General features: G+C 61.1%; 12 protein-coding genes, 1 long non-coding RNA gene and 1 pseudogene across 26 annotated transcripts in view; 8 read left to right on the forward strand and 6 right to left on the reverse strand.

The window, feature by feature from the left end:
- The window catches only part of CCNP (cyclin P), a 6381-nt gene extending 1969 nt beyond the window's left edge, over positions 1–4412 (forward strand). Inside the window, exons 4-9 of the mRNA XM_084612816.1 lie at positions 951–1096; positions 1560–1658; positions 2041–2196; positions 3280–3438; positions 3774–3952; positions 4176–4412. Coding sequence (XP_084468942.1) covers positions 951–1096; positions 1560–1658; positions 2041–2196; positions 3280–3438; positions 3774–3952; positions 4176–4353 — 917 coding nt within the window. The 3' untranslated portion in view covers positions 4354–4412. The remainder of the gene's footprint in view (positions 1–950; positions 1097–1559; positions 1659–2040; positions 2197–3279; positions 3439–3773; positions 3953–4175) is intronic.
- Positions 4413–6253: 1841 nt separating this feature from the next.
- Positions 6254–9927, forward strand: TTC9B (tetratricopeptide repeat domain 9B). The gene is made up of 3 exons (XM_084612240.1): positions 6254–6702; positions 8369–8551; positions 8831–9927. Exons 1-3 carry the CDS (start codon positions 6387–6389, stop codon positions 8917–8919), a joined length of 588 nt encoding a protein of 195 aa, XP_084468366.1. The 5' UTR covers positions 6254–6386; the 3' UTR covers positions 8920–9927.
- Positions 9928–11876: 1949 nt separating this feature from the next.
- MAP3K10 (mitogen-activated protein kinase kinase kinase 10) lies at positions 11877–27315 on the reverse strand. 2 transcript variants are annotated; one of them, XM_084612856.1, is made up of 10 exons: positions 25690–27315; positions 24104–24284; positions 23782–23930; positions 23523–23698; positions 23020–23260; positions 18818–18940; positions 15122–15260; positions 14181–14293; positions 13263–13850; positions 11877–12613 (listed from the first exon to the last, which is right to left on the reverse strand). In XM_084612856.1, exons 1-10 carry the CDS (start codon positions 26393–26395, stop codon positions 12243–12245), a joined length of 2787 nt encoding a protein of 928 aa, XP_084468982.1. In that variant the 5' UTR covers positions 26396–27315; the 3' UTR covers positions 11877–12242. The 2 variants fall into 2 exon arrangements, with proteins under 2 accessions (XP_084468982.1, XP_084468983.1); XM_084612857.1 differs by lacking the exon at positions 18818–18940.
- A 19604-nt stretch (positions 27316–46919) lies between these two features.
- Positions 46920–158935, forward strand: SIPA1L3 (signal induced proliferation associated 1 like 3). 2 transcript variants are annotated; one of them, XM_084612649.1, is made up of 22 exons: positions 46925–47046; positions 78546–78643; positions 123704–125505; positions 126511–126641; positions 128255–128443; positions 128837–129011; positions 129177–129280; positions 130249–130406; positions 131015–131591; positions 132739–133013; positions 135555–135806; positions 136942–137094; positions 138627–138754; positions 142473–142591; positions 143724–144136; positions 148833–149054; positions 152059–152221; positions 152639–152840; positions 153722–153865; positions 156624–156729; positions 157369–157450; positions 157732–158935. In XM_084612649.1, exons 3-22 carry the CDS (start codon positions 124032–124034, stop codon positions 157876–157878), a joined length of 5214 nt encoding a protein of 1737 aa, XP_084468775.1. In that variant the 5' UTR covers positions 46925–47046; positions 78546–78643; positions 123704–124031; the 3' UTR covers positions 157879–158935. The 2 variants fall into 2 exon arrangements, with proteins under 2 accessions (XP_084468776.1, XP_084468775.1); XM_084612650.1 differs by lacking the exon at positions 78546–78643 and having other exon boundaries at positions 46920–47046.
- LOC311511790 lies at positions 50700–68955 on the reverse strand. Its single transcript, XR_014709342.1, has 3 exons — positions 68751–68955; positions 67180–67377; positions 50700–54705 (listed from the first exon to the last, which is right to left on the reverse strand). It is a non-coding gene; the product is annotated as an uncharacterized lncRNA (long non-coding RNA).
- A 1139-nt stretch (positions 158936–160074) lies between the features above and the next one.
- On the reverse strand, positions 160075–171530 carry DPF1 (double PHD fingers 1). 4 transcript variants are annotated; one of them, XM_084612985.1, is made up of 12 exons: positions 171405–171528; positions 167551–167711; positions 166675–166767; positions 166124–166251; positions 165833–165922; positions 165492–165570; positions 164436–164570; positions 163960–164010; positions 163049–163168; positions 162503–162615; positions 162011–162092; positions 160075–160893 (listed from the first exon to the last, which is right to left on the reverse strand). In XM_084612985.1, the coding sequence occupies exons 1-12, from the start codon at positions 171485–171487 to the stop codon at positions 160823–160825; spliced, it is 1206 nt and encodes a 401-aa protein (XP_084469111.1). In that variant the 5' UTR covers positions 171488–171528; the 3' UTR covers positions 160075–160822. The 4 variants fall into 4 exon arrangements, with proteins under 4 accessions (XP_084469111.1, XP_084469110.1, XP_084469112.1 ...); XM_084612984.1 differs by having other exon boundaries at positions 166660–166767; positions 171405–171526; XM_084612986.1 differs by lacking the exon at positions 171405–171528 and adding an exon at positions 168814–168913 and having other exon boundaries at positions 166660–166767.
- Positions 171531–177832: 6302 nt separating this feature from the next.
- Positions 177833–189867, reverse strand: NUMBL (NUMB like endocytic adaptor protein). Of its 3 annotated transcripts, XM_084612394.1 has the most exons (10): positions 189768–189837; positions 188912–189099; positions 183948–184088; positions 183467–183541; positions 183014–183088; positions 182664–182804; positions 182085–182256; positions 180543–180833; positions 180175–180327; positions 177833–179854 (listed from the first exon to the last, which is right to left on the reverse strand). In XM_084612394.1, exons 3-10 carry the CDS (start codon positions 184071–184073, stop codon positions 179211–179213), a joined length of 1677 nt encoding a protein of 558 aa, XP_084468520.1. In that variant the 5' UTR covers positions 184074–184088; positions 188912–189099; positions 189768–189837; the 3' UTR covers positions 177833–179210. The 3 variants fall into 3 exon arrangements, with proteins under 3 accessions (XP_084468520.1, XP_084468519.1, XP_084468518.1); XM_084612393.1 differs by lacking the exon at positions 188912–189099 and having other exon boundaries at positions 189768–189867; XM_084612392.1 differs by lacking the exon at positions 188912–189099 and having other exon boundaries at positions 183948–184122; positions 189768–189857.
- A 2565-nt stretch (positions 189868–192432) lies between these two features.
- COQ8B (coenzyme Q8B) lies at positions 192433–202799 on the reverse strand. Its single transcript, XM_084612481.1, has 15 exons — positions 202693–202799; positions 202295–202403; positions 200285–200608; positions 199819–199885; positions 199318–199395; positions 198930–199055; positions 198475–198560; positions 198119–198259; positions 197494–197575; positions 197190–197283; positions 196271–196412; positions 195483–195590; positions 194642–194707; positions 194058–194144; positions 192433–192907 (listed from the first exon to the last, which is right to left on the reverse strand). The coding sequence occupies exons 2-15, from the start codon at positions 202394–202396 to the stop codon at positions 192623–192625; spliced, it is 1788 nt and encodes a 595-aa protein (XP_084468607.1). The 5' UTR covers positions 202397–202403; positions 202693–202799; the 3' UTR covers positions 192433–192622.
- An 11275-nt stretch (positions 202800–214074) lies between these two features.
- Positions 214075–226000, forward strand: ITPKC (inositol-trisphosphate 3-kinase C). The gene is made up of 7 exons (XM_084612864.1): positions 214075–214152; positions 219332–219431; positions 219601–219814; positions 220636–220840; positions 222062–222163; positions 223118–223189; positions 223844–226000. Exons 1-7 carry the CDS (start codon positions 214123–214125, stop codon positions 224045–224047), a joined length of 927 nt encoding a protein of 308 aa, XP_084468990.1. The 5' UTR covers positions 214075–214122; the 3' UTR covers positions 224048–226000.
- ACTMAP (actin maturation protease) lies at positions 225990–232845 on the reverse strand. 2 transcript variants are annotated; one of them, XM_084612862.1, is made up of 6 exons: positions 232405–232845; positions 231092–231160; positions 229685–229809; positions 228306–228435; positions 227692–227762; positions 225990–227124 (listed from the first exon to the last, which is right to left on the reverse strand). In XM_084612862.1, the coding sequence occupies exons 1-6, from the start codon at positions 232590–232592 to the stop codon at positions 226757–226759; spliced, it is 951 nt and encodes a 316-aa protein (XP_084468988.1). In that variant the 5' UTR covers positions 232593–232845; the 3' UTR covers positions 225990–226756. The 2 variants fall into 2 exon arrangements, with proteins under 2 accessions (XP_084468988.1, XP_084468989.1); XM_084612863.1 differs by lacking the exons at positions 231092–231160; positions 232405–232845 and adding an exon at positions 230480–230591.
- Positions 232846–233130: 285 nt separating this feature from the next.
- SNRPA (small nuclear ribonucleoprotein polypeptide A) lies at positions 233131–236714 on the forward strand. 2 transcript variants are annotated; one of them, XM_084612865.1, is made up of 7 exons: positions 233131–233271; positions 234084–234184; positions 234477–234649; positions 234747–234923; positions 235185–235358; positions 235797–235885; positions 236086–236714. In XM_084612865.1, the coding sequence occupies exons 2-7, from the start codon at positions 234112–234114 to the stop codon at positions 236243–236245; spliced, it is 846 nt and encodes a 281-aa protein (XP_084468991.1). In that variant the 5' UTR covers positions 233131–233271; positions 234084–234111; the 3' UTR covers positions 236246–236714. The 2 variants fall into 2 exon arrangements, with proteins under 2 accessions (XP_084468991.1, XP_084468992.1); XM_084612866.1 differs by lacking the exon at positions 233131–233271 and adding an exon at positions 233465–233580.
- A 134-nt stretch (positions 236715–236848) lies between these two features.
- Positions 236849–239929, forward strand: MIA (MIA SH3 domain containing). Of its 2 annotated transcripts, none has more exons than XM_084612867.1 (4): positions 236849–238426; positions 238652–238785; positions 239187–239297; positions 239601–239929. In XM_084612867.1, exons 1-4 carry the CDS (start codon positions 238303–238305, stop codon positions 239637–239639), a joined length of 408 nt encoding a protein of 135 aa, XP_084468993.1. In that variant the 5' UTR covers positions 236849–238302; the 3' UTR covers positions 239640–239929. The 2 variants fall into 2 exon arrangements, with proteins under 2 accessions (XP_084468993.1, XP_084468994.1); XM_084612868.1 differs by having other exon boundaries at positions 239664–239929.
- Positions 239930–241812: 1883 nt separating this feature from the next.
- Positions 241813–245414, forward strand: LOC311511919 (rho-related GTP-binding protein RhoU-like; annotated as a pseudogene). The gene is made up of 3 exons (XR_014714615.1): positions 241813–242135; positions 243103–243161; positions 243607–245414. The product of XR_014714615.1 is annotated as a rho-related GTP-binding protein RhoU-like (transcript).
- A 4441-nt stretch (positions 245415–249855) lies between these two features.
- RAB4B (RAB4B, member RAS oncogene family) lies at positions 249856–266910 on the forward strand. Of its 3 annotated transcripts, none has more exons than XM_084612482.1 (8): positions 249856–249973; positions 256312–256392; positions 258010–258124; positions 259421–259483; positions 259983–260137; positions 261106–261201; positions 261733–261878; positions 262197–266910. In XM_084612482.1, exons 1-7 carry the CDS (start codon positions 249958–249960, stop codon positions 261846–261848), a joined length of 642 nt encoding a protein of 213 aa, XP_084468608.1. In that variant the 5' UTR covers positions 249856–249957; the 3' UTR covers positions 261849–261878; positions 262197–266910. The 3 variants fall into 3 exon arrangements, with proteins under 3 accessions (XP_084468608.1, XP_084468609.1, XP_084468610.1); XM_084612483.1 differs by having other exon boundaries at positions 262256–266910; XM_084612484.1 differs by lacking the exon at positions 256312–256392.
- Positions 266911–270106: the final 3196 nt, after the last annotated feature.

Raw genomic sequence — 270106 nt, forward strand, 5'->3', positions numbered from 1 at the left:
GGGGTGGAGGGGCTGGTGGGGAGCCCCGCAGCGGTGGGACCGAAGGGCCATGAGCGAAGAGTTCGCCAGCCCGGGGCGCTGGGGGGGGCGTGGCTGGTGACCCCGTCTCTCCCCGCAGGGGACCCCCGGGGGCGGGGAGGGTGCTGCTGTCTGTGCCCGGGGCGCTGGGGGGGGCATGGCTGGTGACCCCGTCTCTCCCCGCAGGGGACCCCGAGGGGGGGGCGCTGCTGTCTGTGCCCGGGGCGCTGGGGGGGGCATGGCTGGTGACCCCGTCTCTCCCCGCAGGGGACCCCGAGGGGGGGGACGCTGCTGTCTGTGCCCGGGGCGCTGGGGGGGGCGTGGCTGGTGACCCCGTCTCTCCCCGCAGGGGACCCCGAGGGGGGGGGGGCGCTGCTCTCTGTGCCCGGGCCATGGGGGGGCGTGGCTGGTGACCCCGTCTCTCCCTGCAGGGGACCCCGAGGGGGGGGGGCGCTGCTCTCTGTGCCCGGGCCATGGGGGGGGCGTGGCTGGTGACCCCGTCTCTCCCTGCAGGGGACCCCGAGGGGGGGGGAGGGCGCTGCTGTCTGTTCCCGGGGCGCTGGGGGGGTGTGTGGCTGGTGACCCCGTCTCTCCCCGCAGGGGACCCCGGGGGGGGGGGGCGCTGCTCTCTGTGCCCGGGCCATGGGGGGGGCGTGGCTGGTGACCCTGTCTCTCCCCGCAGGGGACCCCGAGGGGGCGGCCGCTGCTGTCTGTTCCCGGGGCGCTGGGGGGGCGTGGCTGGTGACCCCGTCTCTCCCCGCAGGGGACCCCGAGGGGGGGGAGGGCGCTGCTGTCTGTTCCGGGGGTGCTGGGGGGGCGTGGCTGGTGACCCCGTCTCTCCCCGCAGGGGGCCCCGAGGGGGGGGGAGGGCGCTGCTGTCTGTGCCCGGGGCGCTGGGGGGGCGTGGCTGGTGACCCCGTCTCTCCCCGCAGGGGGCCCCGAGGGGGGGCCGCCCGGGGGGGGCCAGCCCCTGCTCTGCGTGCCCGGGGCGCTGGCCGAGGAGCTGATGCAGGCGCTGGTGAGCCTGGGCATGGCCCTGGAGCGGGAATACGCCTTGGACATCTTCACCAGCATGATGGTGAGTGCCGGGGGGGGGAAGGGGGCAGCATGGCCGGGGGGGGGTTAAAGGTCACGTGACAATGGCTTCCCGGCTGCCCCATGGCTAATGTCCCTGGGTGGGGGAAGCAGCTTTTTTGGGGGTTGGACCAGCCCCGCCCCCAACTACACCCATGATGAAAAATGGGGCTCCCTCCCCAACCCTGGCAGGAGCAACCCAAAGGCCCTGGCTGATTCCTGGGTCCCATCCACAGCTCTGGGAGGGGAGTGGGGGCTAGTGGTTAGAGCAGGGGGGGCTGGGAGCCTGGACTCCTGGGTTCTCTCCCCAGCTCTGGGAGGGGAGTGGGGCTAGTGGTTAGAGCAGGGGGGGCTTGGGGCCAGGACTCCTGGGTTCTCTCCCAGCTCTGGCCCAGCCCCGTGGCATGTCCCTTCCGGCCCCTGGGCTCGGCCACTGCCCCATCCCCACGTTTCTCTCCCGTCCCCAGAGGAAACAATCCAGCTACGTCTTCCGGAGCTGGGAGGTGCCGCGCACCGTGACGGCCGAGATGCGGGCGCTCATCGTCGACTGGCTCGTGCAGGTGCATGTAGGTATCGGTGAACCCCCCCCGCTGCCCCCTGGGACCCGACGGCCCCACACCAGGCAGACCAACAACCCCCCCGGCCCTGGCAGGGTCCCTGGGCACAGAGCCTCCGGGATCAGGGGAGGGCGAAGAGGGGGTGGGGTTGGGCTGGGTTTGCCCCTGAAGGGGAGGGGCAGCCTAGGACTCCTGGGTTCTACCCCTGTGGCAGATGGTTGGGCAGGTCTCTCCCCACCTCGTGGTGCCTCAGTTTCCCCCTGCATAAAATGGGCAATAATTCCCCCGCCCCCAGGGGATAAAGAGATCACACTCAGTGCCCCCCCACCGGCACCATCGCCCTGTCCCTGTGCCCCCATTTTCGGTTGCTCTGGTGACCCGGTCCCCCCAGGAGTACCTGGGCCTGGCGGACGACACGCTCTACCTGGCTGTCTACCTGATGAACGCCTACATGAAGGTGGCGCGAGTGAGGGTCCCGGCCCTGCAGCTGCTGGGCGTCACCTGCCTCTTCGTGGCCTGCAAAGTGGAGGAGTGCACCTTCCCCGAGGTAAGGCAGGGCGCCCGGACGCCTGGGTTCCTCCCTGGCTCTGGTGGGCTAGAGCAGGAGGGGCTGGGAGCCAGGACTCCTGGGTTCTCTCCCTGGCTGTGGGAGGGGGGTGGAGTGTCACGGACTCTCAGGTCGTGCCCACTCTTGGCCCGTGCGGTCCCTGGGGGGAACCCCCTTCAGTGAGACAGTCCTTCTCGGGGGTCCACTCTCTCCCGGGGGTCCAGCCCTTGCACCTCCTGGAGCTGCACCTCTACGAGCCTTAGCACCCCTCTTTCTCACCGTGGGCCCCCTCAGGGAGTCCACTCGCTCTGGCCCCCCGGGGCCTCCACTCCCAGAGGGAATGATGCCTCCCTGTTCTCTAGCCTGGAGCGATTCTCAGCTGGGGTAAAACAGGAGGGTTTATTGAGAGTCCGAACCCAGCACAGAAACCTCGCCTGGCCGCCCTCAGCCCAGCACATCCCAGTCTCTCCTGCGTCCAGGGGGGCTCTGCCTGCTCCCCCTCTCCAGCCCCGAGCCCCCCTGCTTCCCAGCTGGGCCCCTCAGATTCCCCGGCTCTGTCCATTGTCTCTTCTCTAGGTAAACAGGGTCACCTGGGCCCCTCTCCCCTCTTTTGTCCTCTGGCCCCTCTGGCTGGGACCAGCTGGTCAGGTCACCGGGGTCCTCTCCCCACAGCCCATTGTCCCCCCACTGGCCAGACCTGGCTGGGACTCCCGAGCTGGGCCTCTGGGTCCCCAGGTCCCCAGTCGCCGGGGTCTCCATTCTCCAGGCCATTGGCCGGGGTCCCAAGGTCCTTCGCCGGTCCTGTGTCCCCCACAAACTCCCTCTCCCCTCCCCTCGTTAAACCCGTAACACCCAGGGAAACAGAGTCCCACCCCCTGGAAAACACGGAAAAAACAAGAAAATCCCCCACTTCGTCACACGGGGTCTAGTGGTTAGAGCAGGGCGCTGGGAGCCGGGACTCCTGGGCTCTGTTGTTTCTAGGAGGGGCTGGGGGAGGCTGGCTGCTGTTCCGGCCGCAGGAGCTGCTGGGGGGCTGGGAGGTGAGATGTGGGGGCGCCCGGCCCAGCCCTGCTTCCCTTGCAGCCGGCCGAGCTCTGCTTCATGACCGAGGACTCGTTCAGCCGCCGGGAGCTGCTGCGCATGGAGCGCAAGGTCCTGTCCTGCCTCAACTTCCAGCTGCATTTCACCAGCCCCCTGCACCTGCTGCGGCTGCTGGCGGCCCTGGGCCACTGTGGCCCGAAGGTGAGCGCCGGGGCCGGGGTCTTGCTGCGGCCGCAGGCTGGGGAGCTGGGCAGGGCGGGGAGCCAGGACTCCTGGGTTCTATCCCTGGCTCTGGGCGGGGAGTGGGGGCTAGTGGTTAGAGCAGGGGGGGCTGGGAGCCAGGACTCCTGGGTTCTATCCCTGGCTCTGGGAGGGGAGTGGGGTCTAGTGGTTAGAGCAGGGGGGGCTGGGAGCCAGGACTCCTGGGTTCTATCCCTGGCTCTGGGAGGGGAGTGGGGGCTGGGGTAGGCGGGGGGCGCTGGGTTTCCCAGGGGCGGGGGGCGCTGTGGACCGGTCTGACCCGTGTGCCCCCCCAGGTCCATCACCTGGCCATGTACTTCATGGAGCTGTGTCTGATGGAGGCAGACTGTGTGGCGTTCGAGCCGGCCCAGCTGGCTGCGGCTGCCCTGGGCCTGGCGCAGCGGGTTCTGCAAGAGGCGGGCGCCGGGGGCTTGGGCACCGGGCCGGAGGGCTCCACGCAGCTCTGCCTCTACAGGTGGGTGACGTGGGTGCAGGCGTGGGTGGGTGGGGGGAATCCCTGAAATGCGGCCGGCAGGAGCTCCAGCTGTCTGGGGCCCAGGTGGGCCACGGAGCCACAGGCCCTGTGCTGGACAGGAGGGTGGGGGGGTTCCCCGCAGCGGGGGGTGGGGGGGTTCCCCGCAGCGGGGGGTGGGGGGGTTCCCGCGGTGGGTGACGCCCTCCCCCGGCTCTCGTTGCAGCGAAGAGGCGCTCGGTGCTGTACATTGCTCCATGGCCAGGGCCGCGCTCCGGGCCGGCGGCTCCACCCTCCAGGCCGTGTTCCTGAAATACTCGCGCCCCCAGAAGCTGGGGGCCAGCACCAGCCCGGCCATCGCCACCTCCGACTACCTCGCCCGCTGCCGGAGCCAGGCACCCTGAGCCCGGCGGGGATGGGCCTGGGCATCTCCGGGGATTCCCAGCTGCTCTGGGGGGGTGTCTGTGACTGGTGATTGGCCCCTGCTAGGGAAGGGGGCCGGGCGGGCCGTGGGGCTGTTGCACAGCTGGGGGTGCAGAAAGGGGGGCGCAGGGGGACGGGTGGGTTTTCTCTAAGCCTGCCCCCCGTCTCCCTCTGTGCCCCTCGGCTCTGGGTGGAGGGGGCTGGGCCATGGGCCTGTGGCAGCCCTGAGGGGGCTGGGATCGGGGGCGGGGGCAGCATCCCCCAGGCTGGCTCCCAGCCCCCCCCCCGCCCCCCCCCCCCCGCACAGGCCTCCAAAAAAAAAAAAAGAAAAAAAGAACAGGAAAAAAGCAGCTGGTGGGATAAGAAACAGGCCGGGCGCGTTTGTCGAATAAAGTGAGTTTTAATCCCCCTGGAGCCAGCTGCTCGCCGGGTGTGACTGGGGGGGGCCGCCCCAGAGGGGCCCCCCCAGCTCCAGCTGCGCAGCCCTTGGCCCAGGCTGCCAGGAGGGGCAGGTTTCTGGTGGTTTCCCTGGGCGGGGGGAGGGACTCTGCCCCCCAGAGAACGGGTGGGTCAGACGAGGCCCTGCTTGTCTGCACAACGGGGTCCAGCACGAGGGTCCGGCATGAGGTCCCGGCATGCCGGGGGCTGCGGGGCGGGAGTGAGGGGCGCCGGCAGGGCTGGGGGGGGCGCCGGGGGCTGCGGGGCGGGAGTGAGGGGCGCCGGCAGGGCTGGGGGGGGCAGGGGGCTGCGGGGCGGGAGTGAGGGGCGCCGGCATGCCGGGGGCTGCGGGGCGGGAGTGAGGGGCGCCGGCAGGGCTGGGGGGGGCAGGGGGCTGCGGGGCGGGAGTGAGGGGCGCCGGCAGGGCTGGGGGGGGCAGGGGGCTGCGGGGCGGGAGTGAGGGGCGCCGGCAGGGCTGGGGGGGGCAGGGGGCTGCGGGGCGGGAGTGAGGGGCGCCGGCAGGGCTGGGGGGGCAGGGGGCTGCGGGGCGGGAGTGAGGGGCGCCGGCAGGGCTGGGGGGGGCGCCGGGGGCTGCGGGGCGGGAGTGAGGGGCGCCGGCAGGGCTGGGGGGGGCGCCGGGGGCTGCGGGGCGGGAGTGAGGGGCGCCGGCAGGGCTGGGGGGGGCGCCGGGGGCTGCGGGGCGGGAGTGAGGGGCGCCGGCAGGGCTGGGGGGGGCAGGGGGCTGCGGGGCGGGAGTGAGGGGCGCCGGCAGGGCTGGGGGGGGCGCCGGGGGCTGCGGGGCGGGAGTGAGGGGCGCCGGCAGGGCTGGGGGGGGCGCCGGGGGCTGCGGGGCGGGAGTGAGGGGCGCCGGCAGGGCTGGGGGGGGCGCCGGGGGCTGCGGGGCGGGAGTGAGGGGCGCCGGCAGGGCTGGGGGGGGCGCCGGGGGCTGCGGGGCGGGAGTGAGGGGCGCCGGCAGGGCTGGGGGGGGCGCCGGGGGCTGCGGGGCGGGAGTGAGGGGCGCCGGCAGGGCTGGGGGGGCGCCGGGGGCTGGGCTAGTCATGAGTTTGGGGGGGGTGGATGCTTACAGGGCCCCACTGTGCAAGGTGCCAGGCGCACACACACGTGTCTTCTCTCAGCTCTTCTCCCCCCCCCGCCCCCCCCAGCCCTGGAGGCGCTTTGGGGGAGCCTGGAGAGGCTGCAGGTTGTGACTCAGGCGTGCCGGAACAATTGCCCGGCAGGGGAGGGTTTGCAAAGGGGAGGGCCCCGGATTAATTCCCCGATCACGCCCCCCCCCCCCCCCCGGCCGAAAGGGACTCCTGGCTTTTTAACATGGAGACATCTAAGGTCAGCGCTGCTGCGTGCGATGGGATATTCCCACAATGCATCTGGGGAAGCTTTCCCGGTGCTGTTGCTGCAGAGCCAGCCGGCGCCTCGTCCTCGCTGCTCCCCCCGCCGGAGTCACAGCCTGGCCAGGGCCCCCCCCAGCCCCCATCCGCTGTCTGCACAGCGCACCCCCCCGGCTCGTCCCCCGGCTTTCCCCTCCGCCCGGCATGGCTCGCTGCCTCTGAGCAGGGCCATGGAGGAGCCGGGCCAGGGCTGCCCCGAGGCTGGTGGGGGGCACCGGGCCCGCGCTGAGGAGGGCGCGGCGGAGAGCCAGATCCGGAAGGCCGTGGAGTTCAAGGCGGAAGGGAACCGCTGCTACAAGGAGAAGAAATTCCGGGAGGCCATCGGGAAATACCACCGCGCCCTCCTGCAGCTCAAGGGGGTGCAGGGCCGGGCAGGGGCAGCCAGCCCGGAGCAGAGCCCGCCGGACCCGGGGCGGTGCCCGCTGACGGAGGAGCAGCTGCGGCTGGTGGAGAGCACCGAGGTGGAGTGTTACGACAGCCTGACGGGTAGGTGCTGACCCCGGGGCTGTGGGGGACGGACAGACTAGTTACAGCTCATTCCCCAACCTGTCACTTGGCAGAGCCACCATCCGTGGGGGGGAGACCCCCCCTGCCAGGTAGACATGGGGCCGGATTCTGATCCCAGCCCTTCCCCAGGTCAATCTGGAGTCACTCCTGCCTGCGATGGGTCAGGGCTGGTTCTGATCCCAGCCCCCCTGCCGAGGTCAATCCGGAGTCACTCCTGCCTGCGATGGGTCAGGGCTGGTTCTGATCCCAGCCCCCCTGCCGAGGTCAATCCGGAGTCACTCCTGCCTGCGATGGGGCTGGAGCGTCACTCCAGCGGCGCGGCGTTACCAGGGGCTGCTCAGTGGGGCTGGTACCTCTTGCTTTCGAGCCCCACTGCGAATTGACTGACAGGGCCCAGGCAAGGGCCTGCCGTCCGGCTGGGGTCAGTCAGGAGGTGGGCCCCAGAGCTGGGTTGAGGGTTGGGCCCGTATGACATGGGGCCTTGCCCCATGAGCAGCTGTTTACACTGGTGCGCCATGCCCCCTGGCACTTCGCACAAGTGTTTACTGGTGCAAAGCATGAACGAAACACCCGTGGGAGCAGCCGAGCTGGGGGTCCTGGGCTTCTAGCATCTCCGCGTTGGCGTGTGAGGTGCCCTGCCAGAGCCCCATTGCCGCAACTTGTGCAGCCTGCCGCGGGACCGGCCAAGGGCAGCCCAGGGCCCAGCAGGGGGATGGGGACCCAGGTGGCCGGGCGATGGGGAGGGTCGGGGTCCTGCAGTTCGCAGCTCCCAACGCCCCGGCCACGTGCGTCCGCCTGTCACCGAGTCGGGCTGCGGGGGGAAGCCCCAGGGAACCGCCTCGTCCAGCCCCCATGCAGGCTCCAGAGAGCGGGGCCCTGGGCCGCAGCTGGGACCCACGTGTGCCAGGCCACAGGGGACCCTACGGGAGCCTCTCGTGAGCAATTCCCCAGGGGACCCCACGTGGCTGCAGGGTGGGGCAGAGGCTGCCTGGGAAACACTTTTGTTTTCAATTGACTCCCATCCTGTGGCCAGCCCCTCACCTGGGATACTAGGGGCTGTGGGTCGGGAGTGAGGGGCACCGGCAGGGCTGGGGGGGAGCCCAGGGTTGGGGTAGCAGGGGCTGCGGGTCGGGAGTGAGGGGCACCGGCGGGGCAGGGGGGAGCCCAGGGCCGGGGTAGCAGGGGCTGCGGGTCGGGAGTGAGGGGCACTGGCAGGGCTGGGGGGCAGGGGGGAGCCCAGGGCCGGGGTAGCAGGGGCTGTGGGTCGGGAGTGAGGGGCACCGGCAGGGCTGGGGGGGAGCCCAGGGCCGGGGTAGCAGGGGCTGTGGGTCGGGAGTGAGGGGCACCGGCAGGGCTGGGGGACAGGGGGGAGCCCAGGGCCGGGGTAGCAGGGGCTGCGGGTCGGGAGTGAGGGGCACCGGCAGGGCTGGGGGGAGCCCAGGGCTGGGGTAGCAGGGGCTGTGGGGCGGGAGTGAGGGGCACCGGCAGGGCTGGGGGGCGGGGGGGAGCCCTGAGCTGGGGACCAGGAAGGTAACGAATGGAGCTCGGCTCCCCTGGGTCCCAGCCACGCAGGGGTCAGGGCGCGGCGGGCGAGGGGTGGGCGTCCCGTCCCCAGCCCCACTGACGGCCCCTCTGCCCTGCCCAGCCTGCCTGCTGCAGTCAGAGCTGGTGAACTACGAGCGGGTGCGGGAATATTGCCTGAAAGTGCTGGAGAAACAAGGCAGCAACTTCAAAGCCACGTACCGGGCGGGCATCGCCTCCTACCACCTGGGGGACTACGCCCGCGCCCTGCTCTACCTGAAGGAGGCCAAGAGCCGGGAGCCCGCAGGTGAGCGGCCGGAGCAAGCGCCATGCATGGCCTCGGTCCTGCTACGGGGCGCTGGGCTGCCGGGAGCGGGGTGGGAGGCTCAGCGGGGGGGGGGGTCTCCCCTGGCAGGCAGGGCTGGTCCCATGGGGCGCTGGGGGGGGTGGGAGGCTCAGCGGGGGGGGTCTCCCCTGGCAGAGCCGGCCCCATGGGGCACTGGGGGGGTGGGGGCGCTCGGGGGGCAGGGTGGGGGGCGGGGGCTGGGCGTGAATTTCCCCCTGAGCCCTTTCCCCTTTTCCCCAGACACCAATGTCCTGCGTTACATCCAGCTGACGGAGCTGAAGATCCTGCGTCGGGGGCAGCGGGACGGCTACAAGGAGCTGATTGCATAGGGCCCCCGCGGCCCCCCGGGCAGAGCGCTTGGTGCCCGGCAGTCTCCTCGTTTCCTTTCCCCCCCACGAGGAGGCGGCTGGGGGGCTCTGGGGGTGGGGTGAGTCCTAATGCACGATGACCCCCATGCCCCGCCTGGGGCAGATCCCCCCTGGCCCCCCCAGTGATGCCAGGGGGAGCCCCCACAGCTCTGGTGAGGGGATAAATTGACCCCATGGCATCAAGCAAATTGTCCCCCCATGGCTTCCTGGGGGGGACATCTGTGGTGGGGGGACGGCACCCCCCCCCCCAGAACACACAAGCGGCCTGCCTGGTGGTGGTTGCAGCCCCTGGTCTGTGAGACTGCCCCCCCACCCCAGCCCCATAGTGGAATTTGATGGGGTGGGACCCACCTTCCCCCCAGGGTTGTTATGGCAAGAGGGGTGATGGGAAGGGGGGACGTCTGCAGAACCAGATTTCCCCCCCCCAGGGCCCAACTCCCCTGCCCCACCTGGCATGGAGCCCCTCCTTTCACCACCCCATGCCCCACCAGTGCTGGGGGCAGAGCCCACCACAGCGACTGTCCCACCCCGCCAGTGCCAGTTGCTGCCCCCCCCACGCAGCTGATGGCGATTTCTCCCCCCCCCCCCAAATTCACAGCACGCCATGGGGCCGCTGGGCTCGTTTCCCTCCCTGCCCCCCTGTGGGGCCCAGCCCCCCACGAACAAGGCTGCACCCTGCCCCCAACATGGGCCACGCAGGATCCCAGGGGCGGGGGCTACAGAAGGGTGACGGGAGGAAGAGGCCAAACCCCCCCCCCAGCTGCCCCCTGCCCCACCTCTGACCGAGGAGCCGTAGAGCAGCTGGGCCTGTGCTGGGAGTGACGTGGGGCCTGCGGGGGGTGACGTGGGGGGCAGAGACCCGGGGGCTGCATGTGGGGCGGCCGTGGACTATGGCATCGCTGTGATTTCTTGTCAAGGGTTTATTCTCCCTCTCCCACCGTAGACGCTATAAAATCCGTGTTGATTTTCTCCTGTCCTCCCTTTATTTCTGCTCTGGGGGGACCGGGATCGGGGGCGCTGTACCGGGGGCTGCCCGGCTGGTGTCGCCAGCGTGGCCCAAGGACGTTGCCCCTGACCCTGCCCAGGGCCGGCAGCATCGGGCCTTTTCCTTAATCCGCCGTGGGCCTTGGCCCCAGGCAGCCGCAGCAGTCGGAGAACGGCCTGGAGTTTGCCTGAGTCTGCAGGCAGCCTGCCGGCCCGGCGGTGGGGCACTGCCCATTCCCACCAAGCCTGGGGCTGCTCCCAGGGGGGCAGGGCATCAGGGTGGGAGTGTGGATCACGCCTCAGGCCCCCATCCCTGGGGCCGGGAGCATGCGCCTGGCTCTGCGGGGGACGGTCCTGGCGTCTCGGTGGCGTTCCGGCCCAGCCCGGGGGGATTGGGGGGAGACCGGACAGGCCGGCCTAGGGGCGTGTGGGGCTGGCAGGGCAGAGTGGGCCCTGGCCAGGGCGAGGCCCAGCACCCAGCCTGCTGCGTGGAGGGACGGGACGGCCACAGCTAGAAGCCCTACACCCCAGGCCGTGCCCAGAGCCGGGTGGTGAACCCAGGAGTCCTGGCTCCCAGCTGCCCCCCCCCCCCCGCTCTGACCACTAGAAGGGGGGATCAGGCCCCAGGCATGGAGGGGGGGACGCTGCGTTTCCCAGCATGGCCCAACCTGGGGGAGGACTGGGGGGGTGCGGGAGGGGGAGGGGGGGGCTATTCCGCCCCCAGCCAGTCAGCAGCGATGCTCTTGTCACCCTCTATGGTAACCATGGCAACACAGCTGAGCTGGACCCTAAGGCTCCCCCCAGCTGCAAGGCAGAGGAGGGGGGGATGTGAGCCAGGACGCCTGGGTTCTCTCCCAGCTCTGGGAGGGGCGTGGGGGTCTAGTGGTTAGAGCAGGGGAGGCTGGGAGCCAGGACGCCTGGGTTCTCTCCCAGCTCTGGGAGGGGCGTGGGGGTCTAGTGGTTAGAGCAGGGGGGCTGGGAGCCAGGACGCCTGGGTTCTCTCCCAGCTCTGGGAGGGGGCTGGGAGCCAGGCCTCACTGGCGGGTGGGATTGCCGGGCCCTGCCTGCCCCCTCGTGGCCATGGGCAGTACTGCAGCAGGCCCAGAGGCTGGGAGTTGTTGGGGTCCAGGGGCAGCACTTGGGGTGATCCCTCGGGAATCAGGATGCAGCAGCAAGCGCCCGAGGGGTGCACTGTTGGCCTGGCCGATCCCACGGGGCACTGGGGCTTTGGGGGCAGGACAGGGCTGGCCTGGGCCCAGCACTGGTGGTGTCAGGGTTTAGTCAGGCCCCGCCCTGTGCAGGATCAGGGCCGTGGCTCAGCCCCTGGGCGCGAGGGCTGGCACAAGATGTGCAGGGGCAGCGCCGGGCACCGAACCCAGGTGTCCTGCATCCCACCCGGCCCCTCTGGGGGAACGGCGTCAAACCCAGGGCAGCCTCACTCCGTCCCCTGCCCTGCCGAGCCAGCTGCGCCCTGGGCAGCGAGCAGAAACCTGGGCGCAAACCAGCCTCTGAACACCGGGTGCAAAGCTGAGGGGGCCATAACCTCTCTCCGCACCCCGTCACCAGACTCCTGGGTTCCGTTCCCTGTTCAGGGGGGGCTGGAGGCCAGCAGGTAAAGAAGGGGAGAATGGGACTGACGAACTCCGGAGGGGCCCAGCAAGAGGGGTCCCCATCTGAACAGTCCCCATGCCCTACCCCAGAGACGGCTGCATCTCAACACCAGGTGAGGGGGGCCCTGGATAAACAGCTCAAGTCCCACCCCAGAGGTGGCTGCATCTTGGTGCCAGGTGAGGGGGTCCCTGTAAGCACTGGAGGGCTCAGCTGCACGCACGACACCTTGGGCTGGAAATGAGGCCTGAAGGCCACGAGTTAATGAATAAGTTCACGGGGGACAAGCACCCCCTGCTGGCTCAGAAAGGGTCTTTTTTTTTTTTTTTTTTTTTTACAAACACCACATGGAATTTAAATAGGGGTGGGGGTTCTTAACCCCCCAATCAATAAATACACATGCTCCCCTCCCCCACAATTCCCTTCCCAACCCTGCTTCTCTGGGGCAGCAGCTTCTCCCACAGCAGAACCTTTGGAGCGGTTGGTGGGTGCGGTGGGATCTCAGCCTGCTGAGGGTGGGGAATGGGGTCAGCAGCAGAGTGGGGGATGGTAGAGCAGGCGCACAGTAAAGAGGCTGGTCCATCCAAGAGGCCCCCCCCCGCCCCCAGGTAGGTCTGGTGCCCCACACCGGCTGTGGGGGGGGTATACATTCATGGGTGGTTCCCTGGTCTCCGGGGGGGCGCAGTGCCAGGTCAGTGGGACATGTCGGCGTCCAGGCTGCTGGAGTGCAGCGCCCCCCCACAGAGGGGCACCGTGCTGTCCTTGCTCTGACCCTCCATGTCTATGTCCAGCAGCGTCTGGCGGGCACTGGCGGGGTCCGGTGGCTCCCCGCCGACTCTGCCCTGCTCCCCCTGCGTCTCGCACCCGCTGCCCGGGGACGCGCGGTGAGTCCTTCCGAAGGAGACGAGTTTCCAGGGGTCGAGGCGGGAGCGGGAGGGCGAGGGGCGGGGCCGGGGCACGAACTCCAGGGTCTTGGGGCGCTCCACAGCCGGGTCCTTCTCAGGGGGCCTGCGCCGTGCCGGGGGTGGGAAGAGCGTGGGGGGGTCCAGGGTCTCCTGGGAGCCTGTGGGGACGGGGGAGGAAACCATCTTAGCTGGCCTGGGTGACTGCAGCCCATTAGCCCCCCCAGAATCCCCCCATAAAGCCCCCCTGAACCACAGGCCCCCTCCCTCCACCTCACAGTCCCAACTCCTCACACCGCTTCCACCCCCCCCCCAGCACCACTCCCCAGACACCCCACCCAGGCCCTCCATGGGGAGCAGGGAGCCCGGACTCCTGGATTCGACCCCTGGCTCTGGCAGGGGAAGTGGGGCCTAGGGAGTTGGGGGAGGGATGAGAAATGAGGGCCCCAGGGACCCCAGAACAGCCCCGGGACCTGGGAGGTGGGAGCTGGGGACCCCAACAGGCTGGTGAGGTGGGGTGGGCTGTGGTGGGGCATGGGTGTGATAGACGCAGGGATGGGCAGGTCAGCGAGGGGGACGGGGAGGCAGGGAGGGGCTGGGGGAGTGAGGAGGGGGTTGGGGAGGCAGGGAGGGGCGGGGGGTAAGAAGGGGGTTGAGGTTGGGGGTCAGGGAGGGGCTGGGGGTGAGGAGGGGGTTGGCGTGGAGGGTCAGGGAGGGGCTGAGGAGCGGGTTGGGGGTCAGGGAGGGGCCGCGGGGGGCACGACCCCTGTATCATGTTGCTCAGGGGGGCGCTGGGGCACCCCCACTCACCGGCCGTGGGCGCCCCCTGCTGGCTGAGCGCAGCCTGGCGCAGGGCCCCGTCTGAGGGCGTGCGTCGGTGCCCGCGGGTCACCACCTGGGCGGCCGTCACGTGGGTGGGCGTCAGCGACTGGCGCGGGCCCCTCTTGAAGCTCTCGGCCCGGAGGTCCAGCAGGGGGTTGTGGGCGGGGGGGGCGCCGGGGGGGGGCCCCGTGGGGCGGGGGGCCGGGCCGGGCGGCTCCTCGGCCGCGGGCAGCAGGGACTTGGTGGAGTTGCACTCGCAGAGGGAGGAGAGCGAGAGCAGCGTGAGGGAGCTGGGGGGCCCCTCGCCCCGCCGGGAGCGGCCCCCCCGCGGGAACGGGCCCCCCGCCACCTCCCGGCCCAGCTCCAGCAGGTCGCTGCCCAGCCCCACGGAGGCCAGGACGGAGGCGCAGCCCAGCAGAGCCCACTCGCTGCGCCCGTGGGGCCCGGCTCGGTGCAGGCCCTCGGCGCCGGGGGGCAGCTCGTCTGCGGGCCCAGGGGCTTGGTCCTCGCCCCCCGGCAGGGGGAGGGGCGGGTAGGGGGAGTGGGGGGTGCTGCCCTCCGCCTCCGCGTACTCCTCTGGGGAGAGACAGACAGACAGACGGACGGACAGGGGTCAGTGCCAGGGGAGGGGCACAGCGACCCCCCCATCCCTTGCCCATGGGCCCCTCCTGCTGGGCCTTTGCCCCCCATCTCCCTCTTCTGGGCCCTGGCATCCCCTGGGGGGCGTCGGACTCCTTGCCCTGAGGCCTCTAAGCCAGCCAGGCTCCAGGGTGCTGGGCTGGGGGGTGGCTAGCACGGCCCCTCGCCCCACGGCTGGAAGCACCAAGTCCCCCTGCTACTTCCCCCGACATGCCCCCCCCCCGCTGCCCTCACGCCTCGGGGCCTGAGTCCCGCCCCCCCACGTACCCATCTCCGTCAGGCTGGCGAAGCCCCCTGCCATGGGGGCACGTTTCGGGGACTTGCCCAGGTTGGGGGCGCTGGACGACCACTGCTTGCTGCCCTCGCCCAGAGCCTTCAGCCTGCGCCAGGAGAGACGGTGAGACGGCTACGAAGTGAGTGCCCCCCCGTGCCACCCTGCCGGTGCCCCTCGCTCCCGACCCGCAGCCCCCGCCAGCCCAGCCCTGGGCCCCCCCAGCCCTGCCGGTGCCCCTCGCTCCCGACCCGCAGCCCCCGGTAGCCCAGCCCTGGGCCCCCCAACCCTGCCGGTGCCCCTCGCTCCCAACCCGCAGCCCCCGCCAGCCCCCCCAGCCCTGCCGGTGCCCCTCGCTCCCGACCCGCAGCCCCCGGTAGCCCAGCCCTGGGCCCCCCAACCCTGCCGGTGCCCCTCGCTCCCAACCCGCAGCCCCCGCCAGCCCAGCCCTGGGCCCCCCAACCCTGCCGGTGCCCCTCGCTCCCGACCCGCAGCCCCCGGTAGCCCAGCCCTGGGCCCCCCCAACCCTGCCGGTGCCCCTCGCTCCCGACCCGCAGCCCCCGCCAGCCCAGCCCTGGGCCCCCCAACCCTGCCGGTGCCCCTCGCTCCCGACCCGCAGCCCCCGGTAGCCCAGCCCTGGGCCCCCCCAACCCTGCCGGTGCCCCTCGCTCCCGACCCGCAGCCCCCGCCAGCCCAGCCCTGGCCCCCCCAACCCTGCCGGTGCCCCTCGCTCCCGACCCGCAGCCCCCGCCAGCCCAGCCCTGGGCCCCCCCAACCCTGCCGGTGCCCCTCGCTCCCGACCCGCAGCCCCCGCCAGCCCAGCCCTGGGCCCCCCCAACCCTGCCGGTGCCCCTCCCTCCCGACCCGCAGCCCCCTGCTAGCCCAGCCATGAGCTCCCCGCCATCCAGCCGGTGCCCCTCACTCTCTGGCCCCATACCGCTCCTCCCCACCGAGCCGCTCCTTCTGCAGCGTGGAGCTGGGCCCCCACGTGCGCCCCTTCTTCTTGTTGCCCCCCAGCTCCTCCTTCTTCAGCCCCGCGCTGCGGCCCCACGTCTGGCTGCCGTCCACGGGCGTGACTGCAACGAGGGGGTTAGTGGGACGAGTCTCCCGCACGGCAGTTCATCGGGACCCGGGGGGCGGGAGGGGTTTCTGGGCTCAGTACCCCTCCCAGTAGGAGCTATGGGGGGGGGGAGCGGGGAGATGGCCGGGGGGCGTCTCCCCAGGGTTACCGCCCAGTGCGGGGGGAGGGGGGAGACACTGGCTCATAACGCGCCAGTTCTTGGGTCTGGTCCTGGTTCCTGGATCCGGGATAGGAGCCGCAACCATTCCCCGGCCCAGTCGGGACCAGCCCGCACAGCCGGCCTCGGGGCAGCCCCACAGGGTGCCTGGCCTGAGACCTGGGCAGCAGAGACCCAGCAAGGGAAGGAGGAGTCATGGCAGAGCTGGGGGGCAAATTCACACGGATGGTCCGCAGGTGTGGGGGGGACTATGGAGGGTGATGGGGGGCTACGGGGGGTAATGGGGTACTCACGGCGGGTGGCCCACAGGCAGGGTCTGGGGGGGCTATGGAGGGTGATGGGGGGGAATGGGGTACTCACGGCGGATGGCCCACAGACAGGGGTTGGGGGGCTATGGGGAGTGATGGGGGGGAATGGGGTACTCACGGCAGGTGGCCCACAGACAGGGGTTGGGGGGCTATAGGGAGTGATGGGGTACTCACGGCGGATGGCCCACAGACGGGTTGGGGGGCTATGGGAGGTAATGGGGTACTCATGGCGGGGGGGGCTATGGAGGGTGATGGGGGAATGGGGTACTCACGGCGGATGGCCCACAGATGGAGGTTGGGGGGCTATGGGGAGTGATGGGGGGAATGGGGTACTCACGGCGGGTGGCCCACAGAGGGGGTTGGGGGGCTATGGGGGGTAATGGGATACTCACGGCGGATGGCCCACAGGCAGGGTCTGGGGGGACTATGGGGGGCGATGGGGGGGAACGGGGAACTCACGGCGGATGGCCCACAGGCAGGGTCTGGGGGGGCTATGGGGGGTGATGTGGGGGAATGGGGTACTCACGGCGGATGGCCCACAGGCAGGGTCTGGGGGGGCTATGGGGGGTGATGGGGGGAACGGGGACTCACGGCGGATGGCCCACAGGCAGGGTCTGGGGGGGCTATGGGGGGCGATGGGGGGGAACGGGGACTCACGGCGGATGGCCCACAGGCAGGGTCTGGGGGGCTATGGGGGGTGATGGGGGGGAATGGGGTACTCACGGCGGATGGCCCACAGGCAGGGTCTGGGGGGGCTATGGGGGGTGATGTGGGGGAATGGGGTACTCACGGCGGATGGCCCACAGGCAGGGTCTGGGGGGGCTATGGGGGGTGATGGGGGGGAACGGGGACTCACGGCGGATGGCCCACAGGCACGGTCTGGGGGGGCTATGGGGGGCGATGGGGGAAAACGGGGACTCACGGCGGATGGCCCACAGGCAGGGTCTGGGGGGGCTATGGGGGGTGATGGGGGGGAATGGGGTACTCACGGCGGGTGGCCCACAGACGGGGGTTGGGGGGCTATGGGGGGTAATGGGGTACTCATGGCGGATGGCCCATAGGCAGGGTCTGGGGGGGCTATGGGGGGTGATGGGGGGGAACGGGGACTCACGGCGGATGGCCCATAGGCAGGGTCTGGGGGGGCTATGGGGGGCCCACAGACGGGGGGGTTGGGGGGCTATGGGGGGTGATGGGGGGGAACGGGGACTCACGGCGGATGGCCCACAGGCAGAGTCTGGGGGGGCTATGGGGGGTGATGGGGGGTAACGGGGACTCACGGCGGATGGCCCACAGGCAGAGTCTGGGGGGGGCTATGGGGGGTGATGGGGGGGAACGGGGACTCACGGCGGATGGCCCATAGGCAGGGTCTGGGGGGGCTATGGGGGGTGATGGGGGGGAACGGGGACTCACGGCGGATGGCCCATAGGCAGGGTCTGGGGGGGCTATGGGGGGTGATGGGGGGGAACGGGGTACTCACGGCGGGTGGCCCACAGACGGGGGTTGGGGGGCTATGGGGGGTAATGGGGTACTCATGGCGGATGGCCCATAGGCAGGGTCTGGGGGGGCTATGGGGGGTGATGGGGGGAACGGGGACTCACGGCGGATGGCCCACAGGCAGGGTCTGGGGGGGCTATGGGGGGTGATGGGGGGGAACGGGGACTCACGGCGGATGGCCCATAGGCAGGGTCTGGGGGGGCTATGGGGGGTGATGGGGGGGAACGGGGACTCACGGCGGATGGCCCACAGGCAGAGTCTGGGGGGGCTATGGGGGGTGATGGGGGGGAACGGGGACTTACGGCGGATGGCCCATAGGCAGGGTCTGGGGGGGCTATGGGGGGCCCACAGACGGGGGGTTGGGGGGCTATGGGGGGTGATGGGGGGTAATGGGGTACTCATGGCGGATGGCCCATAGGCAGGGTCTGGGGGGGCTATGGGGGGTGATGGGGGGGAACGGGGACTCACGGCGGATGGCCCATAGGCAGAGTCTGGGGGGGCTATGGGGGGTGATGGGGGGGAACGGGGACTCACGGCGGATGGCCCATAGGCAGGGTCTGGGGGGGCTATGGGGGGTGATGGGGGGGGAACGGGGACTCACGGCGGATGGCCCATAGGCAGGGTCTGGGGGGGCTATGGGGGGCCCACAGACGGGGGGTTGGGGGGCTATGGGGGGTGATGGGGGGTAATGGGGTACTCATGGCGGATGGCCCATAGGCAGGGTCTGGGGGGGCTATGGGGGGTGATGGGGGGGAACGGGGACTCACGGCGGATGGCCCACAGGCAGAGTCTGGGGGGGCTATGGGGGGTGATGGGGGGGAACGGGGACTCACGGCGGATGGCCCATAGGCAGGGTCTGGGGGGGCTATGGGGGGTGATGGGGGGGAACGGGGACTCACGGCAGATGGCCCATAGGCAGGGTCTGGGGGGGCTATGGGGGGTGATGGGGGGGAACGGGGACTCACGGCGGATGGCCCGCAGGCGGGGGTTGGGGGGCTATGGGGGGTGATGGGTGGGAATGGGGTACTCACGGCGGGTGGCCCACAGACGGGGGTTGGGGGGCTATGGGGGGTAATGGGGTACTCATGGCGGATGGCCCATAGGCAGGGTCTGGGGGGGCTATGGGGGGTGATGGGGGGAACGGGGACTCACGGCGGATGGCCCACAGGCAGAGTCTGGGGGGGCTATGGGGGGTGATGGGGGGGAACGGGGACTCACGGCGGATGGCCCACAGGCAGGGTCTGGGGGGGCTATGGGGGAAAACGGGGACTCACGGCGGATGGCCCGCAGGCGGGGGTTGGGGGGCTATGGGGGGTGATGGGGGGGAATGGGGTACTCACGGCGGGTGGCCCACAGACGGGGTTTGGGGGGCTATGGGGGGTAATGGGGTACTCATGGCGGATGGCCCATAGGCAGGGTCTGGGGGGGCTATGGGGGGTGATGGGGGGAACGGGGACTCACGGCGGATGGCCCACAGGCAGAGTCTGGGGGGGCTATGGGGGGTGATGGGGGGGAACGGGGACTCACGGCGGATGGCCCACAGGCAGAGTCTGGGGGGGCTATGGGGGGTGATGGGGGGGAACGGGGACTCACGGCGGATGGCCCGCAGGCGGGGGATGATGATGGGGCTCGCAGGGGGGCTGGTGCCGTTGGCTCCGGTGCCTTTCCGCTTGTCCAGGGTGGGCGACGCCTGCACCGTGATCTTGTGTTGGAAGCCTGGGGGGAGAGAGGCCAGGTCAGGCCCCGAGCCCCAGCCCCCCTGGAGCCCCCCAAGGCAGCGGTTACAGCGGCGGGCGCCCTGCACTGCCATAGATCTCCCCGAGCAGGTTCGGGGCCCCGACTTCTGGCAGCCTGACACAGCGGGCAGGGCAGGGCCGGTGGTTATGGGGCATACGGGGGATATGGGGAGTAAGGGGGGGAATATGGGGCATATGTGGGGAATATGGGGCATACAGTGGAGTTATGGGGCATACGGGGGGTTATGGGGCATACTGGGGGGGTTATGTGGTGTATGGGGGGTTATGGGGCATACGGGGTGGATATGGGGCATAATGGGGGGTTATGTGGTGTATCGGGGTTATGGGACATATGTGGGGATGTGGGGAATACAGGGCGGAAATGGGGCATATATGGGGCATACGGGGAAGTTATGGGGCATACGGGGGGTTATGGGAGATATGGGGCATACAGGGGAGTTATGGGGCAAATGCGGGGGTTATGGAGCATATTGGGGGGTTATGGGGCATACGGGGGGTTATGGGGCATATGGGGCATACAGGGGAGTTATGGGGCAAATGCGGGGGTTATGGAGTATATTGGGGGGTTATGGGGCATACGGGGGATATGGGGAGTATGGGGGGAATATGGGGCATACAGTGGAGTTATGGGGCATACAGGGGATTATGGGGCATACTGGGGGTTATGGGGGATATGGGGCATACAGGGGAGTTATGGGGCAAATGCAGGGGTTATGGGGCATACAGGGGGTTATGGGGCATATGGGGCATACAGGGGAGTTATGGGGCAAATGCAGGGGTTATGGGGCATGCGGGGGGTTATGGGGCATACTGGGGGTTATGGGAGATATGGGGCATAGAGGGGAGTTATGGGGCAATTGCAGGGGTTATGGGAGATATGGGGCATACAGGGGAGTTATGGGGCAAATGCGGGGGTTATGGGGCATACGGGGGGTTATGGGGCATACGGGGGGTTGGTGGTGGTACAGGAAGTTGCTGAGATAACCGGCCTACGACTTTACCCAACCAAAGGGCCACTGGAGGAGAGCGCAGCTCCCACGGTGCCGTGATGTGACCCGGTAGTAACGAAGCCGGGAGAAGGCGCCAGCCCGGGAGCAACTGGTTCCGCCCAAGGCTGGGTGACGCCTCAGCTGGGCACCAGAGGAGCAGAAAACAAGGGACCAAACGGGCGTCAGGATTTCGGTCTAATTGGTGGACAAACGAAGGCGGCTGGATTATTCCACCCGTCGCCGGTTTGGGGCCCGGCCCAGAGGCGCTGGGGCTCCGGGCGGCTGTGCTGGGAGCATTGCGGCTGCGACACCAGCCCCCGGGCCCTCCCCGCTGAGCACCCCCTGGGTCCAGGGGAGATCCCTGTGACGAAGCAGGACTGTTCTTAATGTGTCCTCTGAACAGTGTGGGGGTGCCTCAGTTTCCCCTAGGCAGTTCTTAAGTCTCTAGGGGGTAGGATAAGGGTGTATGATCATTGCAGAGCCCTAGAGGGCAGGTGTGTGCGGGGGTCTGGACACAGACAATGGCCAACACCCTGTTTCCTGGCCACTGATGGCCTGGGCCCTTCCCCCCTGCAAGGTGAGAGCTAAAGGGTTGGAGAACAAAGGAATCAGGTGACCACCTGGCCCGGGAAAGGAACAAAGCCCAGAGGAGGAGGGGCTGGAGGGAGTTTCAGTTTGGGGCTGGCTGGGACATGGAGTGAAGGGCAGACGTGGTTGTCTGGCTCACTGCCCCCCAAAATGGACCCAGCTGAGGGGTCCTGTTCTCTGCACCTACAAGCTCTGTGTTAGACCATGTTCCTGTCGTCTAATAAACCTTCTGTTTTACTGGCTGGCTGAGAGTCCCGTCTGACTGCGAAGTTGGGGGGCAGGACCCTCTGGCCCCCCAGGACCCCGCCTGGGCGGACTGGCTGTGGGAAGCGCAGGGAGGGGCAGAGGAGGCTGAAGGCTCCGACGTCAGACCCAGGAAGGTGGAAGCCGGGGGAGCTGTGTGTCCTGCAGACAGGCTGCTCGCCGAGAGGAGACTCCCCCAGAGTCCTGCCTGGCTTCGTAGGGAGCAGTTCCAGAGCATCGCCCGGGGACCCCGAGACAATCCCAAAGAGAGTGGGGAGACAAGAGGGCCTGGCCAGCTCTGCTGGCCCGAGCAGGACCTATGCAGGAGGGGGACCTGACCATGCCAGCCAGACGGCATCCCTATGCGGGGTCCAGAGCAACAGCTGGCATGGCCAACCTGCCCGCCCAGAGCGTCCCCTGTGGCCAAGCTGCCCCGGATCCTGAGGAGATTGGCTAGAGCCCCATCTCTCCTCTCCCACCCGTGTCTGTGGTGGCCACGGCAGGAAGGTGACTGTCAGTCTCAGGGGCGTAGCTGGGCTGGTCCCCGGATGTTAGAGACGATGGGGGAGGAGACGTCAGGAGCAGAGCTCTGCCAAGCTCGTCTCTCACCAACAGGAGCTGGTCCCCCCCACAATCTCTCTCGCCCCTGATTCAGAACCGACCGAGAGAACTAACCCCCTCAGCAAGAGACATGCAGTGTGACGGGGCACTGGCCCCACCCTGGCCTCTAAGGGGTTACTCGAGGCCTGGGGAAGTTGTGCAGGAGGCAGCCAATTTGAGAGGGGCTGAGAGAAACAGCCAGTCAGGGCCCGGCAGGCCCATATAAGAAGAGCTGCAGGGCCAGGCAGGGCCAGTGACCCTTTGGAGCTGGAGGAGGCAGGGTGGGCAGCCGGCAGCCTTGAGGGAGCAGAGCCGCTCGCAGGGACCGGGGGCGCTGGCGAGAACTCCTGCCTGGCTGCTGGGATTTGCAGGCTGATGCGAGGGCGAAGAGGGTGGTGGGCCGTGGGGAAGTGGCCGGACAACTGGCTGCCATCACTGCTGGGGAAGTGGCGGGATAGCTGGACTGCAGCACTCGCGCCTGGAAAGGAGGGGTGCAGGGCTGGGGGGCTGCATGACAGAGGATGCTGTGGTCCTTGGAGTGATGTGGGTCCAGGAGTGGATGTGACAGTGGGCGAGGCACCATTGGGTGACTGTGTGCCAACCTGTGGGGCTAATCCCATGGTGGGGGTGGGGGGTACCTGAGGCCAGGCTGAGGTGGTTGTTTGGCACAGGAGGGCTGGTGGGGGTGCAGGGGGGCTGGTGGGGGGCAGGGGTTGCAGCAGGTACCTGAGGGGAGGCTGATGTGGCTGGGAGCCACAGGGGGACTGGCGGGGGCCACAGGGGGGTACCTGAGGGCAGGCTGATGTGGGCGGGGGGCCCAGGGGGGGCACGGGGGGTACCTGAGGGCAGGCTGATGTGGGCGGGGGGCCGGCGGGGGGCACAGGGGGCACGGGGGGTACCTGAGGGCAGGCTGATGTGGGCGGGGGGCCCAGGGGGGCCCAGGGGGGGCCCAGGGGGTACCTGAGGGCAGGCTGATGTGGGCGGGGGGCCCAGGGGGGCACGGGGGGTACCTGAGGGCAGGCTGATGTGGGCGGGGGGCCCAGGGGGGCCCAGGGGGCCGGCGGGCGGCCCAGGGGGGGCACGGGGGTACCTGAGGGCAGGCTGATGTGGGCGGGGGGCCCAGGGGGGCCCAGCGGGTACCTGAGGGCAGGCTGATGTGGGCGGGGGGCCCAGGGGGGCCGGCGGGGGGCACAGGGGGGGCACAGGGGGTACCTGAGGGCAGGCTGATGTGGGCGGGGGGCCCAGGGGGGCCGGTGGGGGGCCCAGGGGGGGCACGGGGGGTACCTGAGGGCAGGCTGATGTGGGCGAGGGGCACAGGGGGGCACAGGGGGGCCGGTGGGGGGCCCAGGGGTACCTGAGGGCAGGCTGATGTGGGCGGGGGGCACAGGGGGTACCTGTGGGCAGGCTGATGTGGGCGGGGGGCCCAGGGGGCACGGGGGGCACAGGGGGTACCTGAGGGCAGGCTGATGTGGGCGGGGGGCCGGCAGGGGGCACAGGGGGGCACGGGGGGCCAGCGGGGGGTACCTGAGGGCAGGCTGATGTGGGCGGGGGGCCCAGGGGGGCCCAGGGGGGCCGGCGGGGGGCACGGGGGGCCGGCGGGGGGGCCAGCGGGGGGTACCTGAGGGCAGGCTGATGCGGTTCCCGTCCCGCAGCTTGAGGCGGCTGCGTTTGAAGTGGCCCTTGCGCCCCTTGACCCGGGGCCGCTCCTGGTGCAGTTGGTCCATGAGCAAGTGCAGCTCGCGCTGGACGATGTCGATCTCGCGGGCGGCCAGCTCCTGCTCGCGCCGCCGGAGCTTCTCCTCCTGCGTCTTCTGCTCCTGGGCCGCCCGCAGCAGCTCCTCCTCCCGGCTCCGCAGCTCCTGGGGCACGGGGGGGCAGAGTGTGGGGCACGGGCCGGCACCCGGGAGGGCCGTGGGGCGGGCGGTAGGGGGGGTCCCAGGAGGGATCAGTGGCTGGGGGAGCTGTGGGGGGATGGGAGGCGACCCAAAGGGGGGCTGTGCCATGCACGGGCAGTACGGGGGGGTCCCAGGAGGGATCAGTGGCTGGGGGAGCTGTGGGGGGACCGAAGGGGGGCTGTGTTGGGGGGGCTGGAATCCGGGAGGGTAGGGGGGTCCCACTGACCTTTTCCTTGGTGCGCAGTTCACTGAACATGTGCTGGATTTCCAGCTTCCAGTCGTCCTGCAGCGAGTGGAAGACGTCGAGGGCCATGGAGAACATGGCCGAGTGCTCGATGGCCACCAGCCGCCCCAGGATGCTCCCGAAGGGTGGCCGGGCGTGGGGGTCGGGGTCCCAGCACTCTGTGGGGAGAGAGAATCAGCCAGGCCCAGGGGCACCCCCAGAGCCCCCTCCCTCGCACCCCCCATCTCCCCTGGGCACTCACCTGCCAGCAGGCGGGCGAAGGGCTCGGGGCAGGTGGAAGGAATGGGCAGCGTCAACTTGTTCATGGCCACGCCGTAGGCCACGGCCAGCGCGTCGATCTCCCGGTACGGCACCTCCCCGGTCAGCAGTTCCCACAGCAGCACCCCAAAACTGCAGCACAGGGACAGGCTGGGCTGGGGGGGGTGCCGAGCATGGGTCTGGGGGTTGGGGTGACCCCCCCATCCCACCACGCTGTGAACCCCCCTCCCCCAGCCCGTTGGGATCCCGCCCTCTCCCTCGTACTGATCCCCACTCCCCGCGGGCCCCCCGCTCTGCCCCGGCACCTCCAGACGTCGCTGCTCTTGGAGAAGCGCGAGAGCCGGATGACCTCTGGCGCCATCCAGGCGTAGGTGCCGGCCGCGCTCATCTTGGTCGTCCTGTGCCACTCGCGGGCCAGCCCGAAGTCCGTGATCTTCAGCGTGCGGCCGCCCAGCTCCCCGTCCTCCATCTTCTCCAGGATCAGGACTGGGGGGGGCAGGAGAGTGAGGGGGGCGTGAGGGGGCACCCACAGGGAGGGGGCACCCCCTGACTGGAGTACGCCAGGCTGCCATGTCCCTTGACTGCCCCTCCTTTGCCAGGTCAGGGGCCGGGGGAGGGGTCTGGGGCCCCCCTTGCTGCACCCCTGCTGGGGCCCAGGCCACAAGATGGGGGGTGGGGTGCACAGGGGTTCATGTGTCTCCATAGCAACTATACAGCCCTGCTCCGGCCTGGTGCCGCTTGGTACTGGTGTGGCCCACTGGCTGCCAGCACATTGGGGTCAGCCCCATGGCCCCACTCAGGGGTGCTTGGGGAAGGGGGGGCGCCAGCTCCCATCCAGCCCCAGGGTGGAGACTGGCTGGCTCGGAGGACAGGGGCCTGTCCCCGCTAGGGGGCTCCGGCTCCCATCCGGTCCCAGGGCACGGACTGGCTGGCTCAGGGGAATGGGGCAGGGGCCTGTCCTTGTTAGGGGGCTCCGGCTCCCATCCGGCCCCAGGGCACGGACTGGCTGGCTCAGGGGGGCAGGGAATGGGGCAGGGGCCTGTCCCCACTAGGGGGCGCCGGCTCCCATCCGGCCCCAGGGCAGGGACTGGCTGGCTCAGGGGGGTGGGGAAGGGGCAGGGGCCTGTCCTTGTTAGGGGGCTCCGGCTCCCATCCGGCCCCAGGGCACGGACTGGCTGGCTCAGGGGAATGGGGCAGGGGCCTGTCCTTGTTAGGGGGCTCCGGCTCCCATCCGGCCCCAGGGCACGGACTGGCTGGCTCAGGGGAATGGGGCAGGGGCCTGTCCCCACTAGGGGGCGCCGGCTCCCATCCGGCCCCAGGGCAGGGACTGGCTGGCTCAGGGGGGCAGGGAATGGGGCAGGGGCCTGTCCCCGCTAGGGGGCTCCGGCTCCCATCCGGCCCCAGGGCACGGACTGGCTGGCTCAGGGGAATGGGGCAGGGGGCCTGTCCCCGCTAGGGGGCTCCGGCTCCCATCCGGCCTCAGGGCACGGACTGGCTGGCTCAGGGGAATGGGGCAGAGGGCCTGTCCCCACTAGGGGGCGCCGGCTCCCATCCGGCCTCAGGGCACGGACTGGCTGGCTCAGGGGGGCAGGGAATGGGGCAGGGGGCCTGTCCCCACTAGGGGGCGCCGGCTCCCATCCGGCCTCAGGGCACGGACTGGCTGGCTCAGGGGAATGGGGCAGGGGGCCTGTCCCCGCTAGGATGCCAGTCCCATCCTGGTACACCTGCTTTCCTGCCAGCAGCTGTTCAATGTGTGAAGTGAGTTTGGCAGGTCTCAGTCTGTTACCCAGTGGTGTGGGCCCCGCCCGCATCCCAGGGGCACCCACACGCCCGGGGAGTCAGTCCTGGGGGGCCGGCGCTGCCCCCCGCCGGCCCCTCGCCCAGCACTCACTGTTGATGGATTTCAGGTCGCGGTGGATGATGGGCACCACGGCCTCATTGTGCAGGTAGTTCATGCCGCGGGCGACCTGCACGGCCCAGTTCACCAGCACGTCCGGCGGCACCTTCCTGCCGGCCAGGGCTCGGCTGAGGGGGCCGCCCCGGGCGTACTCCATCACCAGGCACAGGTTGGGCGGCTGGAGGCACACGGCCTTCAGGGCAACAATGTTGGGGTGGTGCAACATGCAGAACAGCCGGGCCTCCTGCCGGACGCTCTCGGCCGTGGCGCCGATGTCCTCGTCGGGGTCCTGGCGCGCCGCCTTCACCGCCACCTCCTCCCCCCGCCACGCGCCCTTGTAGACCTTCCCGAAGCCCCCCACCCCGATGATCTCGTCCAGCAGCAGCTCCTGGAAGGAGATCTCCAGCGGCAGAGGGCAGGGCCCGCACGGGGGGCCGCTGGCCACGTAGTCACAGGGGAAGACGCCCACCTTGCCCTCGATTTTCCCCGTCCACCAGCCCTCGTCTCCCGAGACGGTGGAGTCCTGAGAGAGCACCTCCACCAGGTCGCCGCGCCGCAGCGTCAGCTCCTCTTCCGCCGCTGCCTCGTAGTCGAATACGGCCGTCCAGAAGGGATGGGGCTTGTGGCTCCAGACCCCGCCGCTGTCCTCTGCCCCGTCCCCGGCCTCCTCGCCCGGCAGCGCCTTGTGCCCGGCCTCCATGCTGGGCCCTCCGCGGGGACGGCCGGCCTAGATCGCCGACGGCTGCTGGGACATGCTTCCTGGCTCCGCGCTGGGACAGCCGCCCGCCTTTGCCGGCCCCGGGACTGGCCCCCGGTGCGCGCTCCCAGCTCTGCAGCAGCATCCAGAGCTCCCAGCCCGTGGCCCCTTGGCTGCAGCCCGGCGGGCAGGGGCCGCAGGTGGGTGGGCGGCGCTACGGACTAACCCCCGCAGCCCAACGGCGCGGCTGAGAGCGTGGGCCTTCCCCCGGCCGGCCACGCCGACCCCCCGGGAGCCTGGCTGGGGACCCCTGCACCTCTCAATGGCGCAGCTTCCCTTTGAAGCGAGGGCCCGGCGCGTCCGGCCTTTGCATCTCTGGGCGCCGGCTCTGCCTGGCCGCGGTGCTGAGCGTCGGCCGCGGACTCGCTCAGAAGAAAGGAGGCTTTATTCTTTCTTTGAGGACAGATAAATAGAGGACCCGCCCGCGCGGACAGAGAGCGGGGGCCCGGGCTACACCAGGGACCGGCTCGGAGCCCCGGCTCGGGTCCGGCTCCGCGAGGCTGGAGGCACCCAGCAGCCCGCGGGCGGTGGGTGACCCGGCGCCGGGGGGTCAGGGCACGAGGGCTCCAGCCGGCGAGGTGGCAGGACGGGCCAGCGCCGCTCACCCGTATGTCACCGGCTCAGGGGCCCGGGCTGGCGGGCACAGGCCAGACCCAGCTGGGACACACCGACTTCCTGCCACCCAGCGGCTGGCAGAGCGTCCTCCTCACCTGCTCCCGGCTGGCGCCCCAGCAAGGCGCACCCACGCCTGGCCCAGCCCTGGCCCCAGCTCGCTGGCTCTCTGCGCGCCCCGCGGGCTGGAAGCCCGCCCAGCAGCACCCCACGGGGGGCGGAGGGGGGCACCCCACGGCGGGAGGGCGGGCGGAGGGGGGCACCCCACGGGGGGCGGAGCGGGCACCCCACGGCGGGAGGGCGGGCGGAGGGGGGCACCCCACGGGGGGCGGAGCGGGCACCCCACGGCGGGAGGGCGGGCGGAGGGGGGCACCCCACGGGGGGCGGAGCGGGCACCCCACGGCGGGAGGGCGGGCGGAGGGGGGCACCCCACGGGGGGCGGAGGGGGGCACCCCACGGCGGGAGGGCGGGCGGAGGGGGGCACCCCCCGGCGAGCCCCGCTCCCTTCTCAGCTCGCCTCTGTCAAGCCCGCAGCCTCATCGCCGCAGGGAGCTGCCAGCTCCTCTCTCGGGGCCCCCCCGCGCATCCTCCTCTGCGGCACCGGGGGGCGGGGGGCCGGCGGGGGTCAGCCCCCCTTTCTACCCCCCACCTGGCTTTGCAGCGGCCAGCGCCTCCCCCCCCCCCGGAACTGCAGCGCCCGCTCACCCAGCCGGAGATCGGGGTGCAGGGGGGCCCTGGCGGGGGGACGCCGCCCCCCCTCAGCGCATCGCCCCGCTCCGGCGCCTCCCCGGCCCGTGCCAATGGTGTCCGCGCGCTCCGCCGGCCGTCAGCTGGTCTGGGGTGTCCAGGGACCCGGCGAGCCGCCCCGGTGCAGGCTGGGACTTGTAGTTCTCGGGGGCCTTTGGGGCGGGGGGGCGGGGGGAGGTTGGGGAGCCCAGCCCCCGGCTGCTGCGCCCCTGCAGGGAGCCCTGGGCCAGGTCGGGCAAGTCGCCTGCTCTGCGCCCAGAGAGCCCGGTGCCTTCGCTGGCCCCCGGCACTGGCCCCCCCCCACCGCCGGGCCTGCCAGAGCGCCCAGCCCATCGCCCCTCGGCTGCGGCCCACCGGCCCCCGCACCCCGGAGCCGCCGGCGTCGGAGCCTCCCCCGCCACCGGGCGCCGCGTGCCGGGGTCAACGCGAGGCCCCTGCCACGCCCCGGCTGCGGGGGGCAACGATCCCGAGAGTTGGGGTCGAGAGGAGCGAGCTGGCATGTGGGCGACTTGAGGGGCATCCCACGGGACGCCCTGCCCTCCGCCGGCCTCCCCTGCCCGCCCAGCCAGGTTCACCAGACGGCGGCCGCTGAGCTACGTCACGCGCGGATCCGGGGTGTGGAGGGTCGCTCAGCTCAGCCCCAGCGCTGGAAGGAAACCACGGGTGAACAGCAGTCACGGCCCACCCCAGAGGTGGCTGCATCTCGGTGCTGGGCAAGCGATCCCTGTTTAAACAGCTGCTCCCTCCGCCAACCCCGAGGCAGCTGCAGTTCCCCCTTAGGTAAGTGCTGCCTGGGCCCAGTCGCTGAACAGCCGCTGAACAGCTGCCACGTTCCACCCCAGAGGTGGCTGCATTGCAGTGGCTGAGAAAAGCACTGTGTATTGTATGACTGCTTCTGGGTATGACAGTAGCACCCAGAGGTCCCGACCGGGCTGGGGGCGCCCCGGTTGTGCTGGTCACGGCACAGCGTGAGAGACGGTCCCTGCCCTGAACAGCTCAGTGCGTCGGTATCCTGTGTGCCGGAGGAACGAGCCCAGGGCAGATTTTCTGGTGTCTTAGCAACAACGAGGCAGAGCAACGTGCTGATTACAGGATCATTGTTCTCGCCACACGGAGGTTACCGCAGCCGCAAGCGTAGAGGCCAGAGGGCCTCCCGGGTCCTGCCATCCTGCCCCCCAATCTGTTCCCAGCCCACGTGCGGCAGAGCCAAGGAGAGCTTGCTGGTCTCCGTCTCCCGGGCCCCCCAGCAGTACCGCTGGCTCTCCCGTGGCCCTGTCCGGAGGAAGCAGGCACCGGGCACGCTGTGGCACCTGGTCCTGCTTTCCCTGGCCTGGGGACGCCCGCGGGAAGGGCAGCTCGTGAGCCCAGAGGTGTGGGAGGCTGGCCGGGCACTGGGCCGGAACCCAGGAGACCTGGGGCTGGTCCTGGCTCTGCCACGGCTCTGGCCTAGCGTTGGGCAGAGCGCCATGCAGAGCGTGGGGGAGGGGGACTGGAGCCGTCCAGAGTCACACGGGGCGTCAGCAGCGGAACCAGGGATGGATCCCAGGCGTCCTGAGTCCCAGGCCTCCCCTTGTTCCACCTGGCAGCACTTTGGGGCAGAGCCTGGGCCCCCCGGCACATCCTAGCTGGGGCTACCCCAACCCACGGGTGTCCCAGAGGGAGGTCTCACCGCCAGGGCTGCCCTCTGGGGCTGGGGGCACCCGAGACAGGTCACTGTGGGGGCCCCGGGCGCACGGCAGGCAGGCGTGACTCTGGAGCGGTCCCTGGCGAGGCTGCTCCCACCCAACCCCCTCTGGCTGTTTCCCTGTCAGCCTCCCTCCGTGGCAAACCAGCCCGACGGGTCCGGCAGCCTGGCAAACCAGCCCGACAGGTCCGGCAGCCGGCTCCAGCCTGCTGGGTCCCAGCACCCAGCAGTGGGGGTCAGGCTGCTCCCAGCGGTGGCACTGTGAGGGCAGAAACTATGGGCGGGGGTGGCTAGGGAAGCCCAAGGGCAGCAACTGGGGGTGTCTGGAGATGGAGGGACAGACATAGGGGAGCCCAGACACACACAATGGGGTGGGCTAGGGAAGGAATCAGCTTCCTGCCCGGGGGCTCCACCTGTGCCCCGTGCTGAGCTATGTGGGGCTGCCGATGGGACCTTGCCGGGTGGGTGGGGCAATCCGTGCTGAGTTGGGGCCCCGGGCCAGCCACACCCACAGCCACCCCCAAGGCCAGAGCCAGCGATCCAGCCTCAGTATTCAAAGAAGGATCCAGGGAGAAAATTCTTCTTTCTGCCCATCCTTCCCCGGAGTCCAGCCAGCCTGTCACCCCGCGCCAGTGTCCATCCATAGAGCCTGGGCAGCTCCAGCCGTGGGCCTCTGCCTCTGGGCACCGCCAGCCTCCCGGCCCGGGTACCCACACCCAGAAGAGCGGGGTGCTGCCGATGCCACAGCGACCCCCTCCCCCGTTGCTGGCTGCGGGAGGCAGCTGATCCACGCGGGCAGGGCACCCGGCGTATCGAACACGAGAGTCAAACAGCAGCCGCGTCTCCTGGGGCCGTGACGTGGCACCAGCTTTATTACAGACTTGGCTCCGAACGCAGGCGAGGGGCGGCTGGAGCTGGCCCTCCGGGCAGGGGTCGGAGCCACCTTGCGCCGCAGGGTCCCCTGGGCCCCTCTGGCCCTGGCCCTGCTGGGGCGGCGCCGGGGGAGCAGCGCTGGGCTGACTCTGAAGATAGAGCCGCTGGCTCACCAGACAGGCTCTGCCGCGGGTCAGAGCCCTGCCCTTCCAGCCCCTCATCCCACCCCCACGTGCAGCTGGGGCTGCTGGCCCTGGCCGACCTGCGGCGCCACCCTCCAGGCCAGGGCCACGCTCCCGAACCGGGCCTCCCCCCGCGGCTGCAGGGTGTGCACATTATTCTGGTAGCTCAGGGGGATGACGCCGTGGAAGCTGGGCAGCTCGGGCGGGCTCCGGGGGGCCCGGTGCAGGATCTGGTAGAGGACTCGCTGGCCCAGGGTGGCCTCGCTCTGCCCCTGCGCCTCCCACGTGACCTGGGCCATGCCGGGCAGGGCCTTGCCCCCGTGCCGGTCGGCTGCCCCCAGCTGCCGGATCAAGGCGCGGCTCAGGGGCCGCTGGAGGCTGTAGAGCTCGCTGAGCCGGTGGAAATGCTCCCACCAGGCCGGGGAGAAGGGCCCGTGGCGCTGCTGGAGGGCGAGCAGCACCCGGTAGAGCGCCAGGAGCTTGTCCTCGCTCGGCAGTCGACGCTCTCCCACCTCGGTCCCGCTGGCGCCGGCGGCCGGCGGCCGGTCCGGCAGGTACAAGTCGACCTTCTCCCACCGGCTGTCCACGGGCACCGCCTCCTCCTGCTCCCGGGGCCTCCCGGCCCCCGGCTCACGCTGCTGGAGCCTCTGGTGCCGGGCCTGGGCTCTGCCCAGCTGCAAAGCCGGGGGCTGCGTCTTGCGCCAGGCCTCCTCGCCCTCCCTGGGCGCGGCCAGCTCCAGGCTGGACTGCCCCGGCCGGGCCACCTGCTCCCACCAGGCCCACTCCTGCCCCATCCTCTCGGCGCTGGCCTGCAGCCGGGCCCAGGCAGACGCCAGCAGCTCCTTGGCCAGGCCGGGCTCGGGGCTAGCCTGGGCCTGGAGCAGCTTCGTGGACACGGTGGCCTTGGGCAGCTGCTGCCCGGGACTGGCCAGGAGGGCGCAGAGTGACACTGCCCTGCCCAGGTCGTCATCCTCCTCTCCCAGCACCTGGGCCGCCATGGCCAGCGTGGACTCCAGCGCCACCCTGTGCTCCACGGAGGGGCACTGCCCGAGGGCTTGGAGCCGGCCCAGCAACTCGGCCGGGTCGGTGCTCTCCAGCCTGGCCGGGTCGGCCAGGGTCTCCAGCAACGGCTGGATTCTCCGCCAGACCTGCCCCTCGGCCCCCCCAGGGACCGCCCCCGGGCTGCCCCGGGCCAGCTCTTCCTGCTGCACTGCCGGGGCCTCGCACGCCCTGCCGCCCGGCACCTGCTCTGCCCCCTCGGCTGGGGCCCCCTCAGCTGGGGCCCCCTTGGCCAGGCCCCCTTCAGCCCTTTTGGCCCAGGCCCCCTCGGCCTCCTGGGCCAGGTGCGTGCCCAGCCTGGCCACCAGCTCCTGGGCAGCCGAGGAGCTGTCGGGCAGGTCCCAGAAGACGGAGCTGCTGGACTTGCCGAGGCCGCAGGAGCTGCGGTGCTGGCCCAGGGCCAGGCGGGCGGACGCCAGCAGCTCCTGCAGGGTCCTGCGGTCGTCGGCCGAGGGGGCGACGCGCAGGGTGAGCAGCTTGCAGAGGTCGTCGCGCCAGCGGGCGCTGTCGGCGCCGTACTGGCGACTGGGGTCGATGAGGAAGGGGTCGGAGGACTCGGGGCGCATGGCCTGGGCCAAGGGCTGGCTCGGCTGCCAGGACAGGGGCTTGCCCGGCTGCTGCTTCTGCAGCATCTGCCTCTTGAGCGTCTCCTGGTAGAGCTTGGTGCGCGGGTCCTGGCGCGGGCCCAGGGGAGCCTGCCTCACCCTGGGCAGCTTCACCGTGGGCACCTTGGGGGACAGGCCGCCCGGGGTACCGGTTGGGCGCTGCTGTTTCTCCGCCTCGCCGCCGGGGCCCAGCCCCTCGCCGCCGGGGCCCAGCCCCTCGTCGCCGGGGCCCAGCTCCTCGCCGCCGGGGCCCAGCCCCTCGCCGCCGGGGCCCAGCTCCTCGCCGCCGGGGCCCAGCCCCTCGTCGCCGGGGCCCAGCTCCTCGCTGCCGGGGCCCAGCTCCTCGCCGCCGGGGCCCAGCCCCTCGTCGCCGGGGCCCAGCTCCTCGCTGCTCGGCACCATAATGGGGGCCGTGAGCCGCTGGGCCCTGGGCTGGATCTGGGGCAGCTTGTCCTCTGGCGGGCTCTGCTTCTTCGTGCCAGGGGCATCTGTGGCTGCACCTGGGCGGGGTGGAGACGGGGTCAGACTGGCAGTGAGGGGGGGCACCCTGACACTCAGCCCTCCCCCCCAATGGCAGGGGGTGCCCCCCTGGCAAGGCCGGGCCTGCAGACACGCCCTGCTCTGGAGAACAGCGCGCCCCTCTGGCTGCTGGTGAGTGTGAGGGAGTGTCCCTTTGCCCCCCCCCGGGGCTCCAGTGGGGGGAGAGAGGGGAGTTGGCCCCCCTGGCTCCAGCTGGACGTACCAGAGCTCCTGGGCAGCTGGGTTTGCTCAAAGAGCTGCAGCCCCTTGGCCTGGCCCTGGGTCGGCTCCACACCACCTGCCTCTGCGGCCAGCAGCTCTGACGCCTTGAGCCATTGGATGCCAGGTCCCTGGCCCCTGGCCCTGGGCTCCGGGCACTCGTCCGCCAGGTGCAGGTTGTCCGTCAGCCTGGTCTCCACTTGAGCCAGGAGGATCTCCAGTTCTGTGACGCTGAGTGGGGCTGGTGCCCACCCCAGCCCCTCTGCCTCAGGCCCTGGTGGCTCCAGCCCGTACGGCACATACACCCCGCTGATAGTGACGGGCCTAGGGCAGGCAGAGCAGAGAAAGCGGGGTGAGGGGCATGGCGGGGGGAGCCCAGCGCCAGCCTGCATCTGATGTCACTCGAGGGTGGGTCTAACTTGCTGGGACCCCATCCCCTGCCCGGGTCAGTGCGGAGTCCCAGTTGCTGACCGCGGGAGTGGGGCTAGGAAAGCCAGCCCGTCCTTGCACGGTCTGGTGGAGTCGCTCCGCTGCTTTAACGGGCCCAGGCACCAACCTGCAGCAGCCATTGGCTCCCCTCGCCCTGCACGTGGGGTTACGGTGGCTTTCTGCTCCATTTCTGCTTCCCAACTTCCAGGTCCTGTCCTGCCCTGTGGGCACGTAGAGCAGCCTCAGGGCTGCTCTAACTCACATTCACCCCACGGGTCCTGGGGGGGGTGGGGCGGAGACTTGCCACAGTGCAGCGTGACCCAGCTATGGCCCTGATCCACCCCTATGATCCTAGGGAGGGGAGACAAAGAATAGCCACAGTGCAGCACCCTTCAGCCACGCTCCCGCCCTGCCCCACCCCCTCCACTGGGGGCTGGGAGCAGGGCCCTCATGCCAGCCCCACACCACCTGGGGAGGCTGGTCTGCAGGGGGATTCCCGCAGGGCCGGTCCCGCCAGCGCTTGGCACAGAGGGGCCTGAGTGTGACCGAGAACCGGGGGGCGGAGAGGGAAGGACGGGCCCCGGGGGCACTCACGGCTGCTTCTTGGCGGGCGTGGCCTGCCCCTTGATCGCCTTCCGGAGGACGAACTTGTCGGGGATGCCGGCGACGGCGGTGATGAGCGAGCGGGCCTGGTCCCGCACCTGCCTATCCGGGTCCAGCAGGGCCTGGGCCAGCGGCACCACGTCCCTGCGGCTCAGCAGCTCCATCTCGCCCAGGGTCTCCCAGGCCGCCCGCCGTATCTGCCCGTTCTCGCTGGAGGTGCCCTGGTAGAGGCGGGCGGCGGCCTCGGCCTGCAGCAGGGGGGGCAGCACGTAGGCCTGGCTGATCTGCACCAGGGCGGCCATGCACAGGCGGTAGCCGGAGAGCGGCACGTCGTCCAGCTGGCCCAGCACGGCCCGCAGGACGGCTGCCAGCGTCAGCTCGCTGGGCTTGTGCCTCAGCCAGTTCTTGGCCGCGATCTCGGCCAGCACGTCCTGGGGCAGCTCTGTGTCCACGAAGGACGTGGGCTGGTCCTGCAGCTTCTGCTCGGCCTTCCCCTTCTCTGCCGGCTCCTCCTGCCACCAGGACGCCGCCGGCTCCTGGACTGGGACTGGCTTTCGCGGCGGCAGCCGCCGGCGCGGGGTCACCTTGAGGGAGCAGTGGAGGTGCGGGGGCGTGCCCAGCGGCCAGAGCCAGGCCCTGATGACGGAGTTGGAGACGTAGCCATCCGGCCTGATGGGCCTCGGCCCCTCTGGCAGGAAATGCTTCTGGAGCTGCAGCGCTGGCTTCCCAGGTGCCTGGGGCTCCTCGCTGCCCGGTGGCTCCACCGGCGAGGGCAGGGGCCTCTTGGTGCGTGTCCGAGCGGGCTGGAAATTGGGAGCGAGCTCCGGCGCCCTGGCAGGGGCCTCTGAGCCAGGAGAGGCACCTCTCTCTGTCTTGGCACTGGCCACCACCCTGGCCACGCTCTTGACCACCGTGACCTCCCGGTGGCTGGTGAGGGCCTCCATGCCTTCGTAGCACTTGGACTTCTCGCCCGCCCAGAGGTACCTGGGCACAAAGACCGTGTCGAAGGACAGGAGGAAGTTGGGGAGGAAGGGCAGGGGGTCCTCGACTACGTCGTCCCCCACCCTCCGGGCAGCCAGCGCCTTGAGGTGCCTGTGGGGCAGGTACTCCAGGCAGGAGACGAAGTAGATGTTGGTGCCGCAGCCCTCCAGCAGGTCACCCCGCAGGCTGGCGAAGCAAACACAGCTGAACTTCAGGCTGGTGTCGAAGTCCACCAGCAGGACGCCCGTCAGGGACCACACCCGCACTGAGCCATCCGCGGCCCCCGTCAGCAGCAGCCGCAGCGGGTGGCAGTAGTCCAAGGAGGTGATGGCGCAGGAGTGCAGGGGGCAGGTCTCCAGCCAGTAAGGGTTGATCTTCCTGGGCACCAGGGCGGCCTGTCTCCAGAGCCTGAGCCGGTTCTGCTCGGTCAGGGCGCAGAGGTAGCCTGGCAGCAGCAGAAGGCTCTGGATCCGGCAGTCGGTGCTGGGGATGACGACCAGGGGCCGGAGCGCCAGCTCGCTGCCCGTCAGGCCCACGTTGGACAGCACGATCCGCTCGTCCGCGCCGTAGGAGCAGAGGAAGTTGGACTCCGGGGAGCAGTAGGACATGTCCGCGCAGGCCGAGAGGCTACACAGGGTGCCCACCGCCCCTTTGTGGATCTGCTGCTCCGCCAGGTGGTGGGCGTGCTGGGAGACCAGGCGCACGTGCCCACTCTGGTGCCCGCTGAACACGAAGCCAGCGGGCTGGGTGCCCAGGCCCAGACGGCAGAAGGCCAAGCACAGCACCTTGTCGTCTCTGTTCTCCGTGGTGCGCAGGATGTACTTGGCCGGGCAGGGACAGGTGGTGGTGTCCAGGACGTAGACGTCGGCCGTCCCCACGGTCACCACCAGCTCCTCCCGCTCCGGGTCGTAGGCGTAGTCCAGGGCCTTCTCCAGCCTGTGGAAGGGCCAGGTGAGGAGGAGCAGCTCCCCGGTGATGGGCGAGAGGAAGCGGGTCACCCCATCCTCAGTGGTGGCCAGGATGCGGGCTCTGCCGGGGCCACAGGTTACCCGGGCCAGCCTGCGCAGGCCGGAGCCGGCGGCGTTGAAGAGCTGGTAGAAGCTGCGCAGGGCATGGAGGGAGAAGCTGTACTGTGACCGGCAGTAGAACACGCTCTCGGTGACGAAGCCCAGCTGGAAGACAGGCTCGCCCAAGGCCAGCCGGCGCAGCGGCTCGCAGGTGCCCAGGCCCCACTCCTTGAGCAGCCCGTCCAGCGACGCCGTCAGCAGGGTGTGCGTGGCCGGGCGGCACACCACGCTGGTCACGGCGCTCAGGTGGGCCTTGAACTGCCGCTCCTGGCACCCCGTCTCCAGGCTCCACAGCTTGACGTGCCCGGCCAGGTCGCCCACGTACAGGTGGCCCTGGGGCCCGTGGGCGGAGCAGCAGGTGAGGGAGACGCCCTGGCTGAGCTGGAAGGCCCGGGTCTCGGCCCGGCGCTGGCAGTCGTAGAGCCGGATGGTGCTCTCGCAGAGGGCCACCAGCGCCCGGGCGTCCCGCTCCACACTCAGGCAGTGCACGAACTCTCCACCGGCCACTCTCACCGCCCACGAGATGCTCAGGCCTGGCACAGGCCCCGGGCTGAAGGCCCAGAAGCTGATGGCGCCGATGGCCCCCGTGACCAGCTCGCCCGTCTCCGGGTTGTAGCACATGCTGGTGACGGAGTGCGGGCAGCGGACGGCCCCGAGGAGCCGCAGGCCCTGGCTGTGGTCCCCGAAGAGCCGCAGGTGCAGGTCATCGCAGTAGGTGACCAGCAGGCGCAGGCTGGGCACGTGGGAGACCTGCAGCACCTTCACCCGCTGGGCCATGGGGACGTCCTTCTCCACCACCGCGCTCTCCTCTGCCATGTGCTGCAGCCAGACCCGGGCCTGCAGGGGCGTGCATCATCAGGGCAGGGGAGCAGAGCAGGTAGGCCGTGCGTGCATGCATGTACAGCGCCTTGCACGACAGGGCCCTGCCTGTGTTCACAGCACATCGCACGACGGGGCCCTATGGATGTGTATGTGTGTGTACAGCGCCTTGCACGACAGGGCCCTGCGTGTGTGTACAGTGCCTCAGATAACAGGGCCCTATGTGTGTACATGTGTGTACAGCGCCTTGCACGACAGGGCCCTATGTGTGTGTACAGTGCCTCAGACAACAGGGCCCTACGTGTGTACATGTGTGTACAGCGCCTTGCACGACAGGGCCCTATGGATGTGTACGTGTGTGTACAGCGCCTTGCACGACAGGGCCCTGCATGTGTGTACAGTGCCTCAGACAACAGGGCCCTACGTGCGTACATGTGTGTACAGCGCCTTGCACGACAGGGCCCTGCGTGTGTACGTGTGTGTACAGTGCCTCAGACAACAGGGCCCTACGTGTGTACATGTGTGTACAGCGCCTTGCACGACAGGGCCTTATGTGTGTGTACAGTGCCTCAGACAACAGGGCCCTACGTGTGTACATGTGTGTACAGCGCCTTGCACGACAGGGCCCTATGTGTGTGTACAGTGCCTCAGACAACAGGGCCCTACGTGTGTACATGTGTGTACAGCACCTTGCTCGACAGGGCCCTATGGATGTGTACGTGTGTGTACAGCGCCTTGCACGACAGGGCCCTGCGTGTGTGTACAGTGCCTCAGACAACAGGGCCCTACGTGTGTACATGTGTGTACAGCGCCTTGCACGACAGGGCCCTGCGTGTGTACGTGTGTGTACAGTGCCTTGCACGACAGGGCCGAGCATGTGTGTGTGCAAAGGAGGGGCCCTAACCCTGCCCCAAGGCCCAAGCATGGCTGTCATAATTGATCATCAACCATCGGCAATCAGTGAGGGGCTCTCCACCCCCAGCCGGCGCCCAGCCAGCGATGAGCAGAACCCGCGGAAATGCCGTCTGTGCTGGCCGATGGGCGCGAGCCAGCAATCGGTGCCCAGCCATTGCCACTCGCCTGGCAATAAGAGCGGGTGGCAGCTGCTGATCCATTCTCAGCGCTGAGTCACTGGCCCTCGGCAGCTGGGTGCGAGCGCCAGCCGAGGCTCGGTGCGTGGCCCCCGTTGGGAATCCCCGTCCCTAGTCAAGGCTTGGCGGTTTAGTGTCAATAGTCGATGGAGCCGCTCAAACTTCTCCACCCGAAGGTTTAGGGTTTTTAACCAAATCAGCTTTTTTCCAAAGGTGAAACTTGGGGGTGAGTTGTGGGGGAATGATCGGGGGTTGGTGACATTTGCCCTTTTTTGCACCGTTTCCTGCATTTATTTTTTCCCCCCTTGCCATCGGCAGTGACAGTGTCTCGGTATAGTGCACCCCACCCTGTTTGTACTGGAGCGGGGGCAGTTTCTGCGAAGGAAACGTTTCGAAAATGGTTTGGGGTGAGCAAGGCAGGCAGAGGTTGGATGGAAAACGTGCCTTGTTCGAAATGGTTCCTGCTTCTCCAGCAGCTCCCCTCGCAGAGTCAGAGCCGGGGACGTGAGAGACAAGTGATGCAGCTGCTCCTCTGAGGACAGGACTGGTGGGGAAACCGAGGCACGGGGGAAGTGCCTTCCTGACAGTCAGATGCCAGTTGTCTGACTCCCAGTGTGGGCTGAGCGGGGAGGTCAGGACTCCTGGGTTCTGCTCCGAGCTGGGGGCGGGGAGACAAGTCAGTGGGGTTAGAACAGGGGGCTGGGAGCAGAGGGCCCTGACCACAGCATTTCAGGCTCCCCCAGCCGCTTTCCCTGGGGCAAGGGCAAGAGGTGGAGGACGCTGCCCCCCATGCGGCAGATCGTGGTGGAGGGCATGAGGGGCACCAATCCCCCAGGCGCATCTCAGGTGGGGGGTCTCACCTGGTCCTGTTTCACCCCCGGACCCCCCCAGGAGAAGCAGACGAAGATGTTGGCGGTGGCAGTCGGGTAGAAGCAGATGCGGGGCATGAGGTGAGGGTGGCGGCTGGCCCGGTACACAAGGGAGGGTCTGTCGCTCAGCAGCACCGGCGTCCCGGGCGCCGCCTTGGGCAGCTCCTGCGTAGGAAGGAGGGACAGTGAGGGCGATTTGCCCTGGTGCCTGTGACCGCAGGTGCTGCCGGCTCCGACCAGCATGGGGCTGCCACCTTGGGGGCTGAGGGGGTGCAGGTTATTGCCAGCGATGGAACCCCAGAGGAGGGTGGAGCAGGAGCCCCCCCGGCCATGGCACCTCTCCCCTGGAGAACCTGGCAACGTCTGTCACGCTCAGGGCAGCTCTCCCTTCTCCGAGCGACAGGCTCAGGCTCTCTGCAGACCCAGGCAGCGTTGTTGGAACCAAGGCCCAAATCTCGCTGGAAGGGGGGTGCGGCGTCTGTACATCAGCCGGCTGCTGGGGTGTCTGCCTGGTTCTATGGGTGCATCTCTACAGGAAAGGAGCAGTGTGGAGCAGTAAATGGCCCCCCGCTTCTCCCAGCCCTCACCCCATTACCTTTGGCATCTGCAGCTTTTGGGAGATCTGAGATTTCAGGTTCTTCCATGTGGGGATGATCCTGGCAGCTCCCAACATGGTAGCGCTGGCGGGGGGCGGCTTATCCCGCGCGACTGCAGAAGCCAGGAGGTGACGTCGGGGAGAAGCAGCAGCTCAGAGCAGCCTGGGAACTGGTGCGAATTCCCTGCTGGGATTCTCTAGCTGGAGAGCAGGTGCTGCCCAGAGAGCTTCCATGGTCAGTACGCCCTAGTGGGGTCAGGCCCCGTGCCCCATTCCCTGCCCCCCTGAGCCAGCCAGTCCCCGCCCTAGGGCTGGATGGGAGCCGGCGCCCCCCAGAGGGGACAGGCCCCGTGCCCCATTCCCTGCCCCCCCGCCCCGAGCCAGCCAGTCCCCGCCCTGGGGTTGATCCAGGGCTGGCACCCCCTAGTGGGGACAGGCCCCGTGCCCCATTTCCTGCCCCCCCTGCCCCGAGCCAGCCAGTCCCCACCCTAGGGCCGGATGGGAGCCGGCGCCCCCCAGAGGGGACAGGCCCCGTTCCCCGCCCCCCGAGCCGGCCGGCGCCCTGTTCGCTCTCAGCGTGAGACGTTTATTCTGGTCTCTCAGGCGCACAGAGATCTTTGTGGGTGATGCTGTTGGGCCGGGGGGTGCGGGGTGAAAGCCCCTCCCAGCAGAAGAGGACAGCACACACTAGGGGGGTCAGCGGCATCTGCCCCCTGGCTTGTGTCCTTTGGGGTCAGGTTCCCGCGCGGCCTGGGGCGGCCCGCCTGGCACCCCCCTTTTCCGCTGGCCGCGAAGGGGCCCCGGCCTCGCTGCCGAAGCTCAGCCCAGCACCGCCGGTGTACGGGCAGGCTCGTCCCGGCCCCCCGGGGCACCATGGGCGGCCGCCTCAGGGGAGGCCTGGTTCGGGGGGCACCAGCTTCACCTGCCCACGCGGCTGTGGCCCCATGGCCGGCACCGCAGCATTGTGACATCACCCAGCTCCGACCAAAGCACCCGTGGCCGTGGAGCTATCCATCCACAAGAGAAAATAGTCCCTCTTCCCTCCCCCGCCTGCCAGAAACCAGGGAACATCATCATGTAATGCAAAAGCAAGGATCACGCTGTACTAATTAGCGCGTACTTAGGGTCATTAGGCAAGGGCTAGATTGTCAGTTTCCTGGTGTGTGTCTGTCCAGCACCTGGCGCAGTGGGGGGCCTGGCCCTGGGCTGGGGTGATGCTACCGTAATACACCTAATAGCAATAGAAATGTACAGTGCCTGGCGCAGTGTGGAGGGGCTGGACCTGGGCTGGGGTGGTGCTATGTAACACACCTAATAGCAATAGAAATATACAGCGCCTGGCGCAGTGGGGGGGGGCTGGACCTGGGCTGGTGCTATGTAACACACCTAATAGCAATAGAAATATACAGCGCCTGGCGCAGTGAGGGGGGGGCTGGACCTGGGCTGGTGCTATGTAACACACCTAATAGCAATAGAAATATACAGCGCCTGGCGCAGTGGGGGGGGGGCTGGACCTGGGCTGGTGCTATGTAACACACCTAATAGCAATAGAAATATACAGCGCCTGGCGCAGTGGGGGGGGGCTGGACCTGGGCTGGTGCTATGTAACACACCTAATAGCAATAGAAATATACAGCGCCTGGCGCAGTGAGGGGGGGGCTGGACCTGGGCTGGTGCTATGTAACACACCTAATAGCAATAGAAATATACAGCGCCTGGCGCAGTGAGGGGGGGGCTGGACCTGGGCTGGTGCTATGTAACACACCTAATAGCAATAGAAATATACAGCGCCTGGCGCAGTGGGGGGGGGCTGGACCTGGGCTGGGGTGGTGCTATGTAACACACCTAATAGCAATAGAAATGTACAGCGCCTGGCGCAGTGTGGAGGGGCTGGACCTGGGCTGGGGTGGTGCTATGTAACACACCTAATAGCAATAGAAATGTACAGCGCCTGGCGCAGTGGGGGGCCTGGGATTCCTAGGCACCAAGATACTCTGCCTATTAATTATTAATAATTAATGTAGTTCTGTGTTAAGTACAATAGTTTATGGGCCTGTCCAGTCTCAACTAGCCCCTCCCCCCGCAGCTCCCCATTCCTGCCAGCACCAGGACGGAGCCTCCGGTTCATTTCCTGGCGCCCGGGTCTCCCCACCCTCGCTCTGCAGTGATGGACATGGTCCTGCATGGGGCAGGGCAGCAGATGCTCCGCCCAGCCTGGCCTTGCACATACCCTGTTAGCCCTGGGGCTGCCCCCTCCACCGGGGGTCGTGTCCCGTAGCTGGCCCCTCGCCACTAGGATACCTGGCCTGATGGATCGATTGGGATTCAGATGCTGACATCACGTTCTTGCCCCCAGTTCCCGATCCCGCCCCATCTCTGGGCCCCACCCCCCAGCAAGTCTCCCCCCCCCCAGGCTCCTTTGCACCCCAGACAGATCTGCTCTGGCATCTCCCGGCCGGGCATCTCCCTGGCAACAGCAAAGGGACGGCCCAACTGTGGGTACTGCTGGTTGCCCAGTGCACCCTGAGATAAAGCAGATTAACAGCAGGGGGCGCTGCACCCCCCCTCAGCCACAGCCAGGCCCCTGGGGTAGCTGCAAGGGCAAGAATCCAGGACCCACCTCCGCTGGGGTTCCAGCTGGCAGCGGAGCCAAGCCCTCGCATAGGCACAGTTTGCACCAGGGCACGGTGATTTGCACGGTCGCAGTTTACACAGCCGTGATTTCTACCTGTGCAAAGTGAGGCGGGGAGCTGGGAGCCAGGACTCCGGGGTTCTCTCCCCAGCTCTGGGAGGGGAGTGGGCTCCACTGGTTAGAACAGCGAGGAGGCTGGGGGAATAGAGACACTTCTTGAACTCCAGTAGCTGCTGTTGCGTTTGGGGGCGTGGGGCGGGTGGGGAAGAAAGCATGAACACGGCCAGGCAGAGGGAGGCACTGAACCCAGCCCCCTTCGTCTCCTATGCTGTCCTGGCATTCCCCCCGGGCACTCGCTCCATGCCATGCCTGCCAGCTCGTGCAGTGGGCCGTCCGACAGGAGAGCCAGGCACAGGTCCATCCTGCTCCGCCCTGTTTGGCCTCCCAGGGGTTCCCCCCACCCCCGCCCACACTTTGGTGTAAATTAGGGATTTTTCTCCCGGTGGGTAGATTACTGCTGGGCAGCCCCCAGATGGCTCCTTCCTTCCGCTAATTACTAATTAGGCTCAGGGTAAAAGGATGAGAGGGAGGGGAGGGCGGGCAGGACTGTGTGCAGGGACTGAGCTGTCTGAGCTGTTTGTCTCTGCTAGCCTGGGGGAGTTGGGGGGGCACCAAAATCTCTCCTTAGGCTGGATCCGACCAGAGCAGCCAAACTCCCCCCCGCCCCCATCGGCCTCTGGCACCATGGGGAGGGGGAGCAGGGCGCCGCATGCTGTCCCAGACGGCCGGATGAGCCAGGCGCGGATTAGCCGGGTTGTGCCGATTCCCAACGGCACAGACTTCCCTCTGCAATCCTTTAATGGGGGGATCCATCAGCCTGTCAGCGCCGGAGCTCAGCGGCTGGGGCGGTGCGGCGGGACCCCGCTGGGGGCTGGTCACTGGCCCAAAGCTCTGCTGTGATGCTCAGGCCCTGGCCCCTGGCTTGCACCATCGGTTAATAAGGGGTTGCATGGCTGCAAAGCACGGGACAAATGCTTCCTGGGCAGCCAAAGGGAGTTCGGTGCTGAGGATGGTCCATGGGCTTTGGGTGCATCGTCCCCTTCATCCACTTAGACAAACCCCAGCCCGGGTCACTAGCTGTAGTTTGCCCTTTTACTTCATTTGATGAATGGACTTTTCACACTCGGGGGAGGGGGACAGAGCATTTTTGCTGAAACCTTGTGTTAATTTACTTATTAATCCAGTAGGACGGCAACCCCCCCCCCCGATCAGGACCCCTATTGTGCCAGGCGCTGCACAGACCCTGACTGCAATCTGGGCCCTCACTGTGCCAGGGGCCGCCCAGACACAGGCCTGGCACCAAAGAGCTCGCAAACTCATCACGTATCTTAAACCTGCTTTAAAAGAGGGCAATCCCCTGCCCGCTGTCCGAGCTCATGCGAACGCTGCTACGCGTGTCTGCCGGCTTGTCCCAAGAGCAGAACCAGGGCAGCTGAGGCGGCACCCCAAAACCCTTTCCAGGCTCTCCCCCCTCCTCCAGAGGATGCGCAGAGATTTTCAACCATGTCTTTCTGTAGGAGGTGTGAACCGGTGACAGGACCTCGTTTGCAGCGGTGTCATTAGCAGAGTGTCGCCAGGTCACGGAGTGAGCCTCTTTACACGCCCCAGGTCAGAGCATTTCTACTGGTTTATTAGACTGAGTGAAATCGCTGCTCCCGCATTTAACAAGCCAGGTGTGCCGAGAGGCCTAGGCAGGGGAGCTGGGGTGTGTGCAGGTGAGTGTGCTCTGGGTACTGAATGAATGGTAACCAAATCTCTAAGTATCTGTCCCCTGTCTGGTTTGCTGGGTATGTCACCGGTGCACTCATTTTTCCAGGACAGCCCCCTCCCAGATTTGGGGAACCACTGCTCTGCAGTCGGACTTGTTATCTTTCCCCAGTGAGGGGCGGTCAGTCGCCCTGCAGCTGTTAGAAGACCCAGGAGGGTTACCAAAGAATCGCTGGGTCATAACTAGCCACTCATTTGTGGCAGCTGGTTATGACCTGCATCCCAGGTCCTTCCAGGACTGGCCACATTCACCTCATGATGTGCATAAAATCTCCTCTTTCCCCACGATTTCACCAACATTTGTCCCTGTCCAATCGCTTGCTGGTGTCTCACCCTGGGGGTATTTTTTGAGGTTCACCAGAGTGGGGGAGGGACAATTTTCAAACCGCTCGAGCCAAAGGACGCGGGTGGTGACAGTTGAGCAGGAGGCTGTGGCCAGAGGAATGGCTGGTTATGGGGAAACTCTTCCCTTGGCATTAAGTGAGGTGCAGGAAAATCCAGGGGATGCTGGTGATGTTGTTAGCCCCAAGGAGGCAGCGGCCAGGCTGCTCAGACAGCATGAAGTGGCCTGGACCATCCACCAGAGACTCCCTGGCCGTGGGCCGTGCAGCGACTTTGGGCTCCCCCTCTGAGGTACAAAAGCCTGGGGTGAGCATTGAGCCAACCCACCTGGCAGCTAGCAGTGTGCACTGGGCATCCCAACAGGTTCCCAGGACAGCTGCCTCCACCTGGGGGCGATCCTAGGAAAACCTGGACAGCCAGCAGCCATGCTCCCAGGGGCTGGGGCAGATCAGGATGTGGTGGGGGCATGCCGTGCTCTCATCCTTCTCCCATTCCCAGGGCCCACAGAGGGCCGAGTGGGAGTTAGAGCAGCCTGGGCGCTGCTCTAATTTACACCGGGGGCCAGGCAGGCCCCGGGCCACCCCCAAAGTCAGGGGGAGGGAGCGCAAAGGTAAGATCAAGGAAGGATTGTCACCTTCATCCGACGGAGGAAGAATGGGGCTCAGCAAACTGGCAGGTCAGTGCCAGGAACTGGAGCTGGTCTCCTGAGCCCCACTCCTGAGCCAGTCTCCTGAGCCCCACTCCAGGCCAGCCCTGAGGGGATCATGTCTCAGAAGGGGTGAGGAGTGGGTTCATAGACACAGGGGGCTGCCAGGCAGCCCCTGCAAGCTCCTGCGGCAGACAAGACACCAGACTGGCTCTAATAACAGCAGGCCCTGGCCCTGCAGCACGGGAGCCGTGCCGGGGAGCCAGGTGCCGGCCAGCTGTTAATCCTCAGGGCGCAAAGCGATTTGCAGTTACCACAGAGATGAACGGCTTTGCTCAGCCGAAATGCTAGGTGCTTTTACCGCAGCCCCCGCCCTGGTAGCGGAATCATTCCTTCTAGCAGCAGGCTGCTCCTTGGACAACCTGTCCTCTCGGCTTGGGGAGGCAGCGTGGTCTCGTGGATGGGACTCTGGGCCTCAGGACCCCTGGGGTCTATTCCTGCCACTGTCCCTGTGTAGAATCATAGAATCATAGAATATCAGGGTTGGAAGGGACCCCAGAAGGTCATCTAGTCCAACCCCCTGCTCAAAGCAGGACCAATTCCCAGTGTAACTTTGGGCAAGTCCCTGTCTCTCTCTGAACCTCAGTTTCCCCTTTGTCCGTTCCGGCCGTGAGTTCTTCAGGGCAGGGACTGCTTCTGGCTCTGTGTCTGTGCAGTGCCTTCACAATGGGGCCCTGATCTCAGTCGGGGTCTTTGCAGCGCCTGGCACAATGGGGGTCCCAGTAATACCAACATTGCCAACCCCAGCAGGACTCAAGTGGTACCCTGGGCCCTCTGTCAGTCCCTGTGCCTGGGGTCAGCAGAACCCGACATCGCAGATCCCTTCCTAGGGGGCAGTGTCCCTGCACGTGGTTGCCAGGTTCAAACCGCAGCCGGACGCCTGGCTCCTGTCTACAGTAAATCCTGTTGGACGGGTTCCGCAAGCGCTTTCCCGCTGCTGAAGGAGAGTGGCAGGGAGCGGAGAACTGAGCAGATCGGCCTGAACCCAGAAAACCAAACCACGGTTCTAAGCAAAACTGTACGGGTCGGGTTTTCTCCCCAGGACCAAGAAACTGTCCTGTCTGTTGGGTCAAACCCAATGTTTTGTTCAAACTGTCATTTTTCTCCAGTTCTCACTTTGGGTCGGCTTTGGGTGTTTCCCACTTTCTTTTTTCCAAACAGCTGAATTACAAAATGCAAAGCTGTTGAAAAGTCGGGGCGTTTCTTTGCAAAATGGCTGAATTGAAGCATTTTGACTTTTTAGAATTTTTCTCTCATATTTTTAATTTCTCGCTATTTGCCGAATTCAGCTCAAATTCGTGAAGTTTCAGAGACACAAAAATACAATTTCCACAATTTATTATTCGCCAAAGAAGTGTTGCCCGACTCTGCCTTGCCAGCAGCTGCAGCTCTGTCGCTTTCCCCGGAGCTGCTGACGAGGCAGCCAGGGTCCGGCTCACCCGGGAACCGGTTCCCAGCCGAGGCGCTTGGCCTGTGGACCCACAGCGATGGCTCGGTTGGGATTTGGTCACCTCAGGTCCCCCTGGAACTGGATCAGAATGGCCCGTTTCCTGCCTGCTTTGCACTGGAGTGTGACCGCAGGTGTGTGTTAACCCCTCCCCCGCTTGCCCCACGTACCCAGTGGGGGTTAACCCCCAGTGATTACCTGGAGCAAGTCGGGGAGGGGTTATCCCCCACTGGGTACGTGGGGCGAGCGGGGGAGGGGTTAACCCCCACTGGGTACGTGGGGCGAGCGGGGGAGGGGTTATCCCCCATTGTCTATATGGGGTGAATGGAGGGGTTAACCCCTCCCCCGCTCGCCCCATATACCCAATGGGGTTGCCCGCCCTGCGCTGTGTGGGGGGAGGCTCAATGGGGTGCGTGGCCCTTTAAGGCCGGAGAGGGGCGGGGCCAGCTCCCTCCGGACGGGCAGCTCCCTCTAGCGGTGGGAGGTGCTGGGGGGGCGGAGCCGGTCCCTCTCTTCAGCCCCGCCCACTCCCCGCCCGGCCCCGCCCACGCGGCGAGTGAGAGCACCTCCCCGCCGGCTGGGCCCCTCCCCCGCCGTGTCCTCGCGCCCGGCCGGCTCAGGTCCGGGGTGTCCGCGCGCCGCTGCCCCGCTCCCATTGGCCCCTGGCCGCGCGCCGCTGCTGACCGGTGAGTGCCCGCGCGCCGCGGCCGTTGGGCTTCCCCTCCGCGCGCGGCCGGCGTTTGAGCGGAGGGGGCGCTGCCCCCGGTGCGGGGTGGGGGGGCGGCCCCGTGTGTCCATCGCGGGGGGGGGGCGCTCACCGCCCCCCACCGGGCGCTGCTCCGAGCCGCTTCCTGAACCCCCCGCGGGCAGCTGCGGAGCGGCGCGGGGGCTGCTGGGAGCTGTAGTTTCCGGGCGCCCGGGCGGCCGTAGCGCAAGGCGGGGGTGGTCGGCCGCGCGGACTACAGCTCCCAGCAGCCCCCGCGCGGCCAGCGGCTGCCCCGCGGGAGGGGGTCGTTCGGGGGGCTCCGGCTGTCCCGTGCGAGAGGGGTAAGGTGGGGGGGCCTCCGGCTGCCCAGGGCTGTGGGGGGGCCATCAGGCCGGGGGGGTCATTGCACTCTGCTTGAGGAGCCTTTGGGGGGGCGGGATGGTGGGGCTCCTGCGCCCTGTGAGGGGGTTATTGCACTCTGCTTGAAGACCCTTTGGGGGGGCGGGATGGTGGGGGGTTCCTGCTCCCTGTGAGGGGGTCATTGCACTCTGCTTGAAGAGCCTTTGGGGGGGCGGGATGGTGGGGGGCTCCTGCGCCCCGTGAGGGGGTCATTGCACTCTGCTTGAAGAGCCTTGGGGGGGCTGGGGTGGTGGGGGGCTCCTGCTCCCTGTGAGGGGGTCATTGCACTCTGCTTGAGGAGCCTTTGGGGGGGCGGGATGGTGGGGGGTTCCTGCGCCCTGTGAGGGGGTCATTGCACTCTGCTTGAGGAGCCTTTGGGGGGGCGGGATGGTGGGGGGTTCCTGCGCCCTGTGAGGGGGTCATTGCACTCTGCTTGAGGAGCCTTTGGGGGGGCGGGATGGTGGGGGGTTCCTGCTCCCTGTGAGGGGGTCATTGCACTCTGCTTGAGGAGCCTTTGGGGGGGCGGGATGGTGGGGGGCTCCTGCGCCCCGTGAGGGGGTCATTGCACTCTGCTTGAGGAGCCTTTGGGGGGGAGCTGGGATGGTGGGGAGCTGCTGCGCCCTGTGAGGGGGTCATTGCACGCAGCTCACGTCCCTGGGCTGCAGACGGGGAGCTGAGCGCAGGGCAGCGCAGCTTTGCCCAAGTCACACTGACAGAGCCTGCAGCCAAGGCAGCCCCCTCCTCGCTGGGCCCTGCTGAGCTGGCGGGTTCACCCTTCGGGATTGCGGGGGCTGGGGCACGGGACCGTTTCAAAGGTCACAAGCCGGAGGTGGCAATGTTAATGTAGCTCGAGTAAAAAGGTGAGAGCGAGTAAAAAGGTGAGAGCGTCCAGTTTGTGACACAGCCCCCTCACCCCCCCAGCTGCAATGTTTGCCCAATTCATTAGTAGCCTCTGCAGGAGTCCTTGGACCTAACTCAGAATTGTGGCGACAATCGACTATTCAGCTAGTGGGGATGTTGCCTGTGAAAACAGTCATGTTTTTGGTGGTTTTTGCTTTTTAAACCCAGCCCTGATGCCAGAGGGGAAAGACTGGGGTGCACAGTGCTACGCCTTGCACTAAATGCAAATGGTCATTGCGCTCCTGTATTGTGTTACAGGCATGCAGAGTGGGGAGGCAGACACACAAATGGTTAGCTGTGGTATAGACTTCCCAAGACTTGGCTTTGCTTCCAGGCTATGGCAAGTTATTTGAATTAACGTCTCCCCTGAAATTAAAGTGTTTTCCTATTTCACATCAGTTTTGCCTGAGCCTTGCTGTATAAAATTAGTGCTGTGCAGAGCTCGGGTTAAAGCTTGAAAGAACTGGTGGTAGCTTAACCCTGTGATGTGAATAACACTGAATGGCTCAATAAGTCAGTGGGGTATAATATAAGTGGGCCAAAGCACCATGAATGTATTTCACATTAACAAGTGCTTTATTAAGGCCTGTCCGAATGAGGGTGCGTATTAGATGCTTACCTTCCAGATGACGTTAGAGTTTCATCTCCTGACTTTCTGTGGGTGGGGGGTGTATTTGGTCTTGCTAGACATTCTTTTAAAAACAGCTCTGCCTGTGCAACTGAAATAATTTTCCACGTGTGACAGGAATCAAAGGGCCAGTGTTGTAAGAGGAGCTGAATCAGCTAAATGGAAGCAGAACAGACAAAATGACATTAAATAGGAAGATGTTAAACTTGCTAGCTTTGCCTGGAGGTATTGGCTCCATTATGCTGTGTAAGTAACAGCTGCAATATGAATAAAAGCGGGGAGGGGGATCAGACAGCATAAGCCAGCAGCAGGATTTATGGTATTAGGGGCAGGGGGCTGTCAGATGCAGGCTTAATATCACCCTTTTGTTTTTACAGACATGTCCATGCCCTCCAGACTCTCACAAGGGGGAGTTAAGTGGCTCTCCCAGTGCTGTGATAGCATGGAGCTGGGGATTAAATGAGATCTGAAGGTAGCCTGCGGTTCCAAGGAACTGCACTGATAGAGTGCAGCCATGCAAGGCAGAGATTCTGAAAGACATTCATGTGTTTATGGAAACTATATAGATCAAAGAGTACTAGAGATGAAATTGCTGTCCAGTCTTTATAGACCTGAAGTAGGAAGCAGCATGCCCAGTAAGTGTCCTCATGATTGGGCCCCTACTTTGCAACTTCTTGCAGTAGAAATCAAATCTTGTACGTGTGTTGTCTGCTTAGTATGTCCAGATCTGAACTGGCTTTCATTGATGTCAATGGAAATATTCTCACTGCATCAAGATCAGATCCTCTCTGCCTAAGTAATACAAAGTTTCTCAGTTTCTGCAAACAGAATTTATAGCAGAATCCATCCCTCCCATTTGAACATCAGACAGTGCATTTCACTTCCTTTGTGGTGGAAACTTTCAGTCTTACCCATCCTGATACTCAAACACCTGTGTGGTTCTTCTAAAGCTTCCTGGAGTAGTAGTGAAGGTTTCAGAAGTGCAGATAATGCTAGAAGGGCAGCAATGTTGTTTTCCCAGAAAACGATTGTTCAGATCTATACATGAAAATAAAAGGGCTATAGAGGATAGCCAGGAACTGGAATTATATCTTGCATTTCTGAGTTGCAAAACGAGAGTAGTCTGTTCTCCAACTGATGGCTGGTGGATTTACATATACAATTCTCATTAACATTAATGGGAACAGCTGTACATCAATGTCTCATTTATTCATTTTATTAAGTGTCCTGTCAAATCAGATCATCCCCCAAATTACCTTTAAAAAAAATTGGCTTTCAGAAAAATCCAGAGACCAATGGAAGTGTAGTACATCATATTTTTAAAAATCCTCCCAACGCTTCCAGCAGTTGTTTTCAAACAAACATCCCTGCAGACCAAACACTGCAGCCCTGAGCGCTTCAAAGTGAAACCTACATCTTTGTTTTCTATTGTCCAAAGCAATCAGTAAATAGAACTTAATCTTTGTATTCTAGTAATCTGGAGCAGTGGGAGCAATTTAGGTAGGAAAGTGTGTCCCTTTCAATGAAATATGGCTGCCTCTAAGGATTTATTCTGGGGTAACATAAAACCACTTGATGAAAACCACAATAAGAAAAGGAGGACTTGTGGCACCTTAGAGACTAACCAATTTATTTGAGCATAAGCTTTCGTGAGCTACAGCTCACTTCATCGGATGCATTCCATGTAGTGAGCTGTAGCTCAGGAAAGCTTATGCTCAAATAAATTGGTTAGTCTCTAAGGTGCCACAAGTCCTCCTGTTCTTTTCGCGGATACAGACTAACACGGCTGCTACTCTGAAACTTGATGAAAACCGTTTCTGGAAATACATTCTCCTTGGATGCAGTCACCTTTGTTAGTGGAAGTGTATCTTTACACTGAACTTGGCTCTAGTGGAAAAGTGCCTGGCTCGCGAGTGAATCCTCTCTCTCCATAGAATAGGTACCATGTAGGCAGAGCCAGCGTGACATTCTGAACCGTGCTGCTCTCATGCTAGCATGCTTGTGCCTCATTCTGTCTGGAAGAGCCATCCTTTGGGATGAAAGGGCAAATCATATTGGTGTCTTAATGCCGTGCTGAGTCTGACAAACATTGCACGGCAGTTTTGGTGACATGGTCGCAAACCTGCTGGGAATTGGGTTAGGACCTCCCCCAACTCGTTTCGCACAGCCATCGGATGATGGATGACTTCTGGTTGTTAATTCTGCTTGGCTGGATCTGAATCAGTGACCTGGAGACTGTGGGAGTGGTGCTCAACAGCCTGTTTTGGTAATGAGCAAATTGCTTTAATATGACACTTTTTGGAAGAGGATATATGTGCTGCTTTAAATTCTAGAATCCTGCAGAACGTGAGCTTAATGCTGGAGTCTGAGTGTCCCCTTGCGAATCAGGCTGAGCCGAAATAATAACGGTGCATTTGTGCCATACTCCTAGCCGCGTTTTGGAGTAATCTGACCTGCGGCAGCTAATGTGCTGTGGCGCTGTTTGTTTAGTCCTGACAGCTTTCACACTTGTCTCCCAGTTTTGAACATTGGGCTGATACTTGTTTTCACACATGCCATTCAGCCCTCCTGCCTTATCCCCTTTTCTCTGCAGGGCTGTGTTTCAACAGGCTGCATCAGAAACCCCTCCAGAGGTGCACTGTTGAGGTGCCGACTTGTTTTCAATTCCATAACAACACTTGCCTCGTCCGCTGACCTGTTTGCGCAGGCACCAAAAGAACAGTGAGCCCGGCTGTTTACTAACTAACGCTGTTACAGATGGTGGGGGCTGAGAATGTGCGGAGGCAAGTAAAAAGGCTCCTATCTTGGTTACGGTTATACGAAAGGGGAAAAGAAAGCTGAGCCATCTGAATGAACTCTGCCTCTGTAGTACTGAAATGGTGATGGAGGTTGGTTGTCGCTCTGCCATCAGTTATACGCCTGCCTGTTGACGTTATCCTTAGTCTATACTTTCCACTAGTCTTAATTTTTCTGCTGCAGTAGTGCCTTGAGCAGAGTCCTGGTGTGCAAGGCACAGTGCACACACCCAGCCTGCTCTACAATAGCTATTTTAGTGAGGGGGTGGATTTCTTTATCAATGTAGTTACACTGGGACATCCCACAGTGTGGGTGCAGCTCTATCAGGATAAAGGTACCTTACACTGCTATCGCTTATTCCCCTTCCTGTCAGAGAATAAACTATTCTGGTATAAGCACTTTTGGATGGATAGAACTGCGTCCATAGGTGTAGTTTGACGTTTCCCTTGGGGAGGGGCTTAATACTATTTATAATAGGTATAGCTCTAATTTCTGGATTTACCAATTGTTAGTGGTACTTAAATTACAGTGTACTTGAAATTACAAATACTGTTTACGTTCATTATTTAATCACCTTAGTTTTTGTTTTAACTTAATTATTCGCCATGTTTACTAGCTACCATTTAAAAATCAACATTGGCATAAAAATAAACAGAACCAAGCACTTTCATGTAACTATGAATCACGCCTCCCTGGTTTGAGAGATACACAAACTTGTGATGCACACACCAAACCAATCCATCGCTAAAACCTGTCCTCTTTGCCCTGTGCCTAAGCATGCTCCACTCCCATTCAACCTTCTCTGGTCAGTCAATGCTCAACTCTGCCCAGCACTTGGGATGCACCTCAGAGCTTGTACTCACTTGCTACAGTGTTACCGGTGCTGATTAGAAAGTGGCCCCTATGTCTAGACAACTGTGTTTCTGGGGCAAGTCTCTTATTTTATATGCTAGTAAAACTGAAACGACCCCAAGCTGGAGCTCTGCTGTGAGGGTCAGGAGCTGCTCTTAGGCAGCCCATGTGGGGAAACTGATCTGGACACACAGCGCCTGGCATTGCTGCTCACCCCCCGAACGTTCCTCTGTAGGGAGGAAGCAGGGCCAAATAGAAGGGCGAAATCTGGCCCCTTCCCATGCGTCACCTCTGTGATGTATCCAGTTTGGGGGAGGGGGGGGACAATGCCCCCCATAGCTCCTGTCAGTGTAGGTAATCCACCTCTCTGACAGGTGGTCGCTGTGTTGGTGGGAGAAGCTCTCTCTCCTTGACCTAGTGCTGTCTACACAAGTGGTTATGTTGGTATAACTATGTCACTTGGGGTGGGTTTTTCACACCCTTCCCTTCTCTGTCCCTCAGGGTTTGGCTACACTACAAAGAAAAAAACCCTGAGGCAGCATGTCTCAGAGCCTGGCTCAAATGACCCGGGCTTGCAGGGCTTGTGCTGTGGGGCTAAAAATAGTAGCGTAGACATTCTTGCTCAGGCTGGATCCTGGGCTCAGGAAAGGCCCCCCACCCCTTGCTGGGTTCCAGAGCCCGGGCTCCAGCTTGGGTGGGAATGTCTACACTACATCTTTAGCCCTGTTGTGTGAGCCCGAGTCAGTTGACCTGGTTCTGAGATTTCCTGCTATAGGGTGTTTTTTGTTGGGTGTTTTTTTGCAGTGTAGATGTACCCTCAGTTTTCCTGCCTGTTACATGGGGAACAGGACCCACCTCGGCAGCAGCTGGGAGGCCAAACTCTTTCTGTATGCAATGCTTTGGCATCCTTGAATGGTTGATGCTGTTGCATGTTGGGTGGATGGGGTTACTTAACCATTCCCAAACTCTGTGATATTTCTAGAGCCCCTTTTAATGTTGTTACCCTAAAATTAACTGGCCCATATCTTTTCCTATTGCCATGGACTTATGTTTTGTTTTTATTTTTCTTTGAATTCAGAGTTTCCTCAAGTTTTGACCCAGCGGACGATGGCACTCCTGCACCTATAGGATATTCATTTAGTGAGCATTTTAGGAAACCCCTTTTGTGAGCTGGCTGATGCACTAAAATGCCCATCAACTGAGTCTACGTAGCTTCTTACCAAGTGTACGCTGCATTGAGAAATTCTTGCTTTTTGCTTGGGCTCTGAGCCTCAATTTTATTTCAGATTTTTTCTAATGACGGGGGGGGGGGTGTCAGTGATTTCCAAACCCTGTTAAAAAGTGGTTTCCCTGCTGTGGGAAATCTAGAATATTCTGCATTTCATTCTGACACAGAACACTTTTTTGGTAAAATTTTGGAGTTTCCCATGGAGATCACAGTTCTAGCCAGAATCTAGCCAGTTACTGTGCCACAGGGGAAACCCTGGATGTGTAGGTCTGTATGTAGCCAATTCCACGGAAGGAAGTGCAGTCCAAACGCTTTGGCCTTGGCCCCTTGGTAATGCAGAGGTAAAAGGCTCTCTTTGCTGACGTTCTCTAGTTTAGTTTCCAGGCCGTGCTCTTCCCACCAGTGTGACGTGTGATAGCCCAGCACACCTACCAGGAAAAGCCATTGTTGCCTGGTAAGCTCTTCTCTGGAATGTTCTGCCTGTTCAAACTTTCAGACACTGATCCCTGCCGAATAGTCACAAACTCAACAGGAACTGTTACTTGGGATTACCACCAGGGTTCTAATCCAGTCACTTTACACTGTTCCTTTGGAAATAGCTGCCTTTTGAAACCTGTTTTTGGGGTTCCCTCTGTGTTCTGTTGATCGGAATTGGTTACAGACTTACGGTATGTCGTCCATCCAGAGAGCCCACATGTTAACAAATGCCCTGTTGAGACTGGTGCTGCCAGGCGTTGCACTGCCTGGGTAGCAAAAACACTTCTCTCATGTACTTGGGAGCTTATCGCTTGCTGTTCCTTTGAGGTTTTTTCTGACTCTATCGTACGGGCTTCTTTCTAAAACATAAAAATGAAACCTTGCTAGTTCGCTTTGTGAAGAAGCTGCTGTTCAAACAAAGTCTGTTTTCCTTAATGTACCTATTGCACAATAAGAATGCGTTAGGATAATGGATCAGCTAGTCTTACCAGCCTCTAACACCACATACCTGCTATAACAACAGAAGTCTCAGTATATTTGTATAGTGGCTTAGTATACAGGAGGTGAAGTCTCAAATGTAATTGGTCCCTGCCCTGAAGAGCTTGTCTTCTGTAAGCACACCATGCTGACAGGCAGGGCATGGGGAGTCAGGAGACCTAGGTTCTAGTCCCAGCTCTGTTAAATGATCCATGGGGCGCCCTTGGGCATGTCCCTTAACCACTCTGAGTCTCAGCTCTCCATCTGTAAAATGAAGATAACAATTCTTCCTTTGACTTGTCTGTTTAGACTGTAAGATCTCTGAGGCAGGGACTGTCTCTTACCTTGTATACACATGATGCCTAGCATAATGGGGCCCCGATCCCATCTGGGGCCTGTAGGTGGTACTTTAATACAAATAATAAGATATTGGAACAGGCTCCCACTCACTTGTATGTGTGCCTATTCCATTCATCTACTGCTATCTTATGTGCCTGCACGCCTCTTTGAGACCAGATTGGCAATTCAGTCGGCACTGCCTTGTCACGTGGGAGAGCTCCTAAGAAATGAGGGGTATGAGGTAGCTGAAATAAACATAACCTTAAATCAACAAAACCTTGCACTCCATCCTTCACTAGCCCCATTGTGCACGTTGCAGCTCATGCTGTTTGCTGAGCCAGAGATTCTCCTTGCTTTCTTGAAACTCTGCGATACCTCTATGAAATATTTCTGCATGCACTCTACCTTCCATGGTGTTCAGTTTAATGTAGACTAATGCGGTTGGCTGACTGTCTTTTTTCCTATGTGTTGTGTGTGGGGGAGGGAGTGGACATCAGCCTCTCTCTCTCTCAATTGGTATTCTGTTAGTGGAAGTACACTCGGGAACGTAGGCATTAGCAGGCAGCCCATGGCTCAGAGTTCTCTGACAATTTAATAGGCAATATTTCTTATCCTGGAGATGGACAGATTTTAATTAAATGGCGAACTAGAGGAACAAGGTTATTTAATAGACGACATTTCCTCATCTGCTTCTGTCTTGTGCCATCATCAGTTGACTCCCATAAGAAAAAATATCTAAGGGAAGGTTTCCCCTGGCTTTAACAAGGCGAGGTCAGTGTGCCCCTCTCACACCTCCGAAACAGTGTGGCTGAGTTTTTCAAATGGGTCTAACTCCCACTGAACTTCATATTTCTAAAATATCTGCTCTAGCTCACCTTCAAGGTATGGGCAGGTTGCAAGAATCCGTGAGTGTAGGTCTCTGGTCTGGGTTATGCAGGAGCTCAGGCTAGGTGGTCATAATGGTCCCTTTTGGCTTTCAAAATCTATGCAACTCAGGCCAAAGCCTATTGAGCATCTAGATTAGTTGCTGCATTTCCTCCTCCAGGGCCAGGAGCTGCTGCTGTTCAAGGAATCTTAAAATTACAGTAATTGGATATTCCAGTTGATCTGCCTCCAGAATTGGACAAGTATGAATCTGCCCATAGTTACAAACCAGTTGATGTATGTTGTTTTTAATTTAGTTTGACACCCAACATGAATGCTGGGTTATCTCCAATTACACTGTCTCCATCAGATAAATAGATGGAGGTCTAGTTTTCTAATCCCAGGCTCAGTTTGAAGAAATATGAATGAATAGCCTCTGGGCTGTGTTGTGCCTCTCTGCGGAGTGGGTGCGATGTCCTTTCCCAGTGTTCTCCTGATTGGCCTGAATTATGGCTTTCTTCCTTATTGTAGCTCTGATGTTTGACCATCTGTTTGATGTATTTTCTTTTATAAGAAGAAAATTAATGGCATCCTGATTGCTCAGCAGTGGGGATTATTTGGCTTTAACCAACCCTAATTAATCTCAAAATCATGAACCTTTTAGTTTAATTACCTTGCTAATTCTCTGTTTGGAGGCTGCAGTGTTAGCTGTTGACTGTGGTTTTTATTCTGGGTTGGCTTTTACCTGCATCTGACTTTTGCCAGCTGGTGCACCGCCCCCCTCACCCCCTTTGTGTCTGTATGCAAAGCTCAGGTCAGACTTCAGGCAGCAGCATTCATACCCAGAAAAATTAAAGGCATATAAAAGAGCTTTGTCAGGCAGATTTCCTTCTTGGCGTGTCTGGTCTGCGTTGCCCCAGGTACTCCGGCTCTGGGTGAACCCAGGACATGGCTGAGCTGGTGAGGAAGTGAATGGGAGCTCTGCTGCAGACAAAACAGGGCTGGGATTCGGGCCACCTGAGTTCTTAGTCTCTTCACTCCCCTTTTAAAATGAGGCGAGAACCATGTCAGAGTCAGTTGTGTAGCTTCATTGAGAAGCACTTTGAGATTCAAGGAAGAAAAGTCTTTATGTTCCTATAAAGTCTTTACACTAGTGTTTAAGGCAGGAGTAAATCTGTGCCTTTTAAATCTGACAGGCACATCTTACTTCCTTGGATATAACAGTTTCAAAAGATTCTACAAGAAACTGCCCTTTGGTGCTTCATGGATATTCTAGTAATTTTTACTGGCAGCTGCAAATTTGCTCTGTTTTTATGGACTCTGAAATATAGTTATAAGCATCCACCCCATCTGCTGGGTGCCCATCCCATGGCTAAAATACCCCATAATACAAAAAGACCCTAAGGACTCTGGTCGCTGAGCTTCGGTACCAGCTAAGGAGCAGCTTCAAGCTGCGTCTGCATCAGGAACAGCGGTGCTGTCAACAGGGCACCTAGTGCTGGCACTGACCTCAATACCTACACCTTCGGCGCCTCTTACTCCAACAGGCTGTGACAGGGTGCGACTCACCACTCCAGTTCCTCCTGCTGGCTGTCACCGGGATTAGCTTTTCTTGCCAGTGCGCCCTCTTCTGGCAGTGCCTTGCCACCATCACTTCTGCTCTGGGAAGCATGTCACTCCCAGGACCTCTTCAGTGACACAGCCCTCCAGCCATGTTACGCTCTGGGTTTCCCGCTTCTGGGGGCTCTGCAATATCTGTCCGGCCACTTCTGCAGGGGTATGGGGGGACCCGGGCCACCCACTACTCTGGATCTCAGCTCAGGGACCCTGTAGATGGCCACCACTTGCTGCGTCCCCTCCGAGTCCTCTGTAGATCTCCCTGGGCCACTTCCCTGCAGCCCCAGCACCCTCTTTGCCCTTGCCTCAGGGCCTCAGCCTGCAGATCTCTGCAGCCCACCAGGAGCTGCCTTTAGCTCCCTGGGTCTCTGCCAGCAGCACTGCTCGGTCCAGGGAGTTTGCTGCCTTCAGTCTGCAAGACAGCCAGTCCTTCCTCCCTCCTCAAGCTCCAGAGAGTGACTGACTGAAGCTGCTCTGCAGCCCCTCTTATATGGGCCAGCCCGGCCCTGATTGGCTGCTCCTCACAGCCCCTCTCTGATTGGCTGCCTCCTGTGCAGCCTCCCAAGGGCTTTATTAACCCCTTAGAGCCCAATGTGGGGCAAGTGCCCCATCACACAGGCCATTCGTAGTAACGACCTTCTTGGTACCGAGTGCCTTCAAGGCGTTGGTGCTTCCTGAGAGGCTGCTATTAACACCTGCAGTGAGGATTCACCCTTTGATAGCAGCTGCTGGCTGGACACTGGTGCTGAATGGTTCTGAAGCACAGGTAAGGGAGCTCCCTATAACACATCCAGCAACCCCTACAGAAACTCAAAGATAAAGTCTTCCACTCCACTTCTGAGGGTAGTAGGAGAGCTGCTCCTGGATGCTGTCCAGGATCCCATTCTGCTTATGGCTCCATCTCATCTGAGAGGGATTCTAGGTCCTTTTACTCTTGCAGGCAAAGGGTGTTGGAGGGAGACAATCCCTTTGGTACCCCACAGTGGCACCCTGCTCCTATCTCCTAAAGCTCTCAACCCTGGGCAGATTGGATCTTGTAGGGGTTATACCTGACAGAGACCCTTCTCCATGGCTCCTTCAAGAGTAACTCCAGTAAGATCCTGTAGGGTGCAGCACCATCATCAGCCCCAAAGACCTTGCGCCAAGTCTGAGCAACTGCCACCATCAGCTGGCAGAACTCATTCCAGCTGCTCTCTCTCCTTCATGGCCCAGTGAAGTCATGGCTCCCTTCTGACAAAAAGAAAACTCTTCAAGACTTGACTCGAAGGCTGGCAGATGCTCTGGAAATCCTTTTTGAAATCCCATAAGCTTCTGGATATTCTCCACTCCTTGATGCCAGAGAGGTTGGCAATGCCAATCAACTAGGGTTTGCTGGCCAAGCACAACACCTGTGGCTGATGCCAGCATCAGCTCCTTGTACATTCAGGAAAGCTGACAAATGGTATCCGGTACCTTCATCTAGTTTTGAATGTTTTTACACACGTCCAGTGCTTGGTTCGCTGGTTGCAACAGCTACACAAGTAGGATCTAGACAACGGGGAGCCAAGACAGTGCCTACAGAGAGAGAACTTAAATGTCTGGACTTGTTCTGGAGAAAGGATTACTCCTGCCAGACTCCAGCTCAGAATTGCCAGCTACCAGGCATTATTGTCTAGGTATGACTACCTTCACTGGCATAAGGTGAGCGAGTTTGCGAACAAGCGCCATCAGGAATCTAGAGATGAGCATAAATGCCTAGGAGCAGCTAGTGGCACGAACCTCCCTCCAGGCAGCGACTGATGCCTCCGATATCGCTGCAAGATCTGTGGCAAATTCTGTTGTAATGAGAGAGGTCACCGTGTCTACAATCTTTGGGAATCCCCAGGGAGGTGCAGAACACAACTGGTGGTACTGAGCTGTTCAGCAATAAAACAGAGGAGGGGGTGTTCCTTGAAGGACTCCTGGGCCTCTGTGTTCTCTAGGTATTTAGACTCCACAGCCTAGAAGAAGACTGGGTAGATAGCAGACACGTTGTAGGCAGGTTCCTCAACAGCTTTTGGAATTTCATAGAAACAGCAGTTTCATAAACGAAGCCCCTCAGCTTCTTCCTCGCCAGTTGGACAGTGTGGTTGAGGACCACATGACTCACTTCTGAATCCACCCTTTTTCTACCTCATTTGGAGACCGGTTATTTTATTGTCTGGGCCACTGGGTGCGGGAAATAATTGAGGTGGGACATTGGCTCCAGTTCCAGAGTCCCCCAGCCCTCTTCCCTGTCCTCCTGCAAGTCCCCTCTCATGAGAGCCTATCGCAACAGGAAGTGGACTCACTTCTGTCTCTTGGGGTGACAGAAGAGTTTCTGCCTCCATTCAGGGGTAAGGGTTTTTCGTCTCATTTTCTAATTCTTCAGAAAGAAAGGAGAGCGATGCCCAGTTCTTCCTTCATTTGTCTGAGAGCCAGGGCTTCCCCCGCTTCTGGAGCAGCAGTTCTGCTGCTTTCTGTGTTTTGTTTCAGTGGCAAGTATGTCATGGAAGGCCCCACCATACGTTGTCTTCCATAGGACAAAGTTACCGTACAGGCCTATCCGACATTTTTACCTAATGGGATCTTTGACTTCCCTCTAAAAGAGATGGAACATTTACCAGTGTTCTTCTGTAAACCACACACCAGTCAAGGGGAGTCAGGCTTCAGACCTTAGATGCACTCAGGACGCTCTCCTTTTACCTTGGTAGAATCAAACGATTCAAAGTTGTTTATTACTTTGCGGATAGGGTAAGGGGTCAAGCTTTTCATTCCCAAGGCTTTCCAAATGGACCTCTGACTGACTGCACTAAACTTATCAGCTAGCTTGTCTAGACTGCTAGGCAGGCTCTCGGCTCATGCAACTAGAGCCCCAGCACCATCCGTGTGGCCATCTCTGAAGTTTGTAGGTCAGCTACCTGGGGATTGGTACACACACTTACAAAATACTCTTCCCTCTAGAGACCTCTAGGTCTGATGACTGCCTTCTGATCACTGTCTGATTTACCTGTGTGCCCACCTCATACCTGTCAGGTTACAGTTTGAGTCACTAAGAGTGGACCCACCTTCCTTCCCTGCTACTGTGGCCTCTGATAACACCTGGATTTTGTGTTGATGAAGGAACTGAGGGGTGATTGGGCCTGCTTCACCCTTTGTACTCAGGGAGCAGGGGTACGAGGGTGGCATAGGCGCAGCCCCAGTGGACAAAAGGTTCTGGTCATGAGCACCTGGGTTCACATGGAGCGAGAGTGGAATATGAATAGAAACCCCGCTTGAAGAGCCATGCTTATGCAAAGGTTGGTAACCGTTCTTTAGGGCTAAATCCAGCACCTTTCATTCCACTTGGAAGCTTATTGGAAGCTGATGCATATCACAAAGCACTTGTCTAACGTGGTCCGGATGTGCAACTCTTTGCAGCATTCTGCTTCAGGTATGGTGCGTACATGGCACCATGGAGAACGTTACAGCAGTCCGATCTCTTGGTCTGAATCAGAATGGCCATCAGCACTGAGTGAGTTTCTCTCAGCCCCCAAAATAACCTTCTCTTACATGCACAGGCCACCCACTGACATCAGCCTCATTGTGATGCAGTGGGTCCCTTTTAGTGCATACCTGCCAGAAACAAGAATTCCATGTGTCAAACGTGAGGTGCTTCCTCTTCAGTATGATGAGCACAGCAATATGAACGTACAGCTGCTGTGCCCCACGAGATGATGATTAACCCAAACAGCTACTGTTTCGTTTTTTCTGGATTCCCCTTGACTGCAGTCACCTCATGCTTATTTACAGCAATTGGGAGGCTTCCTCGCTTTTCCAAGTAATGGCGAATTAGAGGCAAGATATATATTATTTTTAAATGCTCAGTCTTTATGCCAAAGCTGCGTAAAGGAGCCACTGAGCTAGCAAACGTTGCAGGAGGAAACGCAGAGTGAGGCAGAAAATCAAACTGTGTAATAGGCTGTCTTGTCATGGGCTTCCGTCTCCTGAAAATGCAGATAATTTTCAATCTGTAATTAGTCTCATGAGCCAGCCAGTTAGAGGCACCCTCATTCAAGAAAATATCCATGGCGCTTTTGCAAATGCTTTAGACTGGACTCTAAGTTTCAGCAAGTGTTTGGTAGCAAATGGTGTAGCTCTTTAACTCTTGATCCCGCAATGTACTCTGCCTTTGCGTTAATGGACATCACTGTGGGATGAGGTCCTTACTCAGCAGCTGTCTCTAGCAACCCAACCGACATCTCATCATTCCCCTGGGTAATACGGGGTGTGTGGGTGGGGTGAAAAGCATATGGCGCACTTTAAAGGTGATGCCAATTAGCTAGGTAGTATGTGCTTTAATCACGTTATGTCCTGTGGTGCAGGGGAGGGCAGCGGACAGGTAACTGGTGAATTGCTTCCCGTGGCAGCATGGTTCAGCGATTAAAGCATTGGACTGGAGTCAGGGCACCTCGGTTCTGTTTCTGGCTCTGCCACTGATGTGTGAACGGTGTTTGTCTTCCCATTGCATGACCCCTCTTCCTTTCTAAAGCCTCTGGTGAAACCTTTCTTTCTCACTGAGACTTTTGGGGCTTCGCTAAGGAAATCTGCCATTCGCATGCAGCAAACATCGTATTCTGTTATAGCATCCACTTAACATTGGCTGGCCTTCGTTGTTCATTGCATGTTCTTATTCGTGCCTAAATTAAAACAGGTGTTGCCATTGGCCTTTTCCTTTCTCAGTTGCTCTCGTGACAAACTAAGCTTGAATCATGTGTCAGGGCATTAGATTTGTAAACTGGTCTCCAGAGAGGCTCTGTGTGTGTGTGTGTGTGTATATGAGAGAGAGAGAGAATACGTTGCATAGGTTTGTTTTTTGTGTAATGATATGTAATGGGTTTGAAGTAACCTTTATGCAGGGCATGAACGGTAGCCCACAAATGGGGGAAGCCATGGATGAATTGGGGATTGCTTCCACTTTTGGAGCGGGATGAAATGTGGTGTTCTGGATTGGTTTTCTGATTCTGTCTTTGGGAGGAGAGGACCAAGGAATTGACAAGGTTTAGGACGGACCATTTGACTCAGCCCATCTTGTAGCACAGCAGCATTTGATACTTTGCGGCTCCATTTGCACAGTTCTCCTGCTAGGCAACCTGTAGGCTGGCAGGACTCTTCAGACTCTTCAGTAGTGAACTGTCAATCCTAAGAGCTGTCCAGAGCTAGCAGGCTGTGACTCAGAGGAGTCTAAGAAGGCTTATTTTATCTCCATAGAAATAGCCAGCCACTGCATTGTCACATTGATGGCAGAAGTGTCTTTCTGGTCAGCAACGGGACTAGACTGTTGGAAAGCTTGGCTGCCACTTAAGGAGCGTTGGATAAATGACCAGGGAGGAGTATAAAAATATTGCTCAGGCATGCAGGAGTGAATCAAGAAGGCCAAATCACACCAGGAGTTGCAGCTAGCAAGGGATGTTAAGAGTAACAAGAAGGGTTTCTACAGGTTTGTTAGCAACAAGAAGAAGGTCAGGGAAAGTGTGGGACCCTTATTGAATGGGGGAGGCAACCTAGTGACAGAGGATGTGGAAAAAGCTAATGTACTCAATGCTTTTTTCACCTCTGTCTTCACAAACAAGGTCAGCTCCCAGACTACTGCACTGGGCAGCAAAGTATGGGGAGGAGGTGACCAGCCCTCTGTGGAGAAAGAAGTGGTTCGGGACTATTTAGAAAAGCTGGACAAGCACTAGTCCATGGGGCTGGATGCACTGCATCCCAGGGTGCAAAAGGAGTTGGCCATTATCTTTGAAAATTCATGGCTGTCAGGGGAGGTCCTGGATGACTGGAAAAAGGCTAATGTAGTGCCCATCTTTAAAAAAGGGAAGAAGGAGGATCCTGGGAACTACAGGCCAGTCAGCCTCACCTCAGTCCCTGGAAAAATCATGGAGCAGGCCCTCAAGGAATCAATTTTGAAGCACTTTGAGGAGAGGAAAGTGATCAGGAACAGTCAGCATTGATTCACCAAGGGCAAGTCATGCCTGACTAACCTAATTGCCTTCTATGACGAGATAACTGGCTCTGTGGATGAGGGGAAAGCAGTGGACATGTTATTCCTTGACTTTAGCAAAGCTTTTGATATGGTTTCCCACAGTATTCTTGCCAGCAAGTTAAAGAAGTATGGGCTGGATGAATGGACTATAAGGTGGATAGAAAGCTGGCTAGATCATCAGGCTTAATGGGTAGTGATCAATGGCTCCACGTCTAGTTGGCAGCCGGTATCAAGCAGAGTGCCCCAAGGATTGGTCCTGGGGCTGGTTTTGTTCAATATCTTCATAAATGATTTGAGGATGGTGTGGATTGCACCCTCAGCAAGTTTGCAGATGACACTAAACTGGGTGGAGTGGTAGATACACTGGAGGGTAGGGATAGGATATGGAGGGACCTAGACAAATTAGAGGATTGGGCCAAAAGAAATCTGATGAGGTTCAACAAGGACAAGTGCAGAGTTCTGCACTTAGGAAGGGAGAATCCCGTGCACCGCTACAGACTAGAGATCGAGTGGCTCGGCAGCAGTTCTGCAGAAAAGGACCTAGGGGTTACGATGGACAAGAAGCTGAATATGAGTCAGCAGTGTTCCCTTGTTGCCAAGAAGGCTAACGGCATTTTGGGCTGTATAAGTAGGAGTATTGCCAGCAGATTGAGGGACGTGACCATTCCCCTCTGTTCGACATTGGTGAGGCCTCATCTGGAGTACTGTGTCCAGTTTTTGGGCCCCACGCTACAAGGAGGAGGTGGAAAAATTGAAAAGAGTACAGCGCAGGGCAACAAAAATGATTAGGGGGCTGGAGCACATGACTTATGAGGAGAGGCTGAGGGAACTGGGATTATTTAGTCTGCAGAAGAGAAGAATGAGGCGGGATTTGATAGCTGCTTTCAACTACATGAAGGGGGGTTCCAAAGAGGATGGATCTAGACTGTTCTCAGTGGTGGCAGATGACAGAACAAGGAGTAATGGTCTCAAGTTGCAGTGGGGGAGGTTTAGGTTGGATAGTAGGAAGAACTTTTTCACTTGGAGGGTGGTGAAGCACTGCAGTGCGTTACCTAGGGAGGTGGTGGAATCGCTTTCCTTAGAGGTTTTTAAGGTCAGGCTTGACAAAGCCCTGGCTGGGATGATTTAATTGGGGATTGGACTAGATGACCTCCTGAGGTCCCTTCCAACCCTGATGTTCTATGATTCAATGACTTCTGGCAACAGCTGATAGAATATCACAAAACTGTCTTGAATGAAAATGCGGTTCCTGAAAACCATGGAGAAATTATTTGTATTCCGGTAGCACCGAGACACCCCGATGGGAGATTGGGGCCATGTTGTGCTGAGGGCTGCACAGACGCAGACTAAGAGATGGTCCTGGCCCCAGGAGCCTGCAATCTAAATAGCAGAACAGACCTGACGGTGGGGGAAAAGTAAGGATCATTACCCCCATTTTACAGAAGGGAGACTGAGGCCTAGAGAGAGGCAGTTACTTTCCCAGGGTGACACAGTCTGTGATGGAGCTGGGAATTGAACCCCACGTCTCCTAATATTACTGAAGTGAAGATCCCCTCCTCCTCTTTGATTTATTGATTTATTTTTAGGGTTATGGGACATATTAACTAGTGCTTTAGGATCCTATGTGGTGTGGGCCTGAAAATCTGTTTGCTTAAGAAAATCTGCCATGATGTAGCTAGCTATCCATATCTGTCTGAGAGTCAAAGCAGAGCTAAGTGTCTCTGACCTTGTGGCCGCAAATGAAGTGGCTGTGCTCACAAACACAATTACGTTCTTTCCTCTAAACTCGATCAAGTCCTGAGAGCAGTGAGCTAGATAAGTATTGCTCTTTATTATGCCAGAACCTAGCTCTCTCGAGTTTTCTGAAATAGAAGCTGCAATCAAATTAGATGTAAAATTATCAGCATTAGAGTCTCTATGGGTGGATCTGCTGACCCTGTGACCGTTTCATGGCATCTCTTTCCTTCTCTGGAGACAGTGTTCCAAGAGAAGCATGTTGTAGATTTGCAGTGTGGAGTGACAGAATGAGGAACTGCACTTTGCAGGCTTTCCTTTCCCAGTCCGACAAAAACTGCTTCCTTCCTTCAAATCAGAAAGCTGCTACCTTGAGTTGGGAGGAGGCTGGCACTAGGGATGTTAAAATGTTAACTGGTTAACCAGTAAGCATTAGTCTTACTGATTAGCCTGCCTTAATCGTTAACCCCCTGGCCCAGCCCCATCCCAAGCCATGCTGGCTGGCGGGATCAGCCCCAGCTGCTTAATCGGTTGACCATTTAAACAAAATATTTTTTAATCTTTGAAATGGTATTTACATCCCTAGCTGGCACATCAGTATCATAAATAACCTTTACACTCAGGAAAGATAAGACTTTAGACTATGAACGCCTCTTCTCCTGGCCTCCCCACCCTGATTGCATCAAGGATATTATTTGCAGCAACAACTTGGAATGCAGAAACTCTTTTTCCTCCTCTGAAATGCAGTAAAAGTGCCTGTTCTGAGTTGTTCTTTAGCACAGGGGCATAGGAACTCCCTTCCTCCCTGTATAAACTGCACATGAAGGTGCTTTCTGAGGAAAGACAATAGTGAGAAATAAATGAACCAAGGGCTTGTGGGATAAACGTGAAATGTGCTTGCTCTCATCTTGGGCTTGTGAGGATGTATAAAGAGCCTATTCATCCCTGTATCCAGAGCAGAGGTTAAGCACTTCCGTTCAATATGCCGTTATGAACACTAAGTCTTTAATAGGAGAGGAGTGGTACAGACATTCCTACGCTGCAAGTTAACTTAGCCTTTAAACTAAAATTAAAGTAAGAGCTCTTGTGACAAGGGCCAGGGAGAGACGCAAAGGGCAATTGGTCAAACTGTTTTGAAACATCCACCCTTGATGTAGGAAATTGCATAATGTTATCAGGCCAGGGGCTAGTCCTTTAGAGTAGCTGGGAATAGTTTTGTTGTGCTAAGATTGTGTGAGGTGCTCTCACCACTGCCTTGACACATGGCTTTATCACAGGTTTAAAATATTTCTCTGGGCACAGGCTGACGATTATGAAGCCTCAATATGGGAGCAAACTTCTTAAAGACTTAAGAAACAAAATGGTTTCTTATGCCAATGTTGTGGTTAAAAAAAAAAAAGATAAGTCCTACTAGCTGAAAAATAAAGGGCAAAACAGTTGACAAATTTAAGCGATTATTCTGTAATCTGATTTCTGCTGGATGACTGAGGTTTATCTATCATAGATTTCCAAAGTGGGCATGGGGGCTGCTTTTCATAAAGACAGGTGCTGTACATATCAGTTTTTACTTTAAAAACTGTCCCAGTGCTTACTCCAAAGGAGGTACATTTTCAGCGAGAATTTCCTAGATGATCTGATTTGTCTTTTGTGTAGTTAGAAACATATGTGTATACCTGCACACATGGATTTGACATTCTCATGCACCAGGGGTTGGTTGCTGTTATCAAAGTGTGTTTGGCATGTCTTTAAGGCGGAACTGTGCCCCTGAAATGTTGCCACTCACCCATCTCGCAAATGCTGGTCAGGTTTGACATGGAGCACTTATTTGGGAAGTCTGCTGCTGTGTGTCAGTATGGTGACCTTGCAGTAAATGGGCATGAGATCCTCAGGGGACACAGATGAAACTTGTCACTTTCATGTTGCCCACTCACATTGCAATTTGTCCTGGATTCCAGTTGTGCAAATCAATTCCAGAGATGTTCTGTGGATGAAAAAGGAGGGTATTTCTTTGTAATATATTATGAGCTGTTACTAAGAACACCTGAGATTGCTGAAAGGTTTTAGAATTTAAACAATCTAGTTTTCTTTTCCCCATTCATACTCTCTTTATGTCTTGCACTTCACCTGCCTTGGGCAGTGAAAACCAGGTCACAGCATTCAGGTTCTCATGACCCAGCAATGTCCGGGTTGCAAAGGCTACAAAGGATATGTTTCAATTAAAACAAACTGCTTTAACTGGAATTACAACATAATGAAGCACAAAGTGTCAGATTCTTTGTCATCCTGCACCTGTGCAAATTGAGTGTGAAACAAGACCAAATCAAAATGCCAGTGTTTGTATCCATTTTGCACAAGTGAAAATGAGGGCGCAAGGCGTAGGGCGATGGAGAATCAGAGGCAACCCTTAAAAAAACAAATCCAAAAAACCCCCACAAGCTAAAAAACCTCCTCTTTTTAACCAAACTGAATACTTGTATTTGTTTAGCCCCAACCTACCTGGATTGAGGAGACACTGGTTCAGTCATGTGTATCTTTCTCCTGTCTCCAATACTCACACATTCACTTTCTCTTGCTGCCACAGTCCAAACCTGCTGCTCTTCTGGAAAGCATTGGCATGGCTCGCAGTACAGATGCCCTCTCATCACAGCTGCATGATAGACTAGTTTGATGTGTACCCTGATGCCATGACAATCCCTGACCTCTGGCCAACTGCTCCTTTGGCAGGCAGGGGCAGAGACGCATGCACATTCTCTGTTGACTGAGAGAAGAGTGTTTCATGGCACGCTACCATGTCAACAAAATCTCCTGGACTGTGCATTTTTCTTTTAACTTTCCCGCCACTGCCTAAGTGCCGGTGGGAGCACTGGCAAAGAGCAGGCCACTGGTGCTGTAGCCGCTGTGCTGGCTGGGTCTGCCCAGAACAGGTCTGGATGACATGGCTTACAACACGAGTAGCTACCAGTGTCCTGTCTACACTAAGAATAATGAGGAATGCTTGTGCAGAAGTGACCTTGTAGTGCCCTAGCTGGTGGGCTCTGACATCCCTTAGAGCTGCGGGGTCACACACTGCCTTGCCCATCATCCCATCTCGGTAGAAGAAATGAAGGTCCCAGCTAGATGGGCTGGGGGCCCATTGTGGAAAAGGTTGAGAGCCATTTTATTGAAGCATTGTGAAGTGGAAGGTTGTGAACGTACTCCATTCCACCCCTCCTCCACCTGTAGCCAAATGTGAGTTACAAACCCTTGATTTCAGTCTCCAGCCGAGGAGTGCATCTGCAGAGTTTGATCTTGGATCTGCTTCTGAAAATGGTGTAACCATGTCGGTGCATGGATTCATGAAATGCAACAACTTACCCTGGGCCTCGGGTAAAAGCTGACTGAAGTGTAGCTTCCGCTGCAGTACCTGTGGGCTTGTTGGCTGTATTGGTGCGCTTGCCTCAATCTCTACAATTTTTATATTTTTTGGCCTAATTGTACTGATCTAGCACAGAATTCTCTCCTCTAAGGTCTTTAGTGCCAGGCAATGTACTTAAACCTCCGAGTGAGCGAAGAGCACAGAGAGTGGGGGGAATGCTTATTAATTAACTAGCTCTTCACTTACGTTGATGCTTTGCATAAATGCTCTTTGGAAAACAGGAAGGACAAAAAGGTCAGGTGTGTTTGCAAGGTTGGCGCATGATTGTTTGCTAGTGGCAGTGCAAACCTGCCAAGAGACCTTTGCCCTCTGTCTTGGGGAAAACACAGCTGGGCCTGATTCTCTCTTGTCCTGTGCTTTGTATGAGTCATTTTCCCCATTACAAAGCCCTACCTTCTGATTTGCGAGTGTGTTATGCCTGCTTTGCCACTGGTGTGAAAGCACAGTAGATTTTTTGGTGCGTTCAAGGTCACACTCATGCTGTAAATATATTTTAGAGATTGGTTCATTGGACCTGACTAAAAGGAGGGAAATGGCCGTTTGATTTAGAATAAGGGGTGTGTGTGAATTCACTAAGTTGGCACTAGTGACTGTCCTTTGGCTGCCATCACGACTTACAAGTTTATTGCAACCTAGCCTCTAAGTGCCATAGAATTCCGGGTGCCCTGACTAAGAGGAAGGATGGCCCAGTGGTTAGAGCACTAGCCTGGGACTTGAGACATGGGTTCGAATCCCCTGCTCCGCCACAGACTCCCCTTGTGACAGTGGGCAGCTCACTTAGCCTCTCTGTGTCTTGGTCCCCCATCTGTACAATGGGGATACTGCCTGACGTGAGTATGAGGATAAGTATATTACAGTCTATGCGGCACTCAGTTATTACGGTACTGGGGCCATAGACGGACTCAGACGAACAGACTAGGAATATCTTGCAGATGTTCCTAGGTAGAGAACTTCAAAGCAGAGCTGAAGGTGCAGGAGAGACCTGCTCAGCTTTCCTGTAAACATAACACACACGTTTTATAAGGCTTTTTGCAATAATGTATTCAGAATTTGGGTCTTAGTGAAATTAGAAACCCTTCCCCTTGCAGAACAGCTGTTCTCCTTTGCTGAGTTTCTGCTATGGAATAATTTCATCCTACAAGAAGCAATTATCGCAGCCTGGGCCTTGTCTGTAAAACCAACTGTGTTCTTTCCATACGTGGTGATATCTGAGGGCTTGTCTTTGCAAGTATGCTAAGCAGAGGCACCTCTTTCTATTCCTTGGGAATGAAACAGGACAGTTGTAGTTTGTGTGCAGCTGTCTGCCTTGTGGAACTTTTGGAGAAGTTACCCAGAAGCCATTTGTTGCCCCAGTAAAGTGATGTCCCATCAGAACTAGACATCTTGGGCTCCAGAAGGCTCTGGCACAGCGTTCAGATTGTTTGGTCGTTCACAAACAATAGATTTGAGGGGCACAGGTCAGATCCTCACCTGGTACACATGGGCACACCTTAAGTCAATGAAGCAGGGCCCATTTCCCTCACCTAAGGATCTGGCCCTCGATGGGATGTTGTGGGTACTGAGAATCTCCATGTGTAACCTGTCATTTTAAAAAATGAAATCTCTCCTCTTCCCAAGCCAAGGCTGCAGCAGTATCTAAAACGCCAGCAACCTCTTCTCCCGCTCCCACAAGGGGTAGGTCTTGGTTGCCGTTGCAGATTGAACCCTCCCTCCTGCCTCTCGTGGCAAAATTGATCCCACTTTGCTGTCTGCTGAAACTCTTGGGAATTTCAACTGCCTGGTTGCTCAGAAGGGAAGAGGGAGCCTTCTGATCAGAGCAATGGGTTACAGGCACCTCTGGGGGCCAACATGAAGTTGGCAGGTCTAATTTTAAGCTCACTAGCCCTGACATTGTCCCTGTAAATGCTCTTGAAATATTCAAAAGGGTACATGGTTCATATCTGTGCTCTCTTGCCCCAGCTAGGCTAGCTGCAGTTTACTTTACAAACAGGGTATGAAAACAAACCTCTGGGATATATTTTCATGGGCTGCTGAGGCTAATTCCAAAAGTAGCTCTATCATAAGGAAGGCATCCTGGAGCTTGTGACAATTGAATGAATCCCTGTGGGGCTGAATGAATTGTTAAACTGAGATGCAGTAGTCTGTAATAATCTGAATTCCCTGTTGATAGGGGTTGGCCTTCTGTGGCCAGATTAGGTTTTCCACGTGACTACTTCAAACAGGGCTGTATTTTCTTTCTACAACACTGATTTTTACAATTCATATTTGATAAAAGCCGTTCTTTGTGAGACTGGATCACTTTGATCCACATCCATACTGGTTTTTCTTTTATCGAGATAATTTATGTCACAAAAAAAGAAACAATACATTTGTTTCATTCCTAGATAAGGGTTTCTCCTTCCCCCTTTTCGTTTAAAAAGGAAGAAGGCTTGACTTTATTTTTCCTTCAGTTTGGACTACAAACACTTTTCCACTGAGGGCTAAAGGAAGGTTAAAAATATATTCTGCATGTGCTCTGTAGAGCTTTCTGTTAGAGGCATAAAAATTCTAGTGCTGTTTATCAAAAGGTCTGTGGTTAATAATTAAAATGTTTTCCCCCAAACTAGAAGAGTATTTGAAGTGCACATGTCAGTGCCTGGGTATCTTGCCGAAATATCTGCTCTGTCTGCTTGCTGTTGCACTCAGAATACTCCCTCCCCCTGCCCAAGGCTTTTTACCAATTTAACTCAGTGCATTTTTAGTTAGTACTTTACCTAGAAAGGGCTCGATCCTGATTTCAGATTTGAAGTTGCAGCTGCCACCAACTCCGGAGCAAATGGCAGGACACATTTCTCATGGACTACGTTCTTTATTTTCTCCACTTAACCTTACTGGTTAAGTATAGGATAGGGACATAAGTCCATGCTTCCTAGTGAGAAATTGGAATACACAAATGAGTGAGTGTGGGAGATGGAAGATTGGGTGGGGTTTACTCCTAGTTCTGTGCTGAAAGGAGGGGAGTGCCTTGGCTGCCAACTTCCTTAAGCAGATAAAGCAATACAATTTAATAAACAGCCTTTTCAGAGAAGGTGACCTCATTGAGGAGATGTTAAATTCTGGGAGACCTAATCTGGTAGCTTTTGAAGTCTGGGATCTTTCAGAGCTTTCTAGAGCAGGCTGGTTCTGCGCTGAGTGAGATCCATAATCACAATGAATTTATACATCTTAGTTTCATTTTGAGCTCTTTAAAATGATTGAATCAAGCTTTCCATAAACCTAAGGGAAAACACCCTCCACTGCGCATTTTGTAGGAAATGAAAACTCCACTTTCTTTTTGTGCTCCTTGTGTTAATGCAACATACAAACTAACTTGGTGTTTCTAATTGGTCAGTATATTTCAGGGGGTGATCAGAGTGTTAAAAAGGCATAGGCTAAAATGCAGGGGTGGGTTATGTGTATCTCTTTGTGTGCTTGTCCACACAGGTTTGCTGTTGCACAAATGTCACTGCAAGGGTGCGAAAAGCACCAGCACAAATCATTTTTTACACCAGTGCAGCGCACCAGCCTAGCTACCGCTGCGCAAAACAACTCTTGAGCAGACAATTCTTGTTAACATCTCATTGTAAAAAAATGTCTGCAGACCAATCAAATGTCCTCGCTAAACAGTGGGCCTGAGTCTCTGCTGCCCTGCACTATGTGCAGGCATTTACACCCGCACAAAGTAGGAGTAATAAGCTGTCACATCGGAATACCACACTTTGCATCGAGGTGCAAGGCAGAGGAGAATCAGGCCCACTGCCTTCTAAAGAGTGCTATTAGTAGGTTAGAGCCCAGTGTCTTGTCTATTCGCAAACCTACACCAGTTTAGTTTAAACCGATGCAAAGCCCCATCTGGAGACTCTGATTTCAGTTAAGAACGGCTTGTTTAGGTTTAGTCTAACTTTCTTCCTAATTGATTTGAGCTAAACCAAACTAAGCCTGGTTTAAACTGAAATCAGAGTGTCCACTCAGCCTCCTGCACCAGATTAACCAAGCTGGTTTAAAAGTTTACTGTGAACCAATGCAGCTGTGTGGGTAGAGAAGCTCCAAGCCAGTGGGAGCCAACATGGCTGCTGTGTCATTGAATCATCTGTTGCTTTGCTAAAGTTCCAGAGGTGGTTCCCCCTCCCTTTGCTCTACCCCGTCCACCCTTGACTTCCGTGCAGCACTCTTCCCCGACATCCTTCCACAGAGGCAGGGAAACTGACCCGTGCGTGTTGAGCCTCCAGCCATTGTCCCACCAGCACTGCCAGTGTCGGCCTAATGTGCCGCAGCGGCTAAATACTCACTCGCTGGTTTTGAATGTGAGCTGACAAAACCCCATCTCCTCGCCCTCACTAGATGAGGTGGTGATGTCACCGCCACCTCCTCCGGTTGATGACTTTAAACAATTTCAGAAGCTTACTCAATGGGTCTCACATTGGCTAAATACATGGTTCCTGGCAGAAGCATCTTTCTAAGTACCTGCTGTGCTAAGGGATCTGTTGTTAATAGTTTGTTAAAGTAGCACCCGGACCTCCAACCAGGATTGGGACCCCATTGTGCTAGGCTCTGCACATATTCATACAGACGCTGCCCAAAAGTGCTTTCACGAGTGCTAGACCAGATGGAAGAGTGGGGAAGGGAAACTGAGGCCCAGAGAAATGATGTGACTTGCCCAAGATCACACAGCAAGCCAGTGGCAGAGCTGGGAATAGAAGCCCAGTATCCTATCTACTAGATTGTACTGCCTCCAATGGATACTTAAAAAAACACAACTGCACAAGTTTCAGAGTAGCAGCCGTGTGAGTCTGTAGTCGCAAAAAGAAAAGGAGGACTTGTATGCTCAAATAAATTGGTTAGTCTCTAAGGTGCCACAAGTACTCCTTTTCTTTTTGCGACTACTGGACAAGACTTTGTTAGGTATGCTATAGCTTACTGTTTGGCGTGGGACAATGAGGTGGCTGGTTCTGAGCTAATTTCTGCACTGACTTGAACCCCTCTGCCAGTCCCATTGATTGCAGAGTTTGGCCTATTGTGCATTCACCTACAACTGGGGAGCATAGCTGCTGTTGTTTTACATGGACACGTCGTGGCCAGGCCGCTATTCAGATCCCTGCAGAATTCCCTAGAGGTTTTTCCAGTCTCTCCAGCACACATACGAATGTATCACTACCAAATGAATAATTAATGCTGCTGTAAATCTTTTATGCTTGCTCCAGTTTACCTAGGAGTGTCTGTGGGAGAGTGTTTAAAGCTGCTCTGTGTTTTTCTGCCGCTGTTCATTAAATGTGTAGGGAGTGTTCTCGCTTGTAATAAAGTCATCTGGCTGGGAATGAGGCCGGGGGGGTCCTTGCCAAGCCAGGCTCCTGAGTTCTCTTGAAGCCAAGACATAAGAGTTGACAGGACTGCTGGAAAAGGCTCCTTCCATCTCATCAGTCATGGTGCAGGCCGGTGGATAGTGAGTTTTGGTGTGGGTTAGGGTGGTGTGGGTAGAGAGAGGGACACTTTAAAAATATTAACATGTTTGGCTGGAGTTTCCCTGTTTACCTTGTCGGGGACTGAGTGTAGATGAGTCTGAGAGAGGGGAGGATCTGGGGAAGTGGGAGAAATGGAGCAGCACCAGGGCAGGTTGGTTGGCTGGGCCAGTGTGCTGTTCCCTCATGTGTTCTAAGCCCCTTAGCAGCCACTTCATGGTTCAGTAACGATACTTGTGTGCGCATTCCAATAAAGCTTTCTCTGGCAGTGGGATAGTTGTCTTGAGTGATAAAGGGGTTCTACTGTATTCCAACTGCAGCTGTAATTACCTTCACTGTAGCAGCATCTTAGACATGCTGCTGTTTTTTAAAGGTGGAATTGTGATGGTGGGGGGGGCGGATGTGTGTGGCTTTATTTACACATGTAGGGAGATACACACCACCTCCAGGTTGTAGTTTGCCCACAATAGAATCTGAGATTTGGTGCTGAAAGGAACACCTGTTCTTCTTGGTGATCTCTTTGCTGTAGGTGGACAAACATAACTATTTATAAAAAGAAAAGGAGTACTTGTGGCACCTTAGAGACTAACCAATTTATTAGAGCATAAGCTTTCGTGAGCTCTAATAAATTGGTTAGTCTCTAAGGTGCCACAAGTACTCCTTTTCTTTTTGCGAATACAGAGTAACACGGCTGTTACTCTGATAACTATTCATGTAGGGAAAAAAAGGGTCTTTCCAAAGACAGGCTCGTGAGCTTGTGCTGTCGATCCAGGGATGCCTTTCAGAAGGCAGCTTTCACTTTTCACCTGATAAACAATGTATTTTGGGATAAAAATGTTTTATTTCCTAAATATACACTCAGGGAAGATGTGTGTTAACTGTAACATAGAACTTTGACAGGTTTCAGAGTAGCAGCTGTGTTAGTCTGTATTCGCAAAAAGAACAGGAGGACTCGTGGCACCTTAGAGATTAACAAATTTTATTTGAGCATAAGCTTTCGTGAGCTACAGCTCACTTCATCAGATGCATGCAGTGGAAAACTGAATGCATCCGATGAAGTGAGCTGTAGCTCATGAAAGCTTATGCTCAAATAAATTTGATAGCACTTTGGAATATAAGGCTTGAAAAATACCAAGCTGCTCAGCTATAAGATATTTTAAACTATGGGGAAGTCTCTTGAAAATCAAATGGAAGGGAGGCTGGATACGTTTGCTTGTATCTCTTGCTAACCAAATTAATTGTTCCCCAGGCTGCTGAACTGCAACTCATAAGTGATCAAACAAGAAACCTGACTCTGAATAAACAGGGAATGAAATTTGAATTAAATGTGTTCAATTCAGGTTATATGCCATGTTAGTTTACAAGTTAATCTTGCAGCTGTATTACAGTCTTTTTAAAAAAAAAAAAAGGCCGCACACTTGTGCATTGTCATCATAGACTTTTAACACGAGGTATTTTTGACAAGTTTAGTACTTCTATTAGTGCTAGTAGAACAAGTTCCTGGTTTTCTAAAGTAATGAGACCATTACAATTAGGCAGAACATTAATCTACTGTGTATGTCTTCAACTGGACAAATAGACAAACACTGCACAGGGCATGGCCAGCATTCCAGCCTTCATTATCTATTTACTTTTGTTTGCTTTCTCACAGCTGTAACACTACTTAAACAGACTTTTTGCACAATGTGTATTAATAATTTGATGTGGAGAGCTTCCCAATGTAGGGTCTCAACACCAGAGAGGGACCTTGGACAGGGCTGTTCCCATTTTGCACGAAGCTGAAGAGGCTTTCCCAAGTGCACATGGGAAAGCTATGGAAGAAAAGATCTTAGTTTAAGATCTGGTTTTTACCCAAAAGCCCTTTGACAGAGACAACCAGGAAGTGCATCAGACTTGCCTGCAAGATCTCATGGGGCTGGTAGAGTTGCTTTAGTTAATTTGTTCCTCTCCGATGGATGCCAGTGGTCACGGTGAACAGTTGCTCCATGTCCACTTTCATGTCTACGCCGGTCCTGCGGGGCCTGCTGCCATAATAGCGGGAGCAGGATTAAAGAATTGTCCCTTGCAGGGCTCTATTCTAGAGTATGTGCAGAAAGATCTCTAGGAAGTAGGTCTAGGAGAAGTTTTGGTGGTGCGGGAACTCACCTAGTCTATCTAACGGCTCTCGGGTGAAATGAGTGATCACCTTTTTCTGTCTGTAATGAGAAAATATTTTGACTTCGTGTTTTCCTCCACTCATGTGGTCAGACATTTGCTATTTATCAATCAATGTTTGTCATTCTGGTAGCATAAGGCACAATAAAAGTCTAGAGGTGAAGAAAAGGAAAAAATGTTCTGATGAATTTTAGGTTTGATTGAAGGGATGCACTTATCAGAGCAGCTTTGAAATAAAGATGTTGCCAGTGCTAGGTTTCGTCTGCTGCTGTTTTGCTGGCTGATCAAGTGCCCTGAAGAATATCACTCCGGTGTTCCAGGTCAGTTACAGAGAGGCTGATCGGGTTTTCCCCTCTTTGCTGGTTTAGTTCTCTTCTGTTCATTTGTCCCTTTGCAGCAGTTATTCTTGTAAGTTATTGGTTTTTGGCTAACAGGTTTTTTTTTACATGATGGAAACTAAACTGTGCTGGATCACCTGGTTGGTGAGGTTCTCCAAAGTATCCCCCCACCATTCATGTTTCATTTGATGCATGAAATCTGGGTAAATAGAATTGTTTGGTTTCACTTCTATTCAAGACAGAATTCCTGATTCCTGGCTCTCTGAAAGGTTTGCACAGGATACACTATTCTGACAATTTAAATGGCACGAGAGCATTCTCAGAAAGAACGAAACAATTTAGTGTCTGAAATGGCTGTGCATTTCACACACGCACCAGAGTTGTTGCCTTAACCAACATTCAGATCCCTTTTTAGAAGAAATATAGCCATTAAAGAAGTTTGTTTCACAATCCAGATTGTGGTTATGGAGGCTTTGGTGGCAACTGTGACTGTGTTAAAGGTGCAATAAGATTAAAGTCTTCTAGTTTTGGTCTTGAATATTTCTTGAAAAAGGTACTTGGCATTATAAATCTCTGCATGGTTTTATTTCCTAAGGTGCTTCTGGGTTAATATGTGATGTAGTTCTTAAATTAGTATGCCTTCTAAAAAAAAATCACTTTTTCAGATGGCAAGTCAGTTAACTAAAAAGGGTTAAAAATGCAGCATATGTAAAAAGGATTCTGTACTCCTGAGACATTTAAACAGAGGAAGCACTTGCAGTTCTTATTTCCAGGAATGCTGCTGTTTGCAGTTCAGGGGGTTCGGCCACGGAGCTAGTCGATTCCAGTTGATCTTTCAGCTGTATATACAGGAGTGTGTGTTTATCATCTTGGAATACTAGCATTGACCTTTCCTCCTCGGTGTGTGAACCAAGATGTGGGAGTCAATAATTATGAGGAATTAGTGTTGAAAATTGGACCTGTTTATACATAATCATTAATAGATCTTCAGGCCTCACCCTAAGGTTAATACATTTCGGGCTGCATTTAAGTACATTGCGTTGTAATAGGGTTACTACCTCTGATAGGAATCCTAGTCAGTTCTCTAAAACAGCAAAAGCAGCTCACTTTAACTCCTCTCTTTACGATGCCATTTGTCTTGTTTCTTTCGACTGAAAGCAGGTCTTCACTGGGCGTCCGGCCCCGGGGGCGAGGGTGTTCAGAAGCTCTTTGCTGAAAGGATTAGTTACAAGCTGCAGTATACGTTCCTTTCAGTCAGGTTCCTGCACACTCCATCCTTGTGTACACAGCCTGGGCGGCTGTTTGGGTTGGCTGGGCCTCCATGTCGTAGGTACTAGCACCCTGCGCTCCAGGGGGATGCTGGGTCACTCACGTTGCGACGTGAAGACTTGAATGGCTCAGAATGAAGGGCTGGCGGTGACCAGCAGAGATCAAAGTGTTAGCTCTGTGTATCAGTGGGTATCCACAAAAACAGCGAGGAGTCTGGTGGAACCTTTATTTGTGGATGTCTGCACTCTGTGTGGATGTCTGCGCTTGTCGTGAAGCTCGGAGTTGTCCTGTTAGCAGTAAGGCCTAGGGAGTGAAGCCCGTGATACGCTTCCTTGGGTAACTTGCTCACACAGTTTACAAACAATGAGGCTACTTCTGAAAGTAGCTCCAGCGTAGATATTCACAGCCCAATCCTCTGAGGGCCGTCAGAGCATCATGCAAGAGCAGGTCCTAAGTCTTTTAGCCTCTAGTTTACACACAATCCATCTTTCTCTTTCAGAAGCTTGCCATGGCTCATCTTCTCCTGAGATAGCCTGAGTTACAGAGACCACGCTCCTAAGGCCGGAGGGAATGACATGCTACAGCAAGCCATATATTGTATGTACCTGCAAAGGCCCTTTCTGTCAGTATTATGGTATAAACTCTAGTATCTGCAGAGGTAAAATCTCCACCCTTCTGCATCTCATGAGACTAAAAAATGGAATGCAGGTCTCTTCAACTGCATGTAGAGAAAGACATTATAATCCTCCATAATTAGGCAACATAGTTGAGGTAACTGTTGCATCTTAAGTTTTCAGCAAGTTTATGTAATGCTTCCATGGATTCTGAACCTGAGCCACGGGTATGGGCCACGCTCTGCCCTCAAATGCCTGAAGGATTCCAACCCCTGCCGCTCTGGCTCTGTTGAGGGGAATTATTTTGTTGGGCTTGCAGCCAAATGTTTTAGGAGGTTAATACAAATGAGTCTGTCTTACAATGAGGAGAAATGTAAAGCTTCATACTAAAATATTTAAACATGACGCTAATGTGGGGGATGATGATGATGATCATTTTTAACTAACTTTGTTAGTAATTGACAGGTTGTTCGTAGCCCAGTAGGAGTTAATATTTCCCTCTGGAGTTTTAACTGCTGTTCAGATAAACAGGAGTAAAATTGGAAGATGTTAAAAGATGGTTATAATAAATTCAGTGTATGCTTATACTTGGCTCTCAGTCTAAGGGGGCAGCATAGACCAGAGTGCTGGAAACTCCTGGCTACATTGCTGGCTATTTTGCTGACTCACTTCAGGAACTTGGGCCAGCTACTTTGACCCATATTTTCAAAGTGGCCTGTGATTTTTTGGGTCCCCAATTTGACGCTTTGGCTTTGAATTTTTTCAGAAGTGGCGAGTATCCTACATCTCCAGCTGATGTCCGTGGTTGTGCAGCAGTGCTGCATGGGCATTCTGTGATAGACAGAAAAATGAAATTAACCAGTGCAGGTAAAATCCCAGCGAGCGTAGGCTTAGTTATAGCTAAGTATTCTGCACTGAAATTTGCACATGAAGAGCCGAGAACTCCGCACCAAAACATCTGCACTCCAGGCCCGACAGAGATGCAGCATGCAAAGCATGCTGTCTCCAGGCAGCAGACTTGCCTTTGTGTCTAATTGGTAATGTTTCTCTGTGAGCCTTTAATTTTGTTTTGATTTGGGTTTGCTCATTGAGTTGACTGGTGTCCTTGTTTTGCTGCGTTCAGGAGTGCCCCACTGATCAGTGACAAACGGGGCTCTTCTTTGTGTATTGTCTGGCTGTTTTCAGCGGTAGCCCAGCATTGTGCTTTTGGCTCACAATGTGGGAATTGTGAAGGAACGCCGTTCCTGACCGTCCTGGCAGCCAGGGGATGGCACTTGTTTCCAGGCTTGGGAATCAGACCTGCACGGAACATGTTCGCTGACCTTTCACAACGGGCAGAAAGGTAGGTGTTTTGAATTTTAGCTGACAGGAGCCAGCCACGTTACTATAGGCATCTGTCTTGTTTCAGTTTTGTCCTTGTTGTAAGTTGCTTTCTTTACTTTTGTGTTAAGCAGCATACAGTTCAGCAAAGGGGTTACTGCTTACATTTCAAATGTGTTCATTTTCCAGCTCTTCTGTTTTAAGCCAAACTCTGCCTCCTCCCTTTCCCTGGGAGGACTTCGTCTAGTGGAAAATGACCTGTACTGGTTGTGCTGCAGTCTCTAGACTCAGCGGGCTACATTTCACGCCCAGCTCTGAATTTCTGGCTCAGTTGCACTCATGGCTGTTGTGGGCTGTTGGTGTGTGAATTTTGTAGTGCGGGTGTGACTAGGGGAAAGCCAGTAGAATGTGGCATTACTGAGCGGGACACAAAGGCTTTCCTCTCAATGCCCTTTTTTAGTGAGTCAAGGTGTGTTATTTGTGTGACAGTTAGCACTGGAGTGCCCAGCTCAGGTCAGAGCCGAACAGGCACACAGTGAGGGACAGCGCCTGCCAGAAGAGCACACCATCGAAACAGACAAGACAAACGAAGGATTGCTGTCCCCATTTCGCAGGGGGGCGGCGAGCACAGAGAGAGTCCGTGACTTTCCTAAGGGGAAAGAGAACATTAAGTGGTAGTGTTGGACTGTGTTAGTGTTCTCTGTGAAATCAGAAGTGTATTGCAGAAAGCAGGTTTTCTTGGGCTAATCAAAAGATTTTTTCTTTTCCCCCTAACCTTAGTATAACCATAATTTAATAAATTTGTATTACAGTAACATCCAGAGGCTACAGCTGGGAGCAGGGCCCCATTGTGCTAGGCATTGTATGTACACAGAGTTTGCAGATGCTGAGGTTTTATGGTACTGGGGCTTGGAAGGGTTTGCATGCCAATTTCTCCCCAGTTTTACAGGGTTTAATGGCTGGTCCCTGGTAGTTCTGAGAGAACCAAGCCCAGTGACCAGCACCAGGAGTCCAATATCGGCTCTCATTTCACTGCACTCGCCTCATCTTCCCACTTCCTTAGTACTGTTTTAATCCAGCATTATCGACATAATTTCCTGTATCAGGCAGTTAATCCACAGACTTCAGCAGCTGTGTAAGGAGCTCTGCCTCTCCTGGCTAAGGAAACTGCTGTTTCCATCTCTTGCCTTGACTGTTTAAAAAACCCCCAACGTCTTGGCAAGGGTTTCTCGTCCATGTGAACTGGAGCAGGGAGATGCAGCAGCTGCCCTTCTGAATCCGACTCCAAAGCCACAGCGGGTTTGGCTTGGTCTTTTAGGTAGATAGGCTGTTCTGGAGACAAACAAATGGGTCTGAGACTCTAAAATGGAGGGAGAGAAAATGTTACAAACCTCCCGGTAACATGCCCTGCAACAAACCAAGCAGCTTAATCAGAGGCATGTTGCCTGGTTGCTGATGGAATTTTACAGATTTACTCCCGGGATGCTTCATGTGCAGATAAATGTATTACAGAATCGTAGCCTTACTCCTCTGTCCAGTCACACAGCACGTCTGAGAGTTCATTGCCAGGGCTGTCTGTCGTATCCCTCAGCCTCCCTCCTTTATGCATCTTAGCTAGGATTTTTCAAAGGCACTCAAAGGAGTTAGGCACCCACTGCATAAACTTTAAGGGCAGAAGGGACTGCTCTGATCATTTAGCCTGGCTCCTGGATAGCACAGGCCAGAGAAATGGAAATGCACCCAGTGATTCCTGCAATGGAGAGAATTACTCCCCCCTCATGGCTTGTGTCCGAGTGAAGAGCATTTCTTAGTTTGGGTGGGTCTCTGATTGGTCCTGGCCGGTCCAGGTTATCTAAAAGCACTGATGGTTTATCTGTGGTACTCAAGGACCGGCATACCCTGCTGGTAGGATTGGGGGCCTCTGAAATGGTACAAGATGAGGTCTCGGCCCCCATTTAGGAATGGAACTACAGCCCCGACAATGCAGCGGAGTGGCTGTTTGCTTGTATGGGTGTGGCGCTCAGAGGCCCACGGTCAGGAATCACAGCCTGTCCCGGGGGCTGCCGGGAGATAGTGCCTTAGAAATCGCACAGCAGAGAGAGGTGTAAAAACTGCCCCCTCCCCCCAGTGAGAGCAGCTCGCTGGGCAATGGCCAGCAGGGAGCCAGTGGCCCTCTTGCCTTGCTGTGTCCGGTGCGGCTGCTCTGACATGACATGGAAAGTGGTGCTGTAATGGGGAACAATTATTGCCTTCGGACGCTTGCACCTTTCTCTGCCTCTTCAAACAAAGGCCTGAAGTATCTGTTCACACCCCTGGTGGCTTTGTTACTCTGGCCTCCAATCCAACTAAAAATACCTCATGCTGCCTGGCCCTGGGGCATGAGTGGGACGAGATGTGGGTGCACAGCAGGTGACCTGTAGTGGGGAACATAACGTATCCTGGACAAGACCAAAGAGCCAAAACAAAAGCTCTCCAGCCAGCAGCTCTGAAAGGAGCTTCCTGTGCACTGCAGTTTCTTATGCAATTGGAGTCCTGCGGCTCCAGCGGGGTCCGTGGGCATGCCTCTGGGTGTGTGCACAGGGCAGGGAATGGGATCCTGGGAACTACCATCCTGGAGCAGACCCATGCTATCCCGTCTTCCAGCTGGCGCAGGAGGAGGGGAGACTTCCAGTTCCTCAGAGGTCTCTGAGCCAGTGACTTATGTGAAAAACTGAGCTCTGAGTGTAGGGTGTCATGACAGCACCTAGCTGGAGATTCCCAGCCCCTTTTCCTCCCTGGTAAAGGGCCAGCAGGCTGGGCTTTGCCCATGGCCTTGGCTAGTCAGTGTCCGTTCTAGATGTGTGCTCCCTGGACTAATCTGTGTCAGTGTCCATTGCAGGGCTTCCTGCACCTTCCTCCAATGCAGCCGGTACTGGCCACTCTTGGAGATGGGATATGAGACTAGATGAGCCTGCTGGGTGGAGCTAACCCGGCAGCTCCATGTTTGGAAGAGAACTGCCCAGAACGCGTAGCTGGGGTTGGACCTGGCCCCCCACTCCTCACTGCACCCCATAGGGAGCTGGTTTTACTTCCAGGAATGTTCTTTATATACTGGTTACATTTCATTGCCTAGAGACGCTCTTTTGCCGGCCTTCCTTGGATAACAGTCACTGGAGTTTTCAAAAGGAGGCTGGATAGCCATCTATCTTGGATGGTTTAGACACAACAAATCCTGCATCTTGGCAAGGGGTTAGACTAGCTGACCTTTGTGGTCCCTTCTAACCCTCTGATTCTGTGTCTAGCTTTGTAATTATGCAGCTGTTGGGGGAGACACCTGCAACCCCTCACCTGCTTTTGGGGGATGAATTTATGCACAAAAGAGCAAAATTTGAACTGGCTTATCATTTGTAATGGCCAAATATTGACTTTGCTCTTGCTAATCCTCAGTGCACATAAAGGTGGCTACTCTGAGTTAGCTTAGCTGGAAAGAGACTGACACTTGCATTTGAAGAAGTGTCTATGAACTCCTGTTTCCCAGTTTCTCCCAGTGCTTGTCTGCTCGGTGCACTTAGGTCTATGTTTCAACACTAGTCTGCCTGCCATTGTTGTTTCAAGTGTGGGAATCTCAACTTTATAACCACCCTTAGAGTAGGAAGATTTGACTTTGGGGAAGGCTTTCTAAAGTGCACTCAGACACCGAACTCTTATTGATGTTCATTGGGAGTCAGGCACTGAACTGCCATTTGCACCTTTGAAAACCCGCCTCTGTAGCTGGCAGGCCACGGTTAGGTTCCTAAATCTGCATTTAGACACCTAAATAAATGGCTTGGCTTTTTGTGACTGTGTTGAGCACTCACTGGGTCCCATTGATTTCAGCCTCCACTGACTATTATGGTGCCCAAAAATGACCTTGGAAGCCTGGCTTTGGGAATCTTGGCCAAGGTGTTTTCCTTTGTGCTGGAGCATGAAAGGAAAGGTCTTTCCTCCCACGATAGTAACGAGAGCTTGAAGGATGGGTAGAAGATAGATGAATGATCTTAATAACTACACCGGAGGTAGTCTGTGATGAATAATTCTTTGGTAACTCTTGGTCATATGCCTGCTACATTATTCCAATAACAGCTGTTATAAAGAACTAGTCAGCGTAGAGATGTTCAGTGTATTCCCTGGTGGGGAAACTGAGCAGAATCTGCTGACCGTTGTTATCTTCAGAGGCTCATTGTTTAGGAACGTTACTTAGGGGATGCTGCATCATCGCTCAGATAGTTCTGACCGTCTGGGCTGTCCAGCGCTTTCACTCTTACTGATGATTTCTCATGTCCTGGAGGAAATGCTGTTGCAGAGAGAATTGTGAGTAATTGAGAAATGACATGCTGCGAGTTTCCTTCGCTTTGCAACCTCAGTGCCTAGAAGACATGTGAATGTGGAGATGGGAAAGGAAAAGATTACTCAGAGGAAATCTGGGGCTTTCTTCTTCAGCAGGAGTCACAGCTTAGTCAAGAGGTCAGGAGTCAAGCTCATCCCATTGCCGTTCGGTGAACCATCTTGGGGGTGAATTTGGCCCAGGAATCTAGAACTGAACACTTCAGTGGGATGAACTGCTGGTCCTAGAAGCCCAAGCCTCAAAGCCTGAGAATTTCCTTATTTGTAATGTGGCAATAAAGGAAGAAAAGCCACCTGATTATCTCTAGGTGCATTGTTTACTTCTGTCTCTAAAAGGGCTCCTGGGAGGAATAAAGGTTTATTCCGGTGCTTCCTGGAGATGCTTCCAATTGACATTGCAATTACTTGAGGTAAATATAGATTATACAAGTGTTTTGTTTTGCTTTGAATGAACTCCTACCAAGGCTTTCCTTTGAAAGTCCAGACTGGGATGGCATGCGGATGAGGAACTCCTTTGGAATTTAACCCTCTGGAGCTTGTTCATGCAGCATGCTCCGACTGGATCAGACAGCATGTTGCATCTTGGGTTACTTGCTTCTGCTTTAGTTTGATTTTGTTCTGCTTTTGTGACAGTTACCAATATGTGCAGATTAGATTTTGGAACTTGATACCCATTTTGTACTGGGCTCCAATAGGCATGTGAATGGCTTTACCCCTAGGATCCAAAGAAAACATGCATGGCATTGAATTTATTGGTGCAATACATGACTTGAAAGAGCTAAGGAGGGGATAGGAGAAGCTAAAGATGTAGGTAATGCAGGTGGTGAGAAGTGGGTTTGTAAATCAGACTGTAGACTGGGAGCCTGCCACCTTTGCCTCTGCAGAATTGTTTTCTTGGTTGAATAGTCTATCAGAATGGAAAAGAAATATTTGTGTCCCTTTGAAATGCTTAAGCATGTCGCTACATAACGCTGTGTGGAATGTACATGGAATTAATTATCCATGGATTGTGAAGTACATTTGAATAAATCAAAGGAGGTGCTTTCTGCTACGAATCCTCCAAATGAAATTAACGTTTAGATGCTTGGTCTGTGAATCATTTGGCATGGGGACAGGGTGACTTTCAGGTAATTGCTTTTAATAGCTGAAGTCTATATTTAAAAGCAGGTAATTCTGACTGTGACAATTTGACCCTTCAGATTGTTTTTCCCTTCACACTTGGATTGAGTGGGAGGGTATAACTTTGTAGCTGCTTTGTTGGTTTAAACATGTGTAGTTCTGTTGGGATGGATTTGGCCCTCTCTCTACTCAGGCTTTGAATATATTTGTACTGCAAAGGGTCACTGCTACGTGCCCGTTAGAAAGCCGGGTTGAAGAGAGTGCCCTGGGGAAGTGGAGGGATAATCAGTATATCCTGATTACTGGCTAGTTTATTGGTGTAATTTAGAGAAGCTCTTGTGGTTAAGACTCTGGAATGGACTTGGGAGATCTGGGTTCAGTTTCGGCTCTCCCACAGACTCGCTGTACGACCTTTGCTCTGCCCAGAGGTCACTTCCCCAGCTGTAACACGGGGCGCTCAGCCTGCCTTTCTTCTCCCACTCTTTGCGTCTTGACTATTTAGGCCCCAACCCTGCGACCACTTATTCCGGTGCTTAGCCTCACCACTGTAAACGGATTTCAGATCAGTGGCACTACCCAGTAGTTAAGCACGTGCAGAATTGGGGCCTCAAATTGTGAGCACTTGGAGTTGAGGACTAGCTTTCTAGGCTTATGTACAGCAGGGCCCTCCTGGTGGTGCAGGCCTGTGGGCATTGCAGTAATAGAAACACACAGAGAGGGTGTTCCTGTCTCTACAGCACTAGGGACTTCCTCAAAAGAGGCAGAGAGGGTTTCCCTGTTGATACGTTGGTGCATACTTTTGTACTTATGCTTAAAATGACCAGTAACATGTAATGAAATCTTCTAAGCCCTGTCAGATCAGAGTAGCTCTCCTCCTGTCTTCGAGTTACTGCACAGTTCAGAGTGCGAGATGTGCCCAATTTATTTTTATTTTAAAAACCTCTTTAAAAATTAGACTGGGAATTAATTAGATCCGAGCAGTCACTTGAATTCTAAAATCACACACCAACTGTTCATGCAACTTTTATCATGTTCCAGGAGGTAGAATACCTTTTCCTCATCGCATTTACTTCGGTTGCCGTCCTCTCCCACCGTGTTGGCCTGGCAGCCCCAAAGAGCATCGCCTATATCAACAGTATGCATAATTTATGCTAATATCTGCCAAGCCATCTGTTGCTCGCTTTTTATTGACTGACTGAATGGCTCTTATTCAGTGTAATTATTCCACTGTAAACATCCCTTTTATCCTGAAAAAATGAAGTCAGTCTTTCAAGCACTCTCACTTTTCTCCGCTTTCTTCAAGTCTGTCTGTACGTGCGCGCGCATGTGTATTTTTAACATTGGAATCAAAGCCTTCTGCATGGATTTTCTCCGAAGCGGAAATGCTGCTCGGTTTATGCAAATACAGAGTTTACAGTTTCTTTTAGTACTAAATCTAAGCAAAGCTGCTGTAATGAAATTGAGCACTGCTCAACGATTCCCAGTGTGTCTGTGCTCTCGGAATCCAATTGTACGTGAAAGCTGGCTATCTTGTGAATTGCTTGAGCTGTTTCTTCGTGTTTAGGAGGCATTTCTTTGGACTTTTCGTTCTTTCCAGGCTGATTTCTGTTGTTGGCCTCAGTACTTCACTCAGTCACAGTTGTAAATTGTGAATCCGTAAATAATTACAGCTGGTGACCAATTAAAACACTCTCTGTTTGTTTGTTTTCCCTGAACTGTGTCAGAAGGAGGTGAGTTGCATTTCCCATGACCCCTGCAGCAAAACATAGCTTTTATTTAACTGGAGGTGGGTCAGGCTTTCACAGGAGCAGAAGATAGCAGTATTGTCCCGCACATCAGACTTAAGGAGTGCATGATGATGGAGAAGTCAGAATGCATCTCTGATGGCCTTATGTGGCAGACATTTGTCTTTGTGATCAATTTCAGGGTTTCTAGTGTCCAGGGGCAGCTTCTGAGCATTGCTGGTGAAATATTTTGCCCTCTTTCAGACTGAGTCATAAAGTAAACAAAATATTGTATCCGTTGTAACGAAGTGCAAGAATCCAGGAACTGTTACCTAGGGGAAAATCTCATTAGGGTGCTCTGCCTGTTTGTTCTCACTGCTGTTAACGATGGAATTGCCAACAATATCAGCAAACGCCTCTGAAAGTTCTTACTGGCCATAAACCTACTGTGTCTTAAATCCATGGTCAGCAATGAGTTCTGGGGTTGCATGTGTCTGCATGGTGGGTGGCTGCTCTGAGTGAAGAGGTATTCCACCAGGATGAATCTGGCCCTAGGATTTCCAGTAAAGATTTTTATGGCTGGGATTTCAAAGGAGCCTGTAGGAGTTAAGTGCCCAACTCCCTTATGCCACTTGGAAATCTGACCCTAAATCTGCTATAACTCTTTCATAAAGAAAGCGGAGTGAGATTTTCACTTAGGAGAGTTAGGAGCACAAGTCCCAGCGAAAGTCGGGGCGTCTTGTGCTCCTGATTTCTTTAGGTGCTTTTGAAGTCCCCCTTTCAAAAGCCTGGACCTGATGCTAATTGGGATTGCGGAGTCACTTGCTCTGCTGTAAAGCTGGTATGAGACCAGAATCGGGCTCCCTTTTCTTTATCTATTTCTCTTTTGGCCCCATTTCGTTAGCTTCCGCTCCGTGAGTTGTCATGGCGAACAGCCCTCCAACCTGCTTGCATGTCTGATGCTGGAGACCAAATGGTCATCTGGCCTCTCTCTGACCAAACAGCCTGCCCTCTGCTCCGATAGCCATCTGGTCAAGGGGACAGTGCAGGTTAGAGCACATCTTTTCTTTTCCCTTTGACAGCTCAACTGAACGCTGAACATCAATGGTTTCTCTTGGGAGCCTGGCTGCCTGGTTTCATGCATCTGACACGGATGCACTATAGGAAAACCTGTTGCTTAGGGTTCTCAATTGAGTAATTATTGGTGTGACAACATGCAGGTAGTATCTGTTAGTCTGGGATAGGTTGCTCCGAGCTTAGTGGGTTTCTACATGGCGCCCGTCTCATCTTTCCCAGTGATGACAAAGCTGCTGCTTCTTGGGTTTCCACTGTGCCTTTGATTTCGTTTAAGTTTGAGGAAAACTGCTCTGTATTAATTCCAAAAGTATCTAATTAACTAAGCATCGTGCTCCGAAGTCACTTACTTTGTTTTACACAGTCCCTCCCTGTGTGTATTTCCCAGGACTGTGGCTGTCTATGAGACTGGTTTCTGTGCAAGTTTCTCTACCTGCTGTGGTTTTATGTTAAATCTTTTCTTCTCGGGGCACTATGCTGCCTTCTCAGAGCTCTGTCTAGTGGCCTAAGTGTTGTTTAGGGCCACTTGTGCCTTGTTAGTATTGCTAGAGAGACCAGGTGGGTGCGGTGTTACCTTTTGTTGGTTCTGTTGGTGAGAGAGACAAGCCTTGCCACTTTCACAGAGCTCTTCTTCGGGGTTGTGGAGAACTTTAGGAGTGATTCTCTGTAGAAGCAATGTGTGTCTCTCACATTTATTTCTGGCCTTCTGTTTAACGTTCGGGGAATGCCTGTTTTAATTGGGATGGTACCAGCATTGAGGGATAGTGCATAGGTATATGACTAGAATATGAAATATTATATATATAAAATAGCAGAAGCAATCATGTTGGGGTTGCCACCATCATACCTGATGTTTAGGAGATTTTCTGTGTTGGGAGTTTACTGGGTGGGACAAGATGCCAAGGGGGAGTTAAAGGGGTTGAACTATGCTGTTGAATCGTTTAGTGGGAGTTTTGTTGGGAGTGGGCAGGAATTAATTGTGGTCCAAGGAGCCTGCCCTGGTGGCCCAGAGAATGAAGTATTTGAAGCTTATTTTATTGGGTTATAGGAGTGCCTAGGGGGCTTTAGCCTGGGGGGACCTTGCTGTGCCGGGGTGCAGTATAGACATGCAGCAGCCGGGAGTGTGGTACAGACCCTGCACTGAAGAGTTTACAACCCAGACAAGACAGAGTAAAGTGGGTGAGGAGAAAAGATTGTATCTCCATCTGACCGATGAGAGATGGGAACAGGCATCTTCCCTATAGAGACAGCTATTGAATTGATAGGTTGGAGAGCCCCTGGTGCAGCAAAGTGGGTTTCAGATCCTGACTCGATTGGCTTTTCTGCAGTTTCTCGTCTTGCGTAGGGGGCTGTGTATTCGGATTTTTGAGACTGTGTAATAGTACTTAGGTCCAGAACTAATCACGATACGGATCAGCTGCCGGATCCGTCTCCCACGCCGAATTTTCCATAGGAGCCTGGCAGGTAGGGGGTGTGCACGTGTGCGTGTGCACGCCCACCTACAAGCCCAATTTGGGAGAGAATTATTCCCTTACGTTCTTTGAGTGGCTCCACTCGTCCATTCTGCTGCCAGCGTGTGCTTGCCTCGTGCACGGTTGTCAGGGAATTTTTTCCCCTCAGCAGTACCTGATGGGGTGGCCCAAGTGCCCTCTGTGGACATGTACCCCTGCGTGCTGGTATGGGAGGGTGGAGCTGCCCCTGGCCCCTCCTTAGTTCCTTCTTACCACCAGCGAGGGTTGTTGGAGCAATTGCAGACCTGTTGTGACAAGTGCTTCCCTCCCTGTTTTGTATACATATCCGACTATTGTTTGTTAGTTGGGTTTAGTGTAGCCAGATTTTAGTTGTAGGTTTTGGTTTGGGTCACTCTCTCGTTCGGTACCAGGATCAGTACTGGAACAATGCTCCACTCACAGGTTAAGTCCTGCCAGACGTGCGCTAAGCCTACGCTGGTCAGCGACCCACACCCAGGTGGTTTGAAATGTTTGGGAGAACCCAACTGTGCCAAGAAGTAATTTGCCTCTGGGGCTTTAGCATAACCAGCTCAATTCGTGGCAGGGCTGCTTACCTTCCAGGGAAACGTTAGCGGATCAGCTGAGCAGGTCCTTCTCCAGTCACCACGAGTGGTCATTACACCCAGACCTGGCCAGATCCATCTTCTAGCTTGGGGGGCTCTCCAAGTGGACCTATTTGAAACAAAGACCATCAGAAAATGCCATCAGTTTTGTTCCTGGGGAGATCTCGGCCCAGGCTCTCTAACAGATGCTTTTCTCCTGTCCGGGAAGAATCCCCTCGTTGTACGCCTTCCATCCGATTCCGTTGCTGCCAATGATCTTGTGCAAAGTCCAACAAAACCATCCTTGTCTCATCCTTATAGCCCTGATTTGGCCTCATCAGCACTGGGACTCTACTGACCTTATCAGTTGAGCCTCCAGTCTCTCCCATTAGACCCAGATGTGATTTCCCAGCACCACGGTCACCTCCTCCGTCCCAGCATGGATGCTTCCTGGCTAACACCCTTTGAAAGATCCTGTTTTAAGGACATTCACAAAGTGCCTCTGAATAGCAGAAAGCCCTCAATGAGGAGCACTTACCTGGCTAAAGTGGAAACCCTTCTCCATTTGGTCCCATCAGAAAGGTGCATCTCCAGAGCAGGCTTCCTTGGACCTGCTACTGGACTATCTTCTCTATCCAAAACAGAGTTTGGCTGTTAGCTTTGAAAGGGTGCATCTGACAGCTATTTTGACCTTCCGTGTCTCGGTGGCTAGCAGATCCCTTTTTTCCAACCCCATCATCACCAGATTCCTAAAGATCGTATCCACCCGTGCAAGATCCCATCCCTCCCTCGGATCAGAACGTGTGCCTAGCAAAATATGCAGTAATCTAATAAGACTTAAGGAGAGCGACTTGGATTTACATCAGTAATTGAGAGCAAAATTTGGCCCCTTCTCTATTATATCTCTTACGGTGGTGCGGACAGGCTCCGGTGGAGATGGTGGCACCGAGCCATCGTTGTGTTTGTACAGCACCCGACGCAGAGTGACTTTTCAGGGGATCAGAGACAGGAAGAGAACCCAGGCATCCTTACTCCCAGTCCTGTGCCCTACTGCCTGGGCCGTGCCGTCCCACGCTGCAGATGTTTCCTCAGCGCGGCAGGGATGGGCAGGGCTTGGGGGAGGGGCTAGAAGGGAGTGTGAAGGGGCGGCAGGGATTGATCTTTGAGGCAGGCTAAGGAGGAGAGGCTGGCTGCAGGCTGCGTGTTCCTGGAGTACGCCGTAACACCGCTTTGACAAGCACTGCTCACTTCATTATTTAGAACGTAGTGTACTGCCTGATCTCCATTGACGCTGCCTCGGGCTGCTCTGCAAGGGCGTCAGTAAGGCTAGCAGAGACTGGTCATGAATCGGCGATGTGGTATCCATCTTTGAGAGCATCTCTTCAGAGCCTCACTCCGAAGGGTATCTGGTGCCGCAGGAGCTGTGCCGCCCAGCTCCCACTCTCCAGCCAAGGTGGCAGGGCTTCTGCAAGCTGGGGAGGGCGGTAAACCTGCAGTGGGGACTCCTGGGATGAGTGAATGAGTGATGGGAAGAAAGTTGGCTAGATTGTCGGGCTCAACGGGTAGTGATCAATGGCTCCATGTCTAGTTGGCAGCCGGTGTCAAGTGGAGTGCCCCAGGGATCGGTCCTGGGGCCGGTTTTGTTCAATATCTTCATAAATGATCTGGAGGATGGTGTGGATTGCGCTCTCAGCAAATTTGCGGATGATACTAAACTGGGAGGAGTGGTAGATACGCTGGAGGGCAGGGATAGGATACAGAGGGACCTAGACAAACTGGAGGATTGGGCCAAAAGAAATCTGATGAGGTTCAATAAGGATAAGTGCAGGGTCCTGCACTTAGGACGGAAGAACCCAATGCACCGCTACAGACTAGGGACCGAATGGCTAGGCAGCAGTTCTGCGGAAAAGGACCTAGGGGTGACAGTGGAAGAGAAGCTGGATATGAGTCAGCAGTGTGCCCTTGTTGCCAAGAAGGCCAATGGCATTTTGGGATGTATAAGTAGGGGCATAGCGAGCAGATCGAGGGACGTGATCGTTCCCCTCTATTCGACATTGGTGAGGCCTCATCTGGAGTACTGTGTCCAGTTTTGGGCCCCACACTACAAGAAGGATGTGGATAAATTGGAAAGAGTCCAGCGAAGGGCAACAAAAATGATTAGGGGTCTGGAACACATGACTTATGAGGAGAGGGTGAGGGAACTGGGATTGTTTAGTCTGTAGAAGAGAAGAATGAGGGGGGATTTGATAGCTGCTTTCAACTACCTGAGAGGTGGTTCCAGAGAGGATGGTTCTAGACTATTCTCAGTGGTGGAAGAGGACAGGACAAGGAGTAATGGTCTCAAGTTGCAGTGGGAGAGGTTTAGGTTGGATATTAGGAAAAACTTTTTCACTAAGAGGGTGGTGAAACACTGGAATGTGTTGCCTAGGGAGGTGGTGGAATCTCCTTCCTTAGAACTTTTTAAGGTCAGGCTTGACAAAGCCCTGGCTGGGATGATTTAATTGGGGATTGGTCCTGCTTTTGAGCAGGGGGTTGGACTAGATGACCTCTGAGGTCCCTTCAAACCCTGATATTCTATGAGTGCATAGAAACACCTCTAAAGAGAGAGAAGGGGTGTGGAAAAGCTGGTGGAGTTCAGTCAGCTCCCAAAAGTCATCGACAGCCTGGTCTCAATCCAGAGCTGCACCACTTTAACTAGGAGTGACTTGAAACCGATTCAGTTAACTGGTGCAATATGTTGTTTAAGCCAAGCTAGTTTGTTTTGTTTACCACTTAGGAACAGACGAACTGAATTAAGCTGTGTCACGGAGTCCCTGGGTGATGCTCTGGAACTGCTCCCCATGAAGCCAGTCAGGACTCTGGGGAAGTCCCCTTTCTGTGAGCAAGACTGTCTTCAGGACACAAAGCTCACACAGCTTCCACCTTCCTGGGTCTGACCTTGGAGCATTCAGCATCCTCTGCCCCTCCGTGCGCTTCCCCCAGCAAGTCCGCCCAGGTGGGGTCCTGGGGAAACCAGAAAGTCCTGCCCGCAACTCCGCAGTCAGACGGGACTCTCAGCCAGCCAGTAAAACAGAAGGTTTATTAGACGACAGGAACATGGTCTAAAACAGAGCTTGCAGGTGCAGAGAACAGGACCCTTCAGCCGAGTCCATTTTGGGGGCAGTGAGCCAGACAACCAGGTCTGCCCTTCACTCCATGTCTCCAGCCAGCCCACAACTGAAACTCCCTCCAGCCCCTCCTCCTCTGGGCTTTGTCCCTTTCCCCGGGCCAGGAGGTCACCTGATTCCTTTGTTCTGCAACCCTTTAGCTCTCACCTTGCGGAGGGAAGGGCCCAGGCCATCCGTTGCCAGGAAACAGGGTGTCGGCCATTCTCTGTGTCCAGACCCCTGCACACACCTGCCCTCTAGGGCTCTGCAATGATCACACACCACCCAGATACTTAAGATCTGCATAGGAGAAACTGAGGCACCCCCACACTATTCAGAGGAAACATTAAGAATAGTCCCACTTCGTCACAAGCTGCTCTTAACCCGAAATCAGTGAGTATACCCCTGTGTGAGCTAGTTTAATTAAACTGGAGCAAGTTCAGGTGTAGACAAGGGCTAAGAGGCTTATTGCATTAAATGAGGTGTTTGAAGTAGCAGCCTGCTGTTCCGTATTCATTCTACAGACCAAGATCCTCTGCATCCAGAGCCTCACTTAGCTGCATTCCTGCAAGCAGAACCCTTGGACTAGCTATGGAATAGCTCTGGGGCTGGCTCTGGGATAGCTCTGGTATCCCCAGGCAAGAGATGCTGCCTGGGCCCGATTCTCTGTCGCCTGTTGCCTTGTGCAGTCACATACACCTGTGCAAAGTGGAAGTGAAATGTCACCATCACAACAGCCGCATTGTGCACCTGTGACACACAGCTCAGGGCAGCAGGGGCCTGGGCCCTCCATTTAACTGCGGGGCATCCCAGGGATTAAGGGGAGATCAGACGCCAGACTGACTCAAACTGAGAGCTCTGACGTCTCTGCAAGGACCGCAGCTCAGCCTCCGCAGCTCCCATTGGCTTCAGCAGATGCTCCGAGTGCTCCGCCCTTCTGAAAACCAGGCCTTAACCTCCAGATGCCCTCTCCTCGGGAAGGAGGACTCGGCCCCTACATCCTGCTCCCCTCTCCACTGCGAGTCGTAAGCATCTGTCTGCACTGACGCTAATCACTTTCCTGTCACCCCTTTGTCTTGTGACAAATGAGAGATTTTGACTTCAGGTGGGGAATGAGCAGCAGCAGGCACAGATGCGCTCTCGGGAAACAAAGGATCTGTTTCCCTCACAAAGGTTCATGGTAATGGAGCATCAGGCGAGGATATGGGGAATGTACAATACACCAACAGGGCTGTATCTATATCAGTGGGTTTCAAACTTTTTTTCTGGGGACCCAGTTGAAGAAAATTGTTGCTGCCTGCAACCCAGAGGAGCTGGGGATGAGGGGTTTGGGCAGTGGGAGGGGCTCAGGGCTGGGGCAGAGGGTTGGGGTGCAGGGGTGAGGGCTGTGGGGTGGGGCCAGGAATGAGGGGTTCAGGGTGTGGGTGGGGGCTCTGGGCTGGGACAGGGGGTTGTGGTGCGGGGGTGAGGCCGGGAATAAGGGGTTCAGGGTGTGGGAGGGGGGTCTGGGCTGGGGCTTGGGGTGCGGGACGGGGTGGGGCCGGGGAGGAGAGGTTTGGGGTGCAGGAAGGGGCTCCCGGTCAGTGGCACAGTGGGGATGCTAAGGGAGGTGTCCTGGCACCGCAGACCACGCTGCGCCCCGGAAGTGGCCACCAGGAGGTCTGGCTCCTATGCGGAGGGCTCCATGCAGCTCTCGCCTGCAGGACCGCCTCCCCAGCTCCCATTGGCTGGGAACTGGCCAATGGAAGTGCAGAGCTGGTGCTTGGGGCAGCAGCAGCAGGTGAAGCCCCGTGTCTGCCCCGCCTAGGAGCTGGACCTGCAGCTGGCCGCTTCCAGGGGCACAGCACAGTGTCAGAGCAGGCAGGGACTAGCCTGCCTTAGCTGGGCAGCACCGCCCACGGGGCTTTTGATGGCCTGTAACGACCCAGTGCCTTACACTCCGCGACCCAGGACTGGGTTGCGACCTGCAGTTTGAAAACCACTGATCTAAATAGCTTGTCTTTACTACCTTGGAGCCCTCTGGGACTTCGAATCTCCTACAGATGTGTTAGGGTTGCCTGTACGAATAAAGCTGCAATACTTCGAGCCCATCTAGAGGTGTGCTTGGTGCAGGACAGTAGGCAGTACGCCATGGCTCCCATGTCAAAGTACCTGCTTTACATATGGGGACAGGAACTCCGGCTCTGATCCTGCCTGTGCAGGGGGGAGATTTCTCAAAGGCCCCAAGGGTAGCTAGGCAGTGTAGGGTAGGATTCCCAAAAGCACCTTGCTCCTTAGTCACCCAGGGGAATTGTGGGAAGGGATTGCAGGACCGTGACTCTCCAGTGTTATCGCAGAGCTAACCTGTGCCCAGAGTGGGCACTAGCCGCTACCTCAAAGGTGATGTCTCTCAACTCGAGCCACATGCGGGGACGAGTACTCCTGCTGGGCTCCTGCCAATCCGCAGGCCAGGAGCCGGGCTGGCAACTCCCAGGGCTGGTCTGTGAGCCTCCCAGGAGAAACAGGAGCTCAGCCTGCCCAATGTCCCCTCCTGATCATGGTGACACTCCACAGGCCTTCGCCTGCTCCAGCCCTGTTCTGCACTCCTGACCCCGGGTCTGACCCCTCCCTGTCAGTTTCTGACGGTAGCCCCCGCCCATGCCAGCCAACTCATGTTACTGGCACCGCTGCACGTGAGGGAGTAGTTAGTGTGGGCAGGCGTCAGTGTGAACACTTGAGCTATAACAGAAGGGAAGATAAGCCCTTAGGCACATGTGAAAATCCCAGCCTGAGCCCATGGGAGTTGGGTGCCTGACTCCCATCTGTGCCTTCCCCAATAGCACACGCTTATTGTGAAGCACATAAGCTGTCATAGCTGCCTAAAACTAAACAGCATGAGAGCTGGCAGGCCGGGGCCTGGAGAACCTGGGGGGACTGTCCTGACCTGTATGCTCTGCGCCGTGTTCTTCAGTCTGTAGCCAGAGGCAGGGACTCCCACAGGCTCAGTGACACTTGGGCTGAGCTTTGTGTAAGGGGGGGAATAGTCCCGCTCTTGTGGGGAATTTTCCTGGCTTCTGCACAACCCCGGTGAAGTGGGCTAGCGAAAGGATCTGAGTCCTCACTCCCACTTCCTTTACGCAGTGGCCTCCCTGCCCTTGAGGACTCCCCTTCCACTCTCCTGTCTGGCAGAGTCCTCGTAACCCCAACAAGGATTCCTGGGGGGCTCGACCCCCAACCCTGCTGTGGTCACCTGGGACAGGGGCTAGGGTGTCCCCACTCCGAGGTACTCTCTCTGCCCTCGGCACTTCTCTGACCCACTGACTGTTACATACAAGTTAAAGCAAATGCAAGTTATTTAATCAACAATTAATTTTTAAAAAAATAAGGGAAAATGGGAAAGGTTAAAGGAAACACATCACCCCGCTCTGTGGCTGGGAACATCACAAACAGCGTCTCTGGAACGTCAGGGCAGTTCACAGTCTGCTTCTTGTAAGTCCCAGGCATCCTGCTCCGGCCCTGGCCGTGCTGCAGGGATGCTGGGGGTTGGACGCTTGCTCTGGTGGTGGCCACACGCTCTCAGGCTCGAAGTGGTAGGTCCCTTCTTCCCAGTGTCACCCCCGCCCTGTTGGGGTTACGACCCAAGCCTGGCCTGCAGAGCCTCTGGGCTGAGGTGTCTCCCTGTGCGGGGCCCGCTGCCCAGGGTCCCCCTCGCTTTCCCCAGCTGCTCACCGCACCCAGCTCCTGACTGCTCCAGCCCCAGCCCCACCACTTGGTCTCTGCACGGCTGCTGCTCTGCCCCCAGCTCCCTGGGCTGCTTCTCTGGCCCCTCTGGCTCGGGTTGCTGCAGCTCTGCTCCCAGGACAGGTCTGCTCTGCAGGCTGCTTCTGTGACTCTGCTCCCAGCACTGACCTGCTTCCTGGGCTGCTTCTCTGGCCCCTCTGGCTCGGGTTGCTGCAGCTCTGCTCCCAGGACAGGTCTGCTCTGCAGGCTGCTTCTGTGACTCTGCTCCCAGCACTGACCTGCTTCCTGGGCTGCTTCTCTGGCCCCTCTGGCTCGGGTTGCTGCAGCTCTGCTCCCAGGACAAGTCTGCTCTCTCTGGGCTGTGCCTCTGGCTTTGGGGCTGCAGCTCTGCTCCCAGGACAGGGTCTGCTCTCTCGGGGCTTCTTTTCTGGTCCCTCTGCATCTGGCCCAGCTCTGCTCCCCAGCTCAGCTCAGGCCCCTGTTTTCTCTTTAGCTCGGCCCCACTCTGTCTGACCCAGGCAAATCCAGCTCACATGGAGGACGGGACCTCCCTGGCCTCCTGACTCCCTGATTAGCCTGCCCACCTTGTCATTCAGTCTGACCTGGAGCATTGGCCTCTCCCCATTGTTCCTGGGGACTATCAGTCTCAGGGTCCTGATTCCCCATAGACCCTTCCCCTTTTAGTACTGGGAGCTAGCCAACCAAAACACCCCCACTGAATGTTAATAAGGAGGCAACAGTCCCCTTACATTTGGGTGAATTTCTGTCTTCAACGTGACCAGCATCTAACCCCCTGTTCATCCTGCCCAGTGGTGATGGTCTCTTCAGGAACTACTACCACCATGTGCTGCTTCTAACGAGACAACGTGGGCATGGCCCCTTCTCAATATGTCATTGTATGAAAGGCAGGATTAACACTCAGTCACGTGCTGCTGGAATTAGCTGCCCCAGACTCCAGGAGAGAACCTAATTTCAGTCTCGGTGCAAACTCTTGCAGCCCTTCCCCAGCGCGCTGGAATAAATCCTTGCTTTGTGCAGACACTTTGGTAGATTAATCAAAGCCCTTACATTTCTAGATAATACAGGGATTTCAAATCATCAGATTGCACCAGTTTGAAGGCTTCCATAAGGCTGCCCTGTCGTCATGGTAACCTGCTGTTCGGATTAGGGATATATTTTAGAGGGTTGGACTCCCAGATCCACTTCAGAGTTCTTCCTCCTTCAGAAAAACGTTCCTGACTCTGTGGGAATTCCAGCCAGGAGCTCCATAATGTACACATCAGTGAATGACAATGCTCAGAGCCCTTCATGCTACAGAGTACATAAAAATGAAGGTAGATCAAAGGTGCATGTGGCTTTTCAGTCTCACTTTATACTTATCAGCCATTTATACATGGTTTATGAAGGGTTAAAAAGTGATGCCTCTGGAAGATCCTTCGCGTCAACTTGCCGCACTAATGCCAACATCCTTGCTGACGCCAATGTCACCAGCATGGAAGCCATGATCCTCATGCACCAGCTTCAGATGTGTGCAGATGCCAGACTCTTGCCTCCCAAAACAAGTTCTCTACTCTCAGCTCACCCATGGTCAGAGATCCCGGGGTGGCCAGAGGAAAAGCTACAAAGACACACTGAAAGCGCATCTTAAGAAAACTAATGTGGACATCCCAAGCTGGGAGGAGCAAGCCACTGACCAACCCAAATGGCACCATATCCTCCATCAGACAGCGGCCCGCTTCGAGAAGTGCCTTGCCCTTGAAGCTGAAAAGAGAGAGAGAAGGAGGGAAAAAGAAAGAACTTTCTCCTAGTAGGCAGCTGACCTGCCAGGAAATGTCTGTACCTACCGCGGGCGCATTTACGGTTCCAAGATCGGACTCCTGAGTCGTCCAGGACCCGTATATAAATCCATAGTAGAGATCATCCTCAAATTGAGGGATCGCCAATCCATCAATAAAGAGTTAAGAAAGGATTATTCGCTATTACTAGCCTGTCATAAACATGACTAACATGTTCTAAGTGGTTACATGTGTCACAATAGGAGGGGTTCTGGTTGGTTATAACCAACCTCTTGACTTGTTGGACTCTGACAATCTCTAGTAATTGCACAACCATTTATTAAAACATCTATTATTAACCCTTAACAAAATGTGTATGATGACTTTAGCCACGTTTCCGCATGCCCTTGGGTGGGAAGCACAGAGCCTGTGAGCTGTAGAAGAGGGGAGACCTATATCTCGCTGTCATCATTATTTCTCCTGACTAGATCCAAGGGCTTGTCCTGATCATCTCTTGCCAAATTAGTGGCCAGTGGGCATTTCCAACTTTCTGGTGGCCTGGACCTGCTAGAAAAAGGTCTATAAAATCCTGACTGGTGTGGAAAAAGGTACTAGAGAAGTGGTATTGGTCTTTTCACAGAACACAAAAACCAGGGGTCATGCAATGAAATTAATAGGCAGCAGGTTTAATACAAACAAGAGGAAGTACTTTTTATCACAGCTAGCCAGGAACTCGTTGCTAGGGCATGTTATGATGGCCAAAAGTATAACTGGGTTCAAAAAACAACTGGATAAGTTCAGGGAGGATGGGTCCGTCAATGGCTATTAGCCAAGATGGTCAGGGACCCTACCTCGTGCTTGGAGTGACCCTAAACCTCTGAAGCCAGAAGTGAAAGACAGGTGGCTCACTCCATAATTGCCCTGTTCTGGACACCCCCCAAGTCTCTGGTCCTGGCAGCTGTTGGAGACAGGCTACTGGGCAAGATGAGCAGCCTGGCAGCTCTCCTGTTCCTCAAGCCAACACGAAGAAGTGCCAGGTAAAACCACCCTGAGCCCGAGCTGTGCTAACTAGTACAGGGAACGCCACAACTTGGAGCTAAAATAAAATGACCAAGTCCTAAGTGTCTAATACAGGTCTCCCCTCTAATTTCTTCTGCAGCTGAGTGTAGAAGTGCCGGGAGTCAGGCTGAATGAGGCTCCCGGGGGAGGTGAGACTGTCCTGAGCTAAATGGGGACGCTGCAACTCTGTAAGCGGGGAAGCCAGCTACCTCCACAGTGCAGATCTGTTTTCCTCATCCTTCAAGTGTATTGCTGCACGGAAGAGAAGCAGTTTAGCATGAATAAATCACTCCATCAGTCTGAGAATAGGCATGCAGCTCAAGTGCTCATGCATCGTTTGTGTCCCTGAAGGGACGTAAGCAGCATTCCGAGCAGCATTTGTGTTTGGAAACGCCGGTCCATCCTATCTGAGTTCATCCTATTTAACCTGGGAGTCTGAGTCCCACATAAATGGATCAAAGCGCCATGTGCGGATCGCATGGCAAAGGGACAATAGATACAAAATCCCATTCACATCCATAACCTTCTGTCCCGGTCAGAGCAAGCAGCGACTTCTTTCGAGCTGTTAGAGGAGACGGTGAACCAGATATCCGAAAGACGTCCAGCAGCTCCCATTGCTTTCAGCATAGGTGAGATTCTGCTCTGTGCTCAGTGAGAGCTGTTGGGTGCTTGAGAATCCTACTTAGAGCCTTTTTGTTCAAAGGGCAGTTTTCTCTGGTCCCCCTGCTAAGGCCTTTAGTGGGCAGGAACGCATTTCAGTTTGGTGGCTGCATGATCAGAGAAATGAGCTGACCCAGTGCTGAGTTGTGTTTCCCTGCCAGAGAGATTCTAAGAACCCAAACTGAATTGTACACCTTTCTGAACAGGAAATAGTACTGATGCTATATGCAGGGGCCTTAAATACCTACAAATGCTCCCCCCGGTCCTGTTTCATGATTAAATGCTGCAACAATGCATGCAGCTCTCCCAAGCGCTGTATCTCAGGAGAGTCAGATAAGGTCTCCAGCGCCTGGCATTGGGGTGCTTTCGAAATAAGGCCCCCCCTTATTTTTTTTTATTGGAGTTTAAACAATCCCACAATCCCTGGAAGAAACATGGAGAAATTAAAACTTGACCGTGTACCTGCCGCTGGGTATAATTGAGGAAGCCTGCCAGCCTTTAAAAAGAATTTTTAGCCGACTTTTTGGGTGCCTCTTTAAAGTGAAGTGTCTGGCCTCCGGATCTGTGGGTGCGGAATTGAGTGGCCCCACCCTGCTGTTCAGTGAGCATTCCATGGAGCATGTGACTCTTTTATTGTACAAAAGTGGTATCGGTTTGCTGTTTACCCAAGACGAAAGTGCCAGCCTACTTCTCGTGCTTCGTGCCCGACGTCTGCACCACCTGCAGCTTCGTTTGAGTCCCTGCAGCATGGTGCAAAGTAACAGCAGAACTGCCCTGTATCTGGAACCTACGTGTTCCTTCCGCTTACCAGCTGTACTTGTCTCACTTGGGTGCCAATAACCGTTAACGCCCTAACGAGTAGCAGGCTGCAGGAGTGGCTGCCAGGCACAGAGAACTAGGAGCCGTGTGCCCAGCAGGGCAGTGCAGTAGATCAGCTGCGTGAGTGTTCAAGTGGCAGGTGCCCACCGTAGCAAAGCGTATTGCTGGCCTGCTGGGTAACCTTGGACAAGTCAGCTCTGCTCGCTGCCGCTCGCTTCCTCCCTGAACACTGGGGATCTCTGGAAAAAGGCACTGCAATTCATTCCCAAGTTCCTGGGCTCGATGCTCTGATGCTGTGGCCTCTCTTGGAAGTCTGTAAAGAGCAGAGGAAGTACCTCCAGTGCCGAGCTGTTTAGGCAGTGAACTCTCTCTCACTGGCTTCCTGCAGTATTTTTTTCACAGGCCAAGCCCTGCCAGTTGGTTTCTTGTGGGATAATAGTCGTCTCTGCAGGAGGTGGCAGGACAGCCGAGGCTTTCGTCCAGGTTGGGTGTTGTGCCCAGTCCGGGCGCGTGGGAAATGCCAAAGGCTGCACCTCGGATGCTGTCTGTGGGTGATGGTTTCTAAGGCCAGAAGGGGCCATTGCGCTCTTCTAATCCGACCACCTCCTGGGTAGGGCAGCTGGGACAAAGCCCACGTAAGAGTTGCATCAGGCAGCCCTGTGCTAGGTGACTTTACACCCATTCGTCAAGCAGATCATTACTCAGCCCTGCCTGTCCCTACTCTGGGCAGCTAATGCTTAGAAGCCACTCAGCAGGTAAGACAAGAGTCCTCTTCTTTCAGCCCCACCTTCTGTTCATCCCCTCCTCTATGGCTCCCCTCACCCCCAAAAATACCGTGGAAACCGGTTCCCGAGTGCTGAGCCGCTGCCAGCCCTTAATACTGCAGGTCTTTCCACCCTCCTGCCATGGACATCAGCTCTCAACTCACTAACTCAGCCAACAACCCTGCCTTGTTAACTCGTCCCTGCTGGCATGCAGGGGTTGGCTTTGACTCCGTTATGGTGCAGATCTCCAGGACTAGAATGTTGTTAATCTGAGGCTAAATTTTGAGCAGACGTGCCACAAAATTAAGACGACTGTCTCGAAGGAAGGTTAGAATTCTTCCTCTTGCTTGGTGGTTTTCTCATTGGTGCCAACCTGTGAGTTGAGGGCAGGGCATGCCTCATGGCTAATTAGACAAAAGTTAACTATGTTACTACTTCTGGGCACCTCTGAGGGCCAGGATGACAATTGCTCAGTGCAAAGGTCTGGGCACACTGAGTGCAGCAAGGTTGTTCCAGCAAGTCTGTGTTTAGGATACCCAGAGTGGGAGTGCTGAACTGTCAGGTCATGTGCATCACATTTCCTGCTTTTAATGATCTCATTGTATTTTTTTTCCACACACCAAGGAACAATCGAGCTCTCCGTGCCATTCTTTCTCATCAATACGGAGACATTTCTGCTATGCCTGATTAGTTCCGTCTGGTTGTACCTAGCACAGCAAACTGAGCTGCACCGCATGCTCATCTTGCTTAGGCTTTCCATTAGCCATCTGATGCACGCACCGACGTGGGGGAGGGAGTAGGCTATTGCGGAAGAAGAGTTTCTTTGGCTTGTGTGTTTCCCCAGGAATTTATTTATTACTAGAGAGGTCAAAAGAGGAAAAGACAAAGGGAAAGGTGGCAAATTCAAAACTGATCAACGGAAATACTTTTTCACACAAAGGACAGCCAGGCTTTGGAAATCATTCAGGTCAAGAATTTAGCGCAATTCAAAAAGGGATTGGACATTTATATGCATAACAAGACTATCCAGAGTTGTTATAGTTAATGCTAACAACATTTGGAAGGGATATTAACTTCCTGCTACCAGGGTTATGTTGATCTCTAGCTATTAGACCTAATGTTGGGGGACAGATTATCCCACAACTGCTACTGTGAGGTTCTTGCACCTTCCTCTGAAACGTCTGTTTCTGGCCACTGTCTGAGACAGGACCCTGGGCTAGATGGGCCTCCAATCTAATCCAGTCAGGACACTGCTGTGTTGCTGAAACTTACAATGATGTGAGTTCGGTCCATTTTTCTCCTTTCCCCTTCCCACCTCTGTACCTGTGTGACCAAAAAAAAAAAAAATAAAATCCTTGACTCTCAGGGTCTCAGGATGGGGTTGCAAATGGGTGTGGCTGTCAACTTGCCCATCTCATATTGCTAAATGGAAAGAGGGTACCTGTTCGGAAAAGGTTGTAAAACCTCTGCCTTAAATGTTTGATGCTTTTGGAGAAAGGTTGTAGTGGGATCTGGTAATCTCTGAGTGAGGGCTGCATTTGCATCCTTGGCTATAGAGGAAGCTGATCACTCTATCTTTTGTTCATTTGTTAAAAAGCACTCACTAAATTTAGTGCTGGGACTTCCCTCTCCCATGAACACGGTGTCATTACAGAGGTAGTATTAGGAGGGGAAGGTAGATGAATTTTCTAAGTCTACAGTTTGACTCCATGTAGTTTCCCCTGAAGATGCACGCGACAGTGAACACCAGTACAAACACACATTGGAACCGTAGAGAGAGTTTGCGATTACAATGACTTTTGATCAGAACGGTGTTGATCCATCACATGGATCACACACAGGAGAACAGGCGGTCAACGTTTTCTTGTTGATCCATCACATGGATCACATACAGGAGAACAGGCGGTCAGCGTTTTCACACCCAGGTCAGGAGCTGGGCTGAGATGCGGAGTCTGTGGGAACAGCTGTGTGCACAGCACTTCTGAGCCATTGGGTTACTTCCCAGAGGGGTGGCTTCAGCACAAGTGATGACGTCTCAGGACCCATATGTAAATCCGTGGTAGAGATCATCCTCGAATCGAGGGATCACCAATCCATCAATAAAGACTCCAGGAGCTCACTCTCTTTAGCTTAGCAGAGAGAAGGTTCAGGTGTTTAGATCTCAGTCTCTAAGGAGCAATGCAGGGAACAGATATGTAGGCTCTTTGGTGGAGCAGACAAAGGTCTAATGAGACCCAATGGCTGAAAATTGAAGCTAGACAATAATTCAGACAGGCAATGGGCACAGATTTTTAACAGGGAGGGTAATTAATCAGTGGAACAATTTCCCAAAGGGTGTGGTGGATTCTCCACCACTGGCCATTTTTAAATCAAGATGAGGTGTTTTTCGAAAAGCTCTGCTCTAGTTCAGACAGGAATTAACGCAAGCGAGTCCTGTGGCCTGTTACACAGGAGGTCGGCTTTATGATCTGTGAATCTGTGCCTAACCAAGAATGGTGGGTTCTAACCTGAGGCCCCTAGGTTTGTTCACAAGAAGTCTTGGGCCTGCCTGTCAGCGGTTGGGGTCGCATTTTAAAGAGCTGTGGGTGCTCCTGTCTCACGAGAGCCATAATTCTGCCGTCCCCAGAGTGTATTCGTGACCTTGCTGAGTAAATGGATCCATTGAGGAGAGGACTTCAGATTCCCAGCGCCACTCGGTGCTGCCAGATGGGTAATTCTGGAGCACTTAAAGGAGAGGAAAGTGATCAGGAACAGTCAGCATGGATTCACCAAGGGCAAGTCATGCCTGACTAACCTGATTGCCTTCTATGACGAGATAACTGGCTCTGTGGATTAGGGGAAAGCAGTGGACGTGTCGTTCCTTGACTTTAGCAAAGCTTTTGACACTGTCTCCCACAGTATTCTTGCCCGTAAGTTAAAGTAGTATGGGCTAAATGAATGGACGATAAGGTGGATAGAAAGCTGGCTAGATAGTCGGGCTCAACGGGTAGTGATCAATGGCTCCATGTCTGGTTGGCAGCCGGTATCAAGTGGAGTGCCCCAAGGGTCAGTCCGGGGGCCGGTTTTGTTCAATATCTTCATAAATGATCTGGAGGATGGTGTGGCTTGCACCCTCAGCAAGTTTGCAGATGACACTAAACTGGGAGGAGAGGTAGATACGCTGGAGGGTAGGGATAGGATATGGAGGGACCTAGACAAATTAGAGGATTGGGCCAAAAGAAATCTGATGAGGTTCAACAAGGACAAGTGCAGAGTCCTGCACTTAGGACGGAAGAATCCCATGCACCGCTACAGACTAGGGACCGAATGGCTCGGCAGCAGTTCTGCAGAAAAGGACCTAGGGGTTACAGTGGACGAGAAGCTGAATATGAGTCAACAGTGTGCCCTTGTTGCCAAGAAGGCCAATGGCATTTTGGGATGTATAAGTAGGGGCATTGCCAGCAGATCGAGGGACATGATCGTTCCCCTCTATTCGACATTGGTGAGGCCTCATCTGGACTACTGTGTTTAGCTTTGGACCCCACACTACAAGAAGGATGTGGAAAAATTGGAAAACGTCCAGCGGAGGGCAACAAAAATGATTAGGGGACTGGAACACATGACTTAGGAGGAGAGGCTGAGGGAACTGGGATTGTTTAGTCTGCAGAACAGAAGAATGAGGTGGGATTTGATAGCTGCTTTCAACTACCTGAAAGGGGGTTCCAAAGAGGATGGATCTAGACTGTTCTCAGTGGTAGCAGATGACAGAATGAGGAGTAATGGTCTCAAGTTGCAGTGGGGGAGGTTTAGGTTGGATATTAGGAAAAAAATTTTCCCTAGGAGGGTGGTGAAACACTGGAATACGTTACCTAGGGAGGTGGTGGAATCTCCTTCCTTGGAAGTTTTTAAGGTCAGGCTTGACAAAGCCCTGGCTGGGATGATTTAGTTGGGGATTGGTCCTGCTTCGAGCAGGGGGTTGGACTAGATGACCTCCTGAGGTCCCTTCCAACCCTGATATTCTATGATTCTATGTAACACTGAAGCCGTGATAAAATCACTGGTTGTTCCCAGCCCCCAGGTTGCTGAGGGAAGCCTGTTAGCGATTGGAAATTCATTCTCTGACATGCTCCTTCACAAAGGTCAGAGATGCGAATCAACGTGTATTGAATTTCCTTCGCTGTGAAGTATGTCAGCCAAACTGACAGGACTCCCAACACCTGGCTGCAAACAGCCCCAAGAACTGGCTTCCTTCCCCCAGCTTGTGTACTTGGAAGCTATTTCCAGCGTTCCTGAGAAAAGCACAGCTCCCTGCCAGCTGCTGGAAGGTTCACTGAGCAGCTCTCGCAGTTGGGATAACAGGCGTATTACAGTGGGAAGTAGTGTCATAGATGAGACGTGGGATTTTCCTTCCCTAAAGGTAGGGCTCTGATTTAAAATGTTAAATGTCCAGACTAAACCCACAGTGATCCATAATCCGGTTAGGATTTAGTGATTCTGCAGCTGGAGACAGTGCTTGGGTTTGATCAGTTACTGCCTGCCGGGTGGCACTGCCGGACTGCTTGGATGCTGCTGGAGGAAGAAGGTGTCATGCCTTCAGGTCTGGAAGACCTGGGTGTTCTGGGACCAGAGCTGGCCAAAGGAGTGGTTGGTCACCCTCCCTAATCAGTCAGCTAGCTGTGTCTTAATGTTGGACGATTCAGCTCAGTGCACCACCCTGAGCTCCTCTGCAAGGCCTCTCTTCTCCTGCTCAGGTGTCTCTCTAACCTCTTTCTGCCACGCTGCCTGGATCCGTATAGACCATCCTGTTTGTGGTTCCCCTTCTGGGACCTCTGCCCACCCTTTGACTCCAAGCTCCTCAAGGCAGGAGCCATCTCTTCCTGTATGTCTGGAGAACACCTAGTCCCTTTTGGGCACCCCCACCAAACGACACGGAGTGACTTGGCTCCATTTTTATGATGTTTGGAGCAGGTGATGCACACCTCAGTTATCGTGGGGGGACGTTGTTCTCCCTCTGGGGCAGGAGGTGGCCTGTCAATGTATTTGCCATTGCTCTTCACAGCGGAGTTGCAGGAGGCTTTTGTTTTGAATGGAATTCGTTGTCGGCAAGCTCCAAACTTTTCCACTTGGATTTTAGAGACAGTCTTCTTTCCTTGCAGTTCTTTGGGACTCTTTGTACTTTGCCATGGGATCACTGCTTTGCCCTCTAATGATCAGGAGCCACAGATTCCTTTCACTATTAGTTTGAGTCCCAAATTAAATGCGACACTGTGATTTCCTTACTTACGATGTAGCAAATAGGTCAGTGCAATGTTAGATGATTTTGCATGAAGGTTGTCATCTCTAATTATCTCTGTAACACTTCACCCACTTCTGCAGTCTCAGATCCCTGCAGTTAATATCATTTTCCAGGGTGCTGCTTGCTTTCTTTGAGGGTTCTTTGGCACATTTCCAGGGGACCTGTCAGTTGACTTTAGTGATTGTACAGAAGTATTTAATAAAGGCTGCACAGAACAGATAACATCCAGCTTGAACCGGGGGCGACTGAGCTAATTCATCTGCTTGGAAACAAACGGCCAGTTGAAAGGGAGATTCCCCCAGGGAATACTCAAGCCTGGCTGAGTTTTCCCTTATCCCTAATCCTGCTATTCTCATGCTAGGCCTGAGTCTCTGCCAAGGGTGCTTCCTGTGCTGACACGGCCAGTCAGCCACCAGAATTCTTTTCTGTCTGCAGCTTCCTAAAGGGGGCTCTGCCATTTGTGTTCAATGAATTGGTCAGTTTCTATTAATAATGCAACACAGGGCTTTCTCTAGGGTGCCCTCTCCTCTGGGCGTCTGACATTCTGCCTCCTGCCTTACGCAGGGGGGCTGACTGTGCCTTACGCAGCTTGGTCTCCCCCTTCTCCCGGTGCCCGATGCTGCTTTCTGAGCCTCTGATTCATTAGTAAGATGCAAAAAGAACAGAAGGACTTGTGGCACCTTAGACACTAACAAATTTATTTGAGCATAAGCTTTCGTGAGCTACAGCTCACTTCATCGGATGCTTATGCTCAAATAAATTTGTTAGTCTCTAAGGTGCCACAAGTCCTCCTTTTTGCGGATACAGACTAACACGGCTGCTACTCTGAAACCTGTTAGAAAGATGCATTGCTCTTCCTCCACAACCCCGAGAGGCAATAGCCCCACCTTACAGTGGTCTGACTTGAGAAGGTGCTTGTGCTTTTTTAGGGTCAGGTAGCTCACAGAACTCTCTGGGTGAAATCCTGGACTCACTGAATTCAGTGGCAAAACTTCTATTGACTCTGAAATCCAGATTTCGCTCCTAGATCTCATCTCTTAGGTACTTTACGTTGCCCCGGTGACCCTAGCAGCTGAGCGCCACACCGTCATTACCATGTTCATCTTCCCAGCCCCCGGTGAGGGAGTGCAGGGCTGTTATCCCGTGTCACAGAGGGAAAATGAAGCACAGAGACTAAGTGACTAGCCCAGGGTCACCCAGGGCATCTGTGGCAGAGCAGGGAATTGAACCATTTCTTGTTTTCTGTTGAGCTTCCCCTTACAAGGGATCTGATTGTCTTGTTACTGGATATCTGTGTTGCTGCTTTTCAGCAGTTGTCAGAAGTTCCTTACAGCTGTGACTCAAGTGCTGAGGATGTGGCATGCAAATGCAATGCAGTGACTGCTGAGAATATGTCACAAAGAATTGTTCAGCTAAACCGATCTGCCCGTAGGCTTGCTTGCGAAGGACGGCTAGTGAGCTCATGGCAGCAGTGTTCCTGCCGCTGTTCTACATTTTTTCTCCCTGTGTTTTCATAATCCTGAAGGACAGCTCCTGGGGCGTCCGATGGAGTAAGTTTGGATGGAGGTTCATGCTGCTGCTTCCTGTGTAATATCCTCGAGGTAACATGAGTGGTGGTGCAGCCCAGCTGCGTGGTAAGGCGTCTGGAATCAGAAAGGCCTGAGGCCACGTGGAGCAGATAATAGATGGAGGATTAAGAGCCTGGCAATCCATGTTTTAAGGGTTTTCTTTATAAAACATGTTTGTTTGGGGTTAATTTTGCTCTTGGCTTTTTCCACGTTTGCTTGTTTGTCTGCACTGATCACAGCAGGAAGAGTCCCAGAACTCCCAACTGCATTAAATAAAAAATGAGAGACGAGCAATCCCTGTTTAAATTAAAAAGAGCTCAGAAAAGTCAGGGCCCAAGATATAGATAGATGTAAATATCTGTCTGTCTCGCCTTGCTATACTCCAATTCACCCAGCAGGGCCTGGTCTACCCCCAGTTGCACCAGTTTAACTAAAGGTGTGTTTTGTAAATGGATTTAAAGTGGTGCAAGCCTTGTGCAGATACTCTTCAGTCCCTTTACACCTGACTGTCAGTTCCTTGCAGATGTAGGCTGAATGGCTAGAAGTCTGGGTTAAATAGAGCAGAAAGCCCACGCAGGACACAAACCCCCAGTTTTAATTAAACCCATGCAATCTTTGTGCGAAGACCAGAGATGCACCACCAATTCCAGCACTGTGCTCTGCTCTGTGATTTCAGAGTGGTGCGCTCTGGGATGTGTTCATTGACCTTGGAGGATTTCTTAGCTGTGCAAACAAGCAGGTTTCTGCTCTGCAGGCACCATCTGGCCAGTTAGCGGGGCTGGTGGGGCTTTTCCATGGCAGCTGGGCCTTGCCTAGATTGGGATGCAGGGTGTGGCTGGAACACATTAGTCAGCACAGCTCTGAAAGTCCAGTGTAAGCATGCCAGCCAACCCCTCTTCCCCTAGTGTAGGCAAGGCCTGGGCCCAGCAGGGTGAGTGGCAGGGCCCATCTCTGCATCAGGTCCCTTCCTTTGGCTCGGTGTTGTGCTTTTAAGGGGCTCCCTCGCGCAGACCTCCTAGGCTCATTGGGAGCTGCTCCAGGCTGACCGGGCTCGTCCTGGGAACGGAGCATTGGGGTGGGCTGAGCTGCGCCGTGGTGAAGCAGCGTGTTTGCTGTGCAAAGGAATATTTGAATAGCAGGTAGAGGTGATTGACAGAAGGGAGCCGAGTTGGACTGCACCCACCCTGCAGCAGAGCCTGCCACCACATCCCAGCACTTAGCACCCCCGTCAACCACTGCAGCTAGAGGCCCATGGCTGTGGGCAAGGGTCAGGGCAGTGCCCGTGTGACAGGGGACAACCCGTACAAGTGCCTGACGGTGCTCCAACCCGGGCTGGATCTGGGCTGTTGGTCATCCCTGCTTGCGTTCAGATTCCTGTTCACAGTAGTGGAAGGCACACCGGTCTGGTTTCCAGTGGGCATGCAAAATGGCGGGGGGGGGGGGGGGGATGGACAGTGGCAAACAAGGAGGGTGCAAGATGAGCCTGAGGCATTGCACCCATCTGTACACGCTCTGGCACTGCAGACCTGCAGAAAGAGGCTGTCGGGCAGCAGGTGTGATCCAGGGAGATGCTGAGCACCTTGGCATCCACTGAAGTCAGTGGGAGTTGAAGGCACCCACCCTGGCAGGGCCAGCCCAGAGGACGGGGCACGCAGAGTGCTGGGTGAGCCAGGAGCAGCTGTCAGAGCTGTGCAACCTCGTGCTGAGAGAAAAGCTGCTAAAACTCGCCCCTCCCATCTCCCTGGGCAGGAGAGAGACTCCAGAGCTGCAGCATCACCTGTGGGAGGGCTGGGCTGGACAGGGGCAGCACAGTCGGTATAATGGGGGCGGTTGGAAAGCCTCTCCCCTACCCCACACGTGGTGTGCGCTGGCTTCGTGGAATGAGTAGTCGGTGAGGCCAGGTAGAAAGTGGTCACTTCTTGGGGGTCTGGTCAGCCCTTAGGGGCCATCGGCTGGAGTCCATGTGGCCATGCACCTCGTGCAGCCATGCGCGTGACTGCATGGGGGCAACCAGCCCTGCTTGGATCGTGTCACATCTCGCCGTGGGGGGTGTGGCTGGCCAGGGTGCAGGGCAGCAGACCAAGGCCCGGGACTCTGAAATCTGTGCAGATGCTGGCAGGCAGAACTAGCTGGCGTGTTCTGTCCCTGCTCTCACAACACCTCCCTGCCTTCATTAGCCCACTGCAAAATTGGGACCATAAAGTGACTTCCCCTGGGGCTGAAGGTCAGTTCATGCTGCACAGTGCTCTGAAGCTGGCAAGGGCTACGTGAATGCTAAACAGTTATTACAGGAACTTGGCTCTGCACCGTAATGGAGTGTGCAGCGTGAGCTGCACCGAGTGACTGCACCGAGTCCAGGCCGAGGGGAGTCAGGCCCCAGCCAGCTTGAGGCATTTCTAAGCGCGTCTGTCTGCTGGTTTAATAATTGTTCCCCTTGAACCACGCTGCCACCTCTTGTGATTTTAGCACTAGTCTCAAGAGGCATCTGTGGCACGTGGGGGAATGTGTCTGGGCGCCTAGAACCCTGTCTCTCCCCCCCACACACAGCTACAGAGAACCACCCACACTGGGTGTCTACATTAAAGCCCCAGCTCCTGGAGTCATATGAATGTGAGAATCTCAGCTTGCGTTTCAAGGAAAAGTAAGTTTCTAGTCCTCCTGGATGTGGTGAAAAGAATGCAAATGGGACCGCTGCAGGCTAAAAGCCAGGAGGCAAATAAAAAGAACCCCCCAGGTATAGATCCTTGTTATCGATCAGGATTGTAGGGCCTGACTCCCTGTGAACATTTTGAGGTTGGCAACACCACCATAATGCTGTGCCCCCTTCCTGCGTGCTGCGCAGGGTCCTGCAGGGACTGGGGGCTTGCACCTCTTCCAGTGGTTTGCTAGGAGGACCCCTTGGCCAGCAGCTATCTCCCCAGTGAGCCGGCAGAGCACGTAGGAGTAGCACTCATGACCCCGTGGGTACGTCTGCAGTGCAGCCAGCGGTGGGATTGGCAGCACATGTGAGGTACCTGCACCAGCTGTGCGCTGGCTAGAGTGTGGTGGGGGCAACAGTGCGTGCCGGGGCGGGCTCAGACGGCTTGTGCAGCCCAAGCCGCAGCCTCGTGTCTGTTTTAGTGAGGTAGGCGGTGCAGGTACGTCTACACGAGCTGCCAATCGCACCCCTGACTGCTGTGCAGACGTTCCCGAAGTGAACCCATCTCAGGGCACCTCTGCTAGGGGCCCTGCTTTCCCCAAGGCCTGCTCCACCTCTGCATCCTGGGACCCCTTCCAGTGCCTGGCTGCTCCTTCACACCTCACCCTCTGCACCTGGCTGAACTCCCCCTTTGCTGGGAAACCGGCGGGATCCTGGGTGCAGTCACACCCCTGCTCACCTGTGATCCAGGAATTGTGTGTGTTACCTCCCCACCGCTGTCGCACCTGCTGCCAGCCACCATGGGCCATCTCTGGTCACTTGGGAGCTGCATTATGCCTTGTCCCTTCCGTGGTGAGGTGCCTTTCCTCGGTCATTGGCCTCAGGGCTTCAGTTTGGTTATTGGACTGCGAGCTAGTGTTCTCCTGCACCTCTCCTGCCTCCCTCGCGCAGCCTTGGAGGGCGGTGAGACCCCCAGCTCCCAGGGTGGGGTGTGACAGTGCGAGGACGGAGCATGCCCGGTCTGCTAAAAGTGAAGACAGTGACTGCTGGCTTTGAGCACCTGAGAGCAACTAACTGGGGCCTTGGGCCTGTGGGCCGTTCCAAGCTCACGGTCTGGTTTGATCTTGCGATAGCGCTGCTCTGGGAATGACCCCTGGATTCGGTACCAGCCGCTGCAGGCATGGCAGCCTTGCCTCCAATTTCCTCCCTGCTGCTCCAGCGGCTGAGAAGGACACGCCAGGATTCCTGGGCTAAACAGATGTGGTTGTTGAGACGGTGTAGAATTTGAAACTATAGTGCACCAAAATGGAGACTCTTTCAGTGAACTCCCTGTTTGCACTGAACGCAGCCGCCTTCCGCGCTGACAGGGAGAGTCAAACGTTGTTATTTGGGGGTAGAAATCTCGCCACTCTATCAGACAGATCCAGGTTGCTCTGGAAAATGAAGCAATCAACTCTGAAGGCTTTACAGCCTTCATTGCACAGCAGCGTGTCCCGGTTAGAACATTGCGCGCCTGTGGGGCTGATTGCACGTGTGCAAGGAGCCGGTTTGCCAACAAACCTAGCTCCCGAAAGCTTCTGCTCCAATAAATGGGTTCGTCTCTAAGGTGCCACGAGTCCTCCTGTTCTTTTTGCGAACACAGACTAACCCGGCTGCTGCTCTGAAACCTAGCAAAGGGGCTTTGCAAAGCTCCCGGCTCTGAAGCACAGCCCTGAGCTGGAGGATAAGCCCACAGCTGCTAGTACTGAGCTCTCTCTGATTCTCAGCTCTCTGGTTCCTAGACTAAATAACGTGTGTTCCCTCCTCGCAGCGTGGACGGGAGTACGTTTTGATTCAGGTGAGGTTTGGGGCAGCTGTCTCGTCATGAAAGCTGCTCGCTGGATGTCTTGTCACCCTGGTGAATGGACTCTTTCCTCTGCCTCCCCTTCAGAAGGGAGATTCCAGCGTTAACAGCCCATCTCTGGGTGGTTCTGAGGAACAGGTTCCTTGCACTGCCGGTAAACAACATGCCGGATGTGCCCGCGGTAACTTGACTTGGATGGTTTCTCTAAGGACTGCCCCCTTAGCAAATATGCCAGTTGGGAAAACGCCTTGGGGGCATTGAAAGCTGGCTCCATGCGGCTACCGTGGGTCCTGCTGAGTCGGGCGAAATCTCCATTGACTTACCCCACTGACTGAGTTCTGAGCATCTGCGCCAACAACTCCCCACCCTCCCCTCCCCAGTCTCGTGTTTGCTAACTGCAGCCAACAGTTGTTATTGTTGTGTTCGTTTGGGTTCTGTTGCGTGTGCAATCTGGGAAGCACTAACCATAAGCAAAGGGACAGATTCTGCCTTGGGCAAGGCCCCTGGGACTCCAGGGCACGTCAACGAGGCATGTCTTCTGTCGCAGGTGTGGGGGAGGAGGTAAAGCCCAGAATAAAGACTGGCCAGGTTCTCCGAGAACACATGGGGCTTGGTTCACCTGCACCCAGGGCAAAATGGCTGCAAAATGCTGCCAGGTCAGCATGGTGGGTTTGTACTTGCTGTGCGCAAGGTGCAGGACAGTAGCAAGCCCTTGGCCCCTGTTGGGACCTTAGGCTGAAATTTTGCAAGAGGACTAAAGGACTCCATTGGAGTTCAGTTGGGCCCTGAGGGTCTGATCCAAACCCCATTGAAATCAATGGGGCTCTGCCATCAGCTGGATCTGGATCAGGCCCAGTTCCCGTATTCTCCCTTGCCTGAATCAGACGAGTTGTGGCGGTGTCCAGTTCACGCTCGTCATTGACCTCTCTTTCGGCTGCAGCACTTCAGGGAGCTCTGTTGGCACGCTGGGCTGGGGACGGGGGTCTGGTCCACGGTGCGTGCTGTAGCTAGCCACTGGGTTTCACTTGCCTGTGTGCTGGGGCTTTCTGTGCCTGAACTCAGCGCCCAGGGGCTGTTGTGACTCCGGGCGGGGACACGCAGCGCAGTGGCAGGTGAGGAGCCCTCCGTGAGGGGCATGCACTTTGCAGCGTGCGTGCGGGGGAAGAACTGGCAAACCTTGGCAATGCTGCTGTGTGAGCTTTCTCTGTGTTCTTGGTTTGCACAGTGCCTAGCACCGTAGGGTCCTGGTCTGTGACGGAGACTCCCGAGGGCTCCCGCAATGTAGCGTGAAACCTCTGGGAATTCTAAGACTGATCCGCTGTGCCACGCTGCACCAAGCTGGGTGAGAGCAGCCAGCCTGCAAGTCTCTCCACTTCTGCTGCCCCAAAAGCCTCCGTCCCCTCTACTCCAGGAAATACTGCAGCTGAGTGTTGGAGCCAGCAAGGGCTTGGAACAGCTCCCTGGTGCAGAGCTGCAGAGAACTGGCTGCAGCTGAGCCGGTGCGGAGATGTTTGTAACCAAGGAGCCGACCGGTGAGGGGTCCTCGGAGGGTGACCCGAGAGCAAGTGTGAAAAATCGGGACTTTTTTGGGGAGGATTGTGGTGGTACAGTTACCTATATAAGACACAACCCCTAATATCAGGAGGGTCCCAATAATCTTGGGACATCTAGTCACCTCGATGCAGGGGCTGCAGCATGCTGGGGTTTCTTGCTAACATCTGGGTACTCTTTCTTCTCTCCCCCCCGCCCCCACCACAATGCTACCCAGCCATAGTGTCTGCCGGGCCCGGGAATGTGTCCGATGCATCCCCCCGTGTAGCGCTGTCCGTGTCTGGGCAGCCGTACAAACAGCAAAGCTAAAGTCCCATCTTTCTCGTGCTGCATTCAGTTCCTCTTTCCTGCTCATCTCCCCTGAGCAGCTCCTTGCTTTGATGACTCCAGCCTTTGCTTTGTGAACAAGGTAACCCTCCCGCCTTCTGTCTTGTTGCCCCTTTCCCAGATTTAGGGGCATGTGCAGAGTGGCAGCAACAGCCACACCCTCCGGCAGGAGGTAGGCGGGTAGGAAAGCAGGTGTGATGCTGTGCTTCCTTTTTCAGCGTCCTCCCGTTCTGCAAACAGAGCTGTTGTCTCCTCCCCCCCCGCAAAAAGGCATCCTGAACAAAGAGGCTTTGTAAAACCCACTGACTCTGCTGGCCTGGATTGGCGTCTTTCTAGCCCCTTCGTCCAGACAGGTGAAGGCAGACCCAAAAAGCTTTCCCTCCACAGTGTTTACACGAGCGAAGCTGGAGTGGTTTAGGCGGGTTTTGGGTCAGTTGACGTGCTCTTTAACTCTGGGGAATGCTTGTTTGAAATACTAGAGCGTGATCTGCTTTGCGGGCGGCTGGCCAGAGACACCCTTCTGCTCCATGGCTTCGTTCAATCGCGTGGCGCTGGGGGAAACGGTCTTTACTAGGGTGGTTCTCTGGCTCTCGACAGTTCAGTCGTGTTCTTCCTTTATAAAAAATACTTCCCTCTGCTGCAGGGAGGCAGGCAGTTTCCAGCATCTACCTTGTGTCATGAAACAATGGCAAAGGGTTTGAATGATAAGGGAATGTGTCTAGCGGTTAGAGCAGGAGGGGCTAGGAAGCAGGGCTCCTGGGTTCTCTTTCTCAGCCCTGGAAGGAGAATGGGCTCTAGTGGTGGGAGCAGGGAGTCAGGACTCCTGGGATCTAGTTCTGACTTGTGGTGGCTTTGTGCAAGTCCTTTCACCTTGCTGTGCCGCTTGCTCTGTGTTTGGGAAGTGACTGGCCCGCTGGGCCTCGGGGGTGGAAGGGGGGTGTTCTGGAGCTTGAGGAGTGGCCTGGAGCGTCTCCGCTGGAAGATGTGCCAGCAGGGCAGCGTGGCTCCCCGCCCAGCGTCGTTAATGGCGGAAGAATGGTGGTACGGTAGCTCTCCGTAGGCCGCCTGACGCTGCTGGTTCCTGCCTCCCCGCAGCTACCGTGTCATGCTGTCCCTGGCACAGAACAAACCACCTGGCATCCGTCAGCTGCAGAATAGCGCATGGGAAAGTTGATGTCAAATAGCAAGGGTGACCGAAGAGAGAACTTGATTCTGCCTGAAGTGAGTTCTTTCCTCTTCTGCTGGGTGATGTGAGCAAACTCCTCCAGAGCCTGGCTTTCCCTGGGGCTGGGGGAGGCCCAGCCAGGCTGGAGTGCAGTTTGGGGGAGCTGTGCGACGCGGCTCTGCACTTCCGTTTAGATTGCACTGGCAGGGCATAGATGCTGTTAAGAAGTGAGACTTTTTTGGTCCCCGCCTACTGTCTTCTGCAAAGCAGAACAGCGGGATTGCTGACCCCAACTCTTGACAAATGAAACCTGTGGGCAGCGCATCCGTCCCATGCTGAGACTTGGTAAAGAGCAGCGGCGCTCAGGTTTATGCAAATTGGGACTTTGGGAGCTGAGAGAATGTTCTGGCCTCCTCTGCACTAGGGATCCCAGCCACCGAGTGGGGACGGGCAGAGTTGCTCTGGGCTGCACTTCATACCAGTTCAGTTTACCCCTGGTTAAACCTGAGATGATTTAGCTCAGTGCAAATAGTGGCTTTGCCCATCTGTTGTAGAGGTTTTCTCTGATGCACTAATGGCAAAACAGAGCAAATCCCCTGTGTAAAGGTCTAACTCAGTCCATGATGAGACTGTGGAACTCCTTGCTACTGAGGAACTGGCCATATTCAATAAAGAGAGACTGGAGGTTTCTGGATAACAGAACTGTCCAGAGTTGTTGTGGTCAATGCTCAGTAAAATACTTTGGGAAGGCTCGAGAACCCCCGGCTTTGGGGGCTGAAACCAGTTTCTGTTAAGTGGTAGAAGGGGGCTGACAATCTCACATTTGCCTGTCTGGTTCTTGCACCTTCCTCAGAACATCTGGTGCTGGCCGCCGTGGGAGGCAGGATGTGGTCTATGTGGCCCTGGGTGAGTCGGTAAGTCTGGCTATCTCACAGTATTACTGACTTCACCGGGGCCGCTCAGCGGACGCCAGCCACAGCTCCAACCAGTTATTTTTATGAATGTGGCAAGAAATGTATGTGCCATCGCTGGGAACTCGGCAGCTAAAATGTGCGGATAGCAGAGACGTTCCTTCCCCTGTTTACATGCCTCCAACAGCGCAGACGGAACGTGCCTCCCGCTTCCCCCTGGAGCCTGGAATAGAGACTTGTGAAAATGTCAGAGAGTGTTTTGACTTTTCTGTACTGGCCCATTTCTATTGCTCCATTCTAAACATTACAGCGAGCACTTCCATGGCCACTCCAGAGCAGGACAGTCCCGGAAGTGATCCCCAGGCGCTGCGATGGAGCACAAGGTGAGCGCCCTCCCTTCCCCAGCCCCAGCTGCTTCTCTCACCGCTGGGCTTGCAGATGGATTCTGCAGTGAGCCTCCTGGCATGGCAACTCCTGGGCTCCTGCTGAGAATCTGCCGACCGTGGGGCAAGGGGAGGGTAGCTCAGCGTTCAGTGTCTGCAGCAGATGCCCTCGTTAGGATTCTTTGGCTTGCATTTAATTAAGACGTTCAGATATTGATTTAATATCCATTCTCAACAGAGGTGATCTTAGTGGGCTTCTCTTATAATTGGTTTAGATTAGTGTAGAGGTCCAGGATTGTGTGCATGCTTTATGCAGGGGCTGCAGTGGAATTAGGAGAGAGGCAGACAGTGTTCTTACCCCAGAGACCTGGCAGCAGGAACACACAGGCGTACTAATCCTTCAATCACTGTATCAGTCTGTTCCAGGGCCCTGTCAGGCAGGAGGGAAAGTGCCTGAGTGCCTTAGTAGTTGTCTGTACTTCAGCAGTGTCTGCAGGGCAGCTGAGATCAGGGCCCCCATTGTGCTGGGCTCATAGCCACTCCCTGCCCTGGCCCAAGGTGGCGCAGGAAGTCCATGGCGGAGCTGGGAATTGAGCCCTGTCAATGCCATACCCACAGGCTGCTCTTCCTCTGTGGAGCGCAAAGCCCTTCTGCTTGGTGAAAGGATGCAGCAGCTCATCACTCATCTGGGTGCTACTTCCAGAGGGCCAGGGCGGCTAGGAGGGCAGGGATCTGCCACGTGCTCACTGTGCATGCACTGTTGTCCCCAGGAGCACAGGAATCTACTTGAGGGGGTGAAATGCACAGCTCACAGTCCCTGAGCTGCCTGGTGCCACATTCCTGCTCTGATCGCCTCTTCGCCCAGGCCCCCCCTTGTCTCGGAGAGGTGTGGAGCAACCAGCCCAGTTTGGGAAACATGGTCCTCTTCGACGAGCAAGCACTTAGGTATGTCTACACTGCAACTCGGCTGGTGGAGCTGCTTCATTTCAGTGTAGAGGCTGGGACTGGAGCCCCTAGGACCCTCCCACCTCGCAGGGTCCTAGAGCCTGGCCTCCAGCACAAGCCAGAACATCTACTCTGCAAATAAACAGCCCTTAGCCCGAGTCGGGTGGCACGGGCCAGCTGCGGGTTTGTAATTGCAGTGTAGACCCACTCGTACGGACCCGATCCCTGCTAAGGGGTCGCTGAGACACCGAGAAATAGCCACTTTTACCAAAGAAAGGGAGAGTGCCGCCATTTCAGGGCTAAGAAACTGACATCTTGGGCACTCCAGTTCATTGCAGTGGTGCGCGCTTCCCCATGGCTGCCTGAGCCATCGCTCACCTGGAGCCCCCTGGGACCCCCGTGCCGGGCAATGCTCTGAGATGCAGCCATCAATCTTCTTTCACTTGGGGTCCTTCAAGAGGCTCCGTCGAGCTGCTGTCCTGCCCCTAGAGATCCTTTCTTGGTCCTGCTGATTCTCAGCCTTCCTGGGCTTGGAGAAGTTATGAGGTGTAGGAGATCTACCCGTATTTCTCCATGTTCTTCTCCTTCTGGGTTCTGTCCATGTTGCTGCAGCAAAGCGTGCCTGGGAGTGAATTGTGATCATCCGGTCGTCTCTAGGAATGCTGGAGCACTTCCCGAGGGGCACGGAGACTTGAAATCTCTCTGTCTCAGCCGCTAGTTCTCGGGCTGGATGGGGCATCTCTGGCTTGCCCTGTGCAGGAGGTCAGACTATGTTACTGTAATGCTCCCGTCTGGCTTGAAACTCTGTGGGCCTGATTCCCTCTAGTCCTGCACCGTGAGCACTTGCTTGTGCCTGCTTTGCGCTCGCCTGGTTCCACTTTGCAATCCCTTTACACTGGTGTAAATGACGGCACCAGGTGTAGGGCAAGGGAGAAGTGGCGCCTAAGAAACTGTACTGTGTGCTGCATGGTGCCTAGCCCAACGGCCCTGATCCCTGATCGAGGCCCCTGGTGCCACTGGGGGTGAGGGGGTGTGTGCGGGGGGAGGGGGTTGGACAGCGAATCTGCCACCTTCTGTCTGATCAAATCTGTGCATCAGAGCACTCTCCTCACCTTGTCTGGGACCTTGCATTCACTGCCACCTCCTTACCCAGCGCCTGCTTTCAGGCTTCAGTACGAAAACCCTCTCCGTGGAGGTTAGCAGCTCTCCAGTCTTACTCTCCAGCAGAGCCCCGCAGTCTGTCCGGCATCTGATTTCCATTGCTGAGGGTGGTTTAGTGTCTCTTGCCCTTCTGTGTATCTAAGTGGCTGACCTATTTCTTCCTTTCTGTCAGAGAAGGCTGAAAGGCAGGTTCTCTGCTCTTTTCTTGAAGCTGCTGACGGAAAAGAGAAACGTCCAGGAACTGGTAAGATGCCAAGCAGCTGCCCTGGCCCCTGAAATAGATGTCTCCTGTCCCCCAGCTGCATGAAAGTGAAACCGAGGCACTTTCCCTGTGCTTTGTGGTGAAGGGAGGCTGGAGCTGTTTAAAGTGTGGGTTCCTGGGGCATCCTTCCTCCAGGGCTTCTTTGCTCAGCGGCTCTGCAGATGATTCTGGGAGGTTGATAAAGCAAGAATTTACTCTGGTAGTATATCCTGTCTCCAGCCTCCCATCTGCCTTGTCGATCCAGTCTGTAGCCTCCAGCTCTTTTACAGTTGTGGGGGGCCAGCCCCATGGTAACTGAGTGGGGCAGGGTTTGTAAGGGAAAGGGACGGGCGGCAGTGGTATCTAAAAGGACTTTTGTGCAAAGAGCCTGTCACGGAGTCCCCGGGCGATGCTCTGGAACTGCTCCCCATGAAGCCAGTCAGGACTCCGGGGAAGTCTCCTTTCTGTGAGCAGCCTGTCTGCAGGACACACAGCTCATGCAGCTTCCACCTTCCTCGGAGCATTCAGCCTCCTCTGCCCCTCCGTGTGCTTCCCACAGCGAGTCCGCCCAGGCGGGGTCTTAAGGAAGCCAGAGGGTCCTGCCCCCCAACTCCGCAGTCAGACGGGACTCTCAGCCAGCCAGTAAAACAGGAGGTTTATTAGACGACAGGAACATGGTCTAACACAGAGCTTGTAGATGCAGAGAACCAGACCCCTCAGCCGGGTCCATTTTGGGGGCAGTGAGCCAGACAACCACGTCTGCCCTTCACTCCATGTCTCCAGCCAGCCCCAAACGGAAACTCCCTCCAGCCCCTCCTCCTCTGGGCTTCGTCCCTTTCCCGGGCCAGGAGGTCACCGGATCCCTTTGTTCTCCAACCCTTTAGCTCTCACCTTGCGGAGGGAAGGGCCCAGGCAATCAGTGGCCAGGAAACAGGGTGTCAGCCATTCTCTGTGTCCAGACCCCTGCACACACCTGCTCTCTAGGGCTCTGCAATGATCATATACCCTTACCCCACCCCCTAGAGACTTAAGAACTGCCTAGGGGAAACTGAGGCACCCCCACAATATTCAGAGGAAACATTAAGAACAGTCGTGCTTTGTCACAGAGCCTGTTTGGAACCAATGGGCTGGGGATGACTTCTCCTAGCCTGGCTAAAATCACCACTGGGATTTCTGGTGTTCCTCTCCTCGGATTTATACAGTGCCCCAGCACGGTGCCCACTCAGTAACGCTCTCACTCCCAGGCCCCCGGGTTTGAGTCTGTTCTGGTTAGGTTATTTCCCTTGCCCTGCACAGCACCCGGATAATTGCTCAATGCCTACTGGGAGGAGGCAGCATGGGTTCTGCTCCCAGCTAGGTGACCTTTGGCAAGTTACTCCCCCTCTCTGCAGCTCTGTGTGGAGGGGAAGTGTCTTGTTTGTGAGCTCTTCACGGCAGGGCCTGCCTCGCTTTGTGGCTATCACCACACAGTACCCTGCTCTGGCGCCGTGGGACTGCTGTGTGTGACCATAGGACAGGCAAGAGATTCTCTGCAAATCACTTGGTGTCGAAGAAGGGCCAGTTGGGCTATATATAGTGCTGGGCTATATTTTTGTTATACAGAAAAATGTCCACGTTCAGTGGCCTTGCTCTGCAAACACTGACGGAGCCAACTGGTTGAAATCCTCTGCTCTGCTTGAGCTCAGAATGGAAGTGTCATGCGATCCCTGGAGCATCCCTTTGTCTTGTTCAGTTGGAGGTCTGTACGGTGCTAGGTATCCAAAGGCCCACCACGTTATGGGAGGCACCAGCAATCCAATGGGCCGCACTCTGCAGCTGTAGACAGAAGATCAAACTGGTATTTCAGAAAACATTTGGGGGGTGGGGAGAAAAAGACAGGGCCACTGAGAATTCACGTTCACAGTCCTTGGTTGTTTTCTAGCCAGCGAGATCCTTTGCCCACCTTCCACAGACGTGGGAGCTGTTCCAGCTGCAGTATTAGATGCATTTACTAGTCATCTTAAATGTTGTTGCCATATAAAAATGGGTCACATGATTAATTTCGCTGTCTGGATAACAGCCTGATCCAAACGCAGTGAAAATTCTGAACACAATTCTCAGACACGCAGCTGAACCCGATAGGTCAGGGAAGAGTCAGCCCGGCTTTTATAAAGGGAAATCCCGCCTCGCCAACGTGTTCGAATTCTTTCAGGGAATCCGCAAGCATGTGGCCAAGGTGGGATCCAGTGGCTCGTGTTCTTGGCCTTCCGAAAGCCTGACAAGGTCCCTCACCAAAGGCTCTTAGGGAAACTAAACAGTCATGGGGGAAGAGGGAAGTCCTCTCATGTTTAGTCTGCTCCGTGGTCTCTGTTTGGCTCGGGTGGCCGGGCCAACAGCGGCCTCCTTTCCCTTTTGGTGCCTGGGCACATTCAGTCTGAACTCGGGGCTTTCCTTGCTTTTGTGGGTTTAAATCCATTTCATGCTGCAGCTGTCACTCAGTTTCCTATGGCTTAGATGATACTTGCAGCACTACCCAGTCAAGATGTTTTAACCCTGGGGAAAGGTCTGAACGGCTTTTACCTGAGGAGGGAAGGTTCTTTGGGGGAAATGCGACAGGTGGAGCCGGAGTGGGGAGTGAACTGTTGTCAGTCAGCCAAGTGAGCAAAGCAGCCTTCCTGGAACTCCCGGGGGATCTCCAGTTAGCTGTTATCAGTTCGGAGCGTGTGATACACAGGTGTGCATTTCAGTGGCGCTCGTTCTTTGCAGCCTCAGGACAGTCACCACCTCTGCGGCTCACGTGAGTGCCGCTTGGTGCACTGCTTTAAATACACCAACTTCCGAGCAGGACGAAAGTAGGAACTCAACCTGCAACGATTTTACGTGCAGCCTAAGAAACCAGTGCCTGCAACTACAGCCTGGTCTAGCAGCCGTCAGTCCTACGCCTGGCCGGCACGTCTGCTTTGTCCCCAAACCCGCACCCGCGTCGCTCCCTGTGGCAGTCACACAGAAGGGGGCTGGACTTGGAATTAAAGCTCGAGCCGGTCAGAATGCAGGGTTCCAGTGTGTGGGAAATTGGCAGGGGTTGGGGTTAATTGGGTTTTATTCCAAATGGGTGTCAGGCCACTGGGCAGCGTGCAAGGCAGGCTGCCCCAGACCCTGGAAAACCCAGCCCCCTAGCAACCCAGGGAGCGTAAGGCACTGGTTGTGGGTTCAATCCCCACTTCTGCTGCAGACTGCCTGGGTGACCTTGGGCAAGTTCCTGGCCCTCAGATCTCCCCTGTGAAATGGGGAGGAGTCGGCCACTGTCTGCCTGGTGGGGCTCCGGGCGGTACCATGAATAGTAGCGGAGGGGGAGAGAAGCAAGGCCATTTGTAGAGTTGCTGTGAGTAGCATTGCAAAGAACTCACAAGCTCAATCCTCCATCGTTTTGCTAATGTTTCCCTTTACTCTCCCTGCTTTAGGAGGCCTGGGAAATGGTACTGCACCCGCCTGGCCTGCATCTGGAACTGTCATCCCCGGAGCAGCACCAGCTGGGAACAAGGGCTGAGCAGTGACTTTCCCCTCGGACCAGATCCAATCTGTTGCCTCCCGATAAAAGGCTGCAGGCTCCCGGGGAGCGAGGATGGCAGCATGGGACGAGCAGGCAGAAAGTCGTAACGCTGGCTCTGGCAAGCCCTTGCCTTTCCATTCTGCCCTGGCTGCACCCAGCAATGGCTGAGGGGCCGGTTTCACACTGGAGATGAGCGGACCTTTCCCCCTGGAAGTAGGGTTTAGCGCTGACCTTGGAGTATGACATCCTATCGACCCATTCCACATGCAAGTGTGGATGTTGGCGGACCAGCGCTGAAGGGGAATGACGGTCTGGCTGGCACGCGGGGGGATTACTTCTCGCCAGGCTTCTGGGCGCAGAATGGTGGCACCTCGCAGCCAGCTGGGGACAGTCTGCCTGGGCCACGGCCCACCACCACCACGCCTGCCATGCCAAAGATGGGCGTGCGCGCCAGGATTGCCGACTGGCCCCCAAAGAGAGAGACACTGAAGGATCCAGCCGCTCCAAGCCCCACGAGGGACATGGAAACTTCGACAGGCATCAGCAGGACTTTTCTTTCACCCAAGGGATTCCAGAATAGGCAGCAGCCTCCTCCCACCAGCCTGGGCTCCTCAGGGCTCAGGGGCTTGCACCGGCTCTCCAGGAGGAGATCCAAGGACGTGGAGTTCCAGGAGGGTTGGCCCCGATCGCCTGGCAGGGCTTTCGTCCCGCTGCGCAACAGGAGTAACAGCGAGATCACCCTCAGCGAGTGTGATTTGGAAGAGGCCCTCGAGCCCCGTGGGGCCAAGCTGGGGAGCGGCCTGCCCCTCTTCCGCGAGTACGGCAGCACCTCCTCCATAGACGTGCAGGGCGTCTCGGAACAGAGCTTGTTCGACATGCTCAGTGAGCTCCGCGGCGAGAAGCCGGCCCAGCGATGCCTGCCGCCCGAGAAGCCGAGCGACCTGCTGCTGGCCAACACCAGCACAGCCTCCAGCCTGCAAGCGGCTGGCAGCGCCCAGGCGGATGTGAGGAACGGCCTGGGGCTCCCCCCTGAGGACTCCCCCATTCCTCCGAAGGAGAAGCCCCGCAAGAAGGGCCCCAAGGGGGAGGCAGGAGGCGACTCCATCTTCAAGAAGCTGCGGAGCAGCCGGAGCGATGGGGAGCCCGGGAGGGCCTTGGCGGAGCCGGAGGAGGGTGGCAAGGCCTGGGTCTGCCAGAAGAGCTTCGCTCACTACGACGTGCAGAGCCTGCTCTTCAACCTCAACCAGGTGGCAGCCACCCGAGTAGTGGTGGCGCAGCGGCGGAATACCACGACGGGCGCCTCGGCCGCCTCGGCCGTCTCGGCTGCCCTCTCCCGGGCCTACGGCCTGGGGGAGCTGGACCCGGCCTTCGCCAGCACCGAAGACCTCAACGACAAGGAGAGCCTGGAGCACGACCTCGGGGATAACAACAGCAACGACCTGCTGCTCAGCTGCCCCCACTTCCGCAACGAGGTGGGCGGCATGTGCGAGCGCACCGTCAGCTTCTCCAGGGCGTCGGCTGGCTCCCCCGGCGGGGCTGCGGGCGAGGGGGGCTTCCTGGAGCCCTCCCTCAACGCCTACTGCACCAATGCCAGCATCTCCGTGCTGGAGGTCCCCAGGGAGCTGCAGAGGAGCCCCAGCAGGCTAACACGCTACAACGTGGAGCACGTCGACCTGGGGGCCCGCTACTACCAACTCTATTTCCATGGCAAAGGTAACGCCCCAGCAGCGCCTCGGGCAGTCGCCTCCAGCCCTGCAAAGCTGCGGCGTCCTGCCGCTCGGCCCAGCTCCCGCAGGTCAGGTAACATCTGCGTTACCAGACTGGCTCTGGCCAGCCCAGCCTCTTGTCTCCCAACAGAGGCCAGCACCAACGGGAAGTGCTAGAGACCCCGTAGTGATGGGATTGCCTGCCCCCTGAGAAGGGGTCTTCCGAACCCTCACTAGTTAAAGGCTTGTCTGTGTCCCAGAGCAAGAGGGTTTAATACCCTCTCCCAGGCCTGGGCTGCTAAAGCCTTGCTCTGGGCATTCTTTGTAACTATATCGATACCCAAGCCGGAGCCCTGCTACATTTTTTGGTCTCAGTGATACATGTGGCAATGAATTTCGCATGCTAATTGTGTAGAGAAAGTCACTTCCTGTATCAGCCTTCAGTGTTCTGCCTTGTGTTGTCACACACGAGGGGTGAACAGCTCTGTCTGATCACCTTGGGGCTGAAATGTTGCCGGGTTTGTCGTTGTGACTCTGTGCCCACAGCCTGGCTTATTATTGTAGGGTGGCTCCCAAGGGGTCTGTTGGCGTGTCTAATGTGGGGCTGGGCTGATGGAATTGTGTTTAGTGGAGAGCTGGTGGTTTGGGGCTTTTCTAACAATAACCCTGCAGGGGCGGATGGGTGTGTGCATATCTGCTAGGGTAGCTCGTGGTCAGGGCAGATTCTGGTTCTACTGAGTTTGCCGGTGCCAGGGCTGAGCATTGCACCAGAACTAGGATGTCCCTCGTGGCACGTACAAAGGTTTATATTCCTGAGTGCTCCGAAACTAGCTTCCATACACGAGTGCGCAGTGCCAGGGCTCCGTAACAACGAGCTCCGCTCAGACCGGCCCATTGCTCTCTGCTGAGGGCACGTCAGTGACTCGTGTCTCCAGGATGCCGTTCACTCGACCAGCCCCTCTGCCCGGTACCTGCTCCTGTTCTCTGGCAAGGCACCTCCTTGCTTTTTCAGAGCATTCCAACTACTTTGGCGTGGATGAGAAGCTGGGACCAGTGGCTGTGAGCATCAGGAGAGAGAAGTTGGAGGATCATAAAGACCACGGGCCCCAGTACCAGTACAGGATTATCTTCCGGACCAGCGAGGTACGTCCTCTCGTCTGGGGCGGCCACGGCTGCTGTCTTCCTCCAGAGAGTGCCTGCGTGTCTGTATTCTGGATCGAGGGGGTCTTTGGAAACCACCTCTGTCCGAGGGCCCCCCAGCCTCGTCCTGTGGGGCACAAGCAGGGTTCTGGTATGCTGCGGCGCTAACCTTCCCCGTCAGGTTCAATCAGCTGTCAGGAGGGTGGCTCCAGGTCCCTCCCTGCAGGGGTTGGGCAGGCGGCAGGGCCTGAATCGGGGACCCTGCTCTGAGCTAGAGGACCGGGTCTGGGCTCAGCAGAGGACCTCTGCAAGCTGCGTAAGTGCTTGGCTGCAGGTGGGTTAGGGAGCTGCCTGCTGGTACTGTGCAGGGCGGGCAGTGAGGTTTTCCCCCGAGCACTGCGGTCTTAGGGCTAGAGTGGGGGCTCTCGGACTCTGGGACGTGGTTACTGCAGTGTGCATGCCAGAGCCCTGGGTTTGAGCCCGGGTTGGAAAACCCTGGGCTTACATGCCCTTAGAGAGACTTTAGAACGGCCCTTGAAATCCGATTGGCCCCCAGCAGAGGGAGCCGTGGCTTGCCATCGGCTTGCCAAGCAGCCTGCTCGCAGCGGCAGCCGGAACAGGCCACAGCGGGAAGTTTCAGCACTCTCCGGCATCCCCGCGAGCCTGGTGACCGGCCCTGCCTCCGTGCTCCTGCCAGGGGCGGGCGTCGGCGCCACGAGCCAGGGTCTCAGTGCTGACGCTGGGGGCTCCCGCTCCTGGTGCTCTCCTGGTCCGGCCTCTGCAATCGCAGGTGCTGAGGGCCCCGCAGTAGGCAAAGGGGCTGGCCTGGTGACTTGTCCTAGGCCAGGTGTGTGGCTCGAATGAAGAGCCAGGTACACCTGCAGTCGGTGCAAGGGACAGGGCGGTTCCAGAGATTCGCCACCTTTCCCCCAGGCAGGCAGAGTGCTGGAGGAGATCCCGAAGAAGGGTTGCACTGTTTTATTTGTACTTGTAAAAGAAGGGGGGCTCCATGGTGAAGGGGTTTGGCTGGAACCCAGGAGAGACACCCTGTCTGACCTCGGGCACGACTGGATCTCTGTGGACCTGTTTCCCCCAGTCTGCGAGATGGGGGTGAGGATCCTTCCTTTCTCCCAGTTTGTGCCTGTTTTGTCTATTCAGACTGGGAGCTCTCTGAGTCAGGGACTGCCTCGGTCAGGGGCTGTGCAGTGCCCAGTGCCACAGGGCCCTGGCCTTGGTTGGGGTCTGGGCAGCGCCTGGCGCAGTTGGGGGCTTAGGTGCTACCTCTGTTCAAGTCTGTCGAATGCTGATACTTGGCTTTATTTTTACATTGGCTTGTATGTTTGGAGACCTTACCATTGCGCTGGTTACTGAGTCTAGAAAGCACAGTGTGTTTTCCTAGGAGAAGCTCATCCCTGCAGGTTTGCAAAGACCCTCACTGGCGTGCCCGACCTCCCTAAGCAAAGCCATCTCATTCTTAGTTCTCTAAGCAGGATTTCCGTGGCAAGCTCGTGGCTGAAGTGGCTGACGTCCTGTGCCAGGAGGTCTGCCTGGAGACATGCCGGTTCCCAGAGAACAGGATTGTAACTCCTCTCCCCACTTCTATGTGTTTGGTGCAGCTCGTGACCCTGCGAGGCTCCATCCTGGAAGACGCGACTCCCACCACCACCAAGCATGGGACGGTGCGTGGCCTCCCCCTGAAGGACGTGCTGGAGTATGTGGTCCCTGAGCTGAACATCCACTGTCTGCGGCTTGCCATGAACACACCGAAAGTCACAGAGCAGCTCCTGAAACTTGACGAGCAGGGGGTGAGTCGCGTGCAGCAGATGGGCAGTGCTGAGCTGTGCTTCGTGCCCTCTGGGGGTCCTGTTGTCAGCTGTGGGAGACCCGCTGCAAATCTGGGAACGGGGATGAGGGGCTGGCTCGGGGATCGGCATTGAGCTCGGCTAGAAGAGGGGCATAGCTTGCGGCCATTTGCAGCCAGTCTGCAAAGGCAGAAAGCTGATCTCGGAGCAGAGCTAGGCCCTGGGGCTCCATCCTCTTTGTGATGGGACTCATGCTTCTAAGTCACCTAGGCCCCTTTGAGCGCTCCATCCTCTGGGCTGGGCTGCGCTCGGCCAGGCGTGGCACCCTGCTGGTGGGAGGGGTGGGAGATTGGTGACAGAGCAGGCAGCGTCTCACGCCCCTTCCCACTCGCGCAGCTCTGCAGGAAGCACAAGGTGGGGATCCTGTACTGCAAAGCACGCCAGAGCTCAGAGGAGGAGATGTACAATAATGAGGAGGCTGGGCCAGCCTTCGAAGAGTTCCTCTCCCTCATCGGGGAGAAGGTCTGTCTGAAAGCCTTCAGCAAGTACGCTGCCCAGTTGGACACAAAGAGTAAGTCCCAGTGTGTGCGGCAAGGGGTCTGCGGGCAGGGGGCATCGGTGCCCGTGGCTACAGAGCGCATGCGGAGCTTGCCGGCACAGCGTTCCTCTGCGCGTGTGCTACGTCAGCTCGCCGAGCGCGTCAGCTAGCTCCCTGTTCTCTTCCTCTGCTTCGCAGCCGACTCCACCGGCACCCACTCTCTGTACACCACGTATCAGGACTACGAGATCATGTTCCACGTCTCCACCATGCTCCCCTACACACTCAACAACCGGCAGCAGGTAAACGGCCCTTCAGCTGGCAGAGCCCAGGGCGCTGGGGAGCCTGCGGGGCTCTGGCGTGCCACACAATGGCTGGAGGTGGCGCTGTTCTGATGACCAGGGTCAGATTCCCCTCGCTCCCTAGGCAAATGTGTTTTCAGACTTCCCGGGTTCGGCTGTCAGGCAGCGTGGGATGTCCAGGGTGCTCTGGGTGCGGGTCCTGTAGGTGAGTAAGGAAGGAGAAAGTGTCCGTGCTCTGTTGCACACACTCCAGTGGATTCATCCTCTCACGCTCCGGGAGGAAAGCCGTGCAGTCGTCCCCGCTGGACGCACTGCTGGGAGCTGACGCACAGCCAGACTGAATGACTTGGCCACGGTCATAGTCATGGCAGAGCTGGGAAGAGAACCTGGGTCTCCTGCCCACTGGCCCATCCCTCCTCTGGGCTGGGCTGGGGGCAAATAGCAGCTGGGCTCCTGACAATCTGGGTTTGTAATCGGAGCTAGGCGCCAGACTGCCAGGAACTGGCCTGAGAGTCTCGATACCCTTCCCCGTCTGCAAAGGAGCCGTGCCATGGGCACAGAGAGCTCAGATGGAGAGCAGTCTGCTGGGCTCCCCACAAAGCTAGCAGTGATTGTGGCTCTGTCCCATCGCTGACTGGCATTGCCGAGTCCTTCCACGTGCTCTGGCAGGGAGAACACAGCAATGTGGTGCCCGCTGGTTTGGGAGGTGAAGGGCGATCCCGCTCTCCATGCAGCTGCCAGCAGCCCAGGCTCTCCAAATGGGATTCGCTTTAACATTTCAAATCTTGTGGCTACGTCTCTGTGCTGGGTCAGGCCCGATTTTCCTGCCCGCTTCTCCTCTCGCCATCTGACCGGACGGCGAGGTCCCCCGGAGCCTTTGTCATCTGCCTTGCGCGTGTTTGCCCGTTAATGCTGTCTTTATGCGGCACCCGGGGCACTAACGTGTGTGTGTGTTCCTACCTTGGTAGCTACTCAGGAAGCGGCACATAGGAAACGACATAGTCACAATCATCTTCCAGGAGCCTGGAGCGTTGCCTTTCACCCCCCAGAATATCCGCTCACACTTCCAGCATGTCTTTATCATTGTCAGAGTCCACAGCCCTTGCACTGAGAACGTTTGCTATAGGTAAGCCTCAACTGCTGCTAACCCACCGTTGGCTTTTAGACACCTGGCTCTCGGCTGCCAGCTCGGGTTCTGTGTCACCACCCGCGCCCCTTGGCTTTCTGCACCGGGATGGTGCTGTCTGCTCTTCCGCTCAACTGGCCGCAGGTGCTGGGGGAAGGATGCCTGTTCGCACTGGCGAGGCTCTGACCCGAGGTCTCAGGCTATGTTGGCACTGTGTGAGAGCGAACATGACTGAATGCTCCAGGCAGTCACTGGGTGGGGGACGTGTGGGTGGCTTGAGTTAATGTTTCTCCTGCCGTTCTGCTCTGGGAACAGAGGCTTTCTGATTCCAGCTCTGTGAATCGCTCGAAGAAGACTGGGGCTACGGGACCTGGTGCCTTACTTGGCACCAGGCTACGGGACCTGGTGCCTTACTTCAGGGGCCTGAGTTTCAGCTGGGGTTGAGCACCTGCCCTCCGAAAGGCGCCTTCCTTCGGGCGCACAGAAACCCCTAGCCAGTTTTGCACAGCTAGCCCTATCCAGGAAGACACATGATGTGTCCTGAAGCTGCTGCGCTAGCGGGAGACAGCTCTTCTAAGTGGTTTTTCTCCTCCCCTTCGTTTCCTAAGCGTGGCTGTGACCAGATCCAAAGATGCTCCCCCCTTCGGCCCCCCCATCCCCAGCGGCGTCACCTTCCGCAAGTCTGACATCTTTAGAGACTTCTTACTGGCCAAGGTGATCAATGCTGAGAATGCCGCGCACAAGTCTGACAAGTTCCACACCATGGCGACGCGCACCAGGCAGGAGTACCTGAAGGACCTGGCAGAGAACTGCGTCACTAATACGCCCATCGACTCCACGGGGAAATTCAACTTGATCTCCCTGACTTCCAAGAAGAAAGAGAAGATGAAGGCGCGTGTGGGGGCGGAGCAGTACAGTAGCGGGGCCATCGCCTGGCGCGTCTCAGCCCAGGACTTTGCTCAGGGGGTGGAGATCGAGTGCATCTTGGCCATCTCCAACGAGTTCATCGTCCTGCTGGACCTCGCCACCAAGGAGGTGGTGTTCAACTGCTTCTGCAGGGATGTGATCGGCTGGACTCCTGATCCCAGCACCCTCCGGATCTTCTACGGCAGAGGGGACCATGTCTCCATCCAGGCCGCGGACAGCAGCCCTGAGGACATCAAGGAGATAGTGCAGCGACTCAAGGTAGGAGCAAAGCTGGCTGGTGCATTAGTGTCACGCCCGGGGGCCCCATTGCGCAGAGAGCCTCCACTCTTAATAGATGAGACTGATGAAGGGGGTGAGAGGGGAGGTAGGCTGTCCAAGTTGACACACACCAGATCAGTGGCACAGCTGGGGAGAGAACCCAGGAGTCCTGGCTCCCAGCCCCCCTGCTCTAACCCACCAGCCCCCACTCGCCTCCTAGAGCCAGGGATGGAACCCAGCCGTCCCGGCTGCCTGCTAATCAAACTGCCTCCTCAGTGGTGTGGGCAGAATGTTTCCAGCTGCCAGTGGGTGTGATGGGGTCACACATGGGCCCAAGTCGCTGCAGGATTCCCAGTGACTGTCTCGGGCTCCTGTCTCCTCGTTTGTATTCATTCGCCCACTGTGTGCAGACCCCGTTTCCTGGGCAGTGAGCAGCAGCTGATCCAGGCACAGTCAGCCCAGGGTCAGGCCATCTGCCTGGGACTTCATCTCCATGGGCCCGATTCCTCTCTCCAAGATCTTGGGGTGCAAGGGGGAGCCCAGCAGGCCCCCTGCTGGCAGGCAGAGGTGAAATGAACAGGAGCCCAGCATAGGGGAGCGCCCTGTGCACAGAATGCCGGCCGCGAGCGCTACAGGACATGGGTTTGCACACGCCGTGTTAGAGGGGCTGCCCACAACCAGCTGATCTCCATGGAGCAGCCAGCAGCAAAGTGGCTGCCTGGTTCCCAGGGGTGCTAGCTGTTAGCTCTCTGTTGAGTCTGGGGACTGGGAGGAAGGTAAAGGGCAGCATTCAGTGAAAACCACCAGTGCAAATGCACGCGTATTGTGGCAGAGGAGCATGAGCAGGGTGCAGAGCCTGTCCGTGAAACCTGGACCTCCACGCTGGGCACGCGGTCAGACTGCCCCATGGCGCTCGGCTCGAGAGGGTGGCAGCATCCGAGCAGGTTCCCTGCTGTGCCAAGCCAAGCGCGAGCCCCTGAGCTCTTGTGAGCAGCGTCGGGGGGCAGCGGGGTGAAGCCGGCACCAAAGGAGAGGCTGAGGCTGCAGGCTAGTTTGGCAGGCAGCTTTGGCTGAAACAGGCTGCCCCAGTGGGGGCCATTTGCTGGTCTGGTGATGCTGGGATTGCTGCTCCGTGTGCCCTCCGCAGGTCATGACCTTGGGCTGCGAGACAGTCGACATGACCCTCCGGAGGAACGGACTGGGCCAGCTCGGCTTCCACGTGAAGTATGACGGGACGGTGGCCGAGGTGGAGGACTACGGGTTTGCGTGGCAGGCGGGGCTCCGGCAGGGCAGCCGGCTGGTGGAGATCTGTAAAGTTGCCGTGGTGACGCTGTCCCACGACCAGATGATCGACTTGTTGCGGACCTCGGTCACGGTGAAAGTGGTCATCATCCCGCCCCACGAGGACGGCGTCCCTCGCAGGTACTGTGCCCTGCAGCGTTGCCAGCGCTGTTCCCCGGGGGGCTGCCACGCGTTTCCCGCCAGGCCTTAGTGCTACCGAAGTGCAGCGCCGGGGGCCCTGCTGTGCAAGGCGCCGTGGCACATGGCGTTCAGGCTCGCCTCGCTTCCCCGGGCCCTCCGCTCCGCCGCGGCAGGGGGGAGCTGAGCTGCTGATAGCTTCCATTAAAAAGGAAGGTATACTGATGGGAGTGCAAACAGCGGGGCCCAAAGCCATCCGGCTCCGCCCCTGGGGCAACGGCTGGCAGGACACTGGGCCAGGGGAAGATGGGGCCATGAGCCTGGCTAACCCCTGACGCGTGAGAGCCAACTGGCCTTGGCTGGCAAGGCCAGGACGGTCTGTGCTGTAGTCGCTCAGCACGACAAGCTGAGTTACTGGGGGGGGCTTGCTCAGAGTTCTCTGGCTTTGATAGGGTTAAGTTGGGCCCATTTATGAACAGATTTGCATGTGGCCCCTGCAGCTTTCTCTGTGCTTTGACTTCTAAGCCACGCCTGCTCTGCGGCATTGCAGGGCAAGTTCAGACAGTGATAAACTTGTAGGCATCGTCTCCTCCCAAATCAAAACCCAAACCCGGCCGTGGACCGAGCTCTGCTCGTGAGTGGTGGCTGCTGGAGTGGTCGCGTGTTGCAGGGATGGGAGCGTGTTTTCTGCTCGGGAGCCAGACGGCCGATGTCTTAGAGCAGGGAGCAGGTACCGTAATGGCCACAGCTAAGGGGAGTTGTGCTAAGTTGTCGTCTTGCATGTGAAGTTAGTTCCTGCGCTAGGAGGGAGGAGCGAGAGGCTGGCTCGTGCGCTGACTTGCCAGCCCAGGGCTGTGCAATGACCTCACTGTGTGGCAGGCCCCAGTTAGCAGCAGGGCTGAGAAACCGTTTCATAGCATCAGGGCTTATTTCTCAGTCGGTCTCTGGATTGCAGCTAAACTGCCCCGGGAGATGGACAGCATGGAGCACCCTCCTGCCCTTCCTGTGCCTTGGCTGGGTGGGTGGGATGAGGCTCTTAGGGCTGGTTCACGCTGGGCAGGCAGACGTGCTAAGGACAGCAGCACGGGCTCTCAAGCCCATCCAAACCCCCCGGCTCCACACGTCCGCACTGCTGTTTAGCGCCTCCCAGGAGAGAGTCCCAGCGTAGCATACATGGAGAGCGGGCGTGGCCCTGCCGTGCTCACCTGAGTGTCAACCCCTGGGCTTCCTCGGGGCGCGGGTGCAGCACTCGTTTCTGCTAGTGCTGAGAGGGATGTTGCCCAGCAAGCCAAGGGGTCCAACTAAAGTGCAGTGGAATTTGCCATCCGCCAAGGTGCCCACTCTCGCTCCTGGCCATTGGTTACTTACTTTGGCAGGGATCGTCTGTAACCTCGGCTTTTAACGGCAGCAGCAGAATTAGGACCGTTGGGCTTTACAGTTGGATTCCTCCAGACCTGTTGCCATTTCCCGTCGGCCCAACTCTTCCCATGGCGGGTGCGAAGTCCGTAGACCAACAGCCCCGTCAGTGGGAAGGGCGGTTGCTGCTCACATCTGAAAATCAAGCCAGGTGTCCAGGAGCCTAAACATGGCTCTTGTTGCCTGTCAGTAGGCAGCCAATCCCCAAGCCGTTGTCCTTCAGGGCTTCCCCCCATGGCTGTTTTGAACAAAAAGCTCCCAGTAACGCTAAGAAATCTGGAGAACTCTCTTGCTCCAGCTCATTTCCCTGCCCCAAACCGAACCGAGGAGGTTTGCGCTGGCGAGGCCGGGCGGTGCCGCTGTCTCGCTGCCCATAATGAAATGAAGCAATGAGGGGGCCAGTGCAGGCTCCCTTCCACCAGGCTGAGCCGTTGCCAGCTGCTGAGGGCCCCGCACCTGCCTCTGGCAGCCTGCGGCTGTGGCCTAGCTAGTGCCGGGGCAGGAATTGCTCCAGACACGGTTTTTCCCCTTTGCAGCAAATGGGATGTGCAGGAGGGTTTCGAAGCAGAGCTGTGGGGTAGTGCAGCATCTCTGTTAGCAGAGTAACCTGGTGCAGCGAGACGATGAACCACGGAGGCCGGGGCCGCCAGCACTGAGATGGCTGTAAATCGGCCTCAGCGGGGTTCCAGCCTGGGGGCGTTTGGTGCCTTTCCCGCGCACAGAGGGAGCTGTGGGTGGGTGGGAGGAGCGCAGCACGCTCCCCTCCAAGGGCCACGGGGGACCCTGGCCTGAGAAGCCCCCAGCGGGCAGGGTTTTGTCCGTCCGTCTTTAGGCTCCTGCGTCCTGGTTTCCCCCACAAGAGGCTAAGTAGGTCACCTCCTCCGTTCCAGCTGCCTGTGCGTCGCCCTGGCAAGCAGCAGGGAGATGCTGCTGCTGGCATGGTGCTGTGCTGTTAAACGCAGTGCTGAGCTGGGGAAGGCAGCACAACCTCCAAGGAGCAGCGCCTCTTCCCTCTGCGGCTGCATGGGCGGCCCCTCGGCAGGGGAAGAGGCGGCATTAGCTGCCCGCCCGGGCTCACATGCAGAGAGTCTCGCGTGCCCGCAGCAACGAGCGCTGTTTGCTTTTCAGGGGATGGGCCGAGTCCTTCGAAATGAGCAGCATGGAGCACAAGGCAGAGCTGGAGAGCGTGCCCACGGGGCACCGCCCGCCCTACCGCAGCAACTCGGCATGGCAGTGGAGCGGCCCTGCCTCGCACAACTCCTCACAGGCAGCCAAATGGGCAGACCCCCCACCCCTCAGCCATGCCCAGTCCCTCACGAGGCCCCCCAAACAGGCCTCTGTCGTCCCGTACCGCGAGCCACAGCCCTTGCCCAGCAAGAGGTAAGGCAGGGGTGGGGCTGAGGTGCAGGGGCCGAGGGGCAGTCCGTGGGGTGACCTGTGGGTGGGGCCTGAGTGGTGCAGCGCACGAGTGAGTGCGAGCCATGTGCACGAGCCTGACGCTGAGGTCAGTACGTGAGGCTTTCGGAAATGGCTCGTGTGTACAACTGAGCACTGTGGTGTCCCCCAGCTGTGTGGCCTTGACTGAGGTTCACCCTCCTGCCTGGGCCAGGGTCCTGCGGTGGGTGGAACAGGCTGTGAAAATGGGGCCTAGCAGACGGCACACCCAATTTACTGTAAACATTGCCACAGATAGTGGAAATCTGCCTCTTCCAAGCTGGTTACCCCAGGGTGTGGGGGGCTCCTGTTTGAACGGCCCTTTCGTACCTTCCTGAACACTGGGATTCCAGCTTTTGGGGGCAGATTGAACCAGCAGCCTTTGATCTCGCTCCCTATTGAGAGCCTGGTCTGCAGTCCCCAGCCTGCGTTAGCCGCGCCCAGCCAGTGGTGGTCCAGGCTGCTCAAGACAATCGGCCTTTTGCATTCCAACTCCCTTCCGGCAAGGGAGGGGCTGGTCAGTATGAACTCCTGAGAACCCTAGCAACATTGCGCCAGCCCTTTAATGCACGTCAGGGCCTCCCTTTGCATTAGTGTCTCCTTCTCTCCAGCTGAGAACGGGAAGCAGAAAGGGTGAATGTGGTGAGACGGGGTGGCTAGCAGCACAGGGAGGGGCTGAGCTGGGACAGCCCCAGCAGTAGCTTCCAGTGCAACTCCGTGTCACTTGCCAGGGACTCTTGCATGCAGTGATGTATTACGGCTGGGGGGAAGTGTCCCCTGCCATTCACCAAGGAGTGAACGTGTACGCACCTGTGCAGATGCACGTCCCGGTGACCGCTCTCCGCACTGTCCATGTTCTCCAGCTCCACTGGCCGTCACACTCGCTCACTACGTGCCTTGCTCTTCTTCTTTTGGGCCCGAGTCTTGGTACTTTCTGGGGCTCTCCAGCTGGTTGCTGCAGGAGGAAGTGCACAGAGCTGGGCTGGGTTTCTGGGGGATTTCTGGCTCGGGATGTTTGAATCTTTAGGGCAGACCAAGCACTGAAAGCCTTTCTTTCTCTGTGTGCGTCTCTTTGAACCAGGCCGGTTAGCTTCCCTGAGACGCCACATGCCTCCACCGCCTCCTCCCCAGCAGGGGCAGAGAGAGCCCAGCCCTATCGGCAGCCGTCAGGCAGCTTCTCAACTCCAGGCTCAGGAGGAACCGCTTACACCCGCTATAAGCCATCCCCAGAAAGGTAGGCTAAGGAACAGGGGAAAGGTGCTAACCTCTCCACCCCGCTGCGCGAGTCTGATAGCCCGTCTGCTGCCGGCAAGCCTGGAGCGATGTCGGGGGGAGTGCCCATTTCACTGTGTCCCGTATTGCACAGAGGGGATCTTCCATTGCCAGCAATTAACACATCCACCCTCCCCCTCGTGAGAAGATGCTCTGAGCCCTGGCCAGAACGGCGTACGCCGGGCCAAGGGAGCCGGGAAGTGGCAACTCTGCTTCACCAGGAGGGGGGCGACGCGTCATTCTCACGGCCAGTTACTGCAGCTTTTACTCTGCCCTGGCTCAGCAGAACTCCTCCCCATTGACAATCCAGGGTCCTGTCCAGTGCTGGGTGAGCAGGAGTCCACTCGGCACGCTGTAGTCCAGCAGCAGGGACAGGAGCCACGTACGGTGCCGATCCCCTTTCTGTAGAATATTGAGCATATGGGAAGATGGGAGCAGCAGCCGCAGAGGTGACTGTCATGCACTGGCCTGTTACAGGAGTTACTCTTCCTTTCTGGGCTGATCCCATCCCTCTGCCCGCCTGGTGAGCCCCATCAGCCTTTACCTGAGCTCTGAAACCAGAGCCGAGTGCCCCTGCATCTGGCGAAGAGCAGTGTGTGTTTATAATGGGGTCTGGCCAGCTGCTTTCACCTGCACAGAGCACGGCCACAGGACGTGCAGGGATCCACTCACCAGCCACCTCACTGGTAGCATTCGCTTGGGGGAGCTGTGCTCAGTAGCCATGATCCAGCTGGGGAAACGCCCTGGACACCCCCCAACTGAGATCAGAGCCCCATCAGGCCAGGCACTGCACAGACACCCCCTGACAGAGAACAGAGGGGCCCCGTCGGGCTGGGCGATGCACGACACATAGTGAGACCCAGCGAGCTTCCAGTGGGAACAGCCACGTTCTGGGGCCAGTGAGGGAAATGGAGCCGTCGAGCGCCGGCTGAGCAGACTGCTAATGAACCGGCTCCAGTGCGGGAGCCCCCGCAGCACGTGACTCCTGGGGCGTGGGCATGTGGTGGAGAAAGGCCCAGCTGTACCCTGCTCCTCAGAGAGCTCTGGGGGGTCTCTCCCCAGCAACGAGCCGTTCTCTGTCCCCGGCATTGTGGTTTGTGTTTGCTTAGATAGGGTCTTCGGCTGTCCGTTGCCTGACGCGTACCGCGCTGGCTTATTCCGGCACACAGCCCCCAGGCAATGTCGGATTTACTGTAGCCCTGGTGAGTTCGGATGGCTGCTCTCCTAGCCTGCAGTTCCAGGCTCCGTGCTGTGTCCCTCCGGCTCGTCCATTATTTTAGGGGGTCTGCCTGGTGCCTGTGTTCAGCGGCAAGACTTCACAAGGCTTCTCATTGCACATTCTGCCTCTTACTCGGCTCACAGCTTTTCCCCTTCCCCCTCCCCCGCCCGAGCCTGAATCCTGGCTTTTAAAAAACCTGCTAATGAGAACACAGGATTATTTTAGCAGCCTGAGTTTGCCGGCTTCATCTGTCACACCTCCCGTTCCCTTCGCAGATATGCAGCCTCTCAACGTCCTTTGCTGCCGTTGGAACAGCACTATAGCCCCGAAGTGACCTCGAGTGGCGATTCCTCATCCGGAGGGCTCCCCAGTCAGGAGAGCACCATGGAGAGACACAAGCCGGGTAAGGCTCCCTCACACCGGCGCAGTTACCGGTGCACTCGCCTTGGGGTTTGAAGCATTTGAACACAGCAAATGCAAAACGACTTGGGCACGTAGGCTCCATTATGATTCCCCGAGGGTTTTCCTTGCTTTCAAGCCGGAGTGGAGCCTGTGGCATGATGCAGTCTCTGCAGCAGCTGTGTCTTCTCTTGATTTGGGAGCTAAACTCCCCAGCCACCTCTTTGCTCTATGCACCCTAGACTGACGTGTTGAACCCTGCCCAGCTGGTGCGGGGGCTAGGGAGGTGGCCCTGCCTCCTGTGCCACTGGCTGTCCCTGCTCGGTCTGGGGCAGGCTGGCAGCCCTGCCGCTGAGGGTCAGGGTGGGCGTGGTGGGGGGGAAGGGGTCGTTAGGGTTGAGGCAGATGGGGGGAGGGGAAACTGAGACACAGAATTGCCCATGGTCATGTGGCAAGACAGTGGCAGAACTGGGAATAGAACCCAGGTCTCCAGACTCCCAGGCCGGTGCTGTGTCCACTCTGCTGTCCTGACAAATCTTTACTGAGCTCCTGGCCTTGGTAATAGCCTGCAGCGGTGAGTCCCACGGATCAGGTCTGCCATCAGCTCTGCAGGAGGGTTCCATGCCTTTCTCCTCTCCACTCTCAGTTGGCTGTTTTCGAGAGGGGGAGAAATCAATGAATAGAAATGTGCTGAAAAGCAGACTCTGGATTTCTCCTGGCGTTTCTCTGCTGATCTGGCCCCAGCCCCTCAATGGGTCAGTGATTGCAAGTTTGCTTTTGTTCCGCCAGCCAAGTGGGAGACTATTTATTTATATGTCCAGCAGGCTCTGACGGGGTTGCTCTGAGGTGAGAGCCCCGCAGGTGGGGCGTTGATACAAGAGCCTTCAGAAGCTAACCAGGCTGATCCTGTCTCCCAGCACCCGCTGTGGGAGCTGCACGCCTGCGGACTCTGGGAGCGGCTGCCTCACGATGTCAGAAACTCGAAGCTATTAGAGACGGGATGTTAAAATTCCCAGCTGGTGTGCTTTGGGGGCTGGCTTTGTCCAGCCCCATCTTCCCTAGAAGAGCCTCAGTGCGCTGTCTCTCGCTCTGCTGGGCTGCTCAGCCAGCCAGGTTACTGAAGCCGGGCTAGCGGCCTGATGTATTCATCCCAAGGATCAGAGGAGTTACAGGTGTGATAAACTCTCTCGTGTCCGACGTTAGAACAGTGCTGAAAAGGTTCAGCGGGGGAGGGTTCCTCGGGTGTCTGGCAAACACCCAGAAGCATTTGTTCTAAAGCTGAAAGTTTATTGCTCAAACACAAAGATCCCAAGAAATTAAAACGAGCATTTAGAGTGAAACCGAACTGGAGTTATACCAGACAAACTTCAGCAAAACCTATTTAAGCCTCTCTCCTTTTGGGGCAAAATATTGGCATCTCCTCTTTTCATTACCAACCTTGCATTGGTGCAGAGGGGAGAGGTGATTTTACTCAGTGCTGAAGTATGTGAAGGGTATTCGCTGCTCTTGTTTGTAACAGACAGACCCGATGTGGAGGAGGGGACGGATAGCAAAGGGGGGAAAGGCAGCTTTGGGTGATGTCTCTGGGACACTGGACTGCTGGTCAGTTACGAATGGATGCTTTGGCTGGCAGGTCCTCCTGGGCAGCTGGTGCTTGGACCCCGGTTCCCATTCTGCTCAGGGACATCGTCCTCGGGCAGGGCAGTGGCCATCTCATCTGGCTGTGCTGAGGCTGTCCAGCTGGTTTCAGGCTTTGATTAGAAGCTGAGAGAGTGAGAGACAGGACAGGAGGAAAGAAATGGAGGGGAAGAGCGTAACACAGCAGGGACGGGAAACGAAAGAGGCTCGGCTCTGGTGGCAATGAGCTGTCCCCACCATGGGCTGAGGTGAAGCACACAGCTCCTTTAACGGGAGTGAGGCCTGCTGGCCACCCTCTCGTGATGGAAACCCTTCAGTCTGCTCTGCTCCCTCAGCCTGCTGAGATTCTCAGTCTCTTTTTAAGAACCCCTGAAAGGGGAAAATCCAGTGGCATAGTTCGTCCCTCGTTATTCCAGCCAACCATTAGGCCTAATATCCCACGCACCAATTTTGGTGCATTAATTTCTGGCTCCACATGGTCTGTTTTTAGAAGCGTGATGTTAACCCAGTCCATGAGTCACTCGTGCTGGTGGTGATTTGGACTGGCTCAGCCTCTGTCGGGTTTTCTTGCCCTTGTTCATAACATTTGTTACTGAAACCAACTTGACCTATTTTCCATCGTTCATTCCCCAGCAGGCCAAAAGTTCGAGGTATTGGGATCTCTTGTGAACTTTCACATGCTTCTTACAGTTGAGCTCCCAATGAATGTGTAGGCCCAGTTACCGCCAGCGGTCAGGGCCTCTGTTGTGCCGGGCGCTGCCTCACACGGCGGGAGGAGAACAGAGGCCCATAGAGGCAGTTTCCCCAAGGCAGGTCATGGGCTGAGCTGGGAGTAGAGACCAGGTGTCCTGTCTGCCTGGCGCACCTTGGTCCTCCCCAGAGTCAGACACCCAGAACCCACTGGATCCAGCCAGACTCAGCAGCTGCTCTGGCTGGCAGGAAAGCTGCCCCCGAGGGACTGGAGCTGTTAAAGTTCTCCAGGTCCCTGTCATTAACAGGGGATTAGAACTGGATTGGTTCCCACTTTGGTGAATGGTTTACCCCTTGCTGAACCATCCTTTGCTTGCTTCTCTTTGCAGCGGTATCCGGGGAGGCACTGGGCTGGCACTTGGCGTGCCTCAGGCTTGCTGGGGACAGGTGGTTTGGGGACCAGGTGGAGGTGCCCATCTCTGCCTTGTGTACAGTGGGCCCCTTTGAGGTGTCTCAGATTGGCCAGTCAGCCCTGAGTCAAGGTATGCCTCAATCTCTCTGGGGCACATTTTCCAAGCGCCTAGGTGACTTAGGCTCCTCCATGCCTGTTTTGGAAATGGGACTTAGGTGGGTAAGTCACCTGGGTACTATGAAAATGTTCCCCACTCTGTGTCTCTGCTCTTCCTGCCCTCAGGTGGTGAGCCAATGAGCAGGTTAATGTTCGTGAGGCTGGGGGGTTGCAGGAACAGGGCCCTAGCCCCACTCCGCATGAAGGGGTGGCCGAGACAAGCCCTTAGAACAGACACCGGGGACCAGCTGCACACAGCTGGTCTGTATCAGCGACGGGAGAGCAAGCGGGGAGATTTCCTTTGGTGGGATCATGAGCAAAGCAAACTCCCTCTGACCAGCTAGGGCAGCACAGCTGTGTGGGACCAGCTTGGTGTGTCCGCCAGCAGGCTCTGCCGCGGCCCTGGCGGACTCACCCCTTGGGAGGGGCCCCTCCAGCGGTATGGCTTAGGGTGCGGCTCGGCGGGGATTTCTCTGGAAATCCCTGTGTGCGGGCGGGAGGTGCTCTTCCTTCTGGGAGAGGCCAGTGCTGCGTTAATGGGGGCTGGGCTGGGCAAGGGAGGAGCAGTGTCCTGTCCCCTAGTGGCTCCCGTCGCAGGGGCCGATGTTCTAGCCGTGGCTAATTACCAGCTCCCTAAAGCTGCCCCCTCCCTGCCCTGTGCTGTCGTTTAGCGGCACTGCACTCCGGTTACAGGCTGGCGCCTTCTGCCCCAGAGGAGGCTGCCGGTGCGGTCTGACATGCCGCAGGCCGGTGGTGGGTGCCCTGGGATCCACGGGGCCTGCTGTGCATGTCGTTCCTGATGTGGCGTGGTGGTGGATTGTTGCAGAACCCCTGTGGCACGTGCCGGTGCAGTCCCGGCTCCCTGCTGCGACGGGGAGCAGCATGACCAAGCGGCCCAGCAGACAGGAGCTGGCAGGAAAGGATTCTCCCAACCGGCCTTCCAAAGTGAGTGGAGCTTCTCCCTGAATCCGGCCCCAGGCTACTCACTGCATTCTCCGGGTGCGAGTGTCCTGCCTGGGTCACGTGGGCTGCAGCACATGGTGCCTGGGAGCTGTTACAGCAGGCAGGCCCCTCTGCCCTGCTCCTGCCCCAGCCCCAGCGAGCCACAGGGATGTCCTGGCTCTCCCCTGGTGAGAAGCAGCCAGCTCGGCTCGTAGGGTTTCTCTCGTGCAGAGGCCTAGTGAAAAGGTCTGGGCCTGGGGGGGGCGACCGTGCCGGGGCAGATACCCCAGGGAAGCTGAGCCCCGCATCAGCGTCTGCCCCCAGTTGAAGGGGAGCTGAGTCTAGGAGCTGTTGTTCTGGGGGTGGGGGCCAGGCAGGAAACGCTGCCCCGGATTGTGTGGTCAGCATGGTTCCCAGCACTGTGTGCTTTAGGAAGGGCCGGGCTATATCCTGAGAGCAACACCCACCTGAGCGAATCTCCAGGAGCGTTCGGAGCCAGTTAGACCCATCTGTCAGCAGGAGAGGCTGCTGCAGCCACCGCGGCTGAGCAATGGAGCCGCTCGGCGTCTGCCCCCGCTCTGCAGGGCTGCACAAGAGCCTCTGCTGCGTTGCATCCCCAACGCAGGCCGGCCTCCCTTGGGCTGTCTCCACAGCGGCTGTAGCGTAGTCTGGGCATGGCTGTCGTCTAACCCGCCGGGCACAGCGATCCTGCTGCGGGTGATGCTTCTGAATGCCCCAGCCCATCAGAACCGGGGCTGCCAGTACGCCCTGCCCGGCCTGCCTGGGGGCGCTGCGCCGTCCCCATGATCTCCCCAGTGAGCGCACCGCTGCCTAGTCTGTGGGCAAGGGAACTCAGATGTGGGCCCAGCCCCGGCGCTCTGACTGACCCGCCGGACTGCACCCGCCTTCCCCAGACCCAGCAATCTGAGCATCTCAGAAAGAAGCCCCTCAAAGGGTCCCAGCCCTGCCGAGGTACCGGGAGCCCTCCGGAGGCGTGAGGTTCAATCCCCACAGCTCTCCCCAGGGGGTCCCTGGCTGGAGAAGGCGGGACAGGGCTCAGACCCCCAGTGGTGGGCGTGCGGCAGGAGTCCCGCTGGCCATTCTCCGGTGACCCGCGGCGGGGCTGTCTTTGCAGGGCGAGGCTCAGTACTCCAGCCACTCCAGCAGCAACACGCTGTCCAGCAACGCCTCCAGCAGCCACAGTGATGAGCGCTGGTTTGACGCGCCCGACCCTGCCGAGGGGGAGCCAGACCCCGTCTCCAAGGGGGCCTCCAGCGACAGCGGCGTTGACACCATGCTCTACCCCAAGCCCCCCCGCCTGGGGCCACAGAGAGACCAGCTGCCCAAAGCCCTGCCGGGCTCTGCCCGCTACGCCAGCCTGCACGAGACGGGGGGGCGACCCGGGAGCAAGAGGCGGGAGCCTTCTCCTGCTGTCAGCGTGGGCAGCCAGAGCCGGGGCCACTGGCCTAAGATGTACGCAGCAGGGGCCAGTGTGGCCGGGCCTGCCGCAGCCCCCGACCATGGCAGTGAGCTCTTCAAGCAGCCAAGGTAACCTGGCCTGTGCAGCGCAGAGTGCTTGGTGGGGGATGGGTGGGAAGCAGGGGGAACCCCCCACCACCACCTGTGATGGGAAGGCTCCAGGGTCTGCTTGAGCTCTTGCTGGGAGGCTGACAGAGGAGGAAAGTGGGGAAGAGCTAGTCTCCTGGCCAGCCACTTCCTCCCTCCGCCACTGCTTGGAGCTGGGCAGTGTCTCCGGTCATGGGCTGTGCCAGTCTGGGTGAGAGACACTGGCCGGGGAGGTCTGAGTACACAGCAAAATACCCAGGAACCCCGAGAGGTAGGTGGGGGAAAGGCTGAGGCCTTGCGTAAACATAGCTCAGATCTGGTGGGTCAGGTCCCCCTTTGCTGTCCCCTGCAAAGACGCTGCTTTCGTGCAGAGTCTGCAGACGGGGGATCTGTGTCCTCCGGTCATCGGTCATCGCAGCGTCTGTATCTGCAGCACTCTCCATGGCCCAGCTTGGGGGAGGCATTACATCTGGCAGCCGTGAACAGCCAGCGGAGCTCCCCCCTGCTGTGGAGCTGGAGGGCAAAGCTCCAAACCAGTGTCCTCCAGGTAACAGCCAGCACAGCTGAGCCCTCCTGCTGCTCAGTATGCAGCACCTGGCAGTGGAACGGAAGCCCAGGTAGCTTTTGAAGGCGTTAGGTCTGTGCTGGAGAAATACAATCCCCAGCTGGGGTAAATCGGCCCTAACTCCGACAAAGCCAGCGGGCCAAGCCGATTTGCTCCCCTGGAACCTGAACGTTCTGGTGCTGGGATGGGCCTGGACGAATCGTCTCTTGGGAGAGGCAGGGAAGGGCGTTCACAGAAAGCCTCTTCCCCTCCAGGATGTGAAATGCCCGTTAGTGAATGTGACGAAGTGGGACTGTTCTTAATGTATTCTCTGTATATTGTGGGGATGCCTCAGTTTCCCTAGGCAGTTCTTAAGTATCTAGGGGGTGGGGTAAGGGTGTATGATCGTTGCAGAGCCCTAGAGGGTAGGTGTGTGCAGGGGTCTGGACACAGAGAATGGCTGACACCCTGTTTCCTGGCAACTGATGGCCTGGGCCCTTCCCCCCTGCAAGGTGAGAGCTAAAGGGTTGGAGAACAAAGGAATTCGGTGACCTCCTGGCCCGGGGACAGGGACAAAGCCCAGAGGAGGAGGGGCTGGAGGGAGTTTCAGTTGGGGGCTGGCTGGGGACGAGGAGTGAAGTGCAGACCTGGTTGTCTGGCTCACTGCCCCCGAAAATGGACCAGGCTGAGGGGTCCTATTCTCTGTACCTATAAGCTCTGTGTTAGACCATGTTCCTGTCATCTAATAAACCTCTGTTTTACTGGCTGGCTGAGAGTCCCGTCTGACTGCGGAGATGGGGAGCAGGACCCTCTGGCTTCCTCAGGATCACGCCTGGGCGGACTCGCTGTGGGAGGCACACGGAGGGGCAGAGGATGCTGAATACTCCGAGGTCAGACCCAGGAAGGTGGAAGCCAGGTGAGCTGTGTGTCCTGAAGACAGGCTGCTCCCAGAGAGGAGACTCCCCCAGAGTCCTGCCTGGCTTCGTAGGGAGCAGTTCCAGCGCATCGCCTGGGGACTCGGTGACAACTGCCTGCTTCTTATCTCTGGTGGGACTTTGCTACACTGAAGCTTTGAATGAAGGACTGAATGACCCATCCCAGCTAGGGATGTTCTCCAGAGACTTGATTTGAACCTCAGTTTATTCCATCACTGCTACAAGCCTGAGCCAAGAACTGTGCCCTTACTGTATATAATTGATTCCATTTAACCCATTCTAGCTCTCGTCTCTATCTTCTTTGTTTTATGAATAAACCTTTAGATTTTAGATTCTAAAGGTTTGGAACAGCATGATTTGTGGATAAGGTCTGACTTGTATATTGACCTGGGTCTGGGGCTTGGTCCTTTGGGATCGAGAGAACCTTTGTTCTTTTACTGGGGTATTGGTTTTCATAACCCTTTGTCCCCATAACGAGTGGCACTGGTGGGGATACTGGGAAACTGGGGTGTCTAAGGGAATAGCTTATGTGACTTGTGGTTAGCCAGTGGGGTGAGACCAAAGTCCTCTCTGTCTGGCTGGTTTGGTTTTCCTTGGTGTGCACAGAAACCCCAGCCTGGGGCTGTGACTGCCCTGCTTTGAAGCGGTTTGTCCTGAATTGGCGCCTCTCCGTTGGGTCCCGCCAGAACCAGCCTCGTTACAGTGGCGTAGTCGGCAGGATCCACAGAACCAGGTCAATTAAACTTTGGGTCAGAACCCCACGCTGTCCAAATCTGACTTTTGGTATCGAGAGTTTGAATGGTTAAAAAGCAGCTGCAATGGGTGAGCAACGAGCATATGAGGGCCTTGGCGAAAAAGCCGTGGAAGGTTTGTGTTCAGAAAAGGGGATAAGCTTTAGAAAGAAAGCTACAAATCAAGCACTGAGAGATCTGTTAATGGGCAGTGATCAGGAGGCAGGAGCACAGCCCTTACCTAAGGCTACAGACGCTGCAGAAGCAATGAAACTGCAAGCCCTGAGAGACGGCCTGCAGTCGGAACATGAACAAAAACTGGCAGAAATTCGAATGAGAGAGAAGCAAGCCTTGGCCCAGTTGGAAAAAGAAGCTTCTGAAAGACGGAAGGAAAGGCTGGCTGCTAAGGAGAGTGTCCACCAGATGCAACAAAAAGCTGACAGACTTCAGCTCCAAGTCAAAAAAGCAATGGAAGAACAGCAGAAATTGTATCCTCTTGAAAGTCCGGTGTATAACAATGTTGGTATGTTGTATAACTCTGAGCAGTTGTCTGAGTGTAACCAAATGTATCCCACAGCTGCCACCAGTTGTCACCGAGTCCCCAGGCGATGCTCTGGAACTGCTCCCTACGAAGCCAGGCAGGACTCTGGGGGAGTCTCCTCTCTGTGAGCAGCCTGTCTGCAGGACACACAGCTCACCTGGCTTCCACCTTCCTGGGTCTGACCCCGGAGCATTCAGCATCCTCTGCCCCTCCGTGCGCTTCCCAGGCGGGGTCCTGGGGAAGCCAGAGGGTCCTGCCCCTCAACTCCGCAGTCAGACGTGACTCTCAGCCAGCCAGTAAAACAGAAGTTTTATTAGACGACAGGAACATGGTCTAACACAGAGCTTGTAGGTGCAGAGAACAGGACCCCTCAGCTGGGTCCATTTTGGGGGCCAGTGAGCCAGTCAACCAGGTCTGCCCTTCACTCCATGTCCCAGCCAGCCCCAAACTGAAACTCCCTCCAGCCCCTCCTCCTCTGGGCTTTGTCCCTTTCCCGGGCCAGGAGGTCACCGGATCCCTTTGTTCTCCAACCCTTTAGCTCTCACCTTGCAGGGGGGAAGGGCCCAGGCCGTCAGTTGCCAGGAGACAAGGTGTCGGCAATTCTCTGTGTCCAGACCCCTGCACCCACCTGCCCTCTAGGGCTCTGCAACGATCATACACCCTTGCCCCACCCCCTAGAGACTTAAGATCTGCCTAGGGGAAACTGAGGCACCCCCTCAATATTCAGAGGAAACATTAAGAACAGTCCTGCTTCGTCACAGTGAACCACGAAGAGAGAGCAGGTTCCTGGCACCCCTCTGGAGCACGGGCTAAAAGTCCTGCCCTGTACTGCCCCGGGAGGCATGGGTTTGGTTGGTGACACTGTTCCAGCTCTTGCTGTATTGCCAGTCCTAAGGGTTCAGAACTCATGAGCCCGGCCCCCTGAATCATGGGGTTTCCAAACTGCTCCCCGCTGGGCTCGGTATTTGCTGTCTGGTTGGGGAGCTCCTGGGATGTCACTTTCAGGCCTTTCTCTGTAACCACCGAGGCACAGAACCCCCTACTCACATGACTGCAGCAGCTGGGCCCTAAAGGAAAAACGCCCCAAATCTCATGAGTTGGCAACACCAGGCTGTTCAGTAAACACCCTGCTTGTTAGCTAGTGCTCGTCTCCCCCCCGCCACGTTCAGCTGTGTTTAGGGCACCCCAGATCTGTTCCACTGAAACAGTGAAAAGCAGCTGCAGCTTCTGCCCCAGCCCCTGGCTCCCCCGCCAAGTTCAGGGGTTTTGCAGCCCCTGTGTTTGCTTGATTTCCTCTCCCCAACAAGGCACCGGGCTGTAGAGGGGCAGCCGGGAAAGCGATTCTCTTCAAATCTCCGTTACCTTCCCAGAATCACAAACTGGAAACTCTGAGCCAAATAGACTTTACACACGAACTTCTGGGGGTCAAGATTCCCGCAGTGAGAAGTGATTTGGGGGTTCCCAACTTGAGGTGCCTGTCCGGGGTCCCCATGGTCACAAGTCGGGGTTTCCGCCCCAGCCGAATCCCGGCCCTTTACAGAGTCCCGCATCCAAGTCCCTGCTCACACCTGCAAATCTTGCCCCATTGTAAAACCAGCAGGTCAAATGTTATCAGACAGGGCTGGTTTGTAAAGTTCCAGTGTTGCTTTAAATGCTCAGACATGCCAAAGCCCAGGAGACTGGGCCACGTGCTAGTCTCTGGCCCAAACCCAGCGCTACCGTGGAGCAGCAGAGTTTTAATCCCAACCCAGAAACCGCCCGGGTTTTGTAGCGGTTGCATTGTTTTAGAATTGGTGATGAAAGGCTACCCGTGGGTCATCCCAGAGTGGCTTGTTTCCAGCCGGGGGGCACTGGTGCTGGGGGTGAAATCAGATTTCCGCCTGACCTGGAATTGATTTGCTTTCATTTTTTTTGTTTTACTTTGTAGTAATTTCAGTTCGCGACAAGGCCGTCCTGCTCAGGGTTACAAAACACCCGTGGCTGAGAATCCCAGGCCCCCACACGTGTCCCAGTCCAGCTCCTTCCAGCTGTCTGCCTCTGTCCCCAAATCCTTCTTTTCCAAACAGACCAGCAGGGGCAAGCCTGCGTTGGGGTGGAAGAGAGCCGAGGAGACCCCCACAAGACCTGTGGCCTTCATAGACCCAAAGAAGTAAGTGCTTCTCGTTGAACCTCCGGCTGGTGGGATGGGGCTGAGCAGAGCACCAGGCGTGTGTGATCTCTGCCGTGGGGAGCACATTCCGGGGAATGGTACTCGAGCGATAGCCTTCAATAGCTTGCTGTTGTTATACAGACAAAACTGCACAGGATCGTTTCAGGGGACAAGACAAGATATCACGTTTATTAGAATAACACAATTTGATTTAAGACCAATAACTAATATCTAATACCTATGCACATAGACACACACACACCCCCCAAATGTTCTGCAGCTGCTAGATAGTTACCAGTCCTGAATGTAGCTTGAGTTTGTGGCTTGTGGCGGCGAACTGGCCAGGAAAGCCGGGCACAAGGAAGAACTGGGTCTCTGCTGGGCATGCACCGATGCCCTTCCATGTTGGCAGCAGAATGTTACCCTCCAAAGTCTTCCATCTCACCCATCCTGTTTGTAGGCTTTAGTTTGAATCCAGAGTCTACAGGTCTTGCTGTGTCAGGCTGCCTCTGGGTCCGGTGTGAGTGATCACCCGTCAATTGCAGACCTGACTTTCAGCCTGGGACCTGGCTTCGATGATTCTTCAATTGTACTTCTGTTCTTTTCTTTTGAGGGTGGACTCTTCTCGCTTTGTCAGGGCTGTTGTCTGCATCTTCAGCCCTTGGTGTTTACACTTTATTTTATCAGGACCGGCTGGGGCTGGAGGTTGAGTCCATCATCCATCCATCCCTCATTCCCGCATCGAAACTACACTCATCAGGTTCCAGCAGGGTTTAGCGAAAATGAAGTGAGCGTTGTACAGTGGAGTTTGGGTTACACCATGGCCACGTGTAAGGAACGGCAAACAGGGAGCAGACGTTCCCATGTTGAGGCCGTGCAAGTTTCAGTGATTTAAGCAGCAATTGGATTGAAAATGAAACTCAATTAGCCAGTTCTTGGGGTACCTGGTTTTATGAATGGATGTAGTTTCATTCATAAAACTTTACTTATGAAGTTCTGTTAATAAAGTGAACAATTAACAATTTCATGGATCAGTTCTACACCATGAGTTCTGAGCCGAGCCCGTCTGCATGTGGGAGCCGCGCTCGCTCCCAGGCGAATGCTGCGGCTGGGCCAGCCAGTGCCCACTACCTCATTCCACCCTGTGCCCCCAGCCTGGGCAGCTCTTGCTTGGCACCTGAGGAGATGGGCATGGGTGGCCCCCCGTGCCCCCCAGCGCAGGTCTGGAGCTGCTGCTAGCAAGTGGGCCTGAGTGCAAGGGGGCTGAGTCTCCCCCCACACTCTCTCAGGCTCTGGCGTCTCTGCATGGGTGGCTGTGCCCACAAGGATGCATGGCAAACCTGGCTGGTGCCAGCCCTCCCCAGCACAAGAGGGTTAAGCCAAAGGTCGGAGAGGATGGCGGCCGTGTGCCTGTCTCAGACGACTCCTGCCTGGCTAGTGCGAGCAGTGGCTGCTTCCCAACGCCTGGCGCTGGGGCTTGGAGCCCGAGAGATGGGCACCTGCCTGCCCTGTCCACCCCGCGCCAGGATCCCTCCTGCAGCAAACAGGCACCCTCTCAGGGCCCTGCACACCAGGGAGAGGTGTGCAGCAGTGCCCCCAAGCAGTGTGGCCGCAGGAGCGGCTGCCTGGGGGCTGCACCCCTGATGCTCCGCCTGGAGCTCCCAGCTACCCACGGGCCCAGGCACGTTCAGTGCTAAGTCTACAGGGACGCTCTGTACTCCTGGCCCTGGCTTCCAATTGTCTCCTGCCAGCTACTGGGGCCACAGGGACGCCCAGCTGGACCCAGGGCCATTGACTGGTTCATGGAGCCAGCGTCTTGCCAGGGGTCGAAGGAGGAAGAACAGAGGGGCCAGTGGTAGCATTCCCGCCAGAGAGGGGCCGAAGCCGGCCTGGCGAGAGCCAAGCCCTTGGCGTTCCCGTCGGCCCCGCTCGGGCACCGGCTGTTTGTTAGCTGCATGGCGAGACGCACTGTGGGCCTGTCATTGCCGCTATCCTGCAGTCCAGCTCGGCAAGAGGCAGCTGGGAGCCACGGCTCCTGGCCTTCCAGCTAGCAAGGCTGGTGGACGAAAAGGAGACCGAAGCTGTGGCCCCATTCCTGGGGTTTAGGGCCTCCTCTTCTCACTCGTGGGATCCAGGTGGTTCCCCTGCCTCCTACAAAGGCTAATAAACGGAGCAGCCACTGGCGTCGCCTGGCCCCACTGGATCTGATGCTGCTCCCGCGCTGGCCAGGAAAGAAAAACCACCCCAGAAAAGCCAGAATTGGGCCAGCCGCTGCCTGGACAGTTCAGAGCTTTTCCAGCCCATCTCTGCTGGGCATCAGGAGGGGCCTGCTCCAGCTCGGGCTGTCGAATCACACCACCCGTGAATTTCTCCTAATCACACATGCCCAGTGGGGAGGGAACTGGGCAGGGGGTCAGGACTCCTGGGTTGTAGCCCCACATCTCACCTGCTCTGTTCCTCAGTTTCCCTGCCTATCTCTGTGTTTGTCCAGACAGTGTGCTCTTTGGAGCAGGGACTGTCTCACTGGGCCTGGACAGCGCCTAGCGCATCGGGGCCTGTGTAGCACCCAGCACCACCCAGCGGGGCCCCCATCTCGGTCGGGGCCTGTGGGCACAGCTGTCCTACAAATAACTCGCACCAGGCAAAAGTTCGTGAAGAAAATGATTGTTTCCATCGCTCCTGCATGGGCTCACTGCTTTACAAATGGAGTCCTGGCCCAGAGAGATGATGAGTGAAGCCCAAATCCACCCTGAGCACTGCGGGAGACAGAGTTTTCCGCAGGATTCAGATGAGCAGGGGGTGGGGGCTCTCCTGACTGCGAGAAGGGCTGTAAACACCCAGGAGTCTTGGGAGGCAGATGCCCCTCTTGCCTCAGGGCACCTGGTTCGGGTGGCCCTGTGCCTGCAGGGCAATGACCATCGGGCCTGCCGTGCTCTTGGCTAACGGGGGCTGCTCCTGGAGCCAGTCTCTAACCACGTCCCCCCCCCCCCCCCCGCTGCTCTAGGCAAATTGACGTGAACACCAAGAACGTCTTCGGGCAGCCCAGGCTGCGGGCGTCACTCCGGGACCTGCGCTCCCCGCGGAAGAACTACAAGTCCACCATTGAGGACGACCTGAAGAAGCTCATCATTATGGACGGCTTGGGCCCGGAGCAGGAGAGAGCCATGGTGGGTGCAGGCCGATGGGGTGGGCCCCACAAACAAGGGGGACTCTGCTCCCTTCCATCCATCTAACGGCAGTCAGGCGCTGGAAGGGGGTGGTGTTTGTGCTCCAGTGGGCAGGACTCCTCGGTTCTGTTCCCAGTTCTAGGCAGGGAGTGGGGGCTGGGGAACCAGGACTCCTGGGTTCCATCCCCAGCTCTGTCACTTATCTAGCGTGTGACCTTGGGCAAATCCTTTCCCCTCTCTGTGCCTCAGTTTCCCCTCCCACACTGTACTGTGAGGTCTTTGGGACAGGGACAGTCTCTCGCCCTGGTTCTGTGCAGTCCCCATCCCCGGTCTCCGATGAGGCTTCTCGGTGCTACTGTGACACTCCCAGTAGCAACCCCTGGGTGCTACCGGAAAGTAACTGTGTTTCTGCGACAGTCTCCGCAGAAGACTCTCCAGCGGACGTTGTCAGATGAGAGCCTGTGCAGCGGGAGGAGAGATGCCAGCTACGCCAACGCCACCTGCTTCGAACAGTCCCTGGCCAGCGACGTCCTCTTCACCAGCACCTACCCCTCCAACACGCTGCCCACCCGGCGGCAGCACCCGCAGCCGGGCACCGGGGGCCTCCCCGAGAAGAAATGTGAGTATGGCATGGGTCTTGGCTGGCAGCCCGGACTCCTGGGTTCTGTCCCTGGCTCTGGAAGGGGAGTGGGGACTGGTGGTTAGAGCAGGGGCCCAGGAACCAGGACTCCTGGGTTCTTTCCCCAGCTCTGCCCGGCCTGCTGCGTGACTCCAGCTGTGACACCTGCCCTTGCTGTGAAAGGGGACGGGGATGTCCCGTGGCGGGGAGTCCCTAGGTGACGAATGTGAGAGGCGCAGGGCAGTGTGTGACGTGGGTGCTGCCGCGATCCCGGTTCGTCAGGGAGTGCACACAGCGCCCTGCCTGGCAGAGAGGGGCCCTGCCTTGCACATGTGCTTGGTAGTAGACGAGAGCTGGGTCTCCCCATGGGCAGGTGCAGCTCCCCTCTGGGAAGAGCCAGGGCGTCTCCACCCAGCACCAGGCGGGTGTCCCTGGACCGTCACAGGACCAGTCCCTCCCTCCCTCCCTCTCCCGTGTGCCTCTGCCCGGACATGTCATTGCACCTCGGTCCCTCCTCATTCCTGTGAGTAGCAGTGAGGCCAGGCCCCACTGGCAGGTCTCCCCAGGCTCCTGGGGAAGGGCGGGGCTGGGGTGTGCGGGGCTGGTCTGAGCACAGCCCTAGTGTCCATTCCAGGAGCCGGGGCAGGGCTGGATCCAAGGGCTGCAGCATGTGGATTCTGCAGACCAGCCCCATGGTGCTAGCGGGATGATTCGTTGGCCTACAAGCTGGGGGTGCTCATCCCTGGGCTACACTTGGCCCTGGCGTAACCACAGGGCAGTGGGTGGGGGGCTGGCAGCAGGACAGAGTGCTGCTCCAGGGAGGTGCTGGGCTTGCTTCCCGGTACTCCAAGCATCCTCTGACCCCTCTGCTCTCCCCAAAGCCACCATCTCTGCCTCGGAGCTGTCACTGAGCGACGCACAGGACAAGCCCACGAGACGCCTCGACCCGGGGCTGATGCCCCTGCCCGACACGGCAGCTGGCCTGGAATGGTCCAGCCTGGTCAATGCTGCGAAGGCCTATGAAGGTAGGAGCGCCCTGCGTCTGCAGAACGCTCGCTCCCCGCGGCCAGGGAGCTGCGCCCTGCCACACTGGCGGTGGTGCTGCTGGCTGCCAATCCGCGTTAGCCAAGCCATGCCCAGACAGCTGCGGCGTTGGGAAATTATTGCCCAGTTAATGGCAGTGAGAGGGAAACCGAGGCACGACCTCCCTTTGCAGGAGGCGACGGTGATTAATACTGACCATGGCATTGTTGGCCGTAGAGCTCTGAGATCAGAGCCGGGCAGAGGGCAGCAGAGTGGGGAGAAGGGCTGGGCAAGGTGCTGGAACTAGGGGTACGGGGCGTGCTGCAGCACCCCCTGGCTGGAAGTGGTTTCCATCACATCCAGGGTTTACAGTTCAGTTCAGTGGCTCCCAGCCCCCACTGTATGCATTGTTCCAACACCCTGGGGCTGGGGGCAGCAGGGTAGGACGTGATATGGGGGTTTCTGGGACAGTGACGGGAAGTGGGTATGAATTGGGGGTTTCAAAGGCAAGTGGCTAACGTGCGTCATCTGTGCACCATCCCTGTGAGCCTCTGTCCCTCTGCTCCATCTCTGCCTCCCTCAGCTCCGACTCGGAGCCAGAGAGCCCCAGGCCAGCGGGACCAGCGGAGTCCCTCCGCGCTGTCCCCTGCCAGCTCAGCACTTGGTCAGTGTCCTCCAGAGGGAGGGGCCAGCCCCCAGGTTCAGAGCCGTCCTGTGATTGGGGGGGCTTGGCTCAAGCCCCCAGAGCGGGAGCAGATTCCAAGGGGCGAGTGTCCCGGTCGGGGCTCTCGGCTGCGGGGTGTCTGTAGGGTGGCGCTGGGCGTGCGAGGAGGCCCCAGCTCTTCGGAGTCGCCGTGAGGAGACAGTCTGCGCTGCAGGAGCTTGGAGCAGCTGGTCACAACAGTCCCTCCGCTCATTGCTCGGATTCCCTCGTTCCCTCCCCCTAGAGCTGCCCTGCCAAGTGATGTCTTTACTGCTGCCCAGCCCCCGTGTGGATGCCGCCCCTCCCTGGCCACACAGGCTGGGACTCTCCTGTCCATGCGTCACGCTCACGTCGCCGGGAGCCCCACCCCGGGGCTCTGGCAGGGCCGGGAGACGCACGGGAGCCCTTGTCGTGCCACTCAGTGAGAAATACGGGCGCTCCCAGCACCCTCCCGGGACTGAGACCCCTCCCCAGGTAGGAGGCTGTTCCCTGGCTCTGTGCCAGCACCAAGACCCCACTGCTGCGGTGAGTGTTTGGGAACCCAGGCTCCTGCCTTGGGCAGCACTGTTAGTGGTTAGAGCACAGAGCTGAGCGCCAGGAAGCCCCAAATTCTGTCCTCTGGAGTGCAATGGGGCCTGGTCAGGGGGAGGAGGGGTGGGGGGTGGGTCTAGTGCTGAGCACTGGCTGCACCCCATCGGCGTAGGTGGGGAGCAGGGCCCCCTGTATCCCATCAGCTCACGCAGCCCTTCTGCGTTGCTGCCTCTCCCTACTTCCAGCATCTTGGGGGTGGGGGGGGTCTGCTGGTGGGGTGCATCCCCCTGCTGTGGCCCCTGCACGCGGGCTGTGCAGAGGTCAGTCTCCAGAGGAGCCTGAAGAGCAGCTTAGGTCCCTCCCCTGCCCTTGGGTCCCCTTGCGTTGTGGGGTGAGCCGCCCCTCTGCTCTTCTCCGTACCCGGCTGCCACCTCTAAACAAAGCTGGGTCCTCCACGTCATCGCGCCTGTGACTTCCGCTGCCGCTCGCAACCCCAGGGAGCCATGGCCTCGCCAGCCTCCTCGCTGACATGGCAAAATAAACAGACCCTGTTGGGACAAGGCTGCTAGCCTGGCGGAGAGGAGCTGTGTGCCATAGGAGGCCAGCGCTGGGAGCGCAGGCATGGCCCGTGCCTTAGCAGGGAGAACTGAGCCCCCACAGATTCTCACTGCCCTGTCTCTTCCCATTCCCTCATTGAAATGTACCTATCGGGGGGGGGGGGGCAGCTGCTTCAGCCCCACACAAATACTGCCCCCCCATTCCTAACCGTGTCCGTTCCCAGTGAAAGGGAAATTTCAACCCCCGAATTTCTGCTTGGAAGAGAAAGGCGTGTAGCCAGGGTGAGCAGCAGGGCAGCACAGCGAGGGTTAAACCTGGAAGCTGCTGCAGGTGTGCGGGGAAGGGAGGGTACTTCACCCGGCATCCCAGCTGGTCCAGGGGCTAGGCCTGTGCCCGGTGGGGTGTCCTGCGAGTGCTCGGCATACCGGTGCTGCAAGGGACCCCCGTGGAGACTGGCACCCCATAGGCCAGAGTTGCCGGGGCTTGTGCCATTGGCATTTCCTCCTGGGTGCATTTGACGTAGTTCACATTTGGCTGTGGCACATCATCCATGGCACGCACGGCCCTGCCTGGGAGCTTGTCCTGGACCAACCGTGCAGGAGTCACACTGGCCGTTCCCAGGAGGGGCAGAGAGCCCAGCCAGCCCTTAGCCCGGTCTCTGCCCCCGACCGCTGGCCATCTGTGCTGCAGGACGGGCTCCCCTCAGGCTGAGAAAAGCCTCGATTGCAGCCTGGGTCTCCCCACCTCTGAGGCCCACGGAGGGCCGGGCGTGAGTCAAGCCGAGGGCGCTGCCTGGTAACTGGGCTCTGGGAGGAGCTCCTCTCCAGCACACAGCTCTGCAAACAGCTTCCGGCAGGGCTGATGCGGGCAGTGCTCAGGCCCAGGGAGTGCGGGTGCCCTCCAGGCAGGGCCCAGCTGCCTAGGCAGCATGGGTGCGGCAAAGCAAACCTCCCTCCTCTACCTTGCAGTGCAGAGAGCCGTCTCCCTCTTCTCCCTCAACGACTCGGTGCTGAGCCCCGCCGCCCCGCCAGCGCACAGCCCGGGCCCCACGCCCCGCACCACGCCCACCATGAGGTAAGCGGGGGCGCCTGGTTCTGTGCCCGGGTAAGCCCCGGCCCCTCTCCGTAACAGGGCAGACACTGCTGGGTGGGCTGGGCAGGTGGCTGGCGGGACAGGTGTGTCTAGCAGCAGTCGGGGCAGCGAGCGCCCTCCAGGCCTGGGCTGTGGGCGAGGGCAATGCAGTGCCTCTTCCTGCTGGCAGGAACCCAGCCGACCTCACATGGCCGGCGTGTCACGGAGCCACCGCCTGGCGCTGCAGCCAGAGTGCCACAGGGCAGGGCGCCGTAGGAGCAGTCTGCTAGCTATAGGGGAGCGGGGGGTAGACACCGCAGCCTCAGCCGGCCTGCCTGGCAGGAGCCCCCCACCAAGGCTGCGTCCTCACGCCCCTGGTTCTGTGTGCGTCTGTAGGGTGGTGCTCGCATTTCATCCATCCCCATCTCACAGCCACAGCCTGGCCAAGGAGACTGTTCCCCCACCCCGAGGCTGCCCTGGCCTGTGCTCCCGGGGCTCCCTGCACCAGCGGGTTAAGCCAGGAGGCTGCCTGGCGTGCCCAGGGGCTGCAGCAGGTCTCCACAGCCCTGCCAGCTCCTCTTGTCTGCGCTGGGTCCCCATTGCCGTGGCGAGATGCACTGACCCATGTTTTCCCCTCCCCAGCGAGGAGCTGCCCCTGGACCTGACGGGGAAGGTGTGTCAGCTGGAGGCCATGCTGAAGCAGCTACACAGTGACCTGCAGAAAGTAAGGGGCTCGCACCAGGGCTGCCCCCCTCCCCTTCTGTCGGCCCCACAGGGCACCCCCTTCTCTCTGCCGCTGGGCAGCCTCTCGGAAAGCTCCATCGGGCGGGCCTGCCTGCCTGTGCCCGGGGGCTGGGGTGCCTAGCAGGTTTGAGGCAGGCGGGCTGGGAGTCAGGACTCCTGGGTTCACTCCTTGCTCCTGAGCCGTCAGCAGGCTGGTAGCCCGGCTGGGGGTGGGGCTGGCTGCAGCTGGGAGCTCTCCAAACACCCCCCTCTCTCGCTCAGGAGAAGCAGGACAAGGTGATGCTGCAGGCAGAGGTGGCCAGTCTGCGCCAGAACAACCAGCGGCTGCAGGAGGAATCGCAGACGGCCAACGAGCAGCTGCGCAAGTTCGCCGAGATCTTCTCCAGCCCTGTGGATAAGGAGCTGTGAGCTGCCCCTCTCGGGCGCCAGGTGCCAGGCCCACCCAGCGCTGTACTGAGATCTTCTCCAGCCCTGTGGATAAGGAGCTGTGAGCTGCCCCTCTCGGGCGCCAGGTGCCAGGCACACCCAGCGCTGTACTGAGATCTTCTCGAGCCCTGTGGATAAAGAGCTGGGAGCTGCCCCTCTCGGGCACTGGGTGCCAGGCACACCCAGCGCTGTACTGAGATCTTCTCGAGGCCTGTGGATAAGGAGCTGGGAGCTGCCCCTCTAGGGCACTGGGTGCCAGGCACACCCAGCGCTGTACCCCCAGGCTGCCGACTGGGTGGGGGCAGCAGTGACCTGGGTGGCGCAGGGCACTCGGGAAGCTTCTGATGTGCTGGAAGGGGCCTGTGCTTGGAAGCAGCATTGCCGGCCCTTCCACGCCTGCACCATGCCCCTGGCAATATGTGGCTAAACACGGGGATTTACTGCTCCGTCTCCCTCCAGGCGGTGCTGTGTGTCAAGCCAGGAAGTTCTTGGGGCACCAGTGCCAGACGTTAAACCTCATGCAGAGAGCGCTGCTGGGCACCCGGGCCGGGACAGTGACTTCCTCACCCTGGAGGGGATCTGACCCGTTGGGGGGTAGGGGAGATCTTGGGCATGCATCGTCCAGGGCGATTATCTCCTGGGCGTGAACCTTTACTAATCTAGGAAATATCCCTGTGAAATGACTTGATTCCAGCCATGGGCACTGGAACAGCCCTTCTGCACTACGTTACACAGCCTGCATCTTCTGGCCAGGCCCCCCGGCCGTCTGCCACGGACATAGCACTATGGAGCTGGACGGCGTCGGTCGCTGTCACGGCCGCTGGGGGGGCAGGGTTTCGGGTGTATAATAATTATAATGGGATGGGATCCATACCTGGGAGAGAATATAAAAATCGCCCCTGCCTCTGGCGAGCACCCCTCAGCGCTAAGTTATTTTCCAGAGAAGGCACTGCTGAGTGCGGGTCAGGCCCTGCAGGCGGCTTGCCATGTAAATGTTCTTTATAAAACACTATATTTGTATAAAGGAGACGCTTTGTAAGGCTCTTTCCATGCGATTTCTGTACACGGCGCCAGGCGGTGGGAAGCATTTGCAGCGGCCACGAGGTAAAAGCAAGGAGCAGCGTGTGCCGGGGAATGAACCTGCGCTTACTGCGCTTGGTGGGTAACCGTAAGAGCCACGGGGCGTGCGATGGGAGAGACGTCTGTCACCCAGAGCGGCTCCTGGGCAGCTAGATCAGCGTGTGGCCGGTGGGGTGACCCCCCCCCCCCAATTCCCTTTTATAGCTGCCTCCAGAATCCAAGCCCACCGCTAACAGCGGGGCTCCGGGTAGCCGCCTGGGGAGGCTTTCCTGGCGGCTTGCCCGGATATGGCCCGTTGTTGCTTTACTTCTTTGGCCACGCAGTCACGGGGCAGCAAGGTGCTAATTTCATGTCGGTGCATGAAATCTCTTGTGCCCCAGCGAGCAGGCACGGGCCAGGTTCCCGGCGGTGCTGCACATCGCTTCCAATCAGCTGGACAGCGCAGCCTCCTGATTGACCCTGCTGGGCGAGGGGGCAGGGAAGACCCTGGGCTGCAGAAACTGCCCGAGCCCGCGGCTGCTGCCTGTCCCGTCTCGGCCTGTTAGCTGCAGCTGGTGTGGCCAGTGCACCATGGCCCTGTGCCCAGGTCAGGAGCCCCCCCGTGGGCTGCCATCTGCTCAGCCATGAATTCAGCCTGCTGGGAGGGCTGAAAATCCCCTTTATCCTGAGCACCGTGACCCCAGCAGGGGCCTGCTACCATAACATCACTCCCCCCTCTGGGAGCAGCCCCCCCGGAGTGCAAAGATTAACCCAGCAGCTTGGGGTATAAGCCGGGTAAAAAGTAGGTCACACCTGAAGGCTGCACCTAGCAGCCCCCACACATACCACACAGGGGGCTGGGTACGCGGGGTGCTGGCCAAACTCCCTGTGTGCACCCCATCTCTGGGGCTGGGAGCCTGGACTCCTGGCTTCTCTCAGCAGCTCGGGGAGGGGAGTGGGGTCGAGGGGTTAGACCGGGGGTGGTGGGAGCTGGGACTCCTGGGTTCTCTTGCCAGCACTGGGGGCGGGGGTGGGTCTAGAGGTTAAAGGGGGGGGCTGGGAGCCCGGACCCCTGGGTTCTCTCGCCAGCTCTGGGGAGGAAAGACGCCAAGGCCGGGCCATGGACCATGGTTTAATGCACAGAACAATCCAAGCACATTGCAGACGGCAGAGTACCAGCACGACACCATGAACGAGGGGCGGGGGGGGGCCGTGCGGGCGGCGGGAATTGCCCCCGGGCTGGCCACTGCTCGAGCCCCCACCTGCCCCTGGCAGCTTTTTTTACCCCCCCCCCCTTTTTTTGAACCAGGAACAACAGAAAATAAACACCCACATCAAACAGCTTTAGTGAGGGGCACTGCCCCCCCCGCGGTTCCTCTTGCACTAAAATAAATACACCCCAGCTGGCTGGGGGGGGCCCATGAGATGCTGCACCGGGGCCTGTGCCAGGGAACAGGGGAGCAGCAGTGAACGCACTAGTCCCCCCCACCCCAGCACTAAGGGCCTGGACCAGCTGGGGGGGGCAGTGCTCCCCCCCACACTCTGATGGTCCCCCCCCAGCCCTGGGAAAAGGAAAAACAAACAATTCTATTTCCACATCATGCAAAAGCCCCTTCCCCTGCATCCCCCAGCCAGTCGGGGGGGTCTCTGGGGAGCAGCCCCCCCCGGAGCACCCAGGCCCAGCACGCCCCGCCCCCCCCACCTGGAGTTATGGCTTTGAGGAGGATTTTGGCTGGGGGGGCATAGGAGCCCCCCTGGGTGCAGGGTTTGAGGGTGCTGGAGTCTGGGGGCGCATGGCTGGGGGGTCCTCCCACTGGCTCTGGTCGCGGTGCCCCCCCAGGGAGCCCTCTCGGGGGGGGCAGCGGCTCTAGGTGAGCGTGATGTAAGCCGAGGCCTTGTCCTTCAGCAGCCGCAGACACAGGTCACAACTCCAGCTCCCTGTGGGCGGGGGGAGAGCGTCAGCCTGGCCCCCCCCGCCGGCCTGGCCCCCCGCTGGCCCCCCCGCCGGCCTGGCCCCCCCCGCCAGCCCCCCCCGCCGGCCCCCCAATCCCCCCAGCCAGCCGTGCGGGAGCGGGGGGCTCCCCGTCAGCCTGGCCCCCCCCGCCGGCCTGGCCCCCCGCCGGCCCCCCAGTCCCCCCAGTCCCCCCAGCCGGCCGTGCGGGAGCGGGGGGCTCCCCGTCAGCCTGGCCCCCCCCGCCGGCCCCCCAGTCCCCCCAGTCCCCCCAGCCGGCCGTGCGGGAGCGGGGGGCTCCCCGTCGGCCTGGCCCCCCCCGCCGGCCCCCCCCGCCGGCCCCCCAGTCCCCCCAGCCGGCCGTGCGGGAGCGGGGGGCTCCCCGTCGGCCTGGCCCCCCCCGGCCTGGCCCCCTGCCGGCCCCCCAGTCCCCAGTCCCCCCAGCCGGCCGTGCGGGAGCGGGGGGCTCCCCGTCGGCCTGGCCCCCCCCGCCGGCCCCCCCCGCCGGCCGTGCGGGAGCGGGGGGCTCCCCGTCAGCCTGGCCCCCCCCGCCGGCCCCCCAGTCCCCCCAGTCCCCCCAGCCGGCCGTGCGGGAGCGGGGGGCTCCCCGTCGGCCTGGCCCCCCCCGCCGGCCCCCCCCGCCGGCCGTGCGGGAGCGGGGGGCTCCCCGTCAGCCTGGCCCCCCCCGCCGGCCCCCCAGTCCCCCCAGCCGGCCGTGCGGGAGCGGGGGGCTCCCCGTCAGCCTGGCCCCCCCCCGCCGGCCCCCCAGTCCCCCCAGTCCCCCCAGCCGGCCGTGCGGGAGCGGGGGGCTCCCCGTCGGCCTGGCCCCCCCCGCCGGCCCCCCCCGCCGGCCGTGCGGGAGCGGGGGGCTCCCCGTCAGCCTGGCCCCCCCCGCCGGCCCCCCAGTCCCCCCAGCCGGCCGTGCGGGAGCGGGGGGCTCCCCGTCAGCCTGGCCCCCCCCGCCGGCCCCCCCCGCCGGCCCCCCAGTCCCCCCAGCCGGCCGTGCGGGAGCGGGGGGCTCCCCGTCAGCCTGGCCCCCCCCGCCGGCCCCCCCCGCCGGCCCCCCAGTCCCCCCAGCCGGCCGTGCGGGAGCGGGGGGCTCACCTTCGGGGGGCTCTGCCATGGGGGGGTTCAAGCAGTACATGTGATAGCCCCGGTCGCAGTCGTCACAGAACAGCAGCTGGTCCTGCCGGGGCAGGGGGGGAAGGCAGGTCAGTGGGGAGCAGTGACCCCCGCCTCCCCTGGGGGGCGCCCGGGGCAGTGATGGGACCCACTCCCAGGAGGGGCAAGAGGGAGGGAGGGGCTGGCAGGTTCGGGGGGGGGCTGGGGGTGGTTGGGGCCGGCGCGTCCGGGGGGCGGGGGGGGCCGGCGCGTCCGGGGGGCTGCAGGGGCCGGGGGGCCGGCGCGTCCGGGGGGTGGGGGGCTGCAGGGAGCGGGGGGCCGGCGCGTCCGGGGGGCGGGGGGCCGGCGCGTCCGGGGGGCGGGGGGCTGCAGGGAGCGGGGGGCCGGCGCGTCCGGGGGGCGGGGGGCTGCAGGGAGCGGGGGGCCGGCGCGTCCGGGGGGCGGGGGGGGCCGCAGGGGCCGGGGGCGGCTCACGTCGTTCTCCGAGGTACCACAGAGGCTGCAGGATTTGCATTCGATGCACTGCCAGCGGTAGGTGCGCACGGCCGCCGTCATGTTCGCCGTGAACTGCAGACACGAGGGGTGACCTGCGGGGGGCACAGAGCGGGGGGGGTGGGGGGTGGCCCAGAGCAAGCGATTCCCCCCCCACTTCCCCCGGTACCATCTGCCCAGCCTGGGAAGCCGCCCCCGCCAGGGCAGGGTGAGGCCAGGCTGAGACCCAGCAAATTCAGGACACCAGCCGCAGCCGCAGCGAGCCCCCCAGCCAGGGGCCTCCCAGGCCTGGTCCCGTGCCCCCCACAGGGGAGCGAAATGCAGAACAGCTCAGCCTGGCCTCATTTGCCCCGGGCTGGGGGGGAACGGGGGGGAAAACGACACCTCGTCCTCCGCGCGTGCCCAGAGCAGGGCTCACCCCCTCCAGCAGGGGCAGCGCGACCAGCCGCGCCCGGCTCTGTCCCCTGCCGGCTCCCCCCCGTCACACCCGCGCCCCCGGCTGCCCCGGCCTGGCCCGGGGGTCGTTACCGGAGCGCCCGCAGTCCGCGCAGGAGATGAGATCCTCGGGGCAGCCGGTTTTCTTGGCGCCGCCGAGACAGAAATCACAGTACCCGTTGGGAATGACCGAGCCGTCCGGAGCTTTCTTAGCTGGAAAACAGCGAGCGGGGTGGAGATGAAGGGGGTGCAACAGGCTCGGCCCCATGCAGCCCCCCACTAACACTGCCCCCAGCCCCACCCCTGGCCCTGGGGCACCCGACACAGCCCGGTACCAACGTGGAATCCCTAGGTTATGCAATAAGCCAACCCCCCCCCCAAGCAACCTCCCCCTGCTGCGAGCTTCCTCCGCACAGTGCCCTGGCAGACTGATGCTGCCCCCAGCTGCCCACCCACGGCCTTCCAGGGCCCTGCAGGCCCCGCTCCGGGGGCGGGAGCCAGGAGCCAGCGGGTTTTTGTGTTTTTCTCCCCTTTCTGGCTGGGAAGGGTCAGCCCAGCCTTGGCCCCGGGGCCAGACCTGGGCAGCTCCCAGGGAGGAATCTCACTCAGAGCGTTTTCCTCCCCGGGGCTGGGCGCAGTCGGGGTGAGATCCGGGAGAGCTGCTCCGGCGCGGCCACACACCGAGCTCTCGGGCCGGATGGTCCCGGGGCCTGAAACTGCACCAATCTGAGTCCTCCAAACCTCTCCCAGCAAACGGGGTTTGGCTCCCTCATGTCTGAGATCACAGCCCCATGGGGCACTAGGGGGCACTGGGCTGCAGGACGGGGGGCTCGGCGGGGGCCTCTCCCCTGGCAGGCAGGGCTGGCCCTGCTGCCCCAGGCAGTCACTTTCCTCCTTTCCAGGTCCCCTTCAAGGCCCCAAACTGGGGCTGGGGCACCGGGCCAGGTGTCGGGCCTGAGAGCCGGGTTGGGGGCCCTGCCCCCCCCGGGGTGTGGGGGGGTTACCTGTGTGTCTGCGCTGGTTCTCGGGGACCCAGTTCAATTCTTTGTAAAACTCTGATGGGAACAGCAAAAACCAGACAGAATGAGGTTAAAGCCAGCTGCCCCCCCCCAAGTCCAGCTCCCCAACAGACAGAGATTGGGGGAGTCCCCCACCCAGACACCCCTGACTAGAGCGTGGGCCCTGGGGGGAGGAGCCCGGTCTGGTGAGCCCCCAGGGCTCCCTGGCACCCCCCAGAGCAAAGGGACCTCCGGAGGGGGGCTGGACATGGAGCAGGAGGTAGAATGGGGCCAGGCTGGGTCCCCCCAAAACTACCCCCCCACTGAACAATTAGAAACCAGGCAGCACCCCCCCCCCCCGCCAACAGTCACCCCGGCTGTGGGGCGCTGCAGGGCCCCTTCCCCCCCCCAGTCACCCGGCAGTGGGGCGCTGCAGGGCCCCCCCCCCCCAGTCGCCCGGCCGTGGGGCCCCCGGGGCTCACGCTTGTGGTTGTTCTTGCGGGTCAGTGGCAGGGGGTGTCGCTCCGCGTTCTCCTCGCCGCCCTCCTCCTCCGCCAGGTGGGTGTGGGTGTAATGGTAGCTGAGCCCCGGCCGATTCTTGTAGCGCTTCCCGCAGACTGGAGGGAGGCAGGGTCAGAGCCCCAGACCAGCCCCCCCGCTTCAGACCCCCGGGAATCCCGCGGGCGGGGAGCTGAGGGGTGTGCCCTGCCTCGCCGCCCCGGACGCCGGGGTCCCATCCACACCCCAGAGCCGGGGGTCGTAGGGCCCCCCAGTGGCGAGTGCCCTGCTTTGCCGCCCCGGACGCCGGGGTCCCATCCACACCCCAGAGCTGGGGGTTCTAGGGCCCCCTAGTGGTGAGTGCCCTGCCTCGCCGCCCCGGACGCCGGGGTCCCATCCACACCCCAGAGCCGGGGGTCGTAGGGCCCCCCAGTGGCGAGTGCCCTGCCTTGCCGCCCCGGACGCCTGGGTCCCATCCACACCCCAGAGCCGGGGGTCGTAGGGCCCCCCAGTGGCGAGTGCCCTGCCTCGTCGCCCCGGATGCCTGGGTCCCATCCACACCCCAGAGCCGGGGGTCGTAGGGCCCCCCAGTGGCGAGTGCCCTGCCTCGCCGCCCCGGACGCCAGGGTCCCATCCACACCCCAGAGCCGGGGGTCGTAGGGCCCCCTAGTGGCGAGTGCCCTGCCTCGCCGCCCCGGACGCCGGGGTCCCATCCACACCCCAGAGCCGGGGCTTGTAGGGCCCCCTAGTGGCGAGTGCCCTGCCTCGCCGCCCCGGACGCCGGGGTCCCATCCACACCCCAGAGCCGGGGGTCGTAGGACCCCCAGTGGCGAGTGCCCTGCCTTGCCGCCCCGGACGCCTGGGTCCCATCCACACCCCAGAGCCGGGGGTTGTAGGACCCCTAGTGGCGAGTGCCCTGCCTTGCCGCCCCGGACGCCTGGGTCCCATCCACACCCCAGAGCCGGGGGTTGTAGGACCCCTAGTGGCGAGTGCCCTGCCTTGCCGCCCCGGACGCCTGGGTCCCATTGCCACACACTCACTGTCGCAGACGTAAGGCTTGTCACGGTCCTCCAGTGAGGGGGCGTCCTGCCTCTTCCGCATGCCCCCGATCCCGTAGGCCTGGGGGGCCGGGAATGGGGTGAGATGCAGCAGGACAGCACCCCCCCGGCTCCCACCCCAGGGCCAGCACAGAGCCAACAGGGGTGGGGATGCCCCGGGGGGCTGGGCTCTCACCAGCCCCCGCTCCCCCATACACCTCCCCATCCCGGCCCCTTCTCCCCAGCTCCCCGCACCCGGAGACCCCCCCCAGCTCCCCACCCCCATACACCCCCCTTCCCCCATCATCCCAGCTCCCCCTCCCCCACAGACCCCCCCGCCCCACCTTGCCCTTGGCCTTGTTCTTGCGCCGGGGGATGTCGTCCTCCAGGTCGTCGCCCTCCAGGTCGTGGGGGAACTCACCCACCTGCTGCTTCTGCCACAGACCGGGGGGGGGGTCAGAGCCGGGGGGGTCAGAGCCCTGCCCCCCCACAGCACCGCCACGCCAGGGAGCCCCCCAGGGATGGGCTGGGGGCAGGGACCGAACGCAAGGGTGGCTCACCCCTGGGAGGGATTGGGGGGCCCTTGGGGGGAGATTGGTGCCCCAAGGGGGGGCTGCGGGCGGGGGGGTCCTCACCTGACAGTCCAGCACCAGTTCCTCCTCCTTGAGCTCCGTTTTCTTGTCCCCCGTCTCGGCGCAGAGCAGGGCCTCCAGCACCGGCCCCTCCGGGAGCCCCCCCTCCTTCTTCAGGGGGGCCTCGCAGTCTGGGGGGGCATCACGTCAGAGCGGCTGGGCAGGGCCCCCAAATACAGACCCCCCCCAGGAGCTCTGACACCTTCGGAGAGACCCCCGGTAACGCCCCACCGGCTGCAATTCACCTAAATGCCACCCAAACGACCTCCAGCCACGCACCGTGGTCACGTGGGGCTGTAATCAGGGGGTGCCCCCCACCCCTAGGCCCTGATCTCCCTCAGCGTTACCATGGAAACCAACTAGGCCCCCCCAACCGCCCCCCTCCTCCCAACCTCAGCCTCGCCTGTCCCCCCCAAAGCCCTGGTGCGGGGGGGATGATCTGGGGGCCACAACAGGGAGGGGCTGAGAGCACCAGGATCAGAACCTCCCCCCATGCCCCCCCCACCGCCCCCCCATCCCCCGCCCTCCTGGTTCCTTACCGATCTTGAACTCACAAGGCCTCAGACGTGGGTCCTCCAGGATGTTCAGCCGTCGTTTCTTGCGCCAGCAACGGGCCGGGTACGTGTAGATCTGCCCCGGGGCCAGGCCTGGGGGGGGGCACGTGAAATGAGCCCCAAGAGTCCCCCCCATCCCCAGTCTTCATAGCCCCACGGCTCGGCTGCAGGCGCTGCGGGTCGCGATTGGGGGGCACCGGCAAGGCTGTGGGTTGGGGCGGTGCCCGCAGGTCGGGGGGGGCACTGGCTGGGGTGAGATGTGGGTCGGGGGGGCCACCGGCGGAGCTGCGGGTCGGGGGGGGGCACTGGCTAGGCTGGGGGGGCTGCGGGTCGGGAGAGGGGGGCACCGGCAGGGCTGGACTGGGGGGCTGCGGGTCGGGAGTGAGGGGCACCGGCAGGGCTGTGGGTCGGGGTGGCGGGCACTGGCTGGGGTGAGATGTGGGTCAGGGAGGCGCCGGCAGGGGGGCTGGGGGGCTGCGGGCCGGGCTGGGGGGGGCGCCGGCAGGGCCGGGCTGGGGGGCTGCGGGCCGGGCTGGGGGGGGCGCCGGCAGGGCGGGCTGGGGCGCCGGCAGGGCCGGGCTGGGTGGGGGGGGGGGGCTGCGGGCCGGGCGGGGCTGCGGGCAGGGCGGGCTGGGGGGGGGCGCCGGCAGGGCCGGGAGGGGGGGGGGCTGCGGGCCGGGCCGGGGGGGGGGGGGGGCTGCGGGCCGGGCCGGGGGGGCGCCGGCAGGGCCGGGCTGGGGGGGGGCGGGCCGGGCCGGGGGGGCGCCGGCAGGGCGGGCTGGGGGGCTGCGGGCCGGGCCGGCAGGGCGGGCTGGGGGGGGGGGGGCGCCGGCAGGGCCGGGCTGGGGGGCTGCGGGCCGGGCCGGGGGGGCTCACCTGGCCCCCGGTGGGTCTTCTCCATCCAGATGTAGCAGTTGTTCTGGGCCACGCCGGTCTGCGAGTCGAGGAAGGGCAGGCGCAAGCTGCGCTCCGCGCAGAGCCGCGCATTGTAGCTGCGACAATGCTCGATGGCCTCGCGGTAGAACTCCTCCCCCAGGCTGGCGAGACGGGGGGTCAGGGGGGCTGGGCCGGCCCGGCCCCCCGACCCCACAGAGCCTCTGAGCTCCCCCCCCACGGCCCGCCCCCCCCACGCGGCCCCTCCGCGCCCCCCAGCCAGGGAGTCTGGTGGGAGGCGGGAAGGTCTGGGAGAGCCCGGCTGGGGGGGGGCGCAGTGGGACAGGCTGGGGGCGCAGGCTGGGGTGTCTGGGGCAGCCAGAGGGGGCAGGTTGGGGTCCTATGGGACAAGCTGGGGGCTAAGGTGGGAGGGTACGGGGTCAGGCGGGGGGGTTGGGGGTGGAGGTTGAGGGAGCTGCGGGGCTAAATTGGTGGGGCCGGGTATCTGGTTTGGGGGGGCTAGGCATGACAGACTTGGAGGTCCGGCTAGGGCGGGGAGGTTGAGGGGCCGGGGGGGGGGGGTGGGGAGTCAAACTGGGGGGAGAAGTTGAGGGGCTGGCAGGGGGGGAGGGGAAGACAGGCTGGGGATGCGGTTTGGGGGAGACCGGCAGGACAGGCTTGGGGGAGGAGGTTGAGGAGTCTGGGGGAGGTCTGGGGGGCAGGCTGAGGGGGGGAGGTTGAGGGGTCCGGGGGAGGTCTGGGGGCCAGACTGTGGGGGCCGGCTGGGGGGGAGGTTGAGGGGTCTGAGGGGGAGGTTGGGAGGTCCAGGGGAGAGCTGGGGGGGAAGGTTGGGGGTCTCCGGGGAGGCTGGGGGGGGAGGTTGAAGGGTCTGGGGGAGGGCTGGGAGGGGAGGCTGTGGAGCCGTGGGGGGGCTGGGGGGTCTCCGGGGGAGGTCTGGGGGGGGAGGCTGGGGGGCAGGCGGGGGAGGTTGGGGGGTCCATGGGAGGTCTGGGGGGGAGGCTGGGGGGAGGTTGGGGGTCTCCGGGGAGGCTGGGGGGGGAGGTTGAAGGGTCTGGGGGAGGGCTGGGGGGGGAGGCTGGGGGGCCGTGGGGGGGCTGGGGGGTCTCCGGGGGAGGTCTGGGGGGGCAGGTGGGGGGGCGGAGGTTGGGGGGTCCGTGGGAGGTCTGGGGGGGCAGGTGGGGGAGCCCGGGGGGCGGAGGTTGGGGGGCCCGGGGGAGGGCTGGGGGGGGCCCGGCTCTCACTCACCCCTGGAGCGGCTCCTGCCCGGCTGAGCCCATCCCGCGCCCGCCCCGGACTCCGGCCCGGTTTCATTCATTCCCCAGCCGGGGGGAGCCCATCGCCCCCCCCCGCCGCGCCCCGGTGCACGCCGGGAGATGCTGCCCCCCCCGCACCCCCCCTTGGCTGCGGTCCCGCCCCGGGGCCCGTCCCGGGCTGCGCGAGGCGGCGCTGGGTGCAATGGCGGGGGGGGGGCAGGGGGGGCACAGCTGGAAGCGGGCAGAGACTACAGCTCCCAGCATGCCCCGCGCTTGACAGCTGGCAGGCCCGCCTCCCGAGGGGGCGGATTGGCTGGGCCTGGGGGGGGGGTCACTCAGTGAGGGAGGGACCTGGGGGGCTCAGGGAAGGTGCAAACGGAAGGGGGGGCGGACCGGAGTCACAGCCCCCCTCTGCTCCCCCTTGCATCCCAGCCCCGCCCCCTCTGCCCCCCCTTTGTATCCCGTCCCGGCCCCCCTCAGTGTCAGGGGAGATGGGGGGGGTTGTGGGTGGAGCCCCCTCCCTGCACCAGCACCCCCTTGCAACTGGGATCAGGGCAGGGCCCTGCCGTGGGGATGGGGCCAGAGGGGTGGGGGGCCCAGCTTACAGTGGGGGGGCTCAGCTGATCCAAGCACGACCCTTTCCCCAGGAAGTTAAAATGAATCTGATCTGACCACCCCCCACTTGGAATAGGGGGCAGGGTCCCCAAGGTCCAGGACAGACCCCACCTCTGACCTCCCACCCCCTTGTAGCATCTGGAGTCTCCGGCGGGGGGGGGGCTCCTTTACTGGACTGCAGGAGGTCGGGGAGACAGCAGGCCCTGACCTAACTCATTGGCCAGTAACTCCTGGGAACAGAACCCAGGAGTCCTGGCTCCCAGCCCCCTGCTCTGACCACTAGACCCCCCACTCCCCTCCCAGAGCTGGGAGAGAACCCAGGCGTCCTGGCTCCCAGCCGTCCTGGCTCCCAGCCCCCTGCTCTGACCACTAGACCCCCCACTCCCCTCCCAGAGCTGGGAGAGAACCCAGGCGTCCTGCCCCCGGGTGACCTTGGGCCTCAGTTTTCCACCTGTGACATGGGGCTAATGGCCCTGCCCTTGTCTCTTCAAGCTGCGAGCTCGGGACCGTCTCTCGCGGCTGGGGCAGCGCCCGGCCGGGCTCCGGGCAGGCACCTCCCGTGGCCCAGGGACCCCCCGCAGCCAGGGGCCCGAAGGGGGGCGGGGCGGGGATAATAAGATGCTAATGAGGGCCCAGTTAACCCTTCGGCCTCCGGCGGGGAGCTCTAAACACTAGACCCCCCCAGCTGGCGAGAGAACCCAGGAGTCCTGGCCCCCAGCCCCCTGCTCTAACTACTAGACCACCCCCCCCAAGCTGGGGAGAGAACCCAGGAGTCCTGGCCGCCAGCCCCCTGCTCTAACCACTAGACCACCCGCCCCCCAAGCTGGGGAGAGAACCCAGGAGTCCTGGCCGCCAGCCCCCTGCTCTAACCACTAGACCACCCGCCCCCCAAGCTGGGGAGAGAACCCAGGAGTCCTGGCCCCCAGCCCCCTGCTCTAACCACTAGACCACCCGCCCCCCAAGCTGGGGGGAGAACCCAGGAGTCCTGGCCCCCAGCCCCCTGCTCTAACCACTAGACCACCCGCCCCCCAAGCTGGGGAGAGAACCCAGGAGTCCTGGCTAACCAGTTTTGGCCCTGGCCCTGGGACGGGGTCTAACGCTAGCGCAGTCGGGACTAGTCCCAGCTCTGCTACAGGCCTCTAGCGAATCCCTTCCCCACTCCATGCCTCAGTTTCCCCCGACCCAGGAGCCGAGTGTCACTAACCACGTCACGGGGGTGCTTAGGACAGAACCATCTCAGGCCAGGCGGGGAGGGGCTGTGACTGCACCCCTCAGCCCCCCACATGCGGCGGCAGTGACCCCCCCGCTGGGTGGAAGACACCTGCCTAGACCCCCAGCCCGTCTCGCGAGCGGGCGGAGGTGTGGGGCCAGAGAGGTGATGGGCGTGTCTGGGGATGGACGGACAGAAGGGGCTGTACTGGGGGGGGGGCAGGGATGGCTCTGGACGGGGACAGATCGAGGGGGGGGCTGGCGATGGACCCAGGGATCTGGGTGGGGACCTGCGTGGGGGCGTGGGGCTGAGGGACAGATGGGGCTGGCTCAGGGGCTGGCTGGCTAACGCTGGACGCTCAGAAGGATGTGTGGGGCTGGCCGGGGGGGGGGAAGGTGGGGTGGCCGGGGGGGGGAGGCGGGGCTGGCTCTGGCCCAGGCCCCCCAAGGAACTTTGTCCCCCTGGCACCGCGACAGCCGCCCCCCCGCCCGCGGTAACTGGGCCGGGGGGCTCGGCCCCGCCCCCCGCCGACCGGCCCGAATCCGGGCTCCAGCGGTGACCCCCCCGGGCCCCCCGGCCCGCCGCACAATGGCATCTACCCCCCCCCGGGCGCCCCCATAGCGCGAGCCCCCCGGGAGGGGATTCAAGCGGTGCGGGGGGAGGGGAGGGGGGGGGCCGCCGGAGGGGCGGGGTTTGGGGGGGGCATCAGCTGCACAATGGAGGCGCCCCCCGCTCGGCGCCCCCGGCCCGGTACTCACGACTTGAGCGGGTTCTGCACCGCCGCGGCCATCCCCGCAGCCCGGCTCCGCGCCCGGCTCGGCGCAGCCCGCTGCAGCTTCATTCATTCCCCGGGGCTGCCGTGGGGCAGGGGCAGCCAATCGGGGGCCTCCCAAAACTCCAGCTGCATCCTGGGAAACGTAGTCCGCCCCCCCCGGTAAGGCAGGCCGGGGCCGTGCACGCAGGGGGAGGTGCCCCCCCCGCCCGCAGGGAGGGGGCAATTCCACCTTCCTCTGGTTCCCAATGGCCGGGGGCTTCACTGCGGGGGGGTCCCCAGAGCACCGGCTGGGGGTGGCTCATGGGACAGGGCAGAGGGCACAGGTGTGTGGGGGGGGGTCATGGCAGATGGGGGGGATGTGAGCTGGGGGGGGCTGAGCAAATGCCAGACGGGCAGCAGCTTGAAGGGGAGGATCCCCCCCCCCCCCCTGCAATCATGGCAGCATCTAGACTGAGGCTCCAGCCCAAAGCACAGACCCAGGTCCCCGCCCCAGATAAGGGCCCTGTCGCCTGGGTCCCAGCCAATGTCCAGCCCCCCGGCCAGCCCCACCCCGACACCAAACCCCCTCCCGCAGGCTCTGCCTGGGCTGGAACGCACCGGTCACGGCTGGCACCGGAGCACGCCCCACATGTGGGGGTCACGCAAGGGAATTGTCACCTGCTGGCCCTTTCTGTGTGCCCACGGACACAGCTTGAAACAGAACCCAGGAGTCCTGGCTTCCAGCCCCCCTGCTCCAGCCACCAGCCCCCACTCCCCTCCCAGAGCTGGGGAGAGAACCCAGGAGTCCTGGCTTCCAGACCCCCTGCTCTAGCCACCAGCCCCCGCTCCCCTCCCAGAGCTGGGGAGAGAACCCAGGAGTCCTGGCTTCCAGACCCCCTGCTCTAGCCACCAGCCCCCGCTCCCCTCCCAGAGCTGGGGAGAGAACCCAGGAGTCCTGGCTTCCAGCCCCCCTGCTCCAGCCACCAGCCCCCACTCCCCGCCCGGAGCTGGGGAGAGAACCCAGGAGTCCTGGTGCCCAGCCCCGTTTCCCCGCCTGTAGCTGACACATGCCAGCTGTTGTGACTGGAGCCATGTCCCGAGATGGTCTGAGGCCTGGCAGGGCCCAGGCTGGCGTGGGGGGGTTTCTCCTGCCAGCTGGGGCGTTCACTGGGGGCATCCCAGGAGCTGGAAATTCCCCAACTTTCCTTTGCTGCAGCGGCTTCCCCTGGGCAGGGAGGGCAGGCTTGGCAGAGAGCCCATCCCAGCGACCCCAGCTCCACCCAGTGAGAGCAACCCGTATGGCCCCGGCCTTTGTCCCCACTGCCCTTCCAAGCCGAGCTGGCCGCCTGCTTCCCCTGTGCCCAGGGACCGCCCATGCCAGGCCCAGAGCCCAGCCAGCAAACGGGAGACCTGCCTCTGCCAGGCCCCAGCCTCGCTGGGATTGCAGCAGTGCCCAGCTGGGACTGGGGGCCCCGTCCAGACCCCGACCGGCCGGGGGCTGCACAGACCCAAAGGGAGATACACCCTGCCCCCAAGGGCTCACAGGTAGGATTTTTATCACCATTTTGCCCCTTGGGAAGCTGAGGCGTGGACAGATGCAGGGACTTGGCCATGGTCACATAGGGAGTCCATGGCAAAGGTGGGAATTGAACCCTGATCTCCTGGGTCCCAGCCCAGTGCCTGCCCCCTGTGATACATGGCGGGGCTCCACATTAAACAGCTGCCCCCCCCCAAGGCACGTCTCCTTTAAGAGCCGGTGAGCATCTCTGGCTGCTGGTTACCTTAGCAACCACAAGTGATCCATTTCCTTATTCGAGATAAGGCAAATATATCTATCTATCTATATCTGTCTCCCCTCCCCCGCTGCAGCCGTCGCAGCTCCGGGGGATGATGGGAAATCTGCGGGGGGGGGGACGGCATCTCCTGTGCACTGGTTTGCACCCACCGGCGACCCTGGAGTGGGAGGAGGGGCTGGGTGATGGAGCCCCCATGGGGCACTGACCTGCTGCCCTGCCCATATCCCACTGCTGACACCAATACCCCCTACTGAGCAGGAATGGGCATCTGGGCCCGGGAAGGGCAGATCCTGGTGGTAGGGGAATCAGGGAGGCGAAAGCTGGGTGAGCACAGGGTGTTATGTGTTTGTTTCCACTCTGTAGCCCAGTCCAGTCCAGGAAGCCCCCCAGGGAGCCCAGCCAGCAGATCACGCCGAGCGGCTCAAACCATCGAGCGGGTGGTCTCCCCAAGAGTCGAAACTTGCTTGTACACTGGGAAAATTCCCTCGGACGGCAGGGACAGACAGTACCCCCAGGGGGTGCCGGTCGCGCCCAACCGCTGGCTTCTCTGCAATGAGTTCAGTCAGGCCTCAGCCCAGGCCCCAGCCCAGCTGGCAGGAATCGCCCCACATGCCCCCCATGTCTGGCAGGGGGAGGAGCGGGAACTGGATGAGCCGGGGAGGTGGGGGGCGCTGAGAGTTCAGGGCAGTGCCAAGGCTCTGGCAGAAGTGTGGGGTGGGGGGTTCTCCGCAGCTGCCAGGACTGTACCCCCGCACGGGATGGATTTGACATTGGTTGGGCTCCTTCTATTGGCCAGTGACCCTCTGGATTTCAGGGCACTGGAGCCCAGGGCTGGGCTAGCAGGGGGCTGCAGTTCCGGAGTGAGGGGCACCAGCAGAGCTGGGGGGAGCCTGGGGCTGGGCTGGCAGGGGCTGCAGGTCAGGAGTGAGGGGCACCGGCAGAGCTGGGGGGGGAGCAGGGGGCTGCGGGTTGGGAGTGAGGGGCACCGGCAGAGCTTGGGGGGGCTGCAGGTCGGGAGTGAGGGGCACTGGCAGAGCTGGGGGGGGGGGGAGCAGGGGGCTGCGGGTCGGGAGTGAGGGGCACCGGCAGAGCTGGGGGGGGAGCAGGGGGCTGTGGGTCGGGAGTGAGGGGCACCGGGGGAGCCTGGGGCTGGGCTGGCAGGGGCTGCGGGTCGGGAGTGAGGGGCACCGGCAGAGCTGCGGGGGGGAGCAGGGGGCTGCGGGTTGGGAGTGAGGGGCACCGGCAGAGCTTGGGGGGGCTGCAGGTCGGGAGTGAGGGGCACCGGCAGAGCTGGGGGGGGTGGGAGCAGGGGCTGCGGGTCGGGAGTGAGGGGCACCGGCAGAGCTTGGGGGGGCTGCAGGTCGGGAGTGAGGGGCACCGGCAGAGCTGGGGCGGGGGAGCAGGAGGTTGCGGGTCGGGAGTGAGGGGCACTGGCAGAGCTGGGGGGGGGAGCAGGGGGCTGCGGGTCGGGAGTGAGGGGCACCGGCAGAGCTTGGGGGGGCTGCAGGTCGGGAGTGAGGGGCACCGGCAGAGCTGGGGGGGGGAGCAGGAGGTTGCGGGTCGGGAGTGAGGGGCACCGGCAGAGCTGAGGGGGGAGCAGGGGGCTGCGGGTCGGGAGTGAGGGGCACCGGCAGAGCTGGGGGGGGGAGCAGGGGGAGCAGGGGGCTGACGGGTCGGGAGTGAGGGGCACCGGCAGAGCTGGGGGGGAGCAGGGGGCTGCGGGTCGGGAGTGAGGGGCACCAGCAGATCTGCGGGGGAGCAGGGGGCTGCGGGTCGGGAGTGAGGGGCACCGGCAGAGCTGGGGGGGAGCAGGGGGCTGCGGGTCGGGAGTGAGGGGCACCGGCAGAGCTGGGGGGGAGCAGGGGGCTGCGGGTCGGGAGTGAGGGGCACCGGCAGAGTTGGGGGCGGGAGCAGGGGGCTGCGGATCGGGAGTGAGGGGCACCGGCAGAGCTCGGGGGGGAGCAGGGGGCTGCGGGTCGGGAGTGAGGGGTACCGGCAGAGCTGGGGGGGAGCAGGGGGCTGCGGGTCGGGAGTGAGGGGCACCGGCAGAGCTGCGGGGGACCAGGGGGCTGCGGGTCGGGAGTGAGGGGCACCGGCAGAGTTGGGGGCGGGAGCAGGGGGCTGCGGGTCGGGAGTGAGGGGCACCGGCAGAGCTGGGGGGGAGCAGGGGGCTGCGGGTCGGGAGTGAGGGGCACCGGCAGAGTTGGGGGCGGGAGCAGGGGGCTGCGGATCGGGAGTGAGGGGCACCGGCAGAGCTCGGGGGGGAGCAGGGGGCTGCGGGTCGGGAGTGAGGGGCACCGGCAGAGCTGCGGGGGACCAGGGGGCTGCGGGTCAGGAGTGAGGGGCACCGGCAGAGCTGGGGGGCCCCCTGGCCTGGCGGGGGAGTTGGGAGGGTGTCTTGCGGAGGTGGGAGCTGTATCCAGTTTGGGGGCCAGGCTGGGGGAGGGGTAAGTGGGGCGTTTCCTGTTGCTGGATGAGAACTAGGTGCGGCAGCTGCATCCCCCCCCAGCCCCCTGGAGTCCCCCCTTCTCCCAACACAGACCCCCACCGCTGCCCCCAGTGTGACAGACCCGCTCCCTTCTCTTCTCTTCCCCCCAACCATCTCGCTGCCCCCATATCCACCCGCCCACCCACCTTTCCTCTCTAGGGGGTGCTGGGGGGCCCAGGGCAGAGGCTGGCAGGGTCGGGGGGGCAGGGAATGGGGCACAGGGCCCTGCCCCCTAGGGAGCGCTGGGGGGGCCCAGGGCAGAGGCTGGCAGGGTCCGGGGGGCAGGAAATGGGGCACAGGGCCCTGCCCCCTAGGGAGCATTGGGGGGGCCCAGGGCAGAGGCTGGCAGGGTCAGGGGGGCAGGGAATGGGGCCCAGGGCCCTGCCCCCTAGGGAGCGCTGGGCGGGCCCAGGGCAGAGGCTGGCTTGGTCGGGGGGGCAGGGAATGGGGCACAGGGCCCTGCCCCCTAGGGAGCGCTGGGGGGGCCCAGGGCAGAGGCTGGCAGGGTCAGGGGGGCAAGGAATGGGGCACAGGGCCTTGCCCCCTAGGAGGCCCCAAGGGGTCCAGGGCAGGGGCTGGCTCGGGAGTGCTGGGTGGTGTGGGACCCCCCGTCTGCCCCCCCTTGCAGCCTCCTTTCTCTAACCCCCACATCTCCCGCAGAGCTGCCCCGAAGCCGGCTGCGACCCCTGGGCCATGGCTCCCCCCGACAGTTCCCCTGGGCAGGGGAAGGCCCCCCGTGGGTCCCAAACCACTCGCTGGGGGGCAGTTACCATAGCAGCATTCCCACACCCCCAGCAGAGCACCCCCCTCGCCGGGGGGGGCACGGCCAGTGCCTTGGGGGGGCTGGATGGGCCATGCCTGGGGGGTGCAGGGGTGACGGAGCCCTGGGGGCCGTGTGCCGTGCCAAGGCAGCATGGCCTGTGCCCGCCTGGCACCATCCACATCCCACGAGCCCCACGGCACCCGGCCTGGCACGTGGCCGGGCGCGACCCAGCCACTGGTTCTGGTTCAGGAACCGGGGCCCCCAGGGCTCCGTGGGGCAGCCGGAGATTTGGCACATCTGCCCTGGGGTGGGGCGGGCACAGGCAAGGGGGGTCCTGCCAGGGGGAGGAGGGGGGTCCCAGGAGAGGGGTAACCTGAGGGATGCAGATGGGGGTGGCGGGCAGGGTGCGAGTGGGGGGACTCGGGGGATGTTTTATCATCTAGCCAGACCAGGCCCGTGCCCGAGCCACAGGGGGCTGCAGGGCCTTCTCCCAGGCCCGGCCAGGTGAGGGTGCCGTGGGGAGATCCATAGGGCTGGACTCCGGTCCCCCCGGCCTCATCGCTGTGGGCTGAGACCCAGCAGAATCATCACACCCCATGGCTGGCGCCCCCTGGAGGGGACAGACCCTGCCCCATTCCCGGCCCCCCTGAGCCAGCCAGTCCCTGCCCTGGAGCCGGGTGGGAGCCGGCGCCCCCCAGAGGGGACAGGCCCCGGGTCCAGTCCCCCCAGCAGGTGAATGGGAGGTGCTGGAGGGGGGGCAGTGCTCCCCATGAGCTGGGGCCGGGGCAGGTGGCTCCCTAGCTCCCCCCAGAGGAACAGCCCCCTGCCCCGTGGGGGGTCCTGTGGGGGCTGCTTATAGGGGGCCCCTCTTCCTGGTGCTGAGATGCTGGGGTGAAGCGCGGGGGGGGGTGTTATATGGCACCTGCTTGCCCAGTATGGAGATGCAGCCACCTCTGGGGTGGGGCGGGGGGGGGGGATCTTGCAGCTGGACCCAGGGCAATTCCCGCTGTGGCGCCCCCCACCCCCAGGGGCCGGGACACCTGACGCGATCCCGATCCGCTGCTGGGGGGGTCTTAGCTGAATGGCCCCCGCCCGGCGCAGGGCACCAGCCGGCAGCAGAGGGTAGCTTTATTGGCAGTTATTTCTGTCATACAAACGCGGGGCGGGGGGGGGGGGATTTTAGATACAAAACGTGTGGAAATAAAGATAGAAAATCTCCCCCGCCCCCCCCCCCCGGCCGGTGTCGCCTCCTGGGGGTCGGTGCAGGGCCCGTGCCAGCCGGAGGGCTGGGGGGGGGGCAGGACAGCAGCTGCCTCCCCCTCCCCGCACCCCAGCACCTGCCCCAGGGCTCTGTGCACCTACAACGTGGCTCTGCCCCCCCCGCCCCAGGGCTCCCCCCCCGCCCCAGCGGTGGGGCACGGCCAGCCTGCACCCCCCCCCGCAGCCCCAGCCCCCCGGGGCCCACGAAGCACCTCCGGGTGGTGCCCACGGGGGGGCGAATCCAGGCCACGCTGCTCAGGCCGTGGGGCGGATGAGAGGCCTCAGGTGCCCCCCAGGGGTCCGGCCCTGCCCCTGACCCCACACAGCCTGTGGGAGGGGTGTCTGGTCCCCCCACTCCAGGCCCCCCCCCAGTTCCCACAATATCCCCCCTACATCAGCCCAGCAGGTCGGGGACAAGCTGCCACTTCAATGCACCCCCCCCCCCACGGGCTTTGACTTGTGGCAGGATCAGGGCAGACAGCTGGGGGGGGCATCTGGGGCACTGCCCGTCTGTCCGTCCATCCCACCCTGGCCTGAGCCCCTCCCCCATCTTCACCATGATCCGCCCCCCCACATCCCTGCCCCCGAACTAAAAATCAAAGACAATAAATTAGAGCCAGGAACAACCCCCCCGCCCCGCTTGGCCAAGGGCCCCTGAGACCCCCCCCAGGCCAGGCCCAGCCAGGGGTCTGGGCAGGAAAAGCTCCAGCCCTGGGTGTTTTTTCCTATGGGGGGGAAGCTCCCCGCAGAAGATTTAGGGTTAGCATCACCCCTGCTTTGCCCCTCCCCCCAGACTCCCCCTCTGGGCCACGCTGAGGGACCCGGGGGGCCACAGCACCCTCCAGTAGGTGGTGCTGGTGCATCGTGACCCCCCCCACTGCTGCAGCAGAGGCCTATGGGGTCGGAAAGGCCAGAACCAAACCCCCTGCCCCCGAGGCAGCTCCCTGCAGGGGAGGCCAATTCCGGCCCCCAGGACCCCATTTTCCCTCCGCTCAGCCCCCCACCACCTGCCCCCAGGTCCGCGGGGCCTCATCTCTGCAGGTCTGACCACAAGACTCGGGGGGGGGGTTAGCCCTGATCACCCCCGGATCTGGGGGGTGCTCCCTGGTCCAGACCCCCAAAACGTACAGCCCAGGATCCCTCCCCCTTTGCAGCCAGCCAGCTAGGGACCTGTTAACCATTTCATCACCGGGGGGAGGAAAGGCTCCTCACCCCCACACTCCCCCCCCCACTTCAGCAGACCCCAGCCCCACCTCCAGGGACTGGGACCCACGCTCAGCCCCGCATTGGCCCCCCGGCAAAGCCCCCAGCAGCAAAGCTGGTGCGGGCGGGCGGGGGGGAGCAGTCCTGGGGGCCCCTCCCCAGGCTGCCCCCCATTTGACAAGGAGCTGGTGACCCAGGTTCCGCTGGGGTGGGGGGGTCTCCGTACATCCCCCACCTCTACCTGGCCCCATAGTCAGTTCCATAGTGGGGGGCTCGGGGACCCAGGTGGCCCCCCCCAGCTCACAGCTCGATCTCAAAGGTTTTCTGCAGGTCTCCGGCGAAGGGGTTGACTGGGTCGGCCCCCCCGGGGGGCTTGGCCCCCAGCGCCGCCCACTGAGCCTCAAAGGGGTCTGGCTTGGGCGGGGGGGCTGTGGCCCCCGGCTGGCCCGGCTCCGGGGGCCAGGGGGCGGCGCCGCCGGACTTGGGCCGGGCCTGGGGGGGAGGGGGCAGCACGGGGCCCCGCAGCGCAGGGGGGAAGGAGCCGGCCTTGCCCCCCGAGTTCGAGGGCGGCAGCTGGGCAGTGGAGCAGAAGACGTTGGCCACCATCTGGGAGGGGGTGATGCCCACCACGGGCATGCTGGGCGCCCCGTAGGGCCCGGCCAGTGGGTAGGCCCCCGCGGGCACGTGGGCCGGCTGCATGTGGGGCGGCCGGAAGATGCCCACGGGGGCGGGCGCGGCGGCGTAGCTCACGGGGTAGGGGGGCAGCGTGGCGGGCAGGGCCGTGGGCACGGGTGCCGTGGAAGGGGCCAGCTGCTGAGCTTTGACCGTCTGGGCCACCTCCTCCAGCCAGCGCTCGGCCTCCGACGGGGTCCGCTTGTGTCCGGGCTGGAACGGGGGGGCCGGCGGGGGGGCCCCCGACCCCGGCTCGCCCCAGGCGGCCGGCTCTGCGGGCGAGGAGAAAAACCCACGTCAGGAGCGAGCCGCATGCCAATGCCAGGGCAGGGCGACGGGGGGGCTGGCTCCCCAGGGACCCCCCACCCTGCGCTGAGATCGGCTTTCTCTGGGGTGGGGGGCAGGGGCTGGTTATATAGGGGTTTCCCTCGGGGGACGGCTTGTCCCTGTGCCCTTGGCACAGTGGGGGTATGGGGCATCCCCGGGCGGGATCCCCGGGCAGGAGAGTGGCGCGGCAGAAGGGGCCTGGCACCCCAGGGGTGTACCCGGGGGGGCGTGGCACAGGGAGTGGGCACAGAGGGGGGGCCCGTACCTTGGGGGAGCCCCGCGGGGGGGGAGGCGATGCCGTCGGTGGCCGTGGGGCTGAAGGGGTCGGCGGGCGGGCGGGCGAAGGAGGCATCGATCTGGCTGCAGAGGGCACTGATCCCGTCGCTGTCGCCGGGCGGGGTCGACTCCAGCTCCGGCACTGGGGGTGGGGTGGGGAGCAGAGTTGGGGGGGGCAACTCGGAGCAAACCACCCCCCCTCCCTCTGGGGCTCCCCACGCCCCCCATCTCTTAAAGGGCCGGAAGCCAAGATACCACCCCTAGGGTCCAAGTACCCCCACCCGGCCCCATGCCCGGCCCCCCCAGCCCCCCCCCAGCCCCCCGGCCCCCCAGCTCCCCCTCCTGCCCCCGGCTCACCGGCGCCCCGGGCCGGGAAGCCCCCCGTGCGCTGCAGGGTGGAGGGCAGGTCGCTGAGCCGCAGCGAGAGCTGGCGTTTGAAGGGCGAGTTCCTCTGGCTGAGGGCGGGGAAGCCGCGGAAGGAGCCTTGCCGCACCAGCTGCTCCAGGGGCGCGTGGCGACGCGGGATGGCGTGCTGGGGGCCCCCCTCCCCCTTCTCCGCCGGCGAGGGGGCCCCCTGCGGCGGGGAGACGCTGCCCGGCTGGGCGGGGCCGGGGGGCGCCGAGGGGGTGGCGGCGGGGGCGGCCTCCGCTGGCGGAGAGAGTCGGGGTGAGACCCCCCGTGGACCCCCCACCACGCCCCCCCCCCGGTGCCCTCGGCTCCTCCCCCCAGGACGGCCCCCTCCCCCACGAACCTCCGTCCCTCCCCCCACACATTCAAGTCCCCCCACCTCAGACCAGGAGTGGCCCCCGCCCAGCATGCAAAGGGGGGGCTGGGCGGGACTCAGAGTGGGGCGGCTACCTGGGGGGGGGTTAGAGCTGGGCAGGGATGGGGGGCAGAGATGGTCAGAAGCTGGGGTATTGGGGGGGCAGGTACTCAGAGGGGTGGGGGGGAGAGGGGGCAGAGATGGTCAGGAGCTGCGGGCACGGGGGGACGGGGGGCATAGGGGGTGGAGCTGGGGGGACGAGAGACACGGGGGGCAGAGCTGGGGGACGGAGATGGTCAGGAGCTGAGGGTATTGGGGGGTGGGGGAGAGTTGGGCAGGGTAGGAACCCGGAGGGTACTGGGGGGTCGGGGGGCATGAGGGGTGGAGCTGGGGGGGTGGAGCTGGTCAGGAGCTGAGGGCACGGGGGGGGACGGGAGGTGGAGCTGAGGGGACGGGGGGAAGGGAGACACGGGGGGCGGAGCTGGGGGGCAGAGCTGGTCAGGAGCTGAGGGCGCGGGGGGGACAGGGGGCATAGGGGGTGGAGTTGGGGGGAAGGGAGACACGGGGGGCAGAGCTGGTCAGGAGCTGAGGGCGCGGGGGAGACGGGGGGCACAGGGTTGGAGCTGGGGGGAAGGGAGACACGGGGGGCAGACTGGGGGGCGGAGCTGGTCAGGAGCTGAGGGGACGGGGGGCACAGGGGGTGGAGCTGGGGGGACGGGAGACACGGGGGGCAGACTGGGGGGCGGAGCTGGTCAGGAGCTGAGGGGACGGGGGGCACAGGGGGTGGAGTTGGGGAGACGGGAGACACGGGGGGCAGACTGGGGGGCGGAGCTGGTCAGGAGTGAGGGCGCGGGGGGGATGGGGGGCACAGGGTTGGAGCTGGGGGGACGGGAGACACGGGGGGCAGACTGGGGGGCGGAGCTGGTCAGGAGTGAGGGCGCGGGGGGGATGGGGGGCACAGGGTTGGAGCTGGGGGGACGGGAGACACGGGGGGCAGACTGGGGGGCGGAGCTGGTCAGGAGCTGAGGGGACGGGGGGCACAGGGGGTGGAGCTGGGGGGACGGGAGACACGGGGGGCAGACTGGGGGGCGGAGCTGGTCAGGAGTGAGGGCGCGGGGGGGCGGCGCCCCGGTCACCTTTCTGGCTGTCCGGCGGGCGGGCGGCTGGGGCGCGGAAGGAGCCCTGGCGGGCGAAGCTGGTCCGGTTGGCACCGAAGGAGGCCGTCACGCCGCACTCCTGCTCCCGCTTCTGCTTGCGCTCCAGGCAGGCGGCGAAGGCGCAGCCCACGGCGTGACTCAGCCGCTCGCCCTGCGGCAGGGGGCAGAGCCTGGTCAGGGGGGGCAGGGGCCGGTCGGGGGGGGCAGGGGCTGGTCGGGGGGGGCACGAGTGGGCGCAGTGGAACATGAGCAGGCAAAGGGGCACATGCGAGACCCAGCGAGCGCGGGTGTTAGGGGCGTGCCGGGGCGGGGGGGGGTGTGCCGGGGGCTGTGGGTGGGGCATGCCAGGGCGGGGGGGGCACCAGGGCAGGGCGTGCCGGGGGCGTGCCGGGGGCTGTGGGCGGGGCATGCCAGGGCGGGGGGGGCGTGCCGGGGGCTGTGGGCGGGGCATGCCAGGGCGGGGGGGCATGCCGGGGGCGTGCCAGGGCGGGGGGGCGTGCCGGGGGGGCATGCCGGGGGCATGCCGGGGCGGGGGGGGCGTGCCAGGGGGCCACGCACCGAGTCCTTGAGGGCCAGGAAGCAGTGGCAGATCCAGCGGCGGGCGGTGCCGTCGCGGCAGATGTAGGAAAAGGCCTTGTCGAAGTTGCGGTCGGGGGCGCAGAACGAAACCTTCTCAATGGTCTGGTCGACGATGAGATCCTGGGGGGGGGGGCATGAGACAGGGGCAGCTCATCCCCCCCCCGCTTCCCTCCCGCCTCAGCCCAGGGGGAGACACCGCACGTCCACGGGACTCCCACTGAGACCATGGGGGCTGGGGGGTGGCAGGACCCCCCCACGGCTCCCAACCGTCCCATAACCCCCCCAGCCGTGCCCCCCACAATCCCCAGTCCCTCCCCCCACCCCCGTACCTTTGTTTTGTCGTCCACGACCCGCAGCCCGTCGGCTGACACCCACAGAACCGACTTCACCGACTTGCGCCCGCTCTGCAACCGGGGGGGGGTGTCAGTGGTGGGACACTAGAAACCCCCCCAGCCCATCCCTCGCTCCTGAGCCCTCTGCCCCATGGGGGTGGGGCAGAGTCCCAGGCTGGGGGGAACCACTTCAAAGAATGGAGAAATCCATTAGTGCCCTCAAGGCTGGGGGGAGATTAATGGGGGGATGATGATGGGTGGCTGGGGGGGTGCTGGTTAACTTGGTGGGGGCTGAAGGGGGTGCTGGTGAACTCGGGGTGGCTGGGAGTTGAAGGGGGTGCTGGGAAACTCAGGATGGAGAGGGGGGTTGAAGGAGGAGGTGCTGGGGGCCCCCAGTGGGGGCATCTGGCCTAGATCTGCCCCCCCAGCCCCCAGGCCAGCTGCACTCACTGTTTTCAGCTTCTTCACGGCCTCTTCACACACGTGCATCCCCCGGGACTCCTCCACCTCCGCGTGGCCCAGGTACTGCGGGGGGCAGAGGTCAGAGCCAGGCCACCCCCCAAGGCAAGGCCCAAGTGCCCCGTCACCCACCATGCCCAGCGCCACCCCCGGGTTCCCCGCAGGGAGGGGGAGGAGCTGAGCAGGCCCACGTGTGCGAGATAGGGATGTGCAAATCCGGGGCACACGCGTGTGCCTCCCAGGGGAGCTACTGCAAACGTAGGCGTGCAAGCCAAGCGTGCAACCCCCCAGCCTGTGCCTCTCCACTGCCCACACGTGCAAGCTGAGAACACAACCCCCGTGTGCCGGCCGTGCGAGCCGAGCGTGCGACCTCCCCGGACTGGTGGGCACCCTGCTGGGCACGTGTGTGTGACAGCCGCTCGCACACAGGAGTGCGCCGGGCGTGCGAGAGCCCCCCGCCCGGTGGACTCACCCGCACAGGGAAGCTGCACTTGCCCCGGCGAACGGCCTCCTCGTCCGCCTGCCACTGGTGAGGCCGGCTGGCCTCGGGCGCGTAGGCCGGCTTCTTCCGCCGCAGGCTCTGCCGGAGCTTGTTCATCGCGCCACGCCGGGCCTGGGGGAGACGGGCGTGAGGCCGGGGGCCCCCACTGCAAACAGGACGCCTGGGTTCTCTCCCAGCTCGGGGGGGGCTAGTGCTTAGAATGGGGGGCAGGGAGCCAGGATGCCTGGGTTCTCGCCCCAGCTCTGGGAGGGGAGTGGGGGCTAGTGGTTAGAGGAGGGGGGCTGGGAGCCAGGACGCCTGGGTTCTCTCCCAGCTCTGGGAGGGGAGTGGGCGCTAGTGGTTAGAGCGGGGGGGCAGGGAGCCAGGACTGCCCTCAGGAGCTGCCAATGTGGACAGACACAAGGATCACTCTGGGAATGTGCACCCCATCTCCGGGGGTCCCCCCCAGTTCGCATGAGCTGCCTCTTCACCCCTGGGAGACACTCAGCCCCTCCCTCCCCGAGCTGGGCTCCCCCCACTCATCAGCCCCTGGTGCCCCGAAATGCAGGAAGGTTCAGGGTGTGCCCGAAACACGAACAGCACGGGGGAGGGAGGGGGGCTGCGGGGCCCTGGCAGGGCGGGGTGGTGCTACGGACCTATATAACCCCTTCCCCCCCAGCCTCCCTCACAGAGGGCATCTGCTGTGGGCCCCTCTGTGCCGAGCTGGCCTGTGCCCCACACGATGCCCCCCCAGCTCCTAACAAGGGGCACAAAAGGGGCCAAGATGGAACCCCCCACCCCCCAAACCGACTTGGCCTGAACCCCCCCAAAGCAGATTGTCGGGGCTGGAGACGGGGGGGCTGTGGCAGGTTGGGCTGGGGGGACTCCTGGGGGGGGACAGGGAGGGGGTGGGCTGGGGGGTGGGACAGGGCTGGCTCTTTGGGGGCTGGGGGGGCAGTGGGGTGATGGGGCCAAGGGGAGGCAAGGCCTGCGTTGGAGGGGGAGTGGGGAAGATGGGGAGGGAAGGGTAGGGGCCAGGCCTGTGTTTTAGGGGGGTGAAGTCCTGGGGGGAGGGGCCAGGACTGCAATGGGGGGGAGGGGCCAGGCCCGCATCGGGGTCTTGATTTAAACTCAGCCCCAGACAACCGAGGGCGGCCAGAACAAAAGGCCGCGGGGGGGGGGGCAGCCCCATGGTAACCCCCCTCCCCTGAGGGAGGCAGCTGCCCCGAACCAGCACAGGGCTCTGGACAGCTGTCCTCCCCCCCGCAACACCAGCTGGAGCCGTGCGGGGAGGTCAGGGCCCGGCAAACATTTGGCCAAGGGGGTTTGTTTCCTCAGCTGCTTCCCCGCCCCCCCTCCCCTGCCCAGCCCCCCACCTCCCTGCACACCCGATCTCCTGAACACCCCCCACCTGCTCCCCCTAAATACCCCCACCCCCTCGAGCGTGGGGTGTCCGGCCACGGGGAGCTGGGGTGTTGAGCCCTTGGGGGAGGGGGAAAAGACGCCCCCCCCAGCAGGCTAAGGGAATGTGGGGTGTCTTCCCACAGAATGGGGGGCAAGTCCCCCCTACCCCCGTCAGCAGCAGCCTGGGTGAAATCAAGCGCAGGGCGAGTTCTCCTGGCGGGGGCGGGGTCCTGGCTCCGACAAATCAGACCAGGCTGGACAGTGTCGGGGGGCCGGGGCGGGGGGGAAGTGGGGGCAGGAGGGACTGGAATTCAAAGTGAAACTAGCGAGAATCAAATCAATACCAGACCAGCTGCAGCCCCCCACCCAGAGACCCTACAATAACAGACCAGCCCCCGCAGACCCTACAATAACAGACCAGCCTGCCCACCCCCTGAAGGGCTGAGCTCCCCCAGCTCCGGGAGGGGGAGATAAATATTCCCATTCACGCCCCCCCATGGGGCTGACGCTGCCCCGCCGGTGCCCAGCTCTCAGCCCTGCGGGAAGCGGGGGAGGAGCTGGGGGGACCCGGTCCAGACCGTGCCCACGGAGCAGAGCCAAGCGGACGCCTCGCCCAGGGATCCGTGCCGCACAGCCGCTGGCATCGTCTGCCCCCGCCCACAGCTCTGGGGGCTCGGCTCCACTCCGGGGACACCAGGAGACCCCCCCGCCGTGCCAGTCGCCTGCCAGTGCCGTTCCCCCCCCCCCCGGCAGGGACCCCAGAGCAGAGCCGAGCTTGGGGGCCTGCTCTGGCCTGGGACACAGCCCTGCCCGCGGGGGCAGCTCCGGGGGGCTCCGAGGCCGGCCCCCGTCCTTGATCAGCTCCAGATGAGGCCACGCAGGGTGGGCTGGGCGGAGCTGCATTTCTGTGGGTACCTGGCAGGGCACCAACCCCCCTCCCCAAGGCAACTTCGGCCCAAAGCTCCTGACCCCATTTGGTGGATCAATCCAGCCCCACAAGCTCCTTGGGAGGGAGCTATGCTGGTCACAGGGAAACTGAGTCACGGGACGTGACCTACCCCACAGTGACTTATCGACAGCCTGGAATAGAACCGAGGAATCCTGACTCTCTCCTCCCAAAACCAATAGACCCCACTCTCCTCCCAGATCTCCCCTCACTCTACCCACTAGACCCCACTCTCCTTCCAGAGCTGGGGGGAGAACCCAGGAGTCCTGGCTCCCTGACCCCCCCTCCAGCTCTAACCTCTAGCCCCCACTCCCCTTCCACTCCACCCCCTTTGGCTGGAGACTCCAGCAGCAGCTGGCCTCCGATGTGGCTCTAACGGATGCTAATAATTCCAGATCGTTTCCCAACTTCCTGCCGGCTCCCGGCTGGCGTCTGGGACCCCTTGAACCCAGCCGCCCCCCAGCTCCTTGAGCTCAGCCAGGCCGGCCCTGGGGATCTCTGCGGTTGTCTCTGCCAGGGGCCGGGGAATGGGAGCGCTTCCTGTACGCTCCCCCGTGGCAAGTGCCCCCCACCCTGCCCCATCAGCCCCGCTGCCAACCGTCCGCTCCAGGCCCCGGTCCCCGCTCTCCACCCCGGCTGGGCTCTGGGATCCACGGGGAGGACGACCCAGCAGAGAGCTAGGGATTCACACCCCATTTGCACAGGGAAACTAAGGCACAGAGCAATCACAGTGGGGAGAGAGAATTCAGAAGGGAGGAGATCTGAGAAACAGGCCACATCCCTACTGAAGTAGTGTGATCAAGCAGGTAGGGACTAGGGCTGGGAGCCAGGACTCCTGGGTTCTATCCTCAGGTCTTGGCGGGGAGGGGGGTCTAGTGGTTAGAGCGGGGGCGTGGGGGAGCTGGAGCCAGGACTCCCCCGAGAGCTCCCAGCATAAGGTGGGGAACGGGAGGTGCAGGGAGCCAGTGGCAGAGCTGAGAATTGAACCCAGGAGTCCTGGCTCCTGGCCCAGTGTCTTCCCCACGAATGGCCCTGCTGTCCCCTCCAGCTGAGCTGCAGAAGATCCGGGCCTAGCCTGAGTTCAGCGCCAGAGCCCGACGGCCCCTGGCGAGATCCCAGCCTCCGTACAGACTAGACAGGATGAATCGCAGCCGTCTCTGGGGTGGGGTGCGGGAGCCGGTTATCCAGAGACCCCCTTGAACGGTACCAAGATGCAGCCGTCTCTGGGGTGGGGTGCGGGGGCTGGTTATCCAGGGAGCTGGCGCTGAGATGCATCTATCTCTGGGGTGGGGTGCAGGGGCCGGTTATCCAGGGACCCCTTGCCTGGCGCCGAGATGCAGCCGACTCTGGGGCGGGGCAGTTGTTTATGCAGGGAGCTCTCCCCTGCTGTTCCAGGCGTGGCCTGGACCAAGCTCCAGTGTGTTCGGACTGTGCAGAAATACGACGCTTCTAACGCCCCTCAAAGCACTTCCCAGACGTCACCCCTGCTCCGCGACCGGAGAACGGCGAGCCAGAGACCTGGGAACCACTTCATCCCTGAGCCCCTTCATGTGGAGCAAACCCGGGAGTCCGGACGCCTGGACCCCGCCTCGCTGGGGAGCGAACCCAGGAGTCCGGACGCCTGGACCCCGCCTCGCTGGGGAGCGAACCCAGGAGTCCGGACGCCTGGCTCCCCTGCCCAGAGCTGAGGTAGAACCCCAGAGCCCCAGTCCCCACAGCTCCCCCTCGTGCTGGCCCCTGCACCCAGCCAGACGCAGACACCCGGGGTCCCGGGCAGCCAGGCCTGGGCGCGGCGGGGGAATAATCCGTACCGCAACAAGGCCTCCCAGGAGCAGCCAGGAAAATAAAGACCCATCCACTCCCCTGCCCCCCTCCACCGGCTCCTGAGTCACTGAGCATCCAGGGGCCGCATGATTAAGGCAAGCGGCTGGGGGGGAAGGGGGGGGTCTTTTGATCATTGCCTGGGATACGCCACATCCTCGCTTCCCCAGCAAAACTCTCACATCCCCAGGCCGGCTGCAGCCGCCACCTGTTCCCAGCGCAAACACGCCCCAGCCTGGGAATTGCGGGGCAAGGAGCCAGAGATCAGAGGGGTCAGGGAAGGGGGGGTTGCACTGGGGAAAGCCCCCTTGGTTTGGGTGTGACAAATATCTCCTCCTTCCCTGCCGGGACAGGCACATCCCGCAAAAGATCGGTCACCCCCAGACGTGGAGGCAGCCCCCAAGAACTAGCTGTTTTCAGGAGAGGGCATATAGGCCCCTTCCCCATCCACGCACTCCACAGAAGCAGCTCCCCTGTGCGCCGGGCTCCCCTGGCTGTTCTGGGGCGGCCTGAGGTCCCCCCGATGGTCCACACCCCCGTCTCCTGTGTCTGAAAGAAACCGCCCCGGGCGGGTAACCGGCACCGACCTTGGGTGGTTTCTTTGCAGCAGAAGTGGGCACCAGGGCACGGCCGTGGGGAGACCCTAAATCCGGTCTCCCGGGCACCAGCTCCGCTTCCGTCCGCACCCCGTCGAGACGCGCGAACTTGCAAGAGTTTATCGCCCCCCCCGGATAGCATCACCCCTCGCCCTCAGATTCCGATCCAAAACCGGTGCGTAACCCACCGGCGTCAGGCGCGCCAGACGGGGCGCTGTGCAAATGGGCGCCCCCCAGTTCCACGGCGCCCTGGGGCGACTGATCGCGCCCGCGTGGCTTGGATCGATCGCCCAGCCTGCGCCATCTGCCAGCGCTCAGCCCCCCCCTCGGCGGCTGCCTCTGGTTTCCAAGGCCCCGAACCACAGTCCTGCCAGATCTGCAAAACGCTAGAAAAATAAATGACACATTTCTCCCCGGCGCGGCTCCCTCCTTTTGGGGGGGCGGAGGGGGAATTTCCCTTTTCCCAGCACTGACGCCCCCCCAACTCTGCAAAAAACAATCAAATTCCCCATCCCGACCCCCGGCCCAGACCCCCCCAGTTTCTGCAGGCCTAGGGAAGGGAGCGACCCAAAAGCCACGCACCCCTGGGGGGTGGACACAGACCCCTCTCTCGTTTATGTGGCTTTGGAGAAAACAATCGGGGGGGGGGGGCAAAGCCAGGCCTCGGCATCTCAGCTGCTCTCCCCGCCCGGACCCAGCACCGGGGGTGGGGGGGCCCCCAGAACCCCCCCCCCCAGCATGCTGCAGGCCGCAGGCTAATAAACCCGCCCGGTCGGGTGACCCCCCCCTCCCCAGATGGGATCTGTAATAAACGCAGGGAGGGGAGAGGAGGGGGGGGTCCCGCTTTGCTAGAGCCCCCCCCCCGTGCAGCCGCCACTGCGGGAGGGGGCGGCCCGAGGCGGGCAGGATTTTCGGAGCTGAGCCCCCCCCTTTCCGAGGCTGATTATGGCGGGGGGGGGCTGCACCCCCGGGGGGGCAGATGCGACGTGCACAAGGCGCGGGGGGGGGATCGGAGCCCAGGACCCCCCCCCGGCCAGTCCTTACCCGGGCGCTGGCTCCGCAGGCACCGAGCGGCCCCCCCCGGCCGCCCCCGGCTCCGGCTCCGGCCCCCGGTTACAGTGTCGCACGCACGCGCCGCCTCCCCCGCCCCGGGAGCATTCCAGCCGCTGGCCACGCCCCCCGCCTCATCAATATGCCAATGAGCCCCACGCTCGGCCACGCCCTCCTCGGCGCGAGGTCTCACGGCCCCCGCCCCCCACATTGGCCGCGCCTTTCCCAGCGCCCCTCCGCTCCCCTCCCATTGGCTGTGGGATCATGCATATGCAAATGAACTCTGCATTGACCGCAACCCCCTCCGTCCCTCCCTTTATTTACAAACGGCCTCAGCCCCCGCCCCGGCTCTTCCCATTGGCCGCTGGGCTCATTAATATGCAAATAAGCCTTCCTGACCTACCCCTCCCTTTTTTTGGTGCAAGAGTCCCTCAGCCTGCTCCCATTGGCCCCCAGGCTCATGCATATGCAAATAGCCCTCCCCACCCAGTGATAGGCACAAGGGCTGCCCCCAGACCGGGCCCGGTGCTCAGAGGCAAGAGTGTGGGGGGGGACGGGTGGCCCCTTTACCTCTTGGCCCCCTTCCTCCGAACAACGGACCCCCAGAGTGGATCCATCGCTGCCCCCCAGCACACACCTGTCTCACCCCAACCAACTAGAACACCAGCCCAGAGCAAGTGAGAGATGGGACACCCCCCCCCCCCTCAATCAATTGGGAGTGGGGCACCGTTGTGTGTGGACGCCCTTAAACCGGTTCAGACCTGACAGAGGGCGGCTGAGCACGGGCTGTATGGAGCCACGGGCAACCGCCGTTGTTCTGGCTGGGGACCCCCAGTGCCAGGGGTTAGACTCCGTGGCCCCCCGTCCCACCCCCCCAGGCCCAGCCCCGTGCCCAGCCCGGGCCTGCAGCTGCTCCCGCCCTGCCAGAGCATCGATCCAACCCAGCGAGCAACACCCTATACGGGGCAGGACTCGTGGGTTCTGTCCCCGGCTCTGGGAGTGGGCTCTGGTGGTTAGAACAGGGGGACCAGGAATCTGGACTCGGGGGGGTCGTGCCCATCTGTCAAACAGGCGACAACAGGTTGGGGGCTGTAATAAATGAAGGGCCCGGGGGGTTGGGCTACGAATGAGCCGCCGTGCGGCCGGGGAGGTTCGCCGTGGCCCTGGGATGAATGTGCCATGCTGGGGATAGGATCGGAGTCCTGGCTCCCAGGCCCCCCAGCGCTGGGACCCACTACCAATAGAGACCGGTGAACAACCCCATGGCCAGGAAGCAGCTGCCAGGGCCCAGCCTCACCGCCAGATGCGTCACCGGCCACCCCCAGCCCCACGGTGCCGTCCCGCCAGCCCGGCCGCATTCGGCTCGGAGAGGGAGGGGACGGTGGGGGTGTGACGCCACCTTGCAGCCCATCTTGCTGGCCCAAGGGAAGCGAGCTGGGCGCTGGTGGGGACACACTCAGGAGAGCTGAGTTCCACGCCCAGGCAACGTGGGCATGTTGGCTCTCTGGGCCTCAGTTTCCCCATCTGAAAAACTGAGATAATCCTTCTTTGGTTAGACGGTGAGCTCTTTGGGGCAGGGCTTGTCCCACCCAGTGTCTGGGCAGCACCTGGCCCGACAGGCCCCTGATCTCGGGGTCTGGGCAGAGCCTGGCCCTGGTCTCGGTCGGGGTCTATCGTTGGGACTGTAACCCAAGGGATTCTGTCAGCATGAGACAGTCAGGTCCGGCCGTGGCCGCCCGGGCGGAGCTGCGGAAAGCGAACCATCTGGAGCTGGGTTCTGCACGTCCTTGTGGTGGGAAAATCTGCCGTGTTCTTGGGAGCTGCCATGACGTTAGCCGGAAACGAACGCTCAAATTAAAACCAGCTGCCTGCTCCTGAGGAATGGGCCACGGGGCCTTTTCCCTCTAGGGGGCGCTGGCTCCGACCTGACCCCAGTGGGGGACGGGCCGGCTCAGGGGGCCAGGGAATGGGGCACGGGCCTGTCCCCTCTCGTCTGCCTGGGGCCCGGCAGGGAGAAGTACCAGCTCCCACAGTTGGCAGAGGCGGCAGCCGGAGCTGGCTTCCCGGGGGGGGCAGCGGGCACACGGCCGGGAGCTCGTCTCCGTCAGGCCAGGCTCCCTGGGGATTTGGCGGTGAAGGGAGGATCCCCGGCAGTTCCCGGAATCGGCTCCCTCATGGCCCGGCCCCACTCGCTCCCTGCTCTGGGGCTGGATTGTCCCCAGTCCTGCCCGCCCCGCCGGGGAAGCTGCAGCGGGGGGCTGAAGACGCAAGATCAAAGCCTTGGAAAGAGACCAAAAGCTCCTGCTGTCACGGGGCCTGAATGTGGGACACCGGGATGGTGCAGAGCTGGGGGGGGGAGGCTGGCCCTGCTGCGGGGGAGGAGCTACAAAGATGGGGGGCCCAATGGGGGGGACCCTAAAATGGGAATTGCGTCCATGTCTTCGCCTGGCTCTGCAGGAACCAGCTGGGGGCAGCAGGACTCTGCCCCCCAAATGCCCCCTAACCAACTGGGCCACCCTGTCTCCCTCCAGCTGGGCCAGCCCCTGCCCCCCTGCAGCTCTCTCTGGGGGGAGCAGCAGTAGCGGGGGGATGGGGGCGTGGAATCCGTACCTGACTCAGGGATGGGGGAGCGGCGGGGAAGAAACTGACGAGGCCCAGCCCAGGTGCCAGGATTTAATGGGCACGGAGTGGCGACAGGACCGCGACGCTCGCGGGCACGGCATGGCAGGGCCGTGGGCGCAGCCGGTCCCGAGCTCCCAGCCCACGGCAGCGAGGGCTCCGGTCTCTCCGGTCAGCCAGGGTCTGGGTGCAGGGAGGTCCTGTTTGGGGTCCCAGGCCCTGCCCTGGCGCTAGGCGCCCCGCTCCCGGGCCCAGTACTGCCCGTAGAGCTCCTGGAAGAGGCCGTGGCAGGGGACGCGGGCGCGCAGCCGGGCGCAGAGCAGGAAGCAGCCGGCCAGCTTGCGGTGCAGGGCGTAGCTCTCCTCGGGGGGCGGCGTCAGACGGTGGCGCAGCATGACGGGGATCAGGGCCTGCACGCGCCGCGTGGTGCTCTGGGCCCCGAAGTCAAAGAGCCCCGGGGCGGAGAAAGCCTCCCCCAGGATCATCACCGTGTCCACGTGCGCCTCCTCGAACTCCTGGGCACGGGGGGGCAGGGTCAGCTACTGGACCAGCCAAACTCCTGCACAGAACGCCCCAGCCCTTCCGGTGCCCCTCACTCCTGACCCGCGGCCCCCTGCCAGCCCAGCCCTGCCCCCCACCCAGCTCTGCCAGTACCCCTCACCCCCGATCTGCAGCCCCTGCCAGCCCAGCCCTTCTGGTGCCCCTCACTCCTGAACCGCGGCCCACTGCCAGCCCAGCCCTGCCCCCCACCCAGCTCTGCCGGTGCCCCTCACTCCTGACCCGCAGCCCCCTGCCAGCCCAGCCCTGCCCCCCACCCAGCTCTGCCGGTGCCCCTCACTCCTGACCCGCGGCCCCCTGCCAGCCCAGCCCTGCCCCCCACCCAGCTCTGCCGGTGCCCCTCACTCCTGACCCGCGGCCCCCTGCCAGCCCAGCCCTGCCCCCCACCCAGCTCTGCCGGTGCCCCTCACTCCTGACCCGCGGCCCCCTGCCAGCCCAGCCCTGCCCCCCACCCAGCTCTGCCGGTGCCCCTCACTCCTGACCCGCGGCCCCCTGCCAGCCCAGCCCTGCCCCCTACCCAGCTCTGCCGGTGCCCCTCACTCCTGACCCGCGGCCCCCTGCCAGCCCAGCCCTGCCCCCCACCCAGCTCTGCCGGTGCCCCTCACTCCTGACCCGCGGCCCCCTGCCAGCCCAGCCCTGCCCCCCACCCAGCTCTGCCGGTGCCCCTCACTCCTGACCCGCGGCCCCCTGCCAGCCCAGCCCTGCCCCCCACCCAGCTCTGCCGGTGCCCCTCACTCCTGACCCGCGGCCCCCTGCCAGCCCAGCCCTGCCCCCCACCCAGCTCTGCCGGTGCCCCTCACTCCTGACCCGCGGCCCCCTGCCAGCCCAGCCCTGCCCCCCACCCAGCTCTGCCGGTGCCCCTCACTCCTGACCCGCGGCCCCCTGCCAGCCCAGCCCTGCCCCCCACCCAGTTCTGCTGGTGCCCCTCACTCTCGACCCGCAGCCCCTGCTAGCCCGGCCCTGCCCCCCACCCAGCTCTGCCGGTGCCCCTCACTCCTGACCCGCAGCCCCTGCTAGCCCTGCCCAGCCTGGCCCCCCAGCGCCCCTGACTCTCCACCCACAGAGTCCCTGCTTGGCCCCCAGCACACACCCAGCCCAACCGCTCACCTTGGTCTCGAAGCCCGTCATGAACTTCAGGTCTTTGGATTTCTGGAGCACCTTGGCCCTGTCCCCCTCGGCTGCAGCTTTCACCACCTGCGGCAGGGAGGGGCCAGGTGAGAATAAGCTGCAGGACGCCCCCTAGTGCCGCCCTAGGGTCAGCCCTGACTGCCAGCCCCCGCCCCTGCTGGCCCCTGCCCCCTGCAGCACAGTGCCCCCTTGTGCCGCTCGCCAGCACCGACTGCCAGAGGAGAGCACCCCCCGTCGCATTGGGGGCAGCACAGACCCCGACCGAGATCAGGGCCCCTTAGCACCAGGGCCCCTTAGCACTCTCACAGAGAGTGAGAGACGGTCCCTCCCCAAAGAGCTCCCAGTCTGAACAGACACAGGCTGGGAGGAGAAACTGAGGCATGGGGCGGGGCGCTAACTTGCCCAGAGCTGGGAAGGGAATCCAGGAGTCCCATCAACGCAGCGCCCTAGCGCCCTGCCCCCTCTGCCTCCAACCCCGTGGGCTCCGAGGCAGCAGCCAGGACTTCCCCAATACAGACAAGCAGGCTCCTGCGGGGTGGGCGGCCAGGTGAACGCGCCCATACCTCGATGTAGTGATGGGTGAACTCTCTGCTGAAGGGCCGGCTTGCTCCGAAATCCAGCAAGGTCACCTGTAACGAACGACAGCAGCGGCTCAGAGCCCCGGGCAGCTTCTTAGGGGGCTGCCTGCATTGGGCTGCGGCTCAGGCCTGCTCCGGGAACGGGCACCACACCAGGAAATGTCAGGATCGCCTGATTTCGAGCAGGGCCCCACCCCGCACACCTGTGGAACTCGCTGCTGCTGGGCCCTGAGAATGCTCCGTACTCAGCTGGCCTTCGCCAGCGGCTGGGGCTCTGCCTGGCGCTCGGCCAGAGGGGTTTTTAGCTGATGTATTTTTTATTGCCCGGGCCATGGAGTGGATCTGCGAGCTCCTCGCTGGAGAGAGGACCCGATGAATAATTCAGCCGCAGAGCACTGGGTGGATTTGGATCGATGCGCCCCATGGGATGGAGGGGGAACTACTATGCGTATTAGGGTAGCCATAGAGGCCAGGGGGGTGATTACTATGTATATTACAGTACCCCTAAAGGCCAGAGTTGGGGGGCAACTATTACATGTATTAGGGTAGCTCCTAGAGGCCAGGGTCCTGGGGGGCAATTACTATGTGTATTACGGTAACCCCACCTGGGGGGGGGGCCTGGTGTGACTCTTGCTCCCAGCAGAGACCCTGGAGCCAGCAGCCCCGTGAGGGGCAGAACTGTGGAAAGGGAGCCGGGGGGCTCCCCCCACCCCCGGGAGGCTGGCATGGGCTCACCCGCTCTCCTGCAGCCCCCCTGGCTCCAGTCTGTCCTGCAGCGCGTGCCCCCCCCATGGTTCCCCTCCCCCGGCCGGGGCCCACACCCCACCTGGTGCTTGCGTGCGTCGTAGAAGAAGTTGGCCCAGTTGGGGTCCGTCTGCATGAAGCGGAACTGGAAGAGCTCCCGCAGACAGAGGCGCAGGACATTGTGACAGATCTGGGGGGGCAGCGGGGGAAGGGAATCACCGGCAGGCCGGGCCCTGGGATCGCAGTTATGGTAGCTTCGATCGGGGGCCCTGCCGCGCCAGCCGCTGCACAAGCATGGAGCCAGCCAGGGCCTGCCCCACAGGGTCATAATCCCCACTCTGCCGACCTGGAGACACGGGGACTGGCTCCAGGGCACACAGCAGCTTAGAGGCAGAGCTGGGATAGAACCCAGGCGTCCTGGCTCCCAGCCCCCTGCTCTCACCACTAGCCCCCATTCCCCTCCCAGAGCCAGGGATGGGACCCAGGAGTCCTGGCTCCCAGCCCCCATGCTCTCACCACTAGACCTCACTCCCCTCCCAGAGCTGGGGACAGAACCCAGGCGTCCTGGCTCCCAGCCCCCCTGCTCTCACCACTAGACTCCATTCGCCTCTCAGAGCTGGGGAGAGAACCCCGGAGTCCTGGCTCCCAGCCCCCCTGCTCTCACCACTAGACTCCATTCCCCTCTCAGAGCTGGGGAGAGAACCCCGGAGTCCTGGCTCCCAGCCCCCCTGCTCTCACCACTAGATCCCACTCCCCTCCCAGAGCTGGGATAGAACCCAGGTGTCCTAGTTCCCAGCCCCCTGCTCTCACCAATAGCCCCCATCCCCCTGGGGGGGCAGCCCGGCTGTCGTGCTCGTCGGATCAGCTCACCTCATTCCGGATGTCCTGGGGGAGCTCCAGGCACTGATCCAGGGGGACGCCGCTCCCCAGCTCCATGGTCAGCACCCGCCGTGTCGTCAGCTCGCCCACCACCCTGGGCACCTCGAAGAAAGGGTCGCCGGCCAGGAGCTGCCTGGGGGGGCAGCAGGATGCCGCTGGCTACCCCCGCTTTGCCAGCCAGGAGCCCCCAGCCACTACCCCCAGGGGCAGGAAGCCACCACGCCCCCACCTCTGAGCTGGCAGGACATTGCTTCTAGGGGTCCGGGCAGCCCTGCTAGAAGGGGGCCAAGGAGTAGCCCACAGGTGGCTTAGCTCAGTTGGAGCCGTGCATGCCGGGACACGGAGTTCCCGGGGGCCGCCCCGCTAACGCCGGAGCCGGGCATGCCGGGACACGGAGTCCCCGGGGGCTGCCCCGCTAACGCCGGAGCCGGGCATGCCGGGACACGGAGTCCCCGGGGGCCGCCCCGCTAACGCCGGAGCCGGGCATGCCGGGACACGGAGTCTCCGGGGGCCGCCCCGCTAACGCCGGAGCCGGGCATGCCGGGACACGGAGTCTCCGGGGGCCGCCCCGCTAACGCCGGAGCCGGGCATGCCGGGACACGGAGTCCCCGGGGGCCGCCCCGCTAACGCCGGAGCCGGGCATGCTGGGACACGGAGTCCCCGGGGGCCGCCCCGCTAACGCCGGAGCCGGGCATGCCGGGACACCGAGTCCCCGGGGGCCGCCCCGCTAACGCCGGAGCCGGGCATGCCGGGACACGGAGTCCCCGGGGGCCGCCCCGCTAACGCCGGAGCCGGGCATGCCGGGACACGGAGTCCCCGGGGGCCGCCCCGCTAACGCCGGAGCCGGGCATGCTGCCCTGAATGTGGGCTGGGGAGCCAGGACCCTGCCCAGGGGCCCCGCGGTCGGTACCTGAAGCTCCGGGCACAATCGGCCTCGCGCCGGTAGTCACACTCCCATTCCAGCTCTCTCTGCAGCACCTGCAGCGTGTTGTTGGCGAAGAGGCCTGGGGAGGGCGGGGGGGGGGTGAGGCTGCGGACTCGGGGAGGCTCCCCTCTGCCTGCAGCAGGCGATGTAGCCCCCGAGGGAAGGGGGCACTTTGTACCCAGGCTGGCGGGGTCAGGAAGGAGGCCCCAGGATAGCAGGACACGCCCAGGGGAGGGGGCAGGCGAGACGCTGGGTAACGCCCCCCCCCGGGCCCGGCGCAGACCCTTACCTGCCGGGAGCACCACGGTGAGCCTCAGCAGGGCCACCAGGTTCTCCACGTCGCTCCGGATGCTCTGGGCTATGCCCGGGTACTGCGGGGAGGGAGAGAGAGGCGCTGGCTTGGAGAACGGAGCGGGGAGCGCCAGGCCCCCCCCAGCTCGGAGCCCTTCCCAACCCCTGCCCAGGGATCAGCCAGGGCCACTGCCCCACTCAGCAGAAACTGAGGTACCCAGAAGGGAAGGGAGCTGATTCAGGTCACAAAGCAAGGCAGTAGCAGAACTAGGAATAGAACCCAGGAGTCCTGGCTCCCAGCCCCCCTGCTCTAACCCACCAGACCCCACTCCCCTCCCACAGCCAGGGAGAGAACCCAGGCGCCCTGGCTCCCAGCCCTCCTGCTCTAACCCACCAGACCCCACTCTCCTCCCACAGCCAGGGGGAGAGAACCCAGGAGTCCTGGCTCCCAGCCCTCCTGCTCTAACCACTAGACCCCACTCCCCTCTCAGGGCCAGGGAGAGAACCCGGGAGTCCTGGCTCCCAGCCCCCCGCTCTAACCCCTCCCTGATGCTCCCTCTGTAAATGGCCCTGGCTACCCTGAGGCTGCCACCCATGGGTGCTGGGGGGCACAGGCTGCTCACCTGGATCTTCATGGCCACCTCCGTCCCGTCGCGCAGCACCCCGAGGTGCACCTGGCCGATGGAAGCCGCTGCGAAGGGTGTCTCCTCAAAGGAGGCCACCTTCTCCCGCCAGTCCGGCCCCAGCTCCTCTGCCAGCACCCTCTGAAACGCCGAGGGGGGGAGAGACAGGCTCAGCCGGCGCCCTGCCCCGGGCCAGCCCAGCCACCCCCCGGGGGCATGCCGGAGCATCTCATCTCTCGGGCACCGGCTCCCTGGGCCTGGGGGATCTCAGTCCCGTCGCCAGCAGGACGCTGCAGCAGCAGCTGGGCTGTGCCTGGCTCCCCCGGGATACACGCCGTGGGGCGGCCCTCACTCACCCTGGTCTGCCAGGCCGGCATGAAGTCCGCGCTCTGCCGCACCCGTGCGAAGATCCGCTGCAGCTGCGGGCTGAGGAAGCTGTCATCTGTGGGGAGAAGCCGGCTGCTCAGCGGGGTGCTCCCGGGCCCAGACGCGCCCCCCACACCCCAGGAGAGGCAGCCAGGCTCAGACTAGAGCCCCCCTGTGCAGCCCAACCCAGAGAGCCTGGCTCCCTGCCCCCCATCCCTGCCCTGGGGGTTACAGCTCTAACCGCCCTGCTCTACACCCTGGGCCCCTATGTCAGCTAGAGCAGCCTGCGGGTCCCGAGCATCACTGACACCCAGCCCGTGACATTCGTGTGCCCGGCATGCGGGGTGGGGGGCTTTCTGTGCACCCCCGCCCCCTCCAGGGACGGGCCCTTCCCCCAAGGCTGAGGGGCCAGGGCCAAGGGGGGGCCAGGCGGGCAGGCGCCTACCTTGGATACTCAGCATCTGTCCGATTTTGAGGGCGGCGCCCCGCACCTTGCACAGCGTGTCCACGATCCGCGCCGCGTTGGCCTCCGACAGGAAGGGGCTGGAGCCTGGGACGGGGCTGCTGCTGTCTGTGCAAAGGGGGCAGGGAGTGAGGTGGGGGGTGCGGGGGACCTAGGGCTAGTTCCTTGGGGGACTGACACCCACATCTCAGCAGCCACCGGCCCCCATGGGAGATCAATGGGCCAGCAATCCAGTTCCCTCTGACCCCTGTCCCAGCTCCCCCCACCCCCTCCCCAGCCCCCTCCACCCCCTGAGGTATATGGGCCACAGGGATCCAGTCTCCAGGGCTGCCCCTTTGAGAGCCAGGCAGGAGCCAGCCCCACAACTTACCCCTTGGCTTCTTCTCCCCATGGAGCGAGTTCTTGGCCACCTCTGCCAGGGCCCCGATGCCCAGACCCACCGCCAGACCTGGGGAGAGAGGCACAGGTCAGAGGGCTGCTCCTTGGGGGGCTGGGCAGCGGGGGAACCCGCTGGGGGGGCTGAGGAGGCAGGGCCGGGGATCCCGCACAGGGGGAGCCATTGGCCAGGCTGAGGCGTGGGGCGCGCTAGCCCCTTGCTGGCAGAGGGTGTTGGCCAGTCCCCAGGGGGGGTCACGTTCTGCGTTCGGAAAGGGGCTGCGAGGGGGGACAGGAGGCCCCCCCAGTCCATGCACATAGCACTAGAATGGAGCGGGGAGCACGAGTGATCTCACCCACGGGTGATACAACACGTACAGACAGAGCAGGGCCCATCCCGTCCAGCAGGGGGCAGGAGGGAGGGAGACCCCCCCACGCCCTCCCCAGGGCAGGGACACTGACACCCCCCCCAGCCCCGGGCTCTCGCGGACTCTACCTCCGAAGCTGGCGAGCCGGCCGACGCGTGACGCGGGCACCGTCCGCTCCCGGGCTCTCTCGCTGAGCTGGCGGGAAGAGAAGAGGGGCAGGGCTGTGGGGCCAGCGTGTCCAGCGGGGGAGGGGGCAGGGCTGTGACGCGGGGGCTCCGTTCCCACGCTCGACCACTGCCCCTGCCCGGTGACCCCGGGGACGTCCCTGCCCCGCCTCGTGCCTCGGTTTCCCCTCTCCCTGTGTCGGTCTGCGCACTCCTTGGAACGCCCAGGACTTTAGTCCGTGCTGAGGCCCCTTTCAGGTGTCCCAAGCGCCCCCTGCCCCAGCCCCTTTTGCCTGTCCTGGACCAAGAGTCCAATTAAAAGACACCCCCCCAGCCCCCTTTCCCCAGACAACACTCCCGCCCTGCATGCCAAGGCCTGGCTGTGCCTGCGCCCCCCTCCCCCCAGCATCTCCTGCTGACCCCTCCTCACCTTCTGCCTAGGAGCCCGAGCCGGCTCCTCCGGGCCCATCTTCCGCCTGGCCTCCCGGGCTCTGCGGATGTCATCGGCCGCCAGGGCTCCCAGGGCCGCATCTCGGTGGAAGAGCCGGCCGGGGCCAAGACCGGGGCACCCGGAGCCCCTGGTGCCGGCACGTGCCGTGGGCAGGGGGGGAGGAGCCGACCGGCCAGAAGCCCTGGGAGCTGTGGGGGGTCTTGCTAACAGAGACACGCCTGGGGGCTGCTGGGGGGCCCCATTTGGACCCCATGTGCCACCTCTCTCTCTTGGGACGAGGTCCTGGGGCCCCCAGACTCCTGCCTGGAACAGGAGAATCAGAGAATGCGTCTGTGCGTGTCCACGCGCGAGTGTGTGTCCGTGCGTGTGTGAGTCCATGCAAGTGTGTGTCCGTGTGTGCGTCCGTGCGTGTGCGAGTGTGTGTCCGTGCGTGTGTGAGTCCATGCAAGTGTGTGTCCGTGCACGTACGTCCGTGCGCGAGTGTGTGTCCGTGCACGTGTGTCCGTGCACATGTGTCCGTGCACAAGTGTGAGAGGAGCTTGCCTTGAATTCCCTTCACACGCCCCCACGGCACCCGGCAGGTCACGGGCACTGCCTGGAGCAACCCACCCCGCCCTTTCCCCTGCGGAAGCCCAGAGGGCGACGGGGAAGAGCCAGCGTCCAACTGCACCCTCCGTGAGGCCGTCAGGGTGGGAACACTAGTGGCTTCTCACCCACCTGGGCAGGGAGGAGAACCGGCTACTGGGCCAGCCCTCACAGGGTCTGGATGGGCCCAAGAGGATACAGCACCGAGCGCGGGACCGGAGAGTCAGAGAAGTACGAGTAGAGAGAGACACGGAGATGGGAGGACGGAAGGATACACCCCGGGAAGAGAGGGACGGATAGACGGGGGCTGGGATGGCTGGAGATGGGGCAGAGGGATGGATACACACTGGGAAGAGAGGGACGGATGGACGGGGTGGAGATGGGAGGACGGATGGATACACACGGCGGTGTAGGAGAGGGACGGATGGACGGGGGGTGGGGTGGACGGAGGGAAGAACAGAGACGGGACGGAGCTGGGAGAGGGGGTGGCCCTGCTGTAAAGGGACGGACACGCAGGGCGAGGTGGACGGACGGATACGCACAGAGACGGAGTGGCCGGGCGGCTGAAGAGGGACGGGATGGAGACAGGGCGGACGGGGGGACGGACGGGTGCAGGGGTGCGGAGATGGGGTGGGTGGATAGACGGAGAGGGGGACGGGGGGACGGACGGGCGCAGGGGTGCGGAGATGGGGTGGGTGGATAGACGGAGAGGGGGACGGGGGGACGGACGGGCGCAGGGGTGCAGAGATGGGGTGGGTGGATAGACGGAGAGGGGGACGGAGGGATGGAGGGGGGGACGGATGGGGATGGGACGGACGGGGGGACGGGGGGATGGACGGAAGGACGGACGGGCGCAGGGGTGCAGAGATGGGGTGGGTGGATAGACGGAGAGGGGGACGGGGGGACGGACGGGCGCAGGGGTGCAGAGATGGGGTGGGTGGATAGACGGAGAGGGGGACGGAGGGATGGAGGGGGGGACGGATGGGGATGGGACGGACGGGGGGACGGAGGGATGGACGGAAGGACGGACGGGCGCAGGGGTGCAGAGATGGGGTGGGTGGATAGACGGAGAGGGGGACGGAGGGGGGGACGGATGGGGATGGGACGGACGGGGGGACGGAGGGATGGACGGAAGGACGGACGGGCGCAGGGGTGCAGAGATGGGGTGGGTGGATAGACGGAGAGGGGGACGGGGGGACGGACGGGCGCAGGGGTGCGGAGATGGGGTGGGTGGATAGACGGAGAGGGGGACGGAGGGATGGAGGGGGGGACGGATGGGGATGGGACGGACGGGGGGACGGGCAGGTGCGGAGGGGACGGGGGCTGCATCTGGTGACAGGCCGACGGCCCCGCAGCCCCTGACCCCACCGCCCGCCCCGCGTGTGCCCGGCCGGGGTCACTCACCCTGCGTCCGGCCGGCGCCCAGGTCCGGGGCAGCCCCCGCGGGGCCCCCCCCAGCACCTCGCCCAGGGCGCCCCGCAGCGCCCCCCGCAGCTCCGGCCACATGCTGCACCTGGGGGGGCAAAGGTCACTGGCCCCGCCTAGCCCCCCCCCGGGAACGGCCACGCCCCCGGCCCCTCCCCCACCCGGGGGTCGCCCCGCCCACCCCGGCCCCGGCCCCTCCCCCACCCGGGGGTCGCCCCGCCCACCACGGCCCCTCCCCCACCCCCGGGGGTCGCCCCGCCCCCCACGGCCCCTCCCCCACCCCCGGGGGTCGCCCCGCCCACCCCGGCCCCGGCCCCGGGGGGCGCCCAGCCCCCCAAGGCCCCTCCCCCACCGCTGGGGTAGATCCCGGTTCTCACCCGGGTCCGCCGCCCCGCGCCGGCTCCTGCTGCCGACTCCGCTTCCAGGTTCTGCGGGGCCCCGCCCCTCCGGCCGAGAGGAGCCAATCAGGGCCCTGGCCGCCTGACTGCCGGCCGGGACAGCCAATGGGAGGAGCTAGAAACGGGCGCGGCCCCGCCTCCTGCTGGGGTCTGGGAGCGCTCACGTGTGTTGAGGGCGGGGCAATGCACGCGCATTTGCACACTCGCCAACCGTTTGCACTATCGTTGCACACTCGTCACAGACTCGATGGCTCCTTCCACACTCACTGCCACAGGGTGTTGTCATTGCACACTCGCTGCCCCATTGCACACTGATCGCACACTCCCCAGTTCACTGCACGCTCGCTGCCCCATTGCACACTGATCGCACACTCCCCAGTTCACTGCACGCTCGCTGCCCCATTGCACACTGATCGCACACTCCCCAGTTCACTGCACGCTCGCTGCCCCATTGCACACTGATCGCACACTCCCCAGTTCACTGCACGCTCGCTGCCCCATTGCACACTGATCGCACACTCCCCAGTTCACTGCACGCTCGCTGCCCCACTGCACACTGATCGCACACTCCCCAGTTCATTGCATGTTCGCTGCCCCATTGCACACTGATCGCACACTCCCCAGTTCATTGCACGCTCGCTGCCCCATTGCACACTGATCGCACACTCCCCAGTTCACTGCACACTCGCTGCCCCATTGCACACTGATCGCACACTCCCCAGTTCACTGCACGCTAGCTGCCCCATTGCACACTGATCGCACACTCCCCAGTTCATTGCATGTTCGCTGCCCCATTGCACACTGATCGCACACTCCCCAGTTCATTGCACGCTCGCTGCCCCATTGCACACTGATCGCACACTCCCCAGTTCACTGCACACTCACTGCCCCATTGCACACTGATCACACACTCCCCAGTTCATTGCACGCTCGCTGGCCAGTTGGACACTGATCACACACTCCCCAGTTCATTGCACGCTCGCTGGCCAGTTGGACACTGATCACACACTCCCCAGTTCATTGCACACTCGCTGCCCCATTGCACACTGATCACACATTCCCCAGTTCATTGCACACTTGCCGGCTGGTTGCACATTTGTCCAGCTCCTTGTTCACTCCATGATGCTGCCCATGGGTTCCTGGTCCGCCTAGAGGCCAGTGGCTGGATTCGGGCCTGTGCAGAGCTGGGATTTGGCTGATCCCGTCCCTGGGGTGCCTTCCTCCCCCCAGCACGGTTTGGGCTGAAAGGTTAAAAGCTACAATAATCTTGTCAGGGCACCTGGGGGTGAAAGGGCGAGTGGGGGGACCCCGGCTCTGCCCCAAGAGACAAAAGCCCCCCAGGCCCCAGCTCCCTGCACGTGTGACCTTTGCAGAGTCTGTGTGTTACGCCGCAGCAAAGCCGGGGCCATGTTGTCATGGGGCCACACATGAAGGCTGCTCCGAACTCCAGGGCAGGGAGGGCTCAGACAAGGTGAGAACCCAGCCCCAAAAGCCCAGCCCCATCCCTGGCCACCTGAGCAAAAGGAGAATCCCCATTAGCTGTTAGCAGTACAGGGCTTATGACACTAGATAAGGTCCATCAATGGCTATTAGCCAGGGTGTACAGGGACGGTGTCCCTAGCCTCTGTTTGCCAGGAGCTGGGAAAGGGCGACAGGGGATGCATCACTCGGTGATTCCCTGTTCTCTTCATTGCCTCTGGGGCACCTGGCCCTGGCCACTGCCGGAGGACAGGACACTGGGCGAGACGGACCTTTGGGCTGACCCGGTCCGGCTGCTCTTGTGTTCACAGAGGAGCATTTAGGATTGCATCCAGTACAGGGCAACACACGCAGAGCAGGGCTCAGCCCCTCCAGCAGGGGGCAGCAGGGACACACCCACACCCACACCCAAACACACCCACACACGCAGAGCAGGGCTCAGCCCCTCCAGCAGGGGGCAGCAGGGACACACCCACACCCACACCCAAACACACCCACACACGCAGAGCAGGGCTCAGCCCCTCCAGCAGGGGGCAGCAGGGACACACCCACACCCAAACACACCCACACACACAGAGCAGGGCTCAGCCCCTCCAACAGGGGGCAGCAGGGACACACCCACACCCAAACACACCCACACACGCAGAGCAGGGCTCAGCCCCTCCAGCAGGGGGCAGCAGAGACACACCCACACCCAAACACACCCACACACGCAGAGCAGGGCTCAGCCCCTCCAGCAGGGGGCAGCAGGGACACACCCACACCAACACCCAAACACACCCACACACGCAGAGCAGGGCTCAGCCCCTCTAGCAGGGGGCAGCAGGGACACACCCACACCAACACCCAAACACACCCACACATGCAGAGCAGGGCTCAGCCCCTCCAGCAGGGGGCAGCAGGGACACACACCCACCCAAACACACCCACACACACAGAGCAGGGCTCAGCCCCTCCAGCAGGGGGCAGCAGGGACACACCCACACCCAAACACACCCACACACGCAGAGCAGGGCTCAGCCCCTCCAGCAGGGGGCAGCAGGGACACCCACACACCCACACCCAAACACACCCACACACGCAGAGCAGGCCTCAGTCCCTCCAGCAGGGGGCAGCAGGGACACACCCACACCCAAACACACCCACACACGCAGAGCAGGGCTCAGTCCCTCCAGCAGGGGGCAGCAGGGACACACACCCACCCACACCCAAACACACCCACACACGCAGAGCAGGGCTCAGCCCCTCCAGCAGGGGGCAGCAGGGACACACCCACACCCAAACACACCCACACACGCAGAGCAGGGCTCAGTCCCTCCAGCAGGGGGCAGCAGGGACACACACCCACCCACACCCAAACACACCCACACACGCAGAGCAGGGCTCAGCCCCTCCAGCAGGGGGCAGCAGGGACACACACCCACCCACACAAACACACAGACCGGGGTGGGGGAGGAGACACACACAGACAGCGCCACCTGTCTCATCTGAGGACCTCCTAGCAAGACAAGGACCCAAGAAGAGACAAAACAATCTCCCATCACCCTTGTGCGAGCCCGAGTGAGCCAGACACCGCGAGCGAGCGCTCGCTCTGCCCCAGCAAGTCCCCTGGGGTGGGACTGGAGACCTTGCCTTGGAGCTGAATTCAATTTGGTTGAAAGAAGCAACTTAGTACAGAGCGTGCGCGTGTCCCTGCTGCCCCCTACTGGAGGGGCTGAGCCCTGCTCTGCGTGTGTCAGAGGAGAGTTGACACAAGAGTTGTTGGATCCTGCACAGGGAGGAACAGCTGGACTGCAATCTGAGGCAAAGACCCTGATTTAGTCACTCCTTTCGTTCCAGATGTGTGGAATTAGGACATAATTCCCCCTCCCCCAACCTTTCCTCCTAGTGAAAACAAGGCCTAAGGCTTTTGGACAGAACCAGGAACACTCCTCCCCACTCTAACCACTAGCCCCCACGCCCCTCCCAGAGCCAGGGAGAGAACCCAGGAGTCCTGGCTCCCAGCCCCCCTGCTCTAACCACCAGTCCCCACGCCCCTCCCAGAGCCAGGGAGAGAACCAGGGAGACATTGCAAGAAATGCATGACCCACACAAAGCATGAGATTTTTGCTTTTAATAATATATTTTGGAATCATCTCATTTGTGGTTCTGGTTTTGGAGCCTGGAGCCTGCAGGCGCTTCCTGTTTACAAGCTGTTCCCCAGGCCCAGCGGGGCTAGCAACTTCCTGTTTATTAAAAATAAAAATTAACGCCTAGCGTCTCAGGGATTGCCCCGTGACTCCAGGCGCTGGGGCTTTACGAGAGACCCCAAATAGCAGAAGATTAGTGTCAAAATTGCAAGAGCTGGCCGCTCTGTGACGGAGCAGGCAAATGAGTCAAAGACAGTGTGACCAACTCCTGGGATTTTGTCACAAGTCTTGTGAGATTTGGGGGTTTCCTTGGATTCCCGGCTCCAGGCGTCAGGGGCTATGTGACAATCTCCGTTCCGGAAGGGTTAGAACCTGCCCCTTCAGAGGCAGCGGGAGTTTTGTCACTGATTTCAGCAGGGTCAGGAGTCCCAGCCTGCTTCTAGCATTCACGGCGGCAGGAAAGGGCTTTGAAACGGGACTTAAGTGGTACCCAAAGGCTGGGAAACCAGCAGGCACATCACCAGGACCCCCCATAATAACAAACAGTCATTGTAAAAATGATGATTGGAAAGCCCATCGCATGAGATTTGGGAGCCTGGCGCGTGGTTAAAAACCCCTCAGGATTTTGGGTGTGTGATCTGTGAAACAAAATCTCAGGATTTTAAACAGAATCTTGTGATTTTGGGTGCCCCAGCCCGTGAATTTGGAGCACTCAGGGTGGGGATGCTGGAAAGACCAGGGTGTAAGTGACGTGGGCCCCGCAGTGCCCGGGTGCGCTTATCCCGAGGTGTTGGGAAATTGATGGTGGAGCAACCCCATCCCGCCCTGATCTGTGGGGTGGGAACTTTGTTGTAGCTTCAGGGTTGTGGCCTGGATTGCCATCTCACACACATGCCTTGCTAGGGAAACATTTAGTCTCCCACCCCCGGGGCTTGTCAGGACCCACACAGCTGCTCTTGTTTGTTGTGTCTGGACCCTTGGCTGGGCTAGCCGGGATATCGGATATCTGCCTGTCTCTGTGTATGGGTTGTGTCTGTGTCTCTGGGTGTGCAGGGCTCTATGTGGGGTCTGTGTGTTGTGTCTGTGTTTGTGCGTTGTGTCTGAGCCTCATCTGTGTGTCTGCATGTTGTATGTGTCTGTGTTTGTGTTGCCTCTGTGTCTGGGTTGTGTGTCTGCATGTCTCTGTCTTGTCTCTGCATATTGTGTTTGTGTTATCTGTATGTTGTCTTTGTGTCCGTCTGTGTCTGTGTGTTGCGTCTGGGTGTCGACTCTGTCTCTGTGTTTGTGTGATCTCTGTGTGCTGTCTCTGTGTCTGTGTTGCGTGTCTCTATGTTGTGTCTGCCTGTGTTTGTGTTATCTCTGTGTCTGTGTGTTGTGTGTGTATCCGCCTGTGTTGTGTCCCTGGCCCGCTTGGGACATGCATCCCCGTTCAATCCCCTCAACCCTGATCATTCTTTCCCAAGCAGCCGGGGCCCCGGCCCAGCTCTGCCCCGACCCTGGGGCCGGGGCCCAATGTCGCACTGACTTTGGGGGGCCCGGCTCCACCTGGCCCTTGGGGGGGCGTCAGATCCCTAGCACCCGCTCTGAGCTGGGCCCGACCCGGCGGGCACTGCAGAGACATGACACACAAGTGAGAAGCAAACGAAAGCCGGGCGGCCGGGGAAGGGGGAAAGGAGCCGACAGTCCAGACACGCCCAGTGGTGCGGGCTGGGCTGGGCTGGGCGACTCCCAGCTAGCTGCCTCCATCCCTTTGCTCTGGAGCGATGGGCAGGGGATATTGGCCGAGCCAAGCCTGGGATCTGATCCACCACGGCAGGGGGCTGGGAGCCAGCGGCCTGCTCTGGCTGGAGGGGCAGCCGGACACTGGGCTGGTGCCGGCGGAGAATCGGGAACGCGTCAGGCCCCTGCAGCCGAGGAAAATCCCAGCCAAGTCGCTTCCCGTTTCCCTGCTCAAGAGTGGGCTCAAGGGGAGGGGGAGGGAGAGGGGGATGGGGATGGGGATGTGGATGGGATGCGATGGGATGGAGGGCCGGGTAGCCAGGACTCCTGGGTTCTCTCTCAGCTCTGGGAGGGGAGCAGCGTCCAGTAGTAAGAGCAGGAGGGGGCTGGGCGCCAGGACTCCTGGGTTCCTGGCTTTGCCACTGACTCCCTGGTTGCCCATGGGCAAGTCCTTGCCCCCTCTCTTTGTGTCAGTTTCCTGCTCTGTCACAGGGGCGAGGCCAGGGATTTGAGCGACACCCAGGCCCCAGCGCTGGGTGCGATGAGGCAAAGGGCGATTGCGTAACCTCCCGGGATGGCGTTTCCTGGACGTGGGGACGTTCCCGGCCACAGGACGGTGTGTGCCGAGCAGCGGGGTCGGGCACAGGACGTGCCGTGCAGCCAGCAGGACAGCCCCGGGGGGCGTGGTGGGGACTGGACCCAGCCAGGGGGCCGGGAGACTCCGCCAGGGCCCACCTAGCCCAGTGTCCGGGCTCCCGGTGGTACCGAGTGCTGTCCACCCCCTGGGACCCCTGGGCTTTTTTCTTTGTTTTTCCCCACTCCCCAGGCTTCCCCCGGCCCGATCCTCTCCTGCCCTCTGGCCTTTAAACTGGAGAGTGGGTCAGGCTAAAAATAACCGACAACCAAGAGTTAAAACTCAGCTCCAAGCCCCCTGGCCAGTTTCTGTGGTTTGCCGATGCCACTTGGTGGCTGGTTTTAACGACACGCTGTGCTTCCCCCACGAAAGACCCAGACAAACACTGGAAAGTGACTAATCGCGCCGTCAGCTTCACTCCTTCCCCCGTGTAATGAAAGTGTACAAAATAAAATACACCTGTACCCGAAACCCTCCTGGCGGGCTTTCCCCTCCCCTCTCTCGTGCTAGGAAGCTCTGGTTTTACACGTGACGACAGCAGGTTTTTAAACAAGCAGACATGGGTTTCTCTAGCTAATGGCGTCCCATGTGGGACGCTTCAGGCTTTTCGACACACACAGGTTGTCCCGCTTGAACTGTCCCTGGCAGTTAAAGATCATGTTGTCTGTCTGTCTGGGTGTCGCTCTGAAGCCTGGATGTTGAAGACAGGGGTAGCCCCCGGTGCAGCTGCTTTCTCCCCTCCCAGCAGGGCTTTCCGAGAGACAGGAGCTGGTTTAAGGAAGAAATCTTCCATCGACCTCACTGTGTCTATGCTGGGTTGGCTTCACGGCGGCGCTCACGGGCATGGATTTCTCACAGCCCTGGGCGACGTAGCTAGGTCGAGCTAAGTGCAGACCAGGCCTTGATCAGTTAAAAACCCAACCAACCCACCCCAGCCATTGGCACGGGACACAAACCGCACGCACGTGGGGAAGGCCCAGGTCGGAGACAGAAGCAGCTGCTGACTGCAGCTGACGGCTGGAACTTCACATTTCCTGGCTCCTGCTGCCCTGATTTCAGACCCGCCACACTAGGGACTTCGCAGGAGGAAGTCCTGGCCAGGGCCCGGCTCTTCCTGACATGAGAGATGGAAAAAACCAGCATCGGTGTGCCCAGAGTTTTGGGTCTGGAAATTGCATCAGTCCAGAGCCTCTGGCCGCGTTTGCCGAGGACCCAGGCCACTGGCGAGGGTGGGGAGCGGTTTGCTGCCAAACCCGCCCCCCCCAGCCACTCGACATGGGGAGGAAGCGACGCTGTCCCATGTGAATCGCTCGGGGTGTCGGCTCCAGGCTGGAGCGTGCGTTCGCTGCCGGTGGACGTACCGACATGGGCAGCTGTGAAAGGGGCCTGCCGGGCGGCGTTCATCTCGACGTGGCCGTGTCCCATGTGCCACGCCTGACCCGCTGCTTGGTGACTAACGTGCCCCTCAGCTCTTGTTTGCCCGTGCGGAAACTCCTGGAGAGCATCCGCAGCCCAGTGTGGGTCCCCGCCCGTCTCCTTCTCCCGCGGGCCCTCTGCCAGCCACTGCGAGGCGGGCAGTGCGGGAAGTCGAGGTGTCGCTGGGTTGAGTCAATTGACACCTGGTGCCGGCTGCACCCTCCTTTCCAGGCAGACGTGGGCTGGGCGATTCAGTCCTCAACCCGACCGATGCCCGTCCAGGGGTCTCCCTTTCCTCGGCAGCTGCTGGGAAGAGTTTTTCCTGAATTCCCCATGGAAGAGTCAGGAGACGAGACTGACCAGGGCTCGCTGCTTGCTGGGAAGTGAACCACAGGCCCGTAGCCATCACTGGCCGGCTGCTGGTGCAGAGATACTTGTGCTGGGACGGATTTTCCTGAGGAACAGAGGGGCCAGGTTCAGCCTAAAACAGCGCCGTGCGGTGGGGGGAAACCAGGCAGTGTCCAGAGCCTGGGGCTGGTGCTCATGGAGAGTGTGACGGGTTCGGTCACAGAAACCCCCTTGGGACTGTCACCTGACATGCTGGAATTACCTCTGAGCCCGTTTTCTCTGCCAGTTTGGGCCTCCAGAACCCTGCCTTGTCGAGCCAGACACGCCAGCCTGCTGCAACCCAGACCCAGGGTCTGACCACGTGCCCCAAAGCTGCAGACTTAACTGAAAACGGCTTAGCAAGTGCTCCTGTCTCCAGCCCCCAGACACCCAGCTCCCAGTGGGATCCAAACCCCAAATAAATCCATTTTACTCTGCATAAAGCTTACACAGGGTAAACGAATAAATTGTCCACACTCATAGAGAGATATGCCCAGCTGTTTGCCCCCACAGGTATTAATCACTTACTCTGGGTTAATTAATAAGCAAAAGTGATTTTATTAAGTGTAACAAGTAGGATTTAAGTGGTTCCAAGCAATAATAGACAGAACAAAGTAAGTGACCAAGCAAAATAAAACAAAACAGGCAAGTCTAAAAGTCTAATACATTTAAGAAACTGAATACAGGTAAATCTCACCCTTGGAGATGTTCCAATCAGCTTCTTTCACAGACTGGACTCCTTCCTTTCCCCTGGTACAGTCCTTCTTCCAGCTCATGTGGTAACGAGGGGATTTCTCATGATTGCAGCCCCCTTTGTTCTGTTCCATCCCCTTTTATGGCTTTGGCCCAAGGCGGGAATCCTTTGTCTCTCTGGGTTCCTTCCCCCCCCCGCCCCCTTCTCAATGGAAAAGCACCAGGTTTAAGATGGATTCCAGTACCAGGTGACATGGTCACATGTCCTGTGAGACCCCCCCACAAGGCTTCATTCTTCCTGGCCTGACTCACAGGAAGGCTTCCAAGTCAACAGAGCCATTTACAACCAATTGTCCTGGTTGATGGGAGCCATCAAGATTCCAAGCCACCATTTGTGGCCCACACTTTGCATAATTACAATCGGCCCTCAGAGTTATATTTCATATTCCTAGTTTCAGATACAAGAGTGATACATTTATACAAATAGGATGCCCACACTCAGGAGATGATAAGCTTTGTAACGATACCTTCCAAGAGACCTTTTGCATGAAGCATATTCCAGTTACATCATATTCACACTCATCAGGATATTTTCATAAAATCATACGGAGTGCAACGTCACAGAGAAATGGGGGGATTATTTATGCTTCGCCACGGCCCAGGGCCGCATGGTGCTAGGCACTGTACTAAGACCAGGGCTGGTTCCCTCAGTGTCAGATGAGATGAGAGGTGAAAACAGACAGAAGTAAACAAGTCATAGAAATTGAAAAGGAAGCAAGGGGCTATTTCCCGCTAGGGGGGTTTGCAGGGCTGGGGAGTCAGTGTATTTGGGTTACAGGCAATAACTGTGTAATTCGCTCCCTGGGTCAGGTTAAGGGAGCCGGTGACTTGAGGCCGAGTTTAGCCTGAAGGGATCTGACGGCAGGATCTGGGCCTAGGGGAAGGAAGCCGGGGCTTCTCTTGGAATCTGGCAGGAGCCGGGAGAGCTGAACTCGGCTCTGTGCCATTAAAACGACTTCCCAGCTGGTTTTGAAAAGAGGTTAGATGGGGCGGTGTAGTGGTTAGAGCTGGGGGGTCTGGGAGCCAGGACTCCTGGGTTCTCTCCCAGCTCTGGGAAGGACCGTGGGGTCATGATTAGAGCAGGAGACTGTGGGTCAGGATGCTGCTCCCAGCTGTAGCATGCTAAGCCCTGGGACTGCCCCAGCCATGGAGCAGGGCCACAGACCCTGGGCCCCCATCGCAAGGATTGCTTCCCCCCGCGTTCCAAGATCTGCCGAGCGTGAAGCGGGACGCCGGCAGCTGGAAATCGAGCCCATGTGAAGTTCCACATTTCACTCCCCCCGCCACTTCTGCTGCTTTTACACCTCCAGCTTCCTTTTTCAAAGGGGGTTTCTTCCCCCCCCTTCCCCCCCGTTGCTGCCTGAAAGACCCACACAAAACAGCGAGGGCAGCGGTGAAACTGACATAAGCGCAGGCAAAATCCCCCCTGCCGGCTGGAAAAAGAGGGGATCCCCCCACTCACCCCCCTACCCCCACCCTGTGTGTGTCAGTTACAGGAATCCGGGGAGGGTCGCTTGCAGCAGTGGAAAGGAAAAATCCTTCATGCAATGCTGCGCTGAGCCCCCTCCGCCCTGCCGGGTAAACCGGGACATCCCCCTCGGGCAGCTTGGCACGGAGATCGCAGGGAGCCCCCAGGACGGGTCCCGTCACCGGCGGGGCTGGAGGGGTGCAGTCGAGTGGTTAGAGCAGAGCCTCTGGCATCCGGATGCCTGGGGTCTCTTCTCCGCTCAGCGAGGGAGGTGTCTCATGGTGAGTGCAGAGAACTGGCTGTCAGGACTCCTGGGTTCCGTTCCCAGCTCGGGGCAGGGCCGGGTGGGGGTCCAGTGGTGAGAGCAGGGGGCTGGGAGCCAGGACTCCTGGGTTCCTTTCCAGGCACTGGGAGGGGAGTGGGGTCCAGTGGTGAGAGCAGGGGGCTGGGAGCAGGACTCCTGGCTTGCAGCCGGCTGTCTCACACCTCCCGAGGAGGACAGGCTGTCTCGCTGGTATTTCCCGCGCTGGCCTTGGTCTGGGGACAGCCAGGGCATGTTTGTGTTCTTGTCTCCCGGGCGGATGCAGGACAGCGTGTGCCTGTCGGGGAGAGGCTGCGGGCACCTGCTCTCCCTTCCCCAGAGCCTGGGCGCGGAGGAACCCTGCCCTTTGAGCCCAGAAACGGGGGTAAATGCCCTGTGTTGGCCGGGTCTGCTGTTTGCCCCAGGGCAGAGGGGAGCTCATTGGGGTTGCAGGGGGGGGCGCACAGGTGAAGTAACCAGCCCCCCCCCACATAGTCCGACAGGAACCAACAGCCGCTGGCACCCACGTGTGGGCTTTAAAAATACGCTGCAGCAAAAATCCCCACGGGGCGGATGGGGGCAATGAATCCTGCCCCCACGCTGGGGCATTTAAACAGAGCTCTGGGAGGTCGGGTCCCCGTGGGGCTGGGCGCTGCACAGGCCCCAGTGGAGATCAGCCTCCCCACCCCACAACGGACACAGCCAGACAGTCCCTGTCCCGAAGGGCCCCCTCTCTGACCAGACATTAGATGGGGAAACTGAGTCTGGCCACAGGAACTGGCCCGAGGTCACACAGCTGGTCCAGGGCCGAGCCAGGACTTAAACCCAGGTGTCCCGTATCCCAGCCCTGCCCCTTCCCCACTAGCTCCTGCCCCCCACTCCCCAATGGGGTGGGCTTAGCACCCCGGGGGGCTGCCTCCTGCCTGCGCCAGGGCCTGTCTCCTGCTGCTGTCATGGAAAATTCTTTGCCAGCTGGCCTGGTTGCTTGGCAACCCCCTGGCATCGTCACCCCCCCGCCTCCCCGCCGAGGTTTGGATGCCAGCCAGCGGGGAGGGCTCAGGCAGCATCAGAAAGACGGAGGTGGCGCAAAGGGGAAGCGTGGAGCCGTGGGGCTGGCAGGGCCATGAAGCAGCGGGACAGGAGCCCCTATTGGGTAAGTACCCACGGGGCGCCCGGGGCAGGGGTGACAAAGCGGGACACTCTGGGTTTTTTTTGTGGGGGGGGAAGAGGTATCTGTATAAGACAAACCCCCGAATAGCAGGATGTGGGGTTACATGAGGTGGGTCCAAGGCTTGGCCCTCGGGGTGTCAGTCCCCAGCTGCCGGGGGCAGGAAGGGGGATCCCGTGGGGTTCCGTGCCTCAGCTTCCCCAGGTGGGCATGAGGGGGGCTGACCCAGCTCCCAGGGGCTCCGGGACACGGAGAGGTTACTGGGCACCTCGACCGCCAGCCCGGGGACCCAGAACAAACCTCGCTCCAGGGACACCCCCCAAGCAAGACAGCTCTGTCCTCGTCTGGCAGTCACAGAACCCAGGCGTCCGGGCTCCCTGCTCGAACCACTAACTCCCGCCGCCCCTCCCCCTGGCAGGGATAGAACCCAGGCGTCCGGGCTCCCAGCCCCACTCTCCCCTCCCAGTGCGGGGGGGAGAACCCAGCCGTGGGGCCCTTTTATCTAGAGGACAATGGTTCCCCGGCATGTTGTCATGGTGACTTGTCCCGGGCGGGCGCTGGGCTTTGTCTAGCCGTGGGGCAGGGGGGACTCCAGAGCCCCCCCACATTGGCTGCCTGCCCAGGGGCCAGGCAGGGGGGGGCTGCTTGCGGATGCCCCTGGCGGCTCAGCTCTGCCCCCTGCCCGACGACTCCACAGCACGGCCGGGGACCCCCCACCAATGACTGCCCCACTGCCCCTCCCCAGAGAGCTGGGGGGACTCTGCCCCACAGAGGCAGAGAGAGGGGTCGTGCCAGGTATTCAGTGCAGAATTAGGAGAGCCTCCCTGCTCTAACCACTAGACCCCACTCCCCTCACAGAACTGGGAGAGAACCCAGGAGTCCTGGCCCCCAGTCCTCCTGCTCTAACCACTAGACCCCACTCCCCTCCCAGAGCTGGGAGAGAACCCAGGAGTCCTGACTCCCAGCCCCCCTGCTCTAATCACTAGACCCCACTCCCCAAGCTGGGGAGTGAACCCAGGTGTCCTGTGTCCTGGGATGAGCAGAAGTTCTCGAGTGCTGTTACCCTGTGGTGCCCTTTGCCCGTGTGTGGTCCTTGGCCCCGGCTCGCTTGCAGCCCCTGGGGGGACGTGTGAGCTGAAAGCTGCCAACTGGTCACCACGAGCCAAGGCCCCCGAGCCCTGCCCAGCACCCGGCCCGACTCCCAGCCTTTGGGGTGAGGGTGGCGGGAGCCCACAGGCCCTTCGTGGCATGAATGCACCTGCAGCTGATGGCAAATCCCCCCCCCCCACGCCGCTGGCGGGTTAAACCCTCTTGTTTCCCTTGGGAGGGTGGGCGCTGTAGGGTGGGGGGGGGGTTGCTGGGCCACGGGGGAGCTGGGGGCGGATGGGGTTGGCCCCTCTAGCCCTCTGTGCTCTGCCAGTGTGGAATAAATACCCCCCCACTGCCCCTGTGTGTGGCCACTGCCCCGGCCAGGCGCGTATGCCCGGAGGGCTGCCCCATGGCCTGTGTGCCGAGCCCCCAGGGCCCTGGCTGTCGGGTGTGAGCCGCGGTTTTCCGTGCCTGAAAGGGGCTCTCGGAACTGCCTGGAAACGGGGCGTCTCAGGTCGGGTGTGATTGGGGAAGGAGCCTGGGGCCTAGCGGTTCAGAGCCGGACTCCCGGGTTCTGTTCCCACACCCTTCGGGGGCCTCGGCCGCCCCTCTGAGCCTCGCAGACGTCCCGGCATCCACCCTTGCACCGTCGCTCTGAGGCAGGCTGATGCTGGTGCCAGGGCGTTGTTTGCAGCTTGCTAATTAGCAGATGGGGAAACTGAGTCATAGGGCGGCAGTGACTTGCCCAAAGTCATGCAGGAAGACAGCGCAGAACCAGATCTCCTGGGTTCCAGCCCGGGTCTTCCACAAGGCCGGCCTCCCTAGGCCATGAGTTCAGCCTGAGGCTGCTTGTGGAAGATTGGCCCTGCTCTGTGCCTCAGTGTCCCCTCTCCCCCCCCCCCCCCGCCCAGCACCTGGCCGATGCTCCCTGTGGGGCGGGGGGCTTTACGGGGTTTAGGAAGGGGAACAGGAAATGGGCCGAGATGCTGAGTGTTGATAGCACCTGCCCCCCTCCCCCCCCAGCAGTCATGTGCAGAGCTGACAAACCTGTCGGGGTGGAAACCCTGACCTGCCCCAGCCTCCGCTTTCCCATGACAAATCTCTGACTCCCTGCCCTGCCCCCTGACGCCACCCAGACGCGGGGCGGGACGGGGCAGGTAGACTGGGCTGCGGCTGGGGTTGTACAGTTACGGGATGGGGCAGCTCGCGATGGGGATTTGAGATCCAGCGAAAACCAGCTTCCCGAGAGGGGGATCCTCTAAAAGCTGCTTTCCTGGGTAAGTGAGACCCAGCCGTGGAGCTGTGAGCGCGGGAGTGAGGGGCAAGGAGAACCTCAATGTCCTGTCCAAGATGGGGCCCCGTCGGGCCGGGCGCTGCCCAGACCCCGGCCGAGATCAGGGCCCTGTCGCGCCGGGCGCTGCCCAGACCCCGGCCAAGATCAGGGCCCGTCGGGCCGGGCGCTGCCCAGACCCCGGCCAAGATCAGGGCCCCGTCGGGCCGGGCACTGCCCAGATCCCGGCCGAGATCGGGCCCCGTCGTGCTGGGCGCTGCCCAGACCCCGCCCGAGATCAGGGCCCCGTCGGGCCGGGCGCTGCCCAGACCCCGGCCGAGATCAGGGCCCCGTCACGCCGGGCGCTGCCCAGACCCCGGCCGAGATCAGGGCCCCGTCACGCCGGGCGCTGCCCAGACCCCGGCCGAGATCAGGGCCCCGTCACGCCGGGCGCTGCCCAGACCCCGGCCGAGATCAGGCCCCGTCGGGCCGGGCGCTGCCCAGACCCCGGCCGAGATCAGGGCCCCGTCACGCCGGGCGCTGCCCAGACCCCGGCCGAGATCAGGCCCCGTCGGGCCGGGCGCTGCCCAGACCCCGGCCGAGATCAGGGCCCCATCGCACCCACCCAAAGCAACAAAGGGCAGGTTGTTCTCCTCAGGTCACTGCTGGGGGAGATGCAAGGAGTTGCCCAGGACCGCCCCATACATCAGTGGCAGAGCCAGGAGTCCTAACTCCAGTCCCATGCTCTCGCCGCTGGCCCAGGCTCCCCCATGGGCTGCAGCCAGGCCAACCTGTTACAAATCTTTGGCTCTCCATGCCCCCCCCCCCCCCCCCCGGCTCTGTTGTGGCTCAGCCCTGATCACGCCAGCAGGTTTCTGCTCGTCGCTCACAGCCTCCTCGCGCAGAGTCAGCAAGAAACCGCGAGGCGCTTGTGATGGAAAATGTGTGTCAGGCCAGGGCTGGAGCGGGGGGAAGTTCTCTGGGTGAAACGCTGAGCGGGGCGGGGGGCGGGAGTTTCTGCTGAAAGGGTGAAACTGGTGCAGCCGGGAGCTGGTTTGGTGACAAAGGCTGAGGCTCATGGCTGTGTTGTGTTCTTGAAACCCCTAGAACCCAGGAGTCCTGGCTCCCAGCCCCCCCTAACCACTAGCCCCCACTCCCCTCCCAGAGCTGGGGACAGAACCCAGGAGTCCTGGCTCCCAGCCCCCCCTAACCACTAGCCCCCACTCCCCTCCCAGATCCAGGGATAGAACCCAGGAGTCCTGGCTCCCAGCCCCCCCTAACCACTAGCCCCCACTCCCCTCCCAGAGCTGGGGACAGAACCCAGGAGTCCTGGCTCCCAGCTCCCCCCAACCACTAGCCCCCACTCCCCTCCCAGATCCAGGGATAGAACCCAGGAGTCCTGGCTCCCAGCCCCCCCTAACCACTAGCCCCCACTCCCCTCCCAGAGCTGGGGACAGAACCCAGGAGTCCTGGCTCCCAGCCCCCCGCAACCACTAGCCCCCACTCCCCTCCCAGATCCAGGGATAGAACCCAGGAGTCCTGGCTCCCAGCCCCCCCTAACCACTAGCCCCCACTCCCCTCCCAGATCCAGGGATAGAACCCAGGAGTCCTGGCTCCCAGCCCCCCCTAACCACTAGCCCCCACTCCCCTCCCAGATCCAGGGATAGAACCCAGGAGTCCTGGCTCCCAGACATGAGGCCTGCATGGGCTCGTCCCTCAGAGGGACCCGGAGCTGCTGGTGACTGAGCCCCCTCTGCAGGGGCCATGGGGTGGGGTGGGGTGGCCTTGGCCTGGCCCTCCCGACTCCTGTCCCTGATCAGAGGGGACAGCCCGGGGGGCCATTCCCAGCAGCCCCATAACGAGCTGGTGCCAGCAGGTGACAGGGATTCTCCCCCCCCCCCGTGTAATTAATGCGGGCGCGACCTGTGCCCTGGGTGAAAGTCCAGGCGGGGGGCGGGAACGGGGACTCTGCTCCGCGCCAGGCGGAGGTGACATGCCAGCGTCTCGGCGTGGGGCAGCGCCCGCAAGCAGCTGCTGTCCTCGGCGGCCCCCAGCCCCGCCCGCCACCGGCTCCGGGCACCCGGCGGTGAGCAGGGAGCAGACCCAGCTGCACTGGGCCGATGCGGGATGGTGCAGTGCCGCAGGTGGGAGGGGAGCTGCCCCGGGGTGGGGGAGGGCGCGTGTGTGTCTGGGGGAGGCGCCGAGGGCCCGGGCGAGCTTCTGAACCAGCTGCATAGATGGAGTCAGATTGGCCTCCCCTTGTAGGGCGTGTGGTGTGGGGGCTGGGAGCCAGGACTCCTGGGTTCTCTCCCAGGGGAGTGGGGGCTGGTGGTTAGAGCCGGGCAGCTGGGAGCCTGGACTCCTGGGTCCTGTCCTGGATCTGGGAGGGGAGTCTAGTGGTTAGAGCAGGGGTTGGGGGAGGAGTCACTCCCTTTTCGTTCTCTTCCCAAATCTGCCGCTGACACTCTGGGGGACCTTGGACAAGTCAGGCCTCAGTTTCCCCGTCAGTAACATGGGGAGAACAATCCTTCTCATGCGCTGTGTGGGGCAGGGACTGCCTGTCCCTCGGGGTCTGGGCAGCGCCCGGCCTGACGGGGCCCTGATCTCGGCCAAATGGCTGGAAAGCGCCGGTCACACGTTGGGGGCCTTGAACACGCGCGGTCTGTGCAGCACCTGGCACGGGGGGTCGGGGGGGTGATCTCAGTTGGGTCCTCTAGCGGGGACCCTCCTACAGTAGGGGGGGCACTGCCGGGTCCCCTGCCGCGGGCGCCCGGGCACTGACTCCCTCCCTGCCTTTCTCTCTAGAACAAGCCGTGGAAGAAACTCAAGAGCATGGTCCACTGGTCGCCTTTCGTCGTGTCCTTCAAGAAGCGCTACCCCTGGGTGCAGCTGGCCGGCCATGCGGGTGAGAGGGGCCGTGGGAACAGGGCCACGAGGGGAGGGGCCGTGGCTCTGCTGGGGGGTGCAGCCAGCCCCGAGGGTGGCTGGGCGAAGGCAGCGCCGTGTGCCCAGCGGGCATGGGCCGGGCGTGTCCGGGCTCCCCTGACACCAGCCGTCCCCTCCCTCCCCGGCAGGGAATTTCAAAGCCGGCGACTACGGGCGGATCCTGAAGAAGTTCTGCCCGTGTGAGCAGCAAAGCCTGGAGCGCCTCATGGGGGACTCGCTGCGCCCCCACGTGCCCGCCTACTTCGGGCTGGCGCAGCGGGACGGCGAGTGCTACAACCAGATGGAGGATCTGCTGGCCAACTTCGAGACACCCTCCCTCATGGACTGCAAGATGGGGGTCAGGTGAGAGCCCAGAGGGGGCACAGGCAAGCCGGCTCAGCGAGGGGCAGCAGGGAGAGAACCCAGGAGTCCTGGCTCCCAGCCCCCTCCACTCTGACCACCAGCCCCCACTCCCCTCCCAGAGCCAGGGATGGAACCCAGGAGTCCTGGCTCCCAGCCCCCTCCACTCTGACCACCAGCCCCCACTCCCCTCCCAGAGCCAGGGATGGAACCCAGGAGTCCTGGCTCCCAGCCCCCTCCACTCTGACCACCAGCCCCCACTCCCCTCCCAGAGCCAGGGATGGAACCCAGGAGTCCTGGCTCCCAGCCCCCCTGCTCTGACCACCAGCCCCCACTCCCCTCCCAGAGCCAGGGATGGAACCCAGGAGTCCTGGCTCCCAGCCCCCTCCACTCTGACCACCAGCCCCCACTCCCCTCCCAGAGCCAGGGATGGAACCCAGGAGTCCTGGCTCCCAGCCCCCCTGCTCTGACCACCAGCCCCCACTCCCCTCCCAGAGCCAGGGATGGAACCCAGGAGTCCTGGCTCCCAGCCCCCTGCTCTGACCACCAGCCCCCACTCCCCTCCCAGAGCCAGGGATGGAACCCAGGAGTCCTGGCTCCCAGCCCCCTGCTCTGACCACCAGCCCCCACTCCCCTCCCAGAGCCAGGGATGGAACCCAGGAGTCCTGGCTCCCAGCCCCCTGCTCTGACCACCAGCCCCCACCGCCGGGGTAGAACCCAGGAGCCCTGCGCTGGGAGCGCCAGACCCCAGGAGCCCCGGGCCGGCCGAGGCCGAGGCCATGGGGTGGGCGCCCCCAGCTGATCCCCGCTCTGCCCCCCTGCAGGACGTACCTGGAGGAGGAGTTGGAGCAGGCCCGGCAGCGGCCCCGGCTGCGCCGCGACATGTACGAGAAGATGGTGGCGGTGGAGCCGGGGGCGCCCACGCCCGAGGAGCACGCCCAGCGCGCCGTGCTCAAGCCCCGTTACATGCAGTGGAGGGAGTCGCTCAGCTCCACCGCCACGCTGGGCTTCCGCATCGAGGGCATCAAGGTGGGGCCACGGGCCGGGGCGGAGCGGGCCTGGCTGGGGGGCCACATCTGGCTGGGGGGTCACATCTGGCTGGGGCAGAGCGGGCCTGGCTGGGGTGGAGCAGGCCTGGCTGGGGGGCCACATCTTGCTGGGGGGGAGCGGGCCTCGCTGGGGGGTCACATCTGGCTGGGGCAGAGCAGGCCTGGCTGGGGCGGAGCAGGCCTGGCTGGGGGGCCACATCTGGTTGGGGCAGAGCGGGCCTGGCTGGGGGGCCACATCTGGCTGGGGGGGTCACATCTGGCTGGGGCGGAGCGGGCCTGGCTGGGGGGTCACATCTGGCTGGGGCGGAGCGGGCCTGGCTGGGGGGTCACATCTGGCTGGGGCGGAGCGGGCCTGGCTGGGGGGGCCACATCTAGCTGGGGCGGAGCAGGCCTGGCTGGGGCGGCCACATCTGGCTGGGGCGGAGCGGGCCTGGCTGGGGCGGGCCACATCTGGCTGGGGGGGAGTGTGCCTGGCTGGGGGGGCCACATCTGGCTGGGGGGAGCAGGCCTGGCTGGGGGTTCACATCTGGCTGGGGTGGAGCAGGCCTGGCTGGGGGGCCACATCTGGCTGGGGGGGAGCAGGCCTGGCTGGGGGGTCACATCTGGCTGGGGGGTCACATCTGGCTGGGAGGTCACATCTGGCTGGGGCGGAGCAGGCCTGGATGGGGGGTCACATCTGGCTGGGGGGTCACATCTGGCTGGGGCGGAGCGGGCCTGGCTGGGGGGTCACATCTAGCTGGGGCGGAGTGGGCCTGGCTGGGGGGCCACATCTGGCTGGGGTGGAGCAGGCCTGGCTGGGGGGGTCACATCTGGCTGGGGGGGCAGCAGGCCTGGCTGGGGGGGAGCGGGCCTGGCTGGGGCGGAGCAGGCCTGGCTGGGGGGTCACATCTGGCTGGGGGGAGGAGCGGGCCTGGCTGGGGGGGAGCAGGCCTGGCTGGGGGGGTCACATCTGGCTGGGGGGGCAGCAGGCCTGGCTGGGGGGGAGCGGGCCTGGCTGGGGGGGAGCGGGCCTGGCTGCAGCAGGGGAGGGGGGTCATGTCCACCTCTGGGAGGGGAAGGTGGAGCAGGGGCGTCTGGCTCTGGGGAGGGGAGATCACGTCCGGCTGGGGCAGGGCTGGCTGTGTGGGGAGTGGGTCTGAGTGGGGCAGGTGCGTCCCGTGCAGCCTCCCAGGCCCCGGCTGACGGGTCCCTGTGTCCCCAGAAAGCCGACGGCACCTGCAGCACCAACTTCAAGAAGACGCGGCTGCCCGAGCAGGTGATGCAGGCGCTGGGCGACTTTGTGGACGGCGACAGAACCATCCTGGTGAGGGGCTGGGCTCCCCGTAGGTGCCGCATGGCCCAGAGCTTGGGCTTTTCGCTGCCGGAATGCGGCCACCTCTGGGGCACGACACAGCGGCTGGCGGAGATCTGCGCGGCTTTTGTTTCAACTGCGGGCGGCAGCACAGCGCCCTCTAGGGCAGCTCTGATTGCCTGGGGAGACCCCACCCCGCTCCCTGCCCCACAACCCCCCCAGGGCCAGCCCTGCCTGCCAGGGGAGAGCCCTCTGCTGAGCCCCCAGCCCCCCCAGCGCCACCCTGGGGCCAGCCCTGCCTGCCAGGGGAGAGCCCCCTGCTGAGCCCCCAGCCCCCCCAGCGCCCCCCAGCGCCACCCTGGGGCCAGCCCTGCCTGCCAGGGGAGAGCCCCCTGCTGAGCCCCCAGCCCCCCCAGCGCCACCCTGGGGCCAGCCCTGCCTGCCAGGGGAAAGCCCCCTGCTGAGCCCCCAGCGCCCCCCAGCGCCACCCTGGGGCCAGCCCTGCCTGCTAGGGGAGAGCCCCCTGCTGAGCCCCCAGCCCCCCCAGCGCCACCCTGGGGCCAGCCCTGCCTGCCAGGGGAGCACGCCCCCTGCTGAGCCCCCAGCCCCCCCAGCGCCCCCCAGCGCCCCCTGGGGCCAGCCCTGCCTGCTAGGGGAGCACGCCCCCTGCTGAGCCCCCAGCCCTCCCAGCGCCCCCCAGCGCCACCCTGGGGCCAGCCATGCCTGCCAGGGGAGAGCCCCCTGCTGAGCCCCCAGCCCCCCCAGGGGGCGCCCCTGGGGCCAGCCCTGCCTGCCGGGGAGGGCGCCCCCTGTTGAATTGCCGGTGCCAGTCCTTGCCGATCGGGCCAGCCCCGTTCCCCTCCCTGCCGGGGCCCAGACCGGCTGCACCTGGCTGGCGCTCGGGGCAGCTGGGTGGATCCCGTGGTGCCCTCGGCCTCACCTGCCCACCCCCCTCTTCCTCTCCAGGCCACCTACCTGGGCCGCTTGGAGGAGCTGCGGGCAGCGCTGGAGCAGTCCGAGGTCTTCAAGACCCACGAGGTAGGTTCTGGCTGGGTGGGGGCCGGGGGGGAGACGCTCCCTGCTGAGCGGGTGGCCCAGCCAGTGGCCCTCGCCCTGTGGGTCTGGGCACACGCGCCAGGGTGCAGGGTCTGTTCGCCTGCCCACTGGCAACCCCAGGTCCCTAGGAAGCGACACTTGTTTGTCTCTCCTCTGGCCCCGCCTGGATGCGCTGGGTTCTGTAGCAGCCTCCTCCTGTGGCTCCCAGAGCAATGAATGGACCCAGGAGTCCTGGCTCCCAGCCCCCCTGCTCTAACCACTAGACCCCACTCCCCTCTCAGAGCTGGGGCGAGAACGCAGGAGTCCTGGCTCCCAGCCCCCTGCTCTAACCACTAGACCCCACTCCTCTCCCAGAGCTGGGGCGAGAACGCAGGAGTCCTGGCTCCCAGCCCCCTGCTCTAACCCACTAGACCCCACTCCCCTCTCAGAGCTGGGGCGAGAACGCAGGAGTCCTGGCTCCCAGCCCCCCTGCTCTAACCACTAGACCCCACTCCCCTCCCAGAGCTGGGGAGAGAACCCAGGAGTCCCGGTTCCCAGCTCTGCTCTAACCACTCCCCTTCTAGAGCCGGGGAAGGAACCCAGGATCCTGGCTCCAAGCCCCCTTGCTCACTGAGCTCTGTGTTTGCCCCCTGACAGGTGGTGGGGAGCTCTTTGCTTTTCGTCCATGACCGGACGGGGCTGGCCAAGGTCTGGATGATCGACTTCGGAAAGATGGTGCCGCTGGCCGGGGGCCAGACGCTGACGCACCGGCTGCCGTGGGTGGAGGGGAACCGAGAGGACGGCTACCTCTGGGGGCTGGACAATCTCATCGCCATCTTCAGCACCATGGTGCAGAACTGAGCCGGGCACCGGCAGGGCCTGGGCCGGCGCACTGGGGACACCTGGCACCGGCTCTGTGCAATAGACGGGCACTGCCGTGCGGTGCCCTCCCTGCCTCTTATTTATACAGCCAGATATGCTACAGCCCCGCTCGGAGCTGGGGCCCGTCGCGCCCCGTCTGCCTGTGCCCGCTTCCATCGGCTGACGGCCCCGCGCCGGGGAGGACACCTGCAGGGCCTGGCCCGTCGCACAGATGCGATGGGACCTGTTTTACAGCAGCCAGCGGGAAGGGCCGAGACCTGGTCCCGTCTCGGAGCGGAGCCCTTTCCCGCTCAGTGGCTCGTTCTGCGGCCCAGGGAACCCTGGGAAGGCCGAGGCTGAGACGGGAGACACCAGCCTTTCGGCGGGCACAGGGGCAGCGATCCTGCACTCCGGGCGACGCCGGCCGAAGCGGAACCGAACCAAAGGAGGCTTGGATCCTCTGGGCCCCTCTCCTGTTCACGGCCCATTTTCCTGCAGCCCTGCGTAATTTCGCAGGTGGGTCCGGTTCCCGCCCCTGCTGGTATCAGACCCTGCCCCACCACTGGGCGGCTCCACGGGACCTGATCTGCAGGGAGCTGCCCATTAATGTTGGGTTAAATTCAAGACACTTTAAAAGACTTTTTGGCAACTCGGGGGTTGAAGCATAGTGACTGGGCTCTGAGGTGACCCCCCAGGCGGCAGGGTGTCCCCCAGCTGCGGCTGCGGGGTTCTCACCCCTTCCCCTGAAGCATTTGTGGCCCTGCTGGAGGGTCGGAACTGGCTGGCCATTTCCACCCCCGGCGCTTTGCTCTTACCGGCCCGTCCGTTTGGCTGTGCAAAGGAGCCTCGCGCTGGCCCCTCTGGCCTGGGAACAGGCCGGCTGGGAACTGAGAACGCAGACTTACTGCCAAGCTTGCACCACGCCCACGGGGAGCTCAGAGGGCCTGTGGCTGAGTCTGGCCTAGCCCGGGGCGGTTTTCCTGGAGGCTGGAGAGTTGTGTGGCTCTGTGCTGAGGTGAGCCTGGCTGGAAAGCTCAGTCCGGCTTTACAGGGGTCTCGGCCGTTTGAGAACCAGCTGGGACGCTGCCTCCTCTGCCAGCTTCGTGTGGTTCTCCTAGCCCAGCCTTGGGCTCGCCACGGGCTCTTGCCCTTCGTGCAGGGTGCTGGCACGGCCAGCCGCAGGCCAGCTCTCTGCCAGGCTCCCGGCTCGGCTCGCACATCTGCAGAGGCGGATGCACAAGGGCCCGAGTGAGGCACCTGGTTTCCTCTGGCTCTGCCGCTCCCTCGGTGCCTCGTTTCCCGTGTGCTCGCCGCACGTCTGCGTGAGCATCTCACGGGCAGAGCCAACCCCCTGAAACACGGAGGGGGCCAGGGAGTCGCCTCCACCTGCACCAGCTTCAAGCCTGGCCAGTCTGGGGAGCGTTTTCCAAGGCCCCAGCGACGAGTGGATTCGGGAGCCCGGGCTTCACGAGGCCCGACCCTACTGGAAGAGACGATCCGTCTCTGGCTTCTGTGCCAAGGGCACGGCCAGTAGCTGCCTGAGCCGTGGCCGCTCTGCAGGGAGCTGCTCAGACCTCCAGCCCCTGCCGGTGGCGGGGAAGCGTCACTGGGTTCAGCTCTGGCTGTGAGCAGGGATTCACTGCACCCTGGAGCTAATGGGGGCAGGTGGGCGCGGTTCATGGGACCGTCCTGCTCCCCGCTGGCTTGGGCTCAGGAGCGCAGCGTGTAGCCAGCTGGGCATTCGCTCCAGTCCCTTGAGTGCTGCCCAGTAACCAGCGGGAACGGGCCCCTCAGGATCCCTCCCACAGTGTTGTCCCTGGCCCAGGCCTCTGCGTGGGGCTCTGCCACCCCTCTGGAGACGGGAACGGGGTGCTGGGGCCAAGGGACAATGGCCAGGCCTCTGGGACTGGAACCTGTCACAATAAACAGAACCTGCCCGTGGTGGAAACCAAACAGCCTTTGTCTTTAATGCAGGTTTGCTGGGCGTGGTTCAGAGTTCCCAAGTTAGGTGTATGACAGCAGCTCTAGAGACCATCAGGCCGGGTGCTGCCCAGACCCCGGCCGAGATCAGGGTCCCTTCGGGCCGGGTGCTGCCCAGACCCCGGCCGAGATCGGGGCCCCGTCGGGCCGGGCGCTGCACCAGTCCTGACTGAGAGCCAGTCCCTGCTCTCAAGAGCTAACAGTGGTGGGTGGCAGACAGGAAGCGTTAAGTTATTTTCAGAGCCGGCCACAAGTACCTGCCGTTTCCTGGCGCCGTGGCCCCAAACCAGAAATCTGGGACATTCTGAGAAGCTCACTGGGGGAAGAGCAGCAGCTCCTCTGGAGAGGGCCTGAAATAGCTGCTCCTCCCCCACGGCCACAGCCCGGCGGGCATCGGCGCTTCCTGCGGCACAGGGAAAAGGGGCCGGGGCCACACCCGGCACTTTAACCCCAGCGGCTCTCTCCTCGGTGCGTCTGACTATTATATGCCCTGCCCCTCCCCGTGCACCGCTCTGCAAAGGAGGGCAGGAACATCAGCCCCATTTTGCAGAGGGGAAACTGAGGCACGGAGAGGGGAAGCGCGGCAGAGCCAGGCCCCCCGAGTCCCAGATCAGTGCTCCACCCACTGGGCCCTGCTGTCCCTGGTAGCATGGGCGGGCCCAAGGGATGCAGGGAGTTTGCAGCAGGCGGGCGCTGTGCCGTCTCCTCTGCCCGCTGCTCCAGTGGCTCTTAGCGCTCGGCAGCAGGGGGCGGCCCGGCTGGCTGGGGCAGGGCGCTCTGTGTGGTCCTTGGGCACAGCAGCACCGTCTTGCCGCAGAGCCCCGCCTTGACGCCGCCAGCGGGCACCACGTAGACCTTGCCGTCGCCCGCCCGCTTGGGGCAGAAGTCCATCAGCTGGGCGTTGCTCTCGTGCGCCTGCCGGTAATTCCACAGCTGGGGGCGCCAGCTCTTGCCCTGCTTGGAGAGCAGGTAGGTCTCCAGTACGTCCTCCGGGGCGGGCGGGGGGCAGGCCGGGCCGGGGCGGAAGAGGCCGGGGATCTGCTCGTCCTCCTGGCAGGCCGGACTGAGGGCGCCGTCCCGGAGGCCCAGCAGGAGTCCTGCAGGGGGAGAGGAGCTAGCCAGTCTCCCCAGGGCAGTCCTGTGCTGGGAATCGCAGCCGCAGGGTCCTGTCTGGGCAGCCTCGCCACGCCCCTGGGATCACTGGGCCAGTGCCGGGGGCAGCCTCCCAGGACAGGTCCCTGGGAGCCACTGTTGGCACAGCTCTGCAGGCTGGCCCCGTGCCCGGCCCGCTGCCGCCCCCTTGGGGCGAGTCTTGGAAATGCAGCCAGGCCAACTCACCCTCCTGGTTTCTTTCTCCCTGTGCCCAGGCGTAGGTGCAGGAAGCCCGGCTCTGATCGGGGCTGTCCCCACGCCCCAGCCTTAGGAGCCTGTTTTTCCCCACGGCGGCTGGGCAGCCCCAGCTCCAGATGCTGGGAGCTCCAGGCCCTCCCATGGGGGAAGTTTGGGGGTGGACCAGGGCGGGGTGCTGCGGCCGCAGGGATAATAAGCTCACTCCCCACCCTGGGAGCTGCCCGGGAACAGGGCAAAGGGCCTGAGCAGGACGGGTCCAAGCCCCGTTCGCCACAGCCCCAGAAGCCGCCCCCGCCCGTGCAGCCAGGACATACCTGAGACGACGGCCCAGTGGGCTTTGTAGCCGCGTCTCCTGCAAGGCTCGTGGTTGGAGTCCTCGTCGTAGCTGGGGTGGCCATTAAGGTTTGCCAAGGGGGCTGTGGCAGGCCGGCTGGCAAGGAAGGGGCACGTGGGGCGAGAAGGCTGCCCCACCTCTGGGCACCCGGCTCCTGCCCCTGGAGAAGTGCCCTCCCCAGCAAACACTGACTGGGCACACATGGGGTGGCTAAACCCCTCCAACCAGAGAGGGGCTGGAGCTTTAAAACTGCTGCTGTCTGAACCTGCTGGCTCTAGACACCACCCCAATGGCTGCCTCGAAAGGGCGGGGCATGGGGGAGGTAGGTGTGGGGGGGCATTTAACTACTGGGAGGGAGAAGGCACCTGCCCCACATTCATCCCCCGCCCCCGCTGCAGCCGGGAAGAGGAGACGTGAGAGTTGGTGGCCACATCCCACCCCAGAAGTGGCTGCATCTGCCTCTAAAATGACACCACCAGACCTGCTCTACAGGGGTATCAGAACTGCGCCAGCCCTGCCCATGCGTACAGGCTGCAGTGCGGAGCCCAGCATGGACGGGACACCCCAAGGGGTCGCTGCGCATGGGAAGGATACGGCAGTAGCAGGGGGCAGCCAGCAGTCAGATGGCGAAGGATCCTGCCCCGGTTCTCTCCCTCCAGACCTCCCGAAAGCAGCTCGGCCTGGCACTGGAACACCTCCTCGGCCAGCTGGGCCATGTCAGCCGCTGGGATGGGCAGAGACAGGGATTAGAGCTGCCCCGAGGCCCACCCCCGGCAGCGCAGCCTGCGCTCGGAGCGTGTCCCTGGCTTCCTGCTCCCCCTGAGCAGCGCTCCGATGGCACGCGGGGGAACCACACTGCCGGGGGCAAGCGACCCGACAGGGGGACAACCAAGGGCTCTGCAACCTAGCAAAGGTCTAACACGACCCAGTGGCTGGAGGCGAAGCTAGACGAATTCAGACAGGAAATGGCACAGATTTGTAACGGGGAGGAGAATGAACTATTGAAACGATTTCCCGGGGGCCGTGGCGGGCTCTCCATCACGGGAGCGGTTTAAATCAAGATGGGCTGTTTTTCAGGAAGCTCCTGTTCACACAGGAGCCAATTCAGGGAAGGCCCGTGGCCCATGTTCTACAGGCGGTCGAACCAGCTGCTCACAATGGTCTCTGCCAGCCTGAGACTCGATGGATCAGCGAGAACACATAGCGCCGGCCCCACGGCATTTATACAGGCCGGGCTCACTGTGGCCTGCACTCAGGATTTTATCAGCAGCCTGACGATAGCCGCTGTTTTTCCTCACAAACCCCAACTCCCGGAGTCCCGGGATTCCACAAAGTCCTCAGCTTTCCCTGCTGGCTGTGGAGAAGATCTGGGAAGTATGAGCCTGAAAGGCTCCAAAAGTGAATCCCCAGCCCAGCTGCTCAGTACATGCTCATGATCTTGGACCACAGGAGGCTCCCGCTGCCTGCCCCGGCTCCCAGAGGATCCTCGTGCCTCGGACAGAAACCTCCAAGTGCTCGCTCCTCGTGGGAAATTAACAGCCCGGCTGTGGGGTTCTTTCCCTAAATCAAGGATCTTGCAAGTTTTCAAGAAAACTCATCCCGCTGGGGGGACAGAGGTGGGAGCTGAGGCTGTGCAGAGACCAGGGCTCAGCGAATAAGGCTGGAAGGGCCAATGCGACCATCGAGTCTGGCCTCCCGTCCAGCACAGGCTGTTCCACATCACCCAGCCCCCCCTGCACCGAGCCCTTCCAGGAAGGCGTCCGGTCCCTAGCAACGCTCTAGGGGCCAGAGACTGAACTCCGGCAAGGCAGGAGCAAGGCCCTCATGCCCTGCGCTATGTACCGCCTCTGGGCACTTCCTCACGCAGTCACAACCCAGACTGGCCTTTGGAGGGTCCCGCCAGCACCCAGCCCAGCACCTATGGCCTAGTGCAGGGAGGGAGTTTTTAACCCCCACCGCAACCAGTCACCGACCTGAGAACATTTCTCCCTGGGCAGTGTAGCCTCTCTCCAATGCCACCTGCATGATCCTCTCCAGGGAGACGTCCTGGGACAGACTGAGGAGGGAGCCCGCCATCCACAGCGCCACCAGCCCGCACCTACAGGGGCAGAGACAAGAGACAATGCAGGGAGCCTGGGTCCCACGGGCTGAGCTCGGCCAGTCCCCCTGCCAGGGTGCCGGGTTCAGAGACAGGTATTTCTCCGCGAGCCTTGGAACGCTTCCCTGGGTTCCTGTGTCCTTTGGCCTCTTCCCCCTCGGCATTCCCAGCCTCCCTACGGTTTTTGCCTCCCTTGCAGCCTGGGGTACGTGTCACCGGCTGGGCTCATCTGGGCACGTCTCACTGAGTCGATTCCCTGCCATCGCAGCGGCCTGGGGCAGCGGTGGCACCTCGGTGGCTCCTGTTCCTTGCCTGGGCTCACTGGAGCTTAGCCCCTGAGGACTGAAATGTTTTGCTCTAACTCAACTCTCTGGGCTCAGCACATCGGTAACCAGGTGAGACTGAAGGGCCTGGGCCACCCAGGAGATCAGGCGACATGAGCAAATGGGCCGTCTGGCCACAGATGCTAGCTCCAGCAAGGCCTTCGCTCCTCCAGGGGAGTGGGGTACGGCTCACTGAGGTGTGGCTCACCCCCAGGCTGGGGTTTGGGGGAGCAGCCTGGGGGCACCTGTTTAAGATGGAAAAGGCCAGGCGTGGGGGTTTTAAAGGCAGATCCCGAGTCGGACGTTAGGTTTAGACCAACTCGTCCGACCTTGTGCTACCTCCTCACCATCCTTTTCCCTCCGATGTGGCGAGTAACGCTCCCCAGGCCCTTTGCGCTCTCACCCGCCGCTCGGGCAGAGCTCCCCGTAAACATCCGCCTGGCTCCCTCCTCGGCCTCCTGCACCTGCCGGGAAACACTCCTTTGCCGGGACGCCTCCAACAGATTTCACAGCGGTTAGGCTGCTGGTGGGAGGAGATCCCTGCCCACCCTGCTGAGTGGTATGGCCTCCTTGTTTCCTGGTGCTCCCTGTCCGTCTCCACTGGCTGGCTTGTCTCTTAGACCTAGATTGCAGGTCTCTGGGGCGGGGACTGTCTTTTGGGAGGTTTATACAGCACCAAGCACAATGGGGGCCGGGTCCACGGCTGGGCTTCCCAGGCGCGACCATAATACAGCCGCTGGCTCCCTGCTCAGCGCCAGGCTGGCCACCCCTATGCTCCCTCCGATGCACAGGACAAAAGAGCTCTTGGCAACTCCTTGGGAGGGACCAAGCAGGGGAAGCTGTAGATCCATGGGACTGAGACCCCTGCCCCAGGCCCCTGGGTGGGTCCAGCCCCCGGGTAGAGCCACCCCCTCCCCATCACACTCAGCTGCCAGAGAGATAGTGCTCGCAATACTCACTGGGGCCCCTCTTGGATTAAGGAAGGCACCGCCCTGTTGTAGAGGAGCCACTTGAGACACCCACTGAAGCTGGAAGACAGAACCAAAGAAACACTCACTGGCCATTCGCCGTCCAGCGCCCGCTCGCCAGCACGTTCTTCTCTGCATAATTAATGAGACGATCTCGTCTCCTCCCAGAGCGCTTTGGGAGAACGGACTTCAGCTGCTGCTGGGACTGCGGCTACCTCTGGGCTGGGATGCGGCTGCTGTCTGATGGCCAGGTGGCAAGGCCCCACTGAGGGACAGGAAGTGGCCCAAGGTCCTGGACCCAGGGGGCACCGCAGAGGGAATTTAGGGAGGCAAAAGGAACTCAGCTCAGCTGGGGCCGGGCCAGGACACCGGGGTTCACCGCACCTGGACCTCGGGGCGAAGAGCAGAGCCTAGGAACTCGGTGTTACGTCTCATTTGAATTGCGGGCACCTCCAGCACCACAGAGACCTGGGCTGCCACCCTGGGGGTTAGGGTCGGGGCTGACTGTGAGGGGAGAGCGCCCCCTGCCGAGCCCCCCGCCCCACAGCGCCCCACGGGGCCAGCCCTGCCTGCCGGGGGAGAGCGCCCCCTGCCGAGCCCCCCGCCCCACAGCGCCCCCTGCCGAGCCCCCCGCCCCACAGCGCCCCCTAGCGCCCCACGGGGCCAGCCCCGCCTGCCAGGGGAGAGCGCCCCCTGCTGAGCCCCCCGCCCCACAGCGCCCCCTAGCGCCCCACGGGGCCAGCCCCGCCTGCCAGGGGAGAGCGCCCCCTGCCGAGCCCCCCGCCCCGCTCCCCGCCCCACAGCGCCCCACGGGGCCAGCCCTGCCTGCCGGGGGAGAGCGCCCCCTGCCGAGTCCCCCGCCCCACAGCGCCCCCTGCCGAGCCCCCCGCCCCACAGCGCCCCCTGCTGAGCCCCCCGCCCCACAGCGCCCCCTAGCGCCCCACGGGGCCAGCCCTGCCTGCCGGGGGAGAGCGCCCCCTGCCGAGCCCCCCGCCCCACAGCGCCCCCTGCCGAGCCCCCCTGCCCCGCTCCCTGCCCCACAGTGCCCCCTAGTGCCCCACGGGGCCAGCCCCGCCTGCCGGGGGAGAGCGCCCCCTGCCGAGCCCCCAGCCCCACAGCGCCCCCTGCCGAGCCCCCCGCCCCGCTCCCTGCCCCACAGCGCCCCCTAGCGCCCCACGGGGCCAGCCCCGCCTGCCGGGGGAGAGCGCCCCCTGCCGACCCCCCCGCCCCACAGCGCCCCCTGCCGACCCCCCCGCCCCACAGCGCCCCCTGGCGGCCCCTGGGTTCTCCCGGCGCGGCCCGACCTGGGTTTCCGGCGGCTCAGCAGCTCCCGGAGCTCGTCTCCGCTGCGCGGCGCCGGGGCCGCCTGGAGGAACTTGGCCCCGTGGGGGGGCAGCGGCCTGGGGGGGGGCGGGGGGGGCGGGGGTGGGGGAGGGGCAGGGCCCTGCCGGGGGGCGGGAGGGGGAGGGGGCAGCCCCCCCCTGTGGGCCATTCCCACCCTGGCTCCTGGGGGGGCAGCAGGGGGTCAAAGGGCGCAGACTAGAACCAAGGTCACTGGGGCATGGGTGAGAGGTCAGGGGTCAGGTCGCGGGGGGTCAGGGGTCAGCGCGGGGGCGTGGCGCGTGGCCTGGCGGGGTCGGAGGTCATGGGGCGGTCGGAGGGCCCCGCCCGCTTCGCGAGCCGCTCCTGCCCCTCGTAAAATGGCGGCCGCCGGCCGCGGCTGGGTGAGTCTGGTCACGTGATCGGATACCAGCTACCCGCCTCTCTGCCCCCCGTTGCGGGTCGCGTGACAAAGGCCGCCAATCAAATGTGGTAACGGCGGTTACTGACAGCTGCTCTCAGCCACTGGCCGGCTCTTGTGAGGAAGGCGGGAACTGCCGAGCGGAACACCCAATCCGAATGCGAATTGCCCTAGGGAGCGGGATAAAGACGGAGCACCGCCTTCTGATTGGTCGTTTTAGAAGCCGTGACACGGCTTTGATTGGCCTCCCGGGCACGAGGCCGTAGCCCGTTCATTGGCCGGGGAAGGCGAGACGCCCTTTGGTAGGCTCATGAGGCCGAGGCTGCTTCGTCGAGAGTGGCTCGCGCGGCCAGGGGGCGTGGTCGTCTCTCCCGGCGGGCTCTTGTGGCGGCGGGCGGCGCTGGGAGGCCTGGGCCTGCGGACTCCATCGGTGAGGGTCCGCGGCGGGGCGGCGCCATCGGGCCGCGGGGCCGGGGGGGATCGGGCCGGGCGGCCGGGCCCGCCCTGTGTGACCCACTATGGCCGGGGTCTGGGCGGCGGGGCCGGGCCGCAGCGACCGGGGCCTTCTGGGGGGCGGGGCTTATCGGGCCCCGCCCCCCGGAGCCCCACATCCGGGTCTTACGGGGGGGGGGTTGCAGGGCTGCAGCTTTTATTCCCCCCTCTCCCCGGTGTGAGCGGGGCCTGGGGCCCCGTCAGCGCTCCCCTGGGGGTGGGGAGGGGGCCTGTTCTCTGCCCCCCGGTGTGTGTGTGGGGGGGTCTTTGTTGGGGGGGGGCCCCCGTGGGGAGGCGCTGTGGCCAGGCCTGGCGCCCGTGGCAGGACTTGGCGGCACTGGCAGCTGCCGGGAACCAGGCTGGTGGGCTCCCCTGGTGCTGCGTTGTGGGGGGTCCGTGCCCTAGACCCCAGGCTGTGGGCCCCCCCATTAAAGTCTTGGCCCCCCCATTAAGGTCTTGGCCCCAGACCCTCGTCACAGCCTGCCTCTGCTGAGCATGGCGCCGGCGGCCTCCGTTCTGCTGGCGCCTGGGCCCGCTCCTCCTGCGGGCGCTGTGGGGTGGGCGTAACCCCTGCGCCTGGACGAGCCTGGAGCGCGTGGGGTCGCTGCCTCCCGCCCCTCGTGCTCGTCTCTCCCTGGCCCTCGCCCCGGAAGCGCGCGCTGGGGGTCGCGCGGCCGCTGCGGCACTGGGAGCCTCGCAGCCGGGGGCGCCGTTGCACGGTCGCCTCAGTTTACCGTCTCTTCTCCTTAGACCCCGCCGTTGCGAAGGGCCGACGAGGATGGCCGTCCCGGAAACCCGCCCCAATCACACCATCTACATCAACAACCTCAATGAGAAGATCAAGAAGGATGGTGAGCCAGCTCCCAGGGGAGGGAGCTCTTGTCCGCAGCTGGCGGCTGGGCTGAGGGGCTAGCGCCAGAGGGGGGGTGTCTGGAGGACCCGCTCTCCCTGCCCCGCTCCTGCTCTCCTCTTGCTGTCTGGCTGAGGAGAACTGAGTGCTGTGGGCTCCCTCTCTCTGACGTGGGGGGTGAGAGCCTCTGTCCGAGGCCACAGGAGTCGCCCGGTCTGCGTCCAGCTCCTCGTCGCGGCAGAGCTCCATCCCCGTCTGATCTGTGTGCCTAACGCTCCGGTTCTCTCCCCTAGAGCTGAAGAAATCCCTCTACGCCATCTTCTCCCAGTTCGGCCAGATCCTGGATATCCTGGTGTCTCGGAGCCTCAAGATGCGGGGTCAAGCCTTTGTCATCTTCAAGGAAATCAGCAGCGCCACCAACGCCTTGAGGTCCATGCAGGGGTTCCCCTTCTACGACAAGCCGATGGTAAGTGCTGCCCTGGGCCGGGGGCAGCCGTCTGGCGGGTGCCATGGGAACTGCCCGGTCGGCCAGGCTCCCCCTGACAAGCTCTCTCCGCCCCCAGAGGATCCAGTACGCCAAGTCGGACTCCGACATCATCTCGAAAATGAAAGGCACCTACGTGGAGCGCGACCGCAAGCGGGAGAAGAGGAAGCCTAAAGGCCCGGAGACGCCCGTGGTCAAGAAACAAATGCCTGGGGCCGCTGCTCCGGTGGCAGGCGCAGTGCAAGGAGCCGTCCCTGTGAGTAACGTGAGCCGCACCTCTGACGGACGCTGCCCCAGGGCAGTGGCTGGTTGGGAGCCGGCGCGAGGGGTGTGGGGCAGCCAGCATGGTCTGTCCCGGGCTGATCTCGGGAGTTGGGCTGGGTCTGCTGGCTGGCTTCTGTGACTACCAGGCTTCTGTGGCCAGCGGTGGACTCTGGTGTGAATGCCAGGACTGTGCCCAGGCAGCCCCGCCCCAGGATCTTGCTGTGAAGCTGGACGTTCGCTCTCTCTCCCATAGGGGATGCCGCCAATGAACCAGGCCCCTCGCATGATGCACCACATGGCAGGCCAGCCTCCATACATGCCCCCTCCGGGTATGATCCCCCCACCCGGTATGACTCCAGGAGGAATCGCGCCAGGGGCCATGCCCCCTCAGCAGATGATGCCTGGCCAGATGCCGCCTACCCAGCCGGTGAGTACGACAGAGCTTGGCCTGGCTCCTGCTCCTTTCCGGCAGAAATGGCCATGTCACATCGGACTCAGTGGTGTGGGGCAAACCTCCGGCTGGGGTTGGGGGTAACAGGCCCTTTCCCCTTCAAGGTACTGACTCCAGTGCCTAGCGGAAGAGAACTCGCAGGCTTGTGTGGGACCCCTCAGGGAGGGGTAAGTCGTCCCCACTGGCTTGTTGCTCACCTCAGCCGAGAAGCCAGAGATGCTGAGTCCCGGGGGACTCCTGTGCATGGAAAGCGGGGGGGCCCTTGCCCTGGCAGGGGGAGGGTGGCCTTGCCTGGGCACCGCCCCTGCTGTGTGCGTCTGGCTGGAGCCACCCTGCAGGGTTCTTGGCCCTCCCCTCCGGGCGCCGCTCGCAGCATCGGGGCTCCCGGCCTGACCCCCGCTCTCTCCCTCGCAGCTCTCTGAGAACCCACCCAATCACATCCTCTTCCTCACCAACCTGCCCGAGGAGACCAACGAGCTGATGCTGTCCATGCTCTTCAATCAGTGAGTGTAGGGCCCTCTGAGGGTGCCGGGAGCGCTGACCGGGGGGCTGATGGGCCGAGACAGGGGGTGCCAAACCTTGGTGGAAGTGGGTGGCCCGAAGGAGGCGGGGAGCAAGGGGATTGGGAGGCCCAGGGAGCAGGGGTGGGCGCCAGAGCGATCCGGGAGCCTGTCCCCTTTAACAGCCGGATCCTGCCCCTCAGGTTCCCGGGGTTCAAGGAGGTGCGCCTGGTGCCCGGGCGGCACGACATCGCTTTCGTGGAGTTTGATAATGAGGTGCAGGCCGGAGCCGCCCGCGATGCCCTCCAGGGCTTCAAGATCACACAGAGCAACGCCATGAAGATTTCCTTTGCCAAGAAGTGAAGACCCCACCCGGGCCCAGAACTGTCCCTCAGGCCCAGAACTGCCCCTCCCCACTCCCCCCAGTTAGTGTCTGATTGAGCCAGGCCCCCCCCTGTTTTTTTTACCAGTTCCCTGGAAGGTAAGTCTGTCCTCAGGGCCGGCCGGATTTCCAGCCCCAAACTGCCCCCTTCCCCAGAGCCTTGTGAACTGACAGCGGGGAAGTGTCTGACTTGCGTCCCCCCCCTGCACGCCGCGCTGCCTGGCTGCTCGGAGTGGGTAAGTGACTCTGGAGCGCCGCCAGCTGGTGATCCCCGTGTCTGCGATGAGCCTGGAGCTGGTTCGTGGCGGGATGGTTGGTACAGGGGGGTGGGGACGGGGGTGGCTAGAGGCAGCGAAAACCCTCCGGAAGCATTGTACCCAGAGTCTGCTGCTCAGACATTGCACCTGGCGCTCTCTGTCCTGTAATAAAAACTTTGTGACCTCCCTGTGATGTGGCTGGGCTGTTCCTGGATGAGTTCCCGGGGGGGCGGGGTGAAATCGCCCGGGCGGATTCTCCACCTGGGAGTCTGATTCCCTTTACCCAGTGTCCTGAGAGGTGGCTCTGAGCCAAGCCCCCTGGCAGGGACTGGGCATTGGCGGGAGCTGATGGGAATTATTACCAACCTGGTGATTGTGAAAGTGGTGAATTCTGGCTTTACCCCACCAATATCCCAGGAGCCTTTTGGGGTGGCTTGGGTCTGGACTGAGCAGATTGTCCCTGCCTTCTTTAACACAGAGCCTAGAGATCCCAGGATGCACTGCTGGATGGAGCATTGCATGCTGGGAAGAGGGTGCCTGGGCGGGGGAGCTGGCCTGTGCCCTGCCAGTCCTGCTCCCAGTGTGGCAGAGGGATCACCGGTGGCCGGGGTTCGACTACCGAGGTCGCCCCCAGAAGTGGCTGCCTGCCTCCCTCATTGGCTTCAGAGCTAGCCTGTTCACCCCCTCACTGTCCAAGAGGAGCCTGGCAGTTGCTGGGGGTCAGACACTTCCCAGCAGCCCCCCATGGGTGAGACCCAGCCCCTGGCAGGGGTGGGTCTGATGTGTTGAGTCAGAGCATAAGCTCAGAGTACAGGAAACTGGCGGCTGGCAGGAGCTAGTACGGGTGCCACCTGGCTTGAAGTGGGATCCCACCGCTGACACAGGGAGCTTCTGACCTGGGGGGGGCGTCAGGGGGCTCCCCTCCTGGCTTCCCCTCTGACACGGGGGAGGGGGGTTGGACAGTGCCCCTCACTCTCCTCCCCTTCTCTGGGATCCTGGTAGTACTGTCCCTTCTATAGGCCTCAGCTGTGGGGAGCCGGGCTGGGGACAATGGGCCCAGTATGTTACCCGAGAGCCAGCCCCCTGGCCCCTGCGTCAGCACCCGGCCCCACTTGCCCTCGCTCCCAGCTTGAGTTTGTGGCACTGGATTGTTTAAGAAGCGGAGCGGACGGGGGAGAGAATTTGAGCCTGGTGACTTGGCTGTGCCCCGCTGCCCAGGGATGGGTCTCTGTCTCCCCTCCTCCCGCTCTGAGTGGCCTGGCAAGTTGACACGAAGACTCCTTGTCTGTTGTGGACGTGCAGCCCCCTCTGGGGTGGACCAAAGCAGCCGCGCTACGCAGTCGGAGGTGACCAGCCCTATCCTGGGAGAGCCATGAGGCCAGAGCATGGCGGTGCCCCGGCTGGTCTCCAGGATGGGCGTCCCCGAGGACTGGGGGAGCTGGAATTGTCAGAAGGACGCAGGGGCGATGTTCTATCCAAAACCTGGTGCCTGCTGCAGCACAGTCCCCCCCCTACAGCCGCGTGTGCGTCAGGGCTGCCTTGTAAGTCCCCTACAGCAGCACGGCCCCCCCCGACTCCGGGAAGGGTGCCCCCTAGGGACAGGCAAAGCTTGGCACTGCCAAGGGGGCCCCCTGCCAAATGAGTGGGCACTGCTCCATCCAGTGGGGTAGCCGCTCCGGGATCTCCGAAAAGGGCTCAGGGCGGCGACTAGAAACGCAGCCAGGACGCCTGCCCTCCCTGTGGGGACAGTCTGAGCCTGGGGCAGCTGCGTCTTTCCTACCATGGCTAACAGCCGGCTCTGGGCCCGGGCCGCTCTGCTGTGCGCCCTGCTGGGGCTGGTGCAGGGGGGCCGGCAGCTGGGCAAGCTGGCTGAGAAGAAGCTGTGTGCGGATGCCGACTGCAGCCGTAAGCGTGCGGGGGGGAGGCTGGGGCAGTGCCAAGGCTAAGGGGCTGCAGACGGGGCTGTGCCCTGGGGGGTGGCAGGCACGGGGGTTGAGGCCGTGCCATGCTCCGGGGCTGGGGGCAGTGGTGCGGAGACAGGGTGGGGGGCTGGTGGCGGTGCAGTGTCCAGGCCCAGGGATTGACCTCTGTCTGTCGTGTGTGTGTCGTTCCCCGCCCCCCCCCCCCCAGATCCAATCTCCATAGCGGTGGCCGTGCAGGATTACATCGCCCCTGACTGCCGCTTCATGACCATCCAGCGCGGGCAGGTCGTCTACGTCTTCTCCAAGCTGAAGGGCCGCGGCCGGCTGTTCTGGGGCGGCAGCGTGAGTGGCTGGAGGCGCGTGGGGGATTTCTTTGGGCGCTGGCCGGCCGGGTGGGGCAAGCGAGAGCTCAGAAACGGGCTCCCTTGGCTCCGCTGGGGCATCAGCCCCTGGTGGAGCAGGAGCCAGGGCCACACAGAAGGCTGGGCCTGACCCCTGCTTCCCCAAATCACCAGGCCAAGCCAGTCAGTCCCCCAGCAGCGCTTCCCATCTCAGCCCAGTGCCCCTCTGCAGGCTGGTGGGCTCCTGTGTGATGTTTGCTGCGGGGCTGGTCCCTGCAGGGCTGGGGGGCTTCATGGGGTGGGGGAGTTTGCCCTGCCCAGGCTGCAGCTCTGTGGTGGAGGGCTGGTGTCGGGGGTGGCACCCCAGGCTAAGCTCCCCCCCCCCCAATCTCCTCCCTGCAGGTGCAGGGGGATTATTACGGGGAGCACCCCGCCCGCCTGGGCTTCTTCCCCAGCAGCGTGGTCCAGGAGAGCCAGTACCTGAAGCCAGGGAAGGTGGAGGTCAAAACCGATGTGAGTAGCCGAACCTGCAGCAGGTGGGCACCCAATTACTGCTGGGGGGGGCTACCCACACCATGGGGGCTGCCACCATCTGGAGACCATGGCATGCGGGGCGGCTGGCATCTTTGCTCCACCCATAGGGCACTGAGCCCCTGAGATGGGGAAAGACTGCAGGGGTGGCAGGTCTGGGGATAGAACCCAGGAGTCCTGGCTCCCCCAGCTCTACCCACTAGTCCCTTCTCCCCTCCCAGAGCTGCGGATAGAACCCAGGTATCCTGGCTCCTAGTCGCTGTCTCCTCTCTCCCCCCGGTCTAGGACTCCTTCCGCTTGTCTCCCCCGGTGGCCAGTGTCTGATCTCCGCGCTCTCTTCCCTTCCAGCAATGGGATTTCTCCTGCCAGTGAGTCCTGCCTTGGCCCCAGCTCCCGGCGCTCGCTTGGATCCCAGCACAGCCGTTTGGGCGCCGCAGCTCCAGTGCTGGGCCCAGGGCCTGGTGCTGAAGTGAATTTCCTTTGCTGTAGCAATAATTCCCCACCCCCCTCCTCCTGCCCCCGCTGGCTGCTCTGGTCCTGGGGCAGCTCGCTGTAGCTTCACCCTTACTGCCCCCCACCTGGGGCCAGTCCTAAATAAACTCCCATGCAGCAAACCTGCTGGCCCCCGTCTTTCCCTGGGGAGGAAGCAGGAGCAGCGGCTCTCCTAGATGGGGCGAGGTGGGGGAGTTGTTTGCAGCCTCGCCCCAGCTGCCTGGCTTCTTGCTGGCGCAGGCCAGCTGGGCACCTGACTGGCTTGAAAAGTGAGACCCGACTGGCTTGGGGGGGGCAGCACCCAGGGGTGCCCTGGGGATGAAGGGGAGGTTTCCCCAGTGTCCAGCTAGGTGGGGGCACTTGGGAATGTTCCTGTCCCTCCTGCCCCCCCTTGGATGGGGAGGGGGGCTGCTGCAGAGCTGCTGCCGCAGAGTTGGTGCTGGCAGCGCCATCCCCCTGGAGCAGCGGGCTGGAAATAGAAATCTCATCCGTACACCCTGCCCCAGATTCTCTACTGCCCTGCTTGTGCCACGCACCGTGGCCTTCCCCCCCATGGAGCTAGGGCCGGGGGCTCGCCGAAGGGGCTGGGCATGGCTTGGTGAGGGGCATTTCTGATCCCTGCTCCACCCAGGGAGGAGGGGTGGGGCTGTGGGACAAGTGCCAACTAGTTTTATCACCTGCCTTCTCAAAGTGAAAGCACAAGAGTGGCCCCCCAGGGGTCTGGGGGGAGGCTTTGTTACAGCTGGCAGGCTCAGCAGAGGTGGGGCCTGAAGGAGACAGGGAGGCAGGGTCCTCTCTAGCTCATGGTAGGGGGATTGCTGCAGGGGGGCATGTGGGGGTCTCCCTGGGGCTGCCCTGGCGCTGGGGACAGAGGGTGTCACCCCCTGCACTGCTAATTCACTGTGGGGGTTAGCTAACGCGGTAGCCGAGGGGCCATTGCTGCAGCCCAGGGTCACTGGGACCTTTCAGGCAGCCGCTCGGGCTGCAGATCCCGGCTTCGGCTCTTGGCAGGTGGGCTGTGAGCAGGCTGGAGAACTGGGGGCAAAGGCGGGGGGGGAGGGGCTTCCCTTTAGCTGGTACGTTTCCTCTGCCCCCTGGCTAGCGGGGCTTTGGCCAGGCGAGCGCATGGGTCTCACCTTGCAAAATCTGGAAGGCATCCAAAAAACGGGGATGGGTGGGGTGCAGATTTATGGTGTGTATGACGATAGCACCAAGGAACTTGACCAGCAGCCAGGGTCCTGGGTGCTGCATGGATCCCACCCCAAAATCAGCATCCTATTGTCCCAGCTGCCCTGACCCAGACCAGAGCCCTGTTGGGCTGGATGCTGAGCCCTACTCCCCCGTCTCCGGTTTTCGAGCTCTCTGGCGGCTGATTGCCAGGGGGGTTTGTGGGAACTGCAGGGCCGCGGCTCCCATAAGCAGCTCTCTGAAGCCAGGGCCCTGCCTGGAGCCCTTTTGACCCGGCCCTGGGATCGCCCTGGCACCGTGTCCTGTTTCCAAACACAGGTGACGTGCTCTGCACACGCACCCGGCTTCTTCCTGTTTCTGCTCCTGGTGCATGGGGGAGGCGTGAAGCCCCCGCAGATGTGCTGCGGTGTCCAAAACACCCGGGGGGGGGGGGCTCGCGGCAGAGAGGGACCGTTCTCTATTAATGCACAACAGGGTGGGGGTGTGTTGGGCTGGGCAGCATTGACAAATGGTCACACCCAGCGGAGGGGCAGGCCCCGGAGGGAGGGGGTGGGAGTAGTGGGGCTCAGGCCCCAGCCCTGTGGGGGAGGGGTGGGAAGTAGCGGGGCTCAGGCCGAGGCCCCACCAGGTCCCGTGTCCAGCAAGGGCCCAGCTCAGCCAGGGTCCCTGGAGCCGCTGGGCAGGGGGAGCTGGATTCCCAAGCTCTGGGCAAGGACCCCCCACTTAGCGCATCTCCCCCCCCCCCCTTCTTTTGCCCCACCTCCTCCAGGGTGCAGGGCGTGTCCCCCGCTTAGTCCCCGCCCCCTGGGGCGGGGCGATGGAGATGAGCCGGGGTATAAACCCCCGCGCGGGGCAGCGCGCCGCGGCTTGGAGCGCAGGGCGCACCGGGGCGCAGCCGGCTTTGGCGACCCCCCGCGGCTCCCCCCTTTGCCCTCCCCGCCAGGCGCCCGGGCCGGACCATGGCCCCCCAGGAGCTGCTGCCCGAGTACCCGCCTGCGCCCCCGGGGCCCCCGCCCCGGCCGGAGCTGCAGTGCGTCCTGCTGGGGGACGGCGCCGTGGGCAAGACCAGCCTGGCGGTGAGCTACAGCGCCAACGGGTACCCGGCCCGCTACGTGCCCACGGCGCTGGACCGCTTCTCGGGTAGGTCCCGCGGGGGGGGCCCTTCTCCGGCCCCGCCTCCGCCCGGCCTCTCCGGCCGCGACCCCGCTTCCAGCCCCCGGGGACCTGCCGAGGGGTTTCCCACCCCCTGGAGCGCACGGTCCTTCCCCGCGTCCCCTCGGTGCTCTGCCCGCCCCGCTGCCCAGAATGGGACCCCCCCGGGCTCCTGGGTTCTGTCCCAGCTGTGGGAGGGGAGCGGGGGCTGGTGGTTAGAGCAGGGGGGGCTGGAGGCCAGGACTCCTGGGTTCTCTCCCCAGCTCTGGGAGGGGAGCGGGGGCTGGTGGTTAGAGCAGGGGGGGCTGGAGGCCAGGACTCCTGGGTTCTCTCCCCAGCTCTGGGAGGGGAGCGGGGGCTGGTGGTTAGAGCAGGGGGGGCTGGAGGCCAGGACTCCTGGGTTCTCTCCCCAGCTCTGGGAGGGGAGCGGGGGCTGGTGGTTAGAGCAGGGGGGGCTGGAGGCCAGGACTCCTGGGTTCTCTCCCCAGCTCTGGGAGGGGAGCGGGGGCTGGTGGTTAGAGCAGGGGGGGCTGGAGGCCAGGACTCCTGGGTTCTCTCCCCAGCTCTGGGAGGGGAGCGGGGGCTGGTGGTTAGAGCAGGGGGGGCTGGAGGCCAGGACTCCTGGGTTCTCTCCCCAGCTCTGGGAGGGGAGCGGGGGCTGGTGGTTAGAGCAGGGGGGGCTGGAAGCCAGGACTCCTGGGTTCTCTCCCCAGCTCTGGGAGGGGAGCGGGGGCTGGTGGTTAGAGCAGGGGGGGCTGGAAGCCAGGACTCCTGGGTTCTATCCCAGCACTGGGGGGACGGGGTAGCGGTTAGAGCGGCGGAGGTGGGTTCTCTCCCAGCTTTGCCACTGACCTGTTTTTGAGAAGCGTAAGGTCCCTGGGGCTGGAGGGGGGGTGGTTGTTGGTGGTCCACGGAGCGTCTGGCTCCAGGGGTAACGGGTCTCTTCCCCTTGCAGCTGTGGTGCAGGTGGACAGCGCCCCTGTGAGGCTGCATCTCTGTGATACGGCGGGGCAGGTAAGGGCCCAGCTGGGAGCTCCCTTTAACCCATTCCCAGCAGCTGGTCAACCCTCGGCACGTCTGAGCAGGTCAGCTCGGGGGGTGCTGGGGAAGTGACGAACCTGCCCAGCTCCCCCTCTGTGGCTCTCTGCCAGCCTCCAGCCCCCTGTGCACCGGGGTTCTGTCCCTGCTCTGGGAGGGGAGTGGGGGCTACTGGTGAGAGCAGGGGGGCTGGGAGCCAGGACTCCTGGGTTCTATTCCTGGCTCAGGGACAGGGCAGGGGGGCTGGGACCCAGGAGGCCTGAGTTCTATTTCCAGATCCACCTCTGACTCCATGTGTGGCCTTGAGGAAGTTGGTTCTCTCCCTGGGCCCCAGCCCACACATCAGGGACACCAGGGTGGGGGCTGGGTGGGTCCGTGGGGCTGGCTGGAGGCACTCACTCCCTCCCCTCCCCCCCCCCAGGACGAGTTTGACACGCTGCGGCGGCTTTGTTACCCCAAGGCGGACGTCTTCCTCCTCTGCTTCAGCGTGGTGGCCCCCACCTCCTTCCAGAACGTGGGGGAGAAGTGGGTGCCGGAGCTGTGCCGGCTGCACCCCACTGCCCCCCTGCTGCTGGTGGGCACCCAGTGCGACCTGCGCCAGGACGTCCAGGTGCTCATCCAGCTGGCCCGGCGCCGGGAAAAGCCGGTAGCCGAGCTGGCGGCCCGGGCGCTGGCCCAGAAAGTGGGGGCCGTGGGCTACGTGGAGTGCTCGGCGCTGACCCAGCAGAACCTCAAGGAGGTGTTCGACACGGCCATCCTTGCGGGGCTGCGGCATGCCGAGGCCCGGGGCCGGCGGGCGCGGAGCGCGGCCAGCAAGGTGCGGGCGCTCTCCAAGGCCTGGTGGAAGAAGTACGTCTGTGTGCGGTAGCCGGTGCTCTCCTCCGGGCCACCCTCCCGCTGAGAACAGGCAACTCGATCCAGGCGTGGATTCAAGAGCCTCCGGGCTGCTGCTGAACTGGGTGTTTGCTGGCAGGATGGAGACGGCCCCATGCCATGCGGGTGGCTGTGCCGGGCTCCAGACGCCCCCACCCCGCTCCATGTAGGTTGTGCTCCTGGGCTGCCGATCTGCATGGCCCCCCCAATCCGGGGCAGTGTTCTGGCTCCACAAAGGCCCACAGGGTCCGAATTCAAAGCAGGGCTGGTTCCCTGCTGTGGGGGGAGCCAGAATCTCATCCCTCAAGCTGCCCCCCTGTAGGACAGTCTGTCTTGGGGAGCCCTGGGGCTTTGACCCCTGCCTGGGCCAGGGGTGGGGGAGAATCCCTCCCAGCACAGCCCCTTTTGCAGAGGATTTTGGTTTGCACGGGGCAGGGAGTGAACCGCTGCAGGAGGGTCGCCCCACTGGACTGGGGAGGCGCAGAACCCCCTCAACTGCCCTGGTCCGGCCCCACAGCTGGGTTTAAATCCTTCCCCCTTGCTGGGCACTTTGTGGAAGGGAATGGCCGGGGCACGGGGGGTGCAATGCACCGTGGCCGCCCTGCCCGTATTGTGGGGGGCTCAGCCGGGCCCTCCCTCCCCCCAGCGGCCTCTCCAGCCAGGACCCTGGCTCTGGTCAGCTGCAGCCGTGGACCAGAGCTTCCCGTGTGTGCAGCAGGCTGAGGGGCCTGTCTCTGGGGGTCTGCGCCCGCTCCGGGACCCTCCCCTGCCCGCTGCTATCTTTGCACTAGTATAAAAACATCCCTGGCCGAAAGGGGGTTTTCCCCAGGGTCCCCTCCCACCCCATGGCATGGGGACCCCAGGAGAAATCCCCTTTCGCCCCCTCCTGAGGCCTTAACCCCTTCTGTGCCAGCCATGTCCTTGGGTGTCCTGTGCCCTCCCACTGGGAGCAGGGTGGGGGGCTGTGGGCTGTATGGGGGGACTGGCTTCAGGCAGCCGGCAAAGGGCAAATGGGTGATTTTATTCCCTTCAGGCGGTGCGTGCAGGAACCTGGCTTCCCTGTGTGGAGGGGGAGCTGAGATCTATTTTCCCCCCCTCCGGCAGCAGCATGGTCCCCCCAGTTGGCTGGGGGGGGGGGCGGGGGTGTGCTGCTGAACTGCCCCTCGCCCCCATAACTTCCCCTAGCTCTGCCCCAGGACTGCTGGTTTCTGATCCCAGTTGGGGGTGGGTGTCAGCTGCTGTTGTGATAACCCTGGGCAAAGCCAGGGGTCTGTCTGTCCGTCCGTCCGTCCATCCGTCTGTTCTTTCTTTTTTTAAAATGTCTTGAGCCAATAAAGTTTCTTTCCCCATTGCAAACGCTGGGGGAGCTCCCAGGGGAGCTGCTGTGTGGGGGGAGCCGAGCGCTGGGGGGGGGGGGGGGTCGATCAGGGCTTTGAACGGGGGATTACGGTACAGTCTGCAAGGGCCCCTCCCCCCTGACCTGAGCCTAGTGTCCCCGTGACACTGGGCACTGCCCAGACCCAGGGAGATCTCAGCACCCCCGTCACACCGGGCGCTGCCCAGACCCCGACTGAGATCAGGGCCCCCTCGTGCAACGTTTGGCAAAGATGCCCAGGGAGCTCCCCGCTGCAGACCTCAGGGACTGGGCCAGGCTGCCCCTGCCAGCCTGGATTAGAGCCGGAAGTTGACCCCCGCCACCCGCCCTGAGTCCCAGCCCTGCTGGCGGAAGGGACCCCCCGGCTCTAGCTGGGCCCCGTGGGCAGGGGGCTGCTCGTGCCCTGGGCTGGGGAACCACCGGTGCCCTCTGCGGTGCGGGTGCTGGCCCGAAGAGCCGGGGGCACCAGGGCTCTCTGCACCACCTGCTGCCCCTCCCCTGGGGAAGGGCCCCGTGGGGCGTCCCTGCGGGTGAGAGCCGGCAGGCCCCTGATAACCAGCCGCCCGGGTTTTCCCAGGGTGGGTGCCCGGTTAGACCAGGAAGGGAGGGCAGCGCTCCGGGGTGGGGGGTGGGGAAGCAGCTCTTGTGCTCCAGGGTGGGAAGGAGCCAGTGACTTCAGGGCCAGGAAGGGAGAGAACCCAGGAGTCCTGGCTCCCCCTCTCCCCGTCTCCCCACTGCCAGATGCCTCTCTCAGTTCACTTCTGTTCCCTTGAGCCCGTAGCCAGGGGGACCCGGGGCCTAGCGCCGGGCTGAGCAGGACCAGCCAGCGGGTGCCAGTCTGCCGGGGTCCCCTGATGGGGAGAGACTGAGCTCTGTATCGGGGCTCCAGGGGACCATGACTGTCACTCCACACCTAGTGCCGGCAGCCCCTTGGGGAGGAGGGCCGGGAATAGTGGTTAGAGCAGGGGGCTGGGAGCCAGGACTCCTGGGTTCCTTCTGTTTGAGCTCTGGGGGGGGGGGTCCACTGGTTAGAGTGGGGGGCTGGGAGCCAGGACTCCTGGGTTCTGCCCCAGCTCTGGGAGCGGGGTGGGGTACACAGTGCAGGGCAGAGGCTGCCCCCTGGGGGTGGGGAGGGGGTGTTGGTCACGTTCCTGTTGCTGCCCTTCCCCCGCTGTGGTCCCTGCTCGAAGCTGGTGGCTGCAGCTGGCTCTTATCAGCGGCTCCCGCCCTGCCATAAAGCTCAGGAGGGGAGCAGACCCGACAGCACCAGAGCCTGGACAAAGGGCGCTGGGGCCTCTTCTGCCCCAAGGACGGGGCGTGGGGCTGCACTTTGCCTGACGTGCCCCACCTCAGAGCTGGCTGCATCCCTCTGCCAGGGCCGCTTCAGACCCTGGAAGTGGGGGAGAGAGACCGTGCAGCGGCTGAGGTCTCTGGGGGGCCTGCTGGGGATTCATGGCAGTCGGGGGCATGTGGGGGGGGGAGAAATCAGAAATCTGCTCCATCTCTGCCCCCTTGCTCAGCACCCCCCTCCCCCACCCCATGGCTGTCGGGCCTGGGCGGACTTTCCTGGAACCCGGACGATTTGATTCCTCTGGGCAAACCCCACTTCCCTTGCGGAAAACAGGAATCTGGGATGCGGCGCTGGAAAACCCCGCCTGACGGGAACCCGGCCTGCTAGGGGGGCAGCTGGGTTAGGGACCGGGATCTCAATGGAGCAGGGCCAGCAGCCCCTAGCCAGGGATCTGGCCCCAGACCCTTAACCAACAGCATCAACTGTGGGAAAAGCCCAGGGCCTGGCTCCCAACCTCCCTGGTTCTAACCACTAGACCCCACTCCCCTCCCAGTGCATGGGAGAGAACCCAGGAGTCCTGGCTCCCAGCCCCCCAGCTCTAACCACTAGACCCCACTCCTCTCCCAGAGCTGGGAGAGAACCCAGGAGTCCTGGCTCCCAGATCCCACTGCTCTAACTATCAGGCAACTTGGATGCCCCCTGGTTTTTATTTCCTGGGCTGGAGAGAGGCGGTATGGGGGTTTGGTGGGGGTGCTGGGAGCCTCCATTTTTTCATCCCCATTAACTGCCCCCCCCAATCTGAGCCCCCCCCCCAGCAGCTGTTCCAGGAACTGGCTGGCAGAGGTGGGGTTGCCCCACGGGCACGGGGAGGGCGTGTTCGCTTGGCAGGTACAGGGAGTCCATGGTACAGCTGCCCGCTGACTTGCCGCGCCCAGCCGGCCTGCGTCGCCCCGCCCTGGGTCAGGGCTTGTTGGGGCCTGTGGATGCGAGCACAGGGCTCTGGGGCGCGTCTCAGCGCTGTGCCCACGCAGTGCCGGGGGGGCAGCGAGGGGCAGCAGGGAAACAGGATGCCTGGGTCCAATCCCCGGCTCTGGGGGGAGTGGGGCCCAGTGGTTAGAGTGGGGGGGCGGGGTCTGGGCAGCAGGACTCCTGGGTTCCGTCCCTGGCTCTGGGAAGAGTGGGGTCTTGTGGGTTAGAGCTGGGGGGGCTGGGAGCCAGGACTCCTGGGTTCTCTCCCAGCTTGAGGCTAAGCTTGTCTCTCTCTGGGGGAGGGCCTGGGGGCCCCCTCCTAGGAACCCAACCTGCCAGCCCCCCCCAGTCCACTAGGCCCCACTCAACTCTCAGAGTACAACATGGCAGGGGGCAGCCGGTGAGGGGCATCACCAGAGCTGGGGGACAGCAAGGGGAGACCAGGGCTGCTTAGATCCAGCTTCTGACACCTTGGGGGAAGCAGCCCACACAGCTGCCCCCCCCCGCCGTGCTCCTGGGGCTCTTAGCTCCCCGACCCCCCCTTCCCTCGGCAGCAAATCTGGGTGGGGAGGGACGCTCCCCGGGTGGAATTGCTGGGCGCAGGGCACCCCTCGCACTCGCAGCCTCGGTGCAGGCCTTGGGTGTGTGGGGTCATTCCCGTCACACGGACACCGGCCTCCGCAGGCCGATTTCAGGCCTGGGCACATGCCCCACCTGCCCCCACCACGGTGCAACCCGGCCCTGCAGCGAGTTCCCCTGCACCCGGGCTGACGGTGCTGGGGTGGCCGATTTTGCCCCCCGAGGGTGAGCCCCAGGCTGGGCTGAGCTCCGTGGGGGGTGGGACTGGAAAACAGCCATGAATAACGGGGGGTGGCCGGGGGCAGAGCAGTCAAGGCTGTGGGGAGGTGTTGGGGATCTGAGCCAGGCCTGCCTGGGGGCTCCCCAGGTGCCCGGTGATGGGACACAGGAGGTGCCGGGGCTCTAAGGCGGGTGCAACAGGTGAAATGAAAGAGCCGTGGGCAGCCAGCCCTGGTGGCAGAGAAGCTGCATATGGCCCGGCAGGGTACAGGGTGGGGAGTTGTGGGGGACCGATGGGCCTCAGAATTGAGCCACCTCCTCTCCTGATGCCTTGGGGGTCGGGGGTGTGGGTGGGGGGCTTGAATTCTGGGGACACAAACCAGCCACCTACTGGGGGAAGCAGCGTGACACCGACACGCTGCCCCCCCCTTCCCCCAGCAGCCCCCAGCCCCGGGAACAGGTTACACTCACTGCCCCACAGCGTGACCCCCAGCTGCCCCAATCCCAAACCCCCACCCCGAGCCACCAGAGAACCCAGGAGTCCTGGCTCCCAGCCCCCCCCCCCCGCTTTAACTACTAGACCCCACTCCTCTCCCAGAGCCACCAGAGAACCCAGGAGTCCTGGCTCCCAGCCCCCCCCCCCACCGCGCTAACCACTAGACCCCACTCCCCTCCCAGAGCCACCAGAGAACCCAGGAGTCCTGGCTCCCAGCCCCCCCCACCACGCTAACCACTAGACTCCACTCCCCTCCCAGAGCCACCAGAGAACCCAGGAGTCCTGGCTCCCAGCCCCCCCCCCACCGCGCTAACCACTAGACCCCACTCCCCTCCCAGAGCCACCAGAGAACCCAGGAGTCCTGGCTCCCAGCCCCCCCCCACCGCGCTAACCACTAGACCCCACTCCCCTCCCAGAGCCACCAGAGAGCCCAGGAGTCCTGGCTCCCAGCCCCGCCCCCACCGCGCTAACCACTAGACCCCACTCCCCTCCCAGAGCCACCAGAGAACCCAGGAGTCCTGGCTCCCAGCCCCCCCCCCACCGCGCTAACCACTAGACCCCATTCCCCTCCCAGAGCCACCAGAGAACCCAGGAGTCCTGGATCCCAGCCCCCCTGCTCTAACCACTAGACCCCACTCCCCTCCCAGAGCCACCAGAGAGCCCAGGAGTCCTGGATCCCAGCCCCCCCCACCACGCTAACCACTAGACCCCACTCCCCTCCCAGAGCCACCAGAGAACCCAGGAGTCCTGGCTCCCAGCCCCGCCCACCCCTCAGCCTTTCCCTCTAAGCCCCGCCCCTGCACCCCCACCTCCCAGTGACGTCAGACGCACGCCGGCGTGGGCGCGCACGGACCCGGAAGCGCCTCCCCCAGCCGGGTCCGCGGGCGCCGCCATATTGGCGGATTCTGGGCGCCGCCATATCGCGCCCGCTGCGCTCGGTCTGCCCGGTGTCGCCGCCCCAGCCCCAGCCATGTCCGAGAGCTACGGTCAGCGGGGGGGGCTGGGTGCGAGGGGGCGGGGGGGGGGAGAACTGGGTGTGGTGGGGGAGGGGCTGGAGGGTGCGGTGGGGGCGGGGGGGAGGGGGCTGGAGGGTGCGGTGGGGGAGGGGGGAGCTGTGCTCATGGGGTGGGGGCTGGAGGGTGCGGTGGGGGGAGGGGGGAGGGGCTGGAGGGTGTGGTGGGGGGAGGGGGGAGCTGTGCTCATGGGGTGGGGGCTGGAGGGTGTGGTGGGGGGAGGGGGAGCTGTGCTCATGGGGTGGGGGCTGGAGGGTGCGGTGGGGGGAGGGGGGAGCTGTGCTCATGGGGTGGGGGCTGGAGGGTGCGGTGGGGGAGGGGGGAGCTGTGCTCATGGGGTGGGGGCTGGAGGGTGTGGTGGGGGGAGGGGGAGCTGTGCTCATGGGGTGGGGGCTGGAGGGTGTGGTGGGGGAGGGGCTGGAGGGTGTGGTGGGGGGAGGGGGGAGCTGTGCTCATGGGGTGGGGGCTGGAGGGTGCGGTGGGGGGAGGGGGGAGGGGCTGGAGGGTGTGGTGGGGGGAGGGGGAGCTGTGCTCATGGGGTGGGGGCTGGAGGGTGCGGTGGGGGAGGGGGGAGCTGTGCTCATGGGGTGGGGGCTGGAGGGTGCGGTGGGGGGAGGGGGGAGGGGCTGGAGGGTGTGGTGGGGGGAGGGGGAGCTGTGCTCATGGGGTGGGGGCTGGAGGGTGCGGTGGGGGGAGGGGGGAGCTGTGGGCAGGGGCTGCAGGCGGGGGGGGTGGTTCTGTGCGGGGGGGCGGTTGGCCCATCTGGGTGAGTATTAAAGCAAGGCGGGGGTGCGTGGCATGCAGTCGGGGTGCACTGAGGGGCAGGACAGGCGGCGGGGTTGCGGTAGGTGGAGGGGTGTGGCTGGGGGGGCAATAGGAGAGGAGTGGCACTGGGAGGGGACAGGGGTGTTGGGAGTGTGGGGATGGGGGGGTGCTGCGGGGCTGAAGCTGACCCACTGCGATTCCCCCCCCCCCCCAAATTCTCCTGCAGGCTGTGCCGGGCGCCAGCCGGGGGCCTGGCTCAGGGCTGGCAACGCTGCCCAGGCCTCAGAAATCCTCCCCGAAGGAGCGTCATTGGCCTGTTTTGGCGTCTGTGTGTGGTGCCCGGGCGAAGGGAGGTGGGAAAGTCCCTGGTGCGGAGAGGCCCTGCCCTCGGCATGACCCCCCAGGGCGCTAATCGCCCCACAACTACGCAGGCTGGAGCTGGGGGTGCGTTCCTGGAAACCACTTCTTGTGCCAGCTGTCGAGGAGGCTGACCCCAGAGCCAGTCGCTTAGGGTGTGGGGAAGATGAGGGGTGGTGAATTTCTGCCCTGGGGGACCTGCCATCTGCTCTGGGCTGCCCACCGCCCTCTCTGGCTTGCATGAGCTGAAACTGGGGTTGGCAAATGGGGGTGTCTTGGCCTTTTAACCATTCAGATTCAAACTCCTTCCCCCTCCCCCAGTGCACAAACAAGCCCTGGGCGTGCCAGGTTCAAACCCTCATGGGATGGATTCGTCCTTCCCTGGTGGGTTCATGGCGCATGGGCTGCTGAGCAAATGGGAGGTCTTTGCAGGGACTGCGTTTCAGTGGCCCTGTGTGCACCCGGGGGTGCTCCAGGACAGCAGGGCTGGGTGCTAATGGAGGAACAGAGACGTGACTTTTCCACTGCCTCTGCCCGTGTGACAAGCCCAACCATTGGGCTTCCTCGGGTTGTATGCACGGGGAGTTCTTCCCCCGTAGCTCCGCGTGTGGGTGTTCTTATTCTGCACGAAGTTTCTGGTTCTGAATTAAGGTGCTTTGGAGGAAGGCCTGGGCTGCACTGAAAAGTTGTCAATGGAGCTATGCCGATGCCACCTTCCAGTGCAGTCCAGGCCCGCGCGGGAGTCAGCCGCCCCTAGGAACACGTCACGTGCCATGGGTGCCTGTCTCTCTCATCGAGGCTGCTGCTAGCATTCAAAATAAAGCCTGGGGCCTTGTCTGTACAGACAAGAGGCAGCTTTAGCTGTCCCAGGAAAGCGAAAGTGGTGAGTTAACGCCGAACCAGCCTGTTAGTGTTGGCGCAGCTATTCCAGCCTGGCAAAGGGCGTTCGTTCTACAGGTATAACGGGGAGTCTACACTGCAAAGTTAGGTCAGCTTCGCTACATCCCCCAGGGGTTTGCAAAATTCACAATCCTCAGAGGAGCTGACTAGGCCCTGGTGCAGACGCCGCTCGGTCAATGGAAGAATTCTTCCACTAGCCTCGCTACCGCCTTGCGGAGCGGTGGGTTAATGGCGGGGGGAGGAACACCCTCCGTTGCGGTAGTCGGTGTCTACACGACAGCAGCACAGCTGTACCCCGAGTGACCTGTGTCCACACTGGGGCTTGGGCTGGTGTCACTCTGCCAGTAAAATAAATAGAAAATCACGCCAGCCAACACGAATGGAAAGCTGGGTAGACTCCACCGCTGACGTTTGCTACTGGGCCGTTCGAAAGGATGAAGAGTTTGTTTAAAACCACCTTTGTCGGAAGTCTTGCTGACTGTTCTTCCGGCCTGACTCACGGGGAGAGCAGGGGAATCTTTTCACTTGGTTTTCTTTGTGCCTCGGTCAGCACTTTGCATATCATCCGTTCCACTGTTTGCGCAGTTTCCTCAGTACCTGTGCTTGTGTTTGTGTTGCGTTCCACAAGAGCACAGACTGGGCCACCTGAAAAATGTGATCATAAAACCGCAGTTGGCAGAGAGGCAGGTGCAATGGCTGAAACGACTTTGAACTCACTCAGCCTAGATATCAAGATAACTGAGTTCCCTTTAAACCTGGCAAAGGCTTTCTGGTTGCTGGGCACAGGTTTGTCTTTCAGGCGGAGTTCTGGGGTTTTAAGATAGGGAGATAGCATCCAGTGCTTGAGGTTTCTCTTTCTGGGAAAACAGCATCCCAAATATTTCCCTTGTAATCAAGGTAATAATGGGACCTAAATAACTGAAGGGAGGTGGTTTTGCTTAATGGGAGAAGCCTTTCTCTCAGAGCTAGCATTGATTTTTAGCTTAGGATTCTCCATCACTGGCCATTTTAAAATCACGCTGGGATCTTTTTCTAAAAGACCTGCTCTGGTTCAAGGAGGAACTACTGATGCAGGGAAGTGCTGTGGTCTGGGTCAGACGAGATTACTTAGCCCGGCCTCAGACTAGATGACTAACTGAGATCCCTTCTAGTCCGGTGGTTCTGTGATTGCAATGGTTCCTGCTGGCCTTGGATTCGCTGAACTAGTGAAGGGGAACCAGGGAGAACACTTCTGCTTTTGTTGTGAGGGCGTTTGTGAGTCAAACACTGCGAGGTTCTGCCGAACACTAGACACTTCTATGGGTAAGGTAGATCGGTTTGGTAGGCTGACATCACAGCTCATCATGACCTGTATTGTTTCGTTATTTCCTGATATCTCCCCCTGGCTATACCTGCCTGTTGTCTCTTGGCTCGCAACTGGGGTCCTGGGCACTCGGCAGCCTCCGCAGGGTCATTGGTAGGATGCTGTTCTTAGAAAGGATTGTAAATCAGGGCTTTTCAAGGAGCATCTCTTCCCCCCTCCCTGGTACGTTATTTCATCATTGTTCCCTGCGGGGTTTCGTGCACCTTCCTCTGAGCTGTCAGGAGCTGGCCTTTGTTGGACACAGGTGATGGGCGTGGCTGGAGGCCTGGTCAGAGCTGATGTGGCTGTGCCCAGCGCTTCTATGCCAGAGAGGGAATGGGGCATGAAACCTCCTGCTGAGCTGAGACTAAACAAACAGCCTGACTTGGGAACAGTGACAAGAGAGAGGGACACACTCCCTCTGTGACCTTGAGCGAGCCCCTGCCTCAGTTTCCCCACTTGTAAAATGCTTTCCTACCAATGGGTGAGTGTTAAAGATTGAGGTGCTCAGATAACACTGTCACGGGGCCATATAAGTACCGATGCCTTCCCCCCCAATGTGTTCTTAATGGAGCGGTTACTCAGGTGAGGAGTGAAATCGCGGTCCCCAGATCCAAATGGTGTGAACACCTGGGTAGGTGGTAATTTGGCGCGGGAGTCTTCACAAGCAGGGAATGCTCCGTGTATTGTATGGAGTGGTATTCGTCAGCCTGCTCTGCTTGGCAGCCCCTCGTCTGACGCCAAAAGTGTGCCAATGAGAATAAGTCTCTGTAATTCTCAGGGCGAAGACTTACCCTGGAAGGGGAAAGGTGTATGGGGAGGGGTGGAGAGAGGGTTTTGTGGCTTCCATTGGACCAGAATTGTCACTGCCTTATGCCCTCCGGTTGTGACCCACCAGGCGAGTAGCACTAATATGGGCTTCGATGCAATGCCTCTTGCTTGCAAATTCTTCCAAACGTGCCTCTGTTCAATGAAAGGAGACGTTCGATTCATAAACAAAGCGCTGGTGTGGGGGACTTAAAACCAACGTGCACACACAGGGGTCTGCAGGCTGGTCTACGCTGGGCGTGTACGTCGGCGTCGTGTGGAAAATCCACCCCCTGAGAGACAGAGTTACGTCGACCTGACCCCGTGCAGACAGGGAGAGCCCCTCCCGTTGGCATGGTGCTCTTAGTGGCTTAAGCGTAGATGTGCCTGGCAAGTCAGAAAATCGACCTCCAGCCCTTTCTGTGGGGCTCATCCCCACCAAATAAAGGCCCGTTTGCTGTTTGGCTTCTTCCTCTGCATGGGGACAAGGCCTTTCTCTGTCTGTGGGGCACCCCGCAGAAGGGGGGGGTCTCTAGGCTTTACCGTCGTGCCACTGGGGACGGGTTGGAATCCGAGCCGGAGATCGCGCCTCGTGCCGCACCAGAAGGAACCGGTGGCTGGGGGGAGCGTCCGGGACTTCAGCCCAAGAGATCTCTGGAGGCTGCTGTAATGGGAGGCTTTCGGGGGCGGCGGGGAATACGGTACGTTCTGTCCGGTGCCCACCTGCTGGGGGGGGGGACACACTCTGCGGCGCACTCTGGGAAGTCCGTTGGTCTCCTTTGAACGCGTGCTTTGTTTCTGTGCTTCCCCTCTGCCCCTGAGGTCTTTGCACAGTGCGTTTAGCCCTGGGGAACGGCCAAGGGCTTGGCTTCCCCTGCCTGCTGCTGTACAGGGATCCAACCCGCGGTGCTGGGCAGCCTGGCTCCAGCTGGGCACAGCAGCGGCTTACGGAGGAGCTGCCGGGCTGGAGCAGCCCTGAGCCTGTCTCGGCCTGCGTTCCGGCTCTGACAGTGGTTGGTGCTAGGTGCTTCAAGGACAGCAGCAGCCATGGGATAATCTGCCCCCATGTTATGTCCCATGCTGGTTTCTAACAGTTTGCTTGCTTAAGCCCTGAAGTAGGAGGAGGGTTAATGACCCTTCTAAAACTGTTCATTAACTAGAACGATTCTGGCTCTTCTTGTTATGCATATAAAAGTCCAGACGCTTTTTACCTTCCTAAGTTCTTGGCCTCAGCAACTTCATGTGGCAATGAGTTCCATAGTCCAACCGTGGTGCGTGGAAAAAGTCTGTCCTTTGGCCAGCTGTGCATTTCCCACCATTGAATCACATTGGAGTCCCGTTGTTCTTGAGTTGCCGGCCAGTGCGAACGGAAGCTCCTGGTCTCCCTTCTCGAGACCCGGCCAATTTATCACACCCCCCTGGCTTGTCTCCTTTCTAAGGTAACCAGTCCCACTGTCTTCACAGGACTGTTGGTCCAGGCCTTTGATTGTTCTGACTGGCCTCCTGTGAATGCCTTCTAATTCTGTAATAGCCTCACCTCCTGCCAGTAAGACTTGTAGGGGATTTCACATGCTCTGCATTGCAGTGGAACCTGGCAGGCTCCAGCCCCTAACCCCTGGGGGCCACTCTCTGGGCTGAGCGATGTCCTGTCTCTGCTCTCAGGCTGCTCCTGAGTCGTCATAATTGTGTGCACTCCTGGCTGCTGGCGATCGCTGCAGTGTGCCGATCGGATATTCCTGCCCCAGCGTGAGCATAAGGGAGCTGGCTAACGCCGAATGGGGTGCAAATAATGCTTTAGTAAGCTAACAACAGTGCCAAAAGATGCCAAGCTGAGATCAGGCTCCCTTTGCCCTGGGCGCTGTATATACACCTAGGACGAGACTGTCTCTGCCTCAGCGTGCTTAGTCTAATGAGACAAAGATGGGCCAAAGGAAGCATCACTATCCCTTTTACTGCGGCCCGGGAAATGAGGTGACGTGCCAAAGTCACACGGGGAGTTTGACGCCGGGGAGCACTGCACGTAATGTTTCTCGGTGCACATTTCTAAAAACTGGTAGAGAAGATGCTCTGCTTTTTGTAAACCTCCCCAGCCCCCTTCCTCACGTGCGAGGGTCACAATCGTGCTTATTTTGTTCTTCAGATTTCCTCTTCAAGTTCCTTGTGATAGGAAGTGCCGGTACTGGGAAGTCCTGTCTCCTGCATCAGTTTATAGAGAATAAATGTAAGTAGCCCTGTTCCTGTTGCCAGTGTCGTTGTTTAGATGAACTCATTTCTCTTTTGCTCCGCTGTGTTTCCTAAGATCCCGGACCCTCTGGAGCTTGTCCAAAAGGGAAGATTCCGCTGTACAATTGTTGCCAGAAAGACGATTGAATTTGCGTTCTGATCTGTCCTTCAGCTCCCAAAACTTGCCTTTTACCAAAGAAACTCTGATGAAAGAGTGGGAGTTTCCACATCCAAACGTGTGAAACTTCAAAGCTGTGATGGAGTTTTTTTTATTATGACATTTTTAAACTTCAGCCTTCTTGAAAACCCGCTTCCTATTTTAACATTTTTTTCTGAATGGGAAAATGGAAATGGCTCGACTAGCCTAACGAAATCAAAGGTGAAACCCCTCCTGCTTTGTGGTTTTCATCGCAGATGTCTTTGCACAGCCCTGGCTTCCTCCGTGTGTTCAGCAAATTACAAAATTGTGTTCCAAAGGGGCTTCCTATGTCGGTAAAGAATCCGTCTGGTGCTTGATTTTCACACACTGTTGTGTACTAGCCTAACCGTGGCAAGGCACCGAAAAGGGTGCGTTGTGGTATGGGTGCAGACACACCCCGGTGCCAACCGGTTAGTTGTTGACACGTCATCTCTGCGGCTTCTTTAGCCCCGGGTGAGCAGGTTTGTGCTGGGTTACGCCAGCTGCCTGCGTTCGATTTCGAAGCTCCCGCGGTGGGGTGCTGTGGTGTCTGTCTCGTTGGGGACGCTTTCTGCTGCGGTGACGTGGCTTGTGCGGGGCTTGGCGCAGTCTGGGAGATTGCATGGCAGCTCTGGAGCAGAACCCTCCGTGCCGCTGCGCCTAAAGCCCTGTTTTCACGGGCTGTACCAAAACCGCAAAATTGGCTCAATCCGGCGCATTTTCCAGCAGCGGGGAAGCAAAAGCAGGTCTCTCTGCGTGCCGGCCTCCTCTCGGGACAGCAGGGTACTGGACCTGCAGTTTTGCGGGGGCGGCTGGTTTTATGGCAGGCGCAGTAGCCGGCACCGCCGCTGCATGGAGTTCGCTACAAGCCCCTCTGGGCAGGAGCCCGACGTGGGGCTGCCTGCTTCCACCTGCTGCTGGAGAAGTCGCAGCAGGTTGGGGGAGGCTCGGGGGCCGGGGATGCTCCACTAAATCCTCTCCTTTGCCTCTGGCGCTGCCTTGAACAACAACAGAAAAGATGCAGTTTTCTTTGTGCCTTAGGCTGCTGTGTGCGCTTAAGGGCAGGAGCCCACGGCTGGGCTGCGGGTGGGGAGTGAGGGGCACCGGCAGAGCTGTGGGGGGGGCCCAGGGCCGGGGTAGCAGGGGCTGCGGGTGGGGAGTGAGGGGCACCGGCAGAGCTGGGGGGAGCTCAGGGCTGGGCTAGCAGGGGGCTGCGGGTGGGGAGTGAGGGGCACCGGCATGTCGCTCTGCAACACCTGGAGTCTCCAGTCTGCGCAGGAATCAGAGTGAAGCAATTGCAGATCGCTTGGGGCTCTCGGGTATCAGCACTTGGACTGGAAGCTCCTGGTTCTGGAGCGGCTACGCGTTGTAGCTGATCCCTAACTGACCAGGGGCCTTCTCGGTAAGTCACTGATTTGGGATCTCTCCCTTCTCCAGTCAAGCAGGATTCCAACCACACGATCGGAGTGGAGTTTGGGTCGAAGGTGGTTAACGTCGGTGGGAAAACGGTGAAACTGCAGATCTGGGATACGGCAGGACAAGAACGGTTTAGGTAAAAAACCACCCATCCAGCGAATGACCATCTGAAAGGTCTGTGGGGTAACATCCATGGAAGGTGTGCCATAGCAGCCAGCTTTCCAGGCTACATCTGGAGACTGGGTAAAATATTACTTGACGTCCCAGAAGCCTGCAAAAGGGGTGTCTTGCGTGTGTAAAAGCAACTGCAGGAGTTAAGCGGAATCAGAGATTTACAAGGATCGCTTTCCCACACCCATGGAGATGCAGCCACCTCTGGGGTGGGACATGGCAGATGGTTACCAGCACGGCACAACGCTCCACACTGGTGTAACACAGGACATGGAGAGGCCTGTGTGTGGACAGAGGGATGCTGAACTTAGTTTTAGTCCTGGAGCCGAGTCCATATTTCAGCTCTGGCATTACTGCAGCCCTTCAAGGACCCCTACCGGGACTGGGGACCCCTGATGTGCCCGGTCCCTGCCCTGCAGAGGTTACGGGACAAACAGGCAAGACCCAGACAGGGTGGGGGGACACTGAGGCACAGAGGAGTGGGGACTTGTCCAAGGTTACATGGCAGGTCAGTGGCAGAGCTGGGACTGAACCAAGGTGTCCTGACTCCCAGCCCAGTGTCCTGCCCAATAGGCCATGCTGCCACCCCGCCACCTAACTCTTGGCTGCTTGTATCTTTCCGTGTATGATTTTAAAAGCCCTGAGTCCCGGAGTAAGCTTGATCTTGGGGCTGCGGCTTGGGCCCAGGGGTCGGCAGCAGGGTTTCTGCTCCTCTGGAGTCTCCCCAGGGCATGAGGGGTTCGGACGATGGCAAGGACAGCTGGAGACAGCCTTTCCGTTGGTCTTGGGGTGTGGGGCCTTTCCGGTCAGATGCTGGGTCCCAGAATGCAGGACCTTCCCCTCTGGGGGCACCGGCTCTGACCTGTCCTTGGGGTGAGGGGCTGGCGGGCCCAAGAGGCCTTTCCCCTCTAGGCAGCACTGGCAGGCTCAGGGAATGAGACCCCCTCAGCCAGGGGTGATGGACGGCTGCTCCAGTCTGAGATGGATCTGTGGGGCAGGTTGGTCAGTGTCTAAGAGGAGCCAGCCACGCTGGCCCTATCCATGCCGGGGTGGCCGCCAGACTCCCGCCTTGTACTGTGCTTGTCCCTTCGGCTCCTCCATTACCCAGCCGCCCGATGCCTTCCTCCGCCCCCTGTCCCACAGGCCTGTTCTCCCAGCATGTCCCCGGCCAGCCTCATGCGGAGCTGACCCGAAATAGACCCGCGGTTCCCAGTGGGCTCCTGGCCCTGCTGATCACTCGGTCTCTCTCCTCGCCCTCTAGGTCGGTGACTCGGAGCTACTATCGCGGTGCTGCCGGGGCCCTGCTGGTGTACGACATCACCAGGTGGGTGTACTTGGCGGCTCCTCTCCCGGCTGGCGTTCGGAGCGATGCCCTGGGGTCCCCTCCTCACCTGGGGCTGCCAGGAACGGAGCGGGTTTCCAGACAGAACTAGACTAAAGCCTGCGAAATGGAAACAGAACAAGCTCCCCTTGTTCTGGCCTGAGCATCTGCCCCAGCGAGCTGGTCCGGTCCCATCATAGCGGCTGAGCTGAATTGGTTCTGTTCTGCCCCTCGACTTCGCCACATAGGAATGCCCTCCGGGTCTGCTCAGCCCGCAGCCGAGGTCCATGCCAGCAGCGGGCATCGCACAGGGAGTGCCCTGCTCGGCCAACCCCTCTGGCAGGCGTCAAGCAACACCCTGTGGTGGGGAGATGGACACGAGTCTTATAAATGGGTTGAGAAGAGCAGGGCCTAGGCCTGGAGGGCAGCCCCTAATCTGGGATTTGCGAGAAGTGCCCGGTTGCCGGATGCCCCCTGCTGCCCCCTCTGTCCTGTGTTGCAGCCGGGAGACCTACAACGCGCTGACCAACTGGCTGACGGACGCCCGGACCCTCGCCAGCCCCAGCATCGTCGTCATCCTCTGCGGGAACAAGAAGGACCTGGATGCGGACCGGGAAGTGACCTTCCTGGAAGCCTCCCGCTTCGCACAAGAGAACGGTACCAAGCCGGGGCCCGGGTAGGGGCTGCTCTGGGGGCTCATTAGTTTTGACTCTCACATGGTCCTGCCTTGCCCTTTCCATGTGGGGTGGGGGTGTTCCTTGGGGATGTTCCTGTCCCCTACCTGCTTTGCCATGGCACCAGGGCTTAGTGGTGTGAAAGCGTCCTGCAGCCAGGCCAGGTCCAGCAGGGTAAGGAACTATGGAAATGGTGTGGGGGCAGGCAGGGCTGGCCCCAGGGCAGTGCTAGGGGGCGGGGGGCTTGGCAGGGAGTGCTCTCCCCTGGCAGCATGGGCTGGCCCCAGAGTGGGTGCTGGTGGGTACGGTGTTGCTACCAGGAGCTGTCTTTCCCATGAGCGGTAACACCGCAGTCCTTGCCGTGCCAGCATTAAAATCCCATGGCCCCCAAAAGGGGTCATCAGCCCTGGGGTACTGCCCCAATCCCGTCCTGCCTCCTTAAGCATCCCTTGGAGGCAGGGTGCTCCTTTGTTGCTGAGTGCTGCGGGGGGAGGGCAGCAGCTGTGTTTGGACCCCCGGGGTGGGCGACTGAGCTCCGCAGAGCCCCGGGGCCAAGGGCGCTAGATGAAAACCGCGGAAGAGCTGCTGGAATGGCTCCCCGGCACTGGTGCTGTTTGGCCAGGAGGGGGCGCTCGGACTCCGTGGCTAGAGCACGGTGTCAGACTGGAAGCACCGGATTTCGTGTGTTCAGTGGGTGGCGCTGGATTGGGCCCCACTCCACACAGGCTGCCCAGGGTATGAGAGGCGAGGATGGACCGTGCCCTGCAGGTCCCGCTGCAGAGCGAACTGCTCTCTTCTGTGTGTTGGCGGGGCTGGATCCTGAGCGAGGAGTTGCGTTGTCTCGGGATACCCAGCTGGGGATGTCCCGTGCTTAGCGTGTGGGCCGAGGAGAATCGTGCTGTGAGCCGCACCCCGGTTACCTTCCTGCCGTTTCTCTCTTCGCCTCGGCAGAACTCATGTTCCTGGAGACCAGCGCGCTGACTGGGGAGAACGTAGAAGAAGCTTTCTTAAAATGTGCCAGGACCATACTAAACAAAATTGAATCAGGTACGAAAGCTGGAGATGGCAGGGGGCACCGTGGGGCGTGACACAGCCCCACGCTTCCCCGTTGAGCATTTCCAGCCTGAACATCTCAACCAGGAAGGGAAACCAGTTTCCAATAATAATTAATAATGAGTGATAGAGACAGATTATGGTCCGGGCTCTGGCTGAGACCAGGGGCCCCCAGTCATGTCCTGAAGTAGGGCAGGAGATGTGGGTATGGCCCAGTTCTCCAGGGGTGCTCAGCTGCCCCATGCCCCCTGCAGTCCGGGGCAGGGTTTCTCTGGTGCCCGCAGGGTGTTTGCTCTCCCAGCCCGCCATGGATCGATCTCCTTGATGGTAGTTAGTCTGGAGTCTGTTGTTAAGTGACTACACCCAGGAGTTGCCCGGCTAGGCGTACCCACGGCTGGCCTAGAAGGGTCTGGGTAAAGATTCCTCCCTCCCAGCCCCACGCAATCTGGGGGAGCGAGGGGAGGTGGCGGAGGGGGAGGGGACGGTTGTGTCCCCCCCATGCTGAGTGCTGCTCTGTCTGGCTAGGTGAGCTGGACCCCGAGAGGATGGGCTCAGGAATCCAGTACGGAGACGCCTCCTTGCGCCACCTGAGACAGCCCCGTGGGGCCCAAACCCAGAGCAAGCAGCCGTGCAGCTGCTAAGGGCGAAGGCCCCCAAGAATCTGTCTGCAAGTAAGCTGGTGCGGGGGAGCTGAGAAGCCACCATGCGTGCTGGCTCAGCCGTGGTGTCCTGGGGGGGCCGGGTTGTCCAGACCCGAAGGGCTGGCGGTTTGTGGAGCAAACCCCCTCCACAGCCCCCTGGCAGTGGGGCAGGCCTGGATCCCACGTGGTGCTGGGGGGTGGAGAGGCTGGGGCGTGTCTCTCTCTGCCCTACTCCAGGGGTCAGCCCCTGCCCCACCTCCCAGGCAGCTGTCAAATCCCCTAAGCCCCCCGGGACCTGGCCATGCACGTCGGCCGCCGAGACTGACTTCTCTCCTCCTGTCTCCCCAGCGCTGGACCGTGGCCAGTCGGACCCTCCGGGGCTCAAGCACTTTCTCTTCTCTTCCCAGGACCACGTGCCTCGCTCGCAGAGCCCCCTGCTTCCCGAGCTGCGCGCTCCCTCTCCGAGCAGTGCGCTGCCCGCCCCTTCGGCCCACGAGCCCTGGGACTCTGTGGCAAACTGCCCGTTGACTGTATGCAGCCACAGTGTCTTCTGTCGGACGCTCCCTGCCCGCTGCACGTCCCCCCCGAACCTGAGGCTGTCACGGGCCCATCTCAGTAACGACTTTCAAAGGATGAAGTAACGGGGCCCCGGCCAGCCTCCCGTAGCTAATTGCTGCTCTGGGTAGGAGAGTCCCTCTGCGTTAACACCAGGACGAGGGGGGAGCGGGTTCTCCTTGTGAAACGGTTCATTTGGGGTTGTCTCCTGCTACCCCATTGCTGGGAGCGAGGCTGGGGCTTTGCCCTGGGTAGGTGGGGGGTGTCTCTTAGCCTGGGGGACAGCGTGGAGACGGGGTTTGCCTGTCACAAACCAAAGGGCGCTTGTCACGCAGGGGAGCTTGTGAGCGGTTCCCCCCAGCGAGCGGCTTGCCGGGCGGTCGAGGCTGGGCTTGGATTTCTGTTACACTGGTTTTGCTTTTGAAGCTGGGGTCTGTCTCCGCCATATCCTGGGCTCCACCTTGTCTCGCTGCTTTTCCACCAGCCGGCCGTTGCGCTCCCGAGCACTGTGCTTGCGAACTCTCCCCTGCCCCGGGCGGCGTGACGTTCTGGTGTAACAGACAGTCGGGGCTGGGCAGACGGCGCGTCCCCTTTGAAATACTGTAAGCTTAATACTGGACCATTGAAGTGTCCGTGGCAGGAGCCGGCTCTGCCATTGGGTTTAGTCCCAGCTCCTGCGGGAGGTTCCCTCGGGCTCCGCGGCTCGTGCGCTGAATTCCTTGGGTGGGCGTGGACATCTGGGGTTCAAAACCTCACGGCAGCCGTAATGGCACATCCGCATCTCAAACCAAGCCACATACCGGGCAGGAAAGTCCAGGCTGGCTGAGCCACAACCAGAGCCGGGATAACGTGCCAACAGCAGCTTCCCCTCGAGGGGGCCGGTTCGAATCCGGCCCCGCTGGGTCCAGACCAAGGGTCAAATTTTCAAGAGTGCCGAAGCAACAAGCTCCAAAGGCCTGTTGAAAGCCAATAGGATCTGGGCTCCTAAATCACCTCGTGCTCTGAATGTTAATGGCCTCTGGTTCTTGTCTGGCCCCTTTGGGGCTCTTGTCCACCGCTGGCACTAATGGCCCTCAGCGGGCTGAGAGGGGCTCGCCCTGGACAGAATCTGTCTAGCTGGAGCAATTGGCAGCCGTCGCTGACTCCGGCCCACGGCTGCAGGGTTGGATTTGAAGGTGGTGACAGTGGCACAAAGACTCCTTGAGCAGCCAGAGCCCGCCTGCTTTGCCCTCGTGCCGCCCCCGGCCTGCACCCCTTCCCCATCCCTCTGGCAGCAGTGACCCCTGGCCCCCGCGTACAGCCGCTGGGCTGCGGCCCCGGTCGCGCTCTCCTAATCTCGGCCCAAACCATTGCACGACCCAGTCGGCCCTCCTGCTGTAACTGCCAAACCGGTGATACTCAACAGGCGGCCCCCAGGCCAAATGTGGCCCCCCAGCTCACCTTACAAAAAGCGTGTAATTGAATTCACAATCCATGATGCGCTGCCTTAGCAAGCGACTTACCGGCCTGACGTTCTGGCGAGAGCGTCCGCTGAACAGTGCACGGCCGCCGCCCGGTTTCTCGTTGGCGATGGAAACGGAGCCGCAAACGAATGCGGCTGGGTGTAAACGTCACCAAGTCGGCAGGGGAAACCGAGCTTTGAACCCCAACTGAACGGGGGGCTTTTCTCTTTATTACGCCGGCTCGTCTAAAGCCCAAACCTGTGTGTTTAACATGCCGAACTGCTGTGTCTGTCCGGAAGGTCGCCACATTGAATCAGGGTAATGTGGACGTGGCCTGTCCTTCCGGCCGTGTTGTAAGACGTGAGAAAATGGAAAATCTGCAGGCTTTGGATTGCACTTCAAACCTTCTCGCCCCATCAGCAACTGCAGGGAAAAGCAGCAGCTGCTTCTCTTCAGAGAACGTGGGAACTCGCACAAAAGAAAAGGCCTTTCCTGGCTGCCGAGCTTGGGCAGTGCATGCTGGACATGCGGGGGAGCCTTGTGCCGGAGGTGAAAACACAGGTGACCTTGTGAACCGTAAGAAGCAGGTTCCCCTGTCTGAAGCCACGGCAGTGCGAAGACGGGGTAATTTGAGGATGGTTTGTCAGCACTGCTTTCCGATTTACAAAATGCCAAACACCCGTCTCTGGCTGTGGACGAACTGAGCGATTGAAGTGACGCTGCCCGGCTATCGCTGTTTGCTGGAATTTGCGATGGGGAAATTTTCGAGGAAGAATTTTTGTGCTGAAACCTACCCCACAGGAGAGAGCCTTTTTGAAAAGGTAAAAAGCTTTTTGGGAGGGAAAAAACCCAACTTTCTGCAGAGCTAAACCAAACTGTCTTGTACAGACAGAGGGCCCTCCGTGACAGAGAGAGAGACGGGCATTGCCCCACGTTTCAGAGCGATACGCCTTTCTTTAAATACACTTCACTGCATCGTTTACCAGACTGTCCTATGCGGTGAGTTGTGTCAGGACTTGGAAAAACCAAGTTACAGCAGAAGCTCAGTTACTAACTGACCAGTCAGCCGCACGCCTCAGGGGAACCGGAACTACGCAATCAGGCAGCGCGCGCCCCCACCCCACACGCAAATACGGGACAGTGCTGGGTTAAAAGTAAACCCCTAAAACAATCCAGGGAAGCAGCGTTTTTCTCCTGCACAGTGACGTTTCAAAGCTCTCTTAAGTTGATGTCCAGCTGTAAATTTTTGAAAGAACCGTAACGATTTGTTCAGCGTCGGGGTTCGTAACGAGAGTCTACTGTACCGTGATGAGCTCAGCGACCTCCATACGCTCAGCTTCTAGCTTGCAGCATTGTCTTTCCCAAGCTGTCTTACCAGTCCTTTCAGCCGAATATGGGGACCTCTTGCAGCCCGGCGGCATTCGCTTGCGAATAGAAGGCGCGTTGGAGAGAGGTTTTGTGCCCTTTAGGAAGAAATAATGGACTTTCTTTCCAACCACAAGCCCAAGCTTGTGAGGCCCTGGAATTTACGAACGCGTCCCAGGTAGCGTCTCTGTATGATATGACTGGTCACTTGAATTCCCTCAGTGGGCTGCGCTGAGGCCGTGCAAGCCAGGCCGGGGAGCTCTTTGAAGAAGCGTGTGCCTTTCCGAGCGACTTAAAAGGATGTTTCACTTTCCCACATTGCGCGTTGTTGCGACCGGTGACAGTCGGATGAAGACGAGGCAAGAATTCCTACATCACCTGAGCGAGAATTAAAATCCCAGAGCATTTGCTTTTATTCACCATCCGTTTGTCTGTGCCCGAGGGACCTCGCCCTTCTCAAGCAAAGAACATTCTTGAGTCAGTTGACGATGGTAAGGCTCCAGCGCTCAGCTGTCTTGGCAAAATTCAGAGCAGTGGGTCTTTGTGATAGCAGAAGAACGGCCAGACTGGGTCAGACCAAAGGTTCGTCTAGGCCAGTGTCCTGTCCTCTGGCAGTGGCCAGTGCTGGAGGGTGCCCCAGAGGGAACGAACAGAACAGGGAATCACCAAGTGATCCATTCCCTGTCTTCCATTCCCAGCTTTCTGAGCTTAATAGGCTGACCAGGTTCGGGATGGACGGCTAGATTCAGGCAATCTTTTAACTATGTTCGGACCAACGTCCCTCTGCCAACCTGGGTTTTCCACCAGGAAGATTGTGAAAAACTCAACATCCCAATTGCCTGCCGGATGAGCATCTTCACCAGGGCGTCCGCCTTGCCCTGACCGCTCACAAAGCTTGCCCAAGATCACTGCTGTCCCCTCTCCTGTTCGAGAGTGACACACCTGGGGGCTAATGTCCATTTACAAACTTCGTCAGACAATAGAAATGCTCCTCCTTCCCTTGTCAACCAAGGCCTGTATTTACATTTTTCTTTCATTTTATGTGGTCAGCCGTGCGTGCCTACGGCCCGTCTCTGGTCCTGAAATTCTCAGATCAGCCCGTGGGTAGAGAGAGTTGGGTATCACTGGTGAGGCCCCTCCAGTGTCCTGCGTGGGCTGGGGCTAGTGCTGTGCATGGTGGGGGGACGGGGAGCCCAGCACATCCATCTTGAGCCAGTCACCTTCACCCCGCTTCGTGTGGCTCCAGAGAGCCCTGGGCTATCTCTGTCCCTTTGAAAGGCTCCTGTCTGAGCGGGGAGGGGAGCACAGATCGGGCCGCTGTTCAGAGGGGTGGGGCGACCCCCGGCCGGGTGGCTGCGTGAGCCCCGGCCCAACCAGGCGAGGGGGCTGGGTGGGTTCGTCCGTTGTGTTCTTACGCTTAAGCTGCTGTTATTTATTAGGTGGGGGAGAACAGGAGGCTGCTGCCTTTGTGGCTTGCCTCGCACTCGGCTCTTGCCTGGCCCGTCCCGGGGCACGGGCGGGAGGACGCAAGCGCGGCTCCGTCCGATTCCTCCTGAAGCTGGGGCAGGGTGGGGAGAAATGGTTGGATCCAAACCGGTTTATAATTCACACCATGTGCAATTTCTTCTCTTTAAAAGAAAAATCCCTCTGACTTCAGGCTGTGACAATGTGACTCGTACATAAAGTATTAACGTTTTCCACCTCCGGCCTCCTGGCATCTGATTGCGGCTAACCAGGGTCCTGGCCACGGTCTGCGTCTCCTTGGCGCCAGGCGCTGTACGTAGCCCTCACGGCAACGAGCTGACGGGCCAGGTCACAGCGTGGCAGAGCTGGGTAGGGGGAGCACAGAGACAGCCAGAGCTTGGCCCGTGATCCTACAGCCCCTGAGAGAGAGAGCTGGGAATTGCACCCAGGTCTCCTCAGGCTCAGCCTGGCATCTTTTAAGGTTTGCCAGGCTGCGGTGTGCCCAGAGCTGGCCAGCCCGGCCCAGGCAGCCGCCCGTCCATCTCCCAAGCAGAGGGGCTGGCCCCCACCTCCTGTGGCTGGCTGGGGGAAGAGGGGCTGGGACCCGGAGGGGAGGTTCCCTGGGAGAATGTCTGGCCTTTGGTTGGGGGGCGGGGGGGGGTGGTCTTACCTCGTGGCAACAAGTTCCAACGTTTCAAGTCCCCGTCCGTTTCAAATCCCGACTTCCCCCTAGCGTTCGAATCAGGCCCTGGTTCACCCCAGCCCGTGTTTTAAGCCAGCGGATTTCCAGGGGTGTTGAGCATGGGAGGGGAACCCCGGGAGATGTAATCTCACTGCAGCCAGTCCTTGCCCGGGCCTGTGTGGGGCCGGGCGCCGCATCGCGGGGGGACACAGCTTCTCTTTCCAAGCGTGTCGTAAAGCCAAGGCTGTGGTGGCGGGTGACTGGGGGAGGCCAACCTGGCCAGGGATTGCTCAGACAGCTACACTAGCCCTGAGCCCTGCTTTTGGGGGAGCAGATTTCTTCCCCCCTCCCCCCGGGTGCCCCCATGCTCCCCTGCCAATGCTAGAGCAGCTGGGCTTGAAAACCTCCCTCTTGTCACACAAGGGAGTCCTTCAGTGGGCTGGAGGGGCTAGTGGCTCCCTGAGCTGGGCTCATGGGGGGTCTCACGCCCCTTGTCCTGCACCCTTCCCACTGGCTGTCGGGCCCAGGCTCTTTCCCCGGCTCCCACTTGCCAGTTTGAGCTCTGCTGCCCAGGCTCACGAGGCTGCCGGCTGCCGGCTACCCCCCTGCCTCGGCTTTCCTGGGCCACCTCAGGCTTGAAGCTGGCTGCGTGGGCCACTCAGCAGGAAGGGACAGCGGGAATCCTTCCCCCAGGCCAGGAAAAGGGGGGCTGCCCCACTGTGAGCAGGCTGCCCGTCCCATGGCAGGGACCCTGTCACCCACCCCATGGGAGAGGCCCAGGGATGGAGCCCAGGGCTGCTTGGCTCATGGAGCAGGGGATACAGGAGGCCCGGCAAGGCGTTGTTAGAGTGGAAACTACCCCCTTGTGGGCGCCGGGGGTCAGGCCTGCCCCGAGGGCAGAGCGCAAGGAATGGGGGGCTGGTGCCTGGTCTGAGCTCAGGCTCTTCACAGGTACAGCTGAACTGCAAGTGCAGACGAGCGGGCCAGGGGGGTAGGTTAGACCTGTTCCAGGGGAGGCAGCGTGGCCTGGGGACTAGTGCTGGCTGGGGACACGGGAGCCCCGTGTTCCGTTCCTGGCTCTGCCAGGGGCTGGCTGACCTCATGCAGGTCCTGTCTATCTGTGCCTCAGTTTCCCCATGTGCAAAGGGGTAACGCTCCGGCCCCGCTGTGACGTGCTCTGAGATAAGGCGTATCGGCACTAGTCACCCTCATGCGCAAAGCGAGGGCCCAGGTGCTGTGAGGGGAAAGGAAACGTTTAAATTGGTTTCAAGGGGAGGGCATGTCTGGGGAACTCACCGCCACAGGATCTCACCTGCCCGAGAGCTCAGCAGGATTCCCACAGGGGGCGGAGAGGAACGTCCCAGATATAAGCCCTGCCTCGGTGGGGGTGGGGCTGCACCTGCAGGGGGCTGGGGAGGGGAGGGCCTGGGGCATGTTCTCCACTCACTGCTCCTTGGTCCTTGTGGGTGCCCGTGCCCTGCAGCCGGGCCATGTTCTTACAGGATCAGCCCCCTCCCCCCAGTCCATTTCCCATAAGAGCAGAGGGTTCCCCTGGCTCCATCTGCCCCCCCACCTCTGCAGCTGGGGGTTGCAGGTCAGGACTGAGCAGCCCCGTTCTGCTCTGCACGGCTGCCCCCCTCCCCAGCAATGGCTGCAGTTTGCTGGCGCTCCGGGCAGCGGCTGGCAGGGGGGCTCTCATCTGGAAAGCTCCCCCCCTGCCCCCCCAAGGAGGCAGCTGGGGCAGGCGAGGGGCGAGTGACCCGAGGGGCTGCGGCCACCCCAGCTGCCCCCCACTCGCTGCATGTTTTCCAGGAAGAGGGAGCTGCTGCCGACATCCCGGCTACTTATAACCCCGGGGGGAGCCGGCCCCGGGATTTTCCTCCCCTCTGAACCCGGCCTCTGCTCAGACGACTGGTGATTTCTCAGCACCCCCAGGCTGGGACCCCCAGGGGCTGGCTTCCTCCAGCTGCCTTTGCCTGCCTGGCCCGGCCCCTGTTTAGCGATGGGCCGAGGCTTTGGCTCACTTGACGGGCTGAGGGGGGCTGTGGTCGGGAGCGAGGGGCATGGGCAGGGTTGGGGGGGCAGTTAACCAGCTCAGCTGAAGGCGACCAGCTCCTGCCGTGCCTGGGAGTGGCCAGGTGCCATCTCTGTGCTCTGCCGGTGCCCCTCACTCCCGACCCGCAGCCCCCTGCCAGCCCGGCCCTGGGCCCCCCCAGACCTGCCGGTGCCCCTCACTCCCGACCCGCAGCCCCCTGCCAGCCCGGCCCTGGGCCCTCCAGACCTGCCGGTGCCCCTCGCTCCCGACCCACAGCCCCTGCCGGCCCTGGGCCCCCCAGACCTGCCGGTGCCCCTCACTCCCGACCCGCAACCCCCTGCCAGCCTGGCCCTGGGCTCCCCCCAGCTCTGCCGGTGCCCCTCACTCCTGACCCACAGCCCCCTGCCAGCCTGGCCCTAGGCCCCTCAGACCTGCTGGTGCCCCTCGCTCCTGACCCACAGCCCCCTGCCAGCCCGGCCCTGGGCTCCCCCCAGCTCTGCCGGTGCCCCTCGCTCCCGACCCGCAGCCCCTGCCAGCCTGGTTGCTGAGGGGTAGATAGTTCTGTGTGTTGGGGGGTTGCTGCTTGGGGGAGCTCCGGAGCCGGCTGCTGCTTTTGCACAAAACCAGCTCCCTGCCCCGGGGCCTGGAGCAGTGGCCTCTAGGGCCGCCCCTCGGCTCGCAGCCTGTCGCCCCCCTCATGGAGGCAGCATCCTGC

Source organism: Lepidochelys olivacea, assembly GCF_965140295.1.
Source record: "Lepidochelys olivacea isolate rLepOli2 genome assembly, chromosome: 23".
NCBI lineage: Eukaryota > Metazoa > Chordata > Testudines > Cheloniidae > Lepidochelys > Lepidochelys olivacea.

Excerpts from the sequence above, each read along its gene's own strand:
- NUMBL (XM_084612393.1), bottom strand. The coding sequence starts at position 184,073 with ATGAACAAGCTCCGGCAGAGCCTGCGGCGGAAGAAGCCGGCCTACGCG. Across the intron at positions 183,542-183,947 it reads AGTGCAGCTTCCCTGTGCGG|TACCTGGGCCACGCGGAGGT; the intron begins GTGAGTCCACCG and ends TGCCCCCCGCAG. Across the intron at positions 182,257-182,663 it reads TCCTGGCCCTCAAGGACTCG|GGCGAGCGGCTGAGTCACGC; the intron begins GTGCGTGGCCCC and ends CCCCTGCCGCAG.
- TTC9B (XM_084612240.1), top strand. The coding sequence starts at position 6,387 with ATGGAGGAGCCGGGCCAGGGCTGCCCCGAGGCTGGTGGGGGGCACCGG. Across the intron at positions 6,703-8,368 it reads GTGTTACGACAGCCTGACGG|CCTGCCTGCTGCAGTCAGAG; the intron begins GTAGGTGCTGAC and ends TGCCCTGCCCAG. Across the intron at positions 8,552-8,830 it reads CAAGAGCCGGGAGCCCGCAG|ACACCAATGTCCTGCGTTAC; the intron begins GTGAGCGGCCGG and ends CCTTTTCCCCAG.
- ACTMAP (XM_084612862.1), bottom strand. The coding sequence starts at position 232,592 with ATGGCCCACAGGGGGGGGCTGCCCCCTCCCCCTCCCGCCCCCCGGCAG. Across the intron at positions 229,810-231,091 it reads TTAATCCAAGAGGGGCCCCA|GTGCGGGCTGGTGGCGCTGT; the intron begins GTGAGTATTGCG and ends CTGCCCCTGTAG. Across the intron at positions 228,436-229,684 it reads CCAGGGAGAAATGTTCTCAG|CGGCTGACATGGCCCAGCTG; the intron begins GTCGGTGACTGG and ends TGCCCATCCCAG.
- SNRPA (XM_084612865.1), top strand. The coding sequence starts at position 234,112 with ATGGCCGTCCCGGAAACCCGCCCCAATCACACCATCTACATCAACAAC. Across the intron at positions 234,924-235,184 it reads CAGTGCAAGGAGCCGTCCCT|GGGATGCCGCCAATGAACCA; the intron begins GTGAGTAACGTG and ends TCTCTCCCATAG. Across the intron at positions 235,886-236,085 it reads CTGTCCATGCTCTTCAATCA|GTTCCCGGGGTTCAAGGAGG; the intron begins GTGAGTGTAGGG and ends CCTGCCCCTCAG.
- ITPKC (XM_084612864.1), top strand. The coding sequence starts at position 214,123 with ATGAAGCAGCGGGACAGGAGCCCCTATTGG. Across the intron at positions 214,153-219,331 it reads GGGACAGGAGCCCCTATTGG|AACAAGCCGTGGAAGAAACT; the intron begins GTAAGTACCCAC and ends CTTTCTCTCTAG. Across the intron at positions 222,164-223,117 it reads ACGGCGACAGAACCATCCTG|GCCACCTACCTGGGCCGCTT; the intron begins GTGAGGGGCTGG and ends CTTCCTCTCCAG.
- COQ8B (XM_084612481.1), bottom strand. The coding sequence starts at position 202,396 with ATGTGGCCGGAGCTGCGGGGGGCGCTGCGGGGCGCCCTGGGCGAGGTG. Across the intron at positions 197,576-198,118 it reads AGGTGGCCATGAAGATCCAG|TACCCGGGCATAGCCCAGAG; the intron begins GTGAGCAGCCTG and ends CCCTCCCCGCAG. Across the intron at positions 192,908-194,057 it reads TGACGGGCTTCGAGACCAAG|GAGTTCGAGGAGGCGCACGT; the intron begins GTGAGCGGTTGG and ends CCCCGTGCCCAG.
- MAP3K10 (XM_084612856.1), bottom strand. The coding sequence starts at position 26,395 with ATGGAGGCCGGGCACAAGGCGCTGCCGGGCGAGGAGGCCGGGGACGGG. Across the intron at positions 23,931-24,103 it reads AAGAGCAGCGACGTCTGGAG|TTTTGGGGTGCTGCTGTGGG; the intron begins GTGCCGGGGCAG and ends CCTGTGCTGCAG. Across the intron at positions 18,941-23,019 it reads CCGCATCAGCCTGCCCTCAG|GCTTCCAACACAAGATCACG; the intron begins GTACCCCCCGCT and ends CTCTCCCCCCAG.
- RAB4B (XM_084612482.1), top strand. Across the intron at positions 258,125-259,420 it reads GCAGGACAAGAACGGTTTAG|GTCGGTGACTCGGAGCTACT; the intron begins GTAAAAAACCAC and ends CTCGCCCTCTAG. Across the intron at positions 259,484-259,982 it reads CTGGTGTACGACATCACCAG|CCGGGAGACCTACAACGCGC; the intron begins GTGGGTGTACTT and ends CCTGTGTTGCAG.
- MIA (XM_084612867.1), top strand. The coding sequence starts at position 238,303 with ATGGCTAACAGCCGGCTCTGGGCCCGGGCCGCTCTGCTGTGCGCCCTG. Across the intron at positions 238,786-239,186 it reads GGCTGTTCTGGGGCGGCAGC|GTGCAGGGGGATTATTACGG; the intron begins GTGAGTGGCTGG and ends TCCTCCCTGCAG. Across the intron at positions 239,298-239,600 it reads AGGTGGAGGTCAAAACCGAT|GACTCCTTCCGCTTGTCTCC; the intron begins GTGAGTAGCCGA and ends CCCCCGGTCTAG.
- SIPA1L3 (XM_084612650.1), top strand. The coding sequence starts at position 124,032 with ATGACATCCTATCGACCCATTCCACATGCAAGTGTGGATGTTGGCGGA. Across the intron at positions 126,642-128,254 it reads TTATCTTCCGGACCAGCGAG|CTCGTGACCCTGCGAGGCTC; the intron begins GTACGTCCTCTC and ends TGTTTGGTGCAG. Across the intron at positions 153,866-156,623 it reads TGCTGCGAAGGCCTATGAAG|TGCAGAGAGCCGTCTCCCTC; the intron begins GTAGGAGCGCCC and ends TCTACCTTGCAG.
- DPF1 (XM_084612984.1), bottom strand. The coding sequence starts at position 171,487 with ATGAAGCTGCAGCGGGCTGCGCCGAGCCGGGCGCGGAGCCGGGCTGCG. Across the intron at positions 166,768-167,550 it reads GAAGACCCACCGGGGGCCAG|GCCTGGCCCCGGGGCAGATC; the intron begins GTGAGCCCCCCC and ends GCCCCCCCCCAG. Across the intron at positions 164,571-165,491 it reads CAAGCCTTACGTCTGCGACA|TCTGCGGGAAGCGCTACAAG; the intron begins GTGAGTGTGTGG and ends GCCTCCCTCCAG.